This window comes from Corvus kubaryi, unplaced genomic scaffold (genome assembly GCF_017639235.1).
Source record: "Corvus kubaryi isolate FWS band 111438036 unplaced genomic scaffold, C.kubaryi_AGA036_p1.0 37385, whole genome shotgun sequence".
Lineage (NCBI taxonomy): Eukaryota > Metazoa > Chordata > Aves > Passeriformes > Corvidae > Corvus > Corvus kubaryi.
Window position 1 is genome coordinate 15,868,336 of NW_024581127.1, and position 246,264 is coordinate 16,114,599.

The 246,264-nt window shown below is 43.6% G+C and overlaps 2 protein-coding genes and 1 long non-coding RNA gene across 8 annotated transcripts; 2 read left to right on the forward strand and 1 right to left on the reverse strand.

The window, feature by feature from the left end:
- The first annotated feature begins 3,755 nt into the window (after positions 1-3,755).
- Positions 3,756-72,045, forward strand: GRHL2 (grainyhead like transcription factor 2). 6 transcript variants are annotated; one of them, XM_042035819.1, is made up of 16 exons: positions 3,756-4,066; positions 16,588-16,777; positions 19,706-19,773; positions 21,330-21,714; positions 24,197-24,249; positions 27,490-27,646; positions 29,967-30,078; positions 35,143-35,237; positions 43,904-44,062; positions 49,608-49,695; positions 49,782-49,921; positions 51,957-51,988; positions 53,073-53,167; positions 58,652-58,737; positions 66,324-66,388; positions 67,604-72,045. In XM_042035819.1, exons 1-16 carry the CDS (start codon positions 4,047-4,049, stop codon positions 67,716-67,718), a joined length of 1,860 nt encoding a protein of 619 aa, XP_041891753.1. In that variant the 5' UTR covers positions 3,756-4,046; the 3' UTR covers positions 67,719-72,045. The 6 variants fall into 6 exon arrangements, with proteins under 6 accessions (XP_041891753.1, XP_041891755.1, XP_041891757.1 ...); XM_042035821.1 differs by having other exon boundaries at positions 53,076-53,167; XM_042035823.1 differs by having other exon boundaries at positions 49,785-49,921.
- Positions 72,046-75,053: 3,008 nt separating this feature from the next.
- Positions 75,054-133,009, reverse strand: NCALD (neurocalcin delta). Its single transcript, XM_042035696.1, has 4 exons — positions 132,862-133,009; positions 92,150-92,546; positions 85,445-85,550; positions 75,054-85,213 (listed from the first exon to the last, which is right to left on the reverse strand). The coding sequence occupies exons 2-4, from the start codon at positions 92,525-92,527 to the stop codon at positions 85,116-85,118; spliced, it is 582 nt and encodes a 193-aa protein (XP_041891630.1). The 5' UTR covers positions 92,528-92,546; positions 132,862-133,009; the 3' UTR covers positions 75,054-85,115.
- Positions 133,010-215,582: 82,573 nt separating this feature from the next.
- Positions 215,583-218,494, forward strand: LOC121668550. Its single transcript, XR_006017443.1, has 3 exons — positions 215,583-215,722; positions 216,152-216,305; positions 217,780-218,494. It is a non-coding gene; the product is annotated as an uncharacterized LOC121668550 (long non-coding RNA).
- The last annotated feature ends 27,770 nt before the right edge of the window (positions 218,495-246,264 follow it).

Sequence of the window (246,264 nt, forward strand, 5' to 3'; positions counted from 1 at the left end):
GGGCCTCTGCCTTCCTTAGCAGACACCTGTCTTTCAAAACCGAGACAACACGATGGCTTCATTGAAGTCAGTTGAGGATCAAGGTCTGCACAAATTCCAATATAGTTTCATACAGAGGACTACAAAGGAAGGGCTGTAGGGAAGATTAACAGTAAATGTTCCATATCACAAAACTAGTAAGTAGGTGGTTGTCTTTGAACTCACTGTGAGAGAATGCATTTTATATCAACAGCCATCAGTGACAGAAAGACACAAATAAAAATACGTGGTAATCACTGCCTACTGAAAACAGTTGTTTTCAAACATCTGCTCCCTCACTGAACTGCTTTACAACACTGTTTTGACATAAATATCTCTCCAACATCTTTTATCTCATAGACTTCTTTTAATAGTTTTCTGAAGTGTATTTTAAGTACTTGGTGCAATTAGTAAGCCTAGTTAAGCCTTATTTGTACACTTGATTTCCTTTACCCAGTGCTGGCAAGTCCAAACGACATTCACTGCTATGGAGTGAATAGTGTAAACATGAGGTAAAGCTTTAGACAGTTGAATTCTACACTGAATCCTTAAAATGCTACAAACAACTATCAGCTACTGTGCAAACAAAGAAGCAAGCACTGTATGAAAAACAGTAGTCTACTATTTTAAATATTTCCTGTACACTCCAAAGACAAGTCCTAGATTTTCAATAATGTATGGCATGACTATTCCATTTTTTCTCTACACAGCCTTGATTCTACAGGAAGCAAGACTGGTCTGCCCAGAAATAACATTATCTGATGTTTCAATGACTAACAGATTAGTTTATAATAATCTTGTAGATCATGAAGAATGAACATCGGGCTGGATTAAGTAGGACTTGTTTGACCTGTTCAGCTAGAGGTGGACTCTGACAATTTGATTCCAGCCTGCAGTGTGAAGCAAAAAGCTCATCCAGAAAACTATGAGCCCTATGCCTGCCTTCCTAGTTAAAATAATTTCAGGGTATATTTTTCTATATAAGCAACTCCTAACTAAATAAGAGTTGTCATCTCCAACTACCTCAAATCAAGAGTTCATTACTGTATTTTCCACTTATATTCCTAACTTTGACCTTGGAACTACTCCTAAGACAGTGAGCAGTAATTCAGTCTCCTGACTACCTCATTCTAAGAGAATCTCTCCTGAGAGCAGGCTGCTAAAGGCAGTTTTGTATTTGACCCAGTACTAGAACAACAAACTCCATTTCAGTTTGAGTTACAGTTTGGGTTTGGTCCAGGACTACAGATGGCATCAAATGTAGTTTTCTTTCTTGTAAAATCACATATCAGCAGCATTTCTACCTTGGGGAAGGTGGCATTTTCAAATGTGCTCATCACTGATCTTCCTCTCCTTCTTCCTATACATTTCATATGGGAAAAAATGGAGGGGGGGGGAGGGGGAAAGAACACACAACAACATCCAAATGTTTCTTATAATTGAAAAATTAAAAAGGAGAAAGAGGATACCTGAACTGGTGTTAATCCTATTGATGGTGCTCAAACAGGTAACCTTTTCAGGTCTCAAAGTTTCTTTCAGCATAACAACTATTTGGGAAAGAAACCTTATCATTTGAGAAAGAAACCTTATCATTTCTACAGTTAACAGGGAGAGCTTCAGTAACTTAAACTGTTACAGCATGCTACCACTATTTCTTCAGAACAATATATAGTAATGTATTTGAGAGATCCAATTTATTTTAAATTATATAGATTTTGGTATTCAAAATGACTGCATCATTTGCTATGAATAAATTACTCTGTTTCTCTTGTGTTTTATGAAGCCTTATAGCTTCCTCAAAATGCACTATGCAAAACAATTCATACAAGTATCGCCATGAATAATGGCCACACTGGCAACTTTTGACTGGATTCACAGATTGTATAATAATATTTCTTTCCTGTGACTGGTGAATGGAGAAAGAGAATGGCTAACTAATATCTCGTGTTCAATCAAAGGGTCATTGATCTAGGTAAAGTATTTTTCTAATTCTGCTTAGTTAAAGTGACAGAAATCTTAATGGGACTATGTTTAAGCTGACTTAAAACTGATTTATACTGAATTTGTTTGATTTGATTAGTTACTATGAACACAGATAAGGAGTGGGACCCAGTAACAGATATTTGTGCCTGTGATCCCATAATACCACTGACTTAGCAGAGTCAAGTTTGATTTCAACTGCAGCAGTAGGTAAATGAAGATGAGGCCCCAGACCGTAACATGTTTCATACATATGTATATATGTACATGTGTCTCTGTGTATACATATATATTTGGTTATACAAATATGTATTTCCATTAATATCCCTCCTACTACATTCCCCTGTCAAGGGAAATTCCCCTATTCAGGAGTTGGACTCGATGACCCTTGAGGATCCCTTCCAACTCAGGGTATTCTATGATTTTATGAAATCAAAGGTAGAAAATGGAAAATTCCCTTCAAATAAGACATTATAAATTTGATGGGTTTGAAATAATTCAGGTAATTGTCTTACAAAGATGACTAAGTAACATAATGGTCTACCCCACATAATGGTGCATTCTTTACACATTCAGCACGATTTGCACAGCAGAGGTTGTCAGCAGTCAAGTTGGATGCCTACTATAGAAAGCTGTCTCCAGGAGGGCAGGTGGTAGCAGGAAGGATTAGTGCAGTCCTGACCTGTCTCTGATGGAGGAATGGGGACTGAGAATGGGTGATAGCAGATGGGAGTCTCGTTACTACCCTTCCACTCCCTGTTCTCAAACTGACTCAAGGAGTTCCTCTTCCCCACCTCCTCCATCAGGGTCAAAGCTGCTGCCCCCACAGCCCGATCCTGTTATCCCTCGTAAACCCACTTTGATCCTCTGGCAAAGTACACAGTAGGTTGTACTGGGCTGAAGGGCGACTGATGTATCTGCAGTCCTCTCCGTTCACTTCATCCCTGCATAATAGAGCCTCAATAAACACTCCATCCCAGCTTTTCCATTCTCTTCCAGCTTTCCCCTGCTGGCAAAACAGACCCCTCAACACCCATCATCAACATCCCCCAGTTCAGCTATCAGCTCTCAGATCCACACAGTGGGTGTCATCAGCTGGCACCACCTCATCCTGCTGCCGTGAGATGCCTTCTGCAGAAAGACATTCACCAACGTCAAACTCAGCTGGTCCCAACCGTAGTAAGGTCAAAAGAAACAAAAAGGGGGGGGGGGGGGGGCCGAAGGTCAGAAACACCCCAAACCCAAGAAAAAAAACAATCTTCCAAACTGTCCTGCGAAGGGCGACGCCTCCCTGGGCGTTATTCGACGGCAGCCACAGGCCAGCGGCCGAAGCCGGGGATTTCGGGCACGGAGCAGCCCGACAGGTGAGGCGGGCGGACCGCGGCCAGGGGCCGCCTCAGCCTCACGGGGCACCCGTGGCCCCGCGCCGCTCCTCGCCTGGCCTCGCCTCCTCAGCGCGGCCGGCCGGGCCCCTCCGTCCGCGGCAGGGAGGCGTTGTTGGACGGTGGAACTGCCCGCCGCCCCAGCGCCGGCTCCCCCTTTCTTTTTCTTTTTCTCTTTTTCCATCCCTTCCCGCTGGCGGCGGCCCCGCGGTGCCTCCCGGCGCGGGCGCGCGGTGCGTTCGTTACCTGGCGCTCGGCGGCGGCTCCTTCCTCACCTGTGCGCGCCTCTGCCAATGGCAGCGCACCTGGCGGCCGCGCCGCCCAATCAGCGCGCGGCTCGTCCCTCTCCCCGCTCCTTTAGTGAAAGAATCCAGCGCTGCTCGGGAAAGTTACCTGTGCGCGCCCGGCCCGGCCGCTCTCCCGTGCCGAGCCCCGCCGGCGCCCCAGCCCCGCCGCTCCCCACATGCCAGGGGGAGGGGGCTCTACCTGTCCTGCCTCGGCGGCTGGCTGTGGAGCCGGGAGAGGGGGGGAAGGAAAGCAGAATTACCAGTAGCTCTGGTTCTGCCGTCCCGGGCGTTCACACGCACACCTTCACCTGCACAGACCTGAAAGTCCAGTTCCGCCAGGCAGACGGAGGCACCGGGAAGAGAGTTCATTGGATCAAACATGTCACAAGAGACGGACAAGTAAGTGATCGCAGGCACGCGCTGCGCCCGCTGCGCGGGGCGGCCCGCCGGGCTGGCCGTGTTCCCCTTCGCCGGTGGCGGACGCGGACCCGCCGGGACGGCGCTTCTCCCTCTTCTCCCTCCTGCAGCGACGCCGGACTGGGCGCACAGACACTCCGGAGCGCCCGAGGACGCGGCTCGCGGCCCCGCACCTCGTTCTTCGCCTGGCCGTGGGGCTGCGCGATTATTTGTTTAGCTCCCCTTTTAGTTTAGTTTTTTTATTTATTTGTTTGTGTTGTTTTGGTTTTTTCCCCCGTCACCTCGAGGGTCGCTTTTCGCGACAGAGAGCTCCTCGCCCTGGAAGAGCGGAGCGGCCTCCGCCCGCCGAAGGCCCCGGACGTAAAGTGCTTCTTGGCTTTTGTGTTGGCGCAACAAAGAGCTTTTATCCCCAAAGGGCTGGGCACGGCCATCTTCCTCCCCTCGGCTGCGGCCGGCGGGGCACGGGGCCCGGGCGGCGGGAGGAAGGCCCTGGCTCGGCCCAGGTGCTCCCCGGCCGCTCCATGCGGCGCCTTCTCCCTCGCCGTCCTGACCTTGTTTTCCCGGCGGGACGCCCAGGCGGGCCCGCGGCTGCTCGGAGACCGGCGGGGTTAAAAAGTAACTTTCCCAGTAGCGGGGCTGAAGCAGAAGGATGAAGAGAGGAGAGGGAAGCCTCCCGCTCCTGTCGGCCCCGGGCCCGCCTGAGCCCCTCTCCCGCCCGGGCCTGGCGGTAGCGAGGCCGGGACAGAGCGGCAGGGGTGCAAGGATACTCCCATTGTCTCCCGGTGCCGCCGGCCCTGGTGTTGGGGCCCCCCGGGACGCGCAGGACTGCGGCGGGGCCAGCGGTGGGCTCGGCGTCCCCGGGACGGGGAGCACCGCCAGGAGCCGTCGGTGGGCGCGGAGGCCGCGGCGTGCGCCGCTCCTGCCGTCCCGGCTCCGCCGGCGCCCGATCCCGAGCGGCCCAGGCCGGGGGTGGGGTATTTACCCCCGGTAAACAACTTGCACAGGCGATGCCGCGCTCCCGCCATGGCGGCGGGTGGCTCGGCGTGGCGCCCAGAGCCGCCGTGAGGCAGCCAGGCGGGAAGGCCATTTTCCCTGCTCGGGTGATTAGCGTTTCTGCAGGAGGTGGCTGGCGAGAGTTACGGGGTAAGGAAGATGGAGGGCGGGAGGTGGCTGTTTTGTTTTACTGCTGCCCCGGTGCAGGTAGGAGTGCTCCAAACACGGGTGTGACCTCGGCTACGTTTGGTGTTGCTCAGGTGCCAGCCTTGGTTGGGCTCCCCAGAGCCTTTGTGCCAAAGGAGGTGGAGAGGAGGAGCCTGATGTTGGAGAGAGGCTTGGTGACAACCTGCCTGTCAAGGAGTGAAAGAAGGAGATTACCCGACAAAAGAAAACAGCAGGGTTGGCTCCTCTGATAGGGAAAAGACAGGACGGGAAAGATTAAACAAAAATATTAGGCCTGGCTTTTTCAAACATCAGCTGACAGTGGGATTGTATAAAGGTAGCTACTGACATGAAACTAAATTTATTTGGGTAGGAGTTGAGAGTGGCGTTTAGGAGTTCATTTGAGCTGGGATGGGGACTAATGCCTTCGGTGGCCAGATTAGAGCAGTAAATGATTAAAGTGCAAGGAAGGGAATAAGAATAGAGCCCTGAGGGGTTCGGATAAGTGAAGGAGCAGCTGAAAGAGCAGTCGTTCAGTTGGGTGGGGAACCAGATTAACTGTGGAAGAGCTGACAAGCAGTGATATAGGGCATCCCAAGGCGATGGGCAGTTCCAGAACTGCACGAAGGTGAAAGGGGCCTGTAAGTTAATTCCTGGCTAAGCCTAGTTGCCAGTAGTTTCAGCAGCCAGAAACTAGGCTGCGGCAGATCAAGGGCAGTTAGTGGGAGTGGGAGGGGAATATGGAAAGGTGGGGGGGGGTCAGAAGAACAACTTCTCACCATAGTCGGCTTTGAATCAGAAAAACAGTGGAGAGGAACGCTAGCTCATGTCAGAAACTAGGGCAAAAGTGGTTTCCCTCTGGGTCTGGGATGATACTGAGATACTGGGCTATCCTTCCTTTCCAACAGGAACAATATGGCATGTGTGTAAAGCTTCTGAGACTGGAGCATTAATGCTCTTCATCCCCTGCTCTGTGTAGTGCTGCTGCTGTTACCACTGTGAGGAACTTAAGAGCAGTGCAGAGCACACAGCCTCAAGTAACAGCACTTGCTCCATTGCAGGTATGCCTGTGATCTGTTTCTGGTTAAGGCGTTTAGAAAATTCTTAGGTGATAGGTAAGAGTTTGAAAAGGAAGTGAAGAGTAAAGAAATCCCTTGTGTTCTCTATATGCAAGTGTAACATGAGAAGACAAATACATTTGTTTCCAGAACAGATGACCAGATGGAATGAGATAATAGACTGGTGTGAGGAGTTTGCATGGGAAGGTTTTTGGTGGTTTTTCTTTTTTTTCTTGGTTTTTTTTTTTGTTTGGTTTTTTTTTTTTTAGGCTCTAATTTTATCCAATTAGAACCTAATCCAGAGAGTACATTATTCTCCTCCACATGGCCTTTCTTTTACTTAAAACCAGATCTTCCCTGCAGGCAAGACTGGAGAGTGGAGCTCATTATTTCGAAGTCAGTTAATTTGTCAGTCATTGGACGTGTTTTTGTGGGGCTTGTGCTACTAAAGTGCTGGTGTAAAGGACTAAGCAGTGGAGGGGATATAGAAGGTGTGGAAAAATACATTCTGTGGCACTTGCTGGCTTTTATGGGGAGGTGGTAGACCCTGCTGCACTACTACACAGAGCTGCCTGCAATGTCTGTCTTTGGAGGGAGCAGTAGGGACAGGTTCTGTAGTGCTTTAAGGGAGGAAGGTGGACAGGTGAAAATGCTAAAGAACCAGGTGTTTGATTCTAATGCTAACTGAGGAGCTTGGAAGGGGAGATTATCCTTAAGATAGGTGTGCTATCTCCACGTCTTTCCCTTTAGTCTTTCTACCTAAGTTGGGTCTTGCCTGCTTGCTTCCACAAACTCTGGGTCAGGAGAGATAAGGCATGATTGTACATGCATTTTTCAGAGGTAGTACCGACTTAAGCAGGCTGTGGCCACTTGTTCCTACCTCTGTTCCACCCTCTCAGCTGTGTCAGAAGAGCTGTTTGTGCAGCTAGAGAGCTGGCTCAGAGTTGAGGAGGTTATTTTTGACATCCATTTTTCATCGGTCTGGGTTCATATGCAGCGGGGGTGCAAGCAATGGCAGGTGTTAAGAAAATAACTGTTCAGACCATAATGTCCACAGAAGGAAATGCGTGTCACTCCCGCTCTGAGTGTTTTAGACGTCTGTGCTGCTGCTTCTGTTATTATCCAATTTCCCTATCCTTTGAGGGGAACCTGGGGATTGATTGACACTGGGGGACATAGGGTGGGGAGGAAGGAGCATCCCTTTTGCAGGGTGAAAAGATGATTCTAGGGTGCACTTCTGAATTTATAGGCTAAAGTTTTTCTTTTGTAGTATACAAAAAATGATCACCACGGAACTCCAGTCGTGGCTCCGGTGCATTAGTGGAGTGAATCAGTGAGCTCACTACTTGTGAGACTTCACTGGGTTTTAGAAATTGACAGTACTTCTGTGAATGAGGAGCAGCAGTTGTACAACCATTTGAGATCTGTCTTGTAAATGCCACAGTTTGCCCCTGCTGCTCCTGGGGTTGTGTGAAGTCCTGGGTGGGCTGGGACGGCAGTTGCAGGAAGGGCAGGCTCGTGGCAGGCCCCAGCACGCCGGCCACCGCCGTGGCTCTGCCGGCTGCCTGACTGCCCCCCCGTCAGGCTCCCAACAGCCCAGGCTGTGCAGAGATACTCAGGACACCAGGTAGCTGGAGCATGCTGATACTGCCCACATAAAGGAGGGCTTGGGGCAGCCTGGGTCTGCAGTGGAGCATGTGCTTGTAGGTAAATAACTGAGTGGAGAGCGAGCCCGTAGGTGGGAATGGGTTCAGACCTGTTTCCACGTGTCAGTGGAGGCATGTTCACATCCAGCTTGCTGTTTGGTAGTATCTGTTGCAGAAGTTGATCTTGGGCTCTTCACAGAATAATTTTGATTTATTGCCTTCATAATATTTAACTTGAGCATCTAGTACTGTAACACACAAAGGGGGTTTGTCATTTACAATGTCATTCTCTGTATTGTTCTTATTTTTTTCTTTGAGGTCCAAACACATTTCCCATCAGCAGATATTGAGTAGCAATTAGGTGACAATTCACTCAATTTTTATTTTTTTCTCCACAGCCCATTGTGTGAATAGGGCATCCAATGAGATTAATTTTCCAAACTCATCTGGGTTACTCATCTGGGAATGAATGGAGAAACAGGAATTAGATGTGTTAATTTCTTCACTTTTCAAATGTCAGACATACTGTCACAGATGTTCCCTAGAAAACCATTTCTGTGCAAGAAAGGTGGAAAATCAGTGTCCAGAACCTCATAGAACTTGCAACCATAAGCTTACCTAAGAGCAGGAAGAGTATCAAATGGTTAGGTCTTGCTGTTTACACTGCTGTCTCTTTGGTGCTGGAGTCTGAGACCAGACTGAAGATCAAAGCCGAAGAGGAGGGAGGGGATTTTCCCAGGTCACTTTAACTTGATTGTAATGATCATATAACCTCTTCCCTGTGGAAAGGTTAGCAGGGACATCATCGTCCTTGTTTTGTCTGGGACATCTGAAGGGGAAATGATATTACACCAGTTGACATTTGTTGTCAAACACTTCCACAAATACTAATCTAGTGCAGTGGCTACCTTCAATATTTTTTTTTTTTATTTTATTAGGAAGCAGCCAATTAAGCTTCCCTTTTTTGTACACACACAGAATAGCACTTTCAAATGCTGATCTAGAAATTATTCCTGGGATGAATCTTTATTAGCTTTTTAATCAGTGATTGGGACAGTATTAGCTAGTTAAGAGAAGTAATTATTTCAGACATCTTAGTATACAGGGATACTGTTCTGTTCTTCTACAGTGTTAATGTCATAAAAAAGACAGTGTTACAAAATTACAAAATATTTAACCGAGGAAACCATATTAAGTACATGTGAACTGTGAAGTCAAATATTGCAATGTATCTATAGCTTGAGAGTATGTCTCAAACATCAAAGATTACATATATACGTTTCTTTTATATAAATATTTATCTATTTATAGCTATATATTTATATAAATAGATTTGTTAGCTTGACTAATTTGGGGAGGGAATGGTTTATTCCATAATAATGTATTTTAGTAGTTCTGTAAAGTATATTTTTGGGTTTGTGTGCTTTTAAAAAATATTTGTGGGAAATCTTGACTCCCAGGTTTGCTTGTTGAATTCATGTTTTCCTTCTGACTCTGTAAAAGATTTAATATCCTGAAAAAACAGCAATCAATGCTATCAGTGCAGTAACTATTCCATTTACATTAACTCTGTGGAAGCAGTGAATGAACAAGGACCATGGGGCCAAGGGTCAGGTTAAATTGCAGGAGGTCTGGGCAGCCTTGTCATGACCTGTTTTTAATTTTAAAGCCTGCTTCTAGCTGCTTCAAGTCAGCTAAAACAACCTTGGGTGCTATGCACATTCGAAGTACGCTTCTTAGGAAAACAGCATGGCCTGCTATGAAGCTGCTAAATAGTTGCTAATTCTGATCCACTCTGTCAGCTCCGGCAGAAATGCTGTGAGCTTCAGGTTTTCCTGATTTTTTGAGATGTCAGTGATTTTTTTACAAATGTGCTGAAACCTGCTCTTTTTTTGTGACTCCGTTTTTCTTGGTTTAAAGAAAAGGCAACAGGCTTAGTACACAAGTAACAAAAGGTTGTCTGGTAGAAATAATACTTAATTACAAGTGAAACAAAAAAAAAAGTCTGAAATCATAGGTATAAAAAGTCTGTCTCAGGGTAAATAATTGCCTACTTGAACTAGTCCTCAGTAGGCATTTATTGTATGTATTTAATCCTTGTGTCAGATTTCTTTTTCATACTTTCGTTTTGACATAGTTAATATTTTTTGTCAATGTTAATGAATCACCTGTTTGTTTTAATCTCTTTATCACTATTGTGTGCTTAAGTTATTTTGGTTCAGAGTAAAAACAAATAAAACTTATACTAGGCATCTAATTGTTAAACTAGTCTGTTTTGCCATTCACTGTTGCTATTCTTAATATATTATTTTACTTCCTCTCAGAGTGTTTAGTAACAATAATTTCTTTTAATAATTTCACATGTGTAATCTTGTTCAGATTTGTCTTGTGCTCAAAAAGTATAATTGTCCCAAAATTGCAAGAGTCCCAAACTTGCACTCATTAGAAGGCAAAATGACTCAGTCTCTTTAATGGGAGTTTTTTCCTTGGTATGGACTCCTGGCTGGGCCAGAGGGCATCTTACCTTTTTGTTTCCTGGTGGTCTAAATGCTTTGATTTTTTTCCTTCACTCTCGATTCATTTGTATATTTATATAGTCACTGAATTGGGTTAAGTACATTTTGGAGACCTGTTGTGCTTCTGGGAATGGTGTGATTGTTACCATTCACACCATTCCCAGACAAAAATGCTGGGACACATGGGCCATAATTTTCCTGTTCGTTAAATGTTTATGCTCCTTTGTAGTTTTAACGAAACCCTATTATCTAATTGAAACAACAGTGTTGCAGACTATTTAATTATAGCTTTGTCAATAAATCCTGATAGGTCTCAAGTTTTTTTAAACTAAATAAATCAAAACTTGCAATGAACCACACAAATTGTTGGGGTTTTTTGGTGGTATTTTGTTTGTTTTGTTTTTAACTTGATGTCTAGGCAAAGTAGTATTCTGAAGGTAACAAATTTGGGCCAAAACTAACATTAGAATCTTTCAAACAATTGGTTTCAAGCACTAGGACTAAGTTTGATGTATACCTCTCTGTAATGAGCACAGGCAGAAATTTATGATCTGGAATCTGAACTTTAACTTACGCAGCTTCTGTGGGATCTGTACTGCGTTTTAAATGGTCATAGTTCTTCACTTTGTGCCTGTGAATTCATATGTATGTGCATTAGTTTCAAGACAAATTGCATGAACATCTGTTCTAGATCTGTTTTATAGTTGTCTTATAGCTGAACTGAGATTTGTGTAAGTGTAAAATAAACTTACAGAGGCTTTTAGGGCTACTGAAATGTTTGTAAATGATCATAATCTGCCCTCCTTAGCTGTGTCAAAACTGAAGTAGGAACTTCTGCTCTCTTTTCCGGTTCTTGGATGCATCTGGAGCATGCTCCTGTACCTTTTGTCACACCAAATGAAACATGGGTGTTGTCTACAAGTTCAACATTTCTTTGACTTTGCACTGGAGGCAGGATGCAACATGGTGTGTGGTGCATGTCTGTGTGCAACAGAAGTGGTCCCTTTGGGTAGCATCTTGTTTTGGAATTTGTGTGTCTCCCAGTATTTCTAGATTGGGGACAGTTGCCCTGTTCACCTTCTTATCATGCAACTAACAAGGAGCTTGTGATAAATATCCTATGGCCTTGATGTGCTGGGCTGGGAACGAAGGTGATGTGAGTCTGTCTTGCCTTTTCCAGTTATTTGACTAGTGCTGAAATTTCTGGATGCTTTATAACAGCTGTATGGGCCAAAGCCTTGTATCCCTTCTCTTGAAGGGACATTTTGCAGAGGATGTGTGCAGAAGTGCCTGGTGCTCTTATCTCACCTGTGTAAGAATGGGCAGGCTCAGGCCTGGGCTGAAACCTGGGAATTGGAACTTCTCCCAATCTCCTGCCTCACACATATCACTTGTGTGTTCCCATCTGGCACCTCTGCAGGGAGGGGAAGGTCCTCATGCATTGTCATGGGGTGAAGAAGTCTGCAGGTATATTCATGGAGCAGCTTGGTTGTAACTTTTTTTTTTTTAAGAACAAATGCAATGTCAAAAAACCTTGTAGTTAAAAAACGGAAGTGCCTGGGCTGGATGCCCACCTTGGCAGCCTAAATAATCTGCTTTGGATTTCAGGATTGAATTTCCTGGGCAAGGCAAAAGATGTGGGGCAGGTAGGAAGAAGCTTTCTTTCCCACTAGTGCCATCCTGATCCCACTGGATCAGGATGGAATGCTGAGCATATGATGGAGCGGGATGCAGATGTACTTGATGCAGCATGGCTGCATCAGTCTGCTTTATGTTCAATGGCAGATATAGCTGAGAAGTTGAGGGCTGCTTGAACTTTGCAAATTCAAGAGAAAGCTTTTGAGCATCAAAATTGGTTTTGAGAGACTGGCAGGCAGGACACCTAGTTCCTGAATAAAATGGAAGTTCTGATCCCCAAGCCTTTTATCACTGTTCGTGAGTGTGTTAATGGGCAATTCTGATTCATTGTAAACTCATTCGCAAATTGCATCGAGTTGGGTGAGAATTTGCCTGTAGAAGGATTTTATAGCCCCGAGGGCTGGCTGTTGTATGCTCATTATCTTTAATCCGAGGAAGAGCTTGAAAGGCTGGCCCTTTCAATTTAGCTGATTTATTGATGTTAAGTACAATGTACCTCTCCAGGTTACGTTGTTGTACTGCAGTAATTGAAATGAAACAAAGTTTTGGACATCTTTATGTTTATACACTACACTTGGTTTTATAAAATTCCATAATCTTAATTTTAAAAAAGTTAAAAAAAAAGTCACCATAACTGCTGTTAATCTGGAAAATTTTATGTATGTCTTATGAGAATACACAAATCACGTCAGACGGTATGAACAGGAAAATCTCTACTAAGCAGTGGGGAGAAAAAAAGATTTTACAAAATAAAGGCTATCTGAAGTTTAGTCTTGACATAAATGCTCAAGTGTCAGAACAATCTAGCTCCTAGATAGACCATTCCCCAGAAAATACCTTTCATACTCTCACACTTATTACTGTTTGACATAAAGCAGTGGAAACATTTTACATTCATGCGGAGCTCAAGTGATATCTTGAAAGGAAACATTTACTTTTTTAGACACAAAGTATCCTGAATTCTTCAGCTTTTCTCCATGATAAAATGATGGTGTGCTTGTACAAGTGCATCCCTCACAGCTCTGTTCTGGTTAGCACACATCCTGACTTCCAGATAGAGGGGTGGTGGGCTGGCCCGGGTGAGGAATGGGCACAGCAGGGGTTACTCTTGTTCTCTGGTCTTTAGCAGGTTTTTAGATGTGACTGGGGCTACAGCGGGTATTTGCTGGCGTTGGTGGTCAGGTTGAGTGGAAGTCTTGCAATCTTGGCCTATCTTTCTTCCTTAAGTGTGTGGTTCTTGGTGGATGTAGTCACTGATGGATTTGCAGCTTTTGATAAGATCCGTAGATCTATGGATCTGCTAATTGCAGGCTCCAAATAGGGCTTTTCTTTCAGCTGGGATGGTCAGAGCAGCTCTACAGTGGGATTGCTGTTACTCGTAGTTGTTAACCTTTGTGTTCCACATGGCCCAGGTGCCACCAGAGTCGCTCTCCTCCCAAGCAGCTGTCAACAGTTGCACAGCTGGAACAGCTGGGGTTGCCCTGGCATGGAAGGATGACTGGCAAGACCAGGGGAACTTACCTGTGTAGAGCCTCACTTAAGATGTTGGGTTTTCTTGGCATATATTAAAATATAATAGATTTATCTCCTCTGGTTATGGAGGACTTTTCTACCCCTCTGTCACATTTAGCTGAAATCTTCCAGGAGGTTCAGCAGTTGTGCAAAAATGAAAGGGAATGTGTGTACATACACAAGTCTCATTTCTTCAGAGAAACTCTCCCTCTCATCCAAACGACCTTATTTAATAGAGAAGTTTTCTTTAAGTGAGCCCAATTGTTTTGGCTGACTGCTTTGGCTATAATCTTTGAAATGATTGACTATGTTAAATCATGATAATTAGCTCTGACCATTAACCTCCCACAGAGCTGATTACAGGGATAGGGGTGATGAGGAAGTTTTTTATTTTTCTTAGTGCTATTGTTTCAGTCTGTTTGCAGAGTAAACACAATGAGTGTGTCAGTTGATTACGCTTCAGACCATCTCTCAAGGCAGAGGAGACAGATAATTTGTTTTCAAATGTGAAAACCTGAGTTTTAGAAAAAACATCCTCTGGAGAGATGTTGGAAAGGCTCTAGGTCTATGCACCTGTGCCTTTCCAACCATCTCAACTGTCCACTTACTGAGTTGCTGTTTCTAGAGCATTTGCTTTGGCTTTTCCCCAACACAATCATATATGCATGTCTGAGAGACTGCACTCTGGTCATTGCTTTAAGATCATCTTGACTAAGTTAGAGCAGCAGAGACTGACTCCTCCCCTCCAGCATTTTCACAGACAAGCACAGCCCAAGTCTTAGAAGGTGTGTTTTTAAAGGGATCTTGCTGTTTGACTGTAGTGCTCATGAATCAGTTATGACTGTCACACGGCTGTGAGTGCTCTGAGCAACAAAAGGCACTTATTGGTTGTAAGGGAAGATTGCTACAGGAAGGAGGACGAGCGGGAATTTGTGCATTGCAGTGGGCAGCTGCCCATACGGTGAAACAGCCCAGATTTAGCTGAAGGGGAGCGTTGTTGAGGAAAGGAGAATCTTTGCTTGGAATGATTGCCTCTGAGCCAGGGAGAATTGACTGCTCCAGAGTGGAAAAAGGCACTCAGCTACCTCTGGCACAAACAACAGGGCTGTTGCAAATCTGATTTGAGCTGCTAACAATAAGGTATTGAAAAGGCAAGCGGATCTAGCAGTTCTCTCTGTATTCCTTAGGCTCCTAATTTGTGCTCACCTTCACTTGCTGGAGCAAACCTGTAACAACACAAATGTATATGTGGAAACAAGAGGAACAAAAATCTTCAGCAAAAGGCCAGGCAGAAAGGTCCTCAAAAAAAATTTTTTTTTTTTTTCAAAAAATCCGGTTATTTTATATGAAAGAAAAATAGAACCAGTACTGTAGTTGGCTGTATTTTCTGATACGAAGCTATGAAATGCCCTCTTTCCCCACAGAGCTCATAAAATTGTGCTGTGCACCAGATGGATTATTTTGTTTTCCATTAAATAGAGAAACTGGTAAACAGTGCTCTGTACCATAGAGATTATAATCTCCACCATTCCCCTCCTCTTCCTTAAACACTGGAGCACGCACTTTGCAGGTTGGACTTGCACCACAGTGGAGTTCTGGCGAAGCCCCAGCCTTTGGTCCCTGCAGCTTGGGGGCCAGGCAAGGCATGCTCCTGGCATCTGAGAGCATTTACTGCATGGGTTCAGTTGTGCTTTTATCAAATCCTATTTCTGAAAACAAATAAAAGTCTTGTTTGCACAGTTTAAATGCCACTCTCTGTGCAACAGCAGCAGTTCGTTGGATTAGATCTGTGGAGCTGGCACCGGTGCAGATAGGGCAGAGCAGAAAGAGGAGACTGACTACTGAACTGGCTTTTATGTAGAAGATAGCAAAAAGTGTTTTATGAAGGTCACCAGGAATAACTACTAGTTTTACCAGTTAAGTTGGTATATTTAATTATTCTGCCATCTCTGCAGCTTTCAAGTTTAGGTGTAATGTGTTAAAAGTTTCATTGTGATCCTTGTAACCTGAGCCACAATTCTTGACAGTGCTCTTGTAACACCTATGAAGCAGCACACCCCTCACACCAGTATTTCCCTTGCCTAATCTGTTTGCCTACTATCTTATGTAATAGTACTGCAACTTTTTTTTTTATGTAGTTCTTTTATCAGTAAGTTTATTGAACGGTTTGCAAAAGCAGGTGCTATTATCATTTATGTTTCCATTATACTGGAAATTTCAGCCATAGCTGTGGTGCAGCAGCTTCTCACACAGTATACACGGGCAGTGGTCAGTCTGTGCCACTTTCAGGGTGGAGGAAACTGCTTTGCTGCAAATCCCATTCACTAATGCTCTTGTGTGTGTTACCATGGGTCTATAACTAGATGCGGTGAGTGATAAAGTGTGAATTGAGACCAAATATGTTGACTTCTGTTCCATCCACTGGACTTACTGCTTATGTCCTGCTACAGAAAACTGCTCTGAAATTACTGACAAGTTGCATTCTAAAAGCAGAGAATAGCTCAATTTTAAGGTGTACCCACTTAATAAATACTGAACTATACTCTGTTTAGGTGAAGCCTAGATTAGTATTAGATGCTTTTTCTTGTTTTTAATTCATGTTTTATGTCAGTTAAATGTTGGATTTTTTTTTTCCCCCCTAATCAAGTGTATATGTAGCAAAAATATTGGGGCTAAATGTTTTCATATTGTTGCTTCATTTTTTTTTTTCCAATAATTTTAAAATATTTTGGTAGCTCTATCTGTATAATAGTAAAAATACATTTGAATTACTATCACAAGATCTGCACGCATTTCAATCTTTAAGTACTGAAGATACCTAATACTGATAAATATTTATGTCACCAAGTGTAATACAGAGATGCTTGCTTGATGTAATCATATAACTTTAATTGAGCTATTTGATGTTCTTTACGGTGCCTTGTGAATAAAGTAATCCCTTCTGGATCACAATTTTATTCTTCCTGTCTATGCAGTAACAAGCGACTTGTGGCCTTAGTGCCAAATGACACTTCATTCAACACCAGACGAGCCTACACCAGTGAAGATGAAGCCTGGAAGTCGTATTTGGAGAATCCCCTAACAGCAGCTACCAAGGCTATGATGAGCATAAATGGTGATGAGGACAGTGCTGCTGCTCTTGGCCTATTGTATGACTATTATAAAGTAGGTAACTCTGTCATTATCCCTCCCTGCTGCACTAGCAGGGACCACTCTGAGTTATCAAAAGAGCTAGTTTTCAAAGACAGAAGTCACTGCATCTTGTTTTCTCTCTAATATTTCCATCAAGCACCCATTCCATTATAGCAAGCCTGTCTGAAACAGTTTTGATGTGTATTTAGTTCTGGAGGGAGAAAAACAATATCAGAATTCTCATATTAAGTTTTCTATCATGTTTTCTTTTTGAGTGTAGTGTTCTTCCTCTTCCTTTGCAAGAACATTGGGTGATACTTGAAATATTCTTTAAAAAGTATAAAAGGGGAGGCCTTGTCCATCTGTAGGTTTGTCTGCTTTTCTGTTTCATTCCACACATGTTTTAGTTTGCTCTTTAACTGGAGTATCTCTCATCTGACAGTTTCCCATGTTATTTTTGTTTGTATAATGATAGCAGTAGGCTGTATACAAACATACAGTGAGGTCTAGCCCTTGCACTGGAAGTTTGCAGGACAGAAATGGAGCTGGACACAGAGCCAGAGATCTAAGTCAATTTACAGGCAAAGCACTGACACAGTTTCAGTTTGTCATGTTCTAAACCCAGGGCTTTACATAACATTTTGATAACATCTTTTATTTATATATATATATATTTTTTTTTTTTTATAGTGTTTAGGTAAAGCTGTGTTTGAGATTTTTGCTGAAATCAGAAGAGAGTCCTACAGGATGCATCTCTGTGTAATGTCACTCTGAAACCCATGCTGACATGTTGGTACTCTGCAAACAGAGTGTTGCTTCCCAAGCACTAGAGTATGAAATAGTTACAGTGAAATGAGCAATCTCCATACCCCTGAAGTCAGCTATGGCTGCCTTGGACAGATGATCTTCTGTGAAAGCCAGCACAGCAATGCCAAGTCCCCTTGTAATTAATGAAGAAGTAACAGGAATGGAAATTAAAAGCCTTTGCTTTTAGTATTTATTAGTACAAATGCTTTTAAAGAATGGACTCCTTTTAATCTCTGACATTGAGTGTTCAGGAGAAGGGGTTGTAGGCAAGATCCCATATACCAACCTTATGGTTAAATATTATTTTAATTGCTTTGCTGATTATATTTCAAGAGATGTTCCTTGCTTCTGTGTGTTGTTGTCAGTAGAGAAGACTTCCCAGTGAGAAAAAGAAAAAAGGTCCTTTTCTCTGCTTGACATAGTTACCACAGTGCCAGAGTCTGTGAAATTAAGATGGATTCATAAAATTCAGGATGTGCATGAGCATCTGGATTATTGGCTTCTGTCTTAGTAGTATCTTTCTATACAGCAGTTCATTAATCTGATGGATTTTTATAATAAAACCAGAAAATAACTATCTCAAAACCATGTTCTAAAAGATGTGTCTGTTCCTTGTTCCAGGCAGTTGCAAAAGACTTGGGGTTCAGATGGAATAAGGTGGGATTAACATTTCAAAGCCATTTCCAGCATTCAGTCGTAACTATTTTTGTCTTAAATAGGGAAGAAATGATAACTGCTGTTGATACTCCCAAACAGGAACTTAAAACTTAACCACTGTGCTGTAATGTTGGAAGTATGGAAGATTTCCAGCACACCAGACTCTTGAATTGTCCTTATTTATTATCTGGCTCATTTGTTCTGACATGCTGGATAATATTTTTGAAGGACTTTTTCCAGTTAATAGGAATTATTTGAATTTAACTGTTTAGTTTTTTTAACTTTTCTCTTTTCTTGTAGTGATATTTACCTAAACACAGACCCTCATTCAGAGATAAATATATAATCTTAAAAGGGGAATCAACATATGTAAACTGTGGCTTTTATCCCAGCTCAAAACTATATGAAGGAGGTTTTTTAACCAGCAGGATGCTTAATAGGGAAAGGGGATGTCCCTAAATGAAAGAGAGGCTCTGGCTAGAACTCTCTGACTCTGCTGCTGTCTTGCAGATAGTTGATGTTATCATTGGCTACTGTAGTGCACTGTAATACTGTTTTTTCTCTAAAGTCAGATAATTTTCTGGTATTTCTTTAAAATATTTAAAGGCAAAAAGCATGGCTTTAGCTCATTCTTAGGTCTATTCTTGCTCTTTAATCCTGAGTTAATTGCTGTGATGGAGTGGATTTGTCTTCTTGTGCAAAAGATAGAAGTTCTAGCTCCCAAATTGCTGGTTCAGCAGGGAAAGAAGAATATGGTCATGGCAGCACCTTTGCCCTTGGTGATTTCATATCTGTGCTGGTGTCAGGAAACCGGTATGTGGGAATACAAATCTTTTAAGTCACTTGGTGTCAATTCTGAGTCTGTCAAGGGGCCAGACTTGACTGGGTTTTTACTTCTCGTAGCTGTTGATGTAATCAGCAAAGCAGAAGTCAGTGTTTCTGATGATATACCAGCATGTCCTGACCTGTCCCCATACTAGGAGAGAAAGATCCACAAACTTTCCCTAGGTAGGAGTCCTACACTCTCCAGGCTGCTCTCTAACAGGAGGGCTTACCTGGTGCTTATGGTTTAATTGAAAAGCCTTTTTTGTCTGAGCTAAAATGGTCTCAGTGCAGAGCTCACCAAAGCATCATATCTTCCTTCTCATCTTGTTTTTTTAAGTGAAAAGTGTGCGTGTGTTTTTGGAATAATATGAGCTTTGATTTTGAGATAGCTTGGCCTAGCTTGATATTCAAAAGATAGAACATAAATAAGAGGGCTTTGCTCCTGACTGATGTGCCCAAGAACTAGAAAAGAAAACAATTCCTACATTTTTTCTCTTTGGAACTTTTCTTTCTGTTCACAATCAGTCTCCCAAAGAAAAATAACTCCTGGCATCTGCGACCTAGACAACACTGATAGAGTTACATTTTTCTAGTTGTTGCAGTAGAGCAGTCTGAAGCTGCAAATGCCTGACAGTTGCATTTACCTGACCCCATGCCTGGTGTTGTTCTCAGGTTCCCAGAGATAAAAGGCTGTTGTCTGTTAACAAAGTGAGTGATAATCAAGAAGACCAAGATAAAAGGTACGGTATTATTCAAAATCATACACCCAGCTACTGAAAGTGTTGATCAGTTGTGAACTGAAGGAACTGTGATAGCCTGAGGGGTTTATGGTTTTCTTTCAAAAGTTGAAAGAATGAAAGCTGTTTTGGGACGCACATTTTACTCCTTTTTACTTTTAATTGATTAGAAAAAATGGATAGTATTCTCAAACATGCAGTTTGCAAAGTAGCAGAGTTTCGCTATCTGTTTGTATTTGGTGGTGTTGTTTTGCTGCTGCTGCTGAGATTAGTAAAATCAGATTATATTGACAGTTGGCTATTGGCTGTTTTTCTTTGTTTTCTTGTTGTAGGGCAAAAAGTGAGTAGTTTGACCTCAGTAACCTCATTTATAGTGTCTTATTTAACATAACTTAGGGTCTGCCCAGCAAATAAAGTATCTCTCTTAAAATTATTTGCTTAGAATGTTTTTCTCGCTCCTCTCAGATTTCAGCTTTTCTCTGTAGGCTAAAAGTGACTTGAGTCAAAAGAAGCTGCCTCCTACTATTAAGACTTGCAAACAATAAAGAGTGCATATTTTTGTAGAAAGAATGAAGTTTTTACATACTGGAAGGTATCTCCGTATAAAATTATGATGCAGATGAGCCACACAAGGTTTATTTCAATGTAGCTAATTTGTGACAGCCTTAGATGGTCTCCACTAGCTGCTCACAAGGTGAGTGTTTCAATAGGTAGTAGTATAAATTTACTGTTTCAAAATAGGCTATGAAATTTTTTTTGAGGGATAGTTTTTCTTCTACAAACACCAGAGAAATTCCTAAATTGAGTGTGATTGACAAAACTGGCCTTCAGTGGAAAGCCAGGAGAGAGGAACTGTAGTGTCAGAGCATTTTTCCTGGTTGAAAACAAAGCAATGTTATATCTACTAAAAGTTTTATGAGTTAACAATTTTATGTCAGTGCACTACTATCAGCAATCAGATTGCTTTCAACAGCAACTGTGGGTAAATGTGGGAATGCTGCTGAGGTTACCTTGCAGCCACTATAGTTACTGATCTACTCTGCTACAATGGGATTCCTGGGTTTGCTCTTTTAAAAGAGCATTGGTACCAGAGTTAAGCAAACAGTAGTGGCCTGTCAGCAGCCTGAAAGAACATGCCATCAGCGTATGATTTTTGCTGTTGATATTCTGCCTATTTCATGTGCAAAATATCTACTGTGAGTAATCCATACCTTACCTTACACTTTATTCTTATTTTGTGTCTAAAGGCTGTTGCACTGCTGGATTGATTTTTGCATCCAAATTATAAGCTAAGGCAAGAGCAACCCTGGATACCCAGAATTTATTGCAACAAGTCAAATCAAATGTGTTCTCTTTCCCCATTTGTTAAAGAGCACTGGACCTCTCTGCTTGCCTCACAACTTCTTTTGCCTAGTATTTGTTAATGTATTACTTTTTATGGCAGTGGCTTATCAGAACTGAAAAATCTCCTTCCCTGACATCTAAGACCGTTAAACTATTTAAGGAGGAGATTTCCTCTCTCAGGACAGTTCATAACATTTTTTGGTTTTGTCTCACAGAAATTGTCTTAATACCACGGAAGCTCAGAATAACTTGAGTGGGGGAGAGAACCGTGTGCAAGTCCTGAAGACAGTGCCAGTTAATCTCTCCTTGAACCAAGATCCTTTGGAGTCGTCCAAAAGGGAATACAACACAAATGTGTCTGGAAGCTCAACACCCATCACAGGGACCGCAGTGACTGTGGTTAAAGCAGAAGAATTCACCCCTGTTTTTATGACCCCACAAACACACTATGCAAGAGGAGAAAACGAGGAACACCGAGGGGTTATCTTTGAACCATATGAAGTGTCCAACATTGCTCCCCACACAAATTATCTCAAAGATGACCAGCGCAGTACTCCTGACAGTACCTACAGTGACACCTTCAAAGATGGAGGAACAGAAGTAAGTTTTTCACCTCAAATTAGCATCTAAGAACTCAATAAAAAGCTGTAAACAAGATTAGGGTATTTGAGCTTGTAAACAAGATAAGGAGATTTGAACTGTCCACAAGAGCCATTAGAAGAACAGTGATGCTTGTTCAACAAATTAATTTCTACTCCTTGCTGTATTCCTGTCAGGCTGTGCTCTGATTATAGGGGAGCATCATGAGGCATTTCAGAAGACAATTTTAAAGATGTTTATTGAAAATTCTGAGAATAATAAATATTGATTTTTGTCTTTGGAGATATTGTGTCAAGTAGAAGATAGTTGTCATTCTGAAAGAAGGTTTATTTACCATTAACAAGATCTGCCTTCAGACCTCTTTGTAACAGTAAGAAATAGGGACCACTTTGTAACAGGGAAATTCTAGATGTTCTTTTGGAAGCGCAAATGAGTAGCAACAGCCTCTGCTGCTGGATAAACCCCAGTAATTTATTCAGAAGCTGTTTGTTGCACTAAGCTCTATTCTGCAACACAGGCAAGTGAGAAAAAGTGGCAGAATTAGACTAATAGAGTGGATAGAGAATTCAAGAGGCAAAGAACAACAGCATGTATATGTACAGGAATGAGGAGAAGAAAGATAAGGAGAGCTCTGTCTAACTATTTTACAGTTTTACTGAGTCAAAGAAATTTTACAGTCAGCTTTAGTATGGTGAGTACCCTCTGGCTGCTTTTGCCTGCTGCAGAATAATGCAAACAAGCTGGAAATGTGGAAAGATAAAGATTATTTGAAGTTGACAGTACTCTGCAAATAATTAGAGATATTAGATGGTAAAGCTCCCTTAGGGTTTTTCTCCTCCCAACTCCACAAAATTGTAAACATAGCAAGAGTATAAGGCAGCTACATTAAGGCTGAGCTGCCCTGATTGAGTGTATGAGAAATTTACTGTGTGTTTGTGGACATGTATTATAGAAAAATAAATTTTCTCCCTGAGCAGCATAGATCCAGGATGTCTGGAGGTGAAATCTGTTTTCAGATATACAACACATGTAGGTCAACTAAATGAATAAATAATGAAGACATCTAGCTTCCCATTGTAAAATCAGTAGGATCGAACCTCGGATTGGAGACGCTGCTCTGCGTTATCAAATCACATTATTTCAGCTATTTTCAATTGTTACTGGTAAATGGCTCTTCTGGTACCATTCTCATGGCTTTCCCTGGGGTGCTGTAGCAGAGTGATTCCATTACACTGATTTTTTTCTGGGACACGCTGCTGAGAGGTTCCCAAACAGTTCATCTGCTCTGTGCAGAGAGCTGTCAAACATCCAAACTTGTTAAATTTGGACGTAAAAAGGAACTTCACATCTATATGTTGGCTTTGCATCCCAAATTCTGTGTTATAGTAATTTTGTGAAAATGGTAATATAATGTTACATGTTTTTAAAATTATTGGTTAATAACAGGGTGCACTACTTGTCATCTAGGCTTTCTGTGCAGTCTGTGGAGAAAGAATCAGTTCAAATCTGCTTGCCAAAAGTAGGCGGAGTGGTTTTCTAGGTGCACTGACTCCCCTCCATCTCCACCTCCCCTATTAACTCTACAAGGGACACTAAACAATTAACTTTAGGTCCCCAGCCATAGTTGTTAGGTGGGGCGTGTGCCACTGTTGGTGTCCTTCTAACCCCAACTGTTCACATGCATGTGGCATGGGAGCAGGAAGAGCTTTGCCACCATGCTGCAGCCTCACTCAGCACTGAGCCTGTCCCTTTGTTTTTTCTCAACTGCCCAAACCCCAGGATGTGCTTTGCCTGGCTGTGCTCTGACTGCTTCTCCAGCTACTGTTGTTTAGGCACAGCTTGATGCAGCAGGTGTGGGGAGACCATAAGGTAAAATGTCAAAACATACCAAAAGAAACTTAGGCTAAATTAGTATTTAGAAGTAGGATGCAGCAGTTCTTACTAGTTTTCCTAAGTGCTTGCAAAGTATTTCCTAAGTGGTAGTGAGAATGACTGGGCTTGGATTTGCTCTAGTACTTAGAAGCATTATAAATACATATTTAGAAATGGTTTCAAAACATTTGTGGAGTGACTTAGTTGGTTATACTGAAAGAGTGCTGAGTTTTTATAGATCACTGTGGTAGTGAACACTTTGGTCAATCACGTGCTGTATTCTTTGGATACAATTTTAACAATTATATGAATATACCGTTCTCATCTCTTTCATTTTCTTGATTAGCTGTGCTTAGTTTGTTAGTTCTTTATAGTATAAACAAATTATTTGAGGTTAGGTAAGTAAATTGAGTGTTTTTTACAATGACAACTTCTAACCTTCATATAAAATGCAACTAGCATATTAATATTCACTCGAGTTTTTAGGTATTTTGAGTTTTAATTTGTTGATGGTTTCTTTTGCGTTGTCTTTAGATAAACATAGTTACACTTTTTTTGGTATTTGCCTTTTGATTGTATCAAACAGTGTTTAATTGGTCTTATTTTTCAGAAGTATCGGAGTGTGTCAGTGGGGGCTGAAGAATATATTTATGAACAAACAAGGTATGGCATAAGCTTTGCAATGTGTTCACTGGCATCAGGCAGGAATGTACTGAGGAGTAGCTGCCTGCGTCCTCTTCCTACCCTTCCTTTCTTCACCCAGGGGTACCTGCAGGGCTCCCTTGGTGCTGCCAAGCACCAGTCTCCTCTTATTCTCTTGCTCATGTTAGCTCTTGGATTTGGCCAGTTTATATCTTCACCTATTGCCTTTGCTCAGCATTGTTTTAAATTATTAACTCCTCTGAAGCCTTCCTGAGATACTCAAGATGAAAACTGTTGAGAGGTTCCCCAGATAAAAGAGCATAGCTTTGACTGCCAGGTCATGAAAAATCTTTTCAGGATGGCAGAATGCACAAGTCAAATGTCCAGTTGAAAAGCTTCAAGAAAAAGCTTCAAAAATTGAAGTTTGAAAAGAATACTGTTCTTCCTAAGCACAGAAAAATGTGTATGTAGCATGGGCAAACACTGCAGAGTCCCTTTATCTAGTAAAGACTAGATAAAGGGACTAAAGTTTTTAAAGCTGATACTTCATTTCATGCTTGGGAATGGTTCTGTTTATATCTGAGAGATTACTCTCACTTTAGAAACAGGAACATGCCTACGTAGTTTTCGTGGATTAGGCAAATGACTGTGACTGTGGCGAAGGTTCCTTACAGCTTGATATTTTTTCTGAAGAATGTTAAAACAATCATTAACTGCAGTGAGCTCAGAACTGAGTCATTATATAGGCAGAAGGTATGAAACAGATATTTAGCAAAGGCTGCTCACTTACTACACTGAACATTTGTAAAATTGAATCCTGAAGCATTGGTGGTGTTAACAATTTTCACACATTTAAGTATTTTGTGCTATGGTCCAGGTCACGTTAAGAATGAAACTTTTGAATGTACACTGAGAAAACTCCCAGAAAAGATGTATTTAGTTTACCTGGAAGTGGAAGGCTCAGAAATAAGAATTTCAGATTGAAAAAAGAAGTGGTGAATATGAAAGTAGTCAGAAGTCTGCTAGAAGATCCCTTAGTGACTACGCAGGGGTTTAGTTGAGACTCATGGTGAGGTTCAGAATAGTATGGTAATAATACAAGTGACTGCAATAAGTTTTAAGAGTGAGAGTAATCCTTCTGGTCTAGGCCATGCTTTGATTGCCCACTGGAAACAAGAAGAAAACTCTCAAATGGTACTGCAGAGAGGCTCCAAAACTGGCCAAGTGCAATGTGTCTGGGATTTACATTTTTTGACTGAAACATACAGAATGCCAGGAAACAGAAGACCAGCCTATGGCAGATTGTAGGCAGTTCTGTTAAGGCATTGTGTGTGTCTGACTTTGATCATTCTAAGCCCTTCTCAGCACATATCCTCGTTAGTTCTTCTGCCTGGTTTGAGGTTTTAAGGCACATCTCCCAGGGCACTCAGTGTGCTTTGATGTGTCATGAAGTGGTCTTGAGCACACAACCTGCAGTCCCTTTGTGTGACACTAAATCAAGGCTGTGCCCCTACCTGTAATGGGTGGTCTATCCGTAGGACAAGTGGTGCAGCAGGGTGGATGCTGGGTCTGCAGCACTGGTGGTGTAGCTCTTCCAGTCCACTCAGACAGGTCCACACTTGCCAGTGGTGGCAGTGCCTCTGTTCCCCCTTGCACATGGGACAGAGGGGCTGGGCCAGCACACGCCACAGCGAAGGGGATGGTGTGCCTTTGTGCTGCCTTCCCTCTGCATGCAAGAGTCTTCATGGTGGCAGCAGCTGATGGTGTGGAAGCACCAGTGCTGTCATCGGTGGGTTGGATAGGTATAGATGAGTGTTTGCTTTTTATCTTAGTTTTGCTTTGATTTGTAACTTTTAAGCAACTAGAAAAATGGCTGGATTTCAATTTATAAGCTAAGAAACACTTAGACGTTGTCTTCATTTGATTGAATGATTGCTACTAAACTGAATAATTGATACTAAACTATCTGAAACTTCTTTTGGATGGAAAGACTGGATCTGTTGGGTTTTTCTACCTTTTCTTCAAGTGGGGATTTAAATGTAATTATTATTTATGTATTTTGTTGTAGGTTTTTTCCCCCTTGGATAGTTAAAATATTTTTTGTTTTCCCTTTATTTCTATATTGCTATGGCAGTACTATGATGATCCAGAGTATTTTCTTGAATTATAAAGTCAAGGATACGCTGTTGTTTTGGACCAACATATATCCTCCTTTTTGTTCTGCTCCAGCACGGCTTAAATACTTTGCTGAATTAGGACCTTTGTGAAAATACTTCCACCGTATCTCCAGTTCATGAGGACTCCTTGCTTTAAGGTTCCTGTGCAGTTTGAAAAAAGATTTGGTGTTTTTTATTTTGTTGGTTTTTTTTTTTTTTTTTTCAAGATCAACATTATTTTCATTTAAGAGAATGTGAGGAGCTGCAGGCATCATTTTTAGTGGATTATTGTTCAAGCCCATTACTGGAGGAGGTGGCTCAAGAGGCTCAGCTAACAGTTCACTAGTTAATGGTGCCTTAACTTTTCATGGTTTGGGAACTGCTTTGAAATTGGAAAGTTCTTCTGTGAAAGGAGGGTCTTTTTAAGATCTAAAATTTCGACACAAGAGCAAACTGTTTTTCCCTGATATTTTTCTAAAGGGAGATTACTTGATTGAAGATAGAGCTAAATGTAGGCACTTCATTCAGTCTGACTAATTTTGAAAAGAAAGCTTATGAAAACCTTGATTTGCATGTTGTCTTTAAACAAATAAACTTATTGTCCCTTCTCTTTACATTCCTTCTTTGAACTGTGCTGAAAGTAGCAGTTGGACTTTCCGTTCTCTGTGTCCGTCTTTTGCAACACATTTTATTCTGGTTGGGAATTTTTAAAAATTATTATTTATTTATTTCTCTTTCTGCAACACTTCTAAGTTTAAATGTCTGTGGAGCTGATGATTTCTTTCAAATCATACTGAATCCCCTTCTGATAGTTGGCACTGTCATTGTGGGGTACAGAGTCTTATACTTCATAATGGTTCCTTTCAGAGGAAGTACAGATCTAGCCTTGGATCCAAGAGACTTACAGTCCAGATAGTTTTATGCTTGATTGTGGGACCTGATGAAGCCGAAAAAAGAAAACTGCAATTTTAAATTGCCATGTGACATTTTCCTGGAATTTTGTTATTAGCTTCTTATGCCTTACACAATGCAATAATTGCATAATAAAAGAGAAAAGGAGAAAGTGATATGGATTTTGTGCATATTTCTCTCCTTGTCTTTTCAGCAGCACTTTTCAGTATACGCTAGAAGCTACCAAGTCTCTGCGTCAAAAGCAAGGGGAAGGACCCATGACCTACTTGAACAAAGGACAGTTCTACGCCATCACCCTGAGTGAGACGGGTGACAACAAATGCTTCCGGCACCCCATCAGCAAAGTCAGGGTATAGTCCCATTTCTTTCCTAGGTGGGAATGGAGCTCTGCAGATTGATGTGGTTGTGGTTGATTGGCTTTTAATTATTTTTTTTTTTTTTTCTTGGGGGAAGGACAGAGCAAGCTTATTCTCATGCTCACTGTAAAGGTGGGAGAGAACCCTATTGATGGTGGTAACAAATGTTTTGCTGTCCAGTTTTTTCAGAGTGTGATCTTATGAGTTAATGATATACATATCTGCCTCAGTTTATGGTTTGGCAGAATGGTGATTACACAGATACTACACTTGACACTGGTGAACTTATTGCTGTGATTAAAGCAAAGAAGTCCAAGATCTGCCACACCTACTGTGTAGTCCATCTTCACTCACTGGTGCACTTCATAAGCTGCTTTCCAATGCATTTCAGAGAAAACGTGAAAAGTTGAATCCATCCTTTGTGACATAAATTGTAAATTATTTTCATTGTGTGTGAGCTTTCACTTGATATTCACCCAGAAGTGTAATAAAATGAATGATTTGCATTTTAGATTCTATGTGTAGAACTGTAGTTTGTGTACTCAGCAGCATCTACCTGGTGAATAGGCCTCCTGATTTCCTTGGTAATATTTTTGAGTTAACAAATCCTAACCCAGTAACCTTGGAATGAACAATGAGCCCTGTAAATTTTACCCTGAAGCTGGCAGGGCTGCATATGTATGAGGCTGCAAAAGTGTTTGCATCCAAATACATGAAGTACTTCAAAAAATGTTGTGACTTTAGTCGAAGGAACCAATGAAAGTCAATGTGAGCAGAGAAGGAGACAACAACCTGTATGCCACTATCATACATTAAGTTTAGAGAGACTCTTCATAAACAGAAGCAATGATTTGGAAACCTGAATTAGCAGTTAATTTTTAGCCTGGTTTCCTGAGGATACAAGGCTGTTGGCTGAATCTGATGTGAGACTGCTCTGTTGCTACACAATGTCTTTCCCTGCCACCCGTTACTTCCCATTTTGTGCTTCCAGCTCTAGCAATTGTAGAGCTGAAACTGGAGTCAGGAGCTCACTGGTCTGACTGAAAACCAGTCCTCGTATGCCTGGTTTAGTGCACTGCCACATGAGTTTTGAAGCTGTGGCAGCAGAAGGGTGGAAATTACAAAGGAGAGTTGAGACCACGTCCTTCTGGAGGATGCAGTTGGCAGAAGATTGTGAAACCATGTGCAACTTTCCACAATCATGTTCTGTTTGCCAGGGCCCTACTCAAGTGACTGTTGAATTTATTGCCAGTTCCATCCAAAGCAAATAGAGGGGCAAGAGGTTTTGATGGTATTAAACCTCTACAAGTTCCCTGTAAGCGGCTCATAGAGGAAAAACGTTAGTGCTGTCCTTGGTGGAAAAGCTAGTCTGCATGGCTAGCGCTGGTTCGTGCATCAGCTGGCCAGCCACACACGCCTGATGTTCACCCAGTACATACAGGCATTACTCAGGACTCCTCCACAGTGTGTGCTGCCTCGTGTCCATGGAGAGGCTAGCTAGACATGGAAGATGTGGTGATGGTGTTCAGCTTTTATAGGTGGAATGTAGAAGGTCACAGAGTACATGAAGGGTTATGCTGGTGACTTGTGTGGAGGGACACAGATCATGAATCTATTGTGATCCAGCTCCTCAGCTTATAAAACATCTTGATGGTGGTTTTTTTGTGCTTAATGTCTCAGAGTTAAAGAAAGAACAGGATATTTAAAAGTGAAGTTTTTGTTCTCTGTGATTTGTTTGCACTTAATTTTAACTGATATGATCATTCTTTCATTGTTTTGTGTTGTTTTGCTTGCCGACAGCAGGGCTTTTTCAAAAAGCCTATATTGCTTGTGTAAAATTTTGCATAAAAATTCAATCTGTTTCCTTTGAATCACAATTTAACAAAGGGAATTCAGAACATGAATTGAAAACCTCAGCAAAACTCAGTAAATAGTTACACTGAATTTTTTAAATACATGTATGCAAGAGTCCTGTTCCCAAGAAGGGTATTTGGACTGTGTATGCTAAACTGAAAATGTCCTGCCTTTAGCCAGAGAAGATGACTTTTAAAAACTAAGAATGATTAAATTTGATTTGGACTATCAAGAACATAATCCTGGGCCTTGCATTATTTTACAATTACATTTCTGCTGCCCTGAGTCTTTATGTACGTTGTAATATTGGACTGATTAAAACCCTTCAATCTTCTACGACCAAAGTATTGGGAGAGGGTGGTGACTGGATCAGAATTAGAGGCATATGGGATATTTTAGTTTTTGTGTTCCTGACTATTAATTATTTTAACTAACGTGACTTTGGTGTTGTTTTTCATAGAGTGTGGTCATGGTTGTTTTCAGTGAGGATAAAAACAGAGATGAACAGCTGAAATATTGGAAGTACTGGCATTCCCGGCAGCACACAGCTAAACAGAGAGTCCTTGACATTGGTGAGTGTAAGAAGATCTCCAGGTATTTCAGGGAGGATTTCAGATCTGGAAAGCTCTGTGCCTTGCACAGGAATATGGTGGAATATATTGGCAATGGCTGCAAGGCTTGTACCACAGTTTCTAGCATTGGCTCATTCCTGCTAGGACTATGGGGTCTATGGTGCTGGATAGGGACCATGCGGAAGGAATGGTTCTCAGTAGTTACACAGAAGAGCTGCCCCTTGCATGTATATTTAGTGGTGTACCACCTTCTGCAGTTGGGATGCCAAGGTCTGCACCTCCTCAGGCATGGCAGAGTGTCTGTTCCCTTTATTCTTTCAAAAGCTGATCCAGTCTTTGATCCAGGAACAGTTATGTTAGCTAATTGGTGTGGGATTGCAGCTCAAGAGTGAAGATGTCATCACTGTGGTGACTGCAAAGGAGTGTGCAGCACTCCTACACCCCTAGAGTTTGAGTCTTGTCAGTGTCAGCAGAGAGGGAGAAGCAAGCTCTGGTGTGCTATCCTGAGAGACTTGTTTACCGTTCATCCCATCTAAAGTATTTGCAAGCTCATTTCAGCCTCAGCTGTCCTATCCACATGCTTGGGAGATTTTAGCAGAGGAAGAGCACGTACTTGCTGCCAAGGAGCCTGAAGTTGAAGTCAGTGGCAGTGTCTAGACATCAAGCGCTTCTCCCCTCCCACGTGCAGTTTACACATGCAGTCATCTGCACAGATTCCAGTCAAAGGAGTCGGCAAGACCAAAGCAGACAAAGTCTATCTTGTTTTGACCGCCTGAGGGAACCAAACCATTGAATGGCAGGAATGAGAAGGGGCAGAGAGGGGGGTGAAACCAAAGTGGGGTTACTTGTAGAGTACATTTGGAGATTTTGGGGGCGATTGAACTGGGTGATCAGGGAATCAGTCCCCAAGTGGTCCTAATCACTGCAGTGCCTGTAGATTTTCAAATGCTGCAGTTTCCACTGAGGCCTGGTGTTATTTGAGGTCAAGTGTATTTTGTCCAAGCAGCTCTTCCAGAATCTTGTCTCTGCCTCTTGTCTTATCATCATTATTCTGGCTGAACTGTTTCATTAACTTCTTTCTTTCCCTACTTTCCCCCATTTTCTTTTCTTGCCCTTTGGGGTAGCTAAGGCAGTAAAACCACCACCCCAGACCAAATTACTTTTATCGTGACACATTAAAAGAACAAGCAGGCCACGTCACAGCTGTTTCTGAAGGCTGCCTGTTTTTTTGTGCTAGTCCCTACAAGCTCGTGGTGGTAATGCTCATACCTTTGAAAAGTATGTGCTGAGGAACTCGCTCCACTGTAGTGCCAACACCCTCTGACTCCACTGCACTTGTGGTGTCCTGGCACATTTCAGTTGCCTTACCCCAACAAGTTAACTTATGATACGTATTCTGTGAAATGGCACTCTACAAAATAAGTGTTGTGCATGAGCTGTGTGTTTACCTGTGTTAAGGTGAATGTCTTTTAATTTTCCATTAGTTTGAGGTGAAATAGCTCTGCGCTGACTTTTGAGGCACTCTGGCGCATATTCTTTATTTGGACTGCAAACATGAGCAAAGCATGGTGTAGTAAGACTTACTGATATAGCACTTCTTGTCAGATACAAGAGCTGTAAGAGCATGGTTCACCTCAGTTTTCAGAAAAAAAAGACTTAGATGTTGCTCAGTAGTGTTTTCTTGAGAACAACTGAAATATAGCCATAGCTCTTACAAGTATGGTATTTCTGAAGTCCATTTCATTTTCTTTGGCACTTGCATTATGGCTTAACTGGCTTATTAGGCCAGAATGGCTCCCAGTTATTTTTCCCATACAAGTATCAAGCTGCATTTAGCAAAATCTTCTAGTTTTATCATCAAATGATGTAACTGAGCAACTTAATCCAAATTTGAAGTTGGCCCTGCTTGAACCAGATAACCTCCAGAAGTCCCTTCCATGCAAAATTATATTGAATGGCTCTATGAAGATTTCCCTTTACATTAAAAATTCAGATCCCTAAAGGAGTCATCTAAATACTGAGTTAATGTCCAGGCCTTGTGTAGTTAACAAAGAAAATTAAGTGTCTATAACTCTGCATCACCTGTTCCATAGATGTTACTCTTATTTTGATGTTTGTAGCATGTTTAATATCTGTGAATCCTTTTTAATTGTTTATGAATGCACTTTTAATCTAGAGCATGATGTGGTCCTTAGTAGGCAGAGGATCGAATTAATTTGGGATGCTCTAGTTCTGGGCTTCAGCTGTTCAGCTCTCAGATGGGCAGGGGGACTGTGTTTGTGCTGCTTTCCATAGTGGCAGGGATCTGTCTGCTTTCTGGCCTGCAGTTATATTCTGGAGATCAGAGGAAATAGTGGCTTGCTTCTTCACTCCAGACACACAGGGGTCACTGCTTTAATTTGTTTTGTGTACTGGCTGGTGCACCTCCTGGGACGAGGGATGCTTGAATGGATTAGGTGCAGTGTCAGGTCTGAAGATGTGTTGATATTAATAAGATAAGCATGTACTTACATGTATGCAAGTCCTTAGTGCTTGAGGAATGAACCTGAGGACTTGACACTTACTAAGCAAGAAGGCAAGGTATTTTCCAAAATTTAGGCTATGTACTGTAATGGATTTTTCTGAAGGAGTAAGGTGCTTGCTTACTTTTTTTAGCAGGAATAAGGGGGGCAGGGGGAAAACAGTTGACTTTTTCACGGTGCTGTGATATTGGATCACTAGCTTTTTCTTTTAAAAAATGTCAAATAAAGAATACAATACTTAAGTGCAGTGGGTACTGATTATTTAGAATAAGTACAATAATTTGACATACTGGAACAGGTTCAAATGTGAAGAGCGAGTGTGGAAGCTTTGTGCTCCAAAGAAACTTACCCTTGGTTTTTTTCAGGATAGTTTGTATTATTTATGTGCACAATGCAAAAGTATACAATGACATGTAATGCATGATTAGTGTTTAACATTAAAAATTTGCCATTGTTTAATACGCAATTTTTGCAACAAAAGAGGAAATAATTCCTGTGCAGCCATTTTTTTTTTGCATATTGAACAACCCTGATTTTCTCCTTCTGGTAACTCACAGCAGGAGAAGAGGAAAAATTGTAGTCACTCTAACAGCTTTCAAATATTGTGAGGTGTAATTGCTTTCTTAATGAACTGAGGATCTTTCTTTAATTGCCTGTAAATTGAGGGGAATAGGATGCACCTCTGCTTTTTAAAAGCATGTCACATAGACACTCGAGATTTGTGTTTGGCAATTAAAGGAGAGGCATGTGCTCAGATAAGGGAAGGGTTGGTGGGATGTGAGGCTCTGACAGCCTTTTAGGATAAGAAAACATGTGTCTTTACAAGACATCTTGTTCATGTCTTTCCAAAGTGCACCTACACAGCACGCCCATATGCAGCAGTCAGTTGCACGAGGCACTTTCTGGTGAATCATAAATTTAAGAGGTGGGTGGATGTGTGCACATGCATATTAAACTACTTATGTGTCTTCTAATTCCTCTCATTTGCATCCCTATGCTGAATTTAGATAGTGAAGCCAATGACTTCAGTTAGAAAGGAGATCTGAGTTCAAGGTGGGAATGAAAATCCTGCCTGCACTCTCAAACACATTGTTAATTTGCTACATCACCAATTATCTTGTGCTGTTCCTATGGTCTGAACAGTGATTTTTTTTTTTTTTTTTTTTTTTTTTTTTACTGTATCCAAAATTATTCATGTGTCCCAGGGACACAATTTCACTTGCCCAGTGAGATGCCAACATTCTTATGTCTCAAATGAGAGAAAAGTATACTGATTGCCTGCCTCAAACATGAAATAATTCTTCTTGCAGCAATGGTTTTTGTTATAAATGATTTTAAAGCAGTTATTACCTAGAAATTATTTTTTAGAGACCAACAGCAAGGGAAATGAATATTGAAACCATTTGTGTGTCTCACAGAATATGAAAACATCTTTGTATAACTGATTACAAAGCTAAGAATCAGCATGCTTCTGAAGCACCGATTTAGGCAAACTTTAGATCAGGAGTGTAATCTCAGCCCTCTGGCACTGAGTTCAATTACAACCGTCGAGGGATTCTTAGGAAATGTTTGTCCCAGAGAGAATTGTTCCATTTGTGTGAACAATCTGGAAGTTCCTTTAATCAAGCCGATATTATCTGGTATCTCTTAATCTGTCATCAAAAAGAAGAAAATGTGTTAAACTGTCCAGCAAAGGGAGAGAGAAGCTTCGCTTTTTCCTCTTTTCAATTATAAAGAAGATTTGGGAGTTGTCAGTTTTACATAATTTTCCACCCTTACTGTTTTTGTGGGAGGGTTAGTCAACTTTGAAATTTTCCTCTCTCTTGCTTTTCATTCCTTCCAAAATGCTAGTTTATTGATGATAATAATAACAGTACTTGGAGAAGAAGTGAGAGGAAGGTACAGATTTTGTAGTCAGACAAATCAAAATTTTTTTTTTGTTTGTTTGCTGTTTTAGTAGTGTACATACTTCGGAAAAAGAATCTTTGTGGTTTCAGTTTTGTGGGGATTTTTTGTTGGTTTTTGTGGAGTTTTTGGTTTTGTTTTTAATAATATATAAATATTAATCCAGTATCCAGTGCAGTAATTCCTGGGAAAGTTGAAATGCACACTGGTGATTTCCTCCAGTGATAGCTCTTAGACATCTAGAAAGCTTCTTTAGGATTTACCATAATGTTTTTTCTTAATGTCAAGGTTTGAACAGTCCCTCAATGCTTCAGTAGTTTTCCGTTAATTTTCCAGTTTTGGCCATTCCTTGGCCAAGGTAATGAATGCAACAACTCATTGCCAGTAGAGTCTCACTTACTTCTTTTTGAGAGCCAACAATATTTTGCAAGAACGTTAGCTAGTGATATATTATGCATAAGACTTAGGTTGCATTGTATTACCTCTTTGCAATTAAGATTATTCATAATTAATCATAAACAATACAAGAGGTAGTTTTGATGCACTAGACAACCCAGCTTAAGAAGTAAAGAAGTACTATAAGTTGTAAAACAGAAAGTTCAAATTTTTTCATGACTCTTTTGGTTTTTTCTTACAGCTGATTACAAGGAGAGTTTTAATACCATTGGGAATATTGAAGAAATTGCATTCAATGCTGTGTCCTTTACTTGGGATGTCAATGAGGAGGCAAAGGTGAGGAAAAGCCATACAAACGGTATCCCTTTATAAGTACTCCCCATCGTTAGGCACTCTTTGACTTCTCTCCTTTCTGACAAGTAAGAGGGCTTGTTGGTAGGTGCCCAGCCTGAGAAACAGTTAAAGATTTTTTCCTATTTGCAAAGTCAGGGGTAAGACACAAGCTGAGTGTTTTCTTTCTCTAAATTATCAACTTTCTTTCTACACTATAAACATCTCCAATAATCAATATTCTGTAAGTTAGACTATGCCTTCCTTTGTGTTGGTGCCATTATTTTTTATACTGTTACATAGACTATCTTTGCAATGGGGAATGAATTTTTTTTTGAGGACTAAGGCTTTTTTTTTTTTTTTTTTTAACGGTCAAGTACCCTCAGGCATGGGGTTTTTCATTCAGGAATGTGCCTGTTAAGTGGACCTATAAACCGGGACATCAGAACACCTTAACTAGTTTCTTACAGATAAGGTTCCACAAAGGCTGTCAGAGTGCTTCAACTGCCTGGACTAGTGTGGGAGAAATGAAAAACTGCCGGTAATTATAAGAAGAAGTTGGCCCCCGGAAAGCAAATAGCAAGGGAAATAGGCTGTGTAAAATGAGTGGGGGTAATGCAGTACTCTTCGGGATGTAGAGTTAATAAACAGCAAACACTGAGCTCGCCAAACTCCTGATACTGTTTTCATGTTGAATACTAAATGCCCAATGTCCAAGTAATGCTATGAATCTTTCAAATACAGAGACATCTTCATGCACGATTGCCCACTGCATTTCTAACAGCATTAGAGAGATTGCATCGTGTGAGTGAGTCCTCTGAGAAATTGTATTGAACACGGAGTGGTAGCATTAACACTTGCTGTCCTGACTGAAAGTGCTGGCTGTTTATAGTAACAGAGATTTTCATCTCTGATGCGCATCTTAAAAGAAGAAACAATAGTTCTGAAAATCACCCAGCTCTTTCAAAAGCAGGTCTTGGTAAACAGAGTTTCCTTGGCCCAGTTGCTAATGGTGCTGTGTTTACTTGTAGTGATTACATTGTCTCCGCCCCAGATATTTCCCTATTATGTGTTTCCATTTTAAAATACAGCTGTATGTTTTCCTCTGCAGTCACAACAGGTGACTGGTGTGTGTGTATGTGTGTGTGATCGCTGTGCAAGCAAATAAAGATTTGGGATCTCTAACACAACAGTCTTTCTCAAGGACCTTTATAGAAGCACTACCAGGGCTAGAGCATGGCAGTCTTGTCCCAGGACTGGCAGTTCTCTAAGACATCTGCATTTGCAGCTCCAAGCCAGACTCAGCAAGACACCATGTTGATCTAGGAACGAGAAAGTCACACCCACTGAGGACAGGTGTTAACCTCGGATGTTTTGTTCTAATCTCACACCATTCACCTTGTTCTTGCCTTGGGTGCCAGAACATTAAGAACACAACTTTTGCAATGATCACTGGAAATAAAACAAGCCAAGATTTTAAAATAAAGACTTACTGTTGCTGGATTAAAAAAGCGTTAGGAGTGAAATTTAAGCTGCTTGTATTTCTGCAGGAAATAGTTATTAAAATGCAAATTGGCTTATGCATATTTATTTTGGGGTATCAAATATCTGATCTTTTAGGAGCTTGAACTGTAAATGTATTGATAAAAGAGGATTCATAACACGCTTTAGTGTTGGGCTATCAAGCATAAATCAGATTGTACTTGAAAGCTTATCACCTTGTCTGCACTCAAGTGTTTCCCTCCCTACACATGTATGTGTACATGCTTGCTCCGGTTGGAAAGTCTAATACAATAACTGGTTACACTGGGTCTGGGGATTCCCATAGGATGCCCCTGCGGTGTTGGAAAGCTGTGGGTTCTGAGGCACGTCACTACAGGCTGTTTTTTCTCCACCAATTACCTCATCCAAGGGAGATGAAGAATTTCAAGGCATAATTACAGACTCCCTTTTCCTAAGCTTTTTGAATTACGATCTTTCAACTGGCTCCATTGTTTCTGTTCAGTATTGTTTTCCATTTTCACCACAATTTCAAGATTAAGACTTAACCCCCTCAGAGGCCCAAAGGCCTTTCTTTTCCAAGTCAGACAAAAGTGGCACACAACAGTTCTTTTCAGGGCCTCTGAGATGGGATGTGATGAAGCACTCTACTGGCCCTGGAAGAAGCAAGAAAAAAACAAACTTCTTGTTGTGCACAGGGGAGTGATGTGGAAAATCAAACAGAAGCAGTTGAAATCACCTAAACAAATACCCATCTCTCTCCTGGCCAACTAAATCCCACATCTAGGAGGACCTATCCTGAGCATCAGATTTCTTGCTTTCCTACTTTGCCATATTTGTCATTTCAAGTCAGACTTTTCCTCTCACACACAAGCAGAGCAGGCCCTACCCTCAAAGCCCTTCAGGATCAGGGTATAAGGGAATGTGTGTGGCAGCCAGAATCTGCCAGCTACCAGTAAGCCTGTGAAGGGCTGGTAAGGCAGTATCGCATGTGGGCCTTAGTGGAAGAAACAGGAATCCAGAGGGTGCAGGCACAGGCCTCTCTCTGTTGTCCCAGTAACGTCAATGGAACTGGGCTGTTGGCTCCAGTTCGCCGTGCTTGGTGCATTGTCTTCCAACTGATGCTTGGCAGAACAAGTCAATGGAAAGGGAATCTTGTACAGTGCAAGTCAAGATGTGGAATAATCACACTATTGCTTTCTGTGGACTAAAGAAACAGCACCAAAGTCAGAAACACCACTCTGCTAGTGTTTACTCTGCTGTACCTGGTTGACAGCAGCAGGCCCCTTGCCTTCTGGCAGAGCAGAGTTAGTCCTGGCACATCCCTACCCTTTTCTGGAACAACATCCTTTTCTGCTGGGGCTGTTATCTAGAGGTCGCTGTGGGGCTTGTGGTTCAGAGCAGGATACTGGGAAATGAGGGGAAGGCTCTATAGCCATGTCAAACTCAGTGCTTTCTTAAGACAAAAATATTGCTGTAGGGGAGCAGAGGTAGGAAGAGAAGAACGGTTTTGTACAATCCATCTTTGTTTCCCTCCCATATTTAATTCTGTTATAAATATGTAACATTTATGGATAAGGTGATTTTTTGTCTCCCTTTGGTTGAACCCAAATGCTATGTTTGGTATTTTTAAAGGTGTTTAAAAAAAGATGAGGAAACAAACAACAGTTAACAAGAACTGGCTGACTTTTAAACTATCTTTTTAAAGTGTCTCTATAATATGCTAGAAGTTAGGTAGTTGCCTTGCTGCTGCCCTATAGAAGATTTTGCTGCAGCATCTGGCCCATTGACAAAGTTCTAGTGGAGGCTCTTGAACAGAGTTCAGCTTCATTTCTGATAGACATTCATCTATCTACTTGCTTTGTTAGTGCTGACAGAAGTTAGTTTGCAATAAAGATGATTAAAGACCCAGAATTCTCTTGGTCAAAGGATAATATATTTATCATAAATTATACCAGCTCCTTGAGATATGTCTTCTGTCTAATAGGTACTTAGCTCATTTAAATTGGCTATGATGGTGTTACTTCTGAAATAATTAATTTTATATTTTTATGGAAAGTACTTTTTAGCCTTAAAACCAAATATATGACTTCAATGAACAGTTGCTAACAAAAAATGTCACCTTAAAGAGACAGTTTTCAGTGATATCAAGAGAATACAGATTTCTGCTAAGCACTGCAACTTGAACATGCAATAAACAGACATATTGGTGGCTGTGTTATTCAGGCAGGTGCTGGCAGATACTTTTCAGTGAGTGCAGGAGTTGTGTGCTGAGGAGTTGTTGTGTATACTTGCATGCAATCATTGTCCTGCTATATTTAACTGAAATGTAGATCTTTAATCCGAAGTATGCTGAAGCCTCTGGGAACCCTTCCAGTTATTTAATGAGTTTTGGCATAGCTCATACAGTAATAAGCTGTTTTCAAAGAGTGAGTGATTTGCAGGATTAGGTTCTTGGATATTGTGGGCCAAAATGAGCTCCAATTCCAGTGGGTACAGTGGTAAAATCAAGCTTATAGAGCAGCACTATCTCTAGCAGTGATTTGTATTGTGACAATCCATATTTCTTAAACATTGTTAGTGATACTTAGGACAGGCTTTGACTAGTACAAGAATTTTTTTTTCCTTAATTGTGAATTTCCTTCTCAAGTTACATCAAATTTAATTTAATTAGGAAGGAAATTAATGTCTTTCTACTCTCAAAATGTAAAGGTTAAAGGAAAACATGCTTCATTTTGGGCAGTTAGTAGCAGAAATTATGTAGGATTAGACTTGGCAGCTACTTTAATAAACCATGTCTGTGTGTGTAAGTGTGCATATATATATATGAGTGTATATATATATATGTGAGACATGCACCCACACGTGTATATATTAAAGAAGAGTTAACCTGTGGTAGCACATAATGTTGAAATTCCGTGTATACAAATGGCTTGGTAAGTATGCATCTGGGATTCAAAGCAAATGGCATTTTTATGTAGTTGCCGGGGTGTGGTGTGGGTTGAGGAAGCTTCAAAAGAGTAGTGTAAACATTTGCTGGAGACATTTGTATTGAAATAAAACAAAGGTCTTACCTTTGTGTGGGATTTATAAGGTAACGGCTGGTAGGAGAAACTATAAAGCCACACTTTCTGTGTATACAGGAATGATGGGATTGATGTTAGTCATTTGAGAGACGAGACGTTTAACTCTTTGTTGTTATGGTCTGGAGGGAGGAACCTTTTAAAACAGGCTTTTAAAAGACCCATCACCCGGGTTCTATGTATTGCCAGTATTCGGTAGAAAAATTGCTTTACATTTCTTATTTTGTGCCATAACGCACTCTTCCCTCCCTTCTGCCCTTGGCAGTTTCTGAAACAATGGGAGCCAGTAATGTAAATAGTAATAAAAGGCTTATGTCAGAAGTTTCGTAACTGTAGACATTTAAAGTGTATAAGCTGAGAGACCGCAGCAGGAGTCATGTTGGCTGAATTAAATAATAAAAAGGGAAATGCACTTCTGAGCCTTGCTTTCTCTTAAGGCAGCTTACTGTGTTTGTGTCTTGTACATCCCTAATTATGCTGCAGTATTTAACAAACAGCAATTCTCATAATAGCAGCTACACTGGGGAGGAGTGCCATCCCCGAAAGACTGAGTGCTTTTTCTCGACATGCTCTATAACAAACAGAAGAGTTGTCATTATATTAGGCCACTTGTGAAACTTTCTCAGCACCAAATGTTTCTCAAATTAGTATTTAATTGCCAATGGCATGCCTGAGCTGGAGAGTAGATGGGTGGAACTCTGCCATTAATTGCTCTAATCTAAGATATGCTGACATTAAAAAAAAAGACATCACTATAATGACAACCCAAATGTATTCCAGATAGCAAAACATTGCTAAAATCCAGTTTGCACAGGAAAAAAAAAATTCAATCTGTATTCGGGTACAATCATAGTCACTTTTATTAATATAGTTCTAAGACAAGTGTAGACAAGGCTTGGGAGGGAAACAGTGATTTCTCTTCCTGCTACCGTCATTTCTACTTAACTCTACATTTTCTAACCTTGTTAATTCTACTATGCAAAAGACCACAGCAAGGAAGATCTTAAATCTGGGTATCTTCTAAGAAAAGTAGAGCAGCACTCCTTTTCATGGCTGCCCATGGAGTTGATTTGCCCCTTGTCTCATTGAGAGTGGGAGTACATGCATTATGAAGAGGAGCTGGGAAGAGGGGGAAGGTGAGTGTTGCAAAGGGCGAAGCAGGCTGTACTTGGACAAATGGCTGAAATCATTGCTGCTCAGAGCAGGTCACTGCTTTGGGGAGGTGGTTTCTGGTCAGACCAGGGGAGAGAGAAGGGGACTGTCCAGATGTTTTCCCAGATCCTCTTCTCCATAGCAGCCTGCTGCACTGGTGCAAATCTTTAGTCAGGCAAGGAAAAAAGAGACCCTAAAATAAATAATAGAACCTATGTCCTCTTCCCTTTCCCTCTATACACGCCCATGGTTTCCGAATCCAGAGTTAATGTGGTGCTTTACAGGAAAGCTAACAGAGCATTGCATGGAGACAGAAAATGTCCCCAGTATGAATGATCTGTGTTAATTCGAATCTGTCTGTCTGTCTGCGAGGTGCAAATGATATGACAGAAAGTGTAGTACACTCCACGTGCATGAGTGCACAGTCATTGCTCCTCAGAGAGATCCTGATGTATTACAGTGTCAAGACAAGATATTGAGTCTTGCAGCACCTATCTATTATTCATGCTGAATAATCTGTTATTGCTGTATGGGGACTCTTGAAACCATAAAGTCTGTCTTCCCTAGCTGCTCCTACTCTGTTCTGTGATTGTGGAGGCAGTGAAAGAGATGACACAGTGTATGTAGTTGATTAAGGTGGGACAAGATCATTTTTTGCCTCTCAACTGAGTATGCAGCAGGGGTGGGAGATGTACAAACTGCTAGGTAGATCAAAGCCTGCACATCTTCTCACGTTTGAACATACATTTTGGAAAATCCCTGTGCAGAAGTATGGGCTAAAATATAGGGAGACCAGATTCTGTTTTATGCTAGACTTTGTTCCACTGCTGTGTGTTCACACACACTTTAAACCATTGCCCTGACACTATAAATTATTCTGAAGGCAAATGAAAATTCAGGCTGTCATATTTCAAAGGCGTATTTGCGGTATCTAGCTTACCTTTGGAGCTGGAGGAGATCAACTTGTAATTTGAAACAGAAATAACATTATCAGCTTCAAAATCAGAGTTTCACCTAGGGCCTTTCCCTGCCTCCTTCTTCTCCCCGCAGTTAAAGTTCAACTATTTCATTTGTAAATGCAGCTCTGTGATACAATCAGAAGCAAAAAGGAGGGGCCATTAGCTCAGTCAGGCAAACAAGCTGCTCTGGCTCCATCATAAAGACCCTGACTGTATGTTAACTTCTGCCAGGAGGGTAAAGTATCCCCCACCAGCCCTGCTGGAGCCCTTCTTTATTCTCAGCTGTCTTTCTTAGGGATGTTGCATTCTGGTCACTCACGCTGTTGGTTTATTTTCCCTGTTTGTGGAATGGAGGGGGAGAAGGGGGGTTGTCCTTCATGCTCTTCCTTCAGGAATCCTCCCAGACCCCAGGGGCCTGCTGCCTTCTCCTCTGCCTGATGAAGTGTGCATCAGGTCTGTTTGAGGGAGCTGTTGGAGATCTCTTCTTTCCTGAGTGTCCTTCTGGAGCAGGTTTCACATCCTCCTGGTTCAGGAGATATGTACTGCTGGTTTTTTCTGTCCTTTTCCTTGGTTCACAGTTTTGGGGTTTTGTTTTGTTTGGTGTTTTGTTGTTGCTTTTTAAACTAAGGGCAAATGAAAAGTAGAATGAGGTTAATACACAATTGCCCCAAATTGTTGTGTAATGCACATATTCCTCACTGGGCTGAAAATTAGATTTTGAGTTTTATGCATCCCATCCTGACTGAAAGCTATCAGTGGTATTTCAGTTCATAGTGCTTGCTTTACATCAGAATAGTCCTTGGGAGACTTTGGTGGTGGGAGACCCTTCTCCCAGGACCTGCACAGATGAGACACACCTTGTCCCATGGTGCCAATTGAGTTAGAGTGAGATGATTAGTGGCTATCAAGTCTGTAAGTTTTTGTTGTAGAAGGAGAGCAAGAGATGGATTTCTGAAGCACAGGCAAGCAGGGGACTTGCTAGTTCCGTTGGTTAAAGCATGATGCTCATGATGCCGAGATTGTGGGTTCCATCCCTGGATGGACCTTTCATTTAAGTGTTGGACCCAATGATGCTTCTGGGTCTCTTCCAGCTTGGATGATTCTGTGATTCTCTGAATGCAATGTCAAGTTATGTGGATGCTATGTAACGAAGAGAACTTCTGAGAAGAGGTCGGGAGTAGTTTTATAAATATTTGAAAAACTCCTTCCCAGTTTGAAAGACAGAATGAGATGCATCTTTAAAATTGAGGGAAGACTGTGAAGGGCCCTTAAGGTGAAACACAGGAGTATCTGTTGATGGGATGGAGAAAGCAGTAGTGTTGATGAGAGTGTGAAGAAAATTTTTACAATAAAAAAAAAATAGTAGAGTTTATTTTTGTCCCACTGAATTTGAATTGTGAGCTGTCAGATGAACAAGCCATACCTAAGGCAGCTGGGAAGGATGAAGCAAGATGATCTGCACAAATAGTGCAAAGCTACAGAGTAGTTTTGTAGAGTGCAACAAGTAAAGGCTAAAGACCTGACATCCACGTGAAGCACATATTAGGAGGTTTTATCTCAGATTATCTTTAGTCAGTTCCCATGAACTAAGCAACTATGAGCAGGTGGAGGATCTGAGGAGTGCTCCTAGAACACATCTTTCTGGTCTGGCTCTTCCAAAAAGGATCCAATTCATGTATTCTGAGCTCTCTGGTATGAACCAAAGCATGGTAAGTTGGGACAACCAAATAATTCACCTCAAATGTGACCTTCTGATCCAAACTGAAGCACCAATATATGGCTTTCAAGTTTGCCCTTCTTCCCAGCATGGGAGCGTCTTTGCTGGACAGAAGTGGAGGATAAATGTGTGAATTGCCAGAGCGTGCATCATAGCTGAATTAAAACATTTTTATTTTATTTTCCCATCTCTTGTCATGTATTTCTGGAAGTTTAATTGTTGTTTGCACCACATTTTAAAAGTAATCTCTCTGGCACACAGATTTTCATCACAGTGAATTGCTTGAGCACAGACTTCTCCTCACAAAAAGGAGTAAAAGGGCTTCCTTTGATGATTCAGATCGATACTTACAGCTACAACAACCGCAGCAATAAACCTATCCACCGAGCCTACTGCCAGATCAAGGTTTTTTGTGACAAGGTAAGTAGAAAGCACAGTTACCATGGATGAAGGAGGAATCTTGTTAGGCAGTTTATTGCTGAATTTTAGACCTAATTAAATGTTGTTTCTTTCCTTAGAGAATTCTATTTTATCATAGCATTTGGACCAGCTGTATCACAAATCTAACAGATTATCATATAATTATTTTACTGCTTTGCAGCCTTTTGGCCCTGATTCCTCAGCTTGTGAGCAATAGTTGGACTGTTTAAGGACAGCATGTTGTAGGTCATGATTCTGGAGTATCAAAAAAGTAATAGAAAGTGCAAATGCAAAGATCTCTACTTGGAAGGTCAGTGCTGATCACAGGCTTATGTACGTGGCAGTCTGCCGATGTTGTCCTTTCTAATTCTTATAGCCAGGATAGGTAGCAGGTAAACTTCATGCCAGTTTCTTTGACAGAAAAATGCACTTTTCAGTGAGGGTCTGCTAAGCTCTCTTTTGTGATGCAGTGGAATACAGCAAATTCCAGTGACACAGCTGATGGGTTTTCCCCCCTCCCTTGCTTACAAACAGTTATTTTGGAAGCTTCAATGAGACTTTTATCTTGCTAGGATTTTCTTATCAAAAGTAAAATACAAAAATATATTAGCCATTCCCATTTTGTAATTCAGTAACTATTTTTTGTGTGTGTTCACACCCTCTTAAGCGAAATTTTGTTTTTTTACTATAGGTATGACTGCTCCTGTGTAGGAACCAGTAAGATTTTTCAGCACCCAAACATAGATCATGCCTGAATGAATTAGACAGTGTCATGGTCAGCTGTATATATCACCAGGTAGAAACAGTTGCTCAGAAATGTCGGTGATGAATCTTTGAAGAGAGTGTGACCACTTTTCAGTTTTGCTTAGCATCTACCAGCTGATGACTTTATTCATGCCGAGAAAGATCTTTCATAGGGGAGCTGATGCCTGGATTCTAGTCAAGGTTCAGGGATTCAGGAGTCTACATCTATTTAAGTGACCTGGAAATTTATCCAAATTAGTCTTGCCATCCTGCAGGTGGGAATAGAAAGACAAAAGGCCATGCCCCAGGCAAAACGTAACATTAACTTTTTAATGGAAAGGGTAAGAGTTCAACGGTTTCAGGTCTCTGTGTTGCTGCTCCTTCCCCCTTTTCAGTTCATTCCCTGGTTGCTGTCTTGACAACGACATCTTGAGGGCTAATCAGTCAGTTGTGTTAGTGGAGGAAAATCTTTGGAAATAATGAATGTAAATGTATGCACTGAGGTCTTCTTGCAGCCAAAATGCTATGCTTTTAATTGTAACTTTAAATGTCAAATATTGAGAGATTTGAAGCTACAGCTGGATGTTAAAAGCTCAGTAAAACCAAAGTAACAAGTCGTTTGCATCTACCTGTTTCTGAAGAGCAATTAGAAAAATTTGAATTATTTAAAATAAGGAAGGAAATTCAGAGCACAAACTCATCAAGGGTGACCTCTATATACAACTGGTGGAGATTTTGAATAATACATATTCATTGCATCTATTGGCTTAATTGGTGCTTCAAATATCCAGACTAGAAAGCAGGAAATGAATGTTCAGTCTATTAATCAAAACTGTCTCAAAGTAGGAGGAGAGATCACAGGGGTAGTTAAAGTGTTATACACATCAAAAATGTATTGGAAGTGGGAACTGAATGGCTCAAGGGTATTGATAATAGGCTATATATCTGTTTAATATAAATGTATGCACACATGTGGAGCTTTTTAACTGAATGCAGGTATAAAAATGACGAGCAAATGAAAATTATCGAGATCTATTCACATGACAGTTTGGCACTTGGTAAGAGACAAATTCTTGCTTCTCTCCAAACTTACGCTGCCAGATCATTACCAACATCCCTTTGTCACAGGGCTTTTTTAAGTAAATAAATGTTTGGAGAATTTCCACTTGTTGCTGGTGGCACTGGGAGAATCCATCGTGCTCAGAGGAAGGTAGCTGGTGTGGCTGGGTATCCTCAACTTTCTAAGATGTCAAAATAAACCCCTGGCTCTGGTTAAGATGGTGCTAAATGGTTCAGTTTCTCGTGCTAGCCCGTGACTCTCCCTCCAGTGACATGGACATAGCTTGCTGTCTCTTTGGGAAAGGCCATGAAGCTGAGACTGTTATTTATTGCCCACCTCCTTGTCATGATCAATTAAAGAGGTACTATAGTAGCATTAAAAAAACCCCAGCAAACATATAATGATCTTTATAAATTCTGAAAGTGTGAACTGCACTGCTAGGCCCCAATCTGACAGCCTCAAAGAGAAGCTGATGAGAAAAGTACCTGATTTATTACAATCACTTGGACTAGTGGAACTGCACAGTAAAGTCCTCCTGCCTAAGTATGAAATGTTTTTCATTTTGGAACATGAAAGAAAAAATATTTCTGTGCCTAAGGTGTTATTACAAATGTTTCTTTCTGCAATGGTGGTGCCTCTTTAGGACCAGTATGTGTATTTGTGTATTCACTTGGATAGATCACAGGTAGAGGTGTCCAGTTTTTAAGAACATTCACTGACAAATTTATGTCTTGTAGCTGAAACACAGCATAGCTGTTGTGGAAAGAGTTATCTTTGAAGAAATAAAACTGATGTAGCTAAGTGGTTCTTATTATATATATTTTAGTATTTATTCTGGCAATTCCTTGATTTTAATAGTAATTTGCATATAAACTAGAGAGCAATCCCAACTCACATCCAGTATGTGCTTGGTGACATAAATGTATGGAGATAAATACTGCAAAGGCTGTAAATGTTACTTAACAAATGTTACTTTACCTTACTCCCTATTTGTTCTCCAGTCTTTTGTCCATGTTTGTTTTCCAGTAGGCAATCTTCAAAGCGCTTGTTACAGTCCACATCTTGTTTTCTCAGTGCTAATTCTCTGCCCTTGCAGTCTTTTTATCATGTGTTGATCCCTGATGCTGCATTGTAAGAATATATAGTTTTTATTCCTTAAGTAGGTTGTCAGGGAAACTTGCTACCAGGCCTATTTATATTTATATATTGCACAATGCTTTAGTCACTGTGTATAAAAAAACTGGGACTTCAGAGCTATTTGATTTTCTATATGTGATTATCTTGGCTGAAAAGAAGCAGAACTTGACTTGGCAAATACCATAACATTGTTCCAAAATACAATAAATTAATCCAGTTTTCTTTAGTCTGAAAAAAATACATGTTCTTTGGAATATATGCAGTTCTTGCGTCCTTGTTTTTGGTGTGGAACACCATAGAGAAAATGGACGATCATAGAGCAACTCTAATTGCCTATTAATCTTCAGCATTGGAGAGAAGAAGGCTGATGTCTATGTGCCTGCCCAACGAGATGTGGAATGCTTTAGCCTGTACACTTCAGCAAGTGTACACAGGAGCTTCAGAGTTGTGATGGTCCTTATGATGGCAAGGGCTTTGCCAGGCTGGAGCTAGAATGCAAGACTTAAGTTTAAATGAGTTGAAGAATTAGGAAGAAAATACTTTGAGTCAGCTGAAATTCCTAGGCTGCATTTTGCTAATGATTAGTAGCAAAAGTACTCCTTGCATATATACAAAGCCCTGATATCAAGGAAAAAATTAAGAACTCATTTCATTATTTCACTGGTCAGAGCATAGTTTATAGTTCCCTATAAGAGGGTTATTTCTTCTGTCCTGAAGATATATGCAAACTGTGGTTTATTAGGTATGTGTCAGATGGCTTAGCTGTCAAAACTATGCAGCAGAAATGCTCTAGTATGCAAAAATCATTTTGTGGTCCATTGTCTTACCCCTGTGATGGTGATGTCCATGATATAGACTTGGCTGGCCCCTGCCATGTGCCATGTGGGTTGCTCTGAGCTCAAAAGGGCTGGTAGGTAGTTTTGTGGGTATTGCCTCATTAGTGAGGTGGCTGTGGCACAAATAAACACTGGTGGATGGGAATGGCTGCCCAGCTCAGGGATTGCCTGCACCCCAGAGAACTTGGGGTGTGTTGCCTTGAATGAATGAATGAATGAAGAGAAAACTGTGAAGCTTCACCAACTTCATGGTTACAAAGAATATCACAGAAAATCAGTAAAACCTATGTTTTTAGTATGTATAAAAGGCTGAGTCCTCCTGAGTTTCTGCTTTCCTGAGAGGAAACTCGCCCTTGCTGCCATGTATGAAATACTTTGGTGGTTCATCCCGTCCCTGTGAGCAGCAGAGTGGCAGCACTGAGTGGCAGGTAGGGCTGCGACCATCTGGCAGAGCCCTTTGTGCACCACAGGTTTCTCAGGATGTGCTTTTTGCCAAACAGTGGCTATGATGTGTATTTTTGCTCCTTTACAAAGAACAGGTAGCCTTAAAGGTTACAAATGTGCCCCTAGAAACAATTTCGGTAAGTGCACAACTCTGAATCCCTTGGCTTCTGTGGCTGAGGTCAGTGAGTGACAACTGGATTGGGACCTGGTCTGGAGGCAGTGTTTCTGTTTGACACATTCATGTTTTTCTAAAGAGCTATTTCTTCCTCCAGCTCTTTCAGCCTCTGGAAATCTGCTGATAGATCACAGCCAGGAGTACATCTTTCTTTACATTCTTTTTAAGCTTGGTTCATTGACTCATGTGTGAATTTTGCCATCTTGAGTGGGTATTTTTTTCTTTCCTTACCTCCCTCCCCTCCCTTTCTATTCAAGAAGCTTCTAATTTTAATTTGGAAAAAAATTCTGTAATCTTGCATGCCAACTGTCTGGGAGCATATGGATCTTTATTAGCCTTCACAATGTGATGGGTATTATTTATAAAGTAAATTAGGAGAACTTCAAAGGAGGTGTTGCTGCTTTTTATGTCAATAACAAGTTTTATTTTTTAAACTTGTTGAGAGTGTATTTACATAACAGAAGCTGCAACTTCCCAGGAGTTTCTGGTGCCTAATAGGGCAGTGCTACATTGCTTTCCTATTTCTGGAGAGATTCTCCTGCTTTGAAATGCCTGTAAGACATTTTCTGTGAGAACCCTTGCAATGTTGGCAAGCTGTCAGCACAGCCTTCTTGACTACCAGTTCTCAAAGGCTCTGCACAGCTGGCTACAGTGGAGCAATGCCACCCCCAGACAAAGTGGGTGGAGGAGAGTATAGGGAAGACCTCAGCACAGACATGATGTAAGATGATAGTAGTCCTGCAGGTGTTTTATGCCATTACATACACAGAATATTTGGCCTGAGCACTCTGTCCATTGCAGAGACACTGGCTTGGGATGCCCTTTGCACAAGTTGTGCTGGCATCAGTCCTGATACAGACTGCACACTTCCTGTCCTGGCTTCTCCAAACCAGCATGTGGATATGTTCCTCTTGCTGTCTGCAGCCCTGGGAACTACTGGATGTGCCAGCCTGAGTCTCAGGCACCGGTGATCCATGCAAAGCCTGGTACCTTCCCAACAGAGTGGGCAGATCTGTCTTCAATGGAGCAACCAGTTTCTCTTTTAGCATTTCTGATGTGTCTGTTGCTGTAGTTCCAGGTTTTGCAGAGTACAATGCTCACAGTGGTTCCTCTTTGGGTAATATCTGTGCGTTGTCTTTTTTGCATCAGGGAGCAGAAAGGAAAATCCGAGATGAAGAGAGAAAGCAGAACAGGAAGAAAGGCAAAGGCCAGGCATCCCAAGCCTCATGTAATAACAGTGAGTAAAGCGGGCCTTCCTGGTTGGGGGCTAAGTCATGCTTAACATGCCTCCTTTCACAACCCTGTGCTTTGTGATCCACCTAGCAGCTGAAGGGAAGTTGAGTGCACTCCCTCTGCAGAAAAAGAGTGATATCACCTTCTTCAAAACAATGGCTGACCTGGATTCCCAGCCAGTTCTCTTCATACCTGATGTTCACTTTGGAAACCTACAAAGAACTGGACAGGTAGGAAATATGAGATGAGCAGGTGCCCACTTGCCATCTGACTGCCTCTGCTCTGGGGCAGGTTTTAGGGGAATAAATCACTGTTCCTGGGGGCCGCTTGTTTCAGCTCTCATTTTGATAAATGCAGTTTTGGTGCATCACTTATAAAAGACCTCACAAGACACAAGTACCTTTCTGAGTTCTTGGTGTGAAAAGGGAGTTTATACTTCTTTGACAAGTGAATAGTTTGTTTTTGTTACAGTTTTGTCATTCTTTTTTTGGGAAGAAAGAATGAAACAAATAGTCAAGAATTTTTAAATAGAAGGTTGATTTGTGACTGAAATAAAATCTGGTTTTGAGTGTGCTCTTTGGCTTGGTGAAATGAAGTGCCACCTTGTGGTAGCAGAGATTCCCCTCCCTGTCACAGCTGAAAACAAAGACCAAGCTCTTAGACGTGTAAGAAGGTCAAGAGGAGGGTCACTGAACACCACTACCCATTTTCTGTCGGCATCACCTAGAGATCTGGAGATTCCTTGATAAAACTATTTTCACTCTTCCAAGTAAAACTCCATCACACTAATGTTAATACTCAGTATTGGCAGTTATTATCACCAGTAAACATAAGGAAGTCTTTGCTGACTTGACTCTTTTCTACTTTATCGCCTGCTGGGAAGTTGAAAACCTGAATTGGAGGGTCAGCTCTGACAACTTTTTTACTATGAACGTGTTATTTATTAACATTTCAGGGAGTAGAATGAGACCTTTATGCATGTGTTTATAAAGAAAAATAGTTGATGAGGAAATTTAATATGCATCTTGCTGAAAAATAGTAAAATGAGGAAGATGAAATGAAACCAAGTGTTGGAATTGTCAGTTATTTTGAAGCAGTGAGAATTGTGGTTGAGCAAAGCACAAAGAGCGCAGACATTGCAATCGCAGCTGTCACTGCCTTACTCTCCCAAATTGGAAAGACGCCCACTCACATATCAGTGCTGGGTACCTTCTGTCCTCATGGCTTTCAAACCAGAATGTGGATTTGTCTCAAACAGGAGAAGGTGGAAGCATTCCTTAGTATATGTAATCCTGTAAATAATTTTCTAAACTAACTGGAAGATACCCCATTTCCTAGCTCTTAGGCAGCGTTCAGCCATGTCTTTTATTGCTGTAACTCATAGTTACAGACCTCAGCTTTGCACACACACACCTCTGAGCTATTTTCATTGCACAGGTTCAGAAGTGAAGGCTCCCAGTGAGAGCCAAGTGTGCTCCAAGTCCTGCCAGCACAAGTGCTGGAGGCCCGCCCGGGGTGGCTTGCCCTGCCCAACTGGACCGGCTGCGGCGCCCTGTGCCTCCACCCCATGCCTGCACCGCAGCTCAGCAGCTGGAGGGCTGGGGCACTTGTTGGTGCAGACTTGCAGTGTGGGCATGTTGTGAGGATTTTGGCTGACTGTTCTGTAAAGTGTTGGACAACAGACTCTGATTTTATACCTTCCCTACTACTGTCAGCTGCATTTGCTGCTGTTGTAAATTTGTTCCCGGTGACTCTGAGCTATGTGGGTTTACACAAAACTGACTGGGGCTTCTGCCTACAGCCTGTGGAAAAAATGTTCAGCTGTAACATTAGTAATTGTATTTCCATTAGGCCTGTAGTTTAATCTTGTTCTTTATAGTTTAATTAGATTTTCAGATATTATTAAATACATAAAGAAGCTTGTGAGTGGTGTGGCTTAAACTGTATTAGGAGTAATTTAGGTGGGTAGTGATCTGATTTAGAGGATTGCAAAATAATTGGGAAAATGATATAAACCAGGGAAGAGTGTAATGTCTCTCAAACTTTGATATATTTCCACTAGATGATACTCAGGAGCAGTTTCTCTAAGCCACACTTCTTCCAGATGACAGTTAGAACTAGAGGTGTTTGTGTTTTATAGAAGGAAAAGGATTTTTTAATAAATGACAAACTGCAAAACATTTGTTGTCTTTTCTCCCTTTTGAAGTTCAGTTAAGCAAGTGCCTGAGTTTTGGGAATAATTGATTTTTATTTCCATCCTTCTAGGTTTACTATAATACAGATGATGAGAGAGAAGGGTAAGATATTTATTGTTTCACAAGCTTTGCAGTTAACAGTTCAAACTCATAGAAAATCTATATAAAATATGAAATCAGATAAAACTGATCCCCTTTCTCCCCCTTCCCTCATGTTCTTCCACGTAAACTGTCTGCTTTTTATATCTGTATTTTAATACATTTCCAAGTAACAGGGCCCTAAGGTTCAATACAGGGACAGGACAATATATTTGATAATGAAGTGCCGTCTATGTAAGCATAAGGGTTCTCAAATAATTTAAAAACTAGGAATTTTTTATTGAAGCACTGAGCTTCACTGCATTCCTGAAAGCTGTTTAGCAGTGCACGCATGTGTATGCAACAAATACAGGAACTGCAGAGAGATTGGCCAAGTGCCAGAAGAGAAAGGCAGAAAGAGAACAGAGAACCTGGGAAGGAGGAAGGTTGAAAATGGGAGTACCCCCTATCTGACTTTGGAGGGACTGGAAGAATTGATGAAAGTCCCTCTAATAGTTAGAGATGGCATGAAATAAGGGTTTTAATATGGGTGGCTGACCTTCAGCCCACAATGTGTGCCAGCCCCATACTTTTGTAAGTTGCTTGAATCCCCAAGTCTGAGATTCTGGAGTAACATAATTACACTCCCATAAACCTGCAAAAAGTGACCTGTGATAGGGAGTGGCCAAGCAACTGCAGTTGACATTGACTCGAAAACATGAGGCCCTTTTTATTTCTCTTTGAAACGAATGTTCTTCGTAAGGCTTACAGTGGAATTTGAGAAACAAAGGGGTTTATTTCACCAAGCAATAACCACCCCCTTTCCTCAATATTTAAACAGTTAGGGGCCTTTGGGGTTTTCAAATTAGTGTGTAACATCAGAACATATTTTTCTGTCACCTGTCCCAGCCAGTCAGTCTCGGCAATTTAAGAGGCCTGGATAGTTCGGATAAAAGCTAAATGCTTGCAGTTTCTGCTTTTGGTGCTACTTGAGTAGCCAGTGGGTGTTTTTGCCAGAGTACCAAGTGAGTAATGACTGTTGCTGTTGTCTCCTCTTCTACTGTGAGCACAGTTTACTGTGACATGGTCCCTGTTTTGTGTATTCTAGTAGCAGTGTCCTGGTCAAAAGGATGTTCCGGCCTGTGGAGGAAGAGTTTGGTCCCTCCCCTTTGAAACAAATCAAAGAAGAAGGTCTGAAAAGAGGTAACAGTCAATTCTTAGCAGTTAAAAGTAATTCTGTGGGACTCAAACCTCAAGCTGGGAAGGGTAGGTGTGGCTTGGGCAGAGTCGGTTGTTGGATGCTAGTGCAAGTATGGGTAGATGGGAGAAGAGATCTTTGCATCTGCCAGTCTGTAAGGAGGTATTTTAACAAATGCTAGAAATTACTTAAAAGAAAAAAACCAAAGGACTGTGCTCTCTCAAGAAGGGATCAGGACACAAGTGTATATAAAAAAAGCTAGAAAGTTTATTGGTTCCTCGCCAAGCTACATAGTTCATAAAAGTTCCAGTACCAAATCTGTGATGGTCTGTTTTTAACTTTTGCTCATCTTTTCTGTTCTGTCTGGGATCACAAGCAAATACTCAAGATGCATTGGGTCAAATACAGAGACCTTAACAGGCAAGCTCCTGCTGACTGCAGACTTAGATTGGCTGGAATAAAATCTCAGAAATTTCCTACCATATTAGACATATAAGACATGGAGAGACATCTTCCATCAGATCTAACTGTATTGTTTAAGAGTTTGTTTCCCTTATCTGTTTTTACTGCCCGGGTGGATATTATTACAGTTGCATTTCATATACTCTACCAACTCCTGTTTTCCAGTCTGCTACAAGTGAAGCTTAAGTTGAATTAACATTGAAGCAACTGCTTAGGTTGAGCTGTTAAACTTTGCACTGAAGGTGGTTTTGTCCACAAAGTCTGTTTTGTGTACAGTTACTTCCAGTGCAGTGCCATTGGTGGTAACTTCCTACACTGTCACAGTAAAACACCATGGAGAATATTTGCCATTCCTTCAGTCTCATGAGTTCTGTCATGTAAATTTGTTGACAAACTTAAGTAATTCAAACTTGCAAGTATTTTGAGGTTCACCCGTCAGGTTGTGAGACAACAAAGCAACAATGTACAGAAGGGTTTTTCTTAGTTGCACCATCCGTAAGACTCCTTTGAGCTTTATAGAAATGACTTCCCACAAGCCTTCATTTGCAAAGTTTCTGTGTTGGTTAGGGTGGTGTGCTTGAACCAAGGGAAGCATAGAAGATTATAGGATGGAGACTGGTATCTTCTGGACATAAATGTGAACATATGATTCTTTTAATTAAATCTTAAATTAATTATGTGAGGTCAGCATTGACCATGGACTCGCATTTGGTTGACTCAAGATCTTAGCCAAATTCACATTATCAGGGCGCTATCAAGTAGAAGATGACAGCCATGAGGGCTACATAAAGAACTCTCATTTCCTACAATTTCACCTGGGTTTCCCAGCTGGTAGCCTAGGAAGTTGCCTGCAAGGAGGTATTGGTTTGCTTTGATTATTCCTGTCCTTTGCTGTGGTTAGTTGTTTTGATGTCATCCAGGACTTGCAAGTATTTCAAGGGTAAAGTTAGAAAGGAAAAAAAAAAATTTCAGCTGGTGGCAAAACTATGTAAAATGATTAAATCCAGGAGAGGCACAGAACCAGAGAAGCTGGAGTATGCTCTCTTCACATCCCCTTCCTGTTCAGTGTTTCTCTCATCTTGGACTGTGCTGGCTTGAGGCCAAGCCTTTCCTAGCACGGCCTTTGCTCTGGTGAACTTCCTGCCATCCGGAGCCCTGCATCTGTGATTGTGCTGATGGAACGCAGCTCAGCTGAATCTACCCATTTGATAATGCTGTCTTTGCCACAGAACTCACTTGGTACTAAAATGTTCCGGGGTTTTTTTTCCCAGCTTTGCCATATTAGAAGCTTCTTGTCTCAAGATTTATTTGGTACAGCAGAATCCATAACTCCTAGAGAGCAGGTATAGATGGGGTGCTGGTGTAATGTTTGAGAGAGAGCATGTCTGATATGTGAAAATATACATTAAAAACAATGTAATCCCAAGGTGTCTCATTAGCAGAGCAGTGCAGGTAAGTTGCAGCCAGTGAGGTGTCCAAGCCCTGCTGAAGAACTGAAGTGAAAGTGTGTGGCCTCACCTCTGCCTGCTGGACCTACTTGTAACACTGTCTGGTGGAAGTAAAAATATTAAGGGGCAGCCTTCAAGAGAACAGGTCTGAAGGGGTTTGCAAACAAGGTTCACATTCTCACTCAGGTAGCTGCCTCTTTTTGAATTATTCTTTAATCTCCTTGACCTTTAAGGGAAGTCCAAGTGCCCAACACAGAAATGTGAAGTATGTTAATCTGTACCAAATGTGCATCACAGCTAGTTACTTGGCTAGATTTGGCTTTTTCCTGTTTTGAGTTGTCAGTAAGAGTTTTCAAATCACTTTCTGATTTCATAGGGAGTTTCCCATTAATTATAAATCCAGCAGCTGAGTTATAGATCAGGTGGATTTCCAGTCCTGTAGTTCTCAGTTTCAAGAAAGTATTTTTTTGTCTCTTAGGAAAGTCATGTTAAACTACTCTGAAACATTTTGGATGCATAACAATCAGGGGTTTGAGAGCCATCCCTGTGAAGGGCAGCATTCATACTGTCACCAAGGGAATTTGTGCCTGGGCAATAATGAAAACTCCAAATGTGAGGAAGGAAAGCCAAAGTGCAGCTACCAGCCCTTCTTTCCTTGACTAAGATGTACCATATCTCCATCAAGAGACCACTCAACAGAGACTGTCTGTAGTCGTTGTTCATAGGGTGTCAGTCACAGCATTGGTAGTGCCCAGGCTCAGACCTTCCTGATGTCCCAAGTCTTACTGTCTTGTTGTGTCCTTAGTTTCATTTTTCCACATGTATGTTGTTAACAATTTTGAAAGAGGTATCTAACATTGTTCTTCTGCATTCACACATAAATCCTCAGTTCAGTGGCCTGGCTTCCAGAAGTCTCACTGGTGCAACAACATCCCTTGCCTTGAGCAAAGGCTGTTTGCCCCTCTGCAATTTGGTGTATTGGGGCTATTTCTTAAGTAACTAAGGATAAATTTATCTCCCCCATCTTTTGCAATTCTTTTTAACATCTAAAGAATATTAAGGTCTGCAGTGGATTTCAGTGCTGGCAAGAAGGTTAAGAACTAAGACCAGGGAGTAGATCAGACAAATTTGAATTTATCTTTTAACTTTCAGGCAAAAATAGCTCATTGCCTTGTACAAGATTTCTCCCTTGTTCCCCTCCAAACCTTGTAATTGGTACTATTAGAGCGAGCCCATCTAGATGCTATGAATGTGGTGACAGTAGGATCAGAGGACATAAGTAAGAGTTGTGTTACATGGTCACAGTCATTCAGTGGCAGTGCTGCTGCTGAGCCAGTGGAGCCTTTGCAGCCCCTTTCCCTCCTCTCTGGCTGTGCCTCCCGCTGCGGCTGCCTCTCTGCTGCTCTGCCAGCACGAAGGCTTGGGGGGCTGCATTGTGCGCTGAGGCAGGATCTGGTCTGTTTGAAGAGTAACTCAAAAAAAGGGTTTTTTCACTCACATCTGCTGTTTGAGAGAGTTCATCACCCAGGAAAGTTCACTGAGATGAGCCAGAGTAAGAGAGCATAAGGGCAGGGATGAGACAGGGGCTTCCTAAGGCATCACTGTCACCAGAAGTCATTTATGGAAAAGTACCCTACTGAATCAAAGCCAGGATTTTCATACCTGTTAGGGAAAAGAAAAACGCAACAACCGCGCATATGCTTATTAATCCTGCCTCTCTGTGTGCATAATAGTAATTCAAGTTCCCTGTTATCCTTGTAATAGATCCTTCATTCAGCATAATGTTGCCCGGCACACCAAGCACAACAGAGATTTAAAGCTCAGCACTGGGATTGTCTAGTGTCCCCAACTTTAACCTTGGACCAACTGATTTTTTTTTGCTCCTTTCAGATATGGTTGTAATTGTTAAGGCTGGCAGAGCTCCAGATGTTTGTAAAGCCAGGAGTTACAGGACAACCTGCTGGTCACGAGGAAAATAATTACTAAATTAATATGTGTTAGTACTGGTAAAATTAGCCCTTTGTGTAAGTGCTTGTTCATGCAGTTAAACATATCAGGCATGGTAAAATTTAACTCCTGGTGTGGAATTTTTTTTTCTTTTGTATTTTGACAGTTTAGGTTGTGACACAAAATTGTCTCAGCTTCTAAGTGCATTAAAAGGATGTTCTCAGGCTAGGCCCCAAGGAGTTGCTAAAATATAGGTGAAAAGGATGTAGCTCTGCATGCTGTGCTAGCAGTTTTGTGGCTTGTACTTCTGAATTGAAAATGCAAAAAGCCCAACATTGTCCTGCATGTTTGGTTTGTAGGCCAAGTCAGGGGACTGAACTACCCATTATTTTTTTTCCAGTCATTTCAAAACCTGAGCAAAGAAGCTACAATTGTGTGCAAATGGGCCTTAGTCCACCCTGCTACAGTCTTGGCCTGAGAATTAACTTCTAAACAATTGCTTCTGTATGAAAAATACCGTCATATTTTTTGGTTCATCTGCACGCCATCTACTGAGTTACCTGGTGAAGATATCTTTTGGACCACAATAATATGCAGTTTCAAAAGATGCTCTTATCTGTCTACCAAAAAAAAAAAATGTGGTTACCAATGTAATTTGTCACACAGACATGACAGTGCACGTGTATTTGTGCCTCATGTGCAACACTGCTATTTGAAAAGGCAGTTTATTTAGGAAACAAAATAAATTGTAGAACATCATATTTAACCTGTTACTTATCAGTCATGTGAGATGATGCCTAAAACACTTTTTAGTGTCTATGCTTATATGGTTTGTAGCTGTCTGCTTTGCTTTTGCCATATTATAGCAGGTTTCCTCCTTTTACCTGTACAAGTGTGAAGAAAACAAAAGCTAGGGAGGGCAGGGCACTGCACCTGTGGACAACTAACAGCTAGCAGGGCATCCGAGGGAGGAAGAGGAACAGAAATGGCATTTGGATACCTAAGCATGCGGGCACACTGGTAAATGCCTTCCTGCCAGCTGTGCTCTTGAATGTCTCCACTGTAAAATCTCAAATTACTTTGAACTCATTTTTCCCAGTGTTTATTTTCTTACTGGTCAGGCCATTTCCAGTCATCTGCATGGTAATGTCAGAGAGAACTATTTCTTTACGTTTTCTTTGATTTTGCTCTCAAAGGCACAGCTACAGGCAACCCAGACTTGCCTTTTGAATGTCCTTTCCCAGCCTTTTAGATGAAGCCTGGAGAGGTACAAGCCAAGACAGAGGTTTAAGAAGACCTAGCTTGTGTGTTTTGTCCTATGACCAAGGGACAGGGCCCCAGTGCTTTCTAGCTTCTTTCTGTAAATGGAGATTTAAATTCCGGAAGATAAAGATTCTTCACATTAGATTAAATTTGCTGAATTTTCAGTACTGTGTTTTCAGTGTGACTATGATGCATTGTCCATGTCTAGATCACTGATGATATTAAAGGTACATCTTTTTAAGTGCAAACCATCTTCATTTTATCTGTCATGGATTAATATTTGTTTTTCTATTCATTGTGGGGTATTTCTTCTGTGCAATTGACTGAACCTGCTCCAAGTTTGATTTTTTTTTTTTTTTTCTATTTCAGTGCTTTTGTATGTGAGGAAGGAGACAGATGAGGTGTTTGATGCTTTGATGCTGAAATCACCCACAGTAAAGGGGCTAATGGAAGCTGTAAGTATCCAATGTCCTCACATTGTTTGTCTTTCTTGGCAAGAAAATCTTGAGGCTTTCCATGTATTATTGAGATAAACTATAATATAAGATGAAGTTATTCTCAAGTGTATTTAAAGCATTTCTTAAAGGCTTTCTGGAGCGCAGCTCTGAAATGCTGGCATGTTCCTAATTCAGTGTTGTCAGCAGGTTACTGGGTTTAAACAGTGTCACAGAGCTGATTATTGGAGACCTGAGCCTTGAGGAATAGCAGTAGTTAACCAGTGTCAGGGAAGGAGAGAGGTGCAAGCTTTATTTTCTGAAATGCTTCTTTCTGAACTGATGGTTCAGAGCCTGTTGAATCTTTTCCTGTAATGCTTATCAATACCTTCCCAGCCTGGTTTCCAAGAAGAGGCCCAAGGATGCACTGTTTCTGTGTGAATTTCATATGGCCTTTGTGCAATTGCTGTTCAGCGTGTAAGAGGCAGGTGCTGAGCCAGTGCAGCCTTGTCATTCATACATCATCTCAAATTCCTTCTCTAGCTGTCACTTACAGTGTGACCTACCTACCAGTTGCCTCTTTGCTGCTTCTTTGAGTGGAGTTTTTACTTGTTACCCATTAGAAGTCATTATAAGAGTTCCTGTTTTCATGTTTAATCCTGTTTATATGAGCTGATGACTCGTGAAATTTGGTAAGGGAAGAGTTAAGAAATAATCACGTGTCTCACTGCTTTAGTGGGGGAATGTGAGACTGACATGTGGGATGCTGAGTTGATTTCCAGCCTTGTTTACATGTAGGGGAGAAGATGGAAATGGATGAAAGTGCCCCTGGAGAACTCAGCCAAGTGCTAGAAGTGTGTATATTCATACTCTCTTAAAACTGTCACAGTATCTTGTTGCATGTACTGAATACTTTTAATGCAGTAAAGATTGAGTTATTTGGTCAATATTTGGCCAGTAGCAGAAGGCAGAGAAAGATTTGTGGGTTAGTGAAGTTGTTTAAAGCAGCTGTTTAGATGAGGGTATCTCTGAGGAGAGTCACGGCTAAGGATGTCCTAACTGTGCTTCTGCCAGTGCTGTTTGTTAGCTGTGACTGCAGCTCAGTCGTTAGGCAGAGCACATGCATAACAAAAACCAGGCTTTGCTTGAAGAGGCTGCAGTCTGATTCATGGTAAGCTGCAACATGATTTCATCTTGTCTTTGCATGGAAGTTAAAAGTATGTTATAATCCTTCTGTAACTGTTCAAGCTAGCATGAATATATTATCTCCAGTAGTCAGTGCCACTCCATGCCTGTTCTCCAGCTCCCATGTAGCAAAAACAAAGCTGGTGCAGAAGCAGGAAAGGTTTCTGCATACCTCAGTCAGTGCAGCTGCTGACTCACTGGCATGTTTTCGGCACCAGAGAAATCTAATCTGTTGTAAAATGTCCCAGTTCACTGGAAGGAACACATTCAGAAAATTTTAATTCTCTTTGGTAGGATATTGTGGGTAAAACAATGCCAAAAATCTGTCAAAGTGCATATTCTTAAATATTCACTCTACAGTCATTGCAGCAAATCATATAATTTTGTAATTGTGCATATCCTGAATGCTCTGTTCTAGTCTCAGTATTAAGAATTTAGGAACTGAGCCTCTGAGTATTACAGAGCCCCACATCTGAAAGAGAGCTCCAGTGATCCTCAGTCATACCCTCCTTCTCTGTTTATGGATTTTACTTTTTTTTTCTTTTCCTTAGTCACTATTCCTGGTCTTTGACTTTTTCCTAACTCTGTTATTAATTATATGGTTTTCTTGGATCCTATATTTATTTTATTCTCACATATACCCCCATTCCAAATGAACAATTAGATTCCTTCTCAGATATCTTTCTTTTGGCAAATATCTAGCGGTCTTGGGTTTCAGAAATACAGAGTGTCTCAGGAAGTGATGCAGATGTTTGGTTTTCACTAGTCAGTCTTGATCAACAGAAAATAGCAAAACAATTGCCCATCACAAAACATCACACATATGTGGTGACTGACCAGCTCTACATCCTGCTTTCAGCCTGATCCAAAGTCAGGATAACTGTGGATCTCAGTAGGTACTCAGTCGTATATTGTGCAAAATTACATATTTGTGCAAATTACAGAAGGCAGTTAAAATTGGGAAATTCAAGCATCTTCCAAAGTCTTTCTATAATTAAAAGCTCAGTTCAATAGAGCTAGCTTAAACTATTAGATACCTCCTTATATATGTGGTCTTCCAGCCAGTGTAGGGCAACAGACTAGACCATGTCATAGAACTAAACTGGCTAAGATGGTTTCCTACATGCTTTGACCCACCCAGATATTGCTCTTTCTGGCTTCCTGACTCCAACAGAGAGCATTTCTGGTGGCTTGTTCAATCAGACAAACTTGCCATGCCAGGGGACTGCAGCTCAAAGGGACACCCAGAGATCTATTTCAGTGCCATTCTGAAGGCTGTCGCACTGCTTTGGGGATCTTAACAGAAAGAAATCTCTGCTTAGAAGATTGACAAATGGACAGTGGAGGTGATAAGGAAAAATATTTCTCCATATAAAGATATCTTTTTAAAATTTAATGTAGCCTGCTTGGGTTCAGGTGAGAAATCGTGTTGTTTTGTATGGAAGTTGGCATTAAGTGGTGTTCCCCCTGCCTGGCAGCAAACACCCTGAGAAGAGGGTGTTAAGTGAGATGCCCTAGCAGATGCTTGCTCTCTCCTTTCTCTAGTTCTGCAGCAGGACTTAGCACATTTGTACTGGAGACTGTGAGGGGGAGGCTCTCCCATACCCCCACTTTGAGCCTTGCTTCCACAGCTTGCTGTTTGGTATAATTGGTTGAATCCCAGGGGTTCCTGAGAAATGTGCTTATTCAGTCAGCTGGAAGTCTTTCGCAAAGCTCACTAATCCCTGCATGTTATATAAATCCTACACCTGTCATAGGCAGTGTGACAGGCAAGGCTTTCTCAGCCCGAACTCTCATAGTTTATGTAGGAAGTGATGTCCCAGAGTCCCAAACTGCTTTGAGCAACATTTGGAATGCATGAGTGTTAGGTATGCCAAATATCCTAGGGAAGATTTATGCTGGAATGTGCAGAATGCTGTATATTAGCTGCTATTAAGCCTCCTTGGCAAGAAATGTTTTGCTCAGCTTGTTTATTTGCATGGAGTCAGTGAAAAGTGTCTTCAAGTGCTGATCTTTACAATTTCACTAGGATTCAGAGTTAACAACCCAGAGAGAAAGATCGTTTCCTCATGTTCACACAGTTGTGACACTTTCTGCAGTTTCAGGTTGCCAGTTTTTCTCCAATGCCTGTTACAAAGGATTTTTTCAACTGTCTGATGAAACAGAGCCATTTTTTATTACTGTTTTACATGAAAAATTTAGGGGTACAACAGAAGCACAGATACAAAAATTCAACACCAGATTGTTTATCTGATGTCATTCTGTTCATGATAAGCAAAGCCAGAGGATAATAAAGAGTAAAGAACAGTGAAACATGCTGGTGCAAGAGAAACAGAAGTAGCAAGTATCACCCAATTTAGTTTGTATTTTGTTCTCTGCTAGGTGTAAAACTTCAGGAGTGGATGGGTCTATTGTACCTCATCAGTTATTCCCCCTTCTGTTAGCCACAGATGCATGCTAGCAGTCAGAGGAAACTCTTTTCAGTGTAAAAGAAGTTTTATTGGTTCTTGAGAATCTTGGCATTATGCTATAGAATGCCTGTCAAGCTGATACCCTTGTGCATCATTAGGGATACTTTTTAAGTACAAAATTGCTTCTTGGCTAAGATGACAATTATACTATTATAGGTGATGTAGACAAGTATAGGCTAATTAATTCTTTCTTTCAGAGAATCTTGGCTGTCTGGATGGGAGCCATGCTTGGTGTTGAACCTGTGGCTCCTTGAATCTGTCCTCGATGCTGAGTTTATCCATTCCATTTTCTATGTCATGATAATTGCTTTAATGTACTTCTCTAAAATACCTTTTCTCAACTGAAGTCTGAACGCAAACACAAAGAAAGGATTTTACAGTGACTGATGTTTGCCAGTCTTTAAATGGATTTTTAATTGGGCATTTCAGTTCTCTAATGCAGAAGATAAGTAGTCAGCTATTTAGCTGCAACTTCATTTCACCTGGGAAGAGCTGAAAACTTACTTTGCTTGGCAGTAGAGTACCACAGAACATTAATCACTGAGGAAAAAAAAAAGTAATTTTTCTGTAACTATTTTGCCTTTTGGGACAATCCTCTTCTAAAATGTGAACTGTGAGACCTGTTCCCTCAAAGAAGAGTCATAATTTGGAAAGCAAACCTGGCTCAGATGAAGGGCCCAGGGACACCATAAGCACACCACATATTCACTGCAGATTAGACATCCAAAAAAGTAATATACTGCTGCAAAGCAATGCCAAAGCATCCCAATGAAGTACATGTTGGCATGGGTAATTTGTCAGCTAAGTAGTTCTTCCTTCTAAAGTTTTACTGTATTTTCTGCTTTATTGTTTTAGTAACTGACAAGAAGTTTATTTTACAAGTCCTTTACCTTGATGACACACTTGTCTATTACATCTCATCTTGTTACCTATACACTCAGATGATGTTTTGTGAGCCAAATAGTGTTTTCATTTTGCCACCATAGTAACTAGACTGAATTACCCTCCCAACAATACAGAAGCTTCTTAGTCCTGTGTGCAGGATGTTGGTAGCCCTCCCACAATAAGAGGTATCTTGACAAAAATTTCAGACAAAAATACCACCATGGAGAGTCCTGTTAGCTTAACAAACCTTGAAATGTCTTTGAAAAATAGAAATGTGCATGTTTTTGTTGTTCTGTTGGTCCGTCAGCTCCTGTTGGGTTGCTATGTGTCTGCCTTCTGCCTGGTGGGAGAAGCCTTTGCTTCCATGAGCCCAGAAAATCAGATTAAGAAACAACAGAAAGATCAGATTGAAATTCCCTGAATTTCAGGTAAAATCTGAAGCTGGGAAGAGCATTGACTCCTTGAACAGAGTGCTAGGAGATGCTGGGGCAATTCTGATGACTCGCACCCTATAAAAACTATAGTGTCCTTTTGGGGCCCTCCCCCTGCCATGTGGCCCTGGGAGAGGGGCCCTGGGGGGGAGGCACGGGGTTTCCCTAGCCCCTGGTCAGCCTCATTCCCCATTGGTTGTTTTGTGTTCCCCTGCACGGGCAAGGACCCTCAGGTCCCGTGTTTGCCTCAGTTCCTCGGCAGAGCTCTGGCCATGCGGCTGGAGAAATAAACAGCTCTGAAACATCTACCAAGAATCGGTCCATAGATATTTCTTTCCACCGGCCTCGTTGTCTGATACATCGTGTTGCAGTTTCCCTGCTGTAACAAATGGTTGATAATGCAGGCAGAATGATCCCCAATCCCTAAGGACAGTGACTGATTTGTGAGTAAACTCTGGATTCCTCTTCTTGTTTTGTTTTGCTGTTCCATCTCTAAATTATGGAGGAACCATGGAAAGACTCTTGGCTCTCCGAGCCACATACGGACATTTATCTTAAACTTGAAAAGATTCTTGAACAACGATTTGTAAATTTTAGCTTATTTCAAGCTCAAAAGGAACTGAAACATTTCCTTTCCTGGTTGTTTAAGAACTTTTTCTACGTTTCTTGGGATTTAATTCTTACCAAAGACTTTTGGAAGACCGTTTGGACACAGTTAATTTCTGAGTCAAAATATATGCCAATGGAAGAATATTTTCGTGAATATTATTTAATTACTGAGACTGTTGAGCAATGTCAGCGGTGTCTTGGCGAAGGGAAGCGTGCCTCAGAGTCCGTGCGGCCCAGGCCACGTGGACCGAGCGCTCTCCGAGCAGCAGCGAGGCAGTTCCCACGTGCGGGTGGAGCGGTGCGAGCTGCAGTGTCGGCAGCAGAGCGAGGCGTGGCAGGAGCGGCGTGACCCGGTGGTGCCCACCCGGCCCCGCACAGCGCGTGGTGGAGCGAGCCCCGTGAACGCCCGACCGAGAGGGGCGATGCGCGGGCGGCGGCTGGCGGCGGTGGCGGTGGAGCGGAGCCGCGCCCAGCCGAAACGCGCTGGAGCAGGGCACGGGGGGCTGCCACTCGGGGGCCCGGCCGAGACGTGGGTGCAGCGCCAGGCAGCGGCAGCGCAGCTGAGAGCAGAAGCGGCAGCGCGTGGGGAGCTGAGCGGCGCAGCCCGGCCCGGCCCACACAGCCCCGAATGCGACCCCGGGAAGAGCGCGCAGGCACGAGCAGCCCTGACAGCCCCGGCAGCACTGACAACCCTGGCAGTTTCAACACGGGAGCGAGCAAAAGTGAAAGAGAAAATAAAAACGCAGTGAGACAGAAAACAGCAGCCACTCGGAAAAAGGAAAAAATCACCATAGCTAAGGTTTTAGGAATAGTAAAATGGTATAATGTTAAACAAAATTATGGATTCATAACAAGATGTGACAACCAAGAAGACATATTTGTTCATAGAACTGCTATTAAAAAGAATAACCCTAAAAATTACCTGCAAAGTGTAGGAGATGGGGAAGTTGTACAATTTGATATAGTGCAAGGAAAGAAGGGTTTACAAGCAGCAAATGTTACTGGGCCTGGGGGTATTCCAGTCAAAGGCAGCGTTTATGCACAAAATTATAAACAATATCCATCCCAGCAACTTCCCTACCCATAACCTACTTTCCCCTTTCACCCTATACCCAATATGAACCCTTTCCTAAGTTTACCCCATCCCCAGTTTATTCCTAATCTGTTTTTCACCCCATGGCTTCCCTATACAATTCCCTTTCCCTACAACTCCTCTCCAATGCCAAAGGGGGAATGAAGAGGGGGAGGGAAGAAATTACTATTGTTGTTTAGAGTTCCAACAGGTACAAATGGAAGAAACCCTCTCCTGCCTCAGTTTCCCCACAAAGCATGCCTGGAGAGTCCTGTCTCCCTTCTGTCAGCCTTAAGATGTTCCAGAGAATCTGTTTGGACATCTAAAGACTCAGGAGGGTGGCTTGTTTTGTTTTGAAACTGTCCCTATTATCTCATGTTTATCCAGTTGTTTTCAATGTTAAGTTTCAAATCTCTTTTGTTAAAAGTAAACGGGTGAAATGTTGGGGCCCTCCCCCTGCCATGTGGTCCTGGGAGAGGGGCCCTGGGTGGGAGGCACGGGGTTTCCCTGCCCCTGGTCAGCCTCGTTCCCCAGTGGTTGTTTTGTGTTCCCCTGTGGACAAGGACCCTCGGGTCCCGTGATTGAGCAGTTCCTCGGCAGAACCCGGCCATGCGGCTGGAGAAATAAACATCTCTCTGAAACATCTACCAAGAATCAATTCATAGATATTTCTTTCCCACGGGCCTCGTTGTCTGATACACGTGTTGCAGTTTCCCCTCTGTAACAGTGTCCGAGTTTCTGGATGGAGACAATTGTGGGTTTTGATTAGCTGTTCAGGATTATTTCTCCCTAAGTCATCCTTAAATGAAAACATGATATGGTTGTGACTGACTTCCCTGTATAGCTATCCTGTCAAAGTTCGTAGAGATTTTGTTTTAATGTCTTATGTAAGGTAAGAGGTGATAATTTTGTATTTCTCATTCATTTTTAGTGATATTTCTTTTATTATTTCAGATCTCTGAGAAATATGGGCTGCCAGTTGAAAAGATTGCAAAACTTTATAAGAAGAGCAAAAAGGGGTAAGTTAGTTAACTAACTAAGGATCTATTGCAGAATCCTTTAGAAGTACTCAGAGATACCAGTCACACTTGGGGCCTCATGATGCTGGGCAACATAAACTCTTTCAGAAGACATACCCATGTGCTTGAACTCTTCATGTCTGTGGAGACTGTAGGCAATGGCAGAGGAGGAAACATGGATCTCCAGTCTGTGTCTGACATAAGTGTTCATAAGCTTACTGTGAAGAAAGACTTTGTGGATATGTGGATAAAGTCTGTTTTGTAGGCAATATGCTTAATAACATTGTGGAGGGCCAGCATGGGAGATGCTGCCTTTGCTGTCAATGCAGTGTGGAGTTTTCCTGCAGTGTTAGGAAGTAGGCCACTGTCCTATTCTGAAAGACAGGCAGGCAATGTTTGCTGCAGGGGTTTCAGCTGAGTAAATTTAGACATGAATGTCACAGCTGGACTTTTAGAATAGCTAGGCTACTGCTTCTTGCCATAAAACTAAATCTCTCCACCTCAGCTTTTTTTTTAGTTCTATTCAACCACAATATTGTAGTGATATAATTTAAACCAATCATTTATTTTCAGCTGTAACTCTAGCTTAGGGCATTGTTGTGTCTGGGGATTTCTTTAGCTTTTGAGAAGACAGGTGAAATTTCTCATGTTTTGCTTCTTTCTAAGTGACAGACAAAACATTGGAGGTAAAGAGTGAGGAAAACACTCATATACACTTCTAATAATCATTGTTGATAGTCTCACATCCAAGTGAGTTCTAAGTCTGTGAGCTGTGTGCAAAGCACAAATTACACTGCTTCCCTGTGTTAGCAACTCACACCACAGAGGTGCAGCAGCTCACATGGCGTGCCTGAGGAGTAGCACGGAGGTGTCTCTGTGGGAGCCAACGCCAGGCATGGGAAGCACCAGCTAGCTGTGTCTGCCAGGGATCTGAAGTGCAGCTCAGCTGTAGGTAGCCTAAGTGTGTTAACATCCCAGCACTGGCGTCTCCACCTCAGCTACTCTGGCAAGGAGCAGCCTCTAATCCAAAGGCTGTAAGGGACTACAGGGTAGATCGTGATGATAACTCCCACTAGTGATGCTGTATTGGCCTGTGCTGGAGTCTGGTTTTGTGTTGTAGAGAAGTGAGTACATGTGGCAGAGTGCACAGCTTTCCCTTTCAGTACATAAAAACATATGGTACATAAAAACATTGATTTCTGCCTTTGTCACCAGTATCCTGGTAAACATGGATGACAACATTATTGAGCACTACTCCAACGAGGACACGTTCATCCTGCACATGGAGAACATGGTTGAAGGCTTCAAGATCACACTGACAGAGATCTAGCCTCAGGCAGAGCCTTTTTGTAAGGAACCACAGCATTTCATTCTTCTTGGAAAGCAGAAGATTCCCCGTGAACTTGACAGATGTTGATCAGAGAAACTGTTACAAGACTGCATTGAAAATATTGTCCATTCTGCACATGTGCACCCACTGCATACAGACTTGGGTTTGTCAAGCACAAGGCCACTCACGTTAACCTGGTCCCTTATTTATTGTTCCCTACTCTCTAGTGTACAAGCAGTTACCAACCCCCAGATTTGTAACCAGATGACCCACTGCAAATGTGAAATGCAGCATTTTAATCCATACTTCAGTGTGGATAAGCTCATTCTAAAACATGTTAAGTAACTATGCTGGTCTAGTTTCAGAAATCTGGTATAAATCACTTTACCAGTAGTTGTCTCCGTCATTGCTAAAAATCTGTTGCAGTGCTAAAGATGGGGAAAGTGGCTGACAGTTCACTTGCTCAGATTGATCCATATCTCTCTATACTGTATAGTCTTGCCAAATACCTCTGGTAGTTCTCAGCACGTAGCAATGAGGACTTGTAAGTAAGGCATTCAGCTACAAATGTCACTTGTAAGTAAATGGTAAAGAAACCATTTTAACCTTGTATATAATGTTTATAATATGCAATAATATATTTTAACTACTGTATGTGGGCATGTTTACTGCCTCTATGTTTTTGTATGTATTTGGTTTAGGGTTTAATAGAATCTTTCCTAGAGGAGTAAATCGCTGCAATCTGTTAAGGAGTGTGTACTGAGAAGCTGATAACTGAATCTGTACTCATATGCTCCATCCTCACTCACACAGGTATATCCTGAAATATTAGAGCAGACTCTGCTACCAGGGGTTGGATGCTCTGGTACAATGGGGCCCACCTTAGGTGCCCAAGTCCCAGCTGTAGATACCTGAGTGTCCCATGCAGCCGTAACAAAATTCAAGAGACACCGTGTGTCTGCTGCCTGGTTTGCCTAGAGGTACAGAAAGGAATTCTTCCTGGTCGTCTTCCTTTGATGAAGTGGAGGCTCTTAAAGTGTCCTTTTCTCAAACCTGTGGTGGGAAGGTTCTTTCCGCAGCAGCCAGTACATCAAAGCATTTCTCTAGACTGTAAGAAACAGGACTTCAAACTCTTCCTCTTAAGTGTACTTGCTCTTGTATTTCCATTGAATGATTCTGTTGTGATTCCTAGGACACTAGGACATATAAGCCTGGGCTTGGTATAAATAGTTTATCAAAACTGGAACAATTTTTCCAGTGGAGAGTGAGAATCCGACAACTGAGGTGTGGAGATAGGTCTCTCTCTCAAGGGCTGCATCTGAATCCAAGTTGAACTGCATGGTTATTCCATCAGATTCCACGCCTGCCTTATGAATTCTGTGAAGAAATAAAGTTGTGCAGGCTAAAATCATACCAGGAAAGGGGTTAAAGGCCTGAATGTCCCTATGACATCCAAACCCAGCACCTCTCTCTCTCCGTTCCAGCTCCTCTGCCTATTGTAAAGAGCTCCTCATGCAGCATATAATTCCATGAGTTTCAGCTGCATTTTTTTCTCTATGCACTATACATGGATCCTGTGTGACAGACAGAAGTGTGGGTCCTTTCCTACATGCAGCTTTTAGAATTTATTCTTTTCCTTCTGAAACCTTTTCTCCTTTAGAACCTTTATTTTTAGGTGGTTAATGGCAGAAAGAAACACTGCCTAGTATAACAGGGCTCACGTAGTGTTTTGAGCTGTGTGGAGGTATTTACGTTCAAGCAAAGTAGCTGGGGTAACTGACCAGTCTGATTTGGCCATATCTGCATGAATTATCCTGCAAGTTCTTGCACACTTCCTTAACTTCAAGTAGCATCCCATTAAAATCTCTACTTCTGTTAGAAATGTTAGATACATGTCAAGGTTTCTGTGGGACCAGAAACTATAAAAGGTTCAGGCTGGTAGTGTCAGGGCTAGCATCCAGAATCCACATATGCCTGTAGAGCAAAGTGTGTATCCTGTCTTTCTCCTGCCCTTTTCTTTTGGTATGCACTCTTTCTCCTGATGCAGAATTCTGTAGTAATGTCCTTAACTTTATATAAAAATGCACTCCAGCAAAATGCTCTTGCTACCCTGCTCAAGAGCAAACATCCTGGGAATACAAGAGATTTAAGATTGTTCCATTTGTTTCTACTTGGCTCAGACTGAGATGAAAAGTCTATGCTGATTTATCCCAGATACTTTTTTCCTAAAGGAAAAAAAGCGGACAGTTTGGACAGGAGGCATTAGGAACTGGGACCAGCATGCAGGACTGCTGAGCAATACTGTTAGTTCTTGTATTTCTATGTTGGTGTTTAGAATCCTCAGAATATCAGCTAGGATCTCTCAGCTGGTCAAGATGTCTGGGCAGAAGCTGCAGGTTAAGCGTAGGAGTAAATGTATGCAGGAGTTGAGCCTTGGTTCTGCCCCCAACAAGCCTGCTGTCCAAGGGAATGCCTGGGGCTGGCCTGGGTTGGAATGTGCTGTGTTATGAAAGGACAGTGAGAATTCAGGCATCACAGAGAAGGACAGGCTGTCCTGGCAGCACCAGCACTCAGGTTAATGGGATGTTGTTGTCTTACACTTGGGTGGAGATGAGCTGAGATCGGTTGGGTGCTGCAGCATCCTCTGATGAGGAGCAGTGCAGGATCAGTGAGAAGTGCAATGCTCCAGGAATACTGGGGCTTAAGGAACTATCTTTCCATTGTCATTTTAGCAGCTTTCAGTCAGCCACTATCCAGAGAAGGAAAGTTGCTTCCAAGATTAACTGAAAGCTATTCTAAATACATTTTAAAGTGTGCAAATTCCTGATAGTAGAAAGCTGATACTCCTGACTTTAGTTCCTTCTTACAGTCTCAATGAAGTTATCAGGAAGGCAACTAGATAGGTGGTAAGATTATTTTAAAACAGCAACTAGAGCTAGATAAGAATGATCACCCTTAACTTTGTCTGCCAGGGTCTGAGGGCTTTGTTTCTATGTCACTAAGACATTAGAAAGAGTATCCATACTGCACCCCTCCAGCTGTAGTTAATAGCATCAGCTGCTGGAGGAGCACTGAACCTTGGATGCTGGTTGTGGCAAGCTACAAGCTCTCAAGTTTCACGTTGTTGGTCCAAATCAGCCCATCAGAGTGGTGGGAAAGGGGCAGTATGAGTAATGCAAACTTCTGAAGCAGTGACTACCTTGTGCCCTGCTTGACTCAGATGTCCTGAGGAGTACATAGTGCTTACATGTATATTGTTTAAAATATACATGTTGCTTTTGTATGATAAAAATTATTGGTTAATGCTGGATTTTCCAAATGTTATGAGTTAAGTGGAAGTAAGATTTGGATACTGTTCAACAGGGGACAGGAATATCTGCCTTGCCTCCTTTTGTTTCTTTGTGGCACTGCTGTGGTTGTTTATTTAAAGGAACAAAATTCTCATTTCCTCTTCTTCTTCAAGACAGCAGTCTTGAATCTTAACTAGTGCAGCCTGAAGAGTGGCTTGCTGCTCAGTGCATTTTCCCTATGAAGAGTTAAAGCAGTGCAGTGTCTGTAGATGTTGTGTTTTCAAAGACTCTGATAGAGATGTACAAAAGGAGATCAGTCTTCTAATTTTGGTTCCTGCTGCAGATTTGGCACTTCATCCATTCATTTGATGTTTTATTATGAAACCCTATTCAAATTCTCAAAATCTAGTTCTTTCTCATGGTCAGGTGCTGATATCTCCAAAATAAAGTGCATCCTTTGAGTAAAGCTTTGTGGATGTATGGCGATATCCCCATCAAGACATTTTAGAGGATTTCTACTACTGAGTGTAAACTACAAAGAAAAGAATGTTTTCTTCCTGTGTGTCCTCTGTCACAAACATTTTGGTCAATGGAATTCAAAGATCAAATATCTTTCTTATATATTTTTCTCTTTCATTTTATGAATTGTTTAAATGTAAATTAATTCAAACAGTTAGTAAAATCTAAACTCTCTAGCTGTCAGAGATGCTGTATATTGATTGAAATGGAACTGGAAAGGAGTATCTTACGACTTATAAAATGTAAAGCTTATTAAATGTTTATATGCTCTTCCATTTCCTATTAATTGAGACAAGATACAAACAAGAATGTTTGTGCCAAAGATTGTGACAAGCCTTCTTTCTGGCAAACAAGGAAACTATGTATAAATAGTGTGCTTTTATATTAAGAATATAGCTCATGTAACTTAATAGTGTTGCAACTGGGAGAGGGGTTTGATAAGCTGTAAATACAGTTATTTTATTTTTTGTACATTTTTAAGAAGGAAAAAAATAAATATTCCTATGTATGAGATAATATTTCTGTTGCTGTGGTGTGTGTCACTACATCTCTCCAGGAGAGACAGTATGTGAAAATACCTGAAGGAGGGTGCAGAGAGGATGGAGTCAGGCTCTTCTAAATGGTGCCAATGACAGGACCAGAGGCAAGTGGACACACGCTAAAATACAGGAGGTTCCCTCTGAAATCAGGGACTGATTGCGTGTGTGCGTGACTAAGCCCTGGAGAAGGTTGCCCAGAGAGGTTGTAGAGTCTCTATCCCTGTAGGTATTTAAAAGCTGCCTTGACATGGTCCTGGACAACCAACTCTCACTTGCCCTTCTAGAGCAGGGGGGTTGGACCAGATGAACTACAGAAATCCCTTCCAAGCCCAACTATTCTGTGGTTCTGTGACTTGTTGGAGTGTCCTGGGAACCTGGCTGGAAGCACTGACACTAACATCTTTGTGACTCCTGGGCACCTGGGATGAGATCCTTACTGTGTCTACTCCAAAAGCACTGAAGCATATCTGGGCACACATCTTGCAGTAAAACATTTTCATCAAACATTTTATTCTCCACCAGTTGAGTCTGGTTTTTCAAACAAGAATTCAGGAGGTGAGAACATCTAAGTAGGTGGGAAATTGCTTGGGAAAGCATTTGCCTCAGGAAAGGGTGATGCCCCAAGCAGTAGTAGGACAGCCCTGTCTTAGAGTGGGGTGGAGGAGTTCAGTGCTCTGGATGAGCAGTGCAGGGTGAGCCAAGATCAGCTCCCATGAAGCTCTTTAAGGTAATCACGTTTCCTGGGCACTGCCTGTGATAGATGTTTAATTATGTTTTACAGGAAGTAGTTTTACTGAGTGGCTCTTAAAATGCAAATGCTTGAAAGCTGCGTGGTTGGCAGTGCTCCATCTGCGAGGCCATGGAGGGGTGAGGAGGAGTGTGTCAGCTGATGGGAACCACTGCACCCACTGCATGTTCAAGGGTTGGACTGTGTCTGGCATGGCTGAGACAGGGTTTAGCAAGGTGACTCAGGTCACCTTGATTAAAGGTCTTTAAGAAGAACTGACCCCCTCTGAGGAGCAGGGAGCAAAACACTCCACCTCTAGCTCCTGACTGAAACTTTAGGGGACTCACTGGAGCAGCAAAGCTGTGGTTTTCAGCACCTTCCCAATCTCTTGGCTCCATTTGTGCTGCAGAAAACAGTGATAGATTCTGGAGCATGCTATTTCCTAGATGGGGCCATGAGCTGCAGATCTCAGGTTCCTTCCTCCCTGAAGTGGTGGGAGGTCCAGTCTGGGATCGTGGGAGTGCACCATGTGCTACAGTGCCTGGATCAGAAGTTTTGCACAACAAGATGCAGAGATGCATGGGACAGCACAGGCGGTAAGTGGAGGATTTTAGCACCCTGTACAAATAAACACCTCCTTACAGCCCTGTCTTTGTATGCTAAATCCTATGATGGCCCTAAGGGGAGGGTGTCCTGGGGTGATGTTATGAAGCTGCTTTATTCCTTAACCATCCCCTCAATGCCCCAGGACGCTGTGCCTCTAAGATGGACCCGGGGGATGGGGCCGGAGCCACGGACCCGAGGGGGCGGTTGAACGGTTCGGCCCAACGGCTGCAGGGGCTCGGCAGGGCTCGGGAGGGAGTGTGCTGGGAGCACTGTGCTGCTTTTTGGGTTCCTTTGTGTTCCAGCTAGCTGGGAAAGGGTTCTATTGGAGTTTTTTTCTTGTTCTTTTTTCCCTTTCCTTCCCCTTGCCTCACTGCCTCCCTGCCTCCCTTCCCTCCTCGCCGGTCTGGGGAGCCTGCGGGGGTGGCCCCGGCTGGTCCAAGCCCGCCTGTCTGTTCCCTCTCCGGGAATTTGTTATATTTTGAGGAGGTTTTTTTTATCCTGTTCTACCCTGTTTTGTTCGTGTGTTAATAAAGAGTTTGGTTTCTTTTTCCCACTGTCACTCCTTGTGACCCATTTGTCTCATTGACGGAGGAGAAGGGGAGTATCACTCATTCTGGAGTGTTTCCTCCTGAAGTTTTGTCTCAAAAGCCGAGACATAAATGTGGTGCCCCAATATGGGGCTCGATCCCACAACTCAGAGATTAAGGGTCTCATGCTGTACCGACTGAGCTAGCCAGGACAGAGGGTGAGAAGAATGTCCATCACAGGAGCCTGGCACACTGGAAGCTTCTGTAAGAAAGCCAGTTTAAAGTTGCACTGAGCACAGGAGATACCTGGTAACTGATGCTTCATTCAGGCTCCAGCCTGTCTCAAGCTTATATTATTAATATGCAGTTCCACAAATAGGTGCTTTTTTTTTTATCTCAAAAGGAAATAGGCACTGGTTTCTGTTACCTTCCAGCAGGATTTAAACTACTTTTTGCACTCTGCTAATCCCAGCACCAAATTTAACCTAGGTAAAAATTTGAGGAGCTTAAGGAGCATGCACAGAAGCATCAGGCAGCCCCCTTCAGAGCCTGTGTGAGGCTGGCAGAGTCCCTGCTGTGACAAGCTCTGCTGCCGCCTCATCAGCCACATCTCAGAGCGACTAACCACAGCTACCACCCTGCCAGCCTATGCTCCCTCGCCACATCCTGCTCCCTTGATGTTATGATAGTCATTAGGAGATAAAAAATCCCCTAAACCTGGAGAGGGATTTATCTATAGCAGAGAAAGTTGCTGTCAGTCAGCTAAGCTGGCCTTTCCAGCTTCAGGCGATCAGGTCTCTCAGCCTTGTGCTGTCCTTCCTTTGCTTTTATACCCTACTCCTTGCCCAGCTGCTGGCTTTAGCTGCTGGAGGAAAAACTGCATTAGCAGTGGAGTGCCCAGCCAGCTGCAATGTGCCAGCACAGCGCCCATGCACAGCTTAAGCCCTGGCTGAGCCCCCCAAATTGGCTTTCACAGCTGCTGGCTCCATGCCCACAGTGGTGAGTGCAACAGGAGCTGTGACAGCAGCAGGCAAAGGCTTCTCTGGGGTTTTCTCACCAGACCATGGGGCTACATGAGGCTTTAAGGCACCACCATGAAGGGAGTAAAGCGCATGGCACACCGTAGCTAGCTGCAGCAGAATGTTTATTAGTAGGAAAGAACATTTAGGGGATTTCAGTAGGTGAATGTTTTTGAACTGTTGGTATCCACCATACATTGGTTTTCATCAAGATTGTTCAAAGTCACATATTTATATAAGAAAGCAATAATTCATATTTAGGTGCAATCAGTAATTCCAGTATGAAAAAGCACCGTGTCACAAACAATTTACAATACAAAAGTCTTCAAAATCTAACATTTAAAAACAATATATTTGTTAAACAGTAATAACAATACAGTAAAAAAATTCTTATTTCCCTTCAAACAATACTGCTTATATATTTTGGCACTCAAAAAGAAACTATCACAAATATGCCTTTTTAGCCATACAATGCTGTTTTGTGAGTGTCTATATAACAACAGAAAACATGCTTTTGAAGTCAGTCATTTTGCCAGGTGCAGTTTGAACTGCTTTCTCCATTAAAAAGGAAAAAAAAAACAAACCTGAAAGAAAAATAACTCCTAAGCTGCAGCATGTCTTGTCTTTTGGCCCATGACACAATCTGGAGAAGCACCTCTCAGACTCAGTCCATCTAGTAAGTCAACCCTGCCTGAAAGGCTGGATCCGAGCCCCACTTCACTCTCCAAACCTGCCAAGAAATGTAGACCTAAGCCACCCAAATGGTCCTGTCTTTTAGGGACTGACCCCAAGTTCTTGCTGTATTAAGCACCCCAATAAGATTCTGACCCTAAAATTGCTGCTCAGTCTCTTCTTTTCCTTAATTCCCCCAATTTTAGTTAATTCATTTTAAAGTCACTTGCACAAATGGTCTTGCAATGTGAGCCCACCGTTTTTGTCCTAGCATAGCCAGCAGTTCCAAGGAAAATGAAGTTCCGAGGAGCATGCATTGGGTGAGCTACAGGGTAAGGGGGCCTGATGCCAGTGGGGTGCCCTGGGTCAGGAGACATTCCTCCCAGGTCTCCTCCTGGGGCCAGGGCTGGCACACAGCGTGGAAGGGGGAAGCTTGAATCTGAGAGAGGGAAAGAGAAAACTAGACTTTTCAGGAAGAATTAGTTTCCACTCAAAACTGACCCCTATTAAAAGAAGAACGCAGGTGCTACACGCTGGGTGAAACACCGGTGCCTGCGTGCAGCTATGACAGCCCCTGAAAAAGGCTGGTTCTAGTGAACATGCAGTCCTTGGTGCTATCTCTAAAAGCTGAACGATAACAAAAAAAAAAGTTTTAAATAGTTTTTACATCTTACATCAAAGATGCCACTACAAAAACACAATAGTATCACACATTAATTAGTACAGTCTTAAAAATGCAAACCAACGCTGGTAAGACTCCCATACATTCTGCATATCATATGTACAGAGGAGAACAGCTTCTCGAGAGGAGAGGAGAGGACAGTCATAGAGAGATAATCTTCTGTTTTCTGAGTACATTGCATAATACAAATACATTATCAGCATAAGAAAACTTTATTCTAATACTAAGAGCTCAGGAAAGGTCCTAACTGGAAGTTAATAGCTGGGGGAACCGTGCACGTGCTGGGGGGCACAAATACACAACCCTCCGCCAAATTCTCCGTCTCTTTCGATGGCCTGATCATCTACTTTCATTTTACCAGGCAGGTTTAACATTTTGCTCTGCAGGTACAGGCTCCCAAAGCATGGAACAGCACAGGGCCACATCCCCAAAAGCTGCCCCAGTGTGCCTGAAAGCCGCTCGCCTCTACATGACCTTCTCATGGGCTTTGCCTGGCGGAGAACCAGCTGGAGACTCAGAATACCACCAGATGAGCTTACAACAGAACCAGGGGGGGAAATTAACACATCACAACAGCTACAGGCAACAACACACAAGACATTTGCAATTCTAGACAGCCGTAAGAAAAATAAGCGGACCAAATTAATTTAATTCATAGTTGTCCCTCTCCTTTCTGAATGGTAAAAGTCTTCCTTAGGATATGTAGGTTTGCTTACAAAGCATTCATCTAGAGAGGTATCTAGTTTTGCCAAGACACAGGATATGCTGAACTGCATGCTGCTGCAGTGAATCTGCTCATAGTAGATCATTAAAAGTTCGATTTATCTCTACTCTATGCTGCAATGAGGCAACAGCCTGAGGGAACAGAGAAAGCTCTCCCTGTGGAATGGTTATGGACTTAAATAGGAACTGGACACTTTGATCCATTCAGCTCTTGGCCATGTTTTTATCTCAATTTATTAGTTTCTACAGCATCAAAAATATCTGCCCAAATTTAAACGAATTGTTGCGATTTAATACCAGCCAGCAACTAAGTCCCACAACTCCACTCATTCATTCCCTTCCAGTGGGATGGAGAGGAGAATTGGAAGGGTAAAAGTGAGAAAACCCGTGGGTTGAGATAATAAGGAACACAAAAGCCCAATGCACAAGCACAGCAAGGCATTCATTCAACAACTCCCATGGGCAGGCAGGTGCTCAGTCATCCCCAGAAAAACAGGGCTCCACCACAGGTAGTGGTGACTTGGGAAGACAAATGACATCACTCTGAACATATCACCCTCTTCCTCCTTCTTCCCCCCACCTCTTTATATGCTGAGCATGACACCATATGGTCTGGACTATCCCTGGGGTTAGTTGGGGTCAGCTGTCCTGGCTGTATCCCATCCCATCTCCTTGTGCACCCCAGGTTCCCTTGCTGATGGGCTGGGGTGGGAAGCAGAAGAGCCCTTGACACCATGTGAGCACTGCTCAGGAATAATGAAAACATCCCTCTGTTAACACTGTTTCCAGCACAAATCCAAAACTTATCCTCATTCTAGCTACTGTGAGGAAAATTAACTCTATCACAGCCAGAGCCAGCATACAAATGAGTGAGTACTTTTGCATCCATCACATCACTCACTCGGCAATATTTAAAAATCAAAAGATATTAAGTACTCCTGTCAGAGTAGGACAATATTGGTCACTTCAGGCTCAAGAGCAAAATAATGCTGAATATACAAATGTTAACTACAAGGCTGCTTGGATGGAATTGAAGTGAGCAAGTGGAAGAGATAAACATATTGAAATGCAGCTCAATCTGTCTCCTTGAAGCAAGTGCGGACAAAAATAATCCCTAATGTAATTAAGCTCTTCATTTTTACCAGGCACGGTGTGCCCACCTCTCTGGTAATTGCTCAGTCAGCTCTGCTCTTGGGATCATTGGGACTTCTGCATAAGAGCTGAAGGACCAGCAGGGCTGAATCTAAGATGATCCAAAAAACCGGAATAAATCACAAACACGCCTAAAACATGAATAAGAAAATGAAACATGAAATACCAAAGAAACATGATTTTGTGGAGCATTCTTATGACTAACATTGAGCATGATGTCTTAAATAACCTTTCTTAGATCCTCATTGGATTGAAACCCTGGATTTGTTTTTTTTCTTCCAGATACTAATAAAAAACTATTTGGCTGCCCTGGAAATGGGAGTAAGATAATGACAGGAAATAAAAAAGTGGTGGTGGCAAGGAACTGCAAGTTCTCCCCCAAACAACCACACTGGACCCATTAATCTTCCCTCTGAGTGCAGCCAAAGAGCAGCACAAATGAAGTTTAGAATCTATGAGGATTTTCTCATCCTGTCATCCCATTTGGTGGGGAACCATGCGGCCAACCCTGAACAGTGCTGAAACCCCTGTCCCCAGCGAGGAGAAAACCAGAGGAAACAGCAGGAAGAGTTTCTGCCTGATATTACTGTGCCAAAATTATCTCTTGGTCCACAGCATCTGGGCACTCCTGCAGGATTGGGGCACCACACGGGGATGCATAGGAAGGTGCTGCTCCAGCCTGGAAGAAACCAGCTCTCTGTGGAGTAAAGGGAGGGGAGCAGAGACCAAGCACCGGGAAGATTCAGTCTGCAGTGCCTCAACAAACACGTACACAATAATAAAAACCATGTTGTTTCAGAGGTTCAGTGTGCCTTTAAAATGTTTAATAATGCCATTACTTAATAATAGGAAATAAATAGTGTAGTAGCACAGGTGGGTGAAAGACTGGGAACCAAATCAGAGGCTGTTCCATTTAAGTGCATCAAGCTTGGCTCCTCCACGTGTCAAGGGCTGGTGATTGTTATTTGTTCACACAGAGGCTGGGGATGGCAGGTGGGAGGAGGCTGCAAAGACCTGGAGAGCTGGACACCCTAAGCACATACCCTGGGAATGTGAGAATGTCTTTGGTATAAGGTCAGGGCAAGAGGGGAAGATCTAAAACATGTCAGGTGCACAGTAAATGAAGCCTATGCAGAGGGTGGGTCGCTGTTTTGTGCCTCAAGATCTAGGAAGCCTTCAGCCTGCCTAATAATCTCAAATGACCATGTCTGTGGCAGGACACAGAATCCCCAGCCTCACCACACGGGGCTGAAGCAGCCCAGGAGGTACCACGGACTGGGCTGGCATAGAGGAGCTGTTCTGTGCTGGCTACTGCAAAGAGGGTTTCACTGTGCAAATTCAGACCCTGGGCTACAGGCAGGGATGTCTTTTGCAGTTTTTCATTTCTCTAGTCTTTTCACATTGTTCACTACAACTCACACTCTTTTTTTGCTTTGCTTATTGTGCATTAACCAGCATTTTACAGGCGATAGCTTAATCCCAACTACATATTAAAATAACACAACCTATGGGAAACAATGAGAAAATCAAACCTGTACCTAGCAAGAAGCCCCCTGCATCTGGCTTTTCCAGCTCGTTAAGATATGGACAGTACATCTGAAAAGGTTTATACCTTATGCTGTGAAAATCCTCACCCCTGAAACAACTTCTCAGTATGGATAATTTGGAAACAACAGCAGCAAAAGCCAGGATGGAATAAGGGATGCTGTTGAGATACCCATAGTAGACAGGGATAGTTTCTGCAAGGGACAAGGAGATTGACTATGCATCCAACTGATGCTTCTACTACTCTGAAGGCCAGAGGCACCTAATGGCTTTTGCAGTCCCTCAGCAGTGGTCCTGGTTTCTAATACCACTGATTTCCACGCCAATTTACAATTCCTGCTCTATTTTCTATGTGCTTAAAACACAGATGTTCTTTCCACCTTCCCCAGCCTGCAAAGTGACACCTGGGCTTTGAGAGTCAACGGAGCTCTCCCTTCTTCTTTTGTGCCATGACCGGGAATGAACTTCTACAGGCAATGTTTTGTCCTCAGCTGCACTCAGGGAAAGCCTTGTGCTCATCCTGGGAGCTGTTTGTTCAGTGCCTGCTGGGGTACAGTGAACAGCTCTGCTGCTTAATTTTAGAGTGTATTTTGTCAGCACCTCTGACAGAATACGCAGCAGACAGAGCTGCTCACATAGAAGGTGCCAATCCTAGTCAAGCCCTATCTGGAAACACATCACACCACGTGTCTGATGTATCACTGCTGTTTATCTTATCTGCCTACTGCACAATCAGTGGAAAACTCTGCATGCAGCTCTGAGCACTGCTCAGCTATCTGGCACTTGCCAAGTTTCTCTACATTTCTAAGCACAAGTTCTGCCCATGATAGCAAGAAAAGGAGCTTCCCCACTTTAAGGCTACTACATGAGATCCCGCAAAGAATGCATCCAAATGCTTATGCAAAGGGCAGGTGAAATATTCTTCTCCACCAGTCTTGCACCAGCTACCCAACATCTAACTCCTGAGCCCAATGACTGCCATGCCAGGAAACCAAGGGAGCACCATGAGAAAGACAAAAGGAGGTGCTGGTGTACAGGGTGTTCAGGAAGACTTGTCCAGCCCTTCCCTCCAATTGTTTCACTTGGCACTTGTAGACTAAACTGCAAAAGGAAACTCTTGAAGGATCCCTCCTCAATCCTGACCTGCTATATTGCTACTGTGTTGCATCTACACCAGCGGCGCTAAAAGAAGAGAGAGTTTTAAAAGAAGGAGGCAGCTCAGCTCAGGGCATTTGTTCTGAGGCAGGAGATTCCCTTCTCACTGTCACATGTCCCCAGGGACCTGCCAGGTGTCACCGTGTTCTCTGGTTCACATGGACGGAGATGTATGGCCAAGGCCATCTTCTCATCTCAGCTTAGTCTGCAGATTAGGGCTCAACACCAAGTTACCACCGTTCACCAAGTTTCCATGAGTCAGCTGAGACAAGGTTCTGCCCACAGCAAATGCACAGTAATGCGACTTAACATGGTCTGCAGTGAAAGAAAATTAAGCTAAGCTGCATTACTGCACTTCTGCCATCACTGAAGAGAGCTGAAAAGTCCTGGGGCTCGCTCCCCAGGGGCAGTGTTCAAACCATGGGGACTTGGTCATGTATGACTACTTTCTGTGCTGGTGTGCAACACCTGTGCACACAGACCTCGTCCAGCTACAAAATGAACACACTTCTGGCTTACTGTTTTAAGCAGCCGCAAATGTGGAGGTCATGCCTTACAACACAGAACAACAAGGACAAAATGTGCCAGCAACAAGATAAAAATCCTACGAGCTCCTAAGAACAGCAAGGGAACAGCAAAGCTCTGGGAACCTCAGGAACATCACTGCTGTGAACTGACAGGGCTTCAAATAATGTTGAAACATGAACATTTCTTTAGACCTTTTCAAACTCTAAGTGCTCACAAAAACATATGTGTTGGTTTTACAAGGGTTGTGTTCCCTTTTCCTTTCCCAAAGCATGCTAAAACAAAGAGAGGCTACTCCAAAACTCGTAAGTCACAGTCCTCACTTCACATCTTCTGGCCCAGAGTTTGACAAGCTGACTGGGAACGTCAGATAAATGGGACTGGCATTTTCCATGAGTTCAGTCTGCATGTGGGATGCACTCATTAATTCCTTTGGACAACGCATGAGTGAAGGCTGCCTCTTGCACATGCAGCTGAAACTAGAGAATGCATCTACAAAATTGAGAAGTCATATGAAATAGTATGTGCTGTCTGCCATCCTTCCTGTATGGAGATACTGCTAGCGAATCACTCAAAAGTGTCTGACTTGCTATGCTATTTTATACAGGATACACCACTTTGCCTTCAAAAGCTTTATGAAGGCAGCTCTGATTGCAAATGCAAGTGACAGCAAAGCAGAAAATTTCAATTTGAGGTGCAGCACACCACTGCTGTCCTGCTGATCTGAGGTCTGCAGATGTTCCTATCACAACTCCAGCTATGAATCACTCCTTAAGTACATGCAGAGGCAGAGGAAGAAAGGGATAGTTAATAATTTAAAATAACACCAATCATCAGTGGCAGTCAGGTAAAAGAATAACCTTAGTTCATTCTGTAAATGTTTATACAAAAGCCTTATCTGCAGCTATATCCTCTGCAGCTGTAAGCTCATCCTTATTATTTCAAATTCTGTGAACTGTGGGAAGCATTACAGCTCTGCTGGCCTGGGGTCAGAGCACAGGTTGTGCTTTCAAGCACGTGTTGCACAGGAGTAACACGGGAGGCGAGCCTGGCCCCAACACCCCAAAACTACTGAGCAAAACCAGAGAGATTAGGTTCTGAGCCAGAAGCATCTTGTAAAATGAAAAAGAGGTGGTATGCAGTCACTTAAATAAAAGGCAACGTTTTAAAAGCTTCGGTCACATGCAACTGCTTTCACTGCATTAAGAAGAAGATGGAACTATAGAAGGTATCTGAGTTCACCTTCAGTAAACGCCAGCTTCCACAGGTCTGGGCTGCTTTGGACGTGGGTGCCTGCACTGAGCTGGGAGGTTGGAAGTTCAGCAGGGATCCTCTGGTGTCACCTTGTCCTGCCCACACAGGGGTGGTGATGGAGCACCCCTGGAGCGGCTGGGGTGGCGGCACTGGTCATTTCCATCTGGCAGAGAGGGGTGTTGATCAGTGCATGCCCACTGACCCTCCTTCCACGATCCCCAGCAGTCTGGCCAGGCTTCTCCTGCTGAAAAACAACCCTAAAGCACTCAAGACAGAACATGACTTTCAAAATACATGGGTGATGGATATGGGAGAGAGGGCCAGAACCTCTCCAGGTAAAGCAGAAAATTACCTTGAAGAAAGTAGGCATAGACTCTCCTTTGAAGGGTTAGATTTGTGCACATGGTGTCTAAGGAAGATTTGGGAGAAGGAGAGAGGGAACATTTTCATCAGCCAGAAGAATTGGTGCAAAACTTGCCAGTATTGCTCATAACACCTGAAAGCACTGGCTATTAAAATCTGTTTGTGTTTTGGTTGGGCCTACTTTGCTTTCTTATTTTCCCACACTCATCTCAGCTCAGTATTTTGATGAATGCAATGGAAATATACCATCAACTGGATTTCTGTGAGTGTTTGAGACAAAGGTGTGTGCTTGAAGACATTTTTTGAGTGTCACTAGCCACTCATAAAAATTTTAGTACAGCTGATTAACAATGTTATTTTCAATTTACTTTTATTTTCTCTTAACATGCTTTGCACTTCACACCTGGCAAAGCAAATGGTATGGAAAAATTAAATATAGGACTGTTTCTGTCAGTTATTGTACATGCTAGCTAGTGTTCCACAGAAGATTGTTTATACTCAACTACTTATTCATGACTTCTAATTAGTACTTAGCTAATCATCATCTGCAAAGCAGACTTATTTTACTTGGTTTATTTATTAAGGCTACTGGGGATTAGCATCTACAAGGTCACTTGACAAAATTCCAACTTTGCCTGTCAGACAAAGGTTACTCTAATGAGCTCATGAATTCCCAACACCGTGCGCTGCCTGCATGGGTACCTCTCCAACAGGATCACAAAGCAGACTTCAGCTAATGACTGATTAATACCAATTTAGTCAGCATAATGCCTCCTGTTGCTACAGCTTTTCCAGCTTTTCTTCTGCAACAGCACTTGTAAAGTCCCTAAGAAATCCCACGTGTGTACTAGCTTTGCATACAGCAATTTTGACCAAAGGATAAAATTTTGCAGCAGCAAATTTCAGAACTCCTGCATCTAGGCGAAAAGATAAACATTCAACATTTCTCTCAAGAGTTGATCTTTTTTTGTTTTAATTTTTATATATATAAATATATCATAAAGCGTACCATTTCCTCATTTCAGTACAGATTTTTTGAACTTTACTAAAATAAATGAAATATAAATGCTACAATTTTATGTTTAAAACAAGTTTTTATGACAGCCTTCCCCTAAGAGCAGGCCCGGAAACTCTGTTAGCTACATGGAGAGAGACAAAAACACCCCCAAAACTTCCTGCTATGCAAGAGCATTCAGAACAGCAATGTGTCTTAGATGGAGCTGCTTGCAGGTTCCATGAGTTCCTCACGTGAATGCCCACTCTCCTTAGTAGCAACTACTTCATTACTAACCTGAAAACTTCACATTCAACATTTATCTCCCTTAAATTCATTGTCAAGACCCAGTTTTTCATATCTGTGTCTGCTTTTGCTGATCCCAAACGGCAAGAGGTATTGTCAGTTGTGGATTTGGAGATCAGGATTGCAAATTGCTGAATTTTCAGATAAAGCCATATGACTTCAACCACTGTAAACCTAGTAAAAAAATGTCAGCCTTCATTTTGTCCCTTCTCCTTCACAACCTGGAAAGTGTTCACAGCATTGAAACGATGAGGCATAAGAGTGGATGATACACCCAGCACATGTTTTGCACTTTCATACTTCTTCCCAGTCCTGTCTTTGACCTTAACTGGTGCCTCCTGGACAGGAGAGGAGGTTCCAGGTGATTACTACCCCACCCATCACAACCCCTTTGGTTCAGCCTTACTACACTTTCAGGTCCTGCAGGTGAATACTTAACAACTAAAGCAGCAATCTAAAATCTGTCAGTGTGTCTTGCTGCCAAGGGGTTTGTTATTGGTTTACTCCTCCTCAACACTTACTTTCCAAAACAGATACAAACAAACAAACAAAAAAAAAAAAAAACAAAATGAAATTTTAAAAACAATGGTAACACCACAATATCTGTTTAAAACAGTACTGCCCGTGCTCTGGACAAATTGTTAAGAGCAATTCAGCATTCTTATAATTAACCCACAACAAAAGAAGCTATAAGATGCCACAAATGAAGGCATAATTGGCCACACAGAGGCAACACTACCATGAATGTTGTTTGGCAAGAAAAAAAAAAGCAGATACATAATTCATCCAAAGGACAGGTTCAGAACTGCCCGGCACTGCTGGGATCACACTGCAGGAGACGGACTATGGATGGATCACTCTTGGCACCTCGGATGAACTCTTCCAGAGAGAGCTTTCCTGGAAAAGAAACACGTTTACTTAGCGCATGGGGTGGGTTGCAGAACTCCTGTCAAGCCTCTGGCCACGCATGATGGAAGGCAGCCGGGGAAGCCAGGCAAACCCCTGGGAAAGCAACCCTGCAAGGTGAAGGCCTGCCTGCCCACACCCTGTTGGCCTTGCAGGTCGTCCCACGTGTGTGGGACACCCCAGCCACCCCTGGTAGCTGTGCCTACCCTGGAGGGTGCCTACCATCACGGTTGGTGTCCATCTGGCGGAAGATCTTCTCGGTCCTCTTCTCTGGTGTTGACTCATCTTCTGGCATCTTCATTACAGAAGAAACCATCTTATAAATTGCCTGTGTGATAGACAGAAGCAAAGAGCTTGTAAGAAACACAGTATCTTAATGCAACGGTACAATGATCTTCTTGTGACAGAAACAGGCAGAAGATATCCTGGGAATACCAGAGAGACCTGCTTTTTGGGTGCTGGAGGGTGTTGGATGGCACCAGTACATGCAGCTTCCCTTTTCTGTGGAACACTCGTTTGTGAAATACTGTGTTTCTTTACTTAGTCATGGTCAAACACCATCTGGGTTTGGACTAAGGCTACATTTTTCCTTATTAAGACAGTCTTTGGATGAATTTATCATTTGTACAACACATTAGGCAATGGCAGTTCCCAGAGCCTGGAGGAACAGCCAGACCACCAAGGTCTCGTCCTGTGCTGTGATGAATCTCCATGCTTTGGCCACACAGGCTTCATCCTCACCACACCTGTCTCCTCACCCTGCCTTTCCTTCTCCCCCATCTCCTTTCTCTCCCTCCTTGGTCAGAATCCTGTCTGTGGGGAAAGCAATGACTCACTCCCTGCATTTTCTGCACCTCACAGATAACAAAGACTGGACCATCAAGGAGGTGGCCTTTTCCTTGGGGGTTGGTGAGTGTGCACAGCTCAAAATCATATGCACAGTTCGCTCCACAGAGACCAGATGTTCTGGTCCCACAGAGCACCACTACCACCCATAGCTATTCTCTGCACAGACACATTTGGTACTAGCTGCCCCTGAAAGAGGGGTAATGTTAATTTTAAAACAAGGTTGAGGATCTGTCTCTGCACTGGTCACCCAAACCTCGCTGGCAAACGTAAGCATGCAGCGCCAGTGAACACCAGGGCTCTGTGTTAGGTATCTCTGCGGTGCCACAGCTGGGACAGCAGCAGCACCCAGATGGCTGCAGGGTGGTGGCCTTGGGGGATCCTCCCAGCCATTTGGAGGGGGAGCCCATCCCAGCCCAAGGCACCATTGTCCTGGTCCAACTGGGCCCTTCTGCCGCCCACTGCAACTCGTTGGCTGTCGCCTCATTGCTTTAGTTATTTGTTCTTCCTTTCCTCCTGCTTTGGGAGGGGGGTCCCTGATGCAAGCCAAGACTTCTCACTGGGCCACCCCTCTCTTCTCTTCCCTTCCATGAAGGCACTCTGCCTAGCAGCTCACATCACCTGGCTTAGAATCCCCAAGGATTTGCTCCAGGAATGTAACAGCACAGAGGATGCCACTAAGCAGCACAGACATTTTACACTCAGACTAGGGAGCATCCGCTTCCTTGGCCATCTTGCTGGATTCTCCTCTGCCAACAGCTCACCTTTCACACCTCCTGGGCTTTAAAGAGACTTACATCCTAAGAAAAGCATTTGTCTGGTTAATTAATTATCCCTCACTTATGCTCAGCATAATCAAACATCTCCTCCCCCAGTTATGTCACCAAGAGTGTGGCTGTAGTTTTCAGGTCTGCCCTTTGGGAAGTGTAACACAGGCTATGGACCTGAGCAGGAGAATAGAGGTGAACACTTCAGCATGAACACCTGCTGGCTGAATAGAAAAGTGGTGGACACCCTTTTAACCATCATCACCATCATCATCCTCATCATCATCATCATTTGAACTGCAGGAGTGTCCAAAGGCTCCCAAGAGAACTAGTGTTCCAGAGTACTCAGCACAGGCAGGGATGCTGTCCACACAGCCATGATACTCTGACACCAGGAGCACAGGAAAAAGGATGAACATGCAAGCATGTAAACACAGGGATGAGGGGGCTGGGGGAAGGAGGCAACAGGGAAGGAAAAAAATGGTGGACAGTAAGAATTTAGACCTTGCTTCTCCTCATCAGTATGCAAGGCTTGCGAGGGTCAGAGCAGAGATGAGGCTTATAAATCTGCCGCATCTGAAGCTGTCTGGCTTTTGTCTGGGGTAGGAAGAGAGGTGGAGGGGTCACTCCCTCTCTCTGGGTGAGAGGACGGCAAAGCAGAGAATCTGCATTGAAAGTGTGGGAGGAATGCCCCAGACCGGGAGTGAGGGCGTGTTTACCCCATCAAAGTAACCATAGTAAGAATATGCAGATTTTTAGGACAAAAAAAGCTCTTCAGGATGACTTCATCCTACAGGGTCCTTTTCACAGAGGCGTGTGAAGCGAATAAGAGATGAGATATTCTAGGAAAGCCAGATGGGAATAGCATAGTAAGCATTCCTTTCATGCTGAAAATGGTTACTCTGGACAAATTCTTCTGTCCTTACTTAGAAGTTCATTGGGAAGTTTTCCCAAAGTAAAAGCCAGCTAAAGCTGATTAAGAATCTTGAGACTTGCCCCATATTAGTTCAATGCAGCTACACAGAACTCTTTATTGTATGTTTGAAAGAGAAAGCTCTGAAAGGAATTTGGTTTCATGCAATAATTACACAGAGCTGGGCTGTGCTAACCCTGGGCTAGGACCTGCAACTGAAAGGCTGCAGGGGTTCCACTGCACATGGAGTGCAACTCCCCGGCCTCCCAGAACCTGGACTGAAAACCAACAGCGGCATTCAGCACTGGAAGTTTGTTACCTGCCAGCAGTCTCCTGAGTCAGGGCAGCTTTAATAGGTGAACTTCTGTCAGGAGTGCTCCTTACAGCTCCCTGGCACCCTTGACTGACACGAGGAAGTTGTGCCTCCAGAGCCCTGTATACATCACTGGAGCAAGCACAGGCTCCAGCTTCATCTGCTGCTCTGCTGAACTCTCCCCTTTGATTTCCAGCTGCGTGTGGATGAGCAGCAATGGGTGATTTCAGGGCAAATCTCATCCCTTTGCCCACTCACACAGGTTTTGCTCCCAGTTGCTGGCTGCCACTGCTGCACTCAGACCAGAAGCCTTGGTGAGGGCTGCATTTTCCTGGTATACTTGACAAACTGTCAAAAAGCTCATTATGGTGATGGCAACAGCAATGACAGAACAAATTTTCAGTCGATCCTTTTTACTCTGTTGAAATAAATTCTGATGCCTGAAAGTCTCATGGTGTGAATGACTGGCCTGAAAAAAACTGTTTTCCTCTCAGACTCATGGAGATTTTTGACATTGCCTTTACAGAGCCGTATCAGCTTTTTCTTCTTCCCATACCAGCTTCTGTTTCTTCCTGACTTGCAAATAAGCTATTACAGCAAGTGAAACGTGTGTACTCTGTTTTTATTAAACTGAAAGTGTTATTCTTGTCTCTGCACAGTATTCTTAAAATGCCTTCTGAGTCCATGCAGTGAAAAAATTTACCCTTAGAACAAGGTTTCCATCTCTCATTTGAACTCTTATTTTAAGAGACTAGCCAAATATGTCCTGTTTCAGCAAGGGGAACAAATCTTCTAACTGGTTTGCAGCTATTTTTGAGTGCACTGGGCTATTTAGATTATAGGTAAACATATGGCAGACATGAAAAGCCGGAGACATGAATCTGAGAGGAACTGTGACAAGGTCTGTCAAGAGGGCAGGCTGTGAAGCCTCCTCCTGCAGTAGTCTGCAGATGTGCTGTACCTGGTAAGTGCAGCAGTATCCCATGGAACTCCTTTTTTGAGGCTCTACAACTGCCAGCCCACCACTAAAGTCCTTCAACTTCCAAACTGTGCAGTTGGCTTCATGTGGATCTATAGGCAGGGCTTTTTGGAGACTGGTCTAGGGATGCTCACAGACAGCCATGGTGAGTCTGCACGGCTGTGCCTATGTGGTTAAAGGGCATGACGGTGTACAGAGCTTAAAGGAATGCAGGTGCTCTGCCACTTAGCACATCATTTTGCAAAGAAAATAGGCCTTAGAAAGATGTTATGGACCATTCAGGTTCATCTCCTTGGTAGCTGGCCAGTCAGAGGGCTCCTGTAGGACATCTTAACCAATGGTTCTGCTGTTCCCGTGCTGCTGCTGCTGCTGCCACTGTTACCTCAATGCAAAGCTGAGCAGGAGTGCAGTGCCTGCATTGCCTTCAGTGCTGTTAGATTAGGCCAGAGCAATGGAAAGGCAATGCAAGGAAGCATCAGCGTAACAGTGAAAATCACTGCAGAGAGAGGGCTTTCAAAGCACAAAGAAAAGCAGACTGAAAAAGAACAACAGTGTGCCTTGCCCCTATGCTATTTAAAATACAGTAATCACACACTAACAGGAAAAGTATTTTTCAGTGAATCTAAGACTTTCAGACTAAAGGTGTTTCTTTTAGCATTCATTTTGATGTGTTGTCTCAGGCAAAAACCCCAATGAAAACATAATCCTGCTCTATCAATTTGCAAATGTATGCTAGATAAGGGACTTGCAATAGGTTCCTTTAAGACATATATCAGAGATCTGTTGGAGTTCTGATTTCCACTCTCAGAAAAATTATGACAGCTGAGAGTGCCCAGGAAGATATTTGATACAGAATCCTGTCATTCCATATGAAAAAATAATCATCTTTCATAAATGAAAGTGATAGCTGTTTGCTGGCTTTTTGTATCTAATCACTCTACATCAAAGGAACCTCTCAACAAAGCAAGAAAATATGCTCATCTACTTCAGTTTCAGATACCAGCTGAACACGTTTCCAGAGACTACACAACAAATCCAATCCGGCTGGGAGGAGCTATGGCTGACCAGTGCAATACAGGGAGATCCCTGCATCCAAAAAAGCCTGAAAGAAGAGAACAGGGTGAGATCTACAAGTACACTGCCTTATGGGAAGCTCCATCACAGAAAGAGCAGCTTTCCTGGTTGAAAAACTGCTGATAGTCCATGGTACAGAAATAACTGTTTTTCAGGCTAAAAACCAGTTATTTCAGACCCTCAAATTTGGGTCCCTCAAAATGAGGTGAGATTATAAGCATCATGCAGTTGAGTTTCACATTCAGTCTGAAAGGAGGAGAGAGCCAAACCTCCCAAGAAGTGCAGTGGGATGGCTGGAGTGCCAGGCTGAGGGCTGTAGGCAGCCAGAGTGCTGCTCAGGATTGGATACGCACGTTGGCAGAACGTCGCCCTATGCTGATCCCTAAGCGGCAATTTTGTTTGATGATGGCATCATGGCTGTAAAGGACAATGCTATGATTTCGTACTGATGTGAACGTGAAGAACAGGCAGAGCATTTCAGCCTCTAAACTTGCTGGCAAGCAGATCTGGGGTAACTGGAAAAAGCTTCTGGCTTTGCTGGTCCTCGTTTGGCTCACTACAGAAAATCCAGCCACTGATGTTTTCATTTCATTTCATTTGACATGAACAAATCTGTGGCCTTGTTCTCCCTGGTTGTAAATCTCGTCGCCTGGGGGGTTTGTGCTGCCTCTTGGCACAGCGCCTTCCCGGGCTCCTCAACAGCAGCGAGGGGTCCTGCAGCCCCCGCGGTGTCTCCTCCTCCAGAGGAGCGGGCGGTCACCTGGGTTTGGCTCCCTGTGTTTCCTACGTACTACGTTAGTTCTTTTGGGATTCTTTTTGGTTTTTTCATGAGGAGAAATACAGCCAGAAAAACAATAATTGACAGACTGTTTACCCTGCCTGGGGGAGAGGAAGATTTGTAAGGAACAGTAGATCTCCTAATGCAAATATTCCATGGGGTTTGTCACGGCACAGAGACAGGGAGGTCCTGCTCCTCAACTCACACACAGGTACACAAAACAGACTAAGTGAAAGATGACACAGAAGCTCTAGATTTGCAGCTGAGCTTTGGATCTGCTCTTGCTGAAGCGGCGCAAGTGCTGGTATTGGCCACTGAAGGATGTGAGAAGGGCTCTGGTAGAAAGACAGGAGCACCACATTAGGCTGACTCCCTAAACGCAGCTTGCCATCACAGCCTGTAATTTGTGTGCATTACTTTCCCTTGGTTTTCAGTGCAAATATAAGTCTGAATAATACAGTACATTGTTAGCACTTCAAAATTTCCAGGGAAAGGAAAGGATCTTGATAACAGGCTTTTTTTTTTTTTTTTAAACAGTGCTGCATTATACAGATTCAAGCTGTGTAAATACACTGCCATACAAAAAATGTTCTAAATCTTTCAGTAGAGTGATGTGCCTCAAGGGCAAAAACATGTTGGAGAAAGCCAAAGTGACATGGGACTCACACCACACAAAAACACAACCAAAGAAGGTATGTATGGGGTCATCATCTACCCAGATAAGGTTTATCTATACTGGCAATTTCGTATGAAGACAGCTAGTATGATTCTAATAATGCAGACCTCACTGGAATTGGGCAGACAAAACACCTTTATAATATGGGAGCTGGTTCTTCATAATAACATGATTTCAATGTTGATTTGCTTCTTATTGTGGAGGGAGCCTGCCTTCCTTAAAAGTACACTCCCTCGTTGTTCTAATATACCTTGGTTCAACTGTAATTAATCATAATTAATTGACAGGATTAGAGAATCACATTTATCAGGAGGTTAGTTGCTGTGCTCCAGCCCAAAAGAGCTCCCAGGGAAGAAATATCCATGCAGCTTGTCGCTCAGGAAGAACTTGCAGTGGATATTAAATGCTGGAGTTTGAATTGTGACATGATCTTTGTCAAGTGAAACAGCATTTTATATCCAAGCAGTTATGCAAGATCATAAACCAATGCTGCCAGTTTTTCTTTCAGTGTCTCAGTGCAACACTGCTTCACAATTTGCTCTGAAGGAGGGAGCCCAGCAGTGCCTCTGAGCAGCACATACCTGCACGATTTCCAGCATCTCTGACTTACTGATGTAGCCGTTCCCGTCGAGGTCGTACATACTGAATGCCCACTTCAGCTTTTGCTCCAGTTTTCCTCTTGACGTTACACTCAAGGCTATGATGAATTCTCTGAAATCTATTGTTCCATCTCCATTGGCGTCAAAAGTGCGGAATACATGTTCTGCAAACTTAGAAGCGTCCCCGTAAGGGAAAAAGTTTCCATATATTTTTTTAAACTCCTCCATAGATAAATGTCCACTTGGACAGTCTCTCAAGAAGCCTTTGTACCACTCCTGGATCTCATGTTCTGTAAAGTCTGTACTTTCTAGCAAATCTTGCATGACTTCAGGGCGTAGTTTGCTGTTTTGCTTTCCCATATTGGAATTAAAATATTACCTGCAGAGCAAAACCAAACACATATGAATTATTATTAATTATTGATACTGATTAGCTTGGAGGGTGTAGAACAACAGTATGCTGCATTATGAGTTTTCTGATGATAGTTCACTCTTGGGAATCAACTGAAACCTTGGACAATATCCAGTACTACATGTATACTCTTAAAAAATTAATAAACCTTATCTACATGTTGATTACATTGTCTTTTGACAGTCTGGAGACCTGTAATTACATTGAATTTATTGCCATCCTATTTTCTCCCTGAAATCACGAGGTAAGCAATGGATGTTGCAAGGCGCAGCTGACCAGTAGCTGTGTGTTGCAGCACACCCTCCATCCCTGTCACCCCACTGTCCTGACGACCTGGCCTAATGAGAAACAATTTTTGTACCTCTGGTGGAAACCAGACTGGTACAAAGGCCTGTGTTCCCTTGGTCTTGTTCCAAAATGGGATCAAGGTGCAACTGCAGTGTACACTGAAACCAGTAGCTCCAAAGCCCTTCTACACACATCTTTTTAACCAGAAAGCAAACCAGAAATTGCCTCTTTTGTTTGGCATTGACCAATTCCTATTTTACTTCAAAATGAAGATAAAATCTGAAGAGATTTTATCAACGGTGGATTCCCCCACCTCAAACTATTACTGTGTTTTTAATCTTCCTTGCAGCCAAAAACTGGATCTATTACTAAGTAATAATAATCTGGGTGGTCATAGCTCTTTGAAAAAACCTCTTTAAAAAAAAAAGAAAGAAGAAAGGAAAAAAAAAAGTACCTAGACAATGAAATTGGAAATTCATTTCTCTTAAATTAACCATTAAGAAGTATTACTGGATAAAGTCTCTATTAAATCACCTTCATTATATTTCATTTAAGGCAAGTTGCTACATATCACATTGTGCAGCAGATTTACTAATGAATGATGCCTTTGGGTTTTAAGTTTTGGAGCCTGAGTGCCTTGGCTCCACAAAGCAACATCAGTTTTACTGGAAGCTTAACATTATACTGATTTGTGGGAAGCCCTTCTCTATTGACAGAAACCTGCCTGAGAACTTGTCATGCAAATGACAGTCACAACTAAGATGTGATGTATGGATAAGTACAGTAGAATTGCAAAATAATTTAAACATGACTCACACTGTTGTCAGAATGGAGTCTCTGGCCCAGAGATAGATTTAGTAACAATGACTGGAATGGCTAATGAGCATTCAGTAAAATGTCCTTTCTTAAACAAGATACTACTTTTAAAAAATGAAGAATAATACAGTATTGATACATGACAGAAGCAACTACTGAGAAATGTACCACCATTCGAAGCTAATCTACCGTCTCTTCTATTTGGCACTGGGAAGAAGAAATTGAGGCTCCCCTAGGCTGATGCTATTATTTTTTCTTGTGGGAAGCTCCCCTTCTCCCCAAGGAATTTGAGCTCCCCAAGGCATCTAGAGGACTGATTCCTTAATTCCCTGTGCTCTTGGATCAGAATGACCAAAAAGCTGTATTTCTCAAGTGTAAAAACTATGGGATCCATCCTAGATTCATCCACGTCTCCAGGATCCACTGATGGCTGTTTGCTAACTACATGTCCTGTCTAAACATGTTGCCTACACAGTTCATGGAGAACAGGCTCCCCCGTTCACAGACAGGAGGCTGGGAAGGGTAAAGAATCCTGCCCCGTGGGGGCCTATCCACCTCCTGACCCTTTCAGGGGCTTGGTTGACTATGTTGACCAAACAATTTATTTTCCTCCAAAGTGTCTCCAAAACACTTGAAAAGTGGAAAATGCCACCTCAAAGGTAATTTTTTCTACTGCCTTTTGTATTTTCACCCTGATCAAAACATGCTGTACAGTTTTTAAGTAATCCAAGCTCTTAATGCCCTCAAAACAGCAAAAAAGTCCCTGTTTCATAGGCCTGGTCCAACAGCTGCCGAGGCAGCTGAACGTTGTGTTGCCTTCCACGGGTGTTGGACAGGGCCCTAAATAAACAACCTGGGAATTAGCTGAGCGAATGGATTACATTAGGGCAGCCAGAGGGCTTTATGTCAGGCAAAACAACACAATCAGGGTCTGCCAGTGGGATGGAAGAGCAACTGGACAGCGGAAGTGGCCAGGCTCAGTTTATAGTGGCACTAGCTTAACACAAAACCCCCAGTAAAATCCCCAGAGTAGGTAGCAGCTGCCCACATCCCTGGCCAGCAGCTCTTCGACCCTGCCAGAGGCAGCACACTTTCCAGACCACAGAGTAGGGAGGGAAGATTGCTGACTAAGGTGCAAACCAGCTGTGGTAGGAATGAGCTAGAATTAGCCATATAATCCCCTCCTGCTTTTTAATAACTCAAACATTTGAAAATTGAAAACTCAGCTTGCACATTTCTAGTCCAATGTCTTCTGAAAAATGAAATAGTGAGGTAAGATGCAGGCAGTGCCCTTCAATACAGCCAATAAGACCGCATTTCACTCTAAGAAATAATGCCTTCATAGCTGCACAATGTTGTAGGTATCACATATTTTCACCAAATACTAAAAAACACAGAAGAGTAGAGTGCACTGCCTTGCAGAATATCACAACCAGAAAAATCTGTGTTCTCCAGGCAGAAAGGGAGAGTTAACCATCTGTGACTTACAAGGTTGAAATGCACAGCTGTTGTGATGCCAGGTGATGCAGTCAAAAACTAGTAGCATTATTTCTGAGTCCACTTGTGATGAACTTTTATCATGTTCTTTGCCCTCCAGATTTTCCCTTTTTAATAGGTGGTGTTCTAGGAACTGTAACAATGGGATTTATTGTGCCTGTTCTATCTATCAGCAACAGATCAAAATGCTTTTGCAGTGCAAGTACAGAAAGTACCATTGAAGACACTTGAAGATCCTTACCAATCACTTCATAGACTGCTGCCTGACTCTTCACAAGAGATTAGATTATGGGCAGAGTGCAGTGAGCTAAGAGAATGTCAGCTAACAATGACAGCAATAAAGGCACAGAATAAAACAAAACTGAAACTGATTTTAGGTATTTTTTCACACTTTATCATTCCTGTAGGTCTTTCAAATTTCTAATAAATTATTAGAAGTTCAAAATACACAAGTAAATAGTGAACGGCAATCACAATGGCAAAGTAAAATACTGACAATACTGAGAAATGGATATTGTAGGTGTACAAAAGAAAGCCAAATTAAGTGCTTAATGAATATGTTTAATTGCATTTCTACAATTTCTTCCTCTGATACAATGGTGTTAGATATATATGAATGACTTGCTATATAGAAAAACATATTAAAATATTAAGGTCTTAATTCTTAAGGCAATATTGTTTGGTAAAAGAATGTGATGTGTTTATGGCTTGAAAGGTTGATGCCATTTCAGCGAACAACTACAGAATATCAGGAAGTAAAGCATCACTGCTGCACAGCTGCTATGGAAAGAATCCCTGTTCACTGATTATTGGAGGAAATATCACAGGCAATGCTCCTTAAACGAAATCAAAATTCCTTAAGGTTCCTCTGTTCAGGTCCACTTGTGGAGTTTTTAAGATGAAGACAACAGAGTTGTTTGACAGACAACTGGCCTGTGACAATTCAACATAAGCAGAAAGCGACGCTGCACTGAGAGCGCAGCAGATGTGTTGTGTGCAGACAGGACAGCGCTGCTGTTACAGCCTTCTCCTCACACAGGGAGCTCTGACTGGGCAGAAGGGCACTGAACACCTGTGCTATCACGTCTCTTTGCCTGCAGCTTGCTGCTGCTCACACACAGTTGTTACCTCAATGTGGAACCTCAGAGTAAGGCAAACGCTGCCTGCTCAAGCAACAACCTTGCAGGAGCTGGAAAGCTGCAGCAACCAGCAGCACGCAGCCAACCCACTGCAACGAGAGCAAGGCAATGCAAACAAACATGCAATGCAAACATCTAAATGTATTTCCTTAAAAGAAATAAATGTTTTCTTTTTTCTATTGAAGGTTTGTTATAATAACCAAGTTCTAACAACACATTTCTAACAGCGCTTTTACTCTCCAAACTTGACAACCATCATGTAAAGAAAACTCCATGCTTTTTTTTTTTTTTTTGATTGAGCTCAGTCTGCCAAAGACAACAAGACTTCTTAATTTTCATTTAGGCTTAAATTTGAGGGGAAGTTCAGTGCTGGGAAAAAGTATTATGAGAAAGGGGCATTTGTCCAGTGAAGCCTTGCTCTAAAAATGAAAATTTTAGGCTATTGGGTGCTTTATAGCTAACAGGGTACAAATCACCTCAAAGGTCTAAAGAGTAAGTTTGAAAACAAGTCCTGCCTGATCTGTTTCCAGTGGGAACAGCAAGGTTAAACACACCATAGGCTTGGCTATGGACACCAGCTCTGTAAAAATGAAAGCAGAAAACTTTTCAGAAAGAAGCAATGAAACTTCCATTTTGTGATTTTTCTCTTCAGAAACTTCTGTTTCTTGGTTTCTAACACACAGTTTGACCTGTTTCCAATAAATAATCCACTTACGGTTGCAATGCTGTCTTTAATATTTCTAACACATAATTTGAGAATTTTCCCGAGACTAGCAATCGTGGGATTTCAATCCCTGCCAAGCAGCTGCACAAGCTCCTGATGACTGCTGGAATGAACTAAGGCTGAGCAGCACAACAGCATCACTCTGAGCCAGCTCTGCTACCTGACAGTGGTGAGAAAGCAGTGCTCCAGCATGAGTCAGTCCCCCATGGCAATGCCACTCTGAGGTATGAGTGCGATTCTCCACTCACCGTCACTGCTGTGGTTTTTCCTCCTGTCAGATCATTACTGAAAACTTGGATGTGTGACAAGTGGACTCATATACACCACCTATCTCTCAAGCTGTCTGCACATCTGGAAATGGCAGGGATCTCACCTTCTTTCATGTCCTACCCATGAGCAGTCTTCTCTTGTCACTGCATACCAGCCTTCACAGCACAGCAGATAGGGCTTTGGCAAGCTAAATTCTTCTGCCATCACTTTCTGCCACCCCTACCAGTTCTTTCTCTGCCTGTCACTGCACAGCTGAGCTCTGTCACAAGCTCAGAGAAGAGGTACTGCTCTGCCCTGGTTGACCAAACCTCGGGTTGACCAAACCTTGCAGTATGACATCCCCTTACCCTGCATATAAACAGAGGGATATCAAGGGGAGACCGCAGTGCATCTCAGAGCATGACACTTTGTCTGGGGATGTGTCCCCAGGGCTTCCAGACCAAAATTTTGTCCTGTTACCAAACTTCACCACATTAGAACTACTCTCTTCCTTCCCCTCTGCCAGCTGCTCTCACTGCTTGGTAAAGCTTGATACCAAATACCAGTTCACCACAATGTGTCAGTCTCCGCAATCTGTTGTTATTTGTGATCCAGTGTACGCATGCTTCCAAATGCAGCTCTGGTTCACCTTTGGCCATGCCCTTACATAATGGGGGAAGTTATGTGCATTTAAAAAAGTCAAGGCTTGGTGAACACAATCTGGTATAAAAGCCAAGTTTCATAAGGTCAGTTACTCCTTTGGGCTGTAATACTGCTAACTGCTCCACGAGCTATGTAATGAGACAGTTCAAAGCAACAGCTATATCTCAAATGATACATTCCCTTCCCATCTCTGTATGCTCTTCCCTGTGGCTGGGACACCAATGTTGCCATGGCCTCATCATGAATGCAAACCCAACAGTAAATGTGGGCAAAGCACTGTCTGTGATCTTGGAGCTCTCTGGTGAGACTTCGTGAGCAAGGCAGGGATGTGTTTGTTGATCTCTGATGTGCTCCAGCCCAGGAAACTCTGATCAATCCCTGAGCTCCCAATTCACAGCCTCAGAGCCACCTCCAGCACTGCTCTCCACTATCCCACTGGAAATTCCTGTGCCGGTGCAGGATCCTGCTGGTGGGACACAGTGAATAGTTAGAGCAGCAGCAGCAGCTGTGCTGAGAAGAATAACTTATCTGGTTTTAGTCTCCTACCGTGAAGTGTAAGCGCTACCTGGTCAAGAGAATTTTTTTTTCATTTCCATTCCACAGAAAACAACCCCCCAGGCTCTTGGAAGCAGCCACTTTGCTTCCTTCTGGCCATTTCTAGTTTGTTTTCACACGTTCATTTGAGTAACCAGTGTGGAGATGCTTGCCAAGAAAGGCTTTTGCTTAATTTTTTTTAACAGCATCTTGGAACATATTTTTGAAAGAAAACCAAATTTATTAAAAACCACCTAGGGACTTAGCAAAAAAAATAAATATATGCAGAACAAAATTTTGATCCTTGCCATCCTGCATTTATCTCTTTATACTAGCAAAGAGAAAAAACCAGATGAAATTCATGAGCAAGATTCATAAAAAAAATCTGACATTCTCTTATTAATATTCAGAAGGAACAGCAGTAAACAGATTTGTAGTGCAGTAAAACAAGTACCCAAATATGTCTGGCTAAAACTATAGCTGACATCGAAGAAGAGGAATGAAGACTAATGAAGAAATTAAGAGGAAAAAACCCAAGGAACAGGTGTAGATGGGATCATCATTCAGTATTTATGCTTTCTTTATCAACAGAAGGAAGACGGGTCATGTGCCATCCAGTTGCCCACTGATATTTCCAAACCTGTTCATCACAATACTCACTTATTTTGTATTAGGATCTTAGTTTGATTCCAGGATCCTGACATTTTCACTGCTCTACGTTCCTGTTTCGTTTAGTGTCACCTTCCTGTTTCTCTAGCCCCCTACTGGGGATCCTTCCACTACCAAAGGTGCTTCTAATTTCTCCTTTGACAGTATTTGTTCTGTGCTTTCCTGCTACCCCAGGAGGAATTCAAAACAAGAAATAAAAGCAAATCCTTTATAACTCTGTTTTGGTTGAGGCGGACAGTCCAAGCAGGAGCAGTTGCAGAGCTCACATGTTTCAAACTTGGAGGGGCTCAAGGATAACATCAAAAGCCCAGGCTCTTCTCCCTTCAGATTTGCCCTGGCAGAGAAATGCTACAGCTGCTCCACTTTGTCTTCTATTTCTCTTTACCATAATTCCTCTGTGCATTTTAGCAATGAGGGCTGGTGTGAGGGTGGAGGAGGGGGATGCAGCAGAAAGGCAGTGCCCTGTCAATAAATGTTAGTACACTACTACTGCTGTCTTCAGCACCAGTGAGTTAACTATATAGCAGCCTAGTGCTTATCATGTTATTCTCAACAATGCCCACAGTCTCAGCTGGAGGTGTTTTGAGACCAATATGCAGTGTTTTAGTCTCAAGCAGTGAAAGGGTTGATGTTCACACCCCTCATCTTTGCATCGCCTTCAGCATCACTGGGGCTTCCTGAAAAGGTCTCTGTTTCCAAAGCATTTCCTGTAAGGTGGAGTGTAAAGTACAACAAGGATGACTAGGCATGAGCATTTCTAATATTGGGAGCTGGGGAAAAGAGCATTTGTTCAGTGTGTCACACTGTGCAGTGACTCCTCTCTCATTCATGGTTGGTCACTCTTTCCATCCTACAGCCCTGCATTTATGACTCAGAGCTTGTTTCTGAAGCTGCTCCTGACTGGAAGTTGGTGTACATCTATCCACCAGAGAGGAGCGTCTGTAATGGGCCACCTCCACCCATTAGATTGTGATTGCGTGGGGCAGTCAGGTCTGTCCTTAACCTCCTGGCAATCAGGTACTTGCTGCTGCTGCATCAACAGCCTGGCTATCACAGAGGGGAGATGGAGCTCTCTCACTTTATACAAAATCTCTGCTGCTTCAGACAAAGCACACCTAAGCAACTTTAGGAAGGTTGTCTGCTTAGTTAAGGTGTAACCTCAGGCAGAGTGGACAGGCAGTGAAGACACACGGAAAAGGGGGTGCTGGGGATATCATATAAAGCAATCCATGTTCCCAAATCCTACAGGGACCCTCCAAAGTGTAAGTCGGTGTAAATGCGGGCTCCCCTATGCACATGGTGGGTATCTAGCACTTCAATCTTTCTCAGTGTCCTGGGCTTTGTCTGGAATCCCTTTGGGAAGTGCTGCCACCCCCCTGGAGCAGTGCAAAAAATGATGCAGTAAGCATTGGACAGTCATTCCCCAGGGCCAGCAAAGGTTTCACCCACTCAGCATGGCTTGAAAATAATCTTTTCTTCCTTAATGAGAAATGAGAAAAAAAAAGAGAAACCAGACAAAAGAGGAAGAACCCATACAGATTTGTTTATCCCTCCTCTTACACTCAGAAAAGGTCTTGTTATTTAATTTCATTTCTTTCTAATTCTTTTAGAACTCACAACAATAAAAACCATGCCAATATTCACATGTTTTTTGGTTCATAATCATTCATTTGTGAAGTTGAGAAACAACACTTTACCATATGCTGTGTAAGAAAAAACCACAACATTTTGTTCATTAACCCTGGGTAGAACCATCTAAGGTCTTTAAAATAACTAACTCTTTGTCTTGGCAGACTTCAGATGACTCTTTTGGGAATTAGATATATCTATTTATGTATTTGATTTTTTTAAACTCTATGGAAATAGTATTTTTGTAAAAGTATGTTTGCCTTTGCCTAATTTTGTATGGCAAAGGGCAAGAGACACTTTGCTAACAGTACATTAGAACATCCACCCTCAGGAGGCTGCCTTTCCAGATTTTACTGCATACAGCTGTTTCACTAAGCACAGGACATCTGCAGTATTTATAAACATGGGTGTTAAGCCGACAGTAGGGGAGCTGGCAAAATCTCTCATCTTTTCCATCTGCAGGTGACTTTATCTATCAACATTCTTTCAGAAGGAGACCACATATCAAGATCCAAATGATGGGAATTTTCTGCAGTTACTATGTCTCCTATTAAGCAACTTGTGAGCCTAAAGTCTCTTTGGTTAACAATACCTTTCTGGGCCACATGTCCTAAAATGCTCAAGGTCCCACTTTTTCCAGGTGCCCAGCACCCACAATTAAACTCGGGCTTCTCAAACAAAACACGCCTCCCCTTTGGGCACCTGTGCAATAGGTAGTTTCTCAAAAAGCATCTGTATCCAGTAAACTGAGACCTACCAGAAAGTAGCACCACTGATTTTGGTACCTAACAAGGGCCTGAGTGCTTTAGGAAAGCCACCCTTCCTACACACCTGCGTCACTGATGTTTGTCTTTATCCTGATTCTCACATGTCCAGCCACGCCAAACCCGGTTTATTCTCCTTTCTTGCGTAGGGCTTCTCTCCTTCGTGCAGGGCACTCACCAGTAGTAACATAATCTTCCCCAGTGCACCTGAGCACACCAGTCATCAAACTCATCCAGCAGCAACTTCATCAGGTTTCTAATCTGTCCTACATCTTGTTTGGTCCTTTTATGTAATCTTATATGCAATACCTTGGTGGAGGATAGTGGAAACTAAAGCAGAAAGCTACTGTTGCACAAAGTAAGACTAGAAGCTGATGTGAATTCATGATATTGATTTTTTTATGTTTGTAAATAAATAGCATGTGACTCCAAAAGAGTGACATTTGTGCTTAGACTACCCTTAAAAAATTGTTAACAGATGGTCTCCTATCCTACAGCAGAGACTGGGTGTTGACAAAAAAAAAAGAAGAAATCATGATACTGGAAAAAATTGAGCCATTAGCTGGCAAACTAGATATTTTTAAAGATGTTCTTATGATAGGGAAACGAATGATTGTGGAAGCTCCTACCCAGAGAGCAACTGTGAGTTTTTGTTCCATATTGAAGAGAGCTATTGGAACTTTCTCCAGGAAAGTAGGCAGCTGGAGATTGGAGTGGGAGGTTCTGGCAGTCAGGACCAGAATTTTGCTAAGGAGAGGAAACAAGACACACTAAGATAATGTCACAGTTTACAAGTTCATGAATATGAAGGTCCATGCCAGGGATGATTTGTCCAGCACTTAGCACTCTCGAGTGTGCCCGAACAAAAGAGACCTAATGTAAGACAGATCAAGATGAATAAATGAATTTCGTGGGAGTTGTAGGAATTTTTAAAGCAGTCTTCAAAGATATTCCTAAACTGCAGATATTGTACTAATTTTCTCTTTGTGCATGTCTAATTTCTCAGAATTTTTACATCCTTGAACTTGCAAGATGATCCTTTACGTTACCGGCCCTGGACAAACAGCACAGGGTGAACTTTTTTCCAGTAGAACCCATTTCCATTAGGTAACGCAGCTTAGCTGAAATCAAAATGTTTTGTCATATTCAAGAAAACAAATTCTGTAAAAATGTTATAATTTATAGTTTCAATTTAATTTTTTCCTTTTAACATGGCAAAAACATTTCAGTGTTACTTTGTATGTTTATTAATTTCATCTTGGCATGTACATTTGATTAATTTTAGAATTATTCTGGTTTGGTATTATTGAGAAAACAACTCAATGCCAATGAAGTGAAATAACTTGGTGTTTCCAGATAATTTTTAATATCCATCCCACTGGGAAATTTTGATGTTTTGTTCCAACAGGCAGTGAAAATAAATACAAATGTCAAAATTTCCTTTAGAATGGGAATTTCAGATTCTAACCAGCTCTAATCAACAACAAAGCCATCTGCTTTGTATTAATGACTTAGGGCAGTATTTAATGCTGCAAGACTGGGTGACATTCTACTGTTCAGCATTGCTCATGGAAGTCAATGACATATGGCAAGTTTCTAGCTTCTACTTGTCTAGGGAAGTTTGAGGCTAGCCACTTCTATTTTATTCCTCATGCTCTACTGCCAAGTTCATGGAATTCATCATTCAAATCAAGATTTTTCTGTGAATATATGAGAAAACATCCTCCCAGTGACATATGGCACAGCCTACAGCTCCTACATTTGAAAGCAACTCGTAATTCCCAAATTGCAGCACAGTAAGCTACTTCCATTTCACAAAGGTTTTTAATTGATAATTTAAATAGAATATTTGCTCCATGATAAACGCCTATTTTTGAACATTAACAGCAAAATAAATACATCTTATTTCAAAAGTTAACTTCATCCAGATAAGTCATAACATGAATTCTATTTGAGAGGATATGTTGACATGAAGGATCTTAGCAGAAATGAAAGAAAGGAATATTTTAATTTTGTTTTAAGACAATGTCTTGCTGTTTTTTCCTAAGACCTCTTCTCTGTCTTTGCATACAATCTTCGTGCTGCAGATAAGGTACAGGAAAACCAGATAGTTGCCCCCAAACTGGTCCAGCAATAGTCAACTTGTGAAGCTCAGCCATGAACCCCAGTTCAGGTGCTTTGCTGTGCCCCTTGAAAAGTTTCTGTGGACAAGGATGTGGTTACCATTGGTGATGATGCTATCTTCCCTTTTCCCTAACAATCTGATGATTGCTCAAGCCACCTTATGCTCCTTCTCCACACAGACAGCTGACCTGGGAGGGCTGCATCTGGGTGTGTACAACAGGCGTTTAATGTGCAGATTCTGTTCCCTCTGAGCACCATTTGTGTACAAACCTGAAAAAACTTAGCTTGGATATAATCTATAAAGTTACTGGAAGAAGATTTTGATTTGTATTCACTTTGAAAGTTAGAATGACATCCAGTCCTGACAGCCCGCCGTGAAAAACACAGACCCGTGTCTTACCCAACTGCTATTTCATGCATAACACAGTGTGCTGCCTGATTTTAGAAATTACTCAACAGGAATGAATTTGGGAGTTTGAACAACATGATAAAGGTCGGTAAGCAAACTCCCTTAAGAGGCATAGAAAAACATTTGACAAATTGAGTGCAAAAATAATTTGCTGTGCTTCTCTATCACACACACGTAAACAAATGCTTGTATAATCTTGATGTTCCTACTATTGCTTGTTATCAATAAACAAAACCCTAGCAGTTCTCAACATTAAGTGTAGGTAGTAGACACTCATAAAGACAATACTGGTTTACAAAGGAACCTTTGAAATCCCATGTATCATATAGTCATTATAGTGAGTGTCGTAAAAAATTGTTTGCATGGATTCAACAAAAATTTTTGACAAATTTATAGCATTGCATAAATTGCAACAAGAAATACTGTATAAAACCCAGGACAAAATCTAGATGGAAAAATATGAATTATCAGATCAAAAACTTTTCTGCCATCACTGAAAATTTTTGGTAAATTCAACTAAGATGAACTCCTTCACAAAAGAAAGGGTTAACAGCACATCTTCCTTCACTACTAACATCCTCTGAGGGAGTAAACAAAGTCCATCAGATAACTGTCTTCAAACAAACGAACTGTTTTTTCTCATGTGAACAACAAACAATTTGTATTACTGTTGTAGAAAAGAAGAAGTGGCAGAACCAGAAAGCTTTTTTCCAAAGTTTAACCTTAGGAAAACCAGATTATATCCAACATGGAATAAAATGTCACTATTCACCACTTCCTAGTGACTGTAAATAAACAGAACAGCTGATCCTGTTACATTTTTAGGCCAGTTTACTTTTGCCTCTTTGCTGTTCTCAAGATGTCAGCTTCTCTGAGATTTCTTGTATGTGAGTTTTAATGCCTTTCCCCATTTTTCATTTTCTAGGACTTTTATTTATTGTGTTAGTATATAAAACTTTGTCCTTTCTTATATTTTATCTTTTTCCCTTACCTCTTACTTTTCACTACTATCCCTTAGCTCCCTAAAATAAACACAATCTCTTTTTTCCTATTATCTTTGAAAAAGTCTGTATCATATAATTTCTCTTAATTTTTTGCACATTTCCTATACGTGTCCATTCCCACTATTAGCATTTGTATTTTTGATGCCATGCACCATCAAAACAATATCCTAACAATGAAATATATCATGTCTGAAGCAGCAGGGTTTGGAAACCTTGGAAGAAGACCATCTATGGCTTAATCTCTGTGTCTCTCTCTAGTTAAATCATCCAAAAGAAATATGTAGCAAAGATGTATTTAGTATCTACTTATTAGAAAACTATTACCATTTCATCTACCATAATTTACCTTGCTGCTTTTGCATTAATGGCAGAGTAACAGTAGTGCTGTTTTTAAGAGCAATTTCTGAACTCTGAACAGCATCATCACCAATGTTCAATTAGAAATTCAGATTGTGGTGATCTGATTCCTTTTCCTGGGAAGCATTACTTTTCAGACATGGAAAGGAGCAGAAATGTATGTAAGTATGAGATGTTGACTCTAATGAGAATATTTTGCCTGTGGCTAATGAAAGATTTACCAGTTACCTGATGGCCAATATTTCAGATCCTTTCAGTGACATATGCTCTCACATAATCATAATCTCACCAATAGAGAGTTCTGTCTCTGACATTTGTTCCAGTTTCTTTTCCTGCTCTGTATGCCCTGTATGACCCATTCTTACTACAGTAATAACCTCCTGCATTCTCAGTATCATGCCTTATAAAAATAAAGGTCTTGTATTTTAAATGTCTCTCTATTCCTGCTTGCTATACGTAGCTTTTAAAATGTCCTTAAAATACCTTCAAGTGATTAATTCTCTCTTCCACATCACCTTCACCAATAATTTCTGTCCCTACCCACTCCTCAGACATTCCATGCTTCCTCTCACTTCATGCATCAAGTATTTCCTAATTCTCTCCTCTGCTACCAATGTTATGAAAGCCAGTGAAGCTCCACTGCTTAGAAACAGGATGAACACTGAAGAATCAGCCCACTGTTTGTAAAGAGGCATATAAAATCACCATACAAATCACTTATTCAATAATAAAAGCACATCCTGTTCCACCAAATACGTCTCAGATCTTGATCTTCTAACGAATTCACTGGAAAGTCACTCAAGTCAGTGAGCAACACAAGGATCCTCCTGTGAATTACCAAAGGAATCCTCCAAGAAAGATTAAGAAATTGATAACTATGCAAATGTATATAGAAAGCTTCTGATTTTCTGCTTGTTTTTTCTTTATTAAAAGAAGGATGTACCCTGTGAGGCTCATTGCTTTTTAATCAAAGTTCTAGGAAAGGGAGCCATTCGTGAAGCAACAGTATCTATTTCATTGCAAGGTGCTTTAAAATCTATTGCTCAGTTACATCAAAACAAGGATATTTTCACTTCAGTCTCCACAGAATGATAAAACAGTGACTTATCCACACTTTACCACCCAGCACTCAGTAATATTCATTTGATCTCAATCTAAATGAAAGATGGAGCTATCATCGTATCATGAACACAGTTCAAACCCACACGTTGTTCATTCATGTGATCAGATGAGAACTGGTTTCAGTGATCTTATACTGATTTGTGGAACCTCCTGTTAGCATATATTATCATTACTTCTTTTAAAAGTAAAGTTGGCTTTGGAGTTGGTTTTCAGGCACTTAAAAAAAAAAGAAAAAGAAAAAAAAATCCCACACAACAACTTCAGGAGAAAGACAGAATTTTCTTGGCAGTTTCCTTGATGAAGGAGTATGAGTGGGATAGAGCAATATCCTTGATTTTGGCAGCAAACCTTTCTTCTGGCAACTTCATTAAAAAGACATTCCACTTTATGAGTTATCAGCAAAGAGCTGGTATTTTTGAGTGTGACTGATGGTCCTCCCTCTTCTGACAAAATTAGAAACATCAATAATTCTTAGATTAATTGCTTAGAAAATTTCCAAGAGGCAAACATTTCCTTATTTTTAGACCCTTGTTTTCTTCTGCAGTCAAAGCAGTGGAGGCCAAAGTTCAACTACATGTACTTCACTTAAACGATGGGATCTCTCTACTCTGAGTTTTATATGTGCACAGAAACAAGCGTGCACCACTATGTGGGCAGGGGTGTCCCATGCTGAGCTCCCAATTTCCAGTCCCTGAATAAATCCTGATCTATCTCACAGAGACCTGGAAGCAGTCTTCATGCCCACGTATCTATAGACCCTTCCAAAGGAGTTGAGGGCATGGATGTGATAGGACCTCCAGCAGGGACTACTAGCTACAGGAGGACAAGACATGCCCTGTAATGCTGGCTAGCCACAGAGAAGTGGTCTGATGGAGTCCTGGCACAAGAGTTGTTGCCACCTCAAACACAAAAGTTGGAAGTTGGGGAGCTGCTGTGAAATAATGCACGTCTCACCACTTGGATATTTCCTGTTCCTTACGCAGGGAAAAGAAAATGGTCTTTCTAAACAAGTTCTGTGTGCCCTTCTCCACCCACTGCTTAGTTATGCACCTATTAGGAAGCCAATAATGGGGTTGTCTTCTGACCAAAGGTCTGTATTAGTGCTCCCAAGAGGCTGCATGTGCTGCTCCTTGGCAGAGTACCAGCAGGTGATCCTCACCAGCACAAGCTTGGGTGTCCTCATCAGTACAAAAGCATCAGTACAAAACTCTGCAGGAGTCTAGCTCAGTAGATTATCATTCTTGTATCTATTGAATGGCCATTTGAGACATCAGCTTCTTCATCTGGGAACTCTAAAGCTTTTATATACTCTGATCCCTTTCATTTACAAAGATAGCTGATAACAAAAGCATATTTAACTAAAATTTGACCAAAAAATGTCTAGAATAGCACATTCACAGAGGAAACTACGGGTCCTTGATGAGCTGATCTAGAAACACACTGAGACCCTACTGAAAGGTGCATTGTAATCATCATGGAACAGGGATGCATCTTCCTCATTCTGAGAAAGACACATAGATAGGATTGTTCAAAATAGAAAGCTCTCCAGATACTTCTTGACATAGTGAAATGACCATACTCAAGCAAATGGGCAAAGTTACACGTTATGGGACAGCAATGCACGTGAGCCCCTTGTACACAAACTACTTGTGGCGAGAGTGGTGGCGTGATGCTGGGCAGATTCCACCGATTTGCAAGACCCTCTCTGCTTGCAGATGCACTGAATAAAAGACTCAGGGGTGCGCAGTTTCTGAAATGTAAGTAAATTTCCTCTCTCCAAAGCCATCTTCCTTATTCACAAGGAGACCCCGCTCTTGGACTTCTGCAACTACTTTCCAAGCGGTGTCACAAAAATGAAGCACAATGGAAAGGCACATCTGACTGCACTAATCCATATGCTCCTATTATATGAAAGAGATGCATGCTAGAAGAGTTAATAGAGAAAAGCACAGATCATCCAAATTTCAACCTTTCCAACTATTTGAATTTGAAAATTCACCTTTATCTTTTCACGTAATATAGCATATGCACACGTATGAACTATTATACAACATATATTTATATATATAGCATTACCTAGATGGACACACTTTCAAGAGGAGAAGACAAGACACCCCCTGGTTAGGTTATCATGTAGGTTAGTACAACCCAGAGTGGGGAGCAGGGTGCAGAGTTGGATGCCACACTGAACTATGAATGCCCTAAAGAAAGAACCAAATGGGTCCTCCAGAACTGGTAGATGGGACAGATCTGAGGTCAGCTGTCACAGCTGCTTTGCACAGAACCCACTGCACCTTCACATGACCTTGGCACTGCAGCTCTGCTGAGCTGCTGCAGCAGGAGATGTGATCAGTCATGCATGGAGCGTGAAGCAGATGTTGTAAGCAAGGCACTTGCTTCTCTTCCATCACTGCAAACTAAAAACATGCCTTAAGTAAGGGATTGCCTAAAAAATGTGCTGTCCTCTGAATGGATGCTCTTCTGCCTCCTTTCCTGCTCAAGGGTGATTATGCTTCTATGTAGGCAGAAGACTCTTTCTGTCCTACACTGACTCAGCCAGACCAGGTGGCTGGGTTACTTAGGATAAGTCTGTAGCATTGTAGCATTACTGCTGTAGAAGGAATTAGTTCCTAAAGCCCAAAGCTCAACCTTCTATCTGCTGAACTCACTGCCAACACAGAAAGGACTCTGACATCTCTGAGGAACAGGTGAATGGGACAAAGTGTAAGGAACTGAGAGTTTTGGACAGTGCATAGTGTACTGTAGGCATGATATGAGAGGGGTCATATTTAATTACAGAGTCTGCACAGATAAGAGCAGCTTTTACAGCAATACAAGAGATTGCAACTTAGCAAAATAGTTGCATAACCCAAAATACAGGCAAAATCATGACAGCCAAGCTGCACATGGTCAGAGGAGAAGGGACTGTTGGGCAGCCAGCACTCTCTCCACAGTGGCTGAGAGGCACATCCATGGTTGGCCAGCTCTTCCTCCCCCTGCCCAGCAGCAGCTGTGTGTGGAGATTCTGTAAGCATCACATAGCAGCAGGGATACTGAGCAGCTGCTGGACACTGAACACATCTCTTATCGTGGGATTTTCTACAGCCATTGACCCTGAACTCCCTCTTTTGGCATCTCTGTTTCCATTTGGGGTTTCAGTCCCATGCTGAATCTCCCTCCATAATGTGAGCTCTGCTTTTGAGGGGAAGACATCACTGTCCTTTGCTCTGGTTTGCAAAATCTTTAAATCAGTGTTCATCAGCATATTTGTTGATGAGATTATGGTCGTCTTAATACACTAATAGCTTCAAGTTAATAGCAGTACTAGCTAGAGCAAACTTCACCACCATGAGGAGCTGAGCAGCAACAGTTAAACAATGAAATCTCATGTAACTCATTGTAAACAATGTAACTCATTGGGAAGCTGATACCCACCAGCTCTGAGTCAAGAAAATACTTAAAAGGGTGTTTAACAGCATTGGTCTAGAACACCTATCTGTAGAACGGAAGGGAGAACAGCCTGAATGTGGAGATACGAATTCACATCTCATGATTCCTTTCCCTAGGGCATCCACCTTCCCAACACTTCAGTACATCAAGGAAGTCTTTGGTGAAGAGGTCAGGCACAGAGCAACAAGAGACCAGATCCATGCAAGTTTAGACACTGAAAGCAAGAGTGGGATGAGAAGTAGGGTTGCTCTATCCAAACGTGTGCAAGCCAAACACCCAGAAGTCCCTGCTCAGCAGCAATTTGTCCCTGGAAGTGGGCAGACATCAGAGGCTGCCTTCTTGTGACATTTCTCCGCATAAACCAAGTTACATACCGGTCTCAGTAGGATTCAGGACCTACCTCATACTTCATCTTTCTTCTAATCAAGTTGCTCCTTTGGCCTGAGAAGAGTCTAGTGGGGAGGGGTGTGCACAGGAAGATGACAAGGCCTTCATCACATACTGGAGTCACCATCATTACAGACAAAACGTTAAACTTAGGCAACCCTGAGTCCAGGAAGCTTTAATGAACAAATCTTCTATACCGTGACACAGGTGGTAATGTTGTCTAAGTGTCTTGGTTTAAAAGACAGGTGTCTGCCTAAGGAAGGCAGGAGCCTCCCTTGGAATGGAAGATGCAACACCCCTTCCCCCCAAATTATTATAATTTTGAAATCAAGGGGCTTTCAGGGAAAGATATGGGAAGCAGGAATAACAGTTCTTTACTAATATATATATATAAATATAAATATAAAACAAGGCAGGGAAAAAACTGATTTAAACTGACAGAGTCAGATATGACCTGACCCTGTTAGTCAGGGTAGCAGCAGCAGTCCGATAAGGTGGTGGCTGCAGTCCTCCTCAAGTGAATGGATGTGGTTCTGTTGAAGCGGTGATCCTGTGTAGGAAGATCTGGTCTTCCTCAGAAGATCCAGTGATAGGTATGTAGCTCTTGTCCTCTGGAAATCCAGTGGGAAAGCCTGCCTGAGGTCTTCAAAAAAATCTCAGTTTATATCCAGGATGGGATGCTTGGTTTCTCCCTCTGGGTGGAGCATCTCACAATGGAATGATGAGTCATGAGATAAGACGCTGATGGGCCATTAACAGGACATAGTCTTGAGGGAGGAGGCAGGGAGCACTGCCCCACCTGGTTTTAACAGCTCATGAAGATGGTGATAGAATACATGCTTGTGGGCACATCTTACACTGTAACCTAGGACACTAAGCAAAGAGGAACATACCATGAACGGTCCAAGAGAGATCTAGGGGACCACGTGCCCTGCAGTCCTGTTGGCTGAGCAATCTCCTGAATAATTATTGTCTCTATTCACAAACCAGAAATGCCACAATGTGGTGGAGAAAAGTTTCTGGTGAGGTCTCATGTTTTGATAAATCCCAGAGGATTTTACACACAGTGGGGATGCTGACAATCACAACACCTGGGCAGCAGGGCCCGTGCAGGACTCTGCTGGGGATGTGCAAATGCATGGCTCTGGCTTAACAGTGTTTCTTTGGGTGAAAATCAAAGCATTCAAAGGATATTCTCAATCCTTTGGGGTTGTCAGTGACCAGGACAAAAACTGGTATATTTTCTATAGCATGGTTTTCACCTCCCTCTGACTACTGCTAATACCAATCTAATACCCAGTCTTTAAGATGTCAAGAAACTGCTTTCTCCCCTCTACTTAGAAGTTGTAGACAAAGTGCATATTGGCATATATTAATTAGCTTCTGCTATTTTTCTCTAGGAAAATGATAAACAATAAAAAAGGACTTTTTTTTGTACTGAGGACTTCTAAAATGTCAGCTGTACCTAGTGAATGGAATAAGAAGAATGTAATTAAACATCTGCTCTTTCACTCCTAGTAATGACCTTAAAATAGCCAGAAAACTCTGAAGGTTGTGGCCATGGTAACAGACACTATCTTAGGAAAAAGGAAATATCTGCAGTTATAATTGAACATAGAGATTGCTCATCTCCTTCTCTGAGATGGAAGTTTACAATCAAAGCTTTGATGTATGTGCTGGTTCCTCTAATACAATTTCATCCTAGGCCATGTGGCACATTTATTGTAAGAAACTACCAAGTATAAAAATATGTATATGTAGTTCAAATGCTACATTCACTCTTATTTGAAGGAAGAAAAACTGTTCTTTTTTTTGGCAAGGGACTGGAGAAACCGCTGGTAAATACTTTTGTGGAAAACGACAATGCAGCATGATGGAAATGGGCCAGATCTTCCCCTAACATGCAGATGTCTCCCTCCCTCAGGCCAGCAGAGTAATCACAGCATACATCAGAGTGATGTCCAGCACTACAAGCAGCATTCCTGGAAGATCCTGCAGAACTGAGCCTGGAGACCTCTTTGGCTTGGCTGAGAGAGACCTGACAGGACTGATTAGATTCCTCAGAAACACCTGACCTTGTCACACCCTAGTGCCTGGCCTACTTCCTCCAGTGCCTCCCGAGACTCTGTCCTGGCTCTGGCCACAGTCCATTCCACCTTGCATCCCATCAAGCACTGCAGCTCCTCAGGCACATACAAGTGGAGAAGAACAAGGCCATTAATCAAACAAAGCCCAATCAAATAAAAATCACAGCAGAGACAGGGAGGATAAGCTGAGACAGAGGTGGAGGGGGATAACATGGGTGTGCTGTGCACAGAGAAGACAGGCAGCTCCTGGAGCTGTGCAGGATGACTGGAACCGCTTGCAGCAAGAGCCAGCAGTGAAGGAAAGGGCTTTTCAGAGTGTTTTACACACCTGAGTGACAACTGTTTTAAATGGGAACTTGTAAGCAATGCGCATTTTGGCCAAAGAATCCAGGCAAAAAGCATTTGTCCACTTTAGTGCCTAATATCAACCTTGGTTCATAAAAAATTTGCAAACACTCCTCTTTGAAATGCAGATGGTAAAATACGATACGAAAATAAGCAGGCAAAGGAAGGCCCAGGGAGCTGGTGCTGCTGAACCCTACTGAAACCACCAACTGGTATTTTCGAAGGCTTCCTGTAAACTTTGTCTGAGGTTCATATCTAGTACTGGGATGAACCTCAGCTGCTGGCTGGAGGCCAGCTGTGAAGCTGGTGCAAGTAATTAGGTTGTAGCAGTCCTCAGTGCAGGCAATAATTATGGGCAGGGTATGAGTACCTGAAAATGATACCTTTTTTTGTGTGATTTCCCTTTGAACTGTACTCTAAGCCCTCAAACAGCACAAACAGCACTAATTTATTTGGATTTTGGTAATATAGAAGCTATGAATATTTTTTCCTGGGAGTTTCCAAGCGAACAAGATGCCACTGTCTCCCTATTGCAGATGCTTTTAGCACACTGTTCAGAGCACCAAACATTTTAACCTTCATAAAGGAAGACAACACATCAACACAAGGATTTCTTTTTCTCCTCATCAATGGCTTAAAATTATGTTAAACTAGCACATACCAAGCACATTGCTGGAGCCTGCAATGTAAATGCTGCCTTTTCAAATGTGAAGACAACCAATTGCTCAGAGAAGTTTGGTGGAGTTTGCAAACTCCCCTAGCATGGCCAAGAGAAATAAAGCTACTGCCACCAGCATTACATAGGCTTCATGCCTGTGGTTTCTGACAATGCCATCCTTGCAGCATGGCCAGATGAAAATTTAATTCAGTGAAGTTCCAAGAAACTCTGGTCTCACTAGCAGTGCAAGGCAGCTCAATCATGAATGGAAATCAATGACCTGTTATGACTTGGGGGTTGGACTAGATGACCTTTAAGGGTCCCTCCCAACCCAAACTATTCTCTGATTCTGACCTGTGATGCCTTGAGGGGCACCTGACTCCCTCCCTGCACAGCTGCCCCATGCACACACAGCCACCTTGTTCCCTGGGGCTCGACCACACCGTGGTAGAGCCATTCCCATCTCTGAGGCTGCAGAGATGGACAAGTTCAGCAATTGCACTGCCGAGGTGCAAGCTGCCATCCAGCCTAAAATGGTCAGCTCTTAGGGTTTCCTCACTGGCTGCAATACCCATCCCTCAATTGCTGCCACAGGAGGCCTGTGGGTACTGAGCAGTGCCCAGACACCGTCTGACCTTCGTGTGATGCCCAGTGCATTCAGCCCTCCCTGACCCCAAAACATGAACAAAGGCCTGATATGTCTCCCTAGCATCACTGTGCCACAGGTTGCTCTGTCCTTCCTCCTCCTGCTGCTGAGTTGCAATAGACAGTGGTAATCAGCATCTCATGTGCCACCAGTACTCAGAAGCTACTCCTGTTTCCAGATCAAAGGTGCAGGGACTGGACTGGCAGTGCCTGTGCCTGTATCTGACACTCATTGGAAGAGCAGGGTGGTCAGGAACTGCTGCAGAAGAGGGGAGGAAGCAGACAAGGGGAGGCAGGTCTTCTGGTGCAAGATAGCACTCCTCCTTATTTTACTTGGAGGGCTTCTCAGAGCCCTGCTCCATGTGACCTTTCAAATGAGATGAGAAGAGTGACAGCAGATGCTGGTAGCCAGAGGGAGGGGAGATTTAGTGGTGCTCTATTTTCTTCCCTGGAAGATTTGCTTTTGGAGGAGGAGGTCAGAGATGCGGAGCAGCAACCTGAGGGAGGGCTTTCTTGCTTGCTCTTCTGAAGGACTGGAAATTGAATGGAGTGGAGTGTGCCATGAAGCCTCACTTCACTGGAGCTTTTATCTTTTAAAATTAGGTTAGGAAATTTATTGCTACAGTAGCTTAATCCCACAGTGCATTATCTGTACACATGATGGACTGGAATATGAACTAATTCTGTCAATAAAGTGGCTGCCTGCATCTTGATTGTCAGATACAAGGAATTCACTCTTCCTTTTGAGATGCTAAGCAGCTGCAGACTGGTATGCTCCCCTCCCTATGCTTTTGGTTTGGATGCTTCCTACATTCAAGTTTCTCAGCAAGAGATGATGCCGTGGGAAGGGAGGAAAGGAGGGAGAAATTTGGCTCCAGGCATCTGGCTGCACACTGTGACTCTGCACTAGCCCGTGGGGTGGTGTGGGGGCTGCAGCCCCCAGGGACTTCTCTGACTGATACCATGAGTTCTGTATGCACTGGGGACCGAGCCGTCTGGCTCTGCTCATCTTCACTCTGGGCCCTCTATTGACGGGAGAGGCAGAGACCACCAAAAGCGTTCCCTCTGCTGGGTTCAGATCAGCAGAGAGCTTCCTTGGTGGAAAGGATCCACCATCGGGCACAGCAAGGGTCAGAGCATGTGTGAGGTACACACTGAGTGCTTTGAATCTAGAATCAACCTCTAACAAGCTACATCCTTTGACAACAGCTCAGGAGGGGATTAACATCAAACTCTCCACATTACTTACCTACAGAAAACTCCAGATTCAGAAACCTAAATTTCACTGTCTCTATACAAGCTATAGAAATCTAGTCAATACCATCTCTGAAATCTAGAGAGTGAGTGAGTGAATCCCAAATTTATGGGTTGGTGTCAGGCAGAAACAGAAATACGGGAGGCTAGTTTCACAAAATTGCTTGAGCAGAACACAGTCTGAGTTTGCTCAACATAGAGTGTCATATTGAATTATGTAATTCCTTCTTGATGTAAAGTTCCCTGATTTTAGCAGAAATAGCTGGAAAATGAAACCTCATAACAACGTAAAGCCTTTTCTACCTGATCACTCAGCAGACAAATCCTCAAATCACTTATTCTTAGAGCTGCATCCAGGATAACTGGTCCACCAAACAAGTAAGATGAAGGCTGGAGTGTCACAGGAGTACCTGGTCCATGACTTTACAACATCTCAGATGTAGGCACTAGGTGAAGGCTTTTCAGCCAGCCCTCAATATTAAAAGGTGAAAGCTTATTCTTCAGATCAGAGAATGCTCTAATGTTTATAAAAAGAAGCTAAATTATAAGTAGGAAACAAACTTAACTAGACTGACTTAATATTTCCAAAGGCTTTTTCCTCTTCTTTTTCCTCCTCTTTTTAAAGGAACTAGTTCTCATTCAGTTCATTCAGTTCTCATTTATACAACATATTCAGAAGAAATAGCTGATAACATTGAGAGATATCCAAAACCTGAACTACTCATGGGAAGGAGGACAAGGACTGATTTTCCTGTCATCAAAAAGGCAGCTCAGTAATTTCTCCTCTGTTGGTCTGTTTGAGCCCAAAAGAGAAGTAGCTGTGTTCTTTGGTTTGTGAGATGTCACCATCAACTCCTAAGTCTCTAAGCCCTTCAGCAAAAAGAAGAAGAGAGTCAGATATTTGTCAGAATTCACAGGGAGATGTTGGGGGAGAAGTCTCAGAGTCTTAATTGAAGAACAAGCAGGAATGTTTTAGGACTACATATTTATTACATAGATATTTATAGTCTCACACATTTTGAATGTAAGGGGTACAAATATCATTTTTGCTATTCCTCTGCAAGCCAAGATATGAGGGACATATGCCAGAACACAAAAGAATTTTCACCCCATTCCAAATTCTCATTAAAAAAAAAGTGTACTAAGTCTGAGAAATAAGTGCAATCATTTGAATAATGAATTTGGCTTCGTGACCCACTGGGAGACTGAAGCAGAGCAAAACACATCTGCTAACACCCCAACTTGAGCAGCACAGTTGGCAAGTGCTGCTGAAGAGAGATCTCAGACTGAAGCTGTAGAAATGTTAGAGATTAGAACTGAAGTTTCTTGGCAGAACTGACCTTATATGGAAACCCTGTAGGAAGTCTGCCTGCACTGGCTTTCCAACCAGTACATGAGCATTCATTTCTAATAGATAAACAGATGTATATAGAAAGGCTAATTCAAAGCCACTTGGGTAAAATCAAAGCAAACCATTCCTCTGGGGAATGTGCTGGACAGAGTCAGGCAGATGTTTCCTCTTCCAGGATCATGAACTGAAATCAAAGGAGAAATCTCAGATGGAAGGTGGTTACAGTAGGGTTCTTCCAAGTTGAGTCTCGGCATGGATATAGTTGTACATTTTCGTTAATAATCAGGATGCATAATCTCAAGGCAGTGCAGTTACTGATGACACCAAGGTGACAGGCACCATCAGGTGGATGCCAGACTACCACACAAGAACAATGGGACGATTTTAGCCCTGGGATAGTGCAAAGGGATGAAATTCCTTATTGCAAAATGCAGTATCTGAGGGACCAGTAGTTAAGATGCTCTTAACTAGAAATGATGCAGCAGGAGGAAGAGCTGGAGATCTTATATAGTCATAAGATAACAGGAAAATACCAATATGATGTCTCCTGCAGGAAACAAGTGATGCTTTCTAATGAACCCGCTGAGACCAAACTGTTGAGTTCAGGGAGGGTAAAATACCAATGCTGTTAATGAGCAGGTTTTGGAAATATGAGGGCTCACCTGGATTACTACAGTACATGGCCAGGAAAACACACTGAGGAAAAGGGATTTTGGTCTGCAGTGGCTGCAGAGCAGGGCTACTAAGCCAAATAAGGGAATGGAAAGCCTGTGCTCTCAGAGGAGACCAGAGGCACTCGGCTGTTTAGCCTTGCTAAAGAAAGGCCAAGAGGGGATATGGTTGTAGTCTATAAATACATCAGAGGGGGTAAACACTAGGGAAGGAGAAAAGCAGTTTAAACTGAAGGACAATGCTGGCAGAAGAACAAATGGGTATAAACTAGCCATAATAAATTTTGGCTGGGAATGAGAAGCAAATCTCAAACCACTGGAGCAGCGAAGTCTGTGGAACAGCCTTCTTCAAAGATCATAAGACAAAGAGCCAAAGGCAAGGGAAAACGCAATTTGAAAAATCCACAAATGGGGTCTATATGACATAGATACCTGCAGTGAACTGGGGGAGTCAGGAGATCCCCTACTGTCCTGACTTCTAGAAGGGAAACAGCATCTGAAAAAACAAGCACACTTCTTACAGCGGGCACTCTTTCAGGCACAGAGGATCCAGGATCACCACGAGGAGAGCCAAAGGCAGTGATGTTTAGTAAACAAGTATCTCTATCTTCCTCTGCACTATGTAATAACCCCCCACCACACATCAGTGATGGGGAGTGGCAGGAATGTGAGGGGAGGCTTATGTAAGCAGAGGAACGAGTGCCAGGATGCAGCAGACAGGTCAGGAAAGCTGGCCAGCTCTGTCACTTCAAGCATCACACAGCACTGAGAGCAGCAATACATTACTGCAAAAAATTTAACTGAAATTAAGATTTACAAGTAACCTCAATAAAATTCACAGCTGGTTGGGCTTAACCTTGGAATCAAGAGGATTAGCAGACTATGTTGTCCAAATCATGAAATAGTAAGCTCTGCATTTTCTTTGAAAGTGAATCATGTGCCCAGTCTCTATTCAGTAATTCAAGATTTCTACAAAATTTCACTTCTTTATTGTCATCCTTTTGTCTCCTCTAAGGAACACAATAATTTATTAACACCATTCTTTTCATCTGAAGACTTCTGATGACTTAAAAAAAATTACTGGCTGACAGCTGCACTACAGTGTTGATTGAATGGATGTACAGGAAGAGGGAGTGTTATGATCCAGTTTTAAGGTTCTTAGAAATGCCTCTGCCCAAATTAAGGTGCAAACGAGACCATATGCCAGTGACAATAGTAAGGGTTTTATTTGATGGTAAATATGAGAGAGAGAGAGCGAGAAATAAAGAAAGGAGTAGAAAATAGGGGCAGGGACAGAAAGAGTTGACAGGGACAGAATAAGGAAAATATCATCACTCTGTGGATCCCAATGCTGTTCGTTGATCCTCTCCAGCTGGTCTCTTGGTGGTGAAGGTGCCCCCAGAAGGCACAGAGTCCCATGGGTGTACCTGCTCAGGCTGGGTGGGCACGTCCGGCCATGTCCCCCTGGGGTGGGGGTCAGTCTCTCACAGCAGACTCTGGGTCTGTTGCACCACGTGCAGCCCTGTGGGGCCAAGCCTCTCACGTGAAGGTCCCGTGGATGTGGCCTGTGGGGCTGGGGGTTCCACAGCTGGGCCACTTTGTGTAATGGAGGATGGGTGTTCACTGCCTCTGACCAGAGGTTGCACCATGCACCCAAAACCTCCTCCTCCCCCTCGGCTGGGGGGAGTCTGTGTAAACCTGGCTTCTGTGAGCTGTACTCTCCCCCACCCCAAACTCAGCTGGGGATAGTTGCAGCTGGTGGCTTTGGCATTTCGTGGATGCATACCTTTCCCTCAGCCTGAGATGACTGAACAATCCATTTCCCTTTATCTAATCAACAGTTTGACTTTCAGTCCAAAGTCCCACTCTTCAGGGAAGCTTCTTCGGTTGTAGCTTCTTTAGAATGAGCAAAACTTTGTATCAATGTTTGAGGCATGAAGTATTTCCAGTCTCTGGCAGGGAGGAAATGATTTTTTAAATCTGTATGGCTTTTTTATCAGCTAGTCCTGTGCTTCTGGACTAGCTGGAGTCAGTTCTGAAGATTCCTGGGTTGGCAGAGATTCACAGGAGGATGGCACAGAACAGACTCTCATCAGGCATTTCTTGACCTTACCTGGACTCAGAGGCTGTAGGCATCTGTATCTCCTGACAGCCATCTTCTGCCTCAGGGCATTCCCAGCCCTCTCTTGGTTGTGACAGTGGGAAGGCACCATGTTGCCTCATGCTCCCTCCCAAGCCACACCATGACAGATATGGAGGAATCCCTCCACTTATCAGACCTTCACTCAGTTGTCAGATGTCCACCTAACAGGGAAGAACACAGGCGGCAGGGAGCTCTTGCTCTAGGACACCATCTTGGACTGAACTCTCCCTTTTCCTCCTCTTAAAATTGTTTGCTCAGGATTTGAAATAGTAATAACATACAAAACAACAGTGAATGGCACCAAGGCACTTCACTTTGCACAACAAAAATTAGCCATGCATGGGTGTGCAGGCACAGAGGGCCATCAGAGTTCTCTGCTATCTGCTGAGCTTCCAGAGGGCAGCACCGACTGCAGTGAAACTGGTTGGAGGCGAGATGGGGAGATCTACAGCTCATCATCTGAACCCTCTGCCCACATTATGGCTGTCTCATGAGTTTCCTCAGGGCAAGAAAAAACATCTGAGAACAGATACCACAATACCTAACAAAACCACCTGATGTCATTGTCTCTTGGGGGCTGTGTAATACAGCTAAGTGCTGCTCCCAGGAGAACTACCAAACCTAATTACTTGTTATAACCACATTAGATGAAGAAGGTGCATGTTGCTCATAGTTGCCTAGTGGGAACACAGAGCAAATCTTTCTTTTGTCCACTTATAATTAAAGCAATCTTCTTTGTATATTAGATTCAGTGGTTTATAATGAAATGCAATAAAGATTCCTTGAGTAAATCTCTTATTTTTCTTAATATGTTTATACAATTTAATGGAGTCTCTTATTGACTGCAGGAGGAGCAGTTTCAGAGATAGTGTGCTTAAACAGACATGACAGACCATGCAGTAACCCAGTGCTTTTCAAGGCTAACGCCTGAAGTAACAAGCACATCCCACAACAGTGCCACTTCCACTTGTGCCAGACACCTGAGAGGCAGCAATCAAAAACCTCTGCAAAGGCTGGGAGAAAATCCTGTCATTCTATTGTCTGTGCAGACAAATTTAGCACTCTGTGAAATCTTGATCAAAATTACCCACCAGCAGAACTAGGTAACCAACTTTAAATAGCAAGGAATAGGGAGTTATGTCCAGTTGAGCAGCAGCAATTTGGACAACACTGGTTCTTCACTGGAAAGACTGAAGAAAAATGCAAAATATGGTACAGAACAAGAAATGCAAACACTGATGAAACACACAAATGGTTGAATACACTTTTATTATCGGATGAAATAACAATGCCTTAAAATAGGATCCCATTTGGGTTAAAAAATGAACAAAGTCAAGGAACTGTAGATTAGAGCCAGGTGCTTAGTGGAACTAGAAATTTAAGAAAGTTTTTGCCTTTATCTGATGATTCTTGGAAGAAACATTTGTGTTCATATTTTTGAAAGAAATATTTCCTATTGTTGAGCTTTCCTTTGAAAGACATATTTCTGTTTCACTACTGAGAGCAGTTGCAGAGCTGTAAATGCGCAGCAGGCTATGCAAGACAGATCTTTAATTATACCTACCCTTGAGTTCACTGGGAGCCAGTTGCTCAAGGCTAATAAGGATTAAAACATATTCAATGATTCTGAAAAACTGTCTTAACGCTAGTCTTCCCAAATCCCCTGTATTATCTGGAGCAATGCAAGCACAGCAACTCCTGCCTGAAAGTGAAAAGGAAAAACTTTATGCTTTCACACAGCCGTGCCCAAGTCCTGCTTTACTAAAAGCCAGGATCCTGCTGTGCTAAACCCCACTGTTCAAGTTTTCAGCCACTATCCTCATGCTCTGCAGGACTGATGTAAATCTGCAAATAATATCAGAGTTCCATGTGATGGCTTCCATCCAGCACTGACACTAAGTGATCTGTGACTGGACCTGACTGGGAAATTCAGGGAAAGTGAAAGACACTCCATGTCTAACAGAGGAAGGAATTAAAACAATCAAACCTACCTAAAAAGCTGCAGGCAGAGAGACAGGCAAATGCTCCCCTGGCTCTCTCAAACCCTACTGACATAATGCTCCAAGATCAAAAACATAAAGGTCGAAGTCAACAAAACCAGAAGTACTGGGAGAAAACTGCATTCAGAAATCTCCTTTGCTTTTGACCTCTTTCAACCCTGAAGTTTTACAAGGAGAGCATCTGGACGTCATTTCTCTCTTTGCAGAGTGAAATGTGAAATTCCTGACAGTGCTGTGTGGGGAAGGCAGTGCTGCATATGGGGCTGGGGAGTCCCCAGGGAGCTGGGGGGTGCATTGTGCAGTGCATGGTGCTCACTTCAGGCAAAGGAGGGTTTGGAAAACAAGTATTAGGCATGAGACAGCATCAGAGAAGTGGACCATGTTGGTCTCTCACTGAGAAGGCTAATACAGATAATAATTTACTTACTCTGGAGAAATGGTAGAACAGAAGGGGTGGAGTAGTGGATACTGACCTCTGCAATTTTCATCTCTTAAAAATAAATGGATTGTAAACTAGAAAAGGATTAAAACTGAGCCTCACAGGGGAAAGAGTATGTACCAAGAAACAACAAGAAATCAGTATCAAACCCCCATCCTGCAAAGAGTCAGGTCAGCAGTGTACATGACAATGTTCCTCTGTACAGACAGAGGTTTCTCTGTAGACCAAAGGTTTTTCTTTATTCTTTCTTCCAGGAAAGTGAGGACCATGTTCCTCACTTCCTTCGCTTTGGTCCTATTAGAACCCTACCACTTTGTTTGACAAACTGGAGCTGCCAGTCTTTTTGTCATGCTCCAATGGGCTGATTTCCTGCTGGTGGCTGTGGCAAGAGCCTGCAGCTCATAAGCTCTACCTAGACCCAGGCTTCAGAAAAAACACTTTTCTATTTTTAAGGCTCTTTTTCTTCCCCCATGGATTCTCACCCAGTTATGCATGACGACATTTACCATATCACCTGTGACTATGAAGCAAATGCATCTGGGTGCATTCCCCAGCATGGGGGCCAACTGGCACAGAAGCTCCCTTGGCCATGCTATTGAACTCTGCACCCTCATGAAAAGTGACTGTGTGCCATCTGCACCCTGGAATGGGCCCAGTGGCACAGGCTGGGAAGACAGGAACTGATTAAGAGCTGGAGGGATAGGGACTGCTCTGCAGAGGGAGTGATTTTAACTACTGAGCTCTGGTGTTGGGGTTGTCCCCTATTTCATTTATTATGGGCACAGCCAGTGGCCATAGTACAGACATAGCCATTATCTCAGGAAACTCGATAGCTTGTCACCTACTTGAATGTTAATGTCAAGAAATATCAAGGCTTGGGGAAAGCAAACACTTATCTAGTATGGGATATTAAGAGGGGATTATGAACTAGACCCAAAGTTTGAATCATTTGGGACATGCTCTGCAAGGGGCCTTGGGCTCAGTGATGAGTTTGTTGGGGCTCTGAAGGGGTTTCAGGGCATGTGCACACTAAGGAGCTGGACTGGATGCCAAGGAGGGCCCAGCCCTTGTACCTCCAAATACCAGCCTTGGTAGGCTTGACCCTTGCACCCCAAATGCCAGTCTTTGCGGGCTCAGCCTCTACCCACACTAAGCATGCCTGTTGCTGGGGTTATTCCAGGCTCCAGACCGCAGGGAGGGCTGTGGTATGGTCAGTTTAGTTCCTCAGCACCCCATACTTGGACAGCAGCATCTGTTCAAGAGGCGTGTGACTCATCTGGGTCTGGCCACCTCTGGGTGTGATGCCTTTCACCAGGACTCTGGGGATTTCCACAAAGAGGCACATGTTGCTTGCTCTGGTCAGTTCTGTGTGCATGCAGCAGTGAAGCAGCTCCTCCTCATTCACCCACCAGGGCAACAGGAGAACTGGCTGATCTCCAGTGAAGGCAGTGACAATGGGATGCTCCTCTCTCTGCTCCTGCTCAGCGCTTGGGCAGCCAGCCAGCCACAGTGAAGGTGAACTGCTGAGATGTGGTGACAGCAAGCCGCTGCCACGAGCATTTAATTTTTAATTCCTCTCAGGGCCTCTTTTCTACCATCCCTCCCTGTAGCCCCAGGAGCAGGCTGCTGGCACCTGTTTCTGGAGCTCACATTGTTTGTGTTTGGCTGCATGCCTGACTGTGAGGGATGAGAGAGCGCGAGGTCCCTGGCCAGCCCTGGTGGGTGCTGTCAGGAAGCCCCTCCAGAGCAGCTGCTTTCCTGGGCCAGCATTCAAGGATGGGACACACAAGGTGCTTTGAGGGCTGGAACTGCATCCCAGCTCAGTGGGATCTGCCTGCACCACCAGTCCTGGAGCTCCTTTCGGCTTATTCTTCCAAATGCATCCTTTCCTTCTCCTTCAAAGGAGCATCCACCAGCAAGAAATGCTTCCTTTTGAGTTAGGCTACAAAAACAGTGGACAGCAGGAGCACACGGCCTGAAGCTTGCCCCTGGGAAGCACAGCAAGGGCTGTCAGGAAGGAATTACTGCGCTCTCCACTGAGGAAGCTAAATTACCTGAAATACCCCTTGTTGCAGACACAGGAGCACTCAGCTGTCCCACTCGGTCTGCAGATCCCCTCTTCTCCCCACTCAAGTCATTCCTCTGCTTAAAAATGTTATTTTGGGAAAGAAATGAATAATGGGAACAGGACTGTAAAAGCACGGGGAATTCAGCAAACAAAAGAAAAGCTGCTATTTTTGAGAATATCTCAAACTGTAATTGTGACTTGTTTTAACTCCTTCTCTCCCAGCTGCCTCCCCAACACCCTGCTTGGAGTGCCATCCACAAGTATTGTGGGAGCAGCATGAAGGAAAGGTGTGTCTTACTACAGGCTCTTGGAGCAACACCACAGCCTGCTAATAACTGGCACATGGTAAACTACTAGTGCAATACTCTTTGACTTCTAATCAGATTATTTGAATTGAGGCAGGGGTTTCTGCAAGGGTCCAGTGTCTAACAAAAAGTGTAAAAGTCAGGCAAGCAGTCACCCTGCTAGTGCTTCTGTCACCTTCTGTCATCTTTGAAAGAATTGTATTTTTCTAATTGAAGCATCATGAGCATTATGTGTCCATGGTGAGTGGAGGGCTCTGACCCTGCACAGCAGCAGAGAACCCTGCTCCAGGTTCTCAGAGAAAAGGCCATCGCTGCAAGAAAAAAAACTGAGTCTGCCAAGGCTGCAGATCCAGTTAAGTAGTATAAACTCATCTTTAACAAATTCACCAAGACCCCCATGGAGCTGATGTGGAGCATGTTATACTGCTCTTTCATCAGCTCTCACTTATTCTGCTACTAGTGTGGCCAACTTGGCCAGGTCTCTTTGCAGCCCTGGTCAGGGCTGGCATGGTTCTCCTGCCCACAGCATCCTGTGCCAAGGGAAAGCACATCCCAGAACTGACATCTGGACCACTACTGCAGATGGCTCTGCAGTTCCTCCTGACAAAAGCCGCCCTTCTGGGCTAAAACCTAGCAGAAGAGAGGCAAAATAGGAAACAAACCTGATGGAACCCCTGCCCTGATGATACTGGAGGAAGAACAACTATTACTGAGTCCCCTACAGTTTTGTGGCTCACACGCACGAACACACAGACGCAGGGATGGCTTCAGTAATATTAAGCTGACGGCAAGGAGTTGAGAGGGGTCCTTGTGTAGAGTTCCACAGAAAGCAGTTTATTGCTACAACTTGTGAAGGTTTCCAGAGGCAAATGACCCCGAGCACGTGGCAGCTCAGGGTAAGTACAGGGGTGAGGCTGACACCAGGAGCCAACCGGGGAACCTGAACCGGGGTACAGCACCATAACTGAACATGGCATTCTGGGAGAGGCTTCTGTCCCTCACCATAACCAAAGTCTTTGGCACCAGAGACTGTCTTAACAAGAGCTTTCTCTGTCTCTTGTGCCACTGGCCAATCAGCCACCACAACCAACCAAAGTCTGAGCTCATGTTTTCAGTTCCTAAAGCAATCCTATTCCGCCCAAGTGCTGCTGTGCATGTTGGCCAAGACTCCCGTGGATGCCATGGAGCAAGCAGCAGGGACAGGGGCTGCTCTCTCACAGGCAATCTCATTTCTGAATTGTCAGAAAAGAATTCTCTTTGTTTCATAAAGAGAACTGTAAACACTTCTCCCTGGATTTTCCTTTCCAAGAGCAGTATGAGAAAATAAATATCTATATTTTGTTCAGAAAGAGTTCCTCTTTGCATTGCCCCTGACCTTCCCAAGTCCCAGCACTTCTGCCTTTCACAGAGTTCTGCTTTTCAGCTTTTACCTTAGTGGTGACAAGGGGGACTTCCTTGGCAGGAGTCACTGTTAGGACTGTCATCAGGCCCTGTTAGGAGAGGCAAAGCAAAACACAGAGGGTCTTTCTGCAGAAGTTCCCACTACCCTTCAGTAACTTGGAGAGCAGAGAGTCCACACAGACCTCAGAGCTGTAAGTGGTTTAATAACATATGCCATCAAACATTACATGCCTTGCAATTCACATTGGGGATTTTGATTAAGGAAACCCTCCAACACGGCAAGGAAGAACTGTGAATTCTGATAATGTTCTCAATTTTTAGCAGTAAAGTAATTGAAAATTAAGGGTGAAGTGAAATAATTGAACATGAAAGCTGTGTGCTGTGACAAATCAGCAATAATACTCAAGTGAGAAGAGATCATGGTTAGACTGAAAGATGTATCCTTGGCCAGCCGTAACTTTGCACTCTTCTCATCCACATCAGCCTGTGAAATAAAAATGCAGGCTACCCTTCTGGTGGGACGCTTTCAGTAGGGTCAGAACGACTTTACATGAAAAGCCTCCCACAAGATAAACAGCAATGAATAGGACACTTGACAGACAGGTCCAGAGGACAACAGACAGTGCTTCTGCTGAGATATAATTGCTCTAATTGGACCTGGGCTTGAAAAAATGGTAAAGCTAAAGAGGACTCTGCAATCATGCTGCCATTCTGCACACAAGGATACTGTTGTGATAGGAAGCACATAGCAGTTGTGGAAATAATCAATGCCGTTGTGCTCACGTCCCCCGGTAGCTTGGATTTGCGCGCACAACATGAGCAGAATATTTTCTTTCAGTTAAAGGCTCTCAGGGCTAAATTGCTTCATGAAGTCTCTTTGAGTGCTATTCAGCTGAAGTTAGACACTTCGTATGTGCTGGATCCATCGTGTTTTTACAATCCTGAAGGAGACGCAGAAAGATCGTGTGAGACATAATCAGGAAATCTGGCTGCTCTAGGAGCGAGGGAATTTGGTAAGCAAAGAAGCCAACTTTGACCTTCTTCAGCTTTAACTTGTCTTCTCTCAGGTGACAGCCTATAAACCACCTGATCTTCTTGTCTAATAAAACCTCTCTACAAGTAATGTTGGGTGTCTCCAAAAGCATTTTCTATTTATAATGGTAGAACAATCATGAAACTACTGTCATCCAGTAGCAGGTACTGCACAAGGGTTGACTGTGCAGTGTTCCTCCAGCCCTACTTTGAACCCAGGGCCCAGAAGAGAGACAGCCCTGTTAGCCACAGCTACATCACACAGCAGCTAAACAACATTGCTGCGTCATTGCTAACACAGGAAGAGTATTTCACTCTCTTGACTCCTTCAGACAGCTCCATTTCACAAAAGTCTTGTCTGGCCTGTTCTGAAGATGCCCAGGGACATGAGGCAGCACTGCCAGAGGTCCCTGCATGGGCAGATGCAGCAGTGCAGGAACAATGGCAGCAGCCTGTCCTGGCCACATCCTGCCAGCATGTGCCCAGTCAGTCCTGCCAAGAGCTCTCCTTCCCACCTTGTCCCACCCCTCCTGGTCCACTGTGCCCCTGTGGCTGGGCAACCTGGCTCTGCCCTGCTCCCAAAGACCCATTCTCTTGACAATGAGATTCAGCACACAGCTAAGAGGCTTTGTGACAAATGTGGCAGGTTTAAACCTGTCTCAAAGCCTTTCAGCTCCCATGTGCAGACACAGACAGCTGAAATGCTGCCTCCTGCTCCTTTGCAGTTTCTAAGTAAATGTGCAAAAATGCAGTTGTGACGTTCAGGAACTGCTCATGTCCCACCTGTAAACCAGCACTTGCACCCCAAGTTGTCCCTAAAGAGCTTACAATCTGGCTTACTTCACCCTCCCTAACAGAAATGGTCATCTGCAGTGACACCCTGAAGCTCCTGCCCTATGCCCACATTGCATGACATGGGCGTCAGGATGTGTGTCACCCAAAATGTGAGCGATGGAACAGACGTCTTCCACAGCACCCAGGCAAAATGACAGGGCTGGGTGCCATTGGGTGCAGGAACATGGCCCTGGGCAGCCATAGGAAAATGGTCTCGTTCCTCAGAGCACTCAGGGAGTGACAGTGTCCCTGGGTCACTAGGAACCATGTCACCAGCCAGCCCATTTATCCATGCCATCCTTGGGGTGACAGGTCCACACTTCTCCTTTTCCTGTCCTGACATTTCCTCTGGAGTAGCACTGTGACTGTCACTCAGCAGGACCGTGACAGATGTATGGGGACATCAAAGCATCAAGCATGCCCCACATTCAGCTTCTGCCTCCTCCCAATGCTGTCTTTGCTTTGTGCATCACAGGCTCGGTTTCACGTAGGGACCTGACCAATGCCCCAGCAAGGGGGTGGGAAAAATTGGCGGTGGATGATGCTCTCCTAAGAAGCGTGTGTCTCAAACAAAAGTGCACGGGATTTATCAACATAAGCCCAGCTAAAAAACACACGACATGTTTGTTTCCGGCTAGTATGTCTATGATAAGCCATAGATTGTCACAAGAATAAAAAACATAAGGATTGACATCAGTGAGTTTCATACAGCTAAAATTTTGCACAACACTGTGAACATGTACTACAAAAAATACTGAACTATAAAAGAAGACAAACAGAGCTAAACCAAGACCCATCCTCAGCCATCTTCTGTGAAAAGAGGCATGGCTGGGAATTTCAGGTGCTGGGCAAATTGAAAACAGCATTTCAGACCAAACGACAAGCTTCTTGGTTTTTCTGCATGTAAATCAGATCCTTACATTATTTCAGTGTCATTTTGTGGCTGAAAGCAATTCAGCAGATATCAGCACAGCCAGACTGAAATTGAGCAGAACAGGATCTGAGCCCTTCAGCTTGTAATGATTAGATGGTTCTGTGGAAACGAATCTTATGAAAAAATGATGTTCAGCAGAAAGTTGACAGTGTGTGAAGACCACAGAAGGAAGAGGAACTTTACAACTCAGCCTTCACATTTTCCACCTATAGGATTTCAACATTTGCTAAAGTTGTAGTAAGGGCAGCTTCTTCACAGTGCTCCCTCTGGGAAATATGACATTCAGCAATTCCTGAATTACAGTTTCTAATTATATTTTCATACTGTAATGCTGTCTGAAATGCAAATTTGATGACAGAATAATTCAATCCATATAAAATAATTACAAAATTACTGTTTCTCAACCCTCAACTCATACTCCCTGCTATTTAAGAAGATAAATTTAACAGCAGCAAAAGTACAGCCAAAACATAGTCTATTTTTTAAACTGTTATCTGACTATAACTGTCTGCATAGATTTTGGCTCACCATAGAAGATTATTTCTAAAATATGACTACCAAAAACATTCCAGAGTTACGATTTTTGTTGCTTTAGCTTGGAACCAACAGTCAGGTCAACTGTGATTTTGCATTCAGAGTACCCTACGCAGGGCATCTGTTTAACTGGAAAAGCAACTGTTGGCTAAAATGCCAAATCTCTACTGCAGCTCAGCTATCATTTAAACCAGTTGTTCCTAATGTTGATGCAGACATTAAATTAGCACAATGTAATGATTTTTAGCAGAATGGGAACCAACTTCTGCAATAAGTAATTTAAGATCCTGAAACTCCATACTGAAACATCGGTTCCCACTGACAACTGCCACGCTGTACAGAGGATTTTATTCCCCCCATGAATATTGCCTAAGCAGGAGCTAGGACCTTTAAAAAGACAGCTGAAATTGCATTCTGCTTGAAAAAATTCAAGGAGTAGTGTTCTGCATTGCAAGGGCTTTTTAGATTTTATTATGATTCTGGCCTAAATTTATATTGTCATTGCCCATCAACTCAACCAGATCAAGGCAGAGCACACTAAAGGCTTCAGTGTGTTATTATTATGAGGCTAGAGGCATCAACAGCTCACATCTGTTTTTGACTTCCCTGTTGTATGCAGTTGTGTGAGAAGTGACTTGAGGAGATCTCAGACATGACTTTAGCCAAGGTCTTTCCTAAGGTGAAGTGCTCCAATTCCTCAGGAACTGCCAGTCTGCTCCCCCTTCACCATGGACAAGGAGACTGTAGGAAGACATCTTCCCTTCCTCATGTGTGTGCAAAGGGGCTGACATTTGCCAATGGCATGAAGGCTGATGGGAAGTAGGAGGGTCAGTCTGGACTCCCTGGAAGAAGGTGAAGTGTTGTCAAGCCCACATGCATCTCATGCTTTTTCTCTCTATGTCAGAGGATTCCAAGCCCAAGTAAGCTGGCAGTGTCACAGTTGTGGCGTTGGGCAGCAGGTGAAGGATGGGCTGCAGCACCTTCCCCTCTCGGTGGTGGGAAGGAACCTACAGGCTGTTCTTTTCTCATGGTGGGTGGAAGCACGGCAGGGCAGAGATGCAGGGATGCTTAGCATTACACTGCCTGGCAACTCCACACACTGCCAAGGTAAACCTGAGTTCTTGTCCAAGGGGTTTGGTACAGAGCTGACCAGTGAAAATGAGAGCATGAAATCATCAAGCAGAGGCACATAGCCCCAGGATGACTCTCACACACCATTCCCTGCCCTCCTGAGCGGGACCTGTGTCTCCAGTTGCAGACGCTGGTGCTCCCTGTGAGCTGCCTGCTCGCAACTCATTCCCAATCTCTGGGGCAAAATGGGTGGGGCCTGGTGATGGGATGCCCAAAGCCCCCAAAGACTCATTGAGAGGGGACACAGCTGTCACTCTACCAAGTAGGACACATCCCTGTACAACCCCAGCAGCACTTACCAGCTTGCCCTATAACATTGCCTCTTGCCACAGCATGTCTAGGACCTTCTGCTAAAATGTGCTATCATCCTCTTCTCTAAGATCAAGCTAGAGCCTTTTCAAGACTTCCTCAGAATCACTAAAGAAAGATATGTCCATTCCATCTGGAGATGAGGAACGTATTTTTAAAGTACTTCTAACGAATAGCTCTCGAGCAAAAGTTCCATCAATTATTTTTCCCCTTACAGGTGTTTTCAAGGCAAAAAAATGCTACAGGACACTGTATTCAAGCCTAAATTAACAACATAAGCCTCAGCCCACACTGAGCATCATCACTCAAGTCAAACCTGGGAGGTGATGGCAGCTACACATGGAGTCAAATCCTGCAGACATGAGGGTGAATGACTTCTCTTGAACGGCAGGTGCCACTCAGCTCAAATCTGTCCCCATACTCCCTGCCTTGGTCACTCTGCAGACTTACCCCAGCAGTATAAGCTGGTGAACAAGCAGACCTCAGAGGGTAGTGGGTTGTATCAACCACCTCCCCCTGTCCTCCCCTCCTACCCCACCTCCACAGTCTGGGGAACTCACATGCAGATGGAGGGGGATGGACTGCCACGGGCTGAAACACAGCTCCCCACAGCAGCTGGAGAGCTGCCGTGCCCAGCCCAGCCCAGGCAGGTCACCCGGGCAAGGACGCCGAGAGCCCACTCACTCCCCATGGGAAGTCCGCTCGCGGAGTGCCAACACCTCCACTAATGCTGCGAGGCTCCTGTAAACCTTGGTTAAACTCACCTATGAGGAGCCAGGCGAGATTCCTCATGCACTGGTGCAGTGGCATCAAGTGAAGAATTTAATAAAGACAATTTGAAATACTTCAGCCCCCTCAACAATGATGTTTTAGGCACAAGAGTTGAACTGGAAAGAACTGATGAGGTAACACCAAGTGAAATGGTTTAGATGTTTCAGATGCATTTATTCTTGTTCTCTGCTAAGAACACCAAATGCAGTGAAATCCAGAGCATTAAGCCATAACTTCCCTAGAGCAGTGCCTTCAGTTTTAATGTCTGTCTTGGCTCTCTTTCTGAAACAATTACTTATGCTGCATTTGACAATATTAGGATAATTTTCACATATTTTTAAAAATCTTTTACTGCTCGGTGCCTTAAATTGTTTTGTAGCTCCACATTGTTTTAGACTGTTTTAAAGCAGCTGCTTTAGAGAATCATTACCATTATTGATAAACCCTTTGAACTTTGGGAGGAAGGGAACAGGAATACATAATTAGAGAAGATAAGAAAGATCTAACATACTTTCCAGGAAACAACGCACACGATGCTTCAGCTGTAATCTGTTCTTAAAACAAATCTGTATGCTCCCACACAAACAAACTCAGGCTGTGGCACTAAACTTCAGGAGCTCTGGGATCTCCTTCCCCACAACAGCTACCTCAGAGTAAGTGCAATACAGAGACAGACTCAAACTCCCTCTTGTTTTTACAAAAAGACCCAAACAGCATTTCATTTTTCAATAACTGTGGTGACTGAAAAAATCAGGCTGCTCATGCTACAGTTCTTTTTTTAGCTATTCTAACTGTTCTCAATGCACAACAGAAAAAAAAAAGAAAAGAAAAGAAGACAAAAAACCAAGCCCTGTGTGTGTGCCTGTGAGAAAAAGGGTAAAAGCCTGTGTTACAGCAATGCTGCTCTCTTGGCATATTTCAGATAATTTTTCAGGAAGGTTTTGATTCTTTCCTCTGTAAACACTATACAGTCAAGAGTGCCGCGTGCCCCAGGAGAGGGGCAGAAAGCCCGGGGAGTGCGCAGGGTGCAGGGATTCCGCATGAACAAAGATGATTTAAATGCTCGAACTTTGAGAGTTGGATTTTAGGCTGTTCCTGGCTGCATTGACTGCTGGCTTCCCCCTCACTGGACACACTGGGTACAAACCCGCCTGAACCGGGCAGCATTAAGAAACTACAAATTCCAACAGAGGTATAAAAACACAATGCCTAAACATAATTTCTTTTAACTCTCGAATGCATTAGCCTAGGATTACTCACGTTCATTTATATTCCTCAAGTGTCAAATGAGAACGCTATCATTCTATTCTCCTTTCATGGATCATTAATCTATATTTAACTCCGTTTTGCCGTCTGCACACAGAATTAGTAACTGGAAGCTGCTTTGCATTTATCTGATAGTGCTGGGCTTGTTCATCAAGGCAAACTTCCAGCCAAAACAAACAAGTGAAAAAAAATATTAGTCACTGATACAAGCTGCTTTCTATTCTATTTTTTTAAAGGAAAATAATCCAAACCTGATGAGAACATAAAGCAAATGGTTACCTCACACTGCAGAAATGCAAGTTTTTAATAGTCCATGCTCTGGCAGCCCCTGAGATTCAGCAGCAGCAGCAGCGGCGGCGGCGGGGATGACTCCAGCATCCACCGGGTTCTCTCACGGCTTTGACTGCGCGGCCGGGACCGCAGGCTCAGCCTCCAGTGACGTCAAGGCGGCCGTCACATGGCCCGGCGCCGGCCCAGGGAGCACTGGTTGTCCTGGCAACCCCAGCACTGCTCCGAAATTATTTCAATAGGTCATCTGTCATACTGCGCGCACATTGGAGCCATCACGGGCGCCCGGACAACCCAAACACCGCGGGCTTGCTGGAGCTGGCTGCGCCGGGGGCTGGTCCCATCGCCGACTCTCTCTTAACCCTGTCCCTGTAAGAAAACGCGTCTCTCTTCCTCTTCCTCGTGCATCCCCAACCTCCGGCAGAAAAAAAGACATTATACACCTGGTTTGCTCAAGCAAAGGGGCACAAGAGCTGCCCTCCGAGGGTGCTGGGACACCTCAGTGACGTGCTGGCTAGCTAAAATTAGGGTCTTTCTAAATGACCCACAGCTGAAGTTTTATTCATGGCCACAGAGACATATGCTTGGTCACCCACATCTCTGCCCAGATTCGGGGTGAGGCAGCAGTGGTCCGTGCTGTGGTGATGAGGGGTAGCAGCCGTGCAGGGCTGCAGGCTGGCCCCCAGAGCTGCCTGGCCAGCTCGGCCTCATGTCCCTTAGCCTCGGTATCTGGTCCCTCTGCTAGCCTGCACAGGATGCTTCTCCAGCTGCTCCCAGCAAAACATCACAGGAAGGGGGACAAAGCAGTGCTTGTCTCCATCTCATTCCGACTCACCTGTGCAGCCTTATCCTGCGGGAAGAGACACAACACCAGTGTCTCCAATTTCCTTGTAACTCTAGCTAAAATCCACTCCTTCCTCCAAATTTCCTTTTTTTCTCTCTCTCCACCTTACCACAGCCCCACAACACATGCATATGCCAGGAGTAGGACACAGAAGATGCTGGAGAAGGGAAAAACTTTCACCTGTGAGATGCAGGGAGGAAAGACAAAGTGTCAGCAACAAGAAAATACTTCTGAGCTCATCTGAGTCAGTGATGGTTACTGACCAGTGCCCAGGATATGCAGTACCAGGAACTGACCTCAATAGATGGCTCTGGTGAAGAAGGAAGCACATGTAAAGCCACATGGGATCTGCAAATACCAACACTGAGGCATCCCCAGCCAAAGTTGGCTTTTGGCCCCTTTGCAAGAGATAAAAGAGAAATCACTAGAAATTTAAAAATAAGCTGAGATAGGGTATAAAGGGGTTCTGAGGAGGCCTTCCCCCCATCCAAGGCAGAAGGAGAATGGAAGGGACATGGAACTAGTGGGCAGTGGGAGGACCACTGAGTCCCCTGCATCTCTCCCACTTGTGAGAGCAGCAGGTGTTTGGGGTATTTAGCTGAACATCAGGTCTGGATGAGTGGACAGTGAGGTGGAAAGAGAACTGTCTGAACAGTGGCTCTCAGAAGGTTGTGGTCACCAACACAGGGTCTAGTTGGAGGCCTGTAGCTCATGGTGCTCCCCAAGGTTGGATACTGGGTCCAGTATTGTCTAACTTATCCATCAATGACTTGGATGAAGGGATAGATGCCTCCTCAGCAAGTTCACTGATGGCACAAAGCTGGGAGGAGCAGCCAATATCCCAGAGACCTGTGCAGCCCTTCAGAAGGGCCTAGACCGGTTGGAGAGATGGGCAAAGAAGAACCACCTGAAACTCAACAAAAGCAAATGCAGATCCTGCACCTGGGGAGGAATAACCCCAGGCACCAGTACAGGATGCGGGCCAACCTGCTGGGAAGCAGCTCTGCAGAGAAGGATCTGGGGGTCCTGGGAGATAACGAAGTGTCCATGAGCCATGTCTTGTGGCCAAGAAGGCCAAAGGTATCCTGGGGTGATAGGAAGAGTGTGGCCAGTAGGTCAAGTGAGGTGATCCTGCCTCTCTACTCAGCTCTAGTGAGGCCACATCTGGAGTTCTCTGTCCAGTTCTGGGCTCCTCAGTGCAAGAGAGACATGGAGTTCCTGGAGTGGGTCCAGTGAAGGGATACAAAGATGATTAGCTGACTGGAACACCTCAGCTATGAGGAAAGGCTGAGGAAGCTGGGCCTGCTTAGCCTGGAGAAGGGGAGACTGAGAGAGGACCTTATCAATATCTGTCAGTATCTGAAAGAAGAGTGTCAAGAGGACGGAGCCAGGCTCTTCCTGGTGGTGCCAAGTGATAGGACAAGAGGCAATGGACAGAAACTGATACACAGGAAGTTCCACCTGAGCATGAGGAAAAGCTTCTTTACTCTGAGGGTGACAGAGCACTGGAACAGGCTGCCCAGAGAGATTGTGGAGTCTCCTTTGCTGGAGATATTCAAAAGCCTTTTGGACACAATCCTGAGTGACGTGCTCTGGGGAACCCTGCTTGAGCAGGGAAATTGAACTAGATGACCTTCAGTGGTGCCTTCTAATCATTCTGTGAGCCTGTGATCAACAACAGCCAATGCTGGTCTATGCAGCATTTAGTGAGTAGTGCATCTCCAGCACAGGTTATCAACAACCTCTCCAGCACCGGCACTGCACTGGGGTTTTTTTGGGCAGTTTGTGTTAGGGGGCCAAGGCCTCTGAGATCCTGAGCTGGCCCCTGGGCCTCAGTGCAGTGCAGAGGGCTCAAAGAGTTATTACAATAGAGTAAGGCAGCCCACACTGTCTAAAATTCTTGCCTTAAGAGGAAGATATTCACAATTAGCTAGGAAACCTGTGACTGTTTAAAACAAGAATAATGTGATGGATTTTAAAACCCCCACTGATTACTACATGTATTGCACATGTAGTAATCAGTGGGGTAGTAATCATAATTGCACATAATCCCACATATTAATCCAATATAGAAGGCTGAAACTTCATGTCAACACCCACCAATAAAATTGTACCATAACATACAGATGTATTCTTTCACTTAATGGCAATATTTGTACAATACTACATGAAATTTGGGTTTGCAGTTTAAAAAGATATCCCTCAACACTGTGTAGTGCATTCGTTTCTATCAGTCTGACAAAAATGTGTGCACCTGAGAGAGATTTTAATGGTTTTTAATTCTTAGAGAAGCCTTTTCACAAAAGGGGACAATACAACACATGCATTTTGATGGTCACAAAACATTCAAAAAACCATTTTGCTGATTCCCTAAAGAGCTGGAAGAGACAGCCGGGCAGGATCACAGAATCATAGAATGGTTCAGGTTGGAAGGGACCTTAAAGACCATCTACTTTCAATCCCTCTGCCATGGGCAGGGACACCTTCCACTAGACCAGGTTGCCCAAAGCCCCATCCAACCTGGCCTTGAATGCTTCCAGAAGTGGGGCACCCACAGCTTCTCTGGGCAACCTGTTTCAATGTCTCACCACCCTCACAGAGAATAATTTCTTCCTAATATCTAATTTCAGCCTGCCCTCTTTCAGTTTAAAGCCACTACCCCTTGTCCTGTCACTACATGCCCTTGTAAAAAGTCCCTCTCCATCTTTCTTGTAAACCCCTTTGGGTACTGTAGAGCTGCTCTACAGTCTCCCCAGATCATTCTCTTCTCCAGGCTGAACAAACCCAACTCTCACAGACCCTCAAGGACCTGCACTTGCTCTGCTCCTATGTAAGCCTGGCCCTCCACACCTGCAGACACATGTCCTCCAGCATAAAAGTAGTCCTTTCACTCACCTTTACAGCATATTTCTGCTACAGTACAAGAGCTTAGAGGAGTTTTTAAACCATGCACAGTGTTTATAAGGGGGTACTAATTATATGTTGAGAGGGTTATAATTTTCAGCCAGCTGAAAGATGCCAAGTGGAAAAAAAAGACCAATGCTCTGAAGAACATACAATAATGGCAGTGTAGAGTTGGTTCCCAGTTCCCAAGGCTTGGCAGAGGTTCTCCTGCACCTCCCCAGTGATGTGGCTCCTCCACAGGGAGATTTTCTGAATTTCTGACTGAAATCCCTGCTTCTCCATAGCACTCGCTGTAACTGTCAAGGCTTTCCAGGACTAGGGTCAGTGGAGACCTTACACCATGCAGACAGATGCAGAAATGAAAGCAACAGCATCTCTCCCTCAGAGAGCTGAAGTATCCTGCTAGAAGTGACAGAAAAACCTATATTCTCTGAATTATCTTAACTTTTCCATGATAAAACCCCCAACATAAACACAGCATCCTCTGTAGTTTCAATCAACAAAGTGAGCTCAAAGCAATGAGACATGGGCACAGACAGGCAAAATACTAAACAGGTATTTTATGCAGAGAAGGACTTGTAGTGATGGCTGATGAAGAACTCAACATGAGCCGGCAGTCTAGAAAGTTTAGTCAAGAGGAGTTTAGTTTAGAAAGCTTAGGGTTTTTTTAAAGTTTTTTTTAGTTTAGTTTAGAAAGTTTAGTTTTAGCCAGGAGCCCAGAAAGCCAACAGAATCCTGGGCTGCACCAAAAGGTGCAGATTAGAGGAGAAATTAGGGGATTGAACAATCACCAACTATTTGAAGTGCAACAAGGGAAAGCGCAGGATTCTGCACCTGGGGTGGGGCAATCCAGGATGTACAGACAGACTGGGGAATGAGAGGCTGGAAAGCAGCACCACAGAAAGGGACCTGGGCGTCCTGGTCGACGGAAAGTTGAATATGAGTCATCAGAGGATGATCTTTGGGGTTCCTTCCTACCCTTAATATTCTACAATTTAAAATCTGAAGCCTGCTGAGAAACGAATGTATTGCATCCATCTGGGACCATGATACAAAGGCACTCCTCCTCCTGCTGCAAGAACATGGTGCCTCATGGGGAAAGGTTTCTGTCGTGCATTTGGGACCACCTCCATCCCTCCCACCCCTCTGAGTCTGGGGCCCACAGAGAGCAGTACTAGGGAACATGGGTTGGCCCCTTCATCCTTAGATGATGGACAGTCTGCCAGAACTTCACTGACTGCAGCCAAGTGTGTCATATGTATCATAATACACACACAGATATCTTTAATTCCTAAACCTAGCACACACGTGTATCAGGACCTATGTAGTAACTTACACACGAATGCAGCACTACAAGGTAGGGCACCATCCAGCTTTTCCTCCTGTGCTTCTTTTGGCTCTAGAGAGCTAACAATAGATAACATTTGTTTGCCCATAAAATGGAAGACACGCAGGGAGCAGAAACTCTATATGGGCTGATCTTTGAACCCACAAGACTAGATCTTCCCTGGCGTCAATCCCCGCTCTCAGGAAGGAGCCACATCCATGCAAGCAGCTGAGAATCTACTCTTGGCTTTCCTCATATCAAAACAACACTTAGAAAGTGTTTCATCTTGGAATCTTCCCTCAAATACTGACTACTTTTTTACTGTTTTTAAAAGTAAAAGAAAGAAAAAAGGCAAGTAGCCATGATTTTGATGTAAAAAATATAAAGAACAAACCACATGTGTTTTGCTGGCCTCTGCAGCTTGCTGTTTGAAAGAGTGGCTAATGTTTCCATTGGCATTGGTTACATAGATAAAAAAGAGACAGAAACAGGGCTCAGCGAACTTGTCATGTTGACTTTTGCTCTTGTAGAAAAACAACATGAAAAAAAACCCACAGGAAAGACATTTTAGTTTTGATACAGCTGACATGGCACTACTAGCACAGGGGGTTTTGAAAAAAAACAAGGAGAGAAAGTGGTTCAGCCCACCCTGTTCACTGATGATGGCCCAGTGAAAGAGTTATTGTTTGAGTCGAATCAGGTGGAAGATGGTTTCCCAGGAATGCAGCACTGTAAGAACATCCTACACTCTCCATATATCTGTCATGACTCTTTACTGCCACTAATTCTGGCTCCCAGGGAGGGTGAAAGATTCTGCCTTCCAAAGCAGTAATTTTTGTTTCCTGTACAGCACTAGTGACTTTGGGGATGCCCCCAGCATCCTTCCTAACGGTGAGAAGAGCCCCCAGACTGAAGGGAGACTCTGGGAGGGTGTAGGCATCAGCAGCAAGGACCTGGTCCAAACAAAGGCCTCTGATGGCTCCTGCTGAGGGGTGGGAAAAGCTCTTGCAGTGTCACTTGCCTTTTTGTGACGTATTTTGTAGAAAGGATCACTTGGTCTGCAACAACTTTTCTGACATTTGAGCCTAAATAATGCCATCATCTACCCTTAGGCAGTATTGCAGTGATTGTTTTTACTGCTGAGATAGGCAGCAGCTTCTCACCGGATCTTTTAAAAGTTTTGCTTGCACCTGTTTCCTCATAGGAACTGATCACTTTTGGGGCTTGTGCAAGCCTCCTGCATATCCTCCCCTATGCCAGTGTCTCCACATCCTCTCCTTTCTCTACGCATTCTCCTGGATTGTCCTTGCAATGCCCTCAGCCTCACTCTGGGAAACTCCCTCACCTTCACTTTAGATGGGAAAAGCATCTTGAACCATGAGTAAGATAAAAGTCACTTTCTGCCACCTTGCACATCTTCCAGGACAACATCTACTCCAGCAGCTAAAAGGAGCCAGGACCCATTCCCTGGCCCAGAGATCAGATGTCATGGCACCACTGGAGCCTGTAGTGACAAACCTCTTCCCCGAGACGGTGGCCTCATCCCCTTCCTCCTGTTGTGAAGAACCTCAAACCTCTGCTCTTCCCTAAACCACAGCCAGGAGAGTGAGAGGAGTTGAGGTTGGCTACCACAACAATCATTTAGGCTCTGAGGAGTAGCAATTGTGCAGGATTGGAAACACCCTTGTAGGAATCACATCTCACTGGCACAGATGTACCAGGAGACCAGCTCAAAAACTTAAGATACTAGATAAAAAATGAAATATTCTTAGCTGGAAAAAAATTCCCATCATCTAGCAATCACAATCAGTGCCTCCTAAGGGACCAGCCAGAAGACTGATTTTGCTGCTGAATGTGGATGCTTTCCATTAATTGATGCACTTGAATTGTGTGTCCTTATCTAGGGGCCAAACTGAAAGAAAACAAGGAAAAGTAATTTGGATCAAAGAAGAATTGATTACATGGCAACATGCAGGGGAAAAAATGCACTTTGGATCAAAGAAAGCATTTAGGGCATTTTAAAACAAGCCAAGGATGTTTGAAAACAAAGGTCTTCATCTGCACTAGGACTTCAGCAAAGATCTGTGTGGGCAGGAGGGGCCACCATTGCTTGTCCTGCTGGTGGTCATCCTCCCTCATCCTTGAGGCATGTTTGGCTGGGAAGCACAGACCACCCCTCTCCTTTCTGATATTTGTGCAGTCTAACCTAACCTAGCTCATTTGGACTGAATTTGCTGATTGTTTGCAATGCCTGAAAGCAGCACTTTCTAGAGAATAATTGATTTACCAATTTTTCATCCAGACTGAGCTAATATTTTAGGTAGTGAATTACCCCCTGAGCCCTCTTGCCAGGATCTCTGTGGTCTCAGAAAAACGTTTTCTAATTGTCTGGCTCTTCTGCATCTCCTCCTTACTGTGTGGAAGTCACATCTGAGCCACAAAGATATTAAGATCCCGACCCAAAGTCATCTTAGCACATGGATAACCTTACACCGGCTGGGATGTTACACGTGTGCTTAAGTATTTGCTGGATGAGAGCCCAAGTGCCTGACAGCATTGTGGAAACCAACCGTGCACACAGCGATAGCGCTGCAGAAAAACAAAGGAACAAGACAGAAATACCCTTTTGCTCCCAAAGAAATCTTTCACCAGTAAGGAGAAGGGAACAGAAATCAGTAACAGGAATTCAGTCATATGTACTTTAGTCCCACCTATATTGAAAAGGAACCTTTCCAGTTTTTAAAACATCTGGCAAATTTCAAATGTTTTTGTTTTTTCTTACTTTTCTTTTCCTGTGCTTTCACTCTCACTTTTTCTTCCCCCCTTCCCTGAGTTGCTGCTGTCCATTTCTGTGTAGTTTATCTTATCTGAGTAGCTGCTAGTATTTAATTTGTAATAGCAAATCACCAGCCGCTAGCCTGCAGTTCCACATGGAAATACTCTATCACACTTCTGTTAAATATACCAATTTGTGAATAGCCCAATTTAGAAAAAGGTGAATTTCAGCACACCTTTGACATGGTGTTTCACTGCCTACCCCAGGAATGAGAGCATGTTATCCTTCTTTCATGGAGACACAGCGGTGTCAGCACTTCCCATGGCTTTGAACCACTTGGGGCCATATCAGCTCTTGGCACAGGAAACCAGTTTTTCTCTCCAGAGGATGGTGGCGTTTTGCAGCCCATTCCCAGGAGCCCAGATGGTGCTTTACAAAGAAGGCTTCTGCCCACACGTCTTCCCCAAAAGAACCTGGGGGACGTGAGGCCTTTGGGCTGCTCTGGTCACTGCCAGCATCCTCCTCACCCAGCCTGAGATTGCCACCCAGACATTATCTTGCCATGAGGAAAATCTCCCCTGGGTTGAATTGGGACACAATAAACAACTCATTCTGCTCCAATTCTCTGCCAGTCCTGTCCCAGACATTTCTGTGTCCCCCCCACAGTCACCCAGCGCCTCCCCAGTAGCTAATCTCTGCTCCTCAATGCTAGATGGGTGAAGTCTAAATTGCCTGTTTTGCCTGGCTTTTTATCAGTGGGCAGGCAGGGGTCAGAATGGAACAAAAGGTCAGTTCAGAGTGCTCTGGAGTTTTGCTCTTAGGAATGCAACGCACTGTCCTTGCACACATTGTTATACAGCGTCTCCGGCAAGCACTTCCTTGACTTTTTCCTTCACAGATAATATGGAAAGGTTTCCTAGTGTCAGTAGCTGCTGAAGAGATAGGAATGAAAGCATTTTTGGCATCTGCTTTCTGGCTTACACCAAGTGTCTTTGCCCTTTCCTCAATCACATACACATTTCCCCTTTCACCCCTTGATATCCAAAAGGTAAGTGGTGATAAATTTGTCATACATTTCCTAAACACAGGAGTAGGAGCCAGAGAAGCTATCGTGCTGGGACACAGTCCATCCCTACTGCTTCAGCACCCACTCTGCCCAAGCTGAGAGGAAGGACCTGGCCATGCCTGATCAGCAACTCCAACAGCAGCAGCCAACTGCATCCCTCTGACATCCCATTTCTCACTTTTGCCTTTTCCAGCACCTGCTGCTGGTGCCTGCCTGTGTCCCTGACCCTGCTGTGAGAAGGATGGACATGTGGACACCAGTTACGCACATACCTGCAGAGCAAGCTCACAGCAACTGCCCAAAGGCAAACACACAAGTTTTCATACCGTAGGCCCTGCAGCCCTGGTACAGCATGGCACTGCAACAAGAGGAGGGCATGGAGCAGCAGGAGTGATTACTGCATGGCCAGGCATCTGTGGCAGCAACAAAACTAAAAGCTGTCAGTCTCTGGGCAGACGAGAGCAGAATAGCCTCTCTCTAATCATCTTCTACTCCTTCCCCACAGGTGACGACAAACATGGAGTCTGTTAGGACTCTGGACACTAAGCCAAATGTTTGAGACCTTTCGATTCTCCAGCTGGTGTTTTGTGTCTCTCCTGAAACCAGACCTGATGCTACGGTGCGCTCTCCCTGCAGAAAAGCAATCCTGCATGTAAGGCAACTCCATGGCTGGACCCCACAGATAAACAGGCAGACATGCTCTGAGCCCGACAGTGCTTTATGTGAACTGGAATGTAAAGGCAGATTCCTACAAATCAACTCAATCAGTCTTTCTGTTGACTTAGTGGACTCCATGGGTATGCATGCACACATGGTTTTTTGCAGGCAGGTATGAGCTCACTCTGACCCTGGTTTGAATTGACTGGAAATCACATGAGTATGGTTTACATGGAAAAAAAATCCACCAAAAACAAGCAAAGAAGGCAACTTAGGCAATATTTGGTTGCTGCAGAGCACAAGTAAGATGGAGTTGACAACTGCCTGCCAGAAACATGTAGAAATACCCTAAGAATAAAACAAAAACAACCTAGGAACAGCCAAATTCCGTAAGATCCAGTTACCAATATTGCTGCATTTATGGCTCCTATCTGTCTTTTACAGGAACTAAGAACTATGTTGTCCTTTGAGTGAAAGGCCTCATTGCATGAAGTACCTTCCTGTTCTTGGTAGAGATGACCCTATCCAGCTACAACAGATGTCCCTGGAGTCCTCATAGAGAGTGAAAACTATGGCTGTTTTCCCACATTATCTCTGAGTGGGACAGTCGCCCAGTTGTGTTACATCCCAGCAACCAAACTCATCAAAACAAAACAAACCAGAGCAAAAGTGAAGCTGTCACTGACATGAGAGGGACACAACTTCAGTAAGCCAGATGACAAGCCACGGCTGGACACTGCAGATCCAGGCCTCGCCTTCATCCCCTCATCAGTGGTGTCAAGAGCAGCATTTTCCAGCTGGTGTACCCTGTTTTTTATTTCAGGAGGTGAATGCCACCCCAGTTTGAGGATGGCTTCTAGGCTACAAATGCATTAACTTTTTAAGAAGATGCAAGGACAAGACAAATATGGGTAGATGCAAGAATCTCTGCTCCTGACTCACTGAGTCTGAGCACTGCTGTCACTCAGTCCTGCTCTCCCACATGGTCACAAACCCTCCAAGGCATTAAGTGGCACCTGTTTGCTCCTTCACAGTCCTTCTGCTTCCCTGTCCTGGGTCCTGGAGACTCCTCATGGGGGCAGAGAGCAAAGCCCTGTGCTCTCCAGGGCTGTGCAAGGTGTTACAGCTGCATGTTTTATCTGCTTCAGGAAGATTCAAATAGGAGAGTGAAATTTTATTAATGCTGAATTTGATGAAACGATACCTAAAAACTGGTGGAAAAGAGATGGAAAATTTTTAAATGCATTGAATAAGAACTGCTCCAAAACAATGTTAACTTTGCAAATGAAACTCACCCAAGTACTTAAATTCTAGTAAGCCGGCCCACCAAGACAAGAAGAAAGACAGAGAGGAGTTATTATGCAGAGAAAGAGTGACATCCAAGTTAAAGATGGTCTGGGTATAGTCCCAAAACAAATTTAATCCTTCATCTCAATTTGCGGTACAACAGGACAATGAACAGAGGGGCAAAAATAGGGTAGCTAATCAGACTTAGAATGTGGGGATGAATATTAATAGAATAACATTTGAAGACTTTTAATGTGTTTGAATCAACAGTACAGATGATCTGTATCTAAGAATCACAGAATAATGAAAGAGCTGGCAAATTAAATGGTAAGTCTGACAGCAAGTGTTTCTAACAAATCTAGTTCAGCCTGTCTCTAATCAAAGGACTGTAAGTAATACTCACAAATATAGGTCCCTTTATCTGGTCTATGTAGCATAAAAAGCATAAAGTCAAATTTTAAGGGAGGAACAAACACAGAGGAAGAGCGTACAAGCCTATATCTTTATGAAATAGATGCATTCAACTTAGCCAATATCTGCTTTAGAGAAAAGAATTTTCCTGGCCAAAGGCAATGTTATTTACCTAGACTCCACTAAACCATCCAACATGCACAATATGGGTAAGTACTAGAAAAAACAGAGACTATGCATGCTACAAGAAATGTAAGGTGAGGAGGAACTGGCCAGTGGACAAGTTCCTGAATCTGGAGCAGGCTGGCAGGTGGACAATGGCTGAGCTCCTCAAGGGCAGAGCCTGGGAGTGCTCTAATTTATAATGGCACAAAAAGCAGTATTTTCCTGGTGATATACGGTGATGAAGATGTTGCCTACATGCAAGATGATCACAGTGTCAGAGGAGAAAAACAGGGTAGACGGACAAACAAACTAGGAAGGAGCAGAGATGCTCGAGGAATGGGAAGCCTCCCTGGCAGGAGGAAACAAAGCTAGTTCTTAGCTCTGTTTCTTTCTGCTCTGGTCAGACTGGATGAGCTAAAAAACATTCTGCAAAAAGGCATGGAGGGTATGGAGCAGTGGCTATCACTGTTTCCAAGCACATCCTGCTTATCCCACGGAAACTTCCCCGAGGAGACAAGGGAGGTGATGACATATTTCCCCTTTCACCCTACTGGTGGGTTGGTTAGACTTTACTCAAAACTTTCCTTTTCAGATACATGTTTGGCGAAGGGCAGTGGCTCCTTGAAACTGCAGTCCACAATAAAAGGGAGACACAGTTCAAGCATTTTATTTCTCTTAACTGTGTGCATATTTGTCTGCATCTCTTTTGAATTTTTTTACCAAAAGGTACGTCTGTTCTGGAAAACAGGCATGGGTCATTCCTAAAAGGCAAAAAAAGCAAGTTCCACTATGCTGGTAGTTAGTCACCGTTTTGAACTGTTGTCATGCAACTTTTCATAACTAGGCAATGCAAAAACAAAAACAATATAAAATAAGCCTGGATTTATCTCTTGGAAATTCTCTCTTGGAAAATGAATTGGATGAGGGAGATTTTCACATTGCCAAGGGGCAATTTTTAGAGGATCTTAAGGTCTTTGGTGGATTAGCAACAAAAACATAAAGCAATTAAACTGTGGGTACACAGTAAATGGCATTTACACAACGGAGAAAGTCAGTGCCCCATGACACTGACAGGACGGGACTAGATCAAGGTAGCTGATCAAAAGAACTGGGGTAGGTCAAAATGAAGGGGAAAAGTTATTGCCTTGCCTTATCATGAGCATTGCTTTTGATTTTTGTAACAGCAAGAAAAATAAACCATTAGAAATACATCTAAAATTAAAATAATGCTAGTAAAGGCAACAGTGGAAGCTCCTAGGATAAGTAGGAACTGATTCCTACTACTGGTTGAAGTAAATCTATTTTGCTATGAAAGGGGACAAAGCGAATACCCAGTTTCCTCCAGAGTCATGTCTATGGCCCCTATGCTCCCTACCACAGTGTCCCCAGACCTGCTCCATGTCCCAAATAATTCTTCACTACAGGGCTCCCAAGTCTCCTTCACATCTGCAGATAGCTCCAGAATCCTTCCAGTTTTTCCATTTTGTTTCTGAGCTTCCTCTGTGGTGCACCCAGCTCACCCCCAGGGTCCATAGGCCAGCCGTGCTCTGACTTAGCCTCCTGCTACTCCACATTGACGGTGTTGGATGTTAGGTGGACATGGACATGGATAATGGTAGTAATGGTAGGCTTCATCATGTGCTGCATGGCTGCTTTAGTAGTATGTCTGAATTGATTAAACTGCATAAAGAAGGCCTGAAGTCTCTCTCTGTATCGATGGGTAGAAGACTGTTAATTTTGATTTCTTTTAATAAGCTATTAGTTTTCACAAAATACAGAGGAACTTGTATTTTCAGGGCAGGTTTCCCCAGAAGGGAGACTTCTGCCAGTCTGATTGGATTTGGGCAGTGCTTTCAAAAGCTGCTCGGGGGGCACAACGAGACAAGAGATGAAGACATGCTCAAAGAGACAGTATTCTCAAAGAAATCCCATTTTAACTGCCAAGCAGGGCAAAAGTAGCCATCTTCTGTTCCTGCTAATACACAGCATAGCAGACCCTGGATGTGGCACCCAGTCTGGCATACTGCCTTCGCAGAAGGCAACCCACAGGCCACACTTCTTTTCTGCAGCTTTACTCATGCTAGGAGTCCTACATAATCCAAAGGCTCTGTGAAACAAGCCTCATGGTGCCAAAATTATGGAAACTGACAAGTTGGCAAGAAAAAAGTGAATCTTCCAGAGGGATACAGCATTTTCAACAGCAGGACAATAAAACAAAGGCAGAGACTTTTACAAGAGCCATCTACATCCTGGACTACTGTGCATGCTGGGAAAACTATTGGCTTAATTTTGTCCCTTGTGCATAGCGACTCTGGAACCCTTTAATAATTGTGGTGGATTGACCAAAGGAAGTTAATTCCATCCCAGTCAGACACAGTACAACCACTCTGGAACTAGGACTGACACCACTGGGGCATGCAGCCTGCTGCACATCCCTGGGCTATCCTCTGGCATGAACCACACTCCCAGGGAGTACATCAAGCCTCTGTACATCAAGCATGGAGAAAAAATTCTCACGTTGTCTGGGTCTCTCTTCAAGGCAAAGTTCCTAAGTTTCAGGTGGTTTTGCTGCACTCAAGAAGAGCTACGGGATCTTGGCATCTTGCACAAGTTGGTCATTTAACCTCCTCTGAAAGAGGCAAGAGGTAATGTAAATGGAAAATTTGTTTGGAATTTTAATACCTTCCCAGGAAAATGATCTTCCTCACTTTGGTGGCTATTTTCATCTTCAGCTCAGGGGATTTTTCTGCAAATGTCTCCTGATCAATGGATGTGGAACTTGTGTTGAGCTCAACTTGTGCTAGCTGTTCCACTCCCATCATCTTCAAGTTAAAGCTTAATAGTTCGCGCTACTTTCTCTCCAAATAATGTACAACCCAATATAGTTGGGTCACAGCACAGGTAACAGACTTGCAAACCTGCTGGGATGGACCTCACAGTTCTCTGCTTCTGTTCATCTGCTGCCCCAGCACTGAGAGCTAGCCCAGCTAAACCAACACCAGCACTGGGACCTGGGTTGGAGAGCATTCCTGCCTGTCCTGTGTGTGCTGAGATTAGCTCACACTGTATCCTACTAAACAGGGGGTCTAGTAACACTCCAGAATTTAGGGCTTGTAGGATAAACTACATCACAAGTCTGGAAAAGTCTAGTATTGACTATTACCAAAGCTGTCTCTGTTTCTGGCTCTGTTCTGTCGGCTTTAAAACAAACAAACAAACAAACAAGTAAATCTATCACCTGCAGTCCCATTCCTATTTATGTGGGTATAAGCAAGGAGATCATGGGAGGTTCCCTGGAGTACCAAAAAGCAGCTGGATCCAGGACAGACTTATAGTGCATCACATGGAACCAGGGCTGAATGGGACTAAAACCAGTAGACTTTGGGCAGCCTGAAGGCCCGTGCTCCCTCCACATTATGATGCATAACTTTTACTTGGAACAGGGGAAAATTCACCAAAGCATTAAATAGGGTAGTTATTTTCATTAGTGGCACCACCAGAGACCCTGTTACAGAAATGCAACGTAATTGTAATGCAGCTCCTACCTTCTGCCAGAGCCTTCAACACACAAAGCTGATTCCTTCTCTTACTGGGTTTTCCTACCCAGTGAAGCTTGTCCAGATGTAATCAACAGAGGGATGAAAGACTGTTTCGGGACAGCAACACAGCTGTTGCAGGCCATATTGCTTCTCTGAAGAGATTCACACCCAAAGCCAAAACCAACCCTGAGACAGCACTTTGAGACACCTGAGAAGGATGTTGCTCCTTCTGAATACTTTACATCTGTGGTGATTCAGAGTACAGACCCTGCAAGCCAGACCCTGATTTCAGTAAATGAATTATATCAGAGGTTAGTAGTAAAGTCTCAGTGATATTTACGAGAGACTCCTTTACATGAACAAGCCTAAAACATTTGGAAACTATTTGGTTTTTCAGACACATACTACTTAATTCACCACAGTTAGAGACGGATTTTGGACTGAGAAGCGTGGAAATGTATCCAGAGTCAGACTGTTAAAAATGTTTCAAGCCAACTCCACTGTGCTGATATACTTAACAAGTTCAGGAGACTGGGACTGCAGACATCACAGATACACCAGGACAGGCAGGTCTGGAATCCCACTCTCAGTGGCCTTGACCCTACTGAAAGTTTACCTACACTGCAAAGCACTGGGTATCTATTTCTATTTCTATTCCTATTTCTATTTCTATTTCTATTTCTATTTCTATTTCTATTTTCTATTTCTATTTTCTATTTCTATTATTTCTGTTTCTAATCCTCCCACCATGCCTTTTAAAACCCCGCCTTGCTATTATTTTGAGTACTAATCAGAAGTGGACCTGTGTCCTTTCCAACAAGAAGCAAGCCCTGAGCAATATATCCCAGGAAGAAAAGGTGCCAGCAGCTGGAGGGCAGGAAGGATGACACATAACCCACACACTTGTAGCCTGTGCAGCTGTGGGACACAAGTGACCAGCCTGGCTCACCCAACATCACTGCAAACAGTGATGGGAGGTGAGTGAGTCCCCCTGCCCAGGTCTCTGACCAGTCTGTTCCTTCACCCAGAGGCCAGTACCCAAGTATGAAGAATGGCCTACTGCACCCTGGGGAGGTCCCATATCCTGGACTAGCCTCTGTGTGAAAGGCGTCCTGCACAACCTTTTAGCTGCTTTGCAGTAACATGTTTCCTCTTTAAATACAAAATGACAAGATTTAAATTAAATTCCAGGAACATTTTCTTAATTGATATCAGCTTAATAACCGTTAGGAACAGGGATGTACTGCCAATATCAGCTGACTCTGAGGACGGAGATGGAGAGTTGGGCTGTGACTGAGAACTGGGAGGTGGGATGCCCAGGATGAGCAGCCAGGAGAAGCAGGAAGGGGAAAAGGAGAAGAAGAAGGATGATCCAAGTTTGCTAAAGAAAGTCCTGCTCCAGCAGGGATCATGGCATCAGAGAGAGTGCCTGGTTGCGGGTGTTTTTCAAAAGCTGGCTCAAGACCTGGCAGCACTTTTCTTCTCACTCAGCCTGTGTTGGCACACAAAAGCACTTCTGGTGCATTCAGGCACTGACATGATGATTTGAGAACCTGGTTTCACATATTTGCAGCCCTTCAGGAGACACATTCTGCTACTTGTGCCTATTCACACTTCTGCTGGTGTTGCCAGTGGCGGCTCGGGAGAGCTGTCCCCAGCAGCCTCTCTTAATCTGCTGTCTGAGCACTTAATCACTGATTTACAGCAGTGCTTGGGACGTGAGTGGCAGGAGTCTTTACAAAGGTTTTCCAACCACTGCCAGCTGCCCTGCAAGATGCCCAGCCTCATGTCTGCTTATTTTATATCGTTTAGCTGTCTGGGAACATCCCCCACTTGAGGAATGAGGACCAAACCTCTTAATTACCATAAAGTGAGAAGCTGGGAAACTGGATGGCAATGAGGAGTGTGGTGCCAGGATTCCCCCCTGAGCTACCCCTCCCCCCTTGTACATGGATCTGGGAACACAACCAGCCTCACACCTTGCAATAATATGAGTAAAAACAGCTTAAAAAAAAATCTTGCAAGTGTCAGAACTATTGCACTGTAATGCCTAATCCAGCAGTCCCTGCAGCCAGAGTCAGTCTTTCCAGTGATATTAAAAGTTGTTGGACAAGGGCCTAAGTGATTACCAAGTACAATATTTGAAATAGAGGCGTGAGGCATATTTGCAGCAATATGAAAAGAACCCCTATTCAGTCTCTATTCAGTAATTAACTTTAAAATATGTCTATTGTCACTAAGTGTTTTGCAAATATGCTGAGTCTGTAGTAGAGAATCAAAACTGTCCCATTTATGAGCCAAAAAAGTTTATCTGAACACAGGTGAGGCATGCAGAGAAAAGGAAATGAGTATTTCTGCAAATACATTCAAATGAAAAGAAATCAATGGTTGTGAAGATAGGAGAGGATGTACAGAGAATGTGCAATGAGAAATCCTACTAAAAATCCTGATTTTGGCATCCCTTCAGTCTAGAACCACCATAATTTAGATTTTTTTTCAAGGTCTTCAAGTGTCAGAGCTCACCAATAATAGTCTGAAATTATTTTTGATTATGTGAGTGTATAACCATGTAACTATGCATAATCACAGCCCCTAAAGCCCATATCCTAAGGCTATGCATGAACCTAAGCAAGCCTCAGCCCCTGCTACAGTCACAGAGGAGAGAAAGGTGCCTGCAGGGAGTGGTTTGTCCCTTTCCAGTGAAGTTAAAGGCATTTTGATTTCATCTGTGCCCTACGTGTGTCACAAGACACACAGAAACCAGTATGAGGTCACCAGGGCCTTCAGCATGACCCCTGTCCCCTTGCAATGAGCACAACCATCTGTTCACTGCTGGGGAGCCAATTGAGGGGTCTGGTGGCAGCAGGGGAGATGATGGCTGTGACAAAGGAGATGTCATCCCTGAATTGCTGAGGCCTGGCCAGATTACCAGGACACAGGGTCTACCAGGAGACAGGGATGTCCTCTCCAATGGCATTGGTGTGGAGTGGCAGGGCAGTGGCTGGATCAGTGGAAGCTGAGGGCTCCTGTTGGGGCTGCCAGGGCTGCGGGGGCTTCAGGCTTGGTAGAGGGACACCTGCTCTAGCAGGATGGCACAGCACCATGTGAAGGAGCAACAGACTACATGTCCTTGCCCTGGACTTCATGCTACATCAGGAAATGGCAGATTTTCGAATCAATTTGTTTCCATCAAACATCACAGAATATGGCTGTGTTTCCACTGGGTCTTTATGACTGAGCAGGCACCACATCTTCTGTATTCCAGAGCAATCCCTGCTTTGTTTCTGCACTGACACAGCAGTTTGAAAGCGTCTGGAGACCATTTTTAGGGCTCTGACTTACACTGTGGGCACTCCTGCAGCATCAGGTTACCAGCAGTATCTCACCAGGCCACAGAGACCTATGAGCCCTCCCTAAGAAAATGAGCCTACTGTAACATTGTGTGAAGCTGAATGAGGACATCAGGAACTGGAGCTATAGCTCTCACCTATGAACTCTCATACAGTTTTCAAATCCTGATCTTGTTACTCTTGTATTTCCTAGAAGCTGGCATCCCTGTACTTCTTCTGAGCAGACAAGGTCAGGAGGGAGATGAACGCAAATTTCCTCCTGTTTTTTTCATGAGCTCAGTGGCAAAATTTAAAAAAGAATTTTAATGTGGTGGTCAACAAACCATCAGATCTCTGCAACTAGTCAATTCTAAGGATTTATATGACCTTGGAGTATTTAAAGATCAACTGGGCATAAAATACATACATTATCTATATGGTTCAGTCAATATCTATTTTATGCATTTCCTGGCCTTGATGCTGAGGGTTCATGAATGAAAGCCCCATGCATCTGTTTTCCCAGGCTTTTGAGCTGCTCCTGTACTAGCAGAGCTCTGAGAGAGCCAGGCAAAGTGGAGCAGGCCCAGAGAGAAGAAGGGTTTGTGTGACAGCTCCTGAGCCAGCAGGTCTCAGTACCTGTGTGTTCTCAGATAGAGATGAACCAAAGTGGACAGACAGAAGTAGTTCCAGGACCTCCACTTTCCTGCAGTCACTCTGCCTCTGCCCACCTTGATGGAGTGGCCGTGAGGACAAGAAAAGGACTGAAGTCTTTCATGGAGAAGAGCCCATGTTCTCTGAGCACCAGATGCTCAGTGGGGTCCACAGGGGTCCATGAGGCCTCTGGCAATGCATGTTCACAACTGGCAGTGCAAATGCAAAAAACTCAGATGCTGGCGTACGTCCAGCATCTTCCAGACTGGGGCAGCCCAAGAGTAGTCTGGAGAACCTAAACTGTGGATTCAGGTGCCCACTTCCCATCTAGGGACTACTTCAAATGTCTAATTATTTTCATAGGTTTGGACCTTGGTTTTAATGAAAGAAATTCTGCCCTAGAGAGAGTGTAAGGAAGACAATGCTAATGAGGCAGGAACTGAGGCTGCCTGTTCTATGCTCCAAGGCTCTTCCTGCCCCCAGGGAGAATCCACCAGTCCTCAGTTTGTCACTCCTGCATGTCCCCAAAGCACACAAACCCAAAGCTTGGCCTCATGCTATAGGTACTTCCATATCGAGAAAGTCATCCTTCTTCCTTCAGCCAGGTTCATCCTTGTCTCTTGCAAGAACAACTCCACAATGGCTCCTCACCTCTTGCCTTCCTGTGAGCCCCCTGGTTGCAGGCACCTGACAGATGCCAAATGAGCTGAGGAAAGGTGTCTCTGGAAGAGCAGGAGCAGCACTGTCATTCTCAAGGACAGACCAGAGTGTTTGTATTTGTTCCTCAGTCTTACTCTGCTTGGAAACACAATTTTCCTGACCTATTCTTGTGGCACCTGAAGGGTAGGAGGTCACTGTTAGGAGGTAACTGATGTCCTCTACTACCATCAGTGTGAGAAGCTGTGGGGTCTGTACAGATCTGAGGTCTGTGACACTGTCCTGTCTGGCTGTCGGAGGTTGTCAGAAGAGAGTTCTCCCATCAGATTTCCATTTTTTTGTTAATCAGCTGTGTTATAGAGAAAAAAGACTCAAATGAGATTAATACTTTGTTAGCTCAAGTGGTATTAAATGCATGTGCACAATATTTGGAGGACAGGTGCACATACAGTTGAATGACTTTTGAGTGCATGTAATGCATACACAGCTCTTGCCCGTGAATTATATAAAAACACAAAATAGGCCAGGGGTCACAAGTTTTTAATTGTCACATCTCAGCATCCACCTGTAAAAGTCATAAAGATGCCATGGATTTTCTTCCAGAGGAGTCACTGTGTATTCACCTGTTGTGCTGCAAACTTAAAGCCCATCCTCAGCATCATTTCAAGGGTTTGCTCTGAAGAGGTCTGCAATGCCCTCAAGTGACCGTGCTGGATTTCCCATCATCAGGGCTCTAGTGAACCTGGTAAGGGCCACTGTAAAAAGGCAGGAATGGTGGCACGGTGTCAGAGGGGGACCATAGAGCAAAGCCCACACATTGGGCAAGAGGCCGAGAACCTGAAACTTCTAACAAAAGAGATGCAAACCAGCTGCCAGCAAAACAGTGACAGGAGCTTGCTGCAAGAAGAAATTGGAGAAAAGAAGTGAGCTCATCCACAAGTGAAGTCTGAATGAATGTTATTCCCTGTTTCCTAGAAACTTCAGCCGTGGTTGTTGGTAAGAGAGACAATGTAAGTGAGAGCTCAGTTAGTGTGTAGCACATCCTCATTCTGCCTTTTTAGCTAGCACAGAGGGGGAAACCTCATGTACAAGGTATTCAGTGGCTTCCTTCCCTCTAAAGAAATAGTTAAGCTCCACCTTCCTAACTTCATGGACTGGACAGGAAAGATCTGATTTGTCAGCTTTTCCACCACCTCAGCACAAGTCAATGGAAAAACTGCAGCTGGGTTTGTGCAGACATGGCCCAGGGGGATGTGAAGCTCCCGCTGAGCCCAGGTCACTGTGCAAGGAGAGAAGAGGCAGAAAGGCCTTCTGCAGTGGCATAATTCAGATGCTTTACATGTGAAGAATGTCACATCTGTCCTCCTCTGGTGCACCAAGACGTGGAGGGGATGGGGAGTGCTGATACCAGCCATGCTCTGAAGGATTTTGAAGCATGAACATGCTTTGTCAAAGCTGACTCAGTGAGGGGCCCAAGGGCTGGTGGGTGGAAAGTGGGCTGAAAGCAAAAGGAGCCTTTAACTTGCTGGCCATGACTGGTGGCTTGGCCAAAGTGAGGGCTGGGTGGAAGGGAGGAGGAGGAATGCCAAGTCCCAGCAAAGCAAATATCAACATTTGTGCACTCCCCGTAAAAACAGAAATGTAAACAGAGCCCTATCCAAAATAAACACCTGTAAAATAAACATAAATGGGCAATATATTAAACCAAAATAAGCACCGAAGTATAGGAGAATGTCTCAGCAGGCAACCACCAGCCCAGTGCCACCAGCAATGCTCATCTTCCTCCTTTCTGCATCTCCTCCTATAAATACAGCTGCTCTGGAAAACACATATTGAGTGAAGGGGCACACTGCCCCTGCAAGGCCCCAAGGGCACCGATTCTGTCCTAGCAGGAGGGGCCCTGGCCCAGGGAGTGCAGCTGCTGCTGGGGTCAGGCTGCCACTGGCAAAGCTGCAGTGCCTGGCGTGCACCATGCAGCCAGCAGCAGGGCATGGGGAGGAATACTCGCTCCAGCAGGGAACAGAGGTCTCACAATGGGAAGGACAAGCTGGATAGGTGTGAATAGTCTCTCACAACCTACACAAAAATTAAGGAAACCAGAAGGTCTCTTCCCTGGGTGGTTCTTTGCCCTGCTGTCCTGCTTGCCCTGCCAGGGCTGCCATGTTCCCTGGGGCACATTGGCATGGCCACCACCCTGAGCGGATGGGAAAGTTCTTGTCCTCTCCAGGATGATCTGGATCTGAATAAAGGCCACTGCAGGGGCATGCTGGGCCTGGGCAGCAGCCCAGCTCCCACTGCCTCCCCATACTCTGCAGAGGCGGACAAACAGGGGTTTATTATTTCTTGTCCTCCAGCACAATGTCAGTCCTTTTCTGTAGACTTTGTCACAGCAGTGATCCAAACCAGACCCCTTCTTTCCTCTCAAGATTTTTTTCCATCCTGTACTTCATGCTGCACTGGAGATGGACACTGCCCTCTCTGATGAGAGACAGTGATGTGCAGCCTTCTCCCTTGCCTCTTACAGCACTGTATTCCAAACCCAACTCAGAGATGTAGTTCAGTCTCTGCATTATCCTGCATCCCTCATCCTCCATCCCTCTCTGCTCCTTCAGAGATATATCATGGGGTGAGAAGCTGTCTCCCTGGTCCCTGAATGTATTGGGTTTGCATGGCAATGTTTTGATAGTGGCTATAGGGGTGGCTTCTATGAGAAGCTGCTAGGAGCTTCGCCTATGTCTGACAGAGCCAGTGCCAGAGGGCTCCAGGATGGAACCACCACTGGCCAAAGCTGAGCCAATCAGTGACGGTGGCAACGCCTTTGGGATAATGTATCTAAGAAGGAGGAAAAATGATGGTGCAACAGTAGCCAGAAGAAAGGAGCGAGAATATGCGAGCGAAAAAACTCTGCAGGCACCAAGGTCAGTGGAGAAGGAGGGGCAGGACGCACTTCAGGCACGGGAGCAGAGATTCCCCTGCAGCCCTTGATGTAGCCCGTGGGGAAGCAGCTGTGCCCCTGCAGCCTGTGGAGGTCCACAGTAGAGCAGAGATCCACCTGCATCTGTGGAGGACCCTGTGTTGGAGCAGGTGGATGCTTGAAGGAGGTTGTGACCCCATGGGAAGACCATGCTGGAGCAGGCTTCTGTCGAGACCTGTGGATCCATGGAGATTGGAGCCCACACTGAAGCAGGCTTGCTGCAGGACTTGTGGTAACAAGTGGGAGACCCACACTGGAGCAGTCTGTGCCATGCACCCCATGGAAGGGACCCACACTGGAGCAGTTTGTGAAGAACTGTGGGAAGGACTCACCCTGGAGAACTGGGAGCTGTCTCCCACGAGAGGGACCCCATTGGAGCAAGGGAAGGAATGACAGAGACAACCTATGTCTCTGTCTGAACTGACCACAGACTCCACGCCCTGTACACCTGTGCTGCTGGGAGGGAGAAGGCAGAGAACTCAAGAGTGAGTTGAACCTGGGAATAAAGGAGGAGTGAGGAGGAGGTGTTTTAAAATTCAGAGCTTTTTATTTTCTCATTACCCTACTCTGATTTTGATTGACAATAAATTAATTTTCTCAAATAGATTTTGTTTTGCCTATGACGATAATTGCTGAGTGATATCTCCCTGTCCTTATCTCAACCCATGAGCCTTTTTTTATATTTTCTCTCCCTTGTGCAATTAAGGAAGGGAGTAGCTGAGTAGCTTTGGTTGACACCTGGTCCAGCCAGGGTTAACTGACCACACCAACCTACAAGCTATTATCCAAAACACGTGCCTAAAGGATGCCACATTAACTACAATGGTGGGACTTGTGTCTTCATTCTTGCATCTCAAGTATCAGCTGGTGAATGGATGATCCAGACCCATTTATCTGCCACCCTAGGGATCCTCACAGCACCTACAAAGATAGGAGTACCAAGTAATTGAGTCTGCAAGTTTAATTTACTGAGCTGCCATTAACACTAATTATTTTTCCACCATTTCCCTCCACAGTGACATCTGCTAGGGATATAATTTCGCAGTGAAGCTGAGCCCAGCCCAGCACTGGCAACACAATGTACACATCCCTCTGTTTACCATTTCTTAGCAGCCACCCTGTATTTTTCATTTCCCAGGTCTGCTGAGTTCCTTGGAACAAAGCAGTCCTGTCCTGCACAGGTCTGAAAAACGCCTTGCGCAGGAGAGCCACCAGAGGGGATTTGTTTGCTTGCAGCTGTGTCCCTTATATGATAAGCAATTCAGCTCTTGGTTCTTGTACACTGGGGTTCTCTAATGAATGAGTAGAAACTTTGTGGTGAAATATGCTGAACCTGAAGACCAGGGTGGCTGGGTTTTCTGTTTTCCACAAAATCAGCTGAGAACAAAGCACTGTAACTATTTGTATTTTTCGGGCAAACTTCAGGCTGAAAAAGAGACTGTTTTCTATTATGGTTTTTATTGTAAATCTTAAATCTCAGGCATAGTCTGTGTGAATACTTGTGAGATTAGCCACACATCAGGACTAGGGACTACATCTGCAGTAGCTTTCAGGAAGCTGAGCTCTTCATATCCCATATCTGCTGTTTATCTAGTGGACTGACCTCTTTAAAAAGCAGCTTTACAGAAGATGCTATTTAAAAAGGAAGAATTTATTTAATCATCACAAAAATACATATTCAGTCTCTGTATTTCCTAACCCCTAAAGTATTTCTGGTTTATGCTTAGGCACTTGCACTGTAAATCACTATGCAAGAAGTTTCCTTTTCATGGCAACCTCTTCAATTCCATACTAATTTGGCACATGAATCACAAGGGCCTGCCAACTTGCTGCTTCTGTCCATATCTCCTGGCTATTTAACAACAGTAACTCATGTTAATGAGGTTGTACATTTGCTTTTTCCCTTAAAAAGTAGCGCACAGCTCTTTCAGACAGGGCCCTCATCACTGTGCACATTCTTCAAAGTCCAAGTGCAGAACGAATGAGTTTGTACTGACAGCTTTGCAACCTCTGAAAATATGTTTGTCTTTGGGTGGTTTGCCTTCCTCTGTGCACTAGAAAAGAAGACAACTTCTGTTCTTAACAAAAACTGAATTAATATGAACCAAGAAACACAAAAGAGAAGTCACACCTTAGCAGCTGGTCTGTATTATCACATTAATATTCAATACAACATAAATTTCAAGATCCCCTCATTTGTTTAACTCTTTGAGGTATAGATTACTGAATTAAAACCATTGCCAAAACTGGTGCCATATTAAGCTAATTTATATGCAGGAAATGTCCCCCTATAACTCTGATGTAGATGAAGTTCCTATAACGTTATTTGCTATTATTATGTTCTTGTAGCTTAAGATTAATTTGCTAAATAAAACACTGCAATCAAATTCTTTTCAAGGCCTCATCTCTTTTCAGTCTGTACAAACCATATCTTTGTATACCTGGAAATAAATGCTAAACCCTGCTTGCTGCTCCAGCCAGATGGAGTTACTGGCATTAATACGGTTGAATAAACTTAGCATAATTAAAATCAACATTTTGCCCAATCTACATTGCTTACTGCAGGTGCACTTCTTGATTTATTATGTAAAATTATTCAATTTAATTAAAAACAGAAAAGTGCAATACAGAAGTAACAACAGCTTCCCTTCAATTAAGTAAGAGGGATTTTCTCCTTCTGAGGCAAAAGCCATATACCATGGTCCTATCCCAGCCAGGGACTTGTTTGCTTTCTCAGTGCCTGGCTCTTCTGAAGCTGCTCACCGGCATTATCCTGTGTGGTTCACAGACCTCCCTGGGGCACTGGCAGCCTTTCCATCCTGGGGCAAGGCCTGGGCTACTACTCAGACTCAACAGCCTTGCAGGGACTCCGCAGTTAAAACCAGAATGCAGCACAAGTTTGGAAATACTCCCTTATTTCATGAACTGTTCTTGCTTTTCAAGTGCAGACAAAATACCCTTAAGGGAGAGGTTTTGTCTGGGGCTGTTACCAAAGGGCTTTCCTGTGCAGAAGGTGGTCAGGCCAACTGACAGCTCATGTGCAATGGCATCACCAAGTGCTGTAGGTCACAGTCTGCCAACAGAGATAAACAAAAATACTGCAAAAAAGATGCGAAGCAAAGTGAAAGGTATGGCCAGTACTATACCCTAGTAAAAGAAGAAAAATCTCAAATACATTCATCAAAAGACACTCACCTGGGTAACTCAATGCCCAGGAATCATGGAGTGTGTCAGAACCATGCAGGATTCAGACAGAGCCAGGCATTGGTGTACAGACAGGGACATTTTCACATTCTCCATTCAACAGAGTTTCAAAACATGCAGACTGTATTCCTCATGCTCTGTCACATACCAAGTTTTTCAGTAAAGAAGAATTTGATTTAGGAGCCATCCTTCCTACTGTCCTTCCCTACAGAAATCTTTCTCCTGAAGCATCTGGAAATTGTCACTGTGTGAGTTAAAAATACTGTGAGTCTGAACCCATCAAGCAATGCCTATCTCCCAACAGTGCTCATGTGCTATGTACATATGAACTGCATATTATCTATAAATAATGGACAAAGAAAAAGGCATGGGAAGGAAGCTAATATCAGCATCTTTTGCATTTGTGGGTTTCTGCTGAAAAGAGTTTCTGGTTTTCATTTCCTTGGGGTTTTTGAACAGTAGTATCATATAATATGTCATCTGTTTACTGAGATGGGAACCAAGTGTAAATATTGAGAAATCTGATAAACAAGTCAATTCAGAGCTCAGCAAATATGCTGAACACAACCCAGAAGGTTTCCATTGCTCTTCAGGAAAGGTTGATACTCACCCATGGAAATTACAACATTCACACACAGGCTTAATCTGGCCATGCAGCTTAACCAAGGGAGGAGAGGAAAGAAACAACTTTTGTGTCTGAATTTATGGCTTGAATACTCTGTGAGGAATAACACTGAGATATAACATGACTGAGCAGTTGCAGAAGAGACTGAAACTGTTTGAATTCTTGGGGTACCCTTTGGCCTGATGTGTTTGGGCTCTTTAGTGTGTGTGTGACTGTAAGGGGATAAAAATGTCAGTGTGAGCTTCTGGATAAAACTGCTTGAGCTTATTTCTTGTTCACTACATCCAAACATCTGCAGAAGCAGTAGGGACAGTTTGGGGTTTGGCTCTGCCAGGTCATTTGCAGCCCAGCAAGAGGTGTTTAGCTTTTAACACTATGGCAGCACTGGTGTGAACTGGATCATCCACACTGAGTATATAACCAGCAAAACTGCAGTGCCACAGTGAGTCTGCTGACACTTCCCAAGCAGAAGAGATCCACTCTGTTTAGTCAGGGCATGTGCTGTGTTCAGAGCACTTTTTGAGGAGACAGTTTCACATGGCTCCTCTTTTGACATTGTTCTTCAGTTTGCCCTTTCTGTTCAATGCCCCAAAGCATTGAACAGAATTTTATTACTTATATATATATATACTTATATTATATATTCTATATATAGAATATATAATATATACTTATATATATAGTAATATATAATATATAATATATAATATTACTTATATATATACTTAAAATTATAATTTTATTACAAAAACAGAATTTTATTACTGATTCATCATCCCCAGACCACCTCATCTTTTTGTCGTGTTCATCCCCCTCCACTTCTCCCACAGCCCACATTGGACCTGCAGGACCACGTGTGCCTCTGCTCTCCAGCTCCCTGGTTTCCTGCTCTGAGACTGCTACTGGCCACAGTGTCTCACTTATTTCCAGATTACAGGGTTTGGTTTGCAAAACAGCTAGGTCCCTTCCTTGCTATTAGCAAGTTTTTCTTCAAAGCCAAAGATTTTCTGAGTTGTCCAGTGCTCTTCTAGTCTTGGCAGCAGGGAATGGAGTGTGGGAACTGTGCTCTCCAATTTGTATACGCATTGATGCCTTGCAACCCTGTATTCCTGATCTCTAAGACAAGCACTAAAGTAAGGAAGCTTTGTTTTACTGATGACCTAACTCTGGTTTTCCTTGTAAGCAAGGGAATTATTTCCAAGATTTCCTTCATTCTGAGTACTTCCATAGTGCTGATGGGTTTAAACTGAAAAAGAGAAGGTTTAGATGAGATATTAGCAAGAAATTCTTCACTGTGAGAGTGGTGATGCACTGGAACAGGTTGTCCAGAGAAGTTGTGGACACCTCATTCCTGAAAGTGTTCAAGACTCTTTGGATGGAGCTTTGAGCAGCCAAGTCTAGTGGAAGCTGTTCCTGCCCATGGAAGGGGGTTGGAACTAGATGGTCCCTTCCAACCCAAACCTTTCTATGATTCTGCTTTTCATACACCTATCTGGGCAAACAGGGAGGTTTGTCACTGTCACCAGTTGTGGGAGCCTACAGTTAGAGCATCTGTCTCAGTCTGTGGCACATGGGAAAACCAGGAGATGTCTCGTCTCCCTTATGAGTCCCACACTGATAAGGTGACCTTAACAGCCAGCACAGAGGGGCAGAGGGACTGTATGGACCTCCAGAGCAGTGGCATTTAAACTGGACCTGAAATGACATCCCAAAACAAGCTCATCCTGTAATATTCACGTTTACAATATTCCTGTAATAATGGTCTGAACAGGCAGGGTTCCACACCCGAGTGCCCATTGCTGTTTACTGGGAAGTGTCTGTCCTCCAGCAGAAAAATACAGAATGCTTCCCTTGTTCCTCCCTGGCTTAGTGGCATGCCTGGATGAAAGCACAAAAGATTGATATGGAAATGTGGCTTTATATCAAGGACATTTAATTACACTTCCAAAATGAAGACAGTATTTCCTCTTTTGGGGATTTATTGGTGGGTAACATAAGGAAGAACAGTGTGTGTGTCATGGGGCAGAGAGGAGAAGCATTTAATGAACCAGGAGTTGGGACAAGTGAAAGAGGCCCTTTCTAGATGAGAACCTTGAGTCAGTGGGCAGAAGATGGGTCTTCCTTTTCCCTAGTTAATTTGCCTGTGCTTTTGTTTCTACCCTGCTTAGCTGACAGGGAGTGACTGCCAGATGCAGGTACTGCAGAGCACATCATGGGAGCCTGCAGAGAGAATGAGCTCCACCTTGGAGCTCTTTCTCTGTAGTGTTGTGATGTTTTTATTATGGTTGCTGCAAGCCTCTGTTTTGCATAAATAGTCTTAAAACTGTGAGCACCAAATGTGCCAGCAGCGGGCTTGGGGCTGAGCATCCCCATCATGGGGGAATCCATAAATAGAATTTCATAAGCTAAACAAGATGGTCTGTAGGGCAGAGAGCAACATGCAGGGTCAGAAAAAGTTACACATAAGGCTCAGAATTTTTTAGTTTTATCAGAAAAGCTGAAATTTATGCAAGCAAGACGTCATCATTGTTCTGACACTGTTCTATTGAGCTGGCATTAATGATAGAGCTGGCAGTGCATTGTATGTTCTTGAACAATGACAAATGCACCATGGAAATTAATGTGAAACACTGAAAGCAAAATAATAGCTGAAAAACATCCTGCTTTTAGGGGTAGCAGAAAGCATGAACTACACTGCTTATGCAAATCTGAAGTCAGTTGCAGGCTAAAAGAATTAATCAGAATGCAAAGTAGTGTAATTCTGTCCTAATTCCAGGAGAAAGTATCAAACACATGTTTAAATGTCATTCTCCAGCTATTAATTGTATCCACTTACCAAAGCTCTCACAATGAGCTGTACAATGAGGTGCCACTCACCTGCTGGCCGGGACGCTGTGTCCGATGGCCAGGAGCCGCAGGTAGGTACAGCCCACAGTACTGAGCAGCTGTTTAGTGGCACAGGGGTTGTCTGGCAGCCCTGTCTGTGTCAGCAGACTTCCTTGGGTGCCTGAATAACTATAAAGGAATGTCTGCTCTAAGATGTGTAGGTAAACACTTCAGCCTCTTCTGTGGCCCATCTCTGCAGTGCTGGTGGTGGCACCTCCTGCCCTGAGAGCAGCTCTGCAGTTCATCTCCATTTCTGCAGCTGTGGTTGAGTGCAAGAAAGACAAGACAAACTGCAGCTTGGATTCCACTGGGGAATTGAGTCTCTTTTTGTTTGCAAAAACCAATGGTTGTAGCAATGCCTTAGAATACACTTAAGTTGGGTTGATTTTCTCCAGGAGCTGCAGATTTGCAGGGTGCTGCTGATGTCTTGCATGCAGCATGTGGAAGGAACAGGGGGAGAGAAGCAGATCCAGCCACAGCCAGCTCCAGAGGATTCTCTGCAGCTGCAGTATTCCCTGCCCTCCAACCTTTCTGAAGAGTCCTTGGAAGGAGACTGAATTGCTGGCTGGGGTTTCAGAGGACCAAGAGCCTGTCATGGAGCCAGTGGTGATGGCAGGGAGCCTATAAATACCTCTCTCCTTATTTTAAAGTAAATTACCCTGAGAATGGAAGATTGTGCAGAGTCACTTGCATTTTCTCCTGACTGATTTGCTGTGGTTTAGGAATGAAACACTCTCCAGTCTTGAAACTGAGCTTTTGGTAACACCAAAAATCTGTGTAGCTTTTGTTCCAGATCAGGTTAGCTTACTGAGCAGTGCTGGGTGTGAATGCATTTGAAGAAGAAAGGAAAGAATCAGATCATGCCTTGACTCAAAACTTCTTTTTAAATGGCTATTTCAGCACAGTAAAGGGTTAAGGAACATGTGTCCACACTGTTGGAAGGCACTGAACTTGCCAGTGAATGGGAGATATAATTACTGGTGTTTTCTCTGGAATAGTAAACTCCATCCCTAATGGTCATATAAGTAATTTTTTCTGCTTCCTACTTAGTCAGAATAGATGTTTTTAAATACATCATATTTAGAGCATTTCTAGATTCTCAAAATTACATTACACTTTTTTAATCAGCTGAATTAGAGCCTTGTGTTACATAAAAGAGATCTGACCCATACTGATTACAAAAAAGGAGGAAAGGTTTTATTAAAGAGATGAATGGGCTTTTTGTTAGTTTGCTTCACTCTGGCAAACAGAGGCTTTAAATTATTCCATTTCTACAGCACTTACCCATCTCAGCAGGTGGGTCTGTACTCCCCAGTCAGTATTTTGAGAGGTTATTTGGCAGTTTAGCACAGATACAAACACTATAGCTCAGATCTCTAAGTAGATGTGAATTGTCATTGTGCTGAAATCTGGCTTCCCTTTCGCAGTCGAGGGAGCTGGAGGGTTCATCCTCCTCACTCACTGGAGGCCATCTGAACTTCTTTTGGTGCTTGGGTGGTTTCATGACACTCCTCAGAGGTCATGTAGAGATGGTCAGGATGATTCATGGCTCCACATTTCTGCCTGCCAGTGTTGACTAATGGATTTGCACATGCAGGATTGAGGATCATTTCCCCCCTTCCCGAAATCCCCCGTGGGTGAGATGAGGCTGTCACCTGCTGCAGTTCTTAACATTGAAAATGGCTATGGCTTTACAAAACCCAGTGGCAGTATAGCCTGTCCCCAGGGAAGTCACACCTATAATGATGGGATTTTGAGCTCTCTCCTGGGGGGGGGGGGATGATGAGCAAACTGAGAGTTATGGGTTAGGATAAAAGGGCAGACTAATAAGGGTGACATTGTGGGTGTTTGCTACAGTTGATCAGGAGGAGTAAGTGGGTGAGGCCTTCTACAGGCACCTTGAAACAGCCTCAGAGTCACAGAAACTGATTCTTGTGGGGGACTTTTAACTACCCTGACATCTCTTGGAAAAGCAACACAGCGACACATTACACACAGTCCAGGAGGTTCCTGGAAAGGCTTGATCACAATGTTCTGTCTTGGGCAGTGAAGGCTCCCACAAGGAATGATGAGCTGCTAGCAAGGAAGGAAGGAAGGAAGGAAGGAAGGAAGGAAGGGGCCTGCTCCTCTGTGAGGACTGATGGAGGAATTTTTGTAGGGCAAATCTCTGCTGCCCACGGACCACAGACCAGGGCTTTAAACTATCTCCCTAAGTCTGAAGCCTTTAGCACCAGGCATAGGAAGGATTGGTCTGTCAGCTGGAGACAGGGGTAACAGAAAAGGCTCAGCAGAGAGAGCAGCCACAAAGCTCAAGAGAAGGCTTAAGTTAATGAAGATGTTGCTATTTAAAGTCAGCAGCGAAGACTGCTGGCAGAGGATTTATTTGAACCAGGTCAAGCTATGATTGGGGTGAGGCAGACCAGGTACTTTGCTTTTTCCTCTGCCAGCTGATGGGAATCCTCAGCATGTGCTGGGGTGACCACTCCTTAGCCCCACCCAGCAGTGTGCTGGCATCCATCTACCGCCACCTTCACCTTCATGCTTAAAGCCACATCTTGCACTGAACATCTCCTGCAACTGAGAATCCATACTGTTAAAATAAAGTCATTGTCCTCTGCCCTGGCGCAGGCCCTTGCATTATGAGGAAAATGTCTCTGCTGCCTTGAAGCCCTCCAGGAGAGGCGTCAGGCACCTGCATTGTGTTGGATGCAAGATGCCCATCTTGCCCTCCACTCAGGGCCAGCAGCACTGCCCAGGTTGCAAAGTTACAACCAGTCACACCTAGAACAGCATAGCATCGCATAGAATAAAACAACCCAGTAATGAAACTTGAAAAAATTAAAATTACAGAGCTCTAAGCAGTCAGATCAAGATCCAGATTATACACAGAGATTTCAACCCACAGTTAGACTTTCCATGACAAGTGACAAACTGTTAATAGCAATTAGGAAAATCTACTTCCTGTTCAGATGAGGCAGACAGACGGTGGCAGGGATCATTTTAAAGTCTCTTAAGTCTTTGCTGTAACTCACCAGGAGCTAAGTAAGCCTTTTTCTCCACGGGAGGTTCACCTTGGAGGGAGGTTTAAGGAGAGGGCTGTCAAAGGGACCGCTTTTCCCTGCCTACCCCTCAGCAGAAGCTAAACCTGAGGCTGATGCTCGGCAGGTATCCTTCCTGCTCCAAAGAGCTGAACCAACGGCACCTCCTGCCTGCACACAAAACCACCCAGGGCAGCCTGAACTTGGGTGGTAGAGCTCTTCCTTCTTGCACAGATCGACCTTATACAACTAAAATACTGTAAAATCCTTAAAATACTTAATAGATTATAAAAGTTTACTCATAAAGCCCAAGTGAGGTTGCTAAGCCCTTCTCAGGGATGAAAACACCATTTGCTCCAGGAGCCAGGAGAGCGGCAGGGTCACCACAAAGAGAGCAGTTACAAACCACACATTGACTTTTGCAGCAGGAGAACCCCAAAACCACCCTGTGATCCTCCAGAGCATGGCACATAGAACGGCAAATAAGGAGCTCAGTGCTAATGATTAGCATTTAAACAGGCTGCTGAGCAGGTTCAGTACAAGCAACAGGAGAATGGACGAAGGGACTTCTGCTGCCCCCATGTCTTCATGGAGCTTAGCAGCATAGGTGCAGCTCATGAGTCCACATTCTGGGGTGTTGTCAGGGATCAAGTTAGGATCAGGCCCCTTTTATCTGCCAGTCATATTGTAGATGCCTATATTATCTCATGCCCCTGGATTGCCACAGCTTGTGCCCCAGAGACTTCCAGGAGATGAATGAGATGTCATGCAGAGCTGAGTTTTTAAGAAATATGAATTCCCTTAGAGATACCTGCCTATAGCATTAGAGGCACCAGCACCATTCCAATCGGAGCTCAAAGAAAGCTTCATTATAAATTGTTTTTTAAAAATCTGTGTTAGTAGGCCACTGGGGAATTCTCACTAGACTTGATAGCCATGATGGTCCCCCAGGCTTTCCGTATGCAGAGTTCCTGAAATACCCCTGACTTCTCATCTATCTCCAATTCCCCTGGCAGAACCCATGTAGGATTTAACATTGCCAGCTAATGCACAGATGTATGCTAAGAACTTGAGAGGTAACTAAATTTGCAAACAAAAAGAGCTATCCTGGATGTCATCCCAAATGCTGAGGAATTCCTAGAGGTAAGTGCAAGGCTGAACAGAAGTTTAAATGTAGGAGAGGCAGAAAAACAAAAAGAAGTGAGTTGAAATCAGAGCAGGGAAGAGACAAGAAGTTCAGCAATGACTTTGCTGTGGTGGATGCCCAGAAAAGCCACTGCTCCACCGACTGCCCTTGAGCCCTTCAGTTCCGGTCACAAGGAGCCCTTCTTCCCCATCACCCCACCGAGCCGAGCATCAGCTGTGCCTTCCTCTTTGCTCTGACAGCAGGGTGGTTTAATTTTACACTGAGGATTCAGATATGGATTATGAGCCTCTGGCTGAGCATTTCCCTGTGGAGCCAAGCTGAGCAGCTGGTTCAGAGGAGTAGGAAGTGGTGTGGGTGGACGTCTGAGGTGTGGCTGTCATCGGGTGACATGGCTAATAATAAGAAGAGTCCTCCCCTTCTGATTCTCCCAGCAAATTTTGGTTCTCCCGGGTCTCCCACACACGTCTGGTGGAACCTGCAGCCACAGCTCAGGATGCCACACAGCAGTGCTGCCTGCCAGCCCCAAGCCAGACCAGGGACTGCAGCTTACAGGGTGCTGCTTTTCTGGTGAGCTGGTTCACGAGCCTGCACAGGGCTCCCATCACAAAGAGACAAAAATGAACAAGAGGAGCAGGCTATGATATTGCATGGCCAAACTGTTATGAGGCTGAAGGAAACTCAATTTCAAGGCCCTGTGGCACCTGTACCAGATCAAGTATTGAATTGCAGGATTCTGCCCATCAGGCTTGTGCTGCCCATCCAATGCAGTATTTCTGCTCACCCTCAGCAGGGACACAAGCAGAGGTCTGACACCTCCCCCGGCAGAACTTAAATCCATCCCTGGTGTTAAAATGCCAGCTAGATGCAAAGGCTGGAAGTTCATTTCTCAAAAAAGTGTCCAGCACCAGCTTACAGGCAAGCAAGGCAGAGGAAATGTTTTCTGATGCTCCAATTGAAGCTGTGCCTGGTGGTGAAGAAACCCACACAAGGGTTTCCCTCGCTCATCACTGCATTGCTAAAGCATCTTCCTCCTGGAGGTCTGTAAACCTCACCTCCCTCCCACTGAGAAGCAGGTCCTGCCCTAGAGAGGTGATGTGCTCCCTCCTGCTGGGCCCCTGTCCCACTGATGGGGCTGAAGGTGTGAGGGAGTGCATGAAAGCGGCTGCAGCTGCAGGGCCAGGGGATGAGACAAGCGATTGAGGTGGGAAGGCAAGAGAAAGAAGGAGAACACCCAAATGGCTGGTCTGTTCCAAGGAAGAGCAAAGATTGATATAATTGAAGTCAAAGTCCAAGGCTGTTGCTTCCTGCGAAGTCATTCAGGGTGACAACATCCCCCCACCAGGCCCCGTGGGAAGCAGGGTGGGACCCAGCAGTGTCTGGGTGGGAGGAGCATTACTTCTCACTGCATGTGTGAGTCACTGGCTTTTGTGCCACAAGATCTCTCCTGTGCCACACATTCCTTCTCTGGCCCGCCAGCATTCACACTGCATTGCAACCTCCTGCAAATGGGGGTACGATGGGAGCAATGGGCCCAGCGCAGGGAAGGTGTAAAATGCGGGTCCAATATCTGCTCCTCGTTTTTGGGAAGGCGAGGAGTGTGTGGGACAGAAACCAGAGGAGCAGCAGGACAGGTGTCTCACTCCCAGCAGCATCAACGTGGCGCAGGGGTGGGAAAGCCACATGCATGTGCTCGTTCCTCTCTCTCCTGGCTGCATTTCACTGCAGTCTATATTTGGAAATAACCAATGTAATGTTAAAAATATAATGTGCTTCAAAAAAGAAATGCAACCTATATAAAGCAATTTTTACATCGGTATTAGGCTCTCTCTCTCTTCTGTGTATCAATTGCCAAGAAGTACCAATATGAGACTGTAATTTATATAGCAATACATTCAAACTTCATGCATCTGTTACCTCTAAGGGAGGTAAAAAAAATTCAGGATCAACTTCTACTAGCTTTAAACGAAGAGCGATTCATTCTAGAAACAAGTCTCCATTACGAAACAAAACCCATGAAAACCTGCTGTGTGCCTGATTTCTTGAAGTAATAGAATGCACGTAGGCCAGCACAGCAATGGAGACTCCTCTGCTGTAAGAGGAAAAAGTAGCAACAAAATCTTTCTGTATGCATATCGAAAATATACTGATATTCCAACATGAGCCATACACCCTCTCTTGTTTTATCAAGCTTCATTGCCTTCAGAAATATTCCCTGAAAAAAGACATTTCTTGTATTTCTGAATTATATTTTTAGAATGTGCTTAAGTCATCAGTTCTGCCTACAGGATGAAAACAGGAGGGCAAATTAAAGGCATGAGATCCCATACCAAACCCAAATCCAGTAACAAGTATCTGATCATTTAGTATCTAAATGATCAGATATTTGATGTGCTTTGTTGTTTAAACATTTCCAAAGCAGGAGTTGTTCACCAGAGGATCATGTGGCATCGTACGCTCCCCTGTCACCCCATTTTCAAACTGACAAGCCAGATCAGCTCAGTCTGTCCTCCCAGAGATGCCCCCAACACAAGTACCTCTGACTCTACATACATCTGAAACAAACTCATTCACAGAGAGGAGGGCTTGGCACACACCTAGTGTGAAGTTCAGCCCTTACACCCTGTCCCCTGCCATCTGATCTGGACCTGCCTCACTGCACTGCCAGGCACTGCAGTTATGCTTGTAGTTGGGTCTAATCAAGATAATGAAGCCATTTACGTGATTAGCGTGCTTCTTGCTACCTGTGATTTCATCTCGTTCATGCACAGCATTAAAGAGCACTGCAGGACACCATGGGGACCAAATGGCTGAGCTGGGGTGCTCAGACCACTACTGAAGTCTCATGACTGGGGCTTGGCAGAGCTGTGGCTTCAGTCACCGCTCAGCCATGGGACCCAAGACCATGTTGACTCAGAGGAGTCAGGCATGCTACTTTGTCCCAAGGGCGTCACCTTCCCTGGCAGCGCTGAAAATATGGACTGCTTAAACCATGGGGAAAGAGGTGGCTTAGAACAGTTACTGTGAAAAATGGAGTAGGCTGCTCTGCATAGCTCTGTCCAGGGGTTCACATGGACCTGCAGAGCAGTAGCACAGGGTGATGCTGGCTGGTGCTTTGAGTGAGCTTGTGATGACCAGGAGATGACTCAGATGTAATAATATACTGCAAGCTATGCACACATAAACAACAGAAGTATGTTTAAAAGTTTTTGCATTGAAGGTTTACAGTACCATTCTTAGAGGCACTTTATTAAAGAATTCAACACTTGGCCATTTTAAATTCATACTATTAGTATTAACAAACATTAAGTTTTAAAAGGATGAATTTTTAAAAGGAAAGGAGACTATTTTTTTCCATCTAGTCCTGATTTTTTTTCATTGACACAACCAAAGTAGTTTAAAAAGTCTTTGGTTCATAAAACACAAAGGTCTTCTAACCAATTATAAACTGTGAGATCATCATCCCTGCAAGTGTTCAAAAGGCATGTGGATGTGGCTCGTAGGGATATGATTTACTGGTGACACAATGGTGTGGGGTCAATGGCTGGACTTGATGACCTTAGAGGTCTTTTCTGATCTTAATGATTCTATGTGTGTCTTTAACAAGTCTTAGCCTTTATGCAAGGCTGGGGGAAGCCATAGATCACCAAGGGAGTTGGGTGAGGCCTGTCTTATTTGGGGGCTGCAGTTCCACTGCCCCACCGTGTGACACAGGACACGTTGTGGTTGGTGCTAACAGAGGAGAAGAGGGGCAGCTGCCTTGCAGCATGCACATGCACACCTCTCTTTCACACTGCCTTCTGCATCTGTGCTGAGACAGTACATCTGGGGTGGTAAGCAGCCAAAATCCCAACTGAAGGCTTTCTGAGCCAAAGATGCTGCCTCACAAAGCAGGGGAAAGGCCAGCCTGTGGCTGAGGGCTAGAGGGAAGCAATGGGCAGTTCTCAAAATGTGTCAGAGAAGGGGTGTGTTTGGAGAGCTATTTGCTGTCCTCATTGGTATTACACTGTGCTAGGAGAATTAAGCAGTGTTTTAAGTGATCTGTTGGCACAAAAGGCCAGTTCACGTGGACCTTAGCCATTAGGCATCACTTGTGCTCTAACATCTGCCCTTAAACAAAAAAAAAGATAAATTCAGGTAAGCAGCCCAAAAGTGCTGGTCAAGGCAACAGGGAGTGCTGTCTTCTGTCCACATCCCAGCCACTTTCCTGTTCTAAGCTGGTTACAGCTGTCAGAACAAAAAAGGTTCCTCAGAAAGTTTACAGGGATGAGAAAGAAGCATTTTGGATGACAGCGAGGAGCTTCTTCCAGCGCAAACAACACATAAGTGCTTGTAACAAAACTGAACAACTGAGTGATGCTGGGAGAAAGAGTGGGAGGCAATCCTGCTTGGGCAGGCATGGATGTTTTGACAGTAGATGAGAGATGATGCCCGGGAAAGGAATGGAATAGCACTGTAAGAGAGGAGGGAAGCTGATGGTGGGGTGGATTGAGAGAGCTAGCATGCTCAAAACAGCAAGCTAGGAAAACAAGCTTCTTAGCAGGATCTCGAAGGATATATTGGTAGGACAATAACCTTGCAATAATGGAGACATATGAAAATCTGGCTAAGACTATTAGGATAGAGAATAGTCAGACAGAAATGTGGAAAAGTTGCATTGAAATAATCTGCAAGATGTGGGTATTTCCTGGATATGAGGACCCTCAGTGACATTCAACGTGAGGATGCTGCCCAGACTGAAAGTGAAAGGATGAAGATGTTTGCCCAATAACTGAGGAAGATGCAGTTTAGGGGGAAGACCAAAATCTCTGTCGTAGGCGTTCTGAATTTATGTGGATGGCAAGAGTAGAGACACTACTACTATTAGAGCAAGTAGATTTGAAGCAGAAATGCAGCTTTGTATATATCAGCCGCAGAAAAATACTTCCCGGGGTCAAATTCATACAAGAGATATCACTCAACACTGGTTTCTGAAGTCACTATATCTCCACCAACCATACAGGGAAAAGGCCATCTTCAAAAACCAGGCTCACCCTGGCAGATGCCAGCCAGACTCACCATACCCTGAGTACCCAAATGCACCATGCCAAGGAAGCCAGTCTGCGTCAGTCACATGTCAGGAGCAAGGACATGACCATTTCTGTAATTTCCAGGGCCACTCCTCTAAATACCACAGATGGAGATGTGAGTCTGGGAAGAGAAAAGCTCAAGAAGCCAATGTTGGGATTATGCAACCATCAGCAGGAAGCAAGATCCTTCTCCAAGGAAATGAAGGCTCCATTCCACCTCCATAGAGAACAAAGGGGAATGGGAGTCAGATCTGATGGTACAGCCAACTCAGAAGATCCTGATGTAGGGAAAAGCCTACAGCAGAATCAGAGGCAGTGAAAATGCTGAGAATGTGCAGAAAAATAAGTCTTTTGCACTCTCTTCACTTCCCATTGAGATGCATTTCTCTCTAGTCTAGGCTCTGGCCACATTTCTGATTCACAAAATGTGAGACAGACTGCATGCATTATTTCTTGGGCTTGCAAGAAGGCAATTGTCCATATCTACCACAAATAAAAGGAGGCATTTTTTGGCACCTTCCAACCACAATCCCACATTCTCACTAGCTAATGAAAATAACCTTAATAACACACTCTGATTTACCAATCACATTCTGATTTATCAATAACTGACTTACTGGGCTGGGTTGGTTCTAACCATACCTGTTGCTCTCCAGTAGTACCTGCTGTTAGCGATTGAATGACGGATGCAGACCAGCAGGGAATCTGAATTGTTTATTCCAAGGAGTGCATTGGTTTTACACACTTTTCTAAGGCACAGTATTTCCTTATATGGCGTGACCTATCCCGTGTTGCCACATCAGCAACACATTTTCTCAATGTCCGTTTATGGGGTGATCACTCGCTGTTCACCGGTCTGTCAGCTCCCCGCGGGCTCCTCTCCGTAGGGGTCTGCCCTGTGACACCTCCTCCCCCCAGGGTCCCGTGGAGACAAGCCTCTGTGTGCCACCATGTGCTCCTTTGTTCTGCCATATACCTTTGCAGGCAGGTTTTACAGCTCACAACCCAATTCTATCTTATAATTCCCCATACCTGCAAGACAACACACTGCCTTCCTCCATTTATATGTAAGCTTCACACAGACTGGTGTGGATGGTTCTTCTCTCCAAGGGCAGGCAAGGGAGCACAGGAGAGTCAATAAATGAACCTCACCAAGTTCATTTGGAGAGTTGCACAGGGAAAGGTTTTGGGAAGAGGGCTAGAAGAGTAAAATGGTCCAGAGCAAGGCAGAAATGTCTTTACAGGTGAGACTTCTACACCTTCTGTCTTCCAAATTCAGATGGTGCAGGATAAAGCCAGACAGACCCAAGAGATACAAATCTGCCAAGAAAGAGTGGCAATATGGCCCCAGGACTGATGGCTGGTTTTACACAGGAACACTTGGTGGCACATCTGGTATTAGTAGCAGGAACCACCTACTTTCAAGCCTGCCAAAAAAATATGATTGCTTCACTCTGTATCAACTGTTCTCCTATACACAAGCATTCACATGGTTTCCTAGAAGATGAACAAGCCTGCCTCCTTTCCACATAGCTTCAGGACTATTTGTGTTTCAAAGAAGCCAGATAAAATGCACTAAAACCAAAGAGCATAAGTACATTTGGAGCACAAACCTCTTTGTGGCTGCAATGGCTTATCTGTGCACTGGCATACACAGTGCACAGCCCTCTCGTTGTGTCCACACCAGGCACAGACTGATGGGCAGACTCTGAAGAGCTGTGGCATGCTCTTCCCTTGAGTCACTAAGCCAAAAAACCTTGAATGTGTAGTGTGGCAAGCACAAGTCATCAGACCAACGCCTTAAACACTTCAGTCCCATATGTGAAAAGCCAAGATCAGTCTACTGTATTCCCACCAAAGCTCCTTGGAAAAGTGGAGTAGCATGTGATCAAAAATAATTAACCTAGAAAGCAGAAATTCATAAATCTCCCCTCAAAACCTCTATTTCAAGAGTTATCCTTCAAACCTAGACAAACTGCAGAGTGTTTTCCTAGGGGCCATCATACTAATATATTACAACTTCTATTTATTGTATAGTTTGCATAATTGTTCCAGAAAAATATCAATTGCTGACACAACATGCAAGAAATGATAAAAAAAATCATTACAAAGTGTTATTCAGCAGAGTTCAAACTGTCGGGAATTTTGGATGATGCATTTCAGCTGAGAGTATTTTAGTACATTTGACCATTCTATAGAATTGTTCATCAACATTTTTATCTATTTCTCTCTCACTTCTGCATTTTGGTAATTTTACAGGATACACAAAAAGGTCTTTAAGACATATATTAATACCAAATAGTGGCCAATTTCTTCATAATAACTAGGTACTGCAGGGGTGTTGCACCACATCTTTGGAGTGGTGATGCCTGTGATTGCTTCCTGAACACATACTACATTTCACAGGAGTTCTGCCTTTCCAGAACTATTCTAATCAAGCAGACAAGGCCACCAACTGGGAAGGGCACAGTGACAAGTGGTTCTCTGATGTAGCAGGAGGAGCACATACAGGTTGCAGAAATGTAACTAATTTTTAATTTCATAATTTTCAAACCTTTTTGTAACAGTTACTGTTCCCCCAGTCACATCCACTGTACCTGCCATGCCCGTACTTACCCCCTGCCAGCTACCTCCATCCTATCCAATGATAAATGGTAAAGAAAATACTTTTGTTTACTGAAGTATTTTGTTTCTGGTCTTACAGAGACATTTTTAAGTGCTCCCACACACAGTTCAATATTTTATCAGCAATGTTTTATGTGCCACAGGAAATTCAGACAAACGTCCTGGAGGCATCATGGAGCCTCCAAAACTGATATTGGATAGCTCAAGTTGGGAGAAGAATGTTATTGCTGAGTAGGAAACCCTCTTGTATCATCTCATCTGCCTAACTCAGCTTGTATATTCACAACTGACTTTCCTTTTCCAAGTAATCACACATTTTATCAGTCTTCACCATGACTGCACATTTATCTACATTTTGAAGAACCAGCTGAGTGTCACAGCATATTTCCAGCTATTTAGACATATTCATGAGGCTCCTCCTGAAAGCCCAAAATTAGGCTGGAGAGCTGACACCCAACCCCTCTGTCAGATTGCCCGAGTACATTTGATGTTGTTAACACTGCCCAGAATTCTCATTATGAGATGCCACAGTGAGATGTTTAGAAGAATGGCAGCACTTGTCCATTTGGACTGCAGATTCCCATTGCAGCTACTACATGCTGATTTTTTTTTTTTTTTTTACTAAACCCAAACTATTATTGCAGTTTTGACGTAAACAAGACAATGAAAAAGCTGTTTTCCAGCATTAAAATTTCACATAATTTCTCCCATAAGACTATTACCCCTCCTGCCTTTCTGGCTGGAGATGGAACCCATCTGGAGATGCCAGCACCAGCCCCCTGGAGATGCCAGCACCAGCCCCATAAACTCTGGGTTGCCTGCCGCCTATGCAGAGCTCCAAATCCAGGCTGCCTGAAAAACCACACTTGCACATTCTTAGGAAAAGCTGCAAGGTCTCAACAGCTAAAGGTTTTCTGGGAGCCTGTCCTAGCTGGGTGGATGCCTGCTCCTGTCTGCTTCCTGTGCCGTCCAGATGCAGATGTTGGTGACCTCTCTGGGAGCACTTCCACATGTACAGAGAAAACCAGGCACTTCAGGAACAGCCAAGCCCCTTGGAATCAAGCCCTGAAAATGGGAACTAGGAGTCTCTGCCATGTCTTTTGCTTGACCTGAAAGCTCCTGAAGGATGAACCTGTCTGGGCACAGCTGAGGAGGGGCAAGTGCCAGCGCCAGTGAATGAGTGCCAGTCAGAGGGAGTGGCAGCAGGAGCGGCAGGGGGAGTGACCCATTTGCAGCAGGGGATGAAAGGGGATCCTGGAACATCTGGGCAGAGGGATGCAGGAAAATGGATGGAGGTGGGGACTACAAAGGAGATGAGCAGGCTGAAGAGGAAGTCTGGGAGATGAGCAGGCTGAAGAGGAAGTCTGGGAGCAGGCTGAAGAGGAGTGGGAGGAGGGGAAGGTTGAGGAGGAAGGATCACCATGGGGATAGCCGGCTTGGATGCAAGAGTGGAATGTGGTGGGTGGAAAAAGGTGGACATGGTCTGAGATCTCACTGAAGCTGGTGGAAAGATTCCCCTTTTGAAGAGAGTAAAGGAACAAATGATCTGAGTGGAGGAATGCAGAATCCCCAAAATAATGAAGTACAAGCACGAAGACTACCTAAAGCCGTATCTCCTGACAAAGAATCATCCAAACATATGGTGAAAGAGGAGGAGATAAAGGAATTAAAGCTCCTGAAATGCAACTCCTGGATTTTTCTTGTGTGGTTAAAGAGAAATTTCCCCTGCCAAGCACAAGATAGGAGGGCACTGACTACACTGATCCACAGCTCCTCATCTGCCTGGCCAAGAGATAGGGAGAAGATACCATTTGAGAGAGGGGTATTGTAAGCATAACTGCAGATGCACTGAAGCAGACTTAATGGAGGGAGGGTGATGGGAGTGTGGCACATGCCCTGACCCATGCAGGAGGTCTGACCTAGCAGCCAGCCAGGCAGAGCTCCTCACTTGCCCCAGTGCTGCTTGCTCCCTCCAGGAGATCTCCCAATGATTCAGGATTCCTGGGTTCCCGTGGGCACCCCCAGTGCAGGGGAAGTTCCTGCCAAAGTTACCAAAATCAGGTTGTTGCAAGGCCCTACTTCCTCAAAACCGAGACTTGAATAGCTCCAGTGCCAGTGGAGTTGTGTGGGTTAACACACACTTCCCCACATGCAGCATGTCATGCATGGGAAAACTGCACAGCTGTAAATGGAAACCCTGGTCCCCAGAACTTCTACTCTTGAGTCCTGCTTCTTCCCACAGTGCCAGTTCAAAACTGAGTGTTAGATATTTCAAACATGAAGAAGATGAACTGCTTATTTTTTAAAAGTGCTTTCTGAGAACACAGTGCAATTCTCTCATGCTTGGTATACCAACACTCAGCTATGGTTTATTCAGCTGTATTTGATTGTTGTAATAAAAGTTATTTGTAAATTAACATCTGGCTCATGTTAACTCCTCCCTAAACTCTCCAAAAGGAGGGTGGTATTATTTCCTCCAAAATATCACAGATCTGATTTTATTTCCCAGTCCCCTGAACAGTATCCATGCCTTGCAGCTCCACCTGATGCGGTATTGTGTGTCCAGTTTGTCACGAGACTGTTTGTGTCCTTTCCCATCAGCTTATTCTCCAAGACAATTATAAAATGTCAGACCTCCTCTCATGATACTGCTCCCTCAGTCTCTCACTATCCCTCAAGCCTGGCTACAGTTCCCATATACTAAATGATTTCCTAGGAGTTAAAGCTTTCTTTAAGCAGTGGTCAGAAAATCCTATTAATCATGTCTGTGGCAATCAAAATTCCAGTCAGGGAAAACTACTCATTTTCATCAGGCAAGCTGCTGCCCTGCACCTGAGTTTATTAACCAGCCGGCATATCTGATCAGGGGATGGAAAAACTCCTACCAGATGTCAAAGGGGAGAAAGCGGAAATGTGCCCAGCTGGTCCTCGACTTTCTAAAACTCTTCCGTGTCCCTGCTCAGCCTTTCACAACTAATTTAACACATGCTATCCCAAAGGGCAGTGTAAGATGCAGGTTGCTTGTGCAGCAGGACAAGTGTTTTTAGCAATAAACACCTCTTTTCTGGCCTCAGAAGGGGCTGTCAGTGCTGTGTTCTTCACCAGACAAAGTCCACCTCTCTGGTGCAGGTAGAGCAGAGGGGCAAGAGCCTGACCTGTGATACCACAGGGCACTTTGAAAACTGTGTACAACCCTGCATTTAGCATCATCCTTATCTGTTGTTGTTTGGGAATTAAAAAGAAACATAAGGCAAAAGATTCAGGGTAAAAACCTGGCCATTTAGGTCAGTATTTTATATCAGGTACATGATTAGTTGCCCTTTTTTCTTTTTTTTTAAATTGCTTTTTTCTTTTTAAAAGAGCTAAATCTGGCCCCTGATAAATATTCATATTTTTTCACTATTAGAAATGATCCTGAGGCTCAAACTTTGCATCTTATTAGCTGAAGCTGTTAGTCTAGTTAATAACCATAACTGGGCTAATGGAGCATGTACCCGAAATAGTTATTGCTCTCTCTTGGAACTGAAAAGGCCATTTTGGAAGTATAAATGCTTTTTGATCTATGAGGAAAGGCTTCTTAGAGTTCCTGGATAATGGCTGACTGCAGAGGAGGCCTTAGACCGCCCACACAAATGTATCTTGATGTCAGAATCCAGACCGAGAAAGAAAGAGAACAAACACAAAAATCAACTGGTAAATCTCTTTAAGAGGATTGGCATACTGTTATGAATTTATGAGAAATAATTCATTAAAATTAATGAATTTTAATGAATATTAAAATAATCAACCAGAATTCAAGGACTTCTTAGCGAAACAGAGGCACACTTTGAGGCTGGGATATTCACTCACCCAGCCACTACCTCATCTGAACGACGGTGAGGGTATTTGGATTTCATTTTTGTTACTGCTAGTATGATATAATGACCCACTGAAATGCACTTATCTGAGGCCTTTGTTTATCACGGATTCACAGAGTGATTTTCTTCTTTAGAAATGAAAACTATCAACCAGTCAGACAATACCAGAGATAAAGAGCATATGACAAAAAAAGTGAAACACAGAAAATAAATCAGTAACAAAAGCCCTCCTACCTGCCAAAAGCCTTCCTACCTGCTGTTATGAAAACCATGGATCCTAAGATTTTGTTTAGCAGCACAATGGACTAATTACAAATGGCTTTGGTAGCACATACATTATTCACATTATTGGGCATAGGATAAGAATTAAAAATCACTGCTAAATTAATTTCCTTCCCAAGATGAAATGAGAAGTTGCTCAGGGGACCAGGTGATACAGAGAATTAACAGAGCTTTGAACAAATGAGAAAACAGAGCAGGGAAACAGAAAAATCAAAGGGGTCTAAGTATTCATCAGCTACTTTAATTTAAGTATGAAACCAAAGAGCTGTGACAGCCAACACTCAAAGCATTGCACAGGCCTCAGGGGTGTCTATTTAACACACGGAGAGCAGTTCCTGGCTGGGAATGGTTCCTCAGGGCAGAGCCAGGTTTGGTCCAGAGCCGGGGCTGGTACTGGTGTTTAAGAGATGGGATGTGGAGATGAACAGGCAGTATCTGGGTTAACTTGTGCTTGTTTTATGCTGCACCCTTCCCCACATTCCCTAGTGCTACCATCCTAGTGCAAGCCAAGCAGAGTCAGGATTGCCTCCATCCCCCAGACCATGTCCCATCCCACCAGGCTGATGTCCATTCCACAAGGTGCTCCTGGGGTGGGTGAAACTCACTGCTGGAAGACCAGTCTGATAAGTCAGAGACAGTGAAGCTCTTATGGATCTCTTACCAGATCCACAGGAGTCAAATGTGTTGGTTTTAAGCCCATGATGACAAGGCAAGGGAAGTTCTTGTTCTTTCCCACCTTATATCCAGCTGCAGGGCTGGCACCTGGAAAAAGTAAATACTCCTTGTGCTTATGGGGTCTCTCAAAGGAGCTGGCTTTTCTTAGAATGGGGGAAGCCATTCATGTCAGAGGAAAAAGGAGAAGCAAACTTCAGCCTTGGCATGCAGAGCAGCCCTTTACCAACACACCTCCTTGAAGTGAGAATACACTTGAGAACAAAGATGTGGTCCCTTGCAAGCACAAGAACTTCATTACTCTCTATGTTCCTCCTACAGGAGCCTCTGTGTGGCCTCTTGCCCTCTTTTTTGACCACAAACAGTCTGGACACAAGATGCATCATTTGCTCTTATGCCCACGTGGTTTCAGGTGATATCAAGAACAGCCACAGAGAGGTTGGGGAACCTTCACCCCCAAGACTGGGAGCCCACCATTCCCTTTCACACGCATGGTGGCTGCGTTATGTATATTCTGTATTTTCCATTATTCCTGTATGTTCCGGGGTGGGGAACGCACACACCTTCAGGGGAATTGGAAATCCCTTTGACCATCAGCACAGGACAGGTTTCCAACATCTTGTGCTCTCTCCTGGGTACCCCAGATGGGAATCCCATTTTCCAAGCACTACTGCTCAGCCCCCTCATGGAGGCAAAACCCAGGAGAAGCTGGCTTGGTGGGAATGCCAAAACCCTCTGGGGGAGCAGGACCTGCTCTTTTGTCTATCAAGAAAACTGAGAACAAAGGAGGTGAAGGATGGGGCCATTTGCAATTAGAAAATGCAAAGAGGGGAAAAACTAGCTTTCCCACCATACTGATTCCCCACAGGCATTACAAGCCAGACTAACTTTCTCCGAGACTTTTGGCTTCCTCTGGCCCACTCTGCTGCTTTCAGTCTATAGCTTAGGCTCTGCGCTTCACATAAGCAGGGGAAAACAAGCAAGGGAACAGAGGGAATGGTAGTCAAAAATTGCATGTTTCCCTACCTTGAAAGGCACCCTTAAGCATTTCTACATGAATATACACACCTAAATATATTTTTGTCCCCCGCCTCCCTCATTCTCTCTTGGGCATCTATTTATGTAAGAAGGGTGACAGCATTTAAAAGAAGAGCTAATTGGCTCAGACACAACTGGATGCTGCATGAGGAAGGGCACTCATCTCTGCTTGACAGATCAAAATGCTTCTGCTTTCTGTTGCATAAAACATGCATAAAATTGGTCAGAAAAGAAGCATGAGATTACAAACAACTCAAGAAGTTGCCACAGTCACAAAGACTAAATAATCAATTTGTTGTTTATGCAAGAGGTGAGCACAAACCCCAGCTCCACTCACATGAGAAGGAATGCACTGAGGAGTGCTGCTGATGCCAGATGGCAGGTGGCATGGAGACTTGCCCAGCTGCCACCCATGGCTCAGGGCAATCCAGCTTTCACCCCAGCCTGGAAGAAAATGAATGATCTACTTTTACAAGGAAAAATTCAGAAGTCGTTAAGTGCTACTGAAAGACATTTTTTTAACACCACCCACATAGCTTTCATTTTTTGGTCTCAAAGTAAGAGCCACACCAAACAAAAGTTTAACAATCCAAATTTAGATTTTCTGAAACCTCTTCCCTCTTTGCAGTTTTTGTGGGCACTTTGCTGAAGTGTATTTGCTTCAAAATGTGCTTCAGTTGTTCCTTAAGGGAGTAAGAGCCATCCCTCAAACGTACTGCTGAACCTTCACAAAAACTGCAGTTTTCCAATAGAAAAACCCCAGCTGATGTAGCTGGAGAGTTTATTGGGTGAGAAAAATCAAGGTTGGTCACAGCTGGCCTTTGGCTTGAGCCTGCGGCCCTGCTCCAAACCCTCCACTGCTCTGCAAGCACAAGGGGCTCTATTCACCGCCCACATAACGTCACTGAAGTCAGATAAATCAGCTCAGCTTCTTCTAAAAAGAGCATAAACCATTTTTCATGTTGCAATTCCAAGAGAAAGAAAGGAAAAAATGTATTGGGCTCCAGACACCACGCACAACTGAGTCTCACTTTGTCTGGAAACAATACAAAATTCACATGCAAAGCATAAGGAGGACACAAAGGGCCCTGTCAACCCCTACGAACTCGCAACAGAGGGTTCCCCTCTGAGCCTGTATAAACACCATATGCACTGCCGGCTCTGAGAAATCCTGGGGACAGCTATGGCTGGATAAGAACTGCTGGGTCAGAAGATAATCCAGGAGAGAGTGAGACAAGCTGATGTGTTAGACAAAGGCCAGCACAGTCCTTGCAACAATCCACCACACGACACAGTGCACACTGAGAGGAGCTTTGCTGAGCTGCTGAAGGCAAAACATGGACAAAAGATCAATTGAGCCCTAAATAATAGCTCTCAGTGGAGAGCCAAATCTCTGTGCCTTGAAGAGCAATGCACTTGAGCATGTCAGATCCCTGACAAATGCCAGTAATGCCCAAAGAGGCAGGAGGTGAGCAGAATTTGCTACCCTTCAGGAGAAAAAATAGGTATTTAAACAGTATGGTTTAAAAGGTAAATACTCAAAAAAAGACATGGTACCTATGATGTGCAGTGAATACCTACGTATATGTTGTACTCACCTGACAACAGCAGAGCCAAAACCCAAACAAAGCTACCCCTCGAGGCTCTGAGCTGGTTCCCATCAGGTTTAGCTTTGCCAGGACACTATGTGGGACCTGGAGAAGCTGGTGTGACAGCCTCTCCTACCAGAAGCATGTCTTGTGCTCAACATTCCACAGCTCATGGGATGCAAAGGTAGAAGGAATCATTTCTACTACTGCAGAGACATTATTTCAGACCTCTCCATGGGTCTAGAACTTTGTCTTGAAGCGCTACACACAAAGACTCCAGGACTGTGATCTAATTCCTGCATATATTAAAAACAGGACTATTCTGTGGCATAGGCAAAGAGGCAGAAAAACTCTAAAGAAAGGCTGGATTAGGACCCTGCCATTCACAAGCAAACGAGTCATTGCTAATTGCTTGTAATCCATGAGTCCAGGGCTGCGCAGGGTAGGGTGACTCTCCTCCAGTTTCTTGCTGACCATTTATGTCATCCCAAGTCGCTGTGAAAGTATAGTGTGTTCAAACTGGAAGCTTCAACAGCACAAATATTTCTCAAGTGCGTCAGCTCTCCAGATGAGATACATACCTGTTGTCTCTTACCTTGTTTGTACGTGGTTCCCACCTTATCTTCTCCACACACCTTAGTTCTCATGGACAAGCAGTTGGAAGTGTGACATGCAGGGACCAACAGCTGCACTACCTCCTACAACTTGGACTGCACCTACATGGTACAGCCATGCCCTACCTCTCCAGGCTGCCAGATGAGACAGAAGTCCCAGTGATGGTGGGAAGTGCTTCTCTGTCAGCACAGGTAGGCTGAGTACCTGTGATATGCAGGGTGCTGGTCCTGAGAGGCTAGAGGTGGACTGCTGGTAGAGATCAGTTCTGTAAATGAGACACTACCAGATGAGTAGTGAGATCTTCAGATGAAAAACTCTACTCTCCTTGAGGCCTACTGCAAATCAAACCCAGAGCTGTGATCCCAGCATGTATCACAGAATCAACTGAGTTGGAAGGGACCCTCAAGGATCATTGAGTCCAACTCCTGGTCCTGCAGAGCACCATCCCCAAGAGTCACACCATGTGCCCAAGAGCATTGTCCAAACACTTCTTGAACTCTGCCAGGCTTGACGCTTTGATCACTTCTCTGGGGAGCTGTTCCAGTGCCCAACCACCCTCTGGGTGAAGAACCTTTTTCTGATATCCAGCCTAAACCGCCCATGACACAATTGTTATGAGGCCCAGCAGTCCACAGCCTGGAGACTGGCTCAGGTGCTGCTGCCTCCCAAGGGCTATGTTTATTGTTACAGAAAAGCCTCTAAATCCCTGAGACTTGAGGGTACTGATGGCTTCATATCAGTGGGCTTTCCTTAGCCACATAGAGATGATGCACATTCTCACTCCTCATCTTCCACATGGTTATCTAATTTGCTCTGGAAGACAGAGGGCAGCCAGAGGACTTCAGAGATCATCAGATCTCATACAAATCAAAGCAGACTCACCTAGGAAGTTACTAGAGCCTTGAGAGCTATTTCTACCTTCATTTATAGATTGTCAATGTCTGAATAAGATTTTCTTGCTGAAAGAGGATTCCCAAAGTATCTTCTGAACCAGCTGAAGGATCTCAGATGAAAATATCTTTGGTTAGTTTTGGGTTTTAGAATTCAGAAGAAGGCTTTAAAATGGTAAAAGACATGGAGATTATGGATAAAGAATGGAGACCAGATCTCCCTAAGTTCAAAACTACTTGTAAGTCTTGCAGAGCACTAGTCATCCAGTCCTTCAAAAATAAGCTACATTCAAAACTGCAGAAAGAAGAAGCACATTGAGGCCACAAAGAATGAAGTGTCCTGAAGTGTCCCGGGTAATCAGAAGGTATCAGAACTGCTGAATGTATTGATGGTGTTTGCCTGTCATGGGACAAAACCAAGGTCAAGCTCTGAGTCCTTGGAGATGTAGCTCCTGTCCCCCACAAGCCAGTAACATGATAAAACCATTACTGTCCTACTACCGGTTGCAGAATGAAAGAGTTAACCTATGTTGAATTCCTCTCAGTCCTGGAGTCCTCTGGACTCCTAAACTTTCACCTCTACTATTCAACTTTCACCTCAACTATTCAAACTCTTTAAATAACATTCTGTAGCATCTCCTACCCAAATTCTACATCTCTGTTGTGGGGGACAGAGTGAGCAAAACTAACCCATGAATACCCAGCCCTTCTGGACAATTTGCCATTTACTTCATCTGAATTTGCAAACTTTGCCAACAGTGCTTCCCAGCCTGTGTGGTCAGCAGAGGTTCCCTGCTGTGTCTGCGGGTCACAACTCTGTCCTCCCCCAGACCTTTTCACTCCAGCTAGTCCTGTTAGAAGCATGAGATTTACATTTTGGTAGGGACCTGCTGTGTTTACGCTTTTCAAGTGGTTTATATGTTTAAGGCAGGTTATTGGGAACCTCAAGTGTCAGACAGATTTAGGAGCTCAGTATCACAGTGGGCAGTGGAGAGCACTTCGAACTCAATTGATGCTGACCAAAGCCTTCTCTCTGAAGATGGTATGTTTGCTTTTGGTGTTGGTCCCATGTGAAGTACTGAACTTCCAACCTTATAAACTGAGAGTTTTGGGACTCCTGATCTTCTACAAACATAGCTTGCTTTTTAAGTGCAACTAAGATACAAAAGATGAAGCTTTTGAATCTTGCATTGGCAGTTTTATTGCTGAGGAAGTCTCCAAAAATACATAGTTTCTTCAGCTGGAGAGTTCTCAGCTGATTTTGATGAAACTTACTAAGTTATTCAGCATTAACCTAACATATGCCCCCCCCAAAAAAATAAAAGCTGATAAAATATTTTTAAAATTTCTGCTGTGACCAGAGAACGAAAATATGTAATCTTATGTTTTTTTTTGGTCAAGTTATACAGAGTTTGCAGGGGTAGAATTACTTAAATTTGAGGATAATTTTTGCAAGCTTATATTAGGAAAACATAAGACTGAGAGTAGACCTACAAATACATCCAAGCTAAAATGAGAACCCAGAGACTTTGCAGTGCCTTTTCCACAAATCTGAGTCACAATGAGCAAACCTCTGACACTGCTTTCTTTGAAGTATTGTTTTACTAAAATGAAAAATTAAAATCCATGTGCTTCCTTCTATGATGAATTATTCAGCCCCTACAGAAAAAGGGACAAAGGGAGGAAAGAAGAAAAAAGCTGGGAAGCATATAAATATCACTCACAAAATGCAAGAATAAATCTAATAACTTTTGGAATTTCTGTGGAAATATATTTTAATGTTCTTTTCAACACAGGAAGCGTGGCCTCCGTTCACATGAAATAAATGTACATTAAAAAGATACCAAAGCTTCTTGTGCAGCTGCAGTGCAGCAAGCTGCAGCCATCCATCATGCAGTTGCTGCCCAGGGGGAACTGTCCTTTTATCCTAATTGTGTGCAGGGTTGTTCATCTGTCACATGTGACTCTGATAGCTGTTTCTGCAGTTTTGCACACATTTTTGTATACAGACTTCTGTAAATGGACCTCTGGTCTTCATTTTTCTGCTCTGCTCTCTTTTAACAAGGTACAGTGTATCTGCAAGAGGGAAATTGTGTTCTCAGAATTCAAGCAGGCATGGTTCATCTTGTGCACTATCAGAAGGAAAAAATCTAAACTGGTATTAAACCCTGTGAAGTTAAACACTTTTGTTATCAGCAGCTGATAAATGAAACAGACATTTATATTTTACAGTGCTGATACAGAAGACTTCGATGCTTTTCTCCTCAGCTACAATGTCCCAAACAGTTATTTTTAATGATCATCTCTTTAAAGTACAGCATTATACACTTCCCTCGGTACAAATCGATTTTATGTAGAGGTTGATGCTTTCTTTCTACTGTTATGACCAAGTTTAATTCAAATGTAGTAGGAACACAGCAGGAAAATGGACTGCTCCAAATACAACTCCTACTGCAGAGCAAAGTAAGAAATTCAGCTTATCTTTCAATTAAAGTGGATGAGAAAGAGCAGTCAGTATATGAACATTAATATGTATGAAGCTCAATAGAGTGTCTGTAGATGACAGCTGTATTCTGTTCACGAGGCACTGCTGGATGGGAGTGTTTTGCAGTGGTGTAAGCAAACCCCTGTGGCTCGGTGGTGGAGGGGATACCCTTGGTCCTGCCTCTTCCACCAGTGCTGCTCTGGAGCAGCCACCTGACAAAAGGAGTGGAGTTGGAGGTTCACTGAGGTCACATCCACCACAGTTAGTTAGTCACCCCTGCCCCAATCACAGGCAGAGTCCCTCTGCTCACGTCCGTCATGTTGTGAGCTCCCAAGGGCGGAGGGCTGCTGCCCTTCTGGGCTGCAGAGTACTTAGCACCATCACATGCAGTCCACCTGCAACCAGTCCCTCCCTCCCCAGCTTAAAAAGTTAAACTTGGTCAGACCTGAAATTCAACTTTTAGTGGCTTCAGAAACAATGCTTTTCTAGTTTGTCAGAATTTCTTGATCCTGAGTAAAATCCACAAAAAAAGCCCCCAAAACTGTGTGTCTTGGTGTGATGCAGGAGGAGTTCAGACAGAGAGGAGCCTCCCAGTTCTTGTCCAAAGCTGGCCTGGCCTCTGACACTCTGGACTGAAAACATGGCAAGAGGCCAAATGATATTTTGTGAAAATATGCAAGTCCTTGGGAGATGAGATAAACAACCTTTTATAATAGATTCACAAACAGCTTCCCTGGAGAAATGACAAAGCGAATCCTCATTTTGAAGAGTGGAGTACAAAAGATAACTTCTTGGAGGTCCATGTCAGTCACATTGATGAGAGGAAGATAAATATAGCTACAGAAATGGCTGCTGTACTCCAGCCCATCAGATTGGCAGTGGAAACTCTGCATGGCCTCCCTTCCATCGTCTCAGAGCTGATGTTTACAAGGAATAAAATACATAATTAGGCAAGCAGTTGGCGAAAGACATAATTTATCATATTAAGCAATTAAGCAGCACTGGACCTCTTCGGCTGCTCTGAAAAATCCGCATAATGAAACAGTGGCACTTGACATTAAAGTTGAACTTTCCTTAGGTCTAATTTCGTCTGCCATTCATAGCGACAAAGTTTTTTGGACCGACCCAGTTGGGAATGTGGGCAGCACAGATGCAGACTCTGTCTGTTTGTCTCCACAAGCAGGGCTGTGCCAGCCTGGAGCAAGTGCCTGGGCACCAGCAAGGCCTGCGAGCAGCAGCAAAGCAGCCCATTCCTGTGCTGTGCTTGGAGAGCTGTGCCACCAGCATGACTATGATTTTCGCGGTCTGGGGAGGTCCCTGTGCAGCCACCACTTCCCTGCTATGGGGTGTTCCCTTCCTGGGATCACTCCCTGCAGGTGTGCCTCCTCACAAGCCTCTGAGCACACAGGGTGCTGGGGAGGATACTCGCTGGTGTTTGATTCTTTGGCAGTGTAGGGGAGAGGGAAGGGTAGACCATGGTCTCTGCTGGCCCAGCAGCTCTGGTGGAGTGGACTAGCTCTGGCTCAGCAGCAGCCACCCCAAAACTGCGCAGCCATTCTCTATCGCTGCACACCGCTACACAGCCATCATGTTTATATCGACAGAGGCAAACAGATCCCACCTTAAATGGGCCTGAAACCATCTTCTCCTAGTTTAGCGAGAGAGAAGGACAGCACCCAAAGCATCATAGAAATGCATTTGTTGTTTGTTTTCTATCTTTGTTCTTTCAGTGAACACCAGCATTTAACTCTAATGGAGCCATTTGTTTCTCTCCATGATCCCTTATGATTTTGGAGCAGAGAGAAAGAAATCAAAGCACAACCACAAAGTTGCATGCCCTTCATTCATGCACTTACAAATGCTGCCAGCAATTTCTCTTTTAAAAGACAGCAGCTTTGATATCCAACATTCTCTAGTTAAAAAATTATCCATTAAATGTAACTTTCTTCTCACTTATGCTGTTCCATCCAGTTTAGTTAACTGAAGCAGGTGGGCTAGTTTTGCTCTCTGCCTCCCCACACTAACACAATAGTTCTTTGTTTGTAGTCTCCATTGTTGCAAGCTCAGTGTTCGAATAAACTGTTCATGCCTGGAATTGTTATAGGTTCGAGAAGTCTTCTGTACACAAGAGAGCTTGGAAACCTTTGTAAAAACCAAAATGTATCATTATTTTAATCAATAACTAGCTAGTATTGGCAGGAATTTTTAAAAGCTAGTGTTTATTTCAAGAGTCTGACTTGAGATGCTGTAATGGGTTTTCAATTACAGGAGCTTTGTATTAGGTTTAACTCCACAATCACTCTTCACGATCCCTGGTCATTACTCCTGAGATGAAATGCTGAGGAGATGGGGCACCCCCTGTGTTTTTGCCTGCAGCAGGTACCCACTATCAATACTGCTATTATCCCTACATACACAGCCAGAAAGGATTTTTTGTGCTGTCAGCAATCTGCACATCAAAACATGCTCAGTGCAGAACGAGAGTTAATGAGCTGCCTCCTTTGTGCAATTTTATCAGAGATCAACAGACCTGGGTATATGAAAGGCCTTTATGAAGCTGAAGGCAGCAGTGGAAAAATTCAGATTGAAATTGGTTTTTTAAGCAACACTTCTGCTGTTTGGGTTTTCTGTTCCAGCCCTTTCAGAGCTGCTTAGCCAACATAAAACCTTAATTTTTGTCTTCATTTCTACATTTTTCCCCCTAGAAAAAGGAGTAAGATGAAGGCCACACCAGAAAAACATAACCTGCAGCTATCATATTTGCCTGCAAACTCCTTCTCAAAGCTCACCTTGCTGCAATGTCTCCAAAACATGGCATGCCTAGTCACTGATACACCTCAAGTAAACTTGCTACTTGCTCTTCCTAGTGTTTTGAACCTGTTGTCACCACTATTTCCAGGTTAGATACAGCTCTACTGCCCAGCATGCCAGATGTCTGACCAACAGGCTGTTTCTCAGGGCAGAAGCCATTGCTTATGGAAATGCAGTGTGAGCTAAACACCCTGGGAGTGCTTAACCCATGTCTTAAAATTACATCTTGCACTATTTTGCTTCTCTGTGCACCTGGGTATATTTCTCACGTGTCCCTTTCCTTGGGTGCTCAAGGACAAGAAGCAGAGGGGATGGATGATGCGGGGATGCTCCCAGTGTTCACCCAGTGATGCTGGGTGCTTGGCAGGCCTCCTGGGAGGAATCAGACCCAAGGTTGTGTTCACACTCTGAGAGGATGCTGGAAAAAGCCATAAAAGGGAGAAACATGTCCCACTAGAGTCTCAAAATTCAACTGGTTTTGATGCAGCAATTTTTTTTTTTAATAAGAAAAATGAAATAATGATTCTGAAATATTTGTATAGCTCTACAACAGCTCAAAGGCTTTTCTCAAAACAAATCTGATGCAGTGCTCACAAAATGCTGACTTATAGGCTAAAAGGTGATATCATCTAGTTTGGAGCATGTAGACCTCCATGCATGCACTTATTCCGGGAAATAGAAGTCAAGGCTCAACCTGAGAAGAAACAACCATATTCCTGCACTTACTTGATCATACAAGACTCAAAAAACATCTCTTCTTTGGAAAAAGATGACCTAATTTTGTTTCTTCTGTCTTACAAATTGACTCCTCCTTACAGTAGGTCTAGAAGCTGATGAATGCCATCTTCTTGGAACTATGAGAAACCCTTTCCTCCATGTGTCTCCTTGCAGTAGGCAAATCTGCTGCCTGAGATGTGAGACTAAATAAAAGCTCTAGGCTGGTGCCGCTGGAAGGATGTGCAGTTTACAGCATGGATGTTCTTCTGCCTTGGCTTTCTGAGCCAGCAAGGGTGTAAGATGCACCACCAGGACAAATTTGTCCACTAGCAGAGGGTCCCAAAAGGCTGGCACAATACCTTCAGACATCCTGATGCTTGCCTGCATCTAGTCCATACAGTGAGATATATCTCTACATATCTATCTCCCTGTCGTTTCCTGAGCATATGTAAACCTGCAGGCAAACCCACAGCATGCTGTGGCCAAAAGATGAGGTTATCATCTGCAGACCTATGTCCAAGAGCACTGCAAGAGCTCTGGTCTCTCAGAAGCCCACAGGCAAATGTCTACTGCTTGCAAGTAAATAATTTCCCTCATGACCATCTCCAAAAACTTATCCCTGGAATAAAAACCCAATTTGTCCTCCAACAAATGCCTCCTAGGCCCAAACAAATCTCTCACACGTGCTGGTGTGGCTGGTGTGACTCCATGGGTTTGTATAGGGTAAACCACAGATCTTAACCAACTCCCCTCTATCTCAGCAAGCTCTCACTCCTGATAGGACTGACCTACCTTTACTGCACACACAGCCAATGCCTCTGCTGCTCTGTGCTGTCAAATCTACACTTCACTGGAGTTTATCATAGCACTGAGATTACAAAACCCTGCAGCTCCATGATGTTGTACAAGGATCCCCCCTGGCCTGGCCCCCACAGTCTCCCCCCGACCTGCACAATGGTTCCATCTCCTTTTTTTTCCCTCAGCATAACCCCTGCTTCTATTTTCTCCTTCTTAAGGGATCTCTTCTTTCCATTGAAGCCATATACATTTTCTGCCCTAACCAATCTGAATGTCACGGCTTCTTTCCCCACCCATCCTAGTGTGTATGCTGGAGGTGTGTTTTAGGGAACATATTTGGGAAAACACTCACCTGAACCTGTGCATTAATTCCACGCTCATGGGAAGCCCTTTCATCCTAATGCATCACCATCATGAACAGTTAATTAGGACCTCTGTGTATCTAAAAGGTGGAAACATCTTTTTCTTGCAGAGTAGCAGAACGTGTGTCCCTTATTTCAGTTCTCTGCTATGCTCCTTGTCCGTTTGCAGATTTTTTGCTCTGTGTTCCCCATGTGTTAGTGATTAGCTCTGCTGTTACACCCAAGCTAACAATTTTGCTGTTAAGGCCGAGATCTTCTTGGTTTGAGCAGTGAACCAGGATGCCACAGTAAATATATTTGCTAAACAAGCCTTCTTAGTTATTTGTTTAAAACCAGAAAATCAGACACGTAATGAAGTAGTTAATTAACATTTGAAACATATTGTTACCTCCATCTGGCCAGAGGATTAGCCAGTAAGCGGGGTCTTGCCAGGTTGTTTCCACTACAATACAACTGATGATACGTCAAGCATTTCCTTGGTGCAGCAATGTTTATTTATCGCATGAGACTACACAGTGTCTTGTTTCCCTGAACACACAGGGCAAACAAACAGGAGCAGGTTTCTTGCTCAGCAGCCCAAGCCTGCCTTTCCAGGGAGCACTGTGCCCAGAAGAAGCTCTATGTCTTGGCTTGCTCCCAGAGGCTGCTCCTGGATCTCTTACTACAGCCTTTCAGTGACTCCATAACAAATACATTCCTCTGGAAAGTTGGAGAGCTATTTTTAAATCCCCTCACACACAGCTGTAATCAATCCATCGCCTGGCCCCGCCTTTGCCAGGACCTCTGGGGAAACCCTCCACCCACACAGCTTGGCTTCCGCTCAAGCCTCACAGGCAAGGCCAGGTGCTATTCTCTAATTACACAGAGGTGTGTTAATTGTGGCTATTACTTAACCCACATGTGTGCCGAGATAACGCTCATGGGTTTTCAGCCACTTGAGAAGAAGGGTGTGATGAACACCTTGCAGTGTGAGGTGCAGATAAGGCACCAGACGTGACACACTCAGGTGGATCTGTCCCCCCATAAGGAGCATGTGAGGACAGCTCAGGAATTTGCAGCTGATCCCCTCCCAAAGTCCATATCCATATTCAGTTCTGTGGCACCTGGGCCATCATGCTGGTGGCCCAGCAGCTGCAGACAGCCAAGTAGGGGTTGCTGTCTGCCCCTCCTGTTGTACTTACACCTGCCTTGGTCCTTAGCCCTACACTTACTTGCACTGCTCTGCAGACCCATCACCTTTCAGGGCTCTCCAGCCTGGATCATGTCTCTACATATTCAGATGAGCCCGTGTTTGGTTTTATTTCTGCAGGTCACACAATGAGAAAGTAAACTGTGGCCTTGTTTAACAGAGCAAATTAATACTTTGAAACAATTTCATAATCAAAAGTCCTGAAGGTCCCTGAGAAGACAAAGCATTCAAGAAAATAACAAAGATTTTGGAGTCAGGATAAATCAGTAAGAAAACACTAAGAGACCACTGTAGACCTGCCTGGGGAAACTTCATGTCTCCCACAGTGGAAGAAGGTGTGCAGGGGTGTCTTGGGGTGACTTTATGATGTGTATCCCATGTCGCTGCCCTATGCCCAGAAATTAACTTTGTGCCTTTCTATGCCTCTAAACTGAGCCTGAGAGGGGGAAGGAAAAAAACTGAGCAAAACTTTTTCAAAGCAGTTTGCAGCTTGTTCAAGGTCACACAGAGATAGCATTTTTTTTCCAGCTGCGGCAGGGGAGGGAGGAAGCACCCGGCTTGTGGCTTTCCAGTCAGCTTTTGGCCAGTGGTTCAGCTTCTTTTTCTCCGGAGAGAGACTGAGAGTTGAATTTTTTTTTCCCCTTCCCTGGAATTTCGGATTTTCTCCCTTTTCTGCTGGACTGCTTCAATATTAGAACACATCAGGAGGACTTTCCACCGAGCGCAGAGCTGAGGCCAAGCCCCAGCTCTGAGGAGACCAAAGGGAGGACTCTAACACTTTCCCAGGTTTTTCTCCACAGCAAGAGATTTTATTATTTAGCATTATTTTCCTTTTCCCGTGTGTTTGTTAAATAAATAGTTTTATCTCCTTCACTTTCCTTAGAGGAAAATTTATTTTTCGCACACCTGGTGGGGGAGGGGTGGTTGTGCCTTCCCTCAGAGGATATATTTCTAAATTTGGCCAAACCAGAACAAATTTAGTGGCACCCAATGCGGGGCTCGAAGGAAAGTGAAAAAACCTGTAGTAATTACATTTTGGTTTGAATTTACTTATTCTGCGTTGGGGTAAAGTAGTCACCATGCTGGTTGAGTTCATAATGTCTCTCTGGCTTGATGTACTCATGTCTTTCTGGTCCTTAGGCTTCATTGAGGTACTAATGGTTTTTTTGGTCCCTAGGGTTGTTTGCCTATCCACAACTTGCTCCAATCTTGTCCCTGATATGTAAATTTTACAGAGAAGGGAGACGAATCAGGATTTCTATCTCGCTGTGCTCGGTGATAATGATTTATAAGAAGTTAATAGAGGTACAGGCAGCTGTTCGAAGTGTGTATGATATGTGGTTTCTCCGTCCTAACCCCAGTCCTAGCTTCAGTAGCCTGTTTTGGGAATTTATTAGTAATTGCACCCAGATTGTTAGAAGAGGAGGAGACGGGGTTTCCCTTCCCTTTAAATTTGATAGGTTATCTTTTGAGAATGTTCAGCATCCCCTGGATGTTAAAGAGACCACCCTCCTGGTATGTAATCTGGTAATCTTCCTCTATGTGGTTCACAGCTTGTCTAGAATAAGAGCTCAGATTTCCAGGGTGACTGCTGAGACACCTGACCCAAAGGTGAAACATCCTGAGTGGTGTGGGGAATGGGAGGATATGGGCCAAATCTTGAAGAAATTCTCTGACTCAATGGTTTGCAATTTTCCCCCTGAACAAGTTCAGAAACCAGCTTAGGTGGTGAAATATCTGAAAGAGAAATACAATGACAATTCTAATGAGAACAAGCTCCTTGCAATATGTTGGGCTTTGGCATACGCCTATCGCACGCTGCAGCAGGTAAAGGTAGAGGCCAGGGAAAACCGTGTTTTTTGGACTGTGTGGATTCGTTGGCCTGGTACATCAGAACCATAAAAATATGATGCCTTGGTTGACACTGGTGCACAGTGTACAATAATCCCATCGCAGCATGTGGGGGTAGAATCTGTTTCTATTTCTGGTGTAACAGGTGGATCACAAAAATTTGACCTTGGTGGAAGCTGAGGTGAGCTTCACTAGAAATGAGTGGAAGAAACATCTCATTGTGACTGGCCCAGAGGCCCCGTGCATTTTGGGCATAGACTTCCTCCGGAACGGGTATTTTAGAGACCCAAAGGGACTCAGGTGGGCTTTTGGAATAGCTGCTGTGGAGACAGACAGCATTAAGCAATTGAACACTTTGCCTGGACTATGAGAGAACCTATCTGCAATCGGCCTTCTGAAGGTGGAAGAACAAAGAGTACCAATTGCTACCTCGACAGTGCATCGCCGACAGTACCGGACAACTCGAGATGCTGTGATTCCCATCCACAAGATGATCCGTGAGCTGGAGAGCCAAGGGGTGGTCAGCAAGACCCACTCACCCTTCAACAGCCCCATCTGGCCTGTGCGCAAATCTGAAGGAGAATGGAGATTGACTGTGGACTATCGTGCCTTGAATGAAGTGACTCCACCATTGAGCACTGCCGTGCTGGACATGTTGGAGCTCCAGTACGAGCTGGAGTCCAAAGCAGCGAAGTGGTACGCCACTATTGACATTGCCAATGCATTCTTCTCCATTCCTCTGGCAGCAGAGTGCAGGCCTCAGTTTGCCTTCACCTGGAGGGGCGTGCAGTACACCTGGAACCGACTGCCCCAGGGGTGGAAGCACAGTCCCACCATCTGCCATGAACTGATCCAGACTGCACTAGAAAAAGGTGAGGCTCCAGAACATTTGCAGTACATCGATGACTTCATTGTGTGGGGGAACACTGCAACAGAAGTGTTTGAGGAAGGAGAGAAAATCATCCAAATTCTCCTGGAAGCTGGTTTTGCCATCAAGAAGAGCAAGGTCAAAGGACCTGCTCAAGAGATCCAGTTCCTGGGAGTGAAATGGCAAGATGGACGACATCAGATTCCCACCGAGGTTGTCAATAAGATCACAAGGGGCTGGAGCACTTCTGCATCTGCATCCCAGAGGAAAGCATTTAAGTCACTGACCTTCCCACTCACTGCAACATTAATATCTGAACGTAAACATTTACGTAAAGAAATCAAGTCTGCAAGAAAGGAGGAGGTGTGGTCTTTTGGGACGGACCAAAGCTACAAAAGAGAGCTCAGTCCAGAACAGGCAATAACACAGCTGCTTAAGGTGCTTGTTCTTGGTATGTTAAAACTCCTATTTTAAGCTCTCCTTCAGAAGGAAATCCTTGTGTCTTCAACAAAGAGGGCAAAAAATTGGCACCATGTCTGCTACGGGGCAGATACCAGCTTCCTCCAGAGCAGGCATTTCTCCTGCCTGCCCCACCACCTCTGATTTCTGCCCCACGGTGCAGCGGGCAGCAGCGCTGGCCCTGTGCACAGCCCAGTCCAGAGCCAGCCTGAGCAGACCTGTGGGGCTGCAGCAGCGTAGGAGAGGGGAAGGCAAGGAGCGAAGCCACCATCCCCTCCTGTGCAGCTTTCATAAGCCATTGGTGGCTGTGTGGGCACACCATGGGCAGAACTGGCAGCACAGAGGCTCAGCTTCAGCCAAACTAAAATAAAGGCAAATTCTGTTCCTTTAACCCCCAGGAGAACTGAAATCATAGTGTCTCACCACCAGCCTCCGCGGAGGAGCCTCTGCTCCCCTCCAGACAGTCCTGCTGGCCCCCCAGCCCTGCGATGGGAGCTGCAAAGGGGCTGCTGGAGAAAAGGCAACTTATCTCCCACTCCTGGAGATAATCTACCTCCATTTCCAAGCATAAATCTCACTGATATGCAGAGGGTCGGCTGCTCACTGAGTTACTCAAAGAGTATTTCCAGCCCCAAAACACACACAGTGGCTTTAGAGGGGGGAAGAGGATGGTGGACTCCCCACTGCTCTGTGGCAGGGCAGGCTGTACTTCCCTTCAGCACCAGCTGCACTCAGGCAGGCTATTAATTAATTTTATAGGCCTTTAAAATTTGTTATGAAGCAGAAAATGGTTTTCAGGGAAAAGCAAACACACCCTGTGCTTTCTCCCCAATTAAAGCTGATGAGCTACACTGGCTCAGCCAAGACATAACAAAACAGTAAAAACAAGGCAAAAGGTTTCAAAGTGCAAGTGGTTGAATCAACAAAGAAGTGTTTACCCCCATAACAGAAGAAAAATAATTAAATAAAGTGTTGCTCTTCAAAGCTATAGAAGGAAATTAATGTCTAAAGATGAAGATGTGGCAATGGTAAAATACAAACCCACAAGCAACTGAACACCCAGGTCTAAGAGAAGGACATGTTGACTACAAAATCTGTGGTCAGAAAACTTCTCTGCAGTGAAGACCATTATGAGGCAATTGCCAAAAATAGCCAAACTCCATATTTTAATGCTAAACAGGTATGTTTAGAGGCAACGGAAGTTTTTCTAGTGCAGTGTCTGTACACATAAGAATAATTATTGCCTGCAGTAGCAGGAAGCTTCATGAAGGATTTGATAAATAAAACTGCACAAAACTAAAGCCAAAGGAAAACATTGGTGAAAAGATCCCAGTGCAAGAGACCCCAGATTATGAAACTTCATGACAAGTGCAAGAAAAGAGCCAAGTTATGAGACTGAGTGATTCAAAGTCAAAAATACCCCTAAGGACAGATCCCAGGGGCAATGTGAAGTTTGATGATCTTGCTGGGTCTAAGACAGGAACTGAAATATCAGCAGAGATAAGGCTGGGCTGTGCAATGTCCAGCACTGGAATAAACCAAGGTTTCCATTAAAATTGCCAAAGCCCCAGAGAGGAAGACATTTTCACCACTGTATGCTGGGGTGTTTCACAGCCCTCCCTCTGATTTTGCACAGATGGAAGATGGAGGGAAGCCAGGAGAATTGGAGCAATAGGAGAAGAGAGACCATTTCCCTCATCTCCGCTGACAAGAATCACTGCTCTTACCAGTCCTCAAAATCTTCCAGTGCAAAATGACAAGAAAATCCTTTCTGATTCAGGCTTCAGCAAGGAATAAAGAGTATAGGTGGTTAGAGCTGAGGACTGAAACCATCCTCTAAAAAATACAAACACTGAAGTGCTCCTGTTTTGGGCAGCTACCTACAAAAAGCAATTGGAGTCTGCTGCAGAGCAACCCTGTACACTTTAAGACCCAAACGCCCGAATGCACAGGAGGGAAGGGAGCGATGTCTGAGGGACAGCCACAGCTGCTGGGTACCATGAACCGGCTCACATCCAGTGTGGTGTCTTCTACGGACACAGAAAGAAAAGGATTGCAAAGGCTGATTTTGAAAAGAAGGAACTGGTGCGTTATGAATGTCGTGTTTCACAGCAGCACAAGGTTCCTTAGCACCAGTGCCTGGCCTTGCCAGCCTTGGGCTGGAGCTTTGGGAGCACACAGTGAGCAGAAGCTGCAGCTCTGCATGAGGAACATCTTGCACATAAAGACCAGCTGTGAGGAAATGCAACTCCAGACAGGCTCTCTGCAGGGAAAACTTAAGAATATTGACTTTTAAATTGATTTTTTATTATGTGGCATTCCTAGAGATGTGACCTTTATCCTGGCCCAGCAAGTTAAAGCGATTATTTTTGGGTGATTCAACCACCAAACCCATGTGGCTCTAGTATCTCCCATGCTTTTAAACATTCGGTCTTTGTTTTCTCACCAACATTCACGTCAATAATACAATGTGGAAAACTCCTGTGCCTTCCTCTGCCAAAGCAGATAAACAAGCCCTGTTCCTCTAGCCACAGAGGTGATGGGAGGAAGGCAGGTGAGGATGAGGAACAGGCAGATGCCGAGCTGAGCATCAGTAGTGCAAGTCCCAGGAGCACATCATGGGGTTGGACATGGCTGATTCAGGCACAGGCAGAGCTCTTTACACACCCACTTCAAATTCTGCAGGGACACTGCTGGGGTGGGCCACAGGTACCTGCTGGGAAAAGCTACAAGCTCTGCAAGATTTGCAAGTGACTGTGTGTGAATAGTCTTGGAGAGCCAACAGACCATCCCTACAAATCCAGTACATAATGTCGCCAAAGAGAAAATATATCTTTTTAATTAACCCTCTCACTAGAATATTGACCTGCATTGCAGATTCCCCTTGACCTCCATTAGTAACTGCCAATGCTTAGAATATAGTGAATAAAAGCCAAGAGGCTGTTTACCCTCTTCCTTTTTCCCTTTAGGGGTCATTCCATCATTCCATCGCCCCCAGCTATTTTTTCCCATGTATCGAATCATTTTACAGTGCTGACGTTGTTTCAGTACAGATGCTTTGCCTCCTGCTGCTGTGAGCCCATCACGCGCTCTGTGACCACAGCCACTGCAAGGAAATAAACCTTGACAACATCTCAGCAGAGGAGCATTTGAAAGCTTTTAAAGAGCAGCACTGCCTGTGGCAGAGCAGCCTTTCCCACTGCCACTGACAGATGGAGATAGAAAAGGCTTTCTTAGTCTCTTTTTAGAGAACTGATGCAATGGCAACAACAATCTGTAGACCAAATTGCAAGTGTCTCCCTCAGTTTATGTCTCATCTCCCATGAGGCAAACCCCTCCTGAAGGAAGATCTTGGTCCAGCCCCAGACACCCACATGCAGGTGCCCTGCTGAGACCTATTTTTCTCTCTTCTTACCATTTAGCTCATTTCTCTCACTGGTCCAGTCACTCCTTCATGGCATCTTATCCCAGCAACAGCCCTGGCCAGCGCATTTTTCTAGGCAAATTTATCCCTGCCAACATCCATCCCTCGAATGTCAACTCTTACCCCATCTGAGGGGATGTGCAGAAGCCTTGAAAACAAAGACCAGAGAAGGAAGGCCACATACAGAGAAAAGTGACTTCTTCCTTCTCCATTTCAGTCAAAGTCAGAGTTACGGTCTATGGTAACAGAAGACATTTCAGGCAAAAATGGTTCTTGTTCAAATTTACTAACATCTCTGTGTGTATTTTTATACCCACTAATAGCTCATCTTCCTTGCAACGTTACTATACTCTTGAAGTTTGCTGTATCTACAGACAATTCTTTACCGGATGAGCCAAACATGTTTGTTGGCTGTGAATCTACAAATTCTTAGTTTACCCAAATATTTTCTCATATTCTGATACAAAGTGAACAGAAGCTTGTTTACATATATATACATGGTGTGATTCCTGGAGGGGTCCTGTACAGGGCAAGGAGTTGCACTTTGATGGTCCTTGTGGGTCCCTTCCAACTCAGTATCTTCTATGATTATTATTTTATATATGTTTATTATCTTTGATTCAAGACATAGATTCAACATTTGGTTTTCAGTTTTCTTCCTTACTGTTCCCCTCTGTAAAAGAAAAGCTTAACAGTCCCCCTGGGCTCATTGCTGCCCATCACTTATTTACATCCTATTCAAGAAGGGCTGAGCAGACTTAAGCACTGTCAGGTAGCTGCAGCACACTTCCAGGTGAGTGCCACATTCCTCCTCTGCTTTTCTTTCTGCAAAAGTGCTGGTTGCCTTTTATATTGCTGCTGCATTGTGAAGCAAAGCCTGTCCTGAGCTGCACAGAGGGATGGCCTGGGATTTGTTCTCCCCAGCACACCTCTCCCCAGCAGTACCTATCATTTAGACTTTAGAAATGGATGCAAGTATTTCACATTTATTCCCTAAATAGGGCAAGCAGGGATTGTCTGTCCTTTCTTCAACTCAGCAGTAAGCCACTTTAGTACATTTACTGACAGCTAAAAATAGACTGCCCATGCCTCTGCTTCCTCCACTGAGTCACCAGCAGTGTTCTGACCAATCCTCAGTTGTACAGCAGATGGTTGGGCTCCAGTTCAGAAGGTGCAGGGTGTTTAACTCCAAGCATTGATATGCTCACAGACCTCATCCATTGCCTTACAAGGGTGTGCTCCTTGGAAAATGATAGGCAATACTCTTACTAACAGAGATGCTAGGCATCAGGGAACACCAACATGGGCTCTGCATTACCTGCAGGGCAGACAAAAGCAACTCATCCAGCCCTGAGGATCTGTGCAATGAAGCAGAGCCTAAAGTGGGAGAACGTCTGCAGTCCCAAGGAAGGGGGGAATTCCCAGGAAGCAGAAAGGGCACATCCTGGGCTGAGCTCAGGGACTCTGGCTGGAATGCAGCCAGCTTTTGCACAAGGCAGCTGTAAGTAAACACAGCCAGTGCTCTCCAAAGAGCTGAGCAAACAGAGCACTGTGCAAGACTTTGTACCAGTGCTGCAAGAAGCCAGAAATGTGGCTAGACTCCCTCACCTAAGCGGCTGTGTCTCGGCAGCCAGCAGCCCTAGCGATGGGAAGGGTGCCTACAGCGATAGATGTTGTGGAAATCATGCAGTGCCTCATCCAAATCTCTACCCTGCCACCCCTTAGCTGCCTTGGTGACAGCCATGGTGGCACAGCTGGGTTTGGCAAAATGAGGTGCTGGCATGGCTCGGTGACCCAGCAGCAGCTCCTGGTGCATTGCATAGCCCTTCACCAGCTCCAAGGATTTCCACAGGGTGTGTGAAACCCAGGGAGGCCCAAGGCAGCACTCTGCTTTCTTTCAAACAAGCCAAAACGGTGTCCCCTGTCCATCCAGTGTACCACCACAGGCCAGTTCCTGGCACCTCTTCTGGGAAGCTGAGGTAGAGACTGCTCCCAGCCTGTGAGGGGGTGGTGAGGCCCTGGTGCCATGCACACATCCCTAAGATGTTAGACACAAATGTCTAACAACCTCCAAAAAGGTAATTAGCTTTCCCTGATGAGACAGCATGTTTTACTGGCTGGAACAGGAGACAGGATTTCTGGCACCCTTTTCAGGATTACCCAAAATGAGTAATTTTCCCAACTTTCTCTCAGCTTGAGAATAATTATTTATATATTTGTTTATTTAAAGTCTCTTCAGAATTTTGTTGTTGTTTGGTCTTTCTAGCTTGTTTGTTAATTAAAAGTAATTTAGTATACTTTCCTTTTAAAAAAATCCTACTTAAAATATTCCAGGCTGGTCTCAGTTTGACAGCAAGAAGGTGGGTGTGGGGATGTCAGAAAAGTTATTTATATTGGTTAACTCTGTTGCTAGCTGTTTCTTCTGGGACGTTCAATAAACCCGTTAGCCATAGGTTGCTATTTTTATATGGCATTACCCTGTTTAACAGAGGGATGAGTTCAGAAAAGTGTGACCTGGGCTGCAACTGGCATGGAAGAAGAGTGGAAACACACGCTGGGTCCAACATTTACTGCAGGCTGGAGCGGAGGTGGTGCACCCAAGTGACCAGGCTGTGTCCCAGGACATGATAGGGAATGCTGACCCCACAAGATCAGGCACCCCTAGCTCCCCAGAAAGCTGCCCAGTTTCACCATGGTACAAGTGGGTTGGTTGTCCACAGGATGATGGAGCTTGGAGAAAGTCTTGTCCTCAGGGCAGAAAGCATGTGAGATAATTTATTGTCTCACACGATGCTGTAAGATCTGGAGTAAGTGGGTACCAAAAAACTTTCCTCCATAGGATGCAGCATGGGGTCAGATTCCCAGCCTTGCTCCAGCTTGTGCAATAAACCTGATTCCCCAGCCACTCACTCAGATTTTTCTACCACACAGCCTGGCAGGGAGAAGCAGGTGTTGAGAACACACAGGATTTCAGAAGGAAATATTGATTTCCCTCGAGTTTATCACTTCTCCCTCCTAGCTCTGCTTGTCTTTTCAGCAGTCATCAGCAGCTCCCATACATGCAGTACACTCTCCTCATTTCCTAGCTGTACCAGGAGCCGTCGTAGTAGGAGGTTCAAATAATTGTTTTTGCAAGAGCTGCTTTCCGTAGAGTCTTTTGAAGGTCGTGCTGATTATTTCCTCCCGAGCAAGCAAAGCACCATGTAATTATTGCAAATGTCACCTGGTGAAAAATCACTTCCAGTCAATCATCTCAGCCTGAAGATAACTGCTGCAGCTCTTTGCTACTGCAACAAGTCAAACAAAAGTGACGAGTCTTTCTGTCAAGACTTATATATCCATGCAAACACAATAAATTGGTTAAATAATATTCATGAAAAGCCAGTCCATAGACTCACTGTTCAGTAGGATCTGCATGCTGGTGGATCATGTAGGATCCTGCTCCTGCTATGGGTGTTTGCACAAGGCAGAGCAGGTTGTGGCTTTTTAGTTCAAAGTGCAAATAGATCCTGTAAACCTACTGCCTCGCAGCTGCTGCAGAGCAGGTGACTCAGTGACAAGACACCAATTTGGTTCTGCCAGGACAGTCACGCACAGGAATGCCACTGGTCCCAGCCTTTTCTGCACTATTAGAGTCTGAAGCCAAAAGCATGTAGTATATGGCATTATATAATGATGGTGTGGAACATTTTCTGCTGTAGAGCTCTGGTTCTATTTAAACTTAATTTGTGGTGATCACTATTTGGGATGAAATATTTCACATTTAGTTAATGCTTGAAGATGTGATTGCTCTTTTTAAAGACAAAGCTTAAGAACAAAGGTGATTCAATAACATAGACAGCAATTAATGTGTTTAATAAACATGGAAGCATCAAATATATATATATATAATCTGTTTATCTGTTTCAAACATCTTGGAAAAACAGCATTTTTTTCATATTAAGCAATCAGTTGTTGATACTTAAAAAAAATATTGAAAATGAGCACTTAGCACACCACAATTGTGAGCACTGATCTAAACCTCTCAACAGGTAAATATCCTGGTTTTAAAAGCAGCTGTTCAGATGTGCCTGAGACAAGGTACAAGCCTCATATTTAGCAGAGCACACAGGAGACCGAACTCTATACACAGGCAACTGTCAAGCATCTATCAGGGATGAAATGCAGAGCAGAAATACATGAAGCAAATTTACCTGTTTGTAAGTGTGCCTTGTCAGAATTACTGGCAGAAGTAAAAAGGACACTGTTGACTAGAGAATAAAAACATTAATGGCATCTTAATTTACCAAAAGGTTGAAGAAAAAACCTTTGAGGGCTTCACAGGGATGAAATAGAGGAAAGAGCACTGGTGCTGTACTGTGCCATTCAGCTAAGCGCACATATGCAAAAATGGGCTACTGCCATAACTGTCATGCACCAAATTAGCAAATACAGCACGTATTTATATATATATATTTAAAATATTTTGGTTTAGCATTAGCAGCTGCCATCTAAGAAACAATAGTGAAGTTCTCTCTTACCAGAGCTTTGAATAAAGCTGGCACGAAGAGGAAGGATCCTTTTGCAGAAATACTGGAGGAAAATTGCTTTGTACAGATTTCCTCTCCCTAAGTCTAAGCAGTGTTCTGGTCCACTTACTGAAGATGTCAAGGAAAGCAACATTCACAGATGTTAGAAAATACAGTCCCAAGCACCAATCTCACGCAGCAGGACAGCATCAGAAATAAATGCCCTGGCACCCACATGCTGACTCATGGCCAGGCTGGTGTTCTCTGCAAATTGCTTTAATGCAAATTCCATCTTCATCAACAATTTTAATAGGGGTATGAGAACAAAATTAGATGTGTTTAAAAAAGTGCCATCCATTGGACAACTCAATGGCCATGGAAATCTCCTTGTCAGAACAAAGCATATACTGGAAATCAATACAGGTATGTTACATACAGGAAAAAAATACAGGACTTGTTGTCCCACTGTTGTGAGGTCACAGATTTATGACCTGGTTTGAAACTGGTCTGTCACAAAATGCAGAATAACCAAAGAAATCATTAAGGAAGTTCTCTGGTATTTTCTAGCTGGCAAAGAATAGCCAATGGAGCAGAGTTTCAGCACAAGGTGAAATCCAGCCTTGCCCAGAAGCTGTCTCACTCACAGATCAGTATGTACATTACTTGGAATGTGCAGGGTTCCTAATGGCATGGTGCTGAGAAGCAGTAGGAGACCTTGCTCTGACTCCAGGCATCCATGAGAAGTATTTCTCATGTCCTGTCATACCTTCTGCTTGTTCCTATTCCCCATGGCCCAGAAGAGGAGAGAGCCATGTCTGTGAGACCTGGTGCTGGTGGGTGCACAGCCTGGCTGGAAGCATTCCTGGGAGGATGCTCAGGGACCCTTGCAGTGAGAAGGTTCACCCTCAGCCCCGTCTGTTCACATCAGAAAACCATTTCAGAAGACTCCACATTTCTGTTCTGACCCTAGGACTCTTTGGTAAGTGTCCATTCATGGCACACAGCTGGCATCCTGCAATACCACCAACTACTGATGTGACCTAAAGCTGGTGCTGGGTTTCCCCATGAAGAGCAGAAGGGCTGGGCTGCAGGTTGGTGTTGTCTGCTTGCTGGGTGGGAAGAGGGGTCCCCTCTCCCCCAGCACTGATGTGTCTCTTTCCCTTCCAGCATCCGTCTAGCTCAGCAGATGAAGCAGCATGGTGATGGGTGCCTGGGGCTCCAGACAGACTATTTTTAGATCAGGGGAAGCCAGATGCTCATCAGATTGAAGGCAATTTCACCTCTGCAATATGCAATTTCAGTGTTGGAAATTATGAAAGTTTAACAGAGCCCTTGAGGATTTCAACATTTGCCTGAAAATTATTTGGCAAGTCTTGAGGCAACAGCATTATTGTCTCAATGTATCCGAAAGCTCTGACAAGATAAAACCTTAGCAAAATTCCTTATTTTTAGAGCAGTGTCCAGTACTTGGTCATATTAACCTGTACCACAATTGCCATTTCTCCTTAAAAATGAAGACTACTGCTTTCATCTGATCTGTTTTCCAAAATGAGGTCTTGATACTGATCTTCCTGCTGAATCAGGAACTGTGCTGTGCATGCTAAATCACCCAAAACAAAATAATCCCTAACAGATAAATTATATGTTTTTAGATAATTCTCTCAACAATAGCTAAGCTAGTTTGTGTTTGCTTTTGACTGGGTAGCATTTTTTTCTCTATTAACAATTTGATAACTATGTAACTGAAGAAATATTCCACTGAAAACCACAGACATGTAAAGCCTCAGCAGAAGATCCACTGTACGTTACTCTGGTAGATGTAATAAATCTCATTTAAGAGCTTCAGAGCTCAGAAGTACTTTAAAAAGGCCAGGAGAGCGCTACTAGTTGCTATTGCACTCATTGGTCTTTTCTCTCCTGGAAAAGACAGAAGCCTAAAGATGTCATCAGACTTGAAATCTGGTTTTCATCTCAGCCTTATTCTAGCCTCCTTATATACATTCTTGCTTCAGATTAGGTTTTTTGCAAGTATCATTTTTGGCCTCTGGGATTTAATTCCCACAGCTGCAAATTCTCACTGTCACCCACAAGTCAGACCAACATCTAAATTATTTTTAACTCTGTGTCATAAAAAAAAAAAAAAAATCCTATAACAATATATGGGGCTTTTTGAGGATATAATTTGTCCCAGAGCATTTCAGGTTTAGTTTTTTAAGATGAGTTTTTCTTCTGAGGTGACAGGCATAAAGACTTCACCTTGCTAGCAACCAGCTCTTCAATTACATGCTTTCAATTTCTTTTCAGATAGAAGTGAGCAGACCGTAAGCTAGAAGTGAGCACACTGTAAGATGGAAATGAAAAATACTGCAGGCAGCTGGAAGAAAAACAAAACCATAAGGTCATCTTCCCCTTTGCCTGCTCACATCACACCACAGGTTACACTAACTCTGTACTGCAAACAAGCAAATACTCCATCTCCCCACTTTGTCCCTCACTCCCCCAGAGGTGTTTCCTCTGCAAACGCAAGCACAGAGGTGTGCTCAGTAAGAGATCTTACAAAGGATCACTGGAAAATCCTACCAGGATTTGTCTCTTACACATATTAAGGATCTGGAGATCTCACCTAGCCAACATTTGCCTTTAACATGTTTCCAGAACCACATACAATCCTCCTGGTGGCAGAAACCACTGAGTGTACCTATCCTGGTTCTCTGGCCATACAACTATGGCCAGCTCAATGTCAAACTTCCCAAGCTGTGAGACTGGTAAAATGTCTCTGAGGTCAAAAGAAAGCAGTGTAAAGAGCCTGTGACCTGAGTTGGGAAGGCAGCAGAGCCCCAGGGGTGTGTCTTAGGTCTTCTAGTCATCAACTGCTAAGAGAAAAGGTCCCAACTCTGAGGAAAATGCACTACAGGAGCTAGATTTCATCAATCTCAGTAAGGCAGTGCTATGGTGGGCACAGAGGGGACAGGTGTCTGTGGGCAGTTTCAGAGAAACTGTAGTTTCTGCAGTGGCAGAGCACAGAGGAGATGCAGGTTTACCTCTGGAGAGGGCACTGGGGAAGCACAAAGGCACCTCAGCTGCAGGGTTTGGCCACCAGAGCAGTGATGCAGAGGCAGAAGGACAGGAGAGAACCCCAGGGAATGAGCTGCAGCCCCTGGGTTTGTTATTTCGTGCCTCCTCAGCTCTCATTGTCATTATGTGAATGTGGTGGTGACTGAAACCTCCTCCAGTCCTAGCAGGCACTGTTACTAGCACAGCCTGGGTGAGAACGGGACCCTGAGGCCAAAAAGTGAAACGATTTAGAAACTGATTCAAAGTAAATGTTGCTACTCAGATTCCAGAGTCAGTGATGCATGACACCCCACCAGCCCACCAGCAGCAGTAGCCAACACATAGCGAGGAAATTGTATTTGCTAAGTGATTTCAGTGCTGCTATCAAAGCGCAGTCAAGCAATTGATGAGATTCTTCATTTTTTACCATCCGCTAGCAGGTTTTGTACCCAAAATTTGGGATGACAATGATGTAAAGAGCAGGTGGGAGGGAGTGCTGAAGCAGGTGAATGTTAGTGTGGGACTTGGCAGATGATGCCTCAGCTCTGAAATGTGGTCAGCATGAGCAGAAATGGCAGGCTTGTACCAGTGATTGTCCAGGATCTCTTTGAAATAATTAGTTGATCAGGAAAGTTTTCTGCACCAGAGGGTCATTCTGCAGAAGTAGAAACAAGTTAGAAATTGTAAGGAACTCAGCCAAAACCCCCCAAAAAAACACTAATGTGTTTTAATTAATAGAAATTATTAATAGAGTCTTTCTAGCAAGAAACCCTTCCTACCCAATTTTACCTCCCTAGCATATTCTGTAATTTACCATGCAGCTTTAGAGAATGTTCCAAGCAATCTACATACACACACACCACACACACCCCCCCCCCACGCCCCCCCACACACCCACACACTTCCCCTGCCATTTGCTCTCAGCAGTGGGTAGGAAAGAGTCTATTGCACTTCCTCACTGCTGGTAATGCAATAATTGGATAAACTATGAGCACGTGAATGAGCAAGACTGGACTGACAGCACAGCCTAAGAGGCTGACAAGCGATCAAAAAGAAACAGAGGAAGGCAAGAGCATGTACGGCCTTGAGAACAAGCCCTTGGGCACTCTAACGATCCTTCTTTCTTTTTTTTTTCCCCAGGTGGGTTTGATGCAGTATTCAGCACCCTTACTTGCAGTAGAAGGACTCAGTAGCACATTTAGAGGTGCACGTGTCTACACAGAGAAATAAGACATAGGTTTTCCATTGGTGCCGTGTCTTCTCAGCATCCTCTGAAACAATCTGCTTCATCACCACTTTCTGGTGGTGGGCATTTGGGTTGACCCCTTGATGACAGCCCGTAACTGCCACAGTCATATCTGCATCTGTTTCTGGCTGGGTGCAGTAATGAAGTTTTCCAAAAACCAACATGCAGGATTTCAACCAAGATATAGTCATGGGGAAACAGGAAAGAAAAACAGAAAGAACAAGAAAAAGCTTATTGCCAAACTTATCCATGCTGGCAGACTGTCCAGTTGACTTGATAATGGTATTTTTAATCTATATGAGGAAATAGTTTTCTCTCATATCCGCAGCACTGCTTTGGGTGATTGCCCGCACTGATCAGAATTACTGCAGGTGGGGTGCACAGGCAAGGGACAGGTTGCCTGTTCAAAACATGGGTGCACTGAAGGAGGAGCAGAGGAGGCTGGGTGCTACATGTGGTGCTCTCTGACATCTGAAGGCTCAAAGCTGCCACCTTTCTGCTACCTGAAAGCAGTTATCCCTCACCTAGCATACAGGGAAGTGGGAAGGCAGCAATTGAGTTGAAGAGTTAAGCAGGACATGGGCTGGATGCTGCTGGTGGGGCAGAACCAATGAGCAACAATGCGGGTTGCCCTGTCTGTACTTCCTGTTTTCTCCTTTGAAGAGTACAGCCCATGCTGCCCCAGGTGAGAAGGACAGGATGAGGAACAGTAGTGTTTTTTTCTGGCAGCCCTGGAAACAAAATCAATGCACTGGTCTGATCCACTGCTTGCTATCTCCTGCACCTCCTCCAAGATCACTGTCTTCCTTCTGGCACTGCATCATGTCTGGCAAGGGAAGAGTCAAACAACTTCTCCTCCTTTGTTTCAGGGCACTGGGGGTGCCCAGGGCAGCACATACTCAATCACTGCCAGTCCCAAAATTAGGCAGGTATCCATTGCAACTGGGAAATCTCAGCTGCTTCAGCTGCTGGAATGGGAGTGTGTGCACAGACTTGGTCTTATTTGAGCCCCTTGTACTGGGGCAGGCAGAAAGCTGCTCCCTGACACACGGTGAAATGGCAGAGATGGAGACCTGGCTCCCAGAGCCAGGTTCTAGGAGCCACACAGAGGAAATTCTTCCAGAGTTTCTTGGATGGGCAGCTCACCTGAGTGCTCCCATTACCTCATCCTTTCATAAAAGGAACACATTTTTTGGCTGAAATTTTTCAGATTTTCTCAGCCTGAGGCAAACACCTGGTACGCAGAATTTTGGCCCCAACAGTTGAAAATTGGCAAAGTCAAAAGAAAGAGAAACAGTGATGCCTTAGTGGAAAGTATTAGGCAATGTTAACACTCCACTGTAGTTCCAGCTGTGGCACTCTCTGTTTGGGATACAAACCCACTGGTCAGCCCAGTGTTTAGTTGTGTTTCTAAACAGCCACAGACATTGCTGATATGAAGTTGTCAGTTTTGCCCTAGGACTGGATCTACAAGGAGACATGCAATTACAGAGATCTTATCCTGCTTACCTACTGGCAATATTTTTTGTCTCATTAAGACTTCTGAATGTAAACTTCAGGCTTTCTGTTCCCTGTGTCATTGTTCTACCGATTGAACTCATTGGCAAAAGACAGATGTGTTTTACTTCATCTGGGTTTTCCCAGCAAGCTTAAACACACCTCATCTGGGTCCTACCCAGCAGCAATGAACCCTCAGGTGGGACAGGTGCCCGCCTCCCCAGCATGGGCACTCCTGGGTCAGCATGGACATCTTTAGGTGTGCAACCTGAGGATGTCACAGGAAGGGTTTGTGGAGAGGGACACAGCCTGGGAGAGCGGGAGGTCAGGTCTCTCTCTGCAGCTGATGTGCCAAGTCTCAGCCATGCCAGGATTTAAGCCTTCTGTATCCTATCTACAAGCACCCAAAATGCCAAGTTCTTGGGCTTCTCAGCTGATCTGGGACCTCTCTGCTGGATGCAGCAGTGCAAGCCCCTGTTTGATGCAAGTGGGTACCAGTTCTACAGCAGTCACATAGATTTAGGTCAGGTACGAGCCTTGACTGATTTTATTGACGTACACTGGAGGGTGAAGCAGTTGCTGCTAAGTCAGCTTAAAAAAGTTAGAGCTAAGCTTCTGCCAGCGATCCCTGCAGCCTGCAGCAGGTTCCCAGCAGCACAGACCTTGCTGGGCTCCCTTAGCCCCACTGCTAAGCAGGCGGGGGCAGGTCATGGATTCCGGTGCCTCGCACAGACCCCTGGTTGTAGCATGCACTTTACAACACCCATCCTCCATGAAATAGCCCAGTGAAGAAATATGCTCTGGACTTTCAGAACCCACTGTGGGGTACTGAGCTCTTCCCAAGCCCACAGAGGCAGTGGGGGCACTCAAAATAGTGAAAGAAGAGTCCCAAAGCAGGGTTCATTTGAAAAATGAAATCAAATTGGTCCATGGGGATGATGCACCCAAGAATGAATGCCCGTGGGGTGTCCTTCACCAGGGACTCCTTTCTGTAGTAAAGCTAGTCAGAAGCAGCATGCCTTTTGCTTGCTCATGTGCTGCTGGATGTTTCACAGGCTCCAGGGAGGGAAAGTACACCTCTGACTTATGCAAAGGTGAAGAACACATTGCTAGATCATGTGGAGCTTATAAGCCTGAGTTTGCATTCCTAAAATACTTCCGTTTTAGTAAACCTTTGGAGAACAATTGAGTTTAACTCCCTGTAGCAAAGACATGCCAACGATCACCTTGAGGTTTCCTATTTGTGAAGCCCCATGCTTTTGAGTTAGGTTACTACCAAAAAAAAGGTCAAGCATCCTCCTAGCAGATGGTTTCACAAGAGAAAATGTAAACAAACTCTGCAATCCAATATGAAGTAACACTGGTGTCCAGATACTGCCAATATTTCATCCCCTATGTAAAAAGTAGTGGGCTGGTATTATTTGTAAAGGAAGTCAAATGAGCTGATACAAATAAAGGCTTTTTTAAAGAAAGAGGAAGCCTACCATCACTTAAAGCCTAGGCTCTAGACTAAGCCCCATCTTTTAACTATTTAGGATTCTGGCAGTAACTACCAGGAGAATTTTAAGCTGTATGTAAGGTATGTAAACATTTAAACAAATGTCAGCAGTTCTAATACAGTGAAATAATTCTGTCATGACCAAGGACACACAGATATTAAAACCAACCCCAACTTTTCCACTGACTTCCCATTGAAGATAGAACTAGAGAATTTCTTTACACCATATGTGTATTCTTAAACTCAGGTAAGGGCACAGACTGTGTCTGCTCACCTGTTAGAAAGAAACTTTGATTTGGGGAAGAGAGCACTAGGTCAGCACACAGGAGAGGGAGATAAGATTCCTAAAACATTTGTGTGACCTTGAATAAAATACACTTACTTTTTCTTCCTTTTGGCCAGGCTGTCCTTAACCTGCCAGGAATGGCCTGGCCACTGTACAGCAGCCCCCATGGTCCAGTTCTGATGCAATCAGTTATTCAATATTAAATCAAATAGTTAGAAAATAATTATTAAATCAAATATTCAGATCAAAAAACTATCCTGAAATAATGTGAGCATCTTCACCTCAGTTTCAGAGGAGGTGAGAGCTCAGCATCCTGCACTGTTGCATCCTGAAAGGAGGAAACCCTCTCATGGATAACATCTGGTCTCACACAAATGCCACCAAGCACTGTGATTGTCACCTCTGCTTGCCATCTGGCACACAACACAGGTGGCTTTACAGAGATATGTAAGAACAAGACAAAGAACCTAAAGCCCGTGGCCAGGCTGCAGCAATAGCTGGTTGTGGCGTGGTCTGATGTGGGACACTCCCAGTCTTCCCAAAGCATGCAGAGCACTGTGCTCCATGGCAGAGGCATTCATTAGCCACATACAGGAAATCCCAAATCTGCCCACTGGGCTGACTGGGTTGTATCTAACTTGCCTATCTTACAGTCAAGTGCTTGGGTGGCAACATAATGGGCTATGATGAGGGGGTCCCACCAGCCATTCGACCAGCAGGAAACCCTAGCACACCCTTCCCTGCAGCATCCTTCTCCCCTGCAGAACATAGGAAATGGGCCAACAACCTCAAACTGGTGGTTTTCTGGGCAAAGAGTTGCTTGGTGATGTACAGATTTTTCTTGCCAATAAATATTTTGGCATTTCCGGCTCTGGCAGTGACTTCAATGTTATCTAAAAATTCATTTCATACCTCTTCTAATTACTCTTGGCAAATTAAAAGTCTGCATTTAAAACTGTTTGGCTCCAGGCCTACTGCCCCAGGCAGCTGCAGACACAGGTAACCATGGTGGCTGTGGTGCAAAACAATCTAGAGAACTTCTGTGAGTAACATTTCCATGAGGGATGAGTGGGTGTGGAAGTTGTAAGTTAAACAGTGGCTATCTGTACCCTCTTAATGTTCAGCCAATGTGTTTCATTTCAGCAAACAAAACATCTTCCCCACCAAACAAAAAAATCCAGCATGCAGAGATGTGCCTCCAGCAGCCTGAGTTTTCTGCACCTTCCTCTCGCTCAGATTTGTCACCAGAAATGTATCTAAACCACAGCTTTGGCTCTGACAAGCCCAAAGCTTTTCCTTCATTCCTTATTTGTTGAGGTAAGGGTACAGGGCTTGATGTCTGCAGCCATGCTGGAGTTTTGTACCTCAGCCTCATCCCTGCCATGCTGTACATGCCACCACAGGGTCCCAGCCAGACCACTGTGCCTCTGGACCCTGCACTCCAGCAGCAGCACATTTTATTTACACTCACTCATAACTTCAGGAAGCAGTTTCAAAGCTGGCGCCCAAGGTATCTCATAAATCCTCCCACTGTAAGAGAAGAGCAGGTTGATTGATGAAATTGAATAGCCCCAAGTCTATGGGATCTGATGACATGCATCCCGGGATCCTGAGGGAACTGGCTGGTGTTGTTGCCAAGCCTCTCTCCATCACCTTTGAAAAGTCATGGTGATCAGACAAAGTCACTGGTGGCTGGAAAAAAAAGGGAAACATAGCTCCCCTTTTAAAAGGGGAGAAAGGAAGATATGGGGAACTGATGACCAATTAGCCTTACCTCTGTGCCTGGCAAGATCATGGAGCAGATCCTCCCAGAAGATATCCTGAAGCATATAAAAGACAAGGGTTAGGGTTAGGTGAATTGAGGCAGCCAGCACAGCTTTACTGAGGGCAAATCATGCGTGACCAGTCTGGTGACCTTCTATGATGGAGTGATGGCAACAGTAGACAAGGGAAGATGACTTATGTCATCTATCTGCACTCTGTAAGGCCTTTGATATGGTCCCACATGGCATCCTTATTTTCAAATTGGATAGACATGAATTCGATTGATAGACTGTTCAGTGGATAAAGAGATGGATGGATGGATGGATGGATGGATGGATGGATGGATGGTTGCAGCCACAGTGTTTTGGTCAATTACTCTATGTCTAGGCGGAGACCAGTGACAAGCGGTGCCCCCCAGGACTCTGTCTTGGGACCAGTGCTCTTCAATATCTTCATCAGTGAGTGCAGACTGGGAGAAGAAGTCATTGAGAGCAGCCCTGCCCTGTGGAGTGGGACTTGAGGGTTGCTGTTGTTGAAAAGCTGGGCGTGAGCTAGCAATGTGTGCCTGCAGCAGAGAAGGCCTATTGTATCCTGGGCTGCATCAGCCCATTACAGGATGAGGATGGTCACCTCATGAACTGGGACAGAGACAAGGCAGAGGTGTTTAACACATTCTTTGCCTCTGTTTTCAACATGGATGGTGGGCCAAGGGGGTATCAGTGCCCTGGGCTGGAGGATCACGAGTGTGAGAATGATAACTCCCAGTTGACCCTTGTCAGTCTACAACTTCCTCGTGAGGGGAAGAAGAGGGGCAAGCACTGATCTCTTCTCTGTGGTGACCAGTGACAGGACCTGAGGAAATGGCCTGAAGTTGTGTCAGGGGAGGTTTAGGTTGGATATCAGAAAAAGGTTCTTCACCCAGAGGGTGATTGGGCACTGGAACAGCTCCCCAGAGAAGTGGTCACAGCACCAAGCCTGACAGAGTTCAAGGAGCGTTTGGACAATGCTCTCAGGCACATGGTGTGACTCTTGGGGATGGTGTTGAGCATCCTTGTGGGTCCCTTCCAATTCATTCTATGATTCTGTGAAAAGAGAGATGGCCAGCATGTTGAGGGAGGTGATTTTCCACCTATTGTCTGCCTTCATGAGACTTATCTGGAGTGCTACATCCACACCTGGGGTCCTCAACACAAGAAAGATGTGGACCTGGTGAAGTAGGTCCAGAGGAGAGCCACAAAGATTCTCAGAGGGCTGGAGCACCTCTCCTGTGAAGACAGGCTGAGAAAGCTGGGGTTGTTCAGACTGGAAAAGAGAAGGCTCTGGGGAGACCTTACTGCAGCTTTCCAGTACCTAAAGGGGCTTATAAAAAAGAGGGAGAGCGACTTTTTGTATGGGGCAGATAGAGGCAGGATGAGGAACAATGGTCTTAAACTGAGAGATGTCAGGTTTACATTAGATGTTAGGAGGTAATTCTTTACTGTGCAAGGGATAAGGCACTGGAACAGGTTGCCCAGAGAAGCTGTGGATGCCCCATCCCTGGAAGTGTTCAAGCTGAGGTTGGATGGGGCCCTGAGCAAATGGGCTAGTGGAAAGAGTCCCTGCTCGTGGCAGGGGGGTTGCAACTATGTTATCTTTAAGATCTCTTTTTCAACCCAAACCATTCTGTGATTCTGTGATTTTATAATGAGGAGTGCTGAGACTCATGTCCATAACTGAGTGTTGTTCACAGGCTTTTAGAAAGTGGTTGGCCCTAGAAACTCTCAGGCCACATGGAAGGAACTGCAAGCACTCTCGTTCTGCGAAGCTATAGGTTTGTGTTCTCCATTGCTCCCACTCCTCCTTTCCCTTTGCTGCCCATTATCATGAATCCAGTGCACCTTTGTGCAGTAGCATTCTTTGTAAGAGAAGTCAAGATGTGTGGCAGAACACAGCTGCATAGATTTAATTATGTTATTCTGTCACCACACTTCAGTCAAACTGAGGGAAACTGGGCATTAGGCAAACCCATTGATTTCAAATGTTATTTGGAGGATGATTTTTTGAACCATAAAGAATTTTATTAACTTCTGCCATTCCTACAAAAGCATTATAATTCAGTGCACATCACTCAGCTAAGAAAATAATATTGCATCTCTATGGCAACCTGCAATGAACAACAACATATTGACCATCTCCAAAGATACAGGGAATTGCATCATTCCTGTATCATAATGGCTTCTACTTAGAGCATGTCTTGTGCTTATAAATCTTCAGGATTAAAAAATAAAATAAAACTAAGAATTATGAATCATCAAGCTTCCAACAAAATGTTTGATGCAAGAAGCATTAATTTTACTTGCTGTAGCTCCTCCTTTGCACAAAAGAAGTGTAACTTCATTTCTGCTGCCAATATTTCTCTACACAATTCCCAAGGAAAATACAAAGTCAACGACACTATGTGCAGTCTTGATGAAAGCATGAAAATAAGGCCAGCTGCTTCTCTGCCTCTTTCATGTCTGATCATTTACACTGTTCACATCTCCTCAGCTGTTACAACACTGCACCATCACATCGGATGTTCCTTTATTCCTCAGAGCTTAGCTCAACAAAAGGAAGAAAGTATGCATTTCAAAAAATGGGATAGGTCTGGTACAAACTAGGAAAAACCACAGAGGACACTGTGTAAAGGAAAAGGTTGCAGAGCATGAGTGGGGCACAAAGACGAATTGTGGGGAAATGTGGCTGCTCTGCTGGAGAAGGGCAGCATGCAGAAAGAAGAGCAGGCAGAGAGCAACACGCTGGGAAAGGCAGACACTGATAACACAGCAGTGGAAATCCACCTCCAAAGTCCTTTAAATGCTTTTCAGAAGGTTCATGGCAGGCTTACAGTGGAGAGGTGCTCACTGATTCTCTCATAATAACGTCTTTCAACAATATTGGGACTCTGGCCAGACATGATGACACTGTGGTCACTTTGCCTGATTGTAAAATTCTAGCCTTGTTAAAGGCAGCACAGTTTTCTCCAGCTCTTTGCACAAGCACCTCAATAATGCTTCAAGCTTTAGGGCATAATTCCCTGCCAAATAATAAAAGCTAGAAAGACTCCATCTTGTTGAACAGATTATTCCACTTCTGGCTATTTCACGGTTTTTCTAATTTCTCAGAAGCGTATCAACCCAGGAGAGATGGTGCTGGAATAGGAAGACTGCAATTTGTGTGTATAGCATGTTCCCTCCCCTTTCCTATCATTTCTGCATAGGAAAAGTCAGAGGTTCTGGCCACGTTTAAAATGTTATGCTGCAGAATGCTCCCCAGCAAAATCAAGAGGCAAAGAGCATCAAATGATACTTTTAAAAAAACACTTGGCAATGCTGAAAAGTAATCACATATAGTATAATTATGTGCCTTCAAATCCATATCCATGACACAGTACTTGTTACTGCATCCAGTCAGCAGAGCACAGAAGGAGCCTCTGGAGCTGGCACCAGCAGCAGGCAGAGCCACAGGCAGCTCAGTCCCGCCAGCACCAACACTGCCAGACGATTGAGGAGAAAAGCTCTGTATTAAAATTCAGGAAAACTTCTGCTCTGTATCAGTTTGATTTGATAGTTGATTTAACTTCTTTGTGCTCACCCAGCATTCAGTGGCTCAGTTTTGTATTCCACATTCTCAGAGAGCAGATGACCTACTTTTCTTATATTATTATTCCTGGTTTCAGCAGCCTGCCTCCCCAGGAGCGGAGGAGGAGTGCTGGTGGTATGTTTATGGAGATATACAGCTGGGACTTGGTTGGTGAGTGATTTGGAGAGAAAAGGGGTAGAGCTTTCAGTATGGTTTCATGGGAGGTGAAAATATATTCAGCTTGCAACACCGCACCCTGCACTGGGGAAGTCTGTTTACAGAGAGGTTTGATACAAAAATGAGCAAGATGTAAAGTAAGTAAACTTCCTGACAGAGATGGGGTGGAGGAGAATGTGTGAAGGGTGGGAGGAGTGGAGTGAGGGGTGGCAAGTGGGGAAGGTGGTTTGACCATGGGTGTCCAGGAGGAAGATGCACAGGTAAGGCCAGTGCTTCCAGAGCCCCTTACAGAGCCCCTGATTGTTTACAGGGAATGGGGTTTTTGACCCCAGAGAACAGCAGAGACCCCCAAAAACAACAGAGAGAGGTTGTTTTTGGAGAAAGGACATAAGGAGGGATGATGGCAAATGTGTTAAGTGAAAGGGGGAAAGGATGGGATAAGAAAGAAAGGGACAATATGCCTGAAAATTAAATTTTTGCCAGTGTAGGAAGATGAGTAGTTCAAATTCTCCTCCTATGCAAATGAGCAATCCTTGCTGATTTTGGGTAAACATGACTCTTAACAGGACCTGTGCTTGAAGGCCTGTTGTAGCTGAGACCTTTTTGCATGAGAGCAAGGCTTCATCCCACCTGAACGAAAGATGCAGTCAAAATTGTCTTGTAGGATCCAAAAACCCAAACCCAGGAACTGCCTCCAAAACACAGATCACATGCTAGCAGGTGAGAAATGTCTTAGGTAAAGGCAGGACTTTTGCAGTCAGAGAGCAGCATCAGGAGGTTAGACAAGGGAAGGAGGAGACTTGGGAACATATCTCAGACAGAAAGCAAAATAAAGCATATTTAGGATGAAGAGCTGTCTGGGATAGGAGCAGGGCCTGGGAGCAGGAGCAATAAAACTGACCTCTGTTTCAGCCTCTATTCCTACTTCATTTGGGAGAAAACAAACCATATGTATGTTCTTTTCAAGTCAACATTTGCATCAAATGCTTAAATCCATCATTTTAGTTGCCTGATGGAGCAGAGCCCAAATAGCAGCCAACTTTATTGGCCAAAGCAAACAATAAATTATTCTTCTTCGTAGTGCATCTGCACAGCCTTTCCCACAGCCCTTCGGGCAGCCTAGGGAAAGGCTTTTGCTGCTGCTGTAAGTGAAGCAAGGTGCTTGCAACCAGCCCCAGAGTCAGCCAGGTATAGAAGTCAGGGCTTTGCCCTGGATCAGGAAAAGCTCATGACCTGCAGGATGCTGTGTATTCCCTGATGGCCATCAGTTCCTTTCCTGTGTTTTCGATATTTGCAACATTGAAATGCATTGGCATTTGTGAGATTTGATGAAAATAATTCCATCTAATACAGCATTATCAATGGTAAAGAACACTTCTCTGTAAAGGTCTAGTTTGACACTCCAGCTTAGCTTTTCCAATACAGCTAGAGAAAGTGTCTGAAAAATTATATAAGCAATTGTAATTGAAAGATCCTTAGTCTAACACTTTCTTCCAACACTGGTCTCTTAGAGCATGGGCAGGTCAGTAGGCCCTGACAGAAAGCAGTAGTTAAATATGTATCACCTCACACATTTTATGTACAACTTCTTGAGCTGATTACAGCTATTAGAAAAACACAAAATAATGATGCACATAGCAATGGCAAAACCTTGTCTGAATGTTTTCCTTCTCTTAGAAATGGCTTTTCTAGGTCTCAAAGCAAGAAATCAAATTATGTTATTGCTGGAGAGCAGGGAGAGAGAATGCTTGGAGCAAGACAAAGGGTAAATGGCCGTTTGTTTCCATGCCATCCACTGAGCAGGTGGAAAACCCAAAATATCCACTGAAGCGGAAAGGCAAGAGATGTATTGTGTCTCTACTTTATTGTTTAAATACTTTCATGCTAATGAACCCCAGACGACAAGCAGTGCAGATAACTCAAGAGTGAATTGATTGCTTATGACCCTTCAACACTGGGGAGGCATCAGCACTGCTCTCTGAAAAGCTCACCATAAGTTGCAGTCTCCAGAGACCAATAAACACTTTGGCAAAATTTAAGATAAGACATTTCACATAATTAACAGGCAGAGAAAATGTCACCAGCTTCTCACCTACCCCGAAATTTGTCACGAACAGTCAGTTTCATGTCTTGATTTACTGAAGAGAGGTCCAAAAAATGTATTAAGGAATTCTGTATTTCTGTCCCCCCACAGGAAAACTACGCGTTAAGAAACCAGAGGACAGCATCTTTGACTAACCACAATTGCAAAGCAGTCATTGATTTAGGTTCTGCACAGGAGCAACTGTGGCTGCTCGCTGTTTATCATCCTGCAAGGAGCTGATGTCTGTTGCCCTGAGCTACAAAGAAAGGCCAATGAGAATTAATTTGACATCAAAAGAAGAAGAACCAAGCCATATAAGCCTTCATCAAAGGAGTAAAGCAGACGTGTAATTGGGTGCTCAGAGTGAGTTAGGTTTCTGCTCACTCACCACAACGCTGCAGTGGATGGATCTGCTCATGTGCACAGCCCTGGAGCGACCAGCACAGGGGGGTTCCTATCCTTATTTCCTTATTTCTCCCCAGACAGAAGCAATACAACCCTCGCGGTGTCTACACTGCTATTCGTGGCTCAACTTCCTTAAGGTTCCTAATCAGTGGCAATAATTAGTGTGAACACTAAAAGCCCCTCAGTGGGAATAAAGGGACAACCCCACATCTCCTAGCACAGAGCAGAAGCTCATTATCTTGCATGAATTCTCTATAAATTGTGGAAGCATATTCAGCATATGGCCTTGTTCTGCTTTTCTCCCCAAACAGAGAGCAAAAACCATATATTTTTGTTGATAATTTTCTCATATAAATCTGATTGGAAGTAAGAATGTTTTTTTAATGGACTGTGTATTCTGCATCTGTGTTTCATGCATTAAAGAGAAAATTCAATCATTTCAGTGTAATTGTTTTATTTACACCAGTTTAACCAGAAAATAAATGGCTACAATAATCTTCTTCTGAGTAAGAAATTATGCAGTTCACACCAGGAGGGTAATCAGCAATGAAAAAAGTTATATTTTCCTGACAAAGCTGGGAATTCATAAATGCTCCCATGATGGGCAAGAAACCAAACATTGAAATTGCCTCAAGTCACTTCACATGACAAAATAACAATATTTTATTCATCTTTCCCTTTGTCTTTTCACTTCAAACAAGTGCAGGCCAGACGATTAACTTGCACTCAAAAGCCTGGCCTCAGAAACAGAAGAGTCTTCACTCCAAATAAGCCCAGCACTGGGAGATCTCAGGGATGCATGTCAGTTCTCTTATAGGGTTTGAAGTAGAAAAATTGCTGAAGGAGCTCAATGAGAGGGAATCTGAATGTCAGTTGTGTCTTGTCATTTGATAAATTTGATAAAAGAAGGATTTGATTAGACACCACATAATAACCGTTTGTCTAATTAATATGCTCAGGAGGAAGCAAGCATGGCCAGAGCAGCACTGAGAGATGCCCGACCCCTGTAGCTGTGGTGACTTGTTCTCAACCCAGCCCCTCATTTCCGTACTGCCCTTAGAGCGCGTACCCTACAACTCCCTTGCTTTTCAAATTACCTTCCAAAACAGCCACTAAGTAGGTGCTGATGTCTAATGCTGCAAACCCTTCCTGTGACTTTGGAATGGCACCTAAGCATTTCCTGGGATGCACCAAAGGGAATCCAGGCCGGGCAAGAGGGAGAATTCCAGAACCAGAGTTCTGGGGATAGCTCCATGATCATATTTGACTTAGTATAGAGGTATGAGGAATATTCTCTTCTGGGCCTTTTCTTGTTTTTTCTAGATATTATGTCATCTACCTAGGAAGGACCTGTGCAATGAGGCAGGGATTAACTAAAATAACCTACTCAGATATGTTTAATAGTGTGGCCACCCAATAAGAGACTCCTTTTGTTGGAGGCCAGGATGTGGTTCTGCAAGAATGAAGAAGGCCAGAAACCTGCAGCTGCCTGTGGGAATGGTGGAAACAGCAAAAAAGGACACTGTCACCTCCTGTGATACCTGTGTTGAACATCCTGCACTGCAAGAGGACAATTCCTCAAAAGCAGCAGCTGTCCAATTGGCACTACTGAGGCTCCAGCATGAGGTGAACATTGTCCCACAGATGGGAAGATGCAATGGCCAGGCCAGCACAGAGGCACACCATCATGATGCAGGCATGTACATGATCCCTGAGCCCCAGTGCTTTCCAGTGCCTTTCTCAAGGAAGTCTGATTGATCTACTTTCACCTTTCAGATAACAGCTTCTAACAAGAAGCCAGAGAAATCAATATAAGTTTCTCAGTCGTATCTCTGGAGTAGCTGTAAAACTAATTCAGCAGTATTACAACCTTGAAAATCCACCTTATCTGAAGTGGGATAGGTTATATCCAACACTTTAATGACTTTGGACATTTCCTTAGTACAGCAGAGAGCAGTACTGCAGAATAGAGCTAGCTCAGGGATGCATATACTGTCAGTGCCTCACAGCTATAAAAAGGTTTCCATCTGCTTTGTTAAAATAAAGTTGTTTACTCAAAATGCCTTTGAAACAGAGACGAGGAGTAGTACAAATTGCTCTAGAAAGGAGCACTGCTATTTAAAATAAATCTGGATGGAAATAAAGGTGATGACAAATGCTAGTGATTACACTGGAACCATGCAGACAGGTGGAACTGTGATGGTTTTGATGTCCCTGCAAAGAGCAGTTTTCAGGCCAGAATTTTTTTTGCATCCACAGACCAAGAAATAGCTTTATGACTTATTTTAATTATTATTCTTCAATGGTAGGATATTGAAATCATGGCCCAGACAGGACCTGGAAAGAAAGCACAGAGTGGCTGTGGGAACTCGGGCTGTACATGGACACTTTATCCGTCATGGCAGCCTAAAGAAAAATGGAGTGCTGAGAGGTCCCACCAATGCAGACTGCTGCCCCAAAATTGGTCAGTCTGCGTTTTCAAAGCTATCTTTTCAATGAAAGTGAATAAGCATTGATTTTTTTAAGATGACAGATATCCCAAATCAGAGAAGCTTTGCAAGACTTTAAACCTGTCCCTTGCACTAGGCCTGGCTGAAGGGCTTAGTTGGGTCAACAAATGGAAGGTCACTTATATGGTCCAGGCAGTCAAAACACGCAGTATTGAAGCCAAGGAGCTCCTGTGTGCAGTTGTGCAGAAGCCCTTCCCCCCACTGCCTGTGGCTGAGCATGGAAAACAAGTTGCTAGTAGCTAAAGATTGGGTTATGCACTCCCTGAACCTCTCAAAAGCACCTTTGTACCATGACCCCATCTGCATGAAATGTGTAGGAGCTTACAGGGTTTTCATATCTATACATCCAGATATCAAAATGTGTTTTAAAAAGTGAACCATTGCCACACTGTAATTAATATCCTTATTAGTGAAATGGCACAGGAATGAATACTGATGAAATTGCAGTGGCCATGCACAGATCTCTCACAGGAGGTGCCACTGCACTCTGTATTATGAGGTGCAAGATACACAAATCTACAAAACCAGCACCCTGCCCTTGGGAGCACTTATCAAAAGGCTTTAAAGAAGAATCTAGGAAAGTATTAAATATAAAAAACTCAAAAAATGTTCTGAAGTGTCTTTGCTGTTCTACTGCTACATTTGCCATGCTACATATCCAGCTTGTTTCATACTTAGGCAAAGTAGATTAATCAGTAGGGCTGCAAGGAAAACATTGCTAATTGAAAGATAAATAGACTCCAGAGAAACTCCTCCAGGAAAGAGCTGACAAAATAGGAAATAGCAGCATAGGAGTAACACAACACTTCAAGAATAAAAATAACAGAAGCATCAACAGCGTTGTAATAAAAACAAACATATCCAAACATTACGTGAACCACACAACCGTTCAGAAGTCATCATTTTTTCATCTATTTAGGAAAAACTAAGATGTAAGCATGCAATGCCTATCTGCAGGGAAGCAAACTCAATTCTAAACTAATTTTAGCAGAGGAGCATGATACACATCAAATTTCAGATCTGCAACAGTTAAATCAAGAAAAAACAGTTAGGGGTAATTACAGAAAGTGACGGATTCACTGCAAGGTTGTTTCTTTTACATTCTCTCTCTCTCCTGTTCTCCTCCAAACAGGAACATAGCACCTTAGCTTATTTTCTCCAGACACTGATATTTTCATTCTTAAGCTTCAAATCCTGTCAGTGGTTTTTGCACACACCTTGTTAGTTAACAGACCTGTCCACATGATGAAAGATGCTGTTCAATATTTTGCTGACTTAGAATTATTGTCTCACGTCAATGGGGTGAAGCACGCAGCTTCACCTCGCTCCGTGCTTTGTGTGGCAGCAGAGAAGGACGTCATGGCTTTCTCAGAACAGGACACCTTTAGTCCTGTGGTGCTTTCTGCACATTGCTGATGCTGTACAAGAGGAGTTGTGATTCCTCACAAGGCTCCCAGCAGCACACCCATGGGCAAGGATCCTGTAATCTGGATGATAATCAGAGAGGTTCAGCACCTCATCAAAAAGTAACTTTTTAAACTGTATCTTAAGGAACATATGACAAACATCCAACACTGCATTTTTCACGAGTCAGCTAAAGAGATGAGCTAGAATAGTGTTCTCTGCCAATTTTCAAGTTTCCAGCACCTGCTACGGAAACAGAAAGATTGTTCATAAAACATCTGTGAAAGAAAACTCAGCTTGAAGTCAGAGATGTCTTCTTTCCTCACCAATATTTCTGCAGCTATGGCTTTGGGATGTACTCACACTTCAGAAAGAGCATCCACTCTCACAACAGGAGTAAACGTGCAAATAAAATAAAAAATAACTGATAAAGAGATTGGATGAGGAAATGAAAGTGACCCATTAGATTAATGACTGATTACAGTATCTATAGCTTAGAGAGGCTCACAGATGTAAAGCCAGGGTACTCAGCAGTGTTTGCCAGTGGGCATTGTTTGAAAGTAATGCAGGATGTGGTCACCCTTCCTTCTTGTCAGCCGCAGAGTGCTACAAAAAGTGAGGACTTACTACTGCAGAAGAAAGACACTCGATTAAGCAGATACAGAGTTAAAATTTAGTGATGTTAATTATAAACATGTAAACATTTGCAGTAGCAGTATCCTTCATTTCTCCTCCTCTACATAGACAGATGTATATATCCACACACACATTTACCTATAGAGGGAAGCAAGAGATGCAATCACATGGTAGAATATGCAAATGTATAGACATAATTAGTGTGTAAATATATTAATTACTTGAAATTTAGAAATGTAAACTGTATGACTGAAAGGGACCAACTTAGCAAGTCTGCTACTTTGCACTGCAGCTTTTATCTTGCAGAAATCCTTGTTGCATTGTTAACAGTTTGGGCAGCTTGCTCTGATACTCACCAACATGCCTCTAATGTCTACTTAATTTACAACAGCTCATATACAGATGGTCTTGGGCGGGCCTTGTCCTTTCCCAAATAATTGTTGTTCACTGTGACCACTGGTCTATTTATGGACAGCATCAGTGTCTCTGTCACCTCCTGGTCTCAATGTGACTGAGCATTCGACTTGGTTCCCTCTATAGGTAAATGTGTGTGGATATACGATCTGTCTGAGGACATGAATCCAAAATGATTGTTTAGTTGCTTGGTTTTCTTGTTCCTGAGGTGGAAAACAATTTCCTCTGCAGACAGTTCAGAACTAAGGGTGAGCTTTATCACTGTCACCAAGCAGTGCCTGGACTCTTATATCACGCTGCAGGCTGGAATCTCTGGCCAGATTGCATCTCCCACCCACCTGAGTGGAATCATGCAGATGTCAAAGGATACCTCCCTCCAGCAGAAATTGAATATTTTTTTCATAATTATAATAAAATCCTGACTAGAGAGGTCTTCCATCTAACTTCATAGATAAAAATAGTATTTTAAACTCTGTTAACAGCATCCCCTAGTAGCCATGTTGCAGAGCTACTTGTGCATTGGGGAAGCAGACAGCAAAGAGTTTTGGCTACAGTTACGCCAAAACATTTACTTCTTTGACTAAAGTGATCTCCTCCTGCCTGTTCATACATCAGTTAACTAATAAATACCCTCTTTGTTTTCTTCTCTTTGTCATATGTTGATAGCTTTGTTAGCTTCTTTTACCTCTTTGTCTATAAGATGATTAAAAAGAAATAAGTCAGGAGAGATGGGGAGTTCTGCTTCAAGAAAAGAATTACTTGAACTTGACTTTGTGGAAAAAAAACTTAGCTAAAGAGGACATGCTGTGAGGAAGCTTGATAGGGTTCTACCAAAGATTGATGCTTCTGAAAATTACTGAAAGCAAAGAAAAATTAGATTCTCCGGTTTTATAGGTGCTTTCACAATCCAGTTTTTGAGATCAAAAATACTTCTAAAAACTAAAGCAGATGATACGCAGTTCCCCAGGCAGCACTGGGTGGAAATGATTCGTACCCGCTCCAGACACTTACAGCACCGTGGTCTGGTGCTGGGCTGACACCTATCTTCCCTCATCCCCTCCAGAACCTTCCTTCATTCCCTCATTGCTGGCTGCTGCATGGATGGGAAACAACATTTCTCTGTCAGCTTTGTCTCAGGTAGACACCCAGCCCTGGCCCCGAGGTGGGTGGGAGCGAGCCTGCCCTGGAGCCTGCATGCCCTCCAGAATGTGCACTGCGAGACCACTCTTGCTGCTAGCCAAGCGAGAAGGCGCTCCGTGACAGACTGAAGATGCACTCACTGCGGTCAATTAAATCCTCCTGAGGCTTTGTTCCCATGCTGGGAAGAGGCACCATTTTTATCTGATAGATCTGCTTTATCCTGCTGTTTTGTCTCTGGTCTCAGCCTGGCTTCCAGTGAAATCAGCAGTGACACGTGCTCTTCTCCCTGGAAGCAGGATGCTCAAAGTGTTATGCAAACCATTTGGCTACACTGGCACTGTGCTGCTCAGAAGCTATTTACAGAGACAGAAAAGGTAAGACAAAGGTATGGAGAGCTACAAACATAGCTCTAGTTTATTAAAAACTACAAGCACTTTTTTCTGCTTGGTGCTGCACACTATATAAAAAGAGATGCCACTTCTCAGGTGTGATTATGAAAAGGTGAAAATTCAGGGTTGCAACTCTTTTCATCAGCAGGTCTCCAACACACTCTCAGGAGTGACTACACACCGTCAATTACTTTTAAAACATGAAATGTAAGAGCTTCTCTTGTCCCCATCGTGAACTCCTGGGAAGAGATTTCCCCTTGCTGATTTATGGCGTGGTCTTGGACAGATATGCTTCTACTGACCTATTTTGACCAGACAAATTTGTCATTCCTGAAGTCATTCTGCATTTCTGCAAATCAGTTGGCAAATCTTTGGATAGATGGCACAGAGGGTAAGCACCCAAGCAGCGAATTGTGGGGTCATGGACATTTGTGCTGGAAGACCACAACCTCTGTAGTCCTCCTGCAGCTGCAATAGCTGAACTGCAAACAGCAGAGCCAGAGCGCAGCCTTGTGCTTCGTGCTCTGCCCCTCTCTCTGCTCTGTGTGTATTCACCTCCAGTTGTCCTCGTCTTCAGAAACAATGTCAAAATCAACACAACAGCCTGAGATCTACCAGCAGAATAGTGCATGGTTTTCCCCTATCCTCACCCCTTATCCACTTTATACCCCTTCTCAAATGGCACTTGATGCTTTTTTTTTCTTTCAACTTAATTTTCAGGGTTTTTTCTTTAGAAAAGATTCTCTCTAGATAAAGATTCATGACAGGAAAAAAGGATTACATCTTTGTGTTGCTAAAGCAAAGTTTTAGTTATGTTATATGCCAGGTATATTCTTTAATAATGCCAGGTATCTTCTTTCTGATTTTGCTCAGTCAATAGGTACAAAAAATTTTCTGTTTATATTAGGAATGTATTTTTACTTGTAGAATAGAAGCCCAGTCCCATACTGGTAGTGGCACTGATGTAGTGATTTAAAAAAGAGAGAGTAACAAAAATAATTAAATGCTACAAAAAGCTAAAAATCTGTAACACATTTTCTGTAACACGTACCGGTAGCAGCTCAAAGCCTGACTGAACTGATGAATTGGTCCCTTCCATTAATTTAGGTAAATTTAAGCAACAATGTTAAGAAGGACATTATGGAATTTTGCCAGTCACAGAGATTGGTAAAAACTATATGCCCATAAAGCCATTATTAACTGTTCTTTCTACAATTACATTTCATCCTTTGTGTGGAAAAAGGATGCATTTCTGACATGTACAAACATAATTTTGTGTACAAGCAGAGAAATCTTTGCCTAGCAGAATAAATTACAATATTGTTTAATTGCTGTAAAAATCAAATTATATGTAGCAATAATTGTATACAGCCATCCAGCAAACACAGGTACAGAGCAAAGTAAATAAGTAAAATAGCCTGAGAACATTCAGGAGCTGTTGGTGTCACAAAATGCCATTTCACTTAGTGTGTTACCGTCTGTGGCATTAATTACTGAGCTCTGCTTGGGAAAATCTTGAAAGAATATAAATTGCCTTTTTTTTGAGGAAAACAAATAATCATTATCAAAGATAATTCATTCCCTCTCTCATGGCTGCAGTGGCTGCTCATTAAAAATAGCAACCAAAATCAAACAATGGAAGGCATCAGCAGAAGTCCTTCACTGTGGCTACATGGGCAGCAGGGAGCCAGCACTGGGGATGCCCACACAAGCAGGGTGTTGAGGGGAGGGTGAGAAAAGCCGTCTCTGGGGACCTGAAGTATCACAGCTGCATTTCTGAAATCCTCCAAATCACACACTGCATTTTAATAAAAACTACTCATTTCCTTAAACAAAAGGAAAAACAGTAATCCACTATACCATTAACACCAACACTTTCCTCCTAACTTCAAGAGATGCGTGCTGGCATAGGCTCAGACTTTTTTCTGTTAAATTGCAGATATTTCATCTCAAAATAAAGTTATGCAACCACATTTTGTACCTCTGATCAGGACCAACTGCTAGACTGACTCCCATATTACACAGGAACAAGATGTTCTGTCAAAACTATTAATACCAAATCTTTCAGGAAAAGGTGGACTATTTTGGCAGCAAATCCTCATTTCCAGTGGAGAATAGTCCAAAAGGAAGTCAAAGATCCGGGCTCTGAATGCAAAACAAGGAGCACTTGTAAACAGTCTAGACATATTTCCATGCAATGGGGCATTTTTAAAACTTTTTCTTCCTTCTCTCATGTATAATCTCATAAACAGCAGTGAGTTAAAAGCTTAAAACAAAGAATGTAAGTCTTTTCGAAAAATGTTCCTTACTTAACTAAAGCCAAGAGCTGGGTGCTTTTTAAGCAAAGCAAATTGTGTTACAGCACCCTGCAGGCACCGAGGCTGCTCCGGCTTCTCCCCGGGAGCTGGACCCTCCTGCCACCCACAGCTGGGGAGCAGGTGCCTGGCCCTGCCACACCAACAAACCCACTCTGCACAGCTGCCCATACCAGACTCTGGGCTTCAAAGCAGTGATTTCTCATGAGCTGAGATGGAGCTGGAGATCAGGATGAGGTGATATATTGGAAAAAGGGACACTGGCAGGTGTTACACCACCACAGAGATTTTTCTGAGCAGTTTAAAGCTCAACCCATGCTTTGACCTTTTAGGCTGCAGGGTGAATCTAATGGCTCTTTCACCTCTGGCTGGACCACCATCCACCTCAGCTCTGCCAGGTCATTTCTCCTGGACTGGGAAGAGTACAATGCCCCTCTTGAAGAAAGGAAGTTCAAGCTGATGAAGTCTCCATAGCAAACACCTGTACTTGATTTCTACGTCAAGGGAAGAGGGCAGTCTGTGTTGCATTTGAACACAACAGCAGAGCTCAGTGTGGGGCATGAACTGTGAGGGAGCTTGTGCAGGCCCTTGTGCAGCCAGCCCCCAGCCACGTCCCCCAGTCCCCAGCAGGGGCTCATCTCTCCATGGGTCTCTCAGCCTGCAAGCACATCACAGCTGGCACAGAGGTTGCAAAATAGTGAGATGTTCTGGACACAAATGAAGAAAGATAATTTCTGCTGGTTTCCTTGATCTCCAGCATCACTAAAGAATAATAAATCCTTAGCATAAAGGAAAATTAATGTAGAGAAATAGCTTGTTTTCTGTTTGAAACATCTGTCCATTATGAAGGTATGGCCGCCCATCTGAAGGAGCCAGCAAGGCCATGTTGCAGGTAACCACTGCTCAGGCAGACACAGAAAGTGGCAGATGCTGTTTGCTGGCTTGGACAAGTTCTTAAAGACAAAATAAACACAAGGATTCTTGGTTTTGAGTATTACATCACCAAGTCACCATCCAAGAAAACAATGAACAGAAGCTTTTAAGAGCTACACTGAGCAAGACTCACGTGTGTTGTGGTTTAGCCCCAGCTGGTAACTCAGCCCCACACACTGCTTGCTCATTCACCCGGTGGGATAGGGAAGAGGATTGGAAGAATAAAAGTGAGAACAATCATGGATTGAGATAAAGACAGCTTAAATGGAAAGCAAAAGCCACATGCACAACCAAATCAAAACAAGGCATTCATTCACAAGTGATTTCCATGGACAGGCAGGTGTTCAGCCATCCCCAGGAAAGCAGGGCTTCATCGCAGGTAATGGGGGACTCAAGAAGACAAATACCATCACTCTGAACATCCTCCCCTTCCTCCTTCTTCCCCCAGCTTTATATGATGAGCATGGTGCCATATGCTGTGGGATATCCCTCTGGTCAGCTGGGGTTGGCTGTCAGATATATGATATTCTCATATTGTCTAGTGCATACTACACACATAAATTGTAATCTGGCTCTATAACCAATGAAGAGAGCCTGCTCACTAGAGCTGTTTTGAATACAGCACTTTCTTAGCACTCCCATTTCCAGCTGATATCCTGCACAGCACTTTTCCATGGTACCATGCCCAGCACATTGCCAGGACACCACAGGAAGATTGGCCACAAACATACATGCTCCACCAGCAGCACAACTCAGCATCCTCCCACCAGTGGCGTGTTCATTAGGCCTGAAAACCACTCATTCCAGTGCATGAGTACTGCAGACCTTGAAAAAATGTCTCTTCTTAGGTCTTAGTATTTAGCAAATTCTTCTCACTAGTTGGTTATCTCTTCATCAAACAAAAGCTTTATTCCTGCTGTTGACAATCATAATTGAAACAGAAGAGAGTTGTAACTAATCGAGCCTTGTTCCATGGGTGGGTGTAAAAGCAATTTGTTTAATTCATTTTGGAAGTCACAGAAGCAAAGCATTAAAGCTCATTTTACAACATTTATATAATTGTAATGTTTGAAAAGCTATTCTCCTTTTAATTTCTCGAGATTCAGTTGAGCCATTTGCACTCCCAGCTGGCAGGAGCACAGCAGCAGTACCAGCACAGCAGTGGCACACTGGGGCTGGGGCAGAGCAGTGCACCTTCCAGCACCTCTGCAGGAGCTGTCCAGGGGTACACAAGACCTGCCCCCTCAGCCCTACCAGGGACACTGAGGAGGATCTCTCAACACAGGAGAAGGAAAAAGATGTGCCAAGGAGCTTGCCAGAACATTGTTTGTCTCCATCTGCTCTTCCAGCAGTGGTCAATGTGGGACCTCCCCAGGCTCAGACATAACCACGAAACATCATTCTGGCCCTTGAGAACTCTTCTATTTTTGTCCCCATGGCATTAAGCTGCCCATCCCATCCAATCCCATCCCATCCCATCCCATCCCATCCCATCCCATCCCATCCCATCCCTTCCCATCTCCCAGTTATGCCTCATCAGCAGCCAAAGGCTGCACCAACTCTCCTATCCTTGCTGGCTCTCTGACTTAGTTGCACCCATCCCTCCCTCCATCTCTTCTGCTCATCCTTCCCTTCACAAACCCCTCCAAGCTCCTCATTTCCTCTGAAAATATAATTCTTCAGCCTCCTGCGCATCCTTGCGATGTCTGTCAAGATCAAGTTGGATGGGGCCCTGAGCAACCTCCCCTAGTGGTGGTAGGGTTGGAACTGATTGGTCTTTAAGATCCCTTCCAACCCAAACCATACTATGATTCTGTGATTTCCCCTCCTTTGCCAACAGGAGTCAGCAACTGAAACCTCATCACAGAGGCTGGGAAAATACCAACAATTCACATCATGCCTTCCACTGCTGCACGGACAGCATTTACACATGGCTATGGATTTCCATCTGTTGCAATGACAAGGAAAACTAGAGAAGGATTTCACGCTAGGGAGGGAGAAGAAAAAGAGGCAGATAGTAAGTTCATGAAGCTACAGTGGCATATCAAGTCAGAAGCCCAGTACCAGATGTCTAGAGAAAATGCAGGCACTGAAATCACGAAGCAGCATGGCTCAGAGGACAAGCTTCCACCCACACCCAGCAGCCAGTGTTAGGAATGAGCGTTTGGCTTTCTGCCACCTTTACCCTTTACTTTCCATTTTAATTTTCACCTTTCACAAGCTGTTCTTCAAATAAGATCATTCAGGATTATGCAATGGTTTACCTGTGCCTAGGGACACACAGTCTGGATGGCAGAAGACATGCCAGGAAACACCAGCTCACCCACTGAGCAGCACAACTCTGCTGCAGCCCTCTTTGTGTAGCACACAGGTTCTCCTGTTCCAGTCCAAGCTGCCTTCTCCTCTACTGGAGAATGTTAACCAGCTTAAGGACATTCAGTAGCACTGTCTTCAGCTTTCATACAACACACCTGGCAAATACCGAGCAGTGCTGTGTTGTCACTTATCACACCTTTCACAATGCTCTGGACATATCACAGCAGAAAATTAGGAAAAGCATACTCTGTGACCATGAGGGCTTTAAAATCAAATGTACATGGACTTGCACACAGATACAGTTTCTAATTCAACACCCAGTCTTCTACAGTTGTGCCTTTGTGCTGTCCACATTGTGCAATGAGTTTGTGCAGAGCCCACGCTCAGGCCTGGCCCATCTCCACCATCTATGCTGTAGTGTGGAAAAGGCAGGGAATTACAGCCCAGCACAGCAAATGATGTGTTGCAGAGTTTGTTTCTTTGGCTGGTGGCAGGAAAGGAAACATGCACCAAGCACCCTCTTCCTTCCTCTCTGGGACAAACTCGCAGCCCTGAACATGTAGGTAAAACCACTGATCAAAGAGAAGCTTTTAGTCTTTCTACATAAGCCAGCCCTTTTGCAGCTACTCCTGACTCCTAGAATCACTGGTGCTGGTGGGCACCACTGCTGGAAGCCTCAACTCCACCCCTCTGTCCCTATGAAGACAGGCTGAGGCAGTTGGGGTTGTTCAACCAGGAGAAGAGAAGGCTCCGGGGAGACCTTAGAGCACGTTCCAGTGTCTAAAAGGGGCTTAGAAGAAAGATGGGAACAAACTTTTTAGCAGGGCCTCTTGTGATAGGACAAGGGCTATTGGTTTTGAAGTAAAAGAGAATAGATTCAGACTATATAGATAAAGAAGAAAATGTTATGATCAGGGTGGTGAGGCACTGGAACAGTTGGTCAGGGAGGTGGCAGATGCCTCATCCCAGGAAACATTCAAGATCAGGTTGGACCAGGCTCTTAGCAACCCTAACTAGTTGAAGATGTTCCTGCCCGTGGCAACAGGGTTCAACTAAATGACATTTAGAGGTCTCTTCCAACCCAAAATCATTCTATGATTCTGTGACCTGAAGAGGCAGAGGCCATGCTGACCTAGAGGCAGGACTCCAGACTTCCTCCCCTGCAGCTACAGACCACAGAAGCAGTGAGGTTTCTTGTCTCAGGGCAGGCTGCATGCCCTAGTGCGTCAGAAACCTGCTTGAGGACTATCAAACCTCATTGCAGGGAACATGGGAGGCATGTTTATATGGGAAGTGCATGTGCATTGTTCTGGTCCCAAGGCATGGAGCCTGGAAACACAGCTGACTGCCAGGGAAATAGATCAGGAAAGATGTACTGTCTTATCAAACTGCTTATCTTAATTCAGGCAAAGCTCTCCCAGAACTTGTCTTAATTTTATTTGGTGTTTCTCCAACCAAAGATATTGTGAGTGAGCTAATTTGGAATTAACACAAAATACTAGTAAATATGCTGCAAAGGGAAAAGCAGATGTGGCAGAGGTAGAGGAACATTTAGATACTGCTAGGCAGCAGTTTCCAAGGAAGATCCTATACCTGAGGTGAGGTCCGTGACATGCGCTCACACAAAAGGCCTGTCACGGTCCTGCAGAGAGTTTCCATTGAGCTCTGTGTATGTCTGTGTATGTGTATATATATATACATATATAGGTCCGAAATCATGTTGGATTTCTGTCAGCACCAGTTTGCAGATTCCTGTTGCCCTGCAAGGAGGTGTTTGGTGAATGACTCATTCCTAAGTTTTCTACTTCTCCCCGAATAAACATTTCAAACTGCTTTCCCCAGGAGCCAGTTTAGTGCTTTCAGACATGAATCCTGTTTAATTTTGACCCACCTTTTCATCTTTTTATTATTCTTTTAGTAGAGTAATGCAATAGCTACTGGTTATTGTGTGAAAATTTGACTTCACAATCCTTGAAATGTTTGGTTTTAATTACAATTAAAGATGCAGAGGAAAATGGAACTCCAGTCCCTTTGGCCACTCCTTGTGGCTTATTTCACTGCCGTTAATCACTACACACTGTTTACAATTTCTCAGCCAATTTTCAATCAACTAGAAACTGCAAACTGCTCACATAAAAGCCAGTTTGAATTACTTCTGCAAGTGAGATTTCCTCACATGCCCAGCCAAGCTCAGCTCTTATATAACCCAGCTGAGACTGGTGGATTTATCCTAAGGATGAATTTAAACAAGTGAATCAAATTCCAGAGACTCTGACAAATCCCCAAAATCTGGCATCACTGGGTGCAGGATGGGCTGCCAAGGCTTGGCAGCACGAACACACGTGCGGGCAGCTGCCTGTGCTGTCTGTGGCTCATTAACCGGGCTGCAGCCATAGCTGGCTGTGACAAATGTGGCACCTCATCTCCTTTTGGTCACTCTCCCTCTGATGGGGCAGCTGCCCCGGGCACTGCTGGCACTGCTGCCCTGGACATTGCTCGCACTGCTGCCCCACACCTTCGCAGAGCCTGGACGGTTGCGCTGCTGCCGATGTAGGAGAGAAGGGCCACACCTGCTTCCTGGCATGCCCAGAGGGCTGGTTGTCTTCCTCTCTCTGCCAAAAGAAGTCAGACCCTTAACCAGATGCTTGCCTGTGGTAGAACCTGCTTTGACAATTCTACTCAGGACTCTTGCTGCTCGCAATATTCTTCCATACTCTCCCCATTGTCCCTCCCAATATTTGGCTTGCAATGTAAAGTAGGGCTACTATATCAACATAACTTTTCAAGATAATTCTTTTACATCTTGGAAAATGAAGTTCCATGGAAGGATGGAAGATCCAACACTGCTCATGAGGCCGTATTTATAGAACTGTTGTTTCCATGGGGTGGATGCTGTGAGACATATTTTCAGGGCTTCATTTTCCAGGACTGGTTTTGAGGGAGTTTTGGCTAATTTTACAGAGTCTTTGTTCTGCCCCAGTCTCCTTCCTCCTCCAAAAAAGGCACACACCCCCTTCAAGCCCACATTTACATACCTGCTCATGAAGACGCCAGCTGGATCAGTACCTCCCTGCCCACTCTGAAGCAGCCCTCAAGCAAGGTATCCAGCTTCTTGATGTTGGTGCTATTCCTTTTTACCTGGGGTCCTTATGCAGCAATCTTCTTTCCAAAAGTCTTTAAATATTGCTTGCCTTCTGTTGGTCTCTCTCAGCCTTCTTCCTCACCATTTGTGGCTGACCTTCATCTGAACGTGTTAGGGAAGGTCTCGGTAGCATGATGATTTACATCTGGAAGGTATCTAAAGGTTCCTCTACCTCTGCCACAGCAGCTTTTCCCTTTGCAGCATATTTACTAGTATGTTGTATTAATTCCATGTTTGCTTTTTGTAGCTGTGATAAATTTACTATGATGAATTCACATCATTTCTCTTCACCATTACCTTAGCTTTTGTCTTGAGGCATTTTCTGAAGTGAATTTAAAGGTGGGAAGCAGATAACAACTTCATACTGCTGTAACAATATTTAGGAGACACTCACAAATTAAGACTAAGGATTGAAAGTACCCAGCTCAGTGTTCCCTAGAGAAAAGCTTCCTCAAAAATTAAGCCCTAAGATCCCTTAAAGTCAATAGTGAGATTGTCAGAACTGATCATAATCCATCTTCCTCAATATTTTCAAATCTATTTACAAAATGGTTAATCCAGTTCTAAAGCATTTCTTCAAAGCAGGTAAATATTACCACCATCATAGACATTATAAATTTTTTATGAAATCTCTCTTGAGCACAAAGGGAATATATGGGACACTGAAGGATTAAGTAATTAACCTCAGATCATGAAACTCACCAGGACTCGACCCCTTCTTTCCTGTTAATAAATGATTAAATCTAATGTGGAGGGACTACTGATTTTGTTAATGAAAAATATCTCCCAGTAAGTCAGAGAATCCTTCATCATCTCTCTTCTTGTTTGGGGAAGTTTATTTATTTATTCTGTATTTTTTTATACAGTATCAAAGTATTGTGCTAAATTCTCTCTAATTTTACTTGGAAAATAATTGTTATAGTTCTCCACTTCTGCTTGATGGACTTTCACATTAATCCTTCACCTGATTTTTTTTCCTCTTTATCTGTTAAAGACAGAGACCAAAGTGCAATTAAAAAAACTCAGATTCTAATATAATTTAAGCAATGTAAATACAGAGTAACTACACAGCTGGTCATAAGCAAGAACAAAATTTGCCCAGTTTTAGGAATTCTAATTTTTTTTTCCTCTGTGATGAGTAAAAAGTGACAAAGACACCTTTGTCATATGATATGAGTAACACTTCACTATCTGGGCACTCAAAAGACTGATGTGTTACAGTACAGTTAGAACGTGTAGAAAGATTCAATAAATACAGCTCCAAAGGGAATTAAGGATAGGAGAGAAAAAAAACAAGAATCAGTTACCCCAAGAGATTGAGCATCAGAACATTTAATTTCAGCATTTCTAGGATGTAATATCTCATTTTATTAATTTAAACTTCACCTGACTTCATTCAAAATGGCAATTTTCACCTGAAATTTTACTTCTAAATTATGGCATGGAAAAAAAGAATTTAATTTTTGACTGAGTGATGTAGTTCAAATCAGTCCAAAGTGATCTTTCAGTTTTCCCTTCTAGTAAAAAACTAGGGGGAAAAATTCTCTATAAATTGGAAAGGAATTACATATTCCAGCCAGTAGGCTTTTGGGTTTTGTTGGGGTGAGGTGGAAGGCAGCAGACCCAAAACAATAAATCCATCATTTACCAAAATGCTCAGGTCCTGAAACAACTTGTGCCTCTTTCTTTTGTTTCGGGAAGGCCCTTTGTGTGGCTGAACACAGACCATTTATTTCTCACTCACCCTTCTGCAAGGACTGGTCCTCTCAGCCCATCTGCAGTGACAGCCGCAGGCATGGCAGCTCTGGACACCACAACCCCCACACAGGCAGCCCACCAGGCCACCAAATCTGCACTTCATCTCCTCCAGAAGCTTGTGGGATCAGACTGTCACATGGGTCTTGGATCCAGCCATGAATCGCTCACTGCTTCTGTTTGAAGACTACACAGGTGCGAAGGGACAAGACCTACCTGGACCTGCCCTGGAAGCACCATCTTTCACCAGCTCAATAGCCCAGGAACTTCAGGTAAATCCTCCAAGCACTTCTTCCTTGGCTTTCTTCCTTGGCAGTCAGTTTAATTACTCCTCCCTGTCCATGGCTTTTCTTCCTTTTCTTCTCCCTCTCAAGCCAGATATTTCCCTCCCACAAAATCCAGCTACCTCCATACCTATCCCTGATCCCTTCCTTCCAACAGAGTACCCACCAGACAACTGTCCCCAAATCTCAGATTTTATTTTAGTTTTGCTTTTTAAGCTTGTATATGGCAAAAGTTACCTCTTTTCCCGCAGAGGAGAGGACAGGATGGCCACTTTTCACTCAAGCAGAGTACGAGAATTCAAAGGCGCATGGGTGCAGGAGTGTCTGCTGACACCACATCCTGGTTTCAGCTCTTGCATAAGCAAAACCAGAGACAGGGCTCTGCAGCCATGTTCACTGCCCAAAATGGGGTTTGGCTGCCTGTGCTGATGGACAGCTGTGATGTGGTGCATCTGTAACCTGGGATCAGCTCTGGGGAAAGAGGTGCATGACAAGGGGCTGAATGACCCTCTTGGGAATTCCACTCCCTCGCCTGGGGGCTGCACAGGCACTCAGCCCTGGTCCCTGCCTGAGCCATGCCACTTGCCTGCCTGGGTCCCTCACTGACCTGGGCCCATAGGCTCAGCATCCCATCTGCTTTGGGCCCAGACAAGCCCTTGGCCTTGCCTGTGTCCAGACAAGCCTCTATAAAATCTTAAAATTCATACACCAATCACACCAAATTAAAACACATAGACAAGTCTCCCTGGTAACTGTATATAAAACAATTACTAGAGATACCTCTAGCCATGCTTCTATATCTAGAAGCAGCAGTTTGTTTCACTTAGGTTTGTTTAATCCAATCACGAGCATATTAGGAATAAGCAAAATAAAGAAAAAAATATAACTGGGAAGGTGGTAGAAGCAAACATTCTTCAGGAAAAAAATTGCATGTGAGAGATCACATCACCAGAGAGTCTTCTATTAGAAAAATATATAAGATTGAGCAAGTCTTAGTCCCATGCAATTTTTTTAAAAGATGCACTCATTACATATCATTACACAACTCACAATTAGAATAAAAATGTTTCCAAAGTCTAATTCCTTCCTTGCATAAGTGACCTACTTCAATCAGTTTATTTACTTGTTGAAAAAGTACCTGCCATCTTAGAACATTTCCTATTGCTCTCTTCTTATGGGAGGATCACTCTAAGGATCACAGGTGTTTTTCTAAATTAACATGCTGTAATCTGCTAGCTTTTTAAAATTCATATACTACATTAGGCCTTATTAGATAAGAAATCTGTCTTCTTCCCACCATGTTCATCCTGCCAATGAGTATCATCCCTGACACTTTATGATAAATCAGGGTTAGACATAAGGAAAGCAGTATTCCACTGAAACTGCATCAGGAAGTTTAGCCCAGCAACATCTAATTAATAAGATCAAATACAATGCAGGATACCTGGGATATAACATCCTGGTTAAATACAATCTGGGATCTCACTACCAATTTCTGTTTAATGGTATCTAACAAGACCCATGAGAAAGAAACTCTCCATAACAAGAGGCAAATAATCTTCCTGTAGGCTGGAGCAATTGGTTTGAGTTGGCAATTAAGTTATTTCCTACTTATTGTTTGGCAGAGTGTTTTGGGATATTTGAACAGTAAATAACTCCACTGTTACTGCTTTCATTGTTAACATGGCATTTTTCTTGTGAGTATTGGGAGGCAACAAACAAACATTGACAAATAAAGCTGCAACAGAAACCCAAAGCAGATTGTGGTACTGGGGAGGCAGCTGAAGTGCAGAAAAAATTATGATTATTTCTGATAGCGTTGTGGTTTTGGTGGGGGGTTTTTTATATATTTTTATTTAATTAAATGGCTGCAATTCCAGGAATAAATCTTAAAAGACTGATATTAACCTCCAAGGCTGTGAAACCCATCCACAACTCTTCAGCTGGATTTCAGGTCAGTGGACACTCCAGATTTAATGGCTATTCTTGACACTACAAATAACAGGCACAGATAATCTGCGTTCCTGAAAAAGTAGATTGTGTAGTCTGGCATCTAGCAGCTGAAATTTTCTGGGATAATTTTGAAAAGCCAACCCTAGTCAACCTGCAAAAAAGTTCATGCAGGGATGCAGGGGCTGGGGCCCAGGGTGGCAGGCACTGCTCCCAGGACACTGTCCATGGCCTTGGCTGGAGGCACACAATGGGCCCACCAGTACATGCTGGGAATAGACTGCATGGGGTCTCCCATATCAGTGTATCCTTCCACTTACCCACAGATGCCTTTTTTAAATCACTCTCCTGACTGAGTCAAGGAAATGGGAGCACGCACTGGGGCTGTAACAGTACATTTGCTTTTGGTACATTTGCAAATATGCATTTGTGCTGGAAAAATGCCTTGTTTACATTATAAAGAGCACTCCCTTAATGAAGCACTTTCTTAAAATATGTCCTTGTACTGACATGTAACTTTAAGCTCTCTCATTTCCTCACTTTAATTACTTTGTCTTAAGGAGCTTTGCTTGCAGGAATTATATTGGAGCCCTTGACTACAATATTACCAAACTCAAAGTCTGTGTTTCATAGCCACATTTTCTTTGGGCATTGGAGAAGCATCACTGCAGTTTGCAGCAACAGACACATGCCATGACTTCTACAGCACTACAAGTGTTTTTCTGCCCCTTCTTAGCTCAGCTTCTCTGTTCCATTCAGTTCCCCTCTGCCCTCCCCTTCACCTCATTGCTATACTACTTGGCTGCTCCCCTGCTAAAGCATCTCTCTACAGATCTCTCATTTTCATGTAAATAATTTCTGGTAGCATATTAAAGTCTGCCTTTAAGTCAGGCACCTCCATGGAGTGTGATGTGAGATGTCGTGAGAAAAAGTAGCAAGATAAATAATCAGAAAGATTATGAGGAACAGCTGAGGGAGCTGAGTTTGTTTAGTGTTGAGAAGAGGAGGCTCGGGGGGACTTCATCATTCTCCACAACTCCCTGAAAGGCGGTCGTAGTGAGATGGGGTTCAGTCTCTTCTGCCATGCCTGCAGTGACAGCATGAGAGAAAATGGCCCTAAATTAAGACAGGGGAGATTCAGATTAGATACTAGAAAAGAAAGTTTCACTGTTAGGGTGGTCAGGCATTGGAATAGGTTGCTCAGGGAGATGGTGGAGTCACCATCCCTGGAGGTGATCCAGAGGCATCTGGATCTGGCTCTGGGTGATGCGGTTTAGTGGTTTAGGGGTTACAGTGGTAGTGCTGGGTGGGCAGCTGAAGTGGATGATCCCAAACTCTTCCAACATTGATGATTCTGTGATTCACTGCTAGCATCAGCATGAACTCTTTGCTGTGGTATTATGCACTGGCACTTCTGAAAACTCAGCTGTGCAACCTAACCTCTGCCCATCCTCCTCCACATCCCTTGGTGTGGGAATTAATGGCAGAGATTATGAAAGGAGCCATGGCAAAACTTAAAGTCTGTGGAGATGTGATACCAAACTGCACAGAACTGTGATCCACCACTGCTCCTGCAGTGTGAGTGAGGGCAGCCCAATGCCTGTCTGCAGCACCTCCTCCCTTCCTCCCCAATGAGCACAGCCTCATTTATGGAGGCAGTGGGGAAGGAGAAGACTTAGGATATTCTGCTCTCCTGGCCCTGTAGCACAAGCCATGTTGTTGCCAGCAGCTGCTGGGCAGGGAGGACAGTAGCTCCGAAGGTCCCAAGAGGACAGTGGGTGACCAATGCTGAGGCTGTGGTCCTGCAGCCTTTGGGTAAGGGGTGATAGAGAGAAGTAGTACCAGCGCCTCCAAAACTGTCTTGCCTGGCGCCTTCCATCCCAGAGGTAGGCAGAAGCACATAACAGCAAGAAACAGGGTGGAAGTGGGGCAAGAAAGGAGAACAGAAAAGAACCCCATCACTTTTCCACACATGCTGCCACCTCACTAATCCTTCTCATCCAAATGCTCTTGTCTAATTGAGGAGCTTGTTGGTATAAGCATACCTTTCTCTTTTTCTCTGGATTACTTTTTTCTTTGTCCTCACACCATTATCATTAAGCATCTGGAGGCTTTCTAACTCTTATGGGTACAAATCCCACCACTTGGTACAACCAGTAGACTACCCCCAGCTAAGGAACTCCAGCTGCTGCATTTTTACACAAATACGTCCTTCCTGGAATGTGTTTCACAAACATGGCATCTTACTGTTCTGTAAATATGGCTGTGAGCAGCAGCGAGGCAGTTCCCGCCGCTTGCGCGCCGCCCCTCTCGGCCGGGCGTTCGCTGTGTTAGCCTTTTAAAAAGAAAAATGAGGGAAAATTCAGCAGCATAATTACTGAGAGAGGTACCATCAACCAAGGAGCACAGATAATAGAGATGAGGGGGTGGATCAGATTCAAATTATGACCCTCACTTCATTGGAGAGGTAAGTTTTTCTGTTTGATGTAATTCAACAAGTTAAAGGTTTTCAGTACAGAGCAAAGTATTCTAAATAATATGATCCTCTCAGCAAAACTTAAAAAAATAAGAAAATGAAGGAAAAAAAGGTTCTCATCAAAGTGTTCATTGATATAGCAAAACCAGTTTTTAAAAATAAACAAAACTAGCAGTTCAGTGGAGAATTATTTATTATCTCTATCATTCACACTCCCACTGGTGCTATCACCAAGTGAAAGTACAGGTGGAATAATAAATATATAAATCTATTTAATAAAATAAATAAAATAAAATCTATAATATTATAATAAATAATAGTATATAAAAGGAAATGGGCTCACATTCTATGATGGGACAACAGTTGTTAAGGTTTTTCAGTCATGTTTCAATGTCAAAAATGCACAGACTTCTGCTTCACCAGTTATAATGCCACAAAGCTGTAATTAATATATTCCAACTGTATATCTGCAAAGGTACAGCTAAGGCAGAAAAATGTATTTAAGTCATACAAAATCTGGACAGAGTATATTCATTCTTATCAGTATTTAATGAAATATAAATCAGGTCATTAAAACAACTGGCAGCCCATTCTATCCTGGCATTGTTCTGTTTCTTTTTAAGTATTTGAAAGACAACATACTCCTTAAAACACTTTTTTTTTTTTAAAGAAATAAAAGCCAAACTCTAATTTCTTAGCTGCCTTGACATGGTGATGACAGCTCTATAAACTGGTGTAATTATAGAAAACTGAGTTCTGATGTTTGATTTTGAACATACCATTGCAAAGAAATATTATGGAACAATCTTTGAAAGCTCCCTTGCCGTGGCTGGGGGCCGTGTGCTTACTATGATGTTACCCCACAAAGCCACCAAAGATCAAACCCAAGGATGTTCCTGGGGCTGTCATTGAGAGGGGTAGTCAGACCCCACCTTGCTGAAGGAGCCTTTGGGCTGCAGACACACAGATGCCATTGGTGTGGAAACCCTCCCCAGCCAGGCTGGGTGTGCAGTCTGTGCTTGTCCCTGGCTGTCAGCAAACAGGTGGGTGCTGCCATACCTGGAACTGGTTGGAGAAGTAATGCTCAGCTTGGGCATGGAATGCCATCGGATTCATCTGTCTTGGTTTGAAAGACAGGTGTCTGCTAAGGAAGGCAGAAGCCTCCCTTGGAATGGCAGATGCAACCCCCTTCCCTCTGAGTTATTATAGTTTTGAAATCAAGGGGCTTTTAGGCAGAGATGTGGAAAATAGGAGTAACAGTTCTTTACTATTATCTATCTATATGTGTATAACCAGTCAAACAAACAGCAATAACTGTGGCAGTAACAGCAATCACAAACCCAGTGCCAGCCTTCTCGGCTGTCGGGCCCTTTCCCCTCGGGTGCAGTTCCGCTCGCAGCCGGCAGGGGCGCTGGCGGCTCCCGGTGAGCAGGGCAGGTGCGATGGTTCCCCCGCGGCTGCAGGGGGCGCTCCGGAGCGAGCTCGGGGAGCACGCGGCACCGGTGCCCCGGGATCCCGGGAAGGGATGGGACAAAGGCTTCACAACCCCCGGGGCAGCCGATCCCGGTGTCCGGCCGGACCCTCGGGAACAGCAGGCTGGAACGGCAGGCTGGAGTGGCAGAGACGAACACAAATCCCGGAGGCCAGATGAGATGTATCCAAATGGGGAACCCCCCCGGAGGTCTGGGCAAGCAGGGTGAGCACAGCTACAGCGTAGCGAAGGCTCGGAGCAACAGCGGGGCAGGGCGGTCACGGCCCGGCCTCCAGCGGGGCAGGGAAGGCCGGCTGGGGATCCCGGGGCTTCTCCAGCAGAAGGAAAAGCGGCTGAAGAAAACAGCTTCCCTCTCTGTCTGAACACCGAGACCGACTTACCACACACCCAGGTGAAACAAAAAGTAGCCAGCTCTTTTGTTTTTCTGAAATACCCAGCCATTTGTTCCCCTAGCAACATGTATGGGCAAAATTCCTTTAACAGAAAAAAACCCAGGAGAGCTCCTAAAACCCCAACATCATCACAGCAAACACAGGGAAGTGCATAACATGAGAGCTGCTCTCCGATTTGGGCAAAGTCTGTTTTGATCAAAATGAAATTCATATGAATAATTTACTACTCTAGAGATATATAAAATGATAGCCTTTTTCCCCATAGTGTTTAAGAAAGTCTAATTTCTTTTAACACAAGAAATCAGGAAGTTAATTAAACCCATCCTTCACTCCACAGCGAAAGTTAAAACAGACCTTAATGTTAAATAAATGTACTGAGGATTGTCAGTCTTTGATTTTGGACAGCATTCCTCTTGTAATTAAATTTTGTCCTAATATAATCAGGCTACTTTTTGCCTCTTACTAAGATTTTAGGGACATCAAACACCCCTTCAGTAACAAGATTGCAGTGCTGGATCCATTTGACCTACAGAATTAGGCAAAATCATGTTTGGGCTGACAGTGATGGGGTGCCTAAGCTTCCTCCTCCTTCTCTGCGTGCTAAGAGGAGGAAGCTTAGGCACCCCATCACTGCCAGGGCAGTTCCAGCACTGTCTGCACCACTGCTGAGGTCAGTGGTATTTACAGGGACTGGCTTCAGAGGCTGGAGAAAGTCAGTACCACAGGACTCTCTGTAGATACAAAAATGCTGCTAGCAAGGATTTTCTTGCTATTTTCTAAGTCCGTGAGAGACTTTTCTCTCATGCAGAAGAGGTAGCAGGGACCAAGCCACCTGCAATCTTGAAAAGTCTTGTTTATGGTATAGTAGAAAAATATTTTGACAATGGATGTTTTAGGATTTTAGCCAATCACCCCAAGGGGTGGCTGGTCCTTTGTCCAATTAGACTATGAAGAAAAAAGTCTATAAAAGAGTTTGTAAAATAATTAAATAAATCAACCTTGCTGCACAATTTCTGCCTGCTGGATCTTCTCTTGTCCTCCTCCCTATGGCTGTGGGACACGGTGATATACCCTAGGGCCCAGGCCTGCGGTAATAACTCTCCTTCAGAAGAATCTTCTGAAGAGTAAGTGCACAGCATGCAGTGTTGAGGATATGGAGGAGAGTCATTACAGTGCTGAAATATTACAGACTGCCCTGGTAAGTGGATGTGAAAGATCCCTGTCAGGAGATTTAGATCTTCAGAGACTGCCCTAAAATGAACTTGAGAGAGCACTTTCTGCAGCAATTTAATACTAACAGGATTTATGCATTTATTTTTAAAAATCCTTCTGCATGAAAAATTCCCGGTGCCTTAGCGACAGCATGTCAAGAAACCATCCTCCAGCTCCCAGGTCTCAGCCTCACTGCTGAGAATGGAGTTTTGCAGGAACCCAGAGTCAATAATCCCAGCACAAAATGGGGTTGTTTGCCTTTTTTTCTGTAGGGACAACAGGAGAGAAAGAGGAAGAATTTGAGGAGAAGAGGAATATGGGAAAGCAACAACAGGTGCCATTTAAAGCAGAATTCAAAGTAATACATAACATAAACACTAAGCTGATTACCTACGTTGGTGGAGGTAAATATGTTTATAGGAATGCAGAAAGTGGAATATGCCATCATAGAAATACTTTTTCCTCACATGTTAAAAATAGTGAATATAATTACAGTCTCTTCATGGCAAGAGGAACTGTATATCCCTGGCACTTCTGACAATCCAACAGACATACAGAATCCTGAACCAGCAGAGATCTTTTCCATTATGCTTTTCCACTCCATCTGCCCTTCCTTCCCCCACCCATGGATGTGTGTTGAGCTATAGTGTGGTGCAGAAAATAGCCCAAGCTTCCCCCTAGCAGAGACCAGGCTTTCTGAACAAGCCTGTCCTTTGTCCCCAGTGCCGGTACTGCCAGCTCCTGCACTGTTACACAGATTGCAAAGGGAGGGTGGGCGGCCTGCGGGGGCCATACCCACCACAGCCATTTTATATTAAATCCTAAAGGTGTTGTCAGAGCATCCCTCAAGCCCTGTCATTGCACTCCTACAGAATGCAATGGCTTCTAAATTATACAGTGGCTCCCAGGGTAAATTCCTTCACCCTGGGTTGCAGAAGCACTGCCACACACCATGCTCACTTTACAGCAGTGTTGGGGTGAGGGACGAGGCTCCTCATTGGCAGTGCCTTGACACACACCACTCCTCCAAAACACCCCTGATCAAGCAAGGATGTTCTCATTTTTTTAGCTAAAAGATAAATGAAATCTTTGTTCCACTGATGATGGCTATTTCTATTTCTCAGCTAGGCATCATGAGCTTGACCCCACTCAATTTCTTGTGTCAGCCACTGCTCAAGTTGTCCTCATGTTAGTCATGGCCAGTCCAAGCTTGGGACCAAATGTACACTTCTCTACAGACCCAGTTCACATGAATTCTATTTTTGAAAAGCATGAGAGATTCTCAAGAAACCAACAAGCTCTGCTTCAACACAGATTTCTTGTTTTAGTAGAGATTGAATTTTTTACTCTCAGAGACCTGTGGCAGACACAACAGTTAAAATATATACCTTTGCCAAGGAGAGAAAGGTCACCAGTCCAGACTTGCACCCCTGAAAGTGGTGCCAGGCACAAAGACCAACTGCCATACAATTGGGATAAACTGCCATGTCTCTTTCAAAGTGTGTTTTACATGAACAGGTAAAAGAAATGCAGTATACTTAGGGAGGAAGAGATAGGGCACAGAAAAAGCAACTGGTTAAAAATTGTTTTAAAGCAGAGAAGAAGGTGGCAGCTTCTGTTGTCTCTTCAAAGTTTCCTTGTAAGACTATTCACCTACCTTATGTAAAAGCCATCTGTAAAGAATTCAAAAATTTCCACAAAGATCCCTACAAATCTAATTCTTGCCTAGATGCAGAAGCAGTCTAAAGCTTCTTTCAGTCTATTAATTTTCTTGAAGTAGATCCAGATTAAAAACAATCCCTCCAAAGAAAAAAGAAAATCCAAGCACCTATTAAATCTATTCCCTCTGATAAATCTCTCTATCTGTATCAGGTGTCCTCAGTTCCCATAATCCCCATACTTCGGCCTGCCATTCAGTAATTTTATTAAATGGTAACTTCCTAAGAGATTAAATGAATATTTATTCTTTGACCCATATTCCTCTTTGCAGAAATGATAAGTTTCTGATGCTCTCTTGAGGCTGAATTGAGGTCAAAGCAATTGTAACTGATCCTGTACACATTTAACTCCTACAAAGACTCTTCTCTAATATTTGCTGACTGTGTGCTCTGACATCTTGTGTAAGTCACCTGAAGGAAAGCTACCCAAGGCTTTAAATCTTTTGAACCATGCAGCCTTGTCTCCCTGCACAAGATGGTTTCCAGTGATGTTCAGTGCCACAGCTGCAAGTAGCCAGCAGCATCCCCTGCCCAGGGACCACCCAGGCACAGCTGCTGCCTTTGCACTTGCTAAGCACCTAGCCCTAATCTATCTTGCTCTAAAACCTCCTCAGCTCATTCTACAGAGGCACTTTTACCTAGTCTGCTGGCTAATATTCAAAAAATGTGGCCATTGTGGAGCTGGTGATAACTTGGAACAGCTTTTTAATGGCAAATGGCACTGTAGAAGTGATTTACATATTTTTAAAAATTTTGATTCTTCCATGCTAAATTTTCTTATATTCATTATTCTTATATTTGCATGTGATAGCTCATTCTTTGAAATTACGTGAACAAAGCTAATGTCAAAATAGTTCAGGTCAATTCTCTTTACTCACAAATAAATATTTAGATAGTTGTCATTTCATTCACCCTGTGAATTCAGGGGACTTTAAACAACAAATTATTTTACAACAGGTACAATTGCTATTATTTTGTCTCATCAGTCTTCATACCAATTAAATTGACCTCATCCTGAGCAGCAAGCTCTGAAAACTTGGGCTGCTGTATACTCAAAAATATAGAGAATTTTAATTAGCCATGACATACCCAGCAGTGTCTGTCTGCTGGCAAGGAGGAAGCTGCCTAGCAACAATGCAAAGAAATCCTCCAATAACCCCGGTGGATCACAAAGAGTCTGTTAAAAATGTTAATCTCTCTCATAGACAAGTAGAGATGGTTTCAATTAAGGACAGCAATTCTCAACTTGTTATTTATATGCAGTGAACTAAAATAACATTCATATAGTATGAATGTGAAAAGGCCATGCAAAATTACTTAGGGATTTAATTTGCTGTACTTAATTTGATATTCACATCTGTAAGCCTTTTGTTTTGCCTAATAGCAGAAACATTCCAGCTAGGTCAGACCTACACTGGATCTTATACAAGATAGAAATCTCAGCAAATAGGGCTGGAATGGGCTCAAGGAGTTGTTTAGTCCATCCACAAGCACCAGGTCAGGATAAATTATACATAAACCATTCTTATCAATAACACTATACTTGTTTCCCAAAACATGCAAACCTAAGCAGGAGACAACTTCCCTTGGCACTCTGCTCAGTTGTCTGACTCTCCCAAAAATTAGAAAATGTTGGGAAATCTCTAACAATAAGAGAAGAGAAGAGAAGAGAAGAGAAGAGAAGAGAAGAGAAGAGAAGAGAAGAGAAGAGAA

Bases quoted from the DNA above. Each gene is read 5' to 3' on its own strand.
- GRHL2 (XM_042035819.1), top strand. From the start codon at position 4,047: ATGTCACAAGAGACGGACAA. The intron at 16,778-19,705 runs GTAGGTAACTCT...TGTTGTTCTCAG, and splicing joins TATTGTATGACTATTATAAA to GTTCCCAGAGATAAAAGGCT. The intron at 49,696-49,781 runs GTGAGTAAAGCG...TGATCCACCTAG, and splicing joins CCAAGCCTCATGTAATAACA to CAGCTGAAGGGAAGTTGAGT.
- NCALD (XM_042035696.1), bottom strand. From the start codon at position 92,527: ATGGGAAAGCAAAACAGCAAACTACGCCCTGAAGTCATGCAAGATTTG. The intron at 85,551-92,149 runs GTATGTGCTGCT...TCTATCACACAG, and splicing joins AGATGCTGGAAATCGTGCAG to GCAATTTATAAGATGGTTTC. The intron at 85,214-85,444 runs GTAGGCACCCTC...TTTCTTTTCCAG, and splicing joins GATGGACACCAACCGTGATG to GAAAGCTCTCTCTGGAAGAG.